The sequence below is a fragment of the Mesoplodon densirostris genome, chromosome 19 (genome assembly GCF_025265405.1).
Source record: "Mesoplodon densirostris isolate mMesDen1 chromosome 19, mMesDen1 primary haplotype, whole genome shotgun sequence".
In the NCBI taxonomy this organism is placed as follows: domain Eukaryota; kingdom Metazoa; phylum Chordata; class Mammalia; order Artiodactyla; family Ziphiidae; genus Mesoplodon; species Mesoplodon densirostris.
In genome coordinates this window covers 9920132-10196729 of record NC_082679.1, presented here as the reverse complement: position 1 = coordinate 10196729, position 276598 = coordinate 9920132, and the positions used below count along the sequence as shown (strand labels likewise).

The following is a 276598-nucleotide window of genomic DNA, read 5'->3' as shown; positions in this document are numbered from 1 at the left end:
ATCCCACCAGCCCTGGATCCCGGGCTCATCTGATCCCTGACCTCCAGCTTCCTCCCTGGTGACCAGCTCTCAGTCTCCTCCACATTTCCCCCTACAAGACCGCCAGAGGGGTGCTGTTAAATTACACATCTGCTCCTCTCCCCTGTTCAGAATCCTCCTTTGGCTCCCTAGCACCCTCAGGAGGAAACCCAAGATCCTCCCTGAGCCTCTAAGACCTTTCATGGTCTGGCTCCCGCTGCCCATTCCCATCCAGCCCTCCTCACTCACCACCATCCAGCCACCAGCCCTTTGCCTGTGCCATTCCTCCTCCCTGGAGTGCTTCCCACCTATAGCCTGCTCACCTCCTATTCACCCGTGAGGCCTCAGCCCACCTCAGGGACGCCATCCCTGACCCCAGCCCCAGGTCCCAGCTCCCTCGTGTGAGATCTGTTTCCCTCTTCTCTTCCTCAGTGGGATTTGTATGCAGAGCTTTACTTGGGGGATTCGCAGAGCAACCCTGTCCTACCCCAACAAGTTTGGATTTTAGGGTCAGAAAGACTTGGGCTTTGGTCCTGGCTCTGCCATTTACCAGCTGTGTGGATTAGGGCAAGTCCAGTGCTTCCCTTGGCCTCAGTTTCCTCATCTGTAAAATGGGGATGACGCTCCTGCCCCCACAGGACACTGTGAGGAAACCAGGGAGATGGCCCAGCACTGGTGTGCAGGACCCCTTACTCAGACAGGTGGTTGTAGTTGTTGTTATTGGATTTGGCTCTAGGCGTTGTGGCCAGAAGTAGTGTGTTACCGGGACATTCTGGTGAAAAGAATGGTTTACTTTGAAACGTATATTCCATCACTGGCTTTTCAGGAATGGGCAAGTGTGGTACGGTTAAGGGGCAATTTGTAACCCCTCATTTATCTTTAAGCATTTTGTCTGTTTTTCCAATTTGATAAGGGATATTTTTTCAGCTTTATGTCTCAACTTTTTTGGAAAAATTTTAAACCTATGCAAAATAGACAAGGATAGTGCAATGAACACCCGTATCCTTTTGCCACATTTGCTTTATGCCTCTCTCTTGGTTTATTTTTTTGGCCATGCTGCGAGGCTTGTGGGATCCTAGTTCCTGGACCAGGGAACGCACCCGGGCCCTCGGCAGTGAAAACACAGAGTCCTAACCACCGGACCACCAGGGAATTCCCAATGCCTCTCTCTCTCTCTTTTTTTTTTTAAAATAAATTTATTTATTTTATTTACTTTATTTTTGGCTGTGTTGGGTCTTCGTTGCTGCACGCCAGCTTTCTCTACCTGTGGTGAGCGGGGGCTACTCTTTGTTGTGGTGTGCGGGCTTTTCATGGCGGTGGCTTCTCTTGTTGTGGAGCACAGGCTCTAGGTGCACAGGCTTCAGTAGTTGTGGCTTGCGGGTTCTAGAGCACAGGCTCAGTAGTTGCGGCGCACGAGCTTAGTTGCTCCGTGGCATGTGGGATATTCCTGGACCAGGGCTCGAACCCATGTCCCCTGCATTGGCAGGCGGATTCTTAACCACTGCACCACCAGGGAAGCCTGCCTCTCTCTTTATATAGACATTTACGGAGGAAGATTTGAAAGTGAGTCAGAGATATGACACTTCACTCAAAATGTTTCAGCCTGTATCTCTCAAGAGCCATGACTTTTTTCTACGATGTAGGTCCTGTCTAATCACAATGCTGTTATCACATTCTAGAAACGTAATATTCATGCAAGAATATTATCTAAGATTAAGTCCATAGTCTAATGATCCCAGCTGACCCCAGATATCCTTTATACCTGTTTTTTTTCTTGTCTGCTTGTTTAAAATCCAGTCCAGGATCACATGCTGCCTTTAGTTGTCAGGTGTTGCTATGGTCTGAATGGTTGTGTCCCCCCCCTCTCCAATTCATATATTGAAACCCTAACCCGGAAGATGATGGGGAAGGTCCCTTCCACCATGTGAGGTCACAGTAACACAGTCTGCACCCAAAAGAGGCCCTCACCAGAACCCAATCGTGCTGTCACCCTGATCTTGGGCTTCCAGCCTCCAGAACTGTCAAGAAATAAATTTCTGTTGTGTATACGCCACCCAGTTCATGGTATTTTGTCACAGCAGCCCAAACAGAGGAAGACAGGTGTCTTTGGTACCTTTTGACTTGGGTTCATTCCTCGGTCTGTCTGCATTTCAGGACAAGGACATTTGTGGAGGACGGGAAAGGCGTTTAGTAGAATGTCCCACATTCCGGGTTTATTGGCTGTTTCCAGATTAGATCAGGTTATTCATTTTGGTGGGAATACCCCAGCGGTGATGCTGTGGCCCTCTAGGAGTCTCACATCATGGCCATGGGGTCGCAGTTTAATATCTGATGCTGAGTCAGAGCCCGTGGTGAAGGTGGTGTATTAGTCAGCTCAGGCTGCCATAACAAAATACCACAGACTGCGTGCCTTGAACCAAGTCCAAAACCGAGCTATCGGCAGGGCTGGTTTCCTCTGAGGCCTCTCTCCTGGGCTTGCAGACGGCTGCCTTCTCGCTGTGTCCTCACTTGGTCTTTCCTCTGTGTCAGCACTGGTATCTCTTTGTGTGTCCAAATTACCTCTTCTTGTAAGGCCATTAGGAGACTGGATTAGGACCCACCGTAAGGCCTCATTAATTGACTCACCTCTTTAAAGGCTCTATCTCCAAATACCATCACATTCTGAGGTACTGGGAACTAGGGCTACAACATACGAATTTTGGGGGCGTGCAGTTTAGCCCATAACAGGGAGTGACCACCATTGCAAAGGTATAGATTTCCCTTTGTAATTAGTACATTACCTGTGGGGTGATACTGTGAGGCTGTTTTCCCCAACTTTTTATTTCTAAGTCTTTCCAGGCAGTTATTCTAGCTTTGTGTTGGCTTTGATTTCAAAGAGTTAGAACAGTAAATGTCCAACAATAGGGGGTGACCTGACTCCGAATTTCGATTTAGTATTTTCATCCTCATCTTTTAGAGGAGGAAACTGAGGCTCAGAGAGTGTAAGTTACTTGCACAAGGGTACAGAGCAAATTCATTGTAGTAATTACTGCCATTTACTAAGTGCTCTTGTGTGCCAGGTACTTAGTACCTATTTTACAGATAAGGACGGTAAGACCAGAGAGGTTTATCACACAGACGGCTAGTGGTAGAGCCTGGTTTGGTACCAGTTCTGACTGACTTCAAGGCCTAATGTCTATCCACAATCTCGCATGACATCTCAAAGATGAAAAGCTTTCGTGACTTCCCTGGCTGTCCAGTGGTTAAGACTCCGAGCTTCCACTGCAGGAGCCACAGGTTCGATTCTTGGTCAGGGAGCTAAGATCCCACATGCCACATGGTGCAGCCAAAAAAAAAGGGATGAAAAGCTTTCAGCCTTGCAGTCTTCATGACTCCTGAGATTGTTGACTCTGAGCTTTTCAGAATCTCGTAATGTTACATCAGGGAGCTGGTTAAACTAATGGTTTTAACCCATCTGAGTCAATGAAATTTGTCTACTCAATATAAATTGTCTACTCATAATCATCCCTGAAATCCATAATGCCCTAACTTTAGTATGAAGGAGAAATAAAAGGAAAATTATACAGCCTATACAAACACATTTATTTCATTATGTAAATGCTTGGGCACAGCCTCAGGGAAATGAAAACAAAGTAGCAGTTGCTTTGGATCTCATTAATACAGCAGCATGAATGCAGCCCGACCCAGTGTGGTGGACTAGGCGACTTAAATGCCACAGGTCCAGCGTGGCCACAGGTGACAGGATTTTCCAAAATGGTGAACAACTGGGAATTCCCTGGCAGTCCAGTGGTGCAGCAAAAAAAAAAAAAAAAGGCCACCAAAGTGGTGAACAATTCTCAGTTCAAACGAAACCAATCTTCTCTCAATTAATATGGTGATTGCAGTCCCTGAAAATTCGGTGTATTTGAAAGTTATGGGAAAAAATACTGTACATGTAAAACATGTAGGTTCTGGGTTCTGACCATTTAAAACAGGTTTGTCACTGGTGTGAATGTTGGCGGGACATTCAGAGGTCTTGCAGTACTTGTGTGGGACTGTCCTGGTATTGCAGGCTGTGTAGCATCTGTGACCCTGTACTGCCTGCTGTGGGTCCTGATCCCAGTATCAACCAGAATTGTCCTCAGTATCCCAAACGCCCCCTAGAGGGCAGTACTCCCTCACTGAGACGCACCTGTTCATTGTATTTTATAGGCACCGGCTTTACACATTCGGAGCAGGCTTTTGTGGTTCTTTCTTGCCAGTTAGGGCCCTGTGAGTGACCCAGGAAAGCCAAGCGGCCACGTGGGTCTGGGCCCTGTCTCAAGGGGCTAGTTTCTATCACGTGGCTGCTGAGTAGAAGTCCAGCCCCAGTTGCCATAACTTCCCTTTTAAAAAAGAGAATCTGGAAATCTGGAATAACGTGATGTCTCATACTTTTAAAATGTAAGCTCCAGATTTTCCCCAACTTTAAAAAAAATTATTTTATTGAAGTATAGTTGATTTACAATGTTGCATTAATCTCTGCTGTACAGCAAAGCGACTCAGTTATACATATATATATATACATTCTTTTTCATGTTCTTTTCCATCATGGTTTATCACAGGGTATTGAATAGAGTTCTCTGATATACAGTGGGACCTTGTTGTTTATCCATCCTATATATGAGATTGCATCTGCTAACCCCAGACTCCAAGTCCTTCCCTCCCCCACCCCGCCCCAACTTTTTATTCTGAAAAAAAAAATCCTTTAAATCTTTTTTTTCTAGGTTTTTTGTTTGTTTCATTGAGGTATAACTGATATACAAACAATGCATGTATTTAATGTACACATTTTGATGAGTTTAGATGAAAAAAACTTTAATCTCCAGAAAAAATAAAAGAGTACAATAAGCACCTGTGTACCCTTCACCTGTATGTACCAGTTGACATTTTGCCCCATTTGCTATATCTGGCACTCTCTCTTCATACACACAAACACACACATACACGCATGCACAGCGCTCACACACACACAAATACACATTGTGTTTTTTGCGGACCCATTTGCAGATAAGTTGTAAATATCATGTTATTTCACCTCTACATACTTCAATGGGGATCTCCTAAAAATAAGCTCCTGCATGTCTAGGACACTCATTACCATCCCTAGGAAAATTAATAATATTCTATAATATCATCTAATATACAGTCCATACTTAAATTTTCCAATTGTCCCCCAAATGTGTGTTTTATAATTGTTCCCCCCCAATCCAGGATCCAGTCAAGGAGCCTATGTTGCATTTGGTTATTGTGTCTCTGTAGCTTCTCTCCTCTTTTTTTGAAATTGAGTTATATTTGATCAAATCTTAAGTGTATAGCTCTAGGAATTTTGACATATATATATATATATATATATATACACTGTGTAACTACCAGCCAAGTCAAAATACATTTTTTGTTCTCTTTTAACCCAAAATATGACACCTGTATTTTTATTGTCTTTCTTGACACTAATATGTCTGACCAGATGACTGACCACAGTTTGGGCTTTTCTGATGTTTCCTCCTGATTAGATTCCGGTGATGCCCTGCTGAAGGGGCTGTCATAGAAGTGACGTGTTCTTCCCAGTACATCCCATCAGGGGATGCCTGTGTTATTTTGGCCCCGTAGTGGTGACGCTGACCTTGATCATATGGTTAAGGTGGTGTCTACCTGGTCTCTCCACAATTAGTATGTTATCTGTGGGCTGTACTTGGAGACCTTGTGTGCATGCAATTTTTTTAAAGTCGAGTGGCGAAAGAAAGCACATCTGTGGGGCAGCTCTCATATTATGAGGCCCCCAGGTTGGAAGCCTCCGGTTTAGGATCCCGGAGGGGTCTTCGGCAAACATTCCTCCATCGTCGGGGGAGAGGGGAGGGGCGGGGAACTACCAAAGGAGGCTTGGATGGGTGCAGGTGTTTGCAAAGGGACCCCAAGAGCACCTGTCTTCCGCAGCTCCGGGATTGTGGAGGGCTGCGGGAGGTGGAGGTGACCGCATGCCTGGTGTGGAAGGACTGGCCTCACCGCGTTCACCCTCACAGCCTCGTGGGGAAAGACTGCACGGACGGCGTCTGCAGGGTGCGGCTCCGGCCTCATGTCAGCCCCCGGCACAGGTACCTGAGCCCTGACCCCTCACCCTTGGTCGTGGAGATTTTGAGGGGCTGAGGATCACCCCGGAAAACCTTAGGAGCAGGGGCAGCTTAGCCACACTCTCCCCACTGCATTTCCTAGATGGGGAAACTGAGGCCTGGGGGCCGTGGAGGGTCTTACCTAGGCCTGGAACCCTGCCGCACACGCATTCACACGCATTATATTTATCCCCATTTTGTAGAGGAGGAAACTGAGGCTCAGAGAGGCGAAGGAGCCCAGATAGCCAATGGCAGAGCTGGAGTTTGACTACAGACCTGACTTAGCTGCAAGTCCCATTCTTTCTTTCGCTTTATAATTTATATGCTTTTAATTTAAACATTTAAAGGTTCAGAAAGGGTGTGCAGTGAAAAATAAATTTCCTTCCATCTTTGGTCCTCTGGACACCAGTGCCTCTTTCTGGAGGCAGCTAAAGATATGCTACGCATATATATTTTTTTCCTTCCCTCATGAATGGTAGCAGACATTTGCACCTTGTTTTTATGTTCCAGTACATCTTAGAGATCATTCCTGTCAGTACATTTAGAGCTGCCCTATCCTTTTTATTGACTGCATAGTATTCCTATGTATGGATGCACACAATTAATTAAGTCCCTATGAATGGGCACCCACAATGGTTCCAATCTCTTGTTGCTCTATTACTAACTGTGCTTCAGTGAACAGCTTCACGTATATACACTTTCTTCTGCAGGATGAATTCCTAAAAATGAAATTGCTGGCCCCAAGTCTGTGCGTTTATACTTTTAGTGATTTATAAACTTAGTGAAAATGTCAGCTCCATGAAAGCAGGGATTTTATCTCTTTTGTGCCCTGCTGTATCCCCCAGTGCCTAGCACGGTCCCTGGCACACAGTAGGTGCTCAGGAAATATTGGTAGAATGAATGAATACTGCCATGTTGTCCTCCAATATGTGATTGCTGGGGCAACTTACAGTCCTGCCAGCAATGGGTGAGAGTGCCTGATTCTCCACAATATCTCCAGCAGAGGGTTTTGTCAGACGTTTTGATCTCTGCTGTTTGGATGAGTTTTTTTTTTTTTAAATTGGCATCACATTGCTGTTTAATTTGCAGTTTTCTTATTATAACTGAGGTCAACAGGTGCTTTCCTGTGGTAAAGATAAGTTCTCTCAAGAATCCTCCACACCCCTGAAAGGTTTGAACCCCAGTCCCCTCCCAATGCTGGGACCCCTGGGCCTGGGGGGCTTCAGCCTCTGAGACTGTGAGCCCTGAGACAGTACCTACCAGAGCCGTCCTGTGGGTTAGGGCTACACCTGCCCCCTCAGGATTACCCCCTTCCCCCCTTCCCCCCGACTCAGCTTTAACAACCTGGGCATCCAGTGTGTGAGGAAGAAGGAGATCGAGGCCGCCATTGAGCGGAAGATTCAGCTGGGCATCGACCCCTACAATGGTGAGTCCCCACGCCTAGCCTCAGCCTCCTGTCCTCTCAGACCCCTCCCCCCCTCCGCCACCCCTGTCCCCTCGCCTGCTCCAGTGTCCACCATCGCCACAGCCCCATCCCTTCCCTGTCCCCCATCCCCCCACCAGGGTCTCCACCCCCCACACTCAGCCTTCCCGTATCTCTCCCACAGCTGGGTCCCTGAAGAATCATCAGGAGGTGGACATGAATGTTGTGAGGATTTGCTTCCAGGCCTCATACAGGGACCAGCAAGGACAGATGCGCCGGATGGACCCTGTGCTCTCTGAGCCCGTCTACGACAAGAGTGAGTCGAGGGTGCTGTTCCATTAGGATTGTCTTTGGCTGCAGGTACCAGAAAGCCCCACATACAATGGCATGAACAAACAGGGAGTTCTTTTTTTTTTTTTCTCAGTTATTAAGGCTGTTCCTATTGATTCAGCTGCTCAGCTGTATCAGGGTGCTGGTTCAGCAGCGCTGTGATTCTCTTGGGCTTTCCCTCATGGTCCTGAGCTGGCTGCCACAGCTCCATACATCGTGTCTGTGTTCAAGGCATGATGGGCAGTGACACCCTGTGTGGTGTGCAGGCTGTACACTGCCCAATTCTAGGGGTCAGCATTTACTAGCCTCTGGGAATGGGGCTTTCTGGTGTTGCAGAATGCACAACCAGTACAACTATACTAGGCAGCCCTTGAGAAGGGGCAGCATGAGTAATAATCTCTCTCTCTTTCATAGAGAAAATAATATATTCCTCAGAATCACCCTGGTAGACATCTCCTTATGTCTCATTGGCCAGAACTTGGTCCCGCAGCCACCCTTAGTTGCAAGAGAATCTGAGAAAGCAAGCATTTAGGTTTTTCATCCTCTATAGAGGGGTACAGGTATGGAAGAGGAGATTGGGAATGGCTGTTAGATTTTAGCCAGCCTACAGTGACTGCCACAGGCATCAAAATGGGCAGGGATATTAATTCAATCAGGACTTTTATGGGTGCAAGAGATAGAATCCCAACTCAAATAAGGAAAAAAAGAATTTGTTCCATTAACTAAACATATCCAGAGGTAGCACAGTGCTTCAGGTCTGGCTGCATCCAGGTTCTCAGTGATGTCATTAGGGATCTCTTTCCATCTCTCAACCATGCTTCCTTTATGTTAGAGTCACTCTTGGCAGGGCCCTCCCATGCAGGGGCCAAATAACTGTACGCAGCTCTAGTCTTACATCCTACCAGCATGACACTTCTCCCCGGCTCCCAAAGAGAGATTCTCTGACTCAGTATTTTTGCTCAAAGTCCCAGGGCTGTCTCTCATTGGCCTAGTTTTAGTCATGTCCTCCTCTCTGACTAATCAGCTGTAGCCAGAAGGAGGCGATGCTCTGATTGGCCAGGTCTAGGGCAAATGATCACTGCTGAGCTGGGAGTGGGCTCCGCCCTACCCAATCCCCATGACTGAGGTGGGGGGTGGTTCCTTAAAGGAAAACTGGGGTGTGGGGGGGCTGTTAACAGAAGAAGGGCCAGGACTGCTAGACTGGCAAAACAACATGTGTCTACTACAAGTTTCAGGCCATTAGCCCTCATCTAAGACTCATCCCTGACTCCTGACCCCACCAACCCCTCCCTGAGGTCTCAGGGTCTCCCTTTTGGGCAGACACTCACTGGACCTCAGCACAGAGGACTCATAATTGTCCATTAGCCCCTCCTGCCTGGATCAGGCACCCTGGCTTCTCCATTTCCCACCTCTCCACACCCCGGAGTGGGCACCCATGGGGTACCTGGTAAGGGTTTGATGGCTGAATTCTCATTTTTTCTGTGTGCCCCGTCCTCTCCTCTTTCCCAGAGTCCACAAACACGTCAGAGCTGCGGATTTGCCGAATCAACAAGGAGAGCGGGCCGTGCACCGGTGGCGAGGAGCTCTACCTGCTGTGCGACAAGGTGCAGAAAGGTGAGGGGCCTGGGGCAGCGAGTGGGTGGAGTGGGGTCTGCCGGCTTGCAGGGGCAGCTGGGGAGCCCGGAGGATGAGAGGGTGAAGAAGAGCCAGTTAACCAGGGGAGCCGAATAGAAGGGTCCAGAGCTTTGCTTTTGGAGGCCGACAGAAACAGCCAATTGATTCATTCATTCACTCACTGAGTCACTCACTCAGCTGCTCACTCATTCATGAACAAAGAAGGAGGCGCAAACAAACAAACAGTGCTGGTCTGCGCTGCGTACCTGGCAGGCCTTGCCATCATGAGCTCCGGGGGGACTCTGGTATTAAAATCGTGGAGTTGCACAAATAAATGCTTTATGACAGTTGGATCAGGGCTACGAATGGAGAAAATGGACGATGTTTCCACATGATTCACATGTGTTCAAATGTCAAAACCCTTTTTCAAATAGGGTTTTGGGGTTTTTTTTGTTGGTTGTTTAAAAAAATTTTTGGCCCGCGCCCCCTGCATTGGAAGCGCAGAGTCTTAACCAGAGTCTTAACCATTGGACCAATTAAAAACAGGGTTTTTTTAAAACCTGGGGGAGAGTTTTCTCTTTTTTCTTTTCTTAATATTTATTTGGCTGTGCTGGGTCTTAGTTGCAGCACGTGGGATCTTCGTTGCTGCATGCGGGATCTTTTTTTTTTTTTATTCCACATTTATTTATTTATTTATTTAAATTTTATTTATTTTTGGCTGCCTTGGGTCTTCGTTGCCGCGCGTGGGCTTTCTCTAGTTGTGGCGAGTGGGGGCTACTCTTCATTGCGGTGCCCACGGGCTTCTCATTGCGGTGGCTTCGCTTGTAGAGCACGGGCTCTAGCCACGCAGGCTTCCGTAGTTGCAGCACGTGGGCTCAGTAGTTGTGTCTCGCGGGCTCTAGAGCGCAGGTTCAGTAGTTGTGGTGCCCGGGCTTAGTTGTTCCGTGGCAATTGGGATCTTCCTAGACCAGGGATCGAACCCCAGGCCCCCTGCATTGAGTCTTAGCCACTGGACCACCAGGGAAGTCCCTCTCTTTTATTGTATATATCTTTTCTCTATCCTTTGTATCTTCTATCATGTGACTCTATTATAAATAACATCACCACCAACAGAAGAGCAAACATTTACCTTGCTCTTTTATTATTATTATTTTTTGCGGTACGCGGGCCTCTCACTGCTGTGGCCTCTCCCGTTGCGGAGCACAGACTCTAGACGCACAGGCTCAGTGGCCATGGCTCACGGGCCCAGCCGCTTCGCGGCATGTGGGATCTTCCCGGACCAGGGCACGAACCCGCGTCCCCTCCATTGGCAGGCGGACTCTCAACCACTGCGCCACCAGGGAAGCCCTACCTTGCTCTTATTATTTTTTTTAATTTTTAAATTAAATTTATTTATTTTATTTATTTATTTTTGGCTGTGTGGGGTCTTCGTTGCTGCGTGCGGGCTTTCTCTAGTTGTGGCAAGTGGGGGCTACTCTTTGTTGCAGTGCGTGGGCTTCTCATTGCGGTGGCTTCTCTCATTGTGGAGCACGGGCTCTAGGCGCGCGGGCTTCAGTAGTTGTGTCTCGCGGGCTCTAGAGCGCAGACTCAGTAGTTACGGCTCACGGGCTTAGTTGCTCCGCGGCATGCGGGATCTTCCCGGACCAGGGCTCGAACCCGTGTCCTCTGCGTTGGCAGGCAGATCCTCAACCACGGCGCCACCAGAGAAGCCTATCTTGCTCTTATTAAGTGCCAGACTCTGTCCTAAGCACTTTGTATGCGTCATTTATTCAATCATCTAATTGCCTAACAGTTCTATGAGGTAGATTCTCTTATTCCCTGTTTACAGATGAGGAAACCGAGGCACAGAAAGATTAAGTAACTTGCTCAAGGTCACAGAGGTAGTCAGGTAGAGACAGGATTTGAATCCAGGTGGTCTGTGCTTCTGGGAGGAAAAGTAAAAAATAAAGAAAGGGAGTTGAAAAAAAATCAGGAAGATGGTGAAAAAGTAGTATCTGGAGATAGATAATGCTGAGGAAGGGGATAGAGAGAGATGGCTGGAGGTGTTGTGGGGCACAGTTTGACTTAGTGGGGCCAGGGAGGACCGCTCCCAGGAGGTGACACTGGAGCCACGAAGAATCTGTGTGGCCATGTGAGGAAGAGTGTTCCAGCAGAGGGAACAGCAAGTGCAAAGGCCCTGTGGTAGGAGCAGGCCTAGTTGTTGGAGGAACAGTGAGACCAATGGGGCAGGAGGGCAGTGAGAAGGGAGGAAGGTAGGAGAACATGCTACAGCCTCAGGAATCCACCCCCCACAATCCTTTCTCAGGTTGTATGGTTATATAGTTAACGTCTATCTCCATCCCCACCCTCCCACCACTGGGTTGTCTGGGCAGGACCTGGGAGTATCCTGGTGAGCAGCTGTGTCCCCAGAACCACCCAGTCCAGGGCCAAGCACACATGAGGTTCTCAGGGAAAAAAAACAAACAAACAAACTTTTTTTTTTTCCCTGATTCTCTCTCTCTCTCTCTCTCTCTCTCTCTCTTTTCTTTTTTCCTGCAAGGTTTACTCTTAAAACAAAACATTTTAACTATCTTAAAGTGTATACTTCATTGACATTTAGTACATTCCCAAGGTTGTGCCACCACCACTCTCTAGTTCCGGAACATTTTCATCACCCCAGAAAGAAACCCAGTACCCATTAGGCAGTGACTCCCTATTCCCCTCTCTTCCAGCCTCTGGCATCCACCAGTCTATTTTCCGTCTCTATGGATTTACCTATTTTGGACATTTTATATAATAGAATCATACAATATGTGGCCTTTTATGTCTGGATTCGTTTACTTAGCGTAATGTTATGAAGGTTCATCCATGCTGTAGCAGGGATCAGTGCTTTGTTCCTTTTTATAGCTAATATTCCATATGTGGCTATATCCCATTTTGTTTATCCATTCATCAGTTAATTGGCATTTGGGTTATTTTCACCTCTTGGTTATTATGAATAGTGTTGTTTTAGACATTTGTGTATAAGTTTTTGTTTGAACACCTGTCTTCAATTCTTTTGGATATGTACCCAGGAGTGGGAGGTTCTTATAAGATTTTGAATGAATGAGCAAACGGTTATTGGGTGGCTCCTCTGTGCTGGGTTCTGTGCTAGGCAGTGCTGGGACATAGCAGTGACAGAGACAGGCCCAGCCTCTGCCCTCACAGGGCTCTCAGTTTAGAGGGAGGTAGGGAAAGATAGACAAATTACAAATGTGAGTAATGCCGAGAGGGAAGAAGACAAAGTGCTGAGATTAAACAACAGGAAGTCCAGACATTGTCCGGGCATCTGGGAAGGCTTCCCAGAGGAGGTGATATTTGAGATGAAATCTGAGGAATGCCAAGGAGGCTGTTAGGAGCCTGGGAATTGGGGTCAGGGCAGGGAAACTGTTCCTGCCCTGGGTGAATGATTCGAGGTACATGTGAGTCCTGTTCCATTATTCACTCACTGACTGATCTCGGGCAGGTGACTTCACCACCCTGAGCCTGTTTCCTCATCCCTAAAATGAGCTGGTGTTAGGATGAGATGGGATCCCATGTACCTAAAAACTACACTACAGAGAGTTAGCATTTACTGAGGATTTCCTGAGTGCCAGACCTGGAGCTAGTATTTTGCATAATACTAATAAAAACTATCATACTTAACATGGACTGAGCACCTATCATGTTAAGCCCTCTTCTAAGCCCTTTTCTTGGAGTGACTCATTTAATCCTCCTAACAACTCTTGTGAGGTGAGTACTATGACTTTCCCTCTTGAAGGTGAAGAAACTAGGCCCAGAGCTATTAGTAACTTCCTCAAGCTGTAGGAGCTGGTGGTGAAGAGCTCTAGCCTGCCTGGATCCCCATCTTGGCTCCACCACTTGCTGACTCTGTGACCTTGGACAAGTGACTTAACCTCCCTGTGCCTTTGCTTTCCCCTCAATATAATGGACTTCCTAAAGGTAGTTTATTCATAGGATTATTATGTGTCTTAGAGGCAAACCATGTCTTTCCAACACATATAAAGCACATTGTGGAGTGGAGTATGTGGAGTTAGTGTGATGAGAGGCAATGCAACAAGACAGGAAAAAGAAATAGTAGGCAGAGTAGCATACTGAATCCTGACTATTCTGCTACCAGCTGTATGACCTTGGGTTAGTCTCTTAAACCCTCCAAGCCTCGGTTTCCCCATCTATGAAGTGGGTGTCTAGAAAAGAGTTAACATAGCAGGTCTGAGACTGTTAGCCTTTGGAAGCCCAGCTTACAAGGTTGACCCTTGGCTGGCTTTTGGGAACTTTGAGAGGGCTCTTACCATTCCCTGACTGTTAAGAGTGGCTCACTGTACCTAAACCGTACAAACAATATGGTTTGTGTGGATCATTTGCTTTCCTTCTGGGAGTCTGGAATTTTGATATGTGCCAGTTAGAGGGAGCCTACTTGACCAACTCCCAGTAAAAACCCTGGGCAGTAAGTCTCTAATGTGCTTCCTTGGTAGAAGCATTTCATGTGTGTTGCCACTGGGGGCAGCAGTGTGCGGTGTGCATGTTCTGTGTGACTCCCCTGGGGAGAACTCTTGGAAGCTGGCACCTGGTTTCCTCTGGACTTCGCTCCAGGCACCTTTCCTCTTTACTGCCTGTGCATCTATCTTTTTGCTGTAATAAATCATAGCCATGAGTACAACTATATGCTGAGTCCTGTGAGTCCCCTTAGTGAATCACTGAATCTGATGGTGGTCTTGGGGGCCCCTGATGAGGTGGAAATATTCATTCTACCTGCCTTTTGGATTGTTAAAGGATTAGATGAGTGTGTGTGTGTGTGTGTGTGTGTGTGTGTGTGTGTGTATGTCAGTGACTGGCACACGGTAGGTGCTCAACCGAAAGTTAGCTGCCACTATGATTAGTTTTATTATGATTAGTTTTATTCTTAGAAATATTGGTGTTGGTTTTGGGGGAGGCTAAGTGAGTTGGGTGTCCGGTGGACCAGTGTCCTGGCTCAGCTGACGCCCGCACTTTCCTGCCAGAGGATATATCGGTGGTGTTCAGCAGAGCCTCCTGGGAAGGCCGGGCTGACTTCTCCCAGGCCGATGTGCACCGCCAGATTGCCATTGTGTTCAAGACACCACCCTACGAGGACCTGGAGATTGTTGAACCTGTGACGGTGAACGTCTTCCTGCAGCGGCTTACTGATGGGGTCTGCAGTGAGCCTCTGCCCTTCACGTACCTGCCTCGGGACCATGGTAACCACGGCCACCCAGGGTGACCCACCGCCCCAGAGACTAGGTCTTTGGTCTTGCTTGGGGTGACCCGAAGGGGAAAGGGGAAGAGGCAGAAGTGGAATGCAGGCTCAGAGTTGCACAGACTGGGGTTCAAATCCTGGTCTGCTGCTTACTGGCTGTGCGATCTTGGCTTCTCCTAGCCTCAGACGCCTCCTGTGCAAAATGGAAATAATAATAGTACCCATTTTATGACATCTTGGGACTATTTAATCAATCCTCCCCTCAGCATGCCTGCTCACGCCTGGCCCTCGCTGGGTAGTGCTGGGAACATAGTGGTGACTGAGACAGCCCCAGCCCTACCCTACGAGGCTCATAGTCTTATGGGGAGAGGGGGACAGATCCATTCCCATACAGTGACAACCAGAGTGGGCAGGGCTGGGATTGGAATTGCTTACGGAACTCGGATTGCCCAGAGTGGGGCACCTGACCCAGCCTTTAGGGCTCAGGAAGAGCTTCCTAAAGGAGGGGACGGCTGACCTGAGGATGGGAGGATGACTAAGCAATTCTCCAGGGAAGTGGTAAGAGTTGAGGAAGAGTGTTTTAAGCAGTGGGAACAGCAAGTGCAAAGGCCCTGAGGCAGGATTGTGCCTGGGACGTTCCAGTGTAGCTAGAAGTGGATTTGGGTTTTATTCTGATTAAGATGTGGACATCTATTTGCATTGGTTGGGCAAAAACCAGAACTGCAAAACAACTTCCCAAATGGTCTCTATAATTAATTCTTCATTAATTCTTATTTTTAATGGATTATTTTGCATGCCTCCGGTATCTCCTAAACAGACAGCTACGGTGTGGACAAGAAGCGGAAACGGGGGCTGCCCGATGTCCTTGGGGAGCTGAATAGCTCTGGTGTGTTCCCTCTGCCCCTTTTCACATCCCTCTCCAGGTTACTGGGAGGGGATGACTGACCCCACTGCCCTGGCCCACCCCAGGTTGGGGAGGAGGGGCTGTTGGGATCCAGGGGTCCTCATCTCTGCCTTCCCTCAGACCCCCATGGCATCGAAAGCAAACGGCGGAGGAAAAAGCCGGCCTTCCTGGATCACTTCCTGCCCGGCCACGGCTCAGGTGGGTCCTGGCTCAGTGCAAGCCCCTGCCCACAAGGTGGGCTGAGGGTGAGCTGCAGCCCTGCTTTTCTGGCCTTTTCAGGTGCCCCAGGAGCTCCTACTAGGGCAGTGCCTCACCACTTAGCCAGCAACATAAAGTGGAAAGAATAGTGGTTCTGGACACAGTCTGGAGGCTCTGATCTCCACTGGGCCATTTACCTGCTGTGTGACCTTCACCAAGTGGCTCTACCTCTCAGAGCCTCAGGGCTCCTCTGAAAAGTCTCACCACATACCTACCTCACTGACCTTTTAACATTTAATGCACTTATTTTTACAGACACTATATAATGATCACATAACTGCTTTGTGCGTGCTTACTCACTTAATCTGGGTCATCACCCTGGGGGGGTGGGTGCTGTCATCTCCCCCCACGTCCCACCCCCATTTTACTGGTGAAAACCTTGAGGCCCAAAGAGGCGATGTCTCTTGCCCAAGGTCACACAGCCAGTCTGAGGTGGAGCGGGGAGCTGCACCTGGGCATAGGTTTAGATTAGTGATGACATGTGAAACCAGTAGTAGGGAGTAGACGGTGGATAAATGGGGGTGGTGTCAGAGCCAGCCAGCTTTGAATTCAGCCACCCTCTGGGCTCTTCTACTGCGGCCTTCGTCTCAACTCACATGCCAGCCTCCAGTTCCCATGAAGTCTAACCCGGTCTGGCTGCCATCCAAAGCCTCCCCACTCGCTGACCACTAGCTCTAAGAATGCTGTCCCCAACACCCCAGCTACCCCACGGCGCCCAGCTCCCAGCCAGCTGCCAACCACTCAGAGTCTGCTGAGCCTGGACCACTCCAGCCAGTCCCACCCTGAAGGTTTCAATTATCACCTGTTGTCCCCCCAACTCACTGTAACCAATGCCCAACAGCTCTGCCCCTAGAAACCCCCAATCCTAGTCCATTTCATCAACCTTCGATTCCCAATCCCCAAAGCCTCTCCTCATCAGCCACCCGTCATTCATCCACTTGTTCTATCACCCCGATTTCCCAGTGTCTAAAGTTCCCCTCTCTCATCCTTGTGGCAAAGCTGCCCTAGCACTAGAGTGTGATGGTTAGGAGCATGGCCTCTGGAATCAGACTGGGTTTGAATTTGAGGACACAATTTATCCACTGTATGACCTCTTTGGGCCTCAGTTTACTTAACTTGCAGATGGAGACCCCCCCTCCTAGGGTTCCTTCCAGAATTTAGTGAGGTCACATCACACAGTTATTTAGCACAGTGGCTGACATAGAGTTGGTGCCCAGGAGATGTTAGGAACTTGCCAGAAAGCAGGAATGCCACCTGCATTTGTTTAACTGCATTTGATCATGTTTAACTGCATTCATAGCAAAACCCCAAATAACAGGGGCTTCAGTAGGATAGAACATTATTTCTCCTCTCACATAAACACAGTCCAGAGGTAGGTAGTCCATGGATGGTTTGGTGGCTGCATGATCATCAGAGACCCAAACTCCTGCCATTTTCAGCTCATAGTTTCCACCTCATGGTCCAAGGTGGCTGTTGCAGCTGCAGCCATCACACCCACATTTCAGCCAGCAGCACTTCGTCACATCAAGCTACAAGGGAGGCTGGGAAATGAGAGTTCCAGCAGTGCAGCGTCTCTTTCTGAGACAAGTGTAGTCAGCCTTTGCTGGTGAGGTTTGTCTTGTCTCGAAAAGAGAGACTCTCCCACAGTGACACTTACCATTTTACTATACAATTTTGGGACTTGTGACTTCTCCCTTGGGTCTCCCATGGTGTGGATGTTTCACTTTTCGGGTTGTCTTTATTTTGGGGGGGGCTTTGGAGCCTCCTCTTCCTCATTCTTGGGGAAAACTCCCTAGCACTACAGGAGCATGGTCTCAACCCTGCTTCTGCAACTCACCTGTGGACTGCAAGTTATTTTGCCTGTTTGCTTATTAAATGAGAATGATCCTATTTTTAGTTTATTTATTTATGTATTTATTTATTTATTATTTTTTTATTTTTTGCGGTATGCGGGCCTCTCACTGTTGTGGCCTCTCCCGTTGCGGAGCACAGGCTCCGGACGCGCAGGCTCAGTGGCCATGGCTCACGGGCCTAGCCTCTCCGCGGCATGTGGGATCTTCCCGGATCGGGGCACGAACCCGTGTCCCCTGCATCGGCAGGCGGACTCTCAACCACTGCGCCACCAGGGAAGCCCTATTTTTAGTTTTTTGAGGAACCTCCAAACTGCTTTCCACAGTGGCTGTACCAATTTACACTCCCTTGCCAACATTTGCTATTCGTGTCTTTTTTTTTTTTTTTTTTTTGCGGTACACGGGCCTCTCACTGTTGTGGCCTCTCCCGTTGCGGAGCACAGGCTCCAGACGCGCAGGCTCAGCGGCCATGGCTCACGGGCCCAGCCGCTCCGCGGCATGTGGGATCCTCCCGGACCGGGGCACGAACCCACGTCCCCTGCATCGGCAGGCGGACTCTCAACCACTGCGCCACCAGGGAAGCCCCTATTTGTGTCTTTTTGATGATAGCCATCCTGACAGGTGTGAGGTGATATCTCACTGTGGTTTTTATTTGCATTTCTCTAATGATTAATAATGTTGAGCATCTTTTCATGTGCCTTTTGGCCAACTGTAATGTCTTCTTTGGAAAAATGTCTGTTCAGGTCTTCTGCCCATTTTTAAATCGGGGTGTTTTTGATGTTGAGTTGTATGAACTGTTTATATTTTGGATATTAACCCCTTATCAGTCATATCATTTGCAAATACCATATGACCCAGTAATTCCACTCCAGGTATGTATTTAAAAAAGAATGAAAACACTAATTTGAAAAGATACACACACCCCAATGTTCATAGAAGCATTATTTACATTAGTCACGAAATGGAAGCAACCTAAGTGTCCATCAATAAATAAATGGATAAAGAAGATGTGGTACATATACACAATGAAATACTACTCAGCCATAAAAAAAAAAAGAGAATTTGCCACTTGCAGCAACATGGATGGACTTGGAGGACATAAGCTTAGTGACAGAGAAAGACAAATACTGTATGATATCACTTACATGTGGAATCTTAAAAAAGAAAAAAGCTAGTGAATATAACAAAAAAGAACCAGACTCACAGATACAGAGAACAAACTAGTGGTTACCGTAAGGAGAGGAAAGGGAGGAGGGACAAGATAGGGGCAGGGGATTAAGAGGTACAAACTACTATGTATAAAATAAATAAGCTATAAGGACATATTGTACACTACAGGGAATATAGCCAATATTTTATAATAACTATAAGTGGAGTATAACCTTAAAAAATCGTGAATTACTATGTTGTACACCTGGAACATATAATATTGTACATCAACAAAATTATTGTAACAAAAAATTACCAAAAAATTGTAATTATTTTGTAGTTACAAATATTTTGTATTTTGTAATTTAAAAAATTATTGTAACAACAACAACAAAAAAAGGGAGGTAGAGAACGGTGATAGTCCCTACTCAGAGTTTCTTCTTGGCATTATAGGAGGCCACACCGATAAAGCATTTAGCAACAGAGGGGGCATTTGAGTTAGGGCCTGGCCGGAGGTCGACCCTAAAAGCCCGCCATACTCTCTTCTTTCTTCTCATCCCTGCAGGCCCGTTCCTCCCGCCATCAGCGCTGTTGCCAGACACAGACTTCTTCCCGGGCACCGTATCCCTCCCAGGCCTGGAGCCCCCTTGCGAGCCGGACCTCCTGGACGACGGCTTTGCCTACGACCCCGCTGCCCCCACGCTTTTCACCATGCTGGACATGCTGCCCCCAGCGCCACCACTCACCAGCGCTGTCGCGGGCAATGGGGGTGCAGGGGCCGCGGTCGGGGAGCCCCCCGGCCCCGAGCCGCTGACGCTGGACTCGTACCAGTCCCCAGGCCCCGGGGACGGAGGCACTGCCAGCCTCGTGGGCAGCAACATGTTCCCCAATCAGTACCGCGAGGCGGGCTTTGGGGGCAGCCTCCTGTCCCCGGGGCCTGAGGCCACGTAGCCCCCGCGGCGCTGGAGGAGAGGCGCTGGGTGGGGAGGGAGGTGGAAGGGGCCGTGCGAACCCAACCAGGATATCCAGCACCCCCATACCCTTGGGCGGCCCTTGGTCAGTCTTCCGACGTTCTCATCCTTCTGAATCGGACATCTTCAGCGCTGGCGAGAAACTCCGTAGCATCGGTTTCCCCTGAGCCCATTTTACAAGTGAGAAAACTGAGTCTGGAGAGGAAAAGGGGCTTGCTTGGCTCTCAAGCGCTAGCTTGTTAAAGCTGCTGCCTCAGCCCTCACAAGCGGGGACACCTCCAGGCGGATTCTGTTGTGTACATATAGGAGGGTGCAGATCCTCGCCCTCCGTCCCCAGGCTTGAAGGTGGGGGGTAGGTTGTTTGTTCTGAGTCTTCCCAATAAATATGAGATTTTGAGCCTTGGGGGTCTCTTCTCTTCTCCGCTTGAGAAACAACCGGGGCCCTTACGTACCGTCTCCAGGATCTCCTGACACACTGCTCGTCTCCTCCAAGCCCCGCCCCTCCCTCCTCGCCCGAATATAGGCCCCGCCCCTCGCGTGAGCGGAAGCACCCTCCGCCAGGCTCCGCCCCTCCCCCGTCACTCAGCCTCCCACTTCCGTTTCCGGTGCGGGCCGCGCGCGAGCGCAGCAGTGGGAGGCGGCGGCGAGCTGCAGAGTGCAGGCAGTTGGCTGTGACCTCCTGGCTTCGGGCGGACGTCAGCCCAGCTTCGTCCTTGCCTCGACCTCTCCCCGGTCTGTTGTGAGCCTCCGCTCGGCCCCGGCCTCGAGGGCCGACCGCTCCTCACCCCCTCGGCCTGCTGGGCCTCAGGCCGCGCCCTGCCCCCGCCATCGGGCCGAACTCGCCGCGTCGGACCCCGCCGCTTGCCACAGGTCCCTTCCTCTTGTCAAAAAAACTTACCCCGAACCCTCAGGCCCAGACCCGGTGCTCGAGCCCTGTCCAAACCATCGGGCTCTGCCTCTGTCCTCCAGCCTCTCCCCGAAGCTCAATCCACCCCGTCCTGTCTGCCCGTTCCGCTTCCCTCAGTCTCTACCCTACCCTCCCGCCCCCAATTTAGATTCCGTCTTTAGACCTCAGCCGCGCTCTGGTCTCTCCTTAACAGCACTCTCCCATGCTCTCCCTCCTCCCGCAACGGTCGCCGTCTTCCGTCCACGCCCTTCACCTGCCCTCGACCCCTCCCTCCAAACCACTACTCAGTTCCCGTAAAATCTTTCTCCTCTTCGTCCACTTGCCTTCATCTCCGGACCCCTGCTACCCATACGCACACCCACAGATGGCCCCTGGTGGGAGCCCTTTCAGCTCTTCCCCCTCCCTTGAGCTCCAGCCCCAGCTGCTCCAGGTCTGTCTCCAGACCTTGCTTCCAGCACTCGCTCCTTCCATTCCCGAACCTTTCATCCTTGATTCTGGCTCCTTGAACACAGGCTACCCCTTTCCCAGGGACGCTCACTCCAGAATCCCCCGAGGGGGCGGTTTCAGAATGCCCAGGGTACTGGATCAGAGTTGTCTGGGATACACCTGAGCATCTGGAGCACAGTTCCACAGCCTCACTTCCCCTCCCTGAAGCTGCTCTTCAGGATCAACTCTGTCACCAACTTGTTAGATGACGTAGATTCTGCCTATATGGTTTCTAAAGCCCGTTTGACACCCCTCTCCTTATCCCTCAGGTTGAGGCCCCAGGCTTGGCCTCACCACGATGTGGCACGAGGCTCGGAAGCATGAGCGGAAGCTTCGAGGTATGATGGTCGACTACAAGAAGAGGGCAGAGCGGCGGCGGGAGTACTATGAAAAGATCGTGAGTAACCTTGAATCTGGGCTGGGAGCTCTTTGGAGGGTGGGGGCCTGGTCCTACTGGTACGATTTGGGCTTGGAAATGCGCTAACGCCAGAGCCCAGTTTCCTCAAGAGAATGTCCATTTTTTGAGCGTAATCATTGGTAAAAACTTGAGGCATTCTGTTGATTACAGTATACTGTGCTGTTTGGTGTGGACTCAGTACAGAGCTGGGGTTAGTAGGAAGGAGGAAAGTCTTTGTAACACTCAGAGCAGTCCAGACATAAGATTGGCCACCTCCGGGATGTTGTCTGTCCTGCTTATTGCTGTATTTGCAGTGCCCAGAAGAGCTCAGCATTCTTTTTTTTTTTTTTTTAAATATATTTTATTTATTTATTTATTTATTTATATTTATTTATTTTTTTATTTTATTTATTAATTAATTTATTTTTGGCTGTGCTGGGTCTTCGTTGCTGTGCGCGGGCTTTCTCTAGTTGCGGCGAGCAGGGGCTACTCTTCTTTGCGGTGCACGGTCTTCTCACTGCGGTGGCTTCTCTTGTTGAGGAGCAGGGTCTCTAGGCGCGCGGGCTTCAGTAGTTGTAGCTCGTGGCCTCAGTAGTTGTGGCGCACGGGCTTAGTTGCTCCGCGGCATGTGGGATCTTCCCGGACCAGGGCTTGAACCCGTGTCCCCTGCATTGGCAGGCAGATTCTTAACCACTGCGCCATCAGGGAAGCCCGAGCTCAGCATTCTTGAGGTTTAATTTGGCACCCCGAAGGAGTGCCATCGTCGTTCACTGAGTGAAGTCTGACCATTTCCCTCCCCTGTTTGATGCTTTGATGCTTCAGTTGCTTTTGGAGAGAAGAGTGCACTGCGTCTTGTGATCTAAAAGGCCCTTGTGGTCTGGCCTCTCAGCTTCATCCTTAGGTAGCTCCATTGGCCTTTTTCCCGTCTCTGCCACCACAGGGCTTGAACCTGTAATGCCTCCTCTCACCTATTTAACTGTTACTTGCTCTTGAGACCCCAGCTTGAAATGGCATTTGCGTACTAGGTTCCGTTCTCCGGTGAGATGGTATTTATTATAGACGTTTTCATTTACCATTGCGTCACTGCCCCAGCCTCCTCCCTTGTCTCCTGGCCTCCAGTCCTGCCGCCTCTAATCCACCCTCCTGGGTGGAGGGGCCAGAGAGCTCTTTCTAAAGCACGAAGCTGACCCTGTCCCTCCCTTGCTCAGAATTTCTCTGTGACTCCCTAGTGCCAGGCTCCTCAACACAGCCTTTAAGACCTCTACATGTTCTGGCTTTTACCACCCCCTCCAGACTCTTGTCACACTGCTTTCTGCCTTGTTCCTTTGCTCACGCCATCTGGCCTCCTCAATACTAGGCTACTTTTTCTAACAAAAAAAAAAGATGTATAAAGAGTTAACCAGTTTACCTCCCCAAATTATATAGCCCTCTCCAGCCACAGGGCCTTTGCATGAGCTTTTCCTGTACTCGATTAACTCCTGCTCATCTGTCAGATCTCAATCCTCAGGGAAGTCTTTCCTCATCCTCCATACTCAGCCATCATAGCTCCCTGTCCTTCCCCTTTGTGGAATTTAACACACATATCCAGCTTTGTACCATTGGGGACTAGGTGTATTTGGGTCATGTTTGCATTCCAAGCTTGAGCCCAATGTGGTTTAAAAGAACAGATGAATAAAACATAGCAGTTACCATTTTAATTGGTCCTTCGCAGGCACCAGGCTCTGAAAAGAGCTTTAGATGCATGATTTCTTTGAATCCCCACAGTAACCCATGAGACAGGGACTGCTATTACCCTAGGAGAGGAATCTTTGAGAGCGCATCAGTTGCCTTCTGTCACCCGGGAGGGAACCACTGGGCTGTAGAGAGAGCCCCTCTCCAGTGGTGTCAGAATAACTATAACGTGACCACAAGGGCAGGGGTTGGGTCTGTGTTGCTTATTGTTGAGGCCCCAGCAGTGGACCAAGAACACAATCAGTGCTCAGGAATGAATAGCTGCCATTTATTAAGGGTTCATGGTGTGCCAGACCCCGTGCCTACTACTTTGGCACATTTTTTCTAGTCCTTTCAGCAGGCCTGAGAGATTGGTATTGATCCCTGTGTTAAAGGTGATGCTGATAATAACGGCTAATGCTATTGAGCATTTATGTGTTAACCACTGTGCTGAGCACTTGACATGCGTCTCCACTTCATCAAATTGTCACCCCCAGCGTGGGAGGTGGTTTGCTTTTTATTGTTTCCATTTCACAGATGAGCAAACTGAGGCTCAGAGAGTCATGGCCTAGATCATATAGCAAGAGGGCAGAGCTGGCATTCTAACCCAGACTCTCTGACCCTGGACCTCTCTTAGCTCTTCACCTGGGCTTTCTACTGCAGAAATAGAAGTTCAGAAAGGTGCAGCAGCTTGTCCAAGGTGACACAGCCGGGAGGCAAAATACCAAACCATACCAGGTCCTTAAGAGTTTGGAGTCACAGGACTCTGGGTTCCAATTCCAGCTATTCCACTTACATACCATGTGGCCCGGGCATGTGACTGTATCCCTGAGCCTGGTTTCCTCTTCTGCATGTGAAATGATATATCCTGTAAAATCAGGTTTGGCTGTGAATAACGGAGACCTAAAGCATCAATGGCTTAGACAAGATAGAAGTTTATTTCCTTTTCACATAAAAGCCCAGAGGTGGCCCTTTCTGCTCAGGGACCGTTTTGTTGTTCAGCCATGTGTGGCTTCTCTTCCCAGTGTTGTCTTAAGGTCTAAGAGGGCTGCTCAAGCTCTAGCCATCATGTTTTCATTACATCCAGCAGGGAAGTAGAAGGGAGGGAAAAGAGGCCAGGGGGCTCATGCCAGTTAAGAAAGTCTCTAGATGTTTGCACATGATATGTCCACTCATACCTCCCTGGCCGGAAAGTAGCGCCATGGTCACGTACAGCTGCCAGGAAGGCTAAGGGGCGTAGACTGTATTCTGGGTGGCCTAGTGCCAGTTAAGTTAGGAGTCTTATTACTATCGAGGAAGGGGCAGTGGATGTTGGTTGCCAACTCATGGTGTGCCACAAATGGTGGGGACAAGGACACCTCTCTCCCAGGCTGTTGGAGTATAGTGAGACTGGGCCCAGAGACCACCGAGGGCAGGCCTGCCCCGGGTAACGTGCTCAGTAAATGCTGGCTCTTGTTGGTTCTGAGGTTGTTGTTATTACCAAGTAGAGCTGGAATAGCATCCAGGTTGATGGATGGTGTGGAGGAAAAAAGGCTGGAATTGGGCCACTTAGAAGGCCTGGGACTCCACGCTCTTGTTCTTGTTAGCTGGGGAGCTCCCTGAGCTTTGTTTTCCCCCTTGGGACAGTGGTGATGACAGGGTGACAGGGAAGAGCTTCAAGAATACAACAGTGTCTGTGGGGTGCTTTGTGGTGCAGGCCTGTACAAGCAACCATTGTCCCCGTACGTGAACGTGATCGGCATTCAGATCACAGCCATCAAGCTGTGGATGATCGCTGCTTTGAGGAGGGGATGGGGCTGTCAAACACGGGTCTCTCACCTTGCTCTCGGGCCTAGAGAGGCAGCCGAGGCGAGTGTTGAAGAAGCCGAGGTCCGCTGTGATGGGCCGGGCAGGTGTGTCTAGGCAGCCGGTTCCTCTGCTGATCTGTCCTTGGCGCCTGCTCTCTCTCCCTGGCTGACCCTAATTCTCTCATTTCTCCTGTCCTTGTCAGCTTTCTTCTGATCAGTGGTTTGGATAAAGAAACAATTCCCTGTTGATGTGAAAGTGGGAAATAAAACAGATCTCAGCTCCGGCATCTCCTTCTCCAGGAAGGCCCAGGCTAAATGACGCATCACCTGGCTCCCCTATCCCAGCGCCGCCCACGCTGGGTCGTCACTCTGGGGGATGGGTCTGTCCCCCACACTGGACTGTGAGCCCTGAGGGCTGGGCTGGCTGTCTCAGTCACTGCCATGGCCCTAGCACAACATCCGCACCTAGAGTCAGTGCCTGCTTAACAGTTGAATGAGTGAGTGAAAGACTCCACGAACTCCTCTGACCCGCTCTGATCCTGGAGATGTAATGATCCATTGGTTAACAGTAGATTTTGGGTCTTGAAGAAGTACATGTTCGTTGGAGTGTGATTCACCATAGCCAAGATGTGGAAACAACCTAAATGTCCATCAGCTGATGAATGGGTAAAGAAAAGTGGTCCATACATACAGTGGAATATTATTCAGCCTTAGAAAGAAAGGAACTCTTGTCACATGCTACTGCGTGGAGGCACCTTGAGGACATTATGTCTAGGGAAATCAGCCAGTCACAAAAAGACCAACACCGCAAAATTCCACGTGTATGAGGTCTTAGAAGCAGTCAAGACCTTAGAAACAGAATATGGTTGTTGCCAGGAGCTGCAGGAGGGGAAAAGGGGAGTAGTCGTTCATTGGGTATAGAGTTTCGGTTTTGTAAGCTGGAAAAGTTCTAGAGATCCGGTGCAGAGCAAGGTGCGTATAATTAACACTATTGTACCTTTCACTTAAAAAAAAAAAAACAGGAGTGGATTTTGGAGTCAGGACCATTTAGGCTCAGATCCTAGTTTTGTTTATGGCTGGTGTGATCAAGAGCAAGTGAGCCTCCCTGCTCTGAGCTCCAGTTTCCTCATGGGACGTGGGGGTAAGAGTAACACCTTTCTCCCATGATTGAGAAGTTTGAGATGTACATAAAGCACTTAGTTCAGCACCTGGCTTTTATTTTTATCATTATTATTATTTTAATATTTATTTATTTGGCTGCACCGGCTGTTCAGTTGCGGCACACGGGGTCTTAGTTGTGGCATGCCTGCGGGATCTAGTTCCCCGACCAGGGATCGAACCTGGGCCCCCTGCATTGGGAGCGTGGAGTGCCAACCGCTGGACCACCAGGGAAGTCCCCAACTCCTGGCTGTGAGTACGGTTCCTTGACTTTTCCAGACGCTCCCGACAGAGGCAGTCCGTGGACCCAGGTTTTTACCCGCCGCCCAATGCTTTTTTCCTTGTTGTGGTGCTGGCATTGCCAGTGGCTTCACGCTACAGGCCGAAGTCCATCCTGCAAACAGTGTCCCACGTGAGTCTTGGCTGTGGGAGCTGGGCATTTGGCCTGGCGCAGCCTCAGACCGTGAGGGGCTCTTGGCCTTAGACCTGGCTGGGGCAGTCACGGCCGAGGGCACTGTGTGGCCCAAGGTGAGGGACTGAGGGAGGCAGGGGAGGTGCCGGATGAGGAGTTGGATTCCAGCAGCACCACCCCGCTGGACCCCGTGGGCTCGGGTGTATCCCACCCTCAGCGTCTTCAGGTGTGAGAGGAGAGGGAGAACGGCCTGGCGCCTGGCACCTAGTGAGTGCAGGACAGGTAGTAGCCCCATGGTAGCTGTGGTCACTGGGGTGCGTCCTTCTCAGCTCCTGCTCGCCTGCTGCCTGGGGGCTGGGGCCGGAGGTGGAGGCAGAGGGAGGAAGTGCCGGCTCTCCGGAGTTTGATGCTGATGGTTTTCTCCTGCAGGGGCTCGGCCTCGTCTGTCGGTGAGGGTTCCTTCTCTTTCCTTCGGTCAGTGTTCCTGAGCGCCTGCTGTGGGCCGGGCCCAGCTCTAGGCGCTGGGGACACAACAGTGAGCAAGACAGATCCTGAGTCGTGGAAGCTGCGGTCTAGTGTGGGAGACAGGTGACCCGTGATGGGCGGTGCTCTGAAGCAGACGGGTGCGGTTAAGGAGCTAGAGTCAGTCGGGTTGCAGGGGAGCTGTTTAGGCAGAGCTGATAAGGAAGGCGGCTAGAAGGAGATGGGGAATAAGTGAGGGGCAAAGCGCGCCAGAGCAGTGAGTGTGCTGGAGGCCGGCCGCCTGGAGCAGAGGTGGGGGAGAGAAGTCAGAGAGGGCCAGGCCGGAGCGGCGAGGCTCTGAGCAGGCGGACGTGGCCTAATAGGTTTTAGCAGAACCCCTCAGGCTGCCTGGCGGAAAATGGGCTGCAGAGGGCAAGGGTGGTAGCAGGGAGTGGGGAGGAGGCCAGGAGGCCGCTGAGTGGTTGGGGAAGGTGGCAGGGCTGTGGGGGAGGGGGGAGGCGGGATGGGAAGGGGTTGGGCTCTGGGGAGGTGGTGCTGGGAGCTTGGCCAGGGTTTAGTGGGGAGCACCAGCAGCCCGGCTCGTGGCTCCTGTGGGTTCCTCTGACGTGGCAGGGGCTGCAGCTCAGCCAGGGCCCGGCGCTCGGGAAGCTCAGTGGTGGGAGCTGCTGCTGCTAGATTTTATCCTTTCCTGACTCAGTTCTGGTGGCTTAGAATCGTGACTCCCCACAGGAGGCCTCAGGCCTGACGCGATAAGTGAGTGTAAGGTGTAATATCAGGTGGTGGCAGCGGCTCAGGGGCCATTCTCCCTCTAGGTGCCTTTTTTCTTTAAAACAACTTTATTGAGATATAATTCACATACTGTACAATTCACAGGGTTGTGCAACCATTTCCACAATGTAATTTTAGAACATTTTCATAACCCCCAAAAGAAGCCCCATACCCATTAGCAGTCAGTTCCCCGCGCCCCTCAGCTTTGGGTGGCCACCAGTCTGCATTCTGTCTCTATGGATTCGCCTGTTTTGCACATTTCACGTAAATGGAATCATACAACATGTGGCCTTTTGTGACTGACGTGTTTCGCTTAGTGTAGTGTTTTCAGGGCTCATCCATGTGGTGGTGTAGATCAGTACTCCATTCCTTCTTACTTCCAAACAATATTCCATTGTCTGGAGATGCCGTGTTTTGTTTATCTGTCTTGCATTGATGGACATTTGGATTGTTTCCACTTTTTGGCTGTTGTGCCTAGTGCTGCTGTGAACTTTTGTGTACAAGTATTTGAGTATCTGTTTTTAGTTTTTTCAGGTATATATACCTAGGAGTGGAATTGCTGGGTGTCATATGGCAGTTCTTTGTCTAACTTTTTGAAGAACCTGATTTCTGCATATTCTTGTCAGTATTACTTGCTATCATATGTCCTTTCAACTTCAGCCATCTTAGTGTGAGGTGGTGTCTTGTAGTTCTGATTGCTGTGTCTCTGGTGAATAGTGACACTGATTGTCTTTTCATGAGTGTATGCAGTCCTGGTGTCTTAGAGGCTGGTCCTGGCCAAAGTGCTCACACCTGCCTCTGAATGAGTGGCCTTGGGGTGGGGGTGGGGTGAAGAGTTGGGGGGAGTATTTTAGGGAGGTGGGTCTTGGTACTGGCTGTGTAGAAGGTGGGGCCAGAGCTCAGAGCCTCTTGCTTTCATCTCGAGAGGAAACCCTTCCCCTGTCCCCAGGGGTTAGGTGGCCCCCGTTAGTGCTGTCAGCCTTGTGTAGGTTCTTTCACCTCTGAAGTAGGGCCTCTTGGCCTCAGAGCTGAGCCTGCTGCTAACTTGGTTGTGTGTGAGTGGCAAGGTTTGGGGCTCCGTTGGGTGGTGACCTCCATCTTGTCCTTCCCTGCAGAAGAAGGACCCAGCCCAGTTCCTGCAGGTGCACGGTCGAGCTTGCAAGGTGCACCTGGATTCTGCAGTTGCCCTGGCCGCCGAGAGCCCCGTTAACATGTAAGACTGGGTCTGGGGGTAGGGTAGTGTCTGTGACTGAGGGTTGGGGGTCCAAAGGGACCTGGGGTAGGACACAGACCTTCGGAGTCTCAGGGAGGGAAGCTTTGGCCTGCTTGGGAAGGTGAAGGTCACTAGCTAAGGCTGTACGGCAGCGGTTGGGATAAAGGCCCCGTGGTGTAGTGGGTGGAGGAAGACTTGGAGGGGAATGGGTGGGGCCGGGGCCAGAGGCCCAGATGCAGCAGAGAGTAGGTTGCCAGAGGGGGTGTTTTGGGGTGACTGGGCTTATAAAGGTGGCCCCTAGGACCTGGTTCGAGGTCTCCACTCTTGCTTGGTTCTGAAAAACAGGGCCCCAGTTTCCCCAGGGCCCTATTCATGTCAGGAGCCTGAATGTACATTTGGTGGGGGGGTTGGTGGCATAAAGGACTGAGAGGTGGGGGGTGAGGGTGGGGCTGGCATGGGGATCAGAGGGGCTGGGGGCCAGACTCCCAAGTGTGAGGTGGCAGGGAGCAGGCATTTTGTGTCCTGGGCAGTGGGGACCCTAGGCTCCTTGCTGCCCTGCTCCCCACTTCAGGATGCCCTGGCAGGGGGACACCAACAACATGATTGACCGCTTCGATGTCCGTGCCCACCTGGACCACATCCCTGACTACACCCCGCCTCTGCTCACCACCATGTAAGCTGCCTCCCCCAGGGGTTGCCAGGCAGGGAGTCCTGCCCAGCAGCACCTCTTCCTTCCTGAGCCCTGGCCTGCCTGTCACCGTCCTGGGAAGGAAGGAGGTGTGCACGTGGGGAGGCCCCCCAACCCGTCAGACTGAGCCAGGCCCCTCATCCCCCTTCCTGCTGGCTTGGGATAGGGGTCTACCCTCTCCCTGTGGTCTCAAGACCTTGACCTCCCCCAAAGCTCCCCAGAACAGGAGTCGGACGAGCGGAAATGTAACTATGAGCGCTACCGAGGCCTGGTGCAGAACGACTTTGCTGGCAGTAAGTGACCTGGGACGGCGGGGGAGTGGGTTTTTTTGGCGGGAGGGGCGGAGGGTCTCCCTGGAGACCGGAAGACCTCAACAAGGTTGGCAAGAAAAGTTATCCCAGGCCTTTCTACTAAGGGGCCCTGGGTTTTGGTCCCATCTCTGTCATGGACCTGCTCTGTTCACATCCCTTTCTCTCTTGGGGCCCTCTGTCTCTGGAATTGGTACAGGAGATGTCTGGTGAACTAGATGGTCCTACCACAGTCACTTCCACATCCCATGCCCTCTAACTCTGTGGCCTTTTTTCCTAAAACATTGGTGAAAATAGCAAGAATACATTATTTTCCTCTGCGTATTTCCCTTGCCTGCATGGGTCAGAATGTTAGCTCTGGAAAGGAAATTTCTCCTTGTTTTAAATGAATATTTAGACAGAGTTTGACAGTTTGCCAAGCGTTCATATATGTCCAGTGTTCTTTTCCCAAGCCATCACCGTTAACACTTCACAAATGAGAAAACAGGCTTAGAGACTTTTCCCCTCTCTGGGCTTGTGGCGGTTCAGACCCTGAAAAACTTAAGAGTTTTTCATCTCTGTTATCTCAGTACATCTGCATAACCTCCCAGCAAGGTAGGGGTGATGCCCCCATTTTACAGATGAGGACATCGAGGCTCAGTGGTTGGCGGGGGACACCACGTCCAAGGAGTGGGGTTCTCAGCCTGCCCTTAACCACTGCGGCCTCCTGCTGGACAGCTCTGAACTTCAGCTCGCCTCCTGAGAAGCACTTTGAGATGCCCCCCCCACTCCCAGGATCTCCCTGTGAAACTAAGGGCCACACACTCGTCCCTTAGCCTGGCCGGTGTCAGTTTCCTCCTGGAGAAGGGTGATAAAGGTGGATTCTGTCCCTTGGGGTGGTTGTGAGGGCTCGGTGAGGAGTGCATAAGGCCCTGCACCGCGCCTGGCAGTCAGCCCTCCCTGTGGGTTCACTGTCCCCGTATATCTTTGTTTCTAAAATAGGTGTTTTAGCATCTCTAAAATCAGAGATTGTCAAATTTTCGCAATCACTGAGGCCTTAGAATCAGGGGGAATGCGGCATCGATGCCGCTGTTGTTTTTGCCTTCCCCGCAGGCTACATAGATTCTTGGTGATGGAGCCAGGGTTTCCCTCAGTTCTGACTCTGTATTCATTCATTCATTCCCGCAGTTTCTGAGCGCCTGTGGTGTGTCAGGCACTCTTCTGGGAGCAGGGGTCTAGTGGGGGAGCCACGTAATCACGAAAGCAGGTGGTAGTCACAAGCTAAGGTGCCGTCGCAACAGATGTGTGCTGTTTTGAGGTGCTTGGCCGAGGCTGGCTCAGGGAAGGGTGGGCAAGATTCCCCCAGTGAGGAGAGGCCGCCGGACTCAGGGCCACGAGGACAGCCCTGTGGGGGAAGGGGGCAGGTGGCCTGGGGAGACAGGGAGGGCTGGCGTGGCTGGAGCTCACGTGAGGCAGGTCAGCGGGGCTTTGTGGACTACCAGCAGAACCGCGGAGGCTGCGGGGAGGGCTGTACCGTGGCACGCCTGGGCTCGCCCGGCCCACGCACCTCGCTTTACAGATAGAAGAGCTGAGGCCCACCGAGGCAAGGGGACTTGCCCAGGGTCCCACCGGGACTCGGGCACGTCTCACTGCAGGAAGACCCGGGGAGGCTCCAGTACGTTGCTGAGCTCCTCGAGTTGCGTGTTGTGGATGAACGAGAGCCCAGGTTAACCGCGCTTAATTTAAACTGGCCCACAGAGGCACAGAGTGGAGTGGCCCATGGGGTCCAGTGACTGACGTCCAGTGCTCAGGATAGCTTTGTCGTTCTGAAGGGTCCAGCTGAAGACCTTCCTAACAGTGGTAACAGTAGCAGCGCCGGAATACAACGCGCTCGTTCTGCCAGTGGTCCCATTTTACAGAGAAGGAAACCGAGGCACAGAGTGGCTCAGTTCCTTGATCAGGGTTGCATGGCGAGTCGGTGTCACCAGTGCCCTCCTGCAGCTGCTGTGTCCTCACCACACATGGTGTGATTATCTGGGAATCCGTGGCTCTGCCCCCGGCTGTGCTTGGGTCACACCTGCCCTCCTACCCGCCCCCACTGCGTTCTTGTGTCCCCCCTGAATTCCCAGTGTCCCCAGCCCCCTCTGACCCACGTGCCTCTTGCCTTGCCCCAGTCTCAGAGGAGCAGTGCCTGTACCAGATCTACATTGACGAGCTGTACGGAGGCCTCCAGAGACCCAGTGAGGATGAGAAGAAGAAGTGAGTCGGGGTCTGGGGCACCGTGGGCTTGAGGGAGGCAGGCGGACTGTGAGCCCCACAGGGCACAGCCTCGTCCATCCTGTCCACCTTGGGCTCCCCAGAGCCAGGGCTGGTGGTGGGCACAGGGTAGGCTCTCGACTGATCAATGTTTAGAGGAGGAAGCAGCAGCTGGACGGGCAGGGTTTGCTGACTAACCTCTACACTGCGTTTGCAACCCATGGGATGGTAGGAGGTGAGTTAGAGCAGGCCCTGGGCTGGACAGGCCTGGGTTTGAATCCTGCCCGTGAGGACTTCCCTCCGAGCCTTGGCGTGCTCCCCTGTGAGGGGCTGGCAGCAGTGCCCCCTGCCTGGACCTTCCGGGACTACAGGAGATGGAGCTTGTGAAGTGCTTGTCTTCTGCTGCCGTGCAGTAAGCTTGTGGTCAGCAGCGGCTGATGTCGCTCTGGAGAGGGACCTCTCCAGGCTGTGTCCCTTGAGGAGCGGCCCCCTTCGCCAGGACAGCCGCTGCTCCACTCGTTCCCAGCGGTCCTGGAGCCCTGCCTCCGTACCACCTGCTGCTGAGCAGTTCCCCCGCTGCGATCCTCAGCGCTTGCTGCTTCCCTCCACCTGAAGGGTTCTCACGGTGTGGCAGGAGCTTCTTGATGACTCTGATCCTTATCCCTGACCCCCGTTCAGGACGAGGCTGGCACTGGGACGGCGTCAGGGAATGTTGACTAAATTCAGCAGCAGACGCGCACTAGGCCCCTGCGCCATTCTGGACCCAGCTGGGCCGTGCTGTTACCCAGGATAACTCGGGCCTGCCCTTGCAGGACTCATAGTCTGGGGCAGGGGGAGGCAGATCCAGTGGGAGTGGGGCTGGGGATCTGAGGACGGTGCTTGACCCTGCCTGAGGGAGGACTTCCTGGAGGATGGTGCATTGGAGCTGGAGGAGGAGGGAAGAGCTGGTGGGAGGTGGCCACAGAGGGTTCTAGGCTGAGGGAGAGTCTGCAGGCAAGGGCGCTGAGCTGCCCTGGAACTTGGGAGGGCGGCGTGCGGGCAGCGCGGTGTGCGGGCCCTCGAGGCTTGGCCTGGGCTGCATCCTGCCCATAGTCTCCGCCCCCGCCCCGCGCCTCCCTGGCTCATGGCTCCCCTGTCCCAGGCTGGCGGAGAAGAAGGCTTCCATTGGCTACACCTATGAAGATAGCACGGTGGCCGAGGTGGAGAAGGTGGCAGAGAAGCCGGAGGAGGAGGAGTCACCGGCCGAGGAGGAGAGCAACTCGGACGAAGATGAGGTCATCCCCGACATCGGTGGGGTCCCCTCTCTGCCCTCCCCCACCCAGTCCCTGGGCATCGTTTTCGTGTCTCGTCCCTCCCCCTCTGTGGGGTGCCCTGTGCTTAGGAGCCCCGCCTCTCCGCCCCTGCTCCAGGGCGCTGCTGTCCTCCCGTCTCACTCATGTCCTCCTGGTCCAGCCTCCCTTTCTGTGTCTCTCTCCTTCCTCGTTTCTAGGACTCTGCTTCTATGATATTGTCCCCACCTAGGTCCTGAGTCTGTCCTCCTTGCTTGTGTCAGCCTCTCTGTTTCTCCCTCCCCTTCTCTTTCTCTCACTTCTGGAAAACAAGTGTTCCTCCAGTTATAGAGCCTCATCCCCCATGCTGCCACCCACCTCCACCTAAGTGCCTATCTTCCCTCCACCTCTCATCCCCTTCTCACTCAGCCCACCCGCTGTTTATTCAGACTTATTCAGACATATGTGAAGTGTCTGTCCTACCTTCCATCAAGCCTCTGGCTTCTGAATGCCTGTGACCCGAACCCCCTGCCTCCCGCCCACCTAGATCTTCAGCCGCCCTCTGTCTGTCCCCCGTTCACTCCCCCATTTACTTCCTCCGCATCACACACCCCTCCCCGGCCCCCACCCCCCGTTTGTTGTGCTTGCCTCTGGCCAAGCCCTGTGCCAGCCTGGGGATGCCGAGATGAGCTGACTCGTTCCCTCCCTGGCAGAGGCCTGCGGTCTGGTGGGCACCCCCGCCCCCAACTCCCGGGGCACTGCCCCTTCTCCCCTTCTTCTCGCTCGGCTTTGGTCCCTGACAGCCTTTCTTTTGGTGTAGATGTGGAGGTGGACGTGGACGAACTGAACCAGGAGCAGGTGGCAGATCTCAACAAACAGGCCACGACCTATGGCATGGCCGATGGCGATTTCGTCAGGTGAGGCCGGCGGGCTGATGCCCCTCCGCATCCTGTGGACCTGGCATGTGTTGTTACCCCTCTTCCTGAGCAGCTGTGTGCCTGGCCCTGCGCCAGGGCATTACACACAGAGCAGAGGCTCCTGAGCTCGTGGGGTGGGTACTTGTGACCGGCTTCAGCCTTGTCAGAAGTGGAGGCTGGCCCCAGCTGTGTGACCTGAGGCCATCGGACTCCTGGAAACTCCCCGGGTTCCTGGGCCTGGTGGACAGCGCCCTCCAGTGGAGAGGCTTCGCTCCCTGGATCATTCACTCGCAGTTGTTGGTTGAGCCTCTGCCCTGTGCCACACCTGTGTGGATCACATAGACCGGCCCCATCTGACAGTGTATTGAGCTGGAGTCTGAGTACTCCCGAGTCTGAACACAGCGTTCTCTGCCCAGAGCCCTCCATGACTCCCACCTCCCTCAGGAGCAGCCAGCCTCCTCACCACGGCCGCAGAGTCTCACCTGTCTGGTCTTCTACCCACACACCACACCCCTGCCCAACCTCCGTGGCCTCTTTACCCCTTCGGTGCCTGAGGCCCCACCTGACCTCGGGGCGGCTCAGTGTGCCGTTGGCTCTGTCGGCACCTGCTCGGCTCACTCCCCCAGGTTTCTCGTCAGCTGTCACTTTTCTCTGGGTGGCTTCCCCAACCTCCCTGTTGCAGGCTGCAGCAGCCTCTACGAGTTCCCTGGACTTCCTTCCCCCTTCCGAGATTTACTTTCCCATCGAGGCTTTCACCATCTAACATACCGTGTTACGTGACCTTGGTCATTGTCTCTCTTCTCCCCAGAATGGTAGCCCAAGAGGGTGGGGATTTTTGTTTGTTTTCAATAATCCCTAATACCTGAAATAGCGCCTGGCATGCAGTGGGTGCTCAGTAATAGTGCAAAATGAATGCGAGACCCCCAGCATGGCTTGGGGTTCCTCACTTCCTGCAGTGACTCTGCCTGTGGCCTGGCCCCTCCTCCGTCATGCCCCTCGTGCCCCTCTGCAGGATGCTCCGGAAAGACAAGGAAGAGGCAGAGGCCATCAAACACGCCAAGGCCCTTGAGGAGGAGAAGGCCATGTACTCGGTGAGGGCTGGGCCGGGGTGGCAGGGCAGGTGTGTGCCACGTGGAAGGCACACGCTCACCAGCCTCGTACCCACCCTGCTCCAGGGCCGTCGCTCCCGGCGCCAGCGAAGGGAGTTCCGGGAGAAGCGGCTAAGGGGCCGCAAGATCAGCCCACCCAGGTAGGATGGGTTCTGCCCCATGCCCCCACCCTGCCAGCACCAGTCTTTCAGGGCTCTGGGGGAGGAGCCGGGGCTCAGGAAGACTTTGGGGGCAAGCTTGCCACTTGTGGGCAGTTACCTCCTAGTAGGGCAGTGAATAGGGAAGGTTTGGAGTAGGAGTGGCTGTGAGGGGCGTGTGGACACCTGCCCTGCCAGCCATTCCCCTCACCCTGCTGGACTCGGGACTCTTGCCATGCTCCCTGGGAGCCAGTGGCAAGGTGGCATGGGGTGGCTGGAAGGGTTGAGATCAGAGTCAAGGGGCACAGGCCTGTTCCTGGACTCTGACCTGGTTCTGCTGCTTGGCAGCTTCCTCACTGTCAGAGTTTGGGCAGGTGACTTTCTGTCTCGAGCTGCAGTTTCCTTTTTGGAAAAGGGGCACCATCACCTCCCAGGAGAGGGGCTATGCCAGTGCCCACAGCGAGGTCTCGGGCAGGTTTGGATGCGGCAGTCTGATGCGGAGAGCCCAGCCTGGGGCTCCAGGCAAACCCATGCCTCTTTGACACATCTCCTCTGTTTAATGGGAGTCATTGAGGGTTGCTGTGAAGCTTAAGGGACCTGTTGTGGGTTCAGGGTTTGAGGTGCGGTTTGGAAAATATTCCTTAAAGAGTTGTAGAGGTGCAGGTCAATGTAGTGCATAAAAGCTTGGATTCGGCCACGTGGCCTGGGTTGGAATCCTGGCTCTTTCGTGTATGAGCTGTGTGGCCCTGGGCAAGTAACTTCACCTCTCTGGGCCTGTTTCCTCAGCTGTGAAGTATGAATAATCACAGTACCCATGTCAGAGAGTTGTTAGGAAGAGCGATTGAGTTCACTGAGTAAAGCACTTAGTGCCTGGCGCGTAGTGTGTCTCTAAGACGCGTTAGCTCTTGTAGCTTTAACGTCATCATCGTTAGTAAGCCAGGACCCAGCAGAACCAGAGACTTGAAGTGAGAAGAGGGTCGCTTCTAGTCTAGGGTCCAGAGGCCAGCCAGGTCGGAGGTTGCTGAAGTCCTTGTTGCTCAGGGTCAAGGTGGGTCTGGGACATTGTGGGTCAGGACTGAGGTTCAGGCTTCGGACAGATGTGAGGTGAGTAGGAGGAGGGATCAGGGCCCATAACCTGGCCGGCAGCCCCCTCATCACTGCCCAGCGTGTGGCCTTGGGCGCCCAGGTTGGGGGTTGGCCTTACTTCTGTGCACACTAATCCCAAACCCCCCCACCTGTCCCATCCCGTTCTTCTCTTCATAGCTACGCCCGCCGAGACAGCCCCACCTATGACCCCTATAAGCGGTGAGTTCCCAAGGCCCAGCAGTCCTCCTCACGGAGGGCAGGGGTGGTGAGGAGGGGCAGGGGGCCCACCCTGTAGGCTGCCCTGAGATCACAGACTGGAGAATGTGTTCTGGGGGTCTGAATCATTTTTTGTTTTCTAGAGTGTTAGCCTGCTTTCCTGATTTCTTTTTCCTTTAAATGTGAACCTTAAATTTTTTTCTGATTTAAATGTAACGTAGTCTTGTGTGGAAAATGATCAGACGTGGCAGGAAGGCAGGACTTAGAAGTCAAGTCCCTTTAATCTGAACTCCCAGAAATAAGCAGTGAGAAATAACAGGCCCAGAGGGCCTGGTTGCACACGCGTGTGTCTCCTGGTTGTGGGAGTGGTTGCGACAGAGGCTTTGAGGGTGACAGACCTCGGTCTGACCCCAGTTCGCTTTGCAGAATGGTGTGGGAGGGACCCTTCGGGGCTCCTGGGAGGATAGGTGAGATCAGGCAGGTACACCTTTTGATGAAAAGTCTGGCACAGTAAGTGCTCAATCCGTGGGCGCCATGAGGGATAAGGTATACTTTTTTTTTCCACAAAAATGGAGTTACATCACAGTTAACGCTTTAGAACTTGCTTTCCACCTGACCTGACATCTATGTTGAGGAAATCTTTTCCTGTTACATTACAGATGTGCTCATCCCTTTTTATTTATTTATTTTTTTTGCGGTATGCGGGCCTCTCACCGCTGGGGCCTCTCCCGTCGCGGGGCACAGGCTCCGGACGCGCAGGCTCAGCGGCCATGGCTCACGGGCCCAGCCGCTCCGCGACACACGGGATCCCCCCGGCCGGGGGCACGAACCCGCGCCCCCCGCATCAGCGGGCGGACTCTCAACCACTACGCCACCAGGGAAGCCCTAATCCCTTTTTAATAGTACAGTTTTCTGCTCCTCCTTTTCCTGGTGGTTCTGAGAAGGTTTCCGTGGTCGGGAATCCGATCCTTGCAGAGCTGGTGTCTTTCTGCCCATTGGCTTTGCTCCTTTCGCCAGTGTCTGCCGTTGCTCGGGGCTCCGCTGTTCTGATTTCTGTTGCCCTGTGGTGGCTTCTGTGAGCCGGTGGGCAGGCTCCCGGAGCCTGGCGTTCAAGCCCCCTACTCCCTGCTCTGTAGGTCGCCCTCGGAATCCAGCTCCGAGTCCCGCTCCCGCTCCCGCTCCCCGACCCCAGGCCGTGAGGAGAAGATCACGTTCATCACCAGTTTTGGGGGCAGCGATGAGGAGGCGGCCGCAGCCGCAGCTGCAGCAGCTGCGTCAGGGGCCGCCACAGGGAAGCCCCCCGCGCCCCCCCAGCCAGGCGGCCCCGCACCGGGACGTAATGCCAGCGCCCGGTCGGTAACGCTCACGCTGCCTGCCCTACACCCCGGCCGCCGTGGGGGGGACTCGGGACGGCGGTGGGCCACGGCCCGGGTCGGCGCTGACCCGCCCTCCGTGCCCCACCTGCAGCCGCCGTTCCTCCACCTCCTCCTCCTCCTCTTCCGCCTCGAGGACCTCCAGCTCCCGCTCCCGCTCCACCTCCAGCTCCCGCTCCCGCCGCGGCGGGGGCTCCTACCGCTCGGGCCGCCACGCGCGCTCCCGCTCCCGGTCCTGGTCGCGCTCCCGCTCCCGCTCTCGGCGCTACTCGCGATCCCGCAGCCGAGGCCGGCGGCACTCAGGTGGGGGCTCCCGAGACAGACAACGCTACTCCCGTTCGCCTGCCCGGCGCGGCGGTTACGGGCCCCGGCGCAGAAGCAGGTGCGTGGGCCCTGGGGGGTGGGGACAGGGCTGGGCGTGGGCCCAGTTTTGGGGAGACCAGGCTCTGGGAGGGGAGACCTGGGATTGGTTGGGGGGGAATGTGCTCACTCCAGGTGTGGTGCCGGGGCTGGAGCACAGCCTCCCTTCTCAGGGACGCAGTGGGGAGGGAGACTGAGCTGCGCTTGTCATGGGACGTCCCCAGGTGTTTGCAGCTGGCGACCCTTAGGACTGGGGCACTCCGTGGGCAGGGGCTGGAAAGTCAAGGCAACCCTTTGAGAGAAGGCGGGGCGTGAGGCAAGCGCTGCACATGGGGCAGGAGGAAAGTCACCTAGGGACGGGAGCATCCCTCCGGTCCTCTTCCCTGAGGGGATCAGGGCTGCCTGTGGAGGGGCAGCATGGCCTGGTGGATGAGAGCATGGACTGCGGAGCAGCTGGCTGGGTGTGGATTCTGGCCCTGCTAGTGAACTCTCGGGGCCTGTTTCTGCATCTGTAAAAGAGATACAGTCACAGTGTCCCCTTCATTGAGTCATGAAGTTGTGACAAGTGAATTCTACGTAAGTGTTTAGTACAGGGCCTGGCACTCGGTGAGTGCTTTCATTGTCATCAGCATCATTACCCGTGTCATTGTTGTGTGGATCTCAGTGTCAGCTACCTACAAGGTCTAGGAGGTAAAATAGAGGGGCTGCGTGGGCCCCAGTGAACCGGGAGCACACGTCCCATCTGCTGGGCTCGTTGGCCACTCAGTGGCAGGAGTGGTGTTGCTCAGTCTTCTGGTTTTTCAAGAGCAGTTGGGTTGGATTTTTAAAGGACAGCTCTTGTTTTCTCAATATTGCCAACAAATTTGAATTTTGTAAAAACCCAGGACAGTCCCACCAGAATCAGTGTGTGGCATTGATTTGGCTTCTGGGTCGTTCCCTGGAGCCTGACAAAGGGTGATGTCAGGAGAAAGACTGGGGTCGGAGGGGGGCCCTGGTCACACCTCTGAGGCCAGCCTGAGGGTCCTGAGCAGAGAGAGGATGGGGCTTGCACGTCCCCAGACTGGATCCTGTGGGTCTGTGCTGCAGTCTTGCGGGGGGGGCAGGGGGGTCATCCCCACTAGTGGCGAGACCCTGGACCTGGCAAGGTGAGGAGGCGGTGAGCATACAAGGGGGGGCCGCCAGCCAAGTTCTGCCCTCCCAGAGGTCACCTCTCAGAGAAGTGGGTGAATGGGTGTCTAGTGAGAAGTGAAGAGCCATCTTAGGGCCGGTGTATCTAGAGGGCGGTCTCTGTTTAGAGACTCAGGGAGGCCAGGGAGGATTTCTGAGGAAAGTAACGGGAGAGGAGTGGAGACACAAGGACCCCAGGGCCTCGGAGGAGGCTCGTAGATTCAGTGCCTGGGTGGGGCATTGCGCACCTGGGGTCCCTGGAGCCTCACGGCCTCTCTTGTGCCTCACCGCACCCCCAGGAGCCGCTCCCGCTCAGGGGACCGGTACAGGCGGGGCGGCCGGGGGCCTCGGCATCACAGCAGTAGCCGCAGCCGCAGCAGCTGGTCCCTCAGCCCATCCCGAAGTCGCAGCCTGACTCGCAGCCGCAGCCCCAGCCAGAGCCGCAGCCCCAGCCAGAGCCGCAGCCGCAGCCGCAGCCGTAGCCGCAGTCGCAGTCGCAGTCACTCGCCGTCGCCCCCAAGGGAGAAGCTGGGCAGGCCGGCAGCGTCCCCCGCTGTGGGCGAGAAGCTGAAAAAGTGAGCAGGGCAGGGCTGGGGGAAGGGGATTGTGAGCTCGGGTGAGCAGGGTGACTCCACTGTGCTCTTTTTGAAGGGAACTTGGTCCTGTCCTGGGAGGTCTGAGGCGGCCACAGCTCTGCCCTTGGGGGCTCTGAGGAGTCATGCCCTTGCCTTGGGTCAGGGGTCAGAGGGGGACATGGCCCTGTCCTGCAGGATCCAGGAGTGACCTGGTTTCTCCCTGGGGGGTGTTAGGGGCCCATAGCCTTGGCTCTCTGCTCTGAGGGCAGTGCTGAGGGCGCGTGGGGTCGAAGGTGGCAGCTGGTTTTTCTTCCTCCCAGGACCGAACCTGCCGCTGGTAAAGAGACAGGAGCTGCCAAAGTCAGTAAGAATTTGGAACTCGCCCGTGTAATTCCCGCCAGCAGCAGTGCCCGAGAGCTGGGCCCGGTGGGCCTGCAGGGGGGCCCGGGTGGGCCGGGAGATCCAGCCCCGGGGATTGAGATCTGTGCCTCCCTCCCCTCCTCAACTGTCCACTGGGGCTCCCAGACCCTTGTGGCCAGTCTCCACAGCCTGCCTGTACTCCACACATGCCCCCGCAAGTCCCAGGCTCTTGGATGAGGTGGGTTGTGGAAGCTCCGGGACACCCACCCGGTCTCCTGCCTCTTCTCCCCCTCCCCAGCCCAAGCTGACGCCGCAGGAGAAGCTGAAGCTGAGGATGCAGAAGGCACTGAACAGGCAGTGTATGTCCCGCCACCTGCCCCTCCAGGGCTTCCCTGCCCCTCTTCTTTCTGGCCTGACTGTGGGGAGGCCCTGCCCTTTGCCAGATAGGAGGCCCTTTGGGGAGGAGTGGGTGTGCACCTGCCCTGCGGCCACCACGTTTAGGGCCTTGGCAGTCTGGTTGGCCTCTCTGAGCTCAGCTTCCACATCTTGGGGGTGGGGGCTTGAGGGCACCCCTCAGCCACTGTGTCCCTCCCTCCCCACAGTCAAGGCGGATAAGAAGGCGGCTCAGGAGAAGATGATCCAGCAGGAGCATGAGCGCCAGGTACGGGTTGGGGTGAGGGCACAGGGCTTACACGGGGTGCTGGCCTGGCCCCGCCCTCACTGCCATCGTGCCATCTCTGCCATCTCTGCCGTAGGAGCGGGAAGACGAGCTTCGAGCCATGGCCCGCAAGATCCGTATGAAGTAAGACCCCTTTCCTCCCACCTGCCTCTGGGTTGCCCTGCGTTCCCCACCACCTGCTCCGATCCAGAGCCCTGGCCGATCCCTCTGGGTGGATGAAAATAATGAAAGCCCTCGCCTGGCCTTCGTGTTGTCCCCCAGTCTCCTTCCCATCCCCAGCTTACTTCGGCCACTGTGACCTCCTCCCAGCTCCGCCAGCCTCCAGCTTGGGTTACCTTTCCTGCTGTTCCCCAGATACCCACCCACTTCCCTCCCTTGCTGAACCCGAGGGTCCTTCCTGACCATCCTATGTGGAGTAGCACCCCAAAACACGACATCCTCCAGCCCCACTCTGCTTTTCTTCATAGCACTAATCTGCACCTGGCATCCCAGTGTGCACTGTCTGTGTCCTTCACTCATTCTTGTTCGTGTCCCCATTAAGAAGTCGGGTGTGGCTGCTGGGTTCCTGAGGTGTGCTTTGCCCCCCTAGAACACTGGTGCTCGATAAACGTTTGCCGAACGGAATGGCTGAATGCAAGCCAGCCCCGCGGTGGGAGCCAGGGCCTCTCCCCTCTCCCATTCTGCTCCAGTTCTCACCTTGACTCTTCCCCTGCAGAGCTGAGTGGCTCAGAGCCTGGGTCAGACAGACTCGGGGTTCATTCCCAGCTCTGCCTCTCTGACTGTGTGGCCCTGGGGTGGGCACTGGCCCAGAGTCTGAACAGTCCTTGGTGCCAACTGCACAGGGTAACTCAGGGATTAGTGCCCGTAAAGCCTCAGCCCACCCAGTACCCATGGGCAGAACTGGAGGCGGTAGTGCTTGGTGTTGGCAAAGAGGAGAGTTGGTCAGTCGCGGGGTCGGGTCACCTGTTGCTTGTTTCTGGTTCCACCCCGCACTTGCTGTGGGTCCTTGGACAAGCACCTTAATCTCTCTGAGCCAGGAGTCACTATATGAGATAGGTGTAATAAGGCAGCCGCCTCCATGGGATTCTCCTGTTAAGGCACCTGGTGTGTGGTTCCTGGCATGTGGGGAGGTTTGATGGTTGGAGCTGCTGCTGCTAGTTGTTTATTAACAGGCACACCACGTGCTGGGCTTCCAGGCTGCCATGTGCTCCCAGCGGGGGGGAGGAGCAGAGTGCGCAGGGACTCGGTGTTGTATCCGTCGGACCTGGGTTCTGACCCTGCCTCTTGTCGCCCACCAGCCTTGCGCCTTCCTCCTGTCTGAGCCTTAGGCCTATAGATAAGCCTAAGTTTGCTTATCCACCGAATGGGGATGGAATTGTCGAACGGTGGTTCTCGATGCTGCTGGTTTTATCTCTAAGAGTTGTCCCAGCTCTTAGGCTGGTGGGGAGGATTCCGTGAGATCAGAGCCAGGCACGAAGGCACCCAGTAAATGTAGTCCTTGGGGTTGCGAATCCTGGTCATTCTGACAAAGACCAGTTAAGCACTTAGCATGTAAGTTCCTATGTTCTGAGGCTGTGCCCTGAGTATGACAGGAAATTATCCAACTCTCCAGCCCTTCAGCTAGCCTTTCATCGTGAGGCAGACAGGGATTCAGATGCTGGCTCTGCCAGCCAGTATCCCCTCTCTGAGTTCAGTGCCCTCATTTCCAGGTGAGGAGAGGAGCAGGACATGCCCCCTTGGCTTATTCTTCCACCTGGACTAGGTTGTCGGCAGCACCTGCCCTGACAGGGACCCAGCCAGCCATCGAGTTCAGTTCAGTGTTATTGCGAGCCGAATGCTCACCCCTTCCCCTGGTTTGCCTCCCCTTCCCCGTGCAGGGAACGGGAACGCCGAGAGAAGGAGAGAGAAGAATGGGAACGTCAGTACAGCCGGCAGAGCCGCTCGCCCTCCCCCCGTTACAGTGAGTGTCCTTGTGGTCGCTTGGTCTGGAGAGCCGGGCTGGAGGCTCTGTGGCATTAAAAAAAGAAGAGAGGGGCTTCCCTGGTGGCGCAGTGGTTGAGAGTCCGCCTGCCGATGCAGGGGACACGGGTTCGTGCCCTGGTCCGGGAGGATCCCACATGCCGCGGAGCGGCTGGGCCCACGTACCGCAAAAAAAAAAAAAAGATGTCAAACTGGGTTACAAAAAAAACATGGTACATTTTCCACATCAGCCTTCTATAAATTAAAACTTTTAAGTCACACACACAACACACGGTGATTACTTCAGTCACAAGGGACTTACAGGAATTGGAAGAAAAGCTCATTCCCAGCGTATGGGTGTGGACCAAGGGGCACAGGTAGCGTCCAAGCAGTGGACACGCCGGAAGCGCCGGCGCTGCCTTAGCTGGAGACACTGGAAGTGCAGCCCGGGAACCCACTCCTGGTCCTGGGCACTTACTTTGTTCTCACCCGTCCTTTCTTTCCAGGTCGAGAATACAGCTCTTCCCGAAGGTAATAAGCAGGCTGGCCCAGCTGCCTGGGAAATCACAGCTGCCCTTTGGCAGGAGGTCCCAGCCCTGATTGCTCTGTCCCGACCCAGCCCCCTCCAGTCCCCTCCAGTTGTAGGGCCTGGCCTCACCCCTCGGGAACGTCCCTCTCTGCAGCTGACTTCCCCATCACTGAAGCCCCAGTGGTCCCAAGCGTGTCGGTGTATGTGTGCACGTGCCTACACAGCAGGGCTCCCTGCTTCCTGCCCAGCCCTCATGGGGCCTCTCTCTCCCCTTCTCTCTCCAGGCGCTCAAGGTCCAGATCCCGAAGCCCCCATTACCGACATTAGGCAGGAGCATGGGGGGCGCAGAGGGATGAGGGGTGGGGCGAGGGCTCAAGCTGCGATGCTGCTGGTTTTCTCTCTAATGGAATAAAATCACACATTATTTAATTCTCTTCACCTGGCCTCTGTGTCGTCCGTGTGGTTGGCGCAGGGCTCCCAAACCCCAGCGCCCACCAGCCAAGGCCAGCTGGGGAAGGAGCTTGGTGGGTTCAGCTGTGGCCCAGGTGGAGGTCCCGCCCACGTCTGGGCATTGGACAGGCAGCTCCTTGGTAATCAGAACTCCTGCCACTCTCAGTGAGGGCAGGGGCGTGACGCGGTGGGAAAGGGACTGAGCACCCAGTGTGGGGAGGATGGGCCAGGACTTTGCCCAGGGGCCTGTGGTGACAGGTCCAGGCCTCTCCCAGCTCTCGCCTCGGCCCCTGCCCTGGCCTCGCCCACACGCACATCGGGAACCGGGAGCACAGCTTTCAGTGCCAGTCCTGCTGTGCCCCAGGCGCTGGGTGCTGGCCTTTCCCCTCACCCCCTCGTTCCAAACCGGTCTGTCCAGCTGTCCACCCCAAGGAGTGAAGCCTCCCGCCCCACCTCAGACACCCCAAGAAAGCCAGAGTCCAAACGCCTGTGTAACTGTGGGGAGGATTTACTCGCAGGGGAAGGACGGAGGTCACAGAAGTGGTTCACGGCGGTGCGGGGCACCGCAGGGGGCATTCCCACGGCTTAGGCGTCCCCAACAACGTCGGGGTGCTTCTGCCGCAGGTGCTTGTCCAGGGTGGCCCGCAGGCCGAAGGGCACGCAGCAGTGGGGACACTTGAAGCGGGGCCCGCCAGGCCCCAGGCCATGCATGCGGCGGTGTCGGTTGAGTTTGCTGCTCTGGGCGCAGGCGTAGGAGCAAAGCTCGCAGGCGTAGGGGCGCTCACCCGTGTGCGAGCGCCGGTGCACTGTCAGGTTGCTGCTGTTGGTGAAATGCTTCCCGCAGAACTCGCAGCTGCCCCCGGGACCGGGCCCCCGGCTCTTGCCCGCTGGCTTCAGCGTCTTCTTGGGTGACGTCTTCTGGTTCTTCTCGGGGTCAGTTCTCTGCTCCTTGGTGTCAGCTCCCCAGCCGTCCACGCCGGGGCCCGCCTGGGCCCCACCGCCAGGAGCCCCAGGTTCCTGGACCCCCGCCGTGGCGGCTGCTCCGGCCCCCTCTCCGCCGCTGCACGGGAGGATGCTGGCCGGGGCAGCGGCGTGGGCGGCCGGCTCCGGAGGGGCGGCGGAGGCCTGCTCCTGACTGGCATCGGCCACGCAGGGGCTCTGGGGCCGTAGCTGCTGCCGATGGGTCTTCTTGTGGCGGTTGAGCTTGCTGCTCTGGGCGCAGGCATAGGGACACTGGTCACAGGCGTAGGGCCGCTCGCCAGTGTGTGAGCGCATGTGCACCTTCAGATTGCTGAAGGAGCTGAGGGTCTTCTTGCACACGGGGCAGGTGGGGCTCCGCCGGGCGGGACCCAGCCGGGGGCCCTTGGCCTCGGCTTCTGGCCCCGCCACTGCCGACACGGCGGCAGCCACCTCGGCCAGGCCCAGCAGCGGGGCCTCTGGGGCCTCGGGTTCCGTCTGGTAGATGGACAGTCCGTGGTCCCACTGGGCGTGGCGCAGCAGTTTCCAGGCTCCCGTGAACTGTCGGCCGCAGCGGAGGCAGCTCAAGGCCTTCAGGTCCTCGCGTTCTGCAGAGAAGAGAAGGGCCAGGGGTTAGTGTGTCAGGCAAGTCGGCAGTTGCTGTTCACAGCTGCCGGCTGGACACCAGCTGGGGGAGGGGCTCTATTCCAGGAGCTGAGAGGCAGCGGTAAAAGGCAAGACTCCCTGCGCTCAGGAAGCTGTGTTCAGAGAGGTGGGCGGACAGACAAGGAGCGAGGAGGGTAAGTACTGGGGGAGTTTCTTTGTGTTTGAAAAATCTTCAAGAAAAACTTAAAAGTTAGAGCAGAGTGATGGATGGGGGGGGGTGTTATTTTATTACTGGGGTTAGGAAGGCCTTGCTGAGCAGGTGACCCAATTCAGTGTGCTAGGCACCTGCCACCTGCCACGCTCAGCTCCCTCTCACAGCTTTCCTTCAAGACAGGAAATAAGACCTCCATTTTCCAGACGGGAAAACTGAGGCAAAGAGACCTTTTCCCAAGGTCACTAGCTAGGAATGGGTGGAGCTGGGGTTTCAATCCAGAAACCCAGGGAGTGGGAGATAGAGGTTTTCAAGAAAAACAATTGGTTTAATAATCAAAACAGCTCTTGATAACTGAGTGGGTTTTCTGTGCCAGGCCCCAGGCTCCTGGGTCCCATGCATGATCCCCTTTTCCTGCCTTACAGAAGAGGGGGCCAAGGTCTAAATGGGGAGAAGGCTTAGCAGCCACCTAGAGAGGTAGGGGTGTGGACGGTGAGCTAGGTTCCCCTCCCTCTGCATGGAACCCAAATTGAGAGTCCTCCAAATCAAGATACTCTAGGTACTGTCAGTAAGGTACTGCCAGATCTATTTGCCTTTATGTCTTGGATGGGGGTGGCTTTCCTGATGCAACACCAGGGTCAAGAGCATAGGTGGGGTTGGAGACGGCCAGCCTGGCCTGACTTCCAGCTGGCTCTCCTGCTCCCTAGCTGTGTGACCTTGGGCAAGAAATACCCCTCTCTGAGCCTCAGTTTCCTCATTTGCTAGAATATGGGGATCCTAGGGGTCTTCTCCTTTTAGACTTGCTGTGAGCTCAGAACCAGCTGAGAGTTGTGGTCCATCAAGCCCTCAGTAAACATTAGCTGAGGTGTCCACAATTCTGCCAAGTCCAAGCACCTAAGAGTGTATTGTTCTAATGATCCCATCACAAGCCCCTCCTTTGCCGACCAGGCTCTAACTCTACAGCTGAGCCAATCATAATTCCTCCTCCCCCGCCTCCCACCACAGGACCCTCTCCCTGGCCCAGCCCTGAATATAATTCCATTTCTCACAAATCCCAGGAGCACATGGCCCAGAGACTGGAAATTTAGAGCTGTGGATGAGCCCCATAATCAATGCTGACCAAAAGCTCAGCTCGCCAAGAGTCTAGTACCAAGTTAAGAGTTTTAATTTCTACCCAAGGGGAGGAACCCAGGTATCCAGACACCCAGAACCTGGCTCAAAACAGGGCCTTCCCAGCATGCAAGGCTGGGAGATTCCATCAGGGAGGGAAACCAGAAGTCCCTTCCCTGGCTCTGAGCAAATGCCCAGCACCTCAATCAGAAGTGATAAAGAGGTGGAGGGGGTGACAACACCCCCCGGTCCAGCTGGCCTCAGCTCCCCTCCCCCAGGCCGCTGCCCTCCCCAGAGGTGCCCCCTGCTGCCACACTGGTCCAGCCACCTGGCCAGTTATTTCTGGCCAAGGGGAAGGAGAAGTGAAACCAGATTGGGGGGGTGTGTATGGCAAATCCCCAGACCAGTCTTCTGGGGCTGGCCACACCCTGTGGGTGGCCCTGCTTCCCTGCCCAGCCCCCATCCTCACCCACCCCCCTCACCACCACTAGTCTCAGCCCTAGGACAGGGCAGGCTCTGGCCACGCCTAGGCTGCACCCGGTGGGGAGCCAGAAAGGGGAAGTAGTGCTCACTGCCCCGCCTGTCCAGGTCAGCCCCTTCTCCCACAGGAAGCTGGGCCCTTGAACTTGAGACCAGGGAGTGCATTCCGGCTTTACTCACCTGAGCCCTGGCAGGGGCTGGGGCCTCTGAAGAGCTGACAGCCCAGCTTCTTGTGGTCCATGAAAACAGTGATGGCCTCCAACGGGAAGGTCTGCAGGCAGCGGCCGCAGGTCAACAGATCTGGGTGTTTGTCGGTCCACGGCTGGCGGTCTGCAGGGAGGAAGCGGGTGGTGAGCGTGGGGTGGGGCCAGGATGGGGCCTGGGGGTTCCGAGGGAGAGGGGAAACCCGAAGGTCAAAAGGGGGGCTGGAGGGCAGGACCTGGCGAGGAAAATAAGGCAGGGGTGTTAGTGCGGGTGGGGAGCGGCGCCCGGAGAAGGAGGTCCCACGAGAGGGGGTGGGGAGGGAGGCGGGCCCGGGGCAGGGGCAGGGGGCGCTCACCGTGAAGGTTCTGGGTCAGCGGCGTCCACGGCGCCCACTGGTTGCGCAGGCCCAGGGCGTGGAAGAGGCCGCCAGCGGGCACGGGGCCGGGGGAGTGGCGGGGTTCGCCCTCGAACCGCCCCGGCGCGGGCATTTCCTTCGCATTGAAGGGCCCTAGCCGCCGGGCCTGTAGGGGCCGCGGGTCCGGCTCGAGCTTCACATCGATGAAGAGGTCCGGCATCTCCATCTCGTCGTCTGAGTTGGCGGCGGGAGCGGGCTCTCTTCGGCGAGGCATGCAGCCGGCCTTGCGGCGGGACATGGGTCACGGGCAGGCGGACTGGCGGGCGGAGGACTCGCGAGCCGTGCGCGCTCACACCGAGGCGCCCAGGTGAGTGACTGCGGCGACCCGCGGCGAACTCTTACACGTGCAGGCCCGGCCCGTGGCTCCGCCCACCGAGGCGGGGCCTGACGCGAGAGGACTGCCCCACCCTCAGCCAAACTTAATCTGGACCGTGCCCCCGGCGTTTCTCTAAGTGATCCAATCTTAACCATAACGAGTTCACACAAACACGCATAGAAACAGCTATTCCTGATCCCGTTTTCGGGCTGGTGGAAACTGAGGCACAAGGTGCCCACACACACCCCCCAAGAGAGAAAATGGTAGGGGCCACGTTTCTACCTAGGCGCCTGATAGTAATCTGGTCTGTTCCATTAAACGCATTACAATAAAAGTTCCTTGGGCAAACATTGATGGAGCGCCTACTATGCACCAGGTTCTGGACCAAGTACTGGGGATGCAGCAGGGTACAAAACACAATAACCCTGGCCTCATGCAGTTTATTCGTTCAGGGAGACAGGACTCTCAACAAGATAACTATGTAAAATACAGAGTGCCTTCCGTGACACCTGTCATGGAGGAAACAAAAAAAAAATCCAGGAAGGGTTATAAAGGGACAGGATTACTGGGGTGACGGGTGGGCCTCAATTTTCTCCCCATGTCGGGCCTGCATATTCGAGGAGTTCTGTAGTGATTAAGTTCTGTATTGATTGAGCTCTGTGAGAAAACGAGGTCAGCTCCAAGGGCGTCTTTTGACCACTTTCAAGTCTTTGGCTTTTCTGAGATGGAAGCCCTGGGAAGGTTTTGAGCAGAGGAGGGTCGTGATCATGTTCATTGACTCTGCTCTTAGACCTGGGATCGTCTTTAAAACCAAATAGCCAACCGTCTTGCCTCCCTCGGATGGGGCCTCCTCGAACTTCCCTCCTCAAAGCTGCTCTCTCTGATCACTATTTGAAGTGGCATCAACACCCTGCCCCACCCTTCAACCCTGCAAGTTTTCTTTTCTTCCTGGCACCAACCACATCAGATCTAGAACTGTTTGTTTACTGTCCTCTCACCCCTTCCCCCAACACAAGCCCCCTGAGGTCAGAGCCAGGGTCAGTCCGCCCCTGCCGTGTCCCCAAGCCCAGCACTGAGGGAATTTCACATGCTAATCTCCACTGCAGGCCTGAGGGTTCCTCATATTGTTATTCAGGTCTCAGCTCAATTGTCCTCCAGAGAGCAGAGGACCTCCCTGACCACAGGATCTAAGGAGCCCCACCCTGCTGAGGGCCTTACAATTTACACTCCATGACCTCCATCTGTCCCCAGTTCCCTCCTGGGCCTCAGGTTTCCCATCTGTTACCTAAGGTGGCTCCTTCTTCAGTGCCACCTCCCCTGACCACCCAACCTCCCCCAACCCTGCCACCCATTATCCCATTGCCCTTATTTTATTCCTTTTACATCCTTGTCAAGCCCTGAAGGATCCTGTCGATATATTTGTTCATGTAATAACCTGTGGTATCCCTCTCAGCCTCCCTAGAATGTAGGTTCTGAGATGGCATGAGCCAAGTCTGTCTTGTTCACAAATAGAGCCCCTAAGCGTTCATAGTTCAGTTAACAAATTGTGTATTGAGCTCCTGCTATGTGCATTCTTTCAATAGATATTTGCAGATGGTCTGCGTACTAGGCACCGGGTCTTGGGGGTCCGCTGGGAAGCCAAGGCCCACAAGTCCCTGCCTTACTGAAACCGTGTGGAAGAAGTGAATTCTGAGCCCACAGCAGCGCGTTTCCACCTCAGGCCATACATTTTGCCTTTCAGGACCTCAGTTTCCCCCTGTGTAAGATGGGGCTGCAGGGAGGGCTGCAGGAATGACGGCCTCTGGTCTCTCCCAGCTGCTGCTCTCCGAGGCTTTTGCCTGGTGCGTGGCTGCTGAGAGCATGATCAAGTAGGGAAGGCGGGGTTCGGACTGGAGGTGAGGGGTAGGAGTGTGCACATGTACGGGGATGGGGGTGCCAAGTCCCATCTGCGCTTAACTCAGACGGGAGGCGCCTCAATCTCTTCTGTAAAACGGGCATCCTGGACATCCCCACCTCGCAGACTGGCGGATCAGCTCTAAGCGCTGGGCCAAGCCGCTGGCGGGGTGGCGCCCGGGTCTGTGCTGGCTTCCGAGCCCGCGAGCCCGCCCGAGACCACGTGGGGCGGTGGCGGCGCGGGCGGAACCCAGGCTCGGCGGCTCGCGGCCCGCCCGGGCCTCTGCAGCTGGGGCGCCGGCGGAAGTGGGGGCTCCAGCCGCTGCGGACCTCGGTGAGTGCGGGATAGTTGCTGGTGGGTCGCGAGCACTTTCCGGTTCCCCGGCACCGGCCCGGGACGCCCACCCGCGTGCAAGACCGGGAGTGGCGGCAAGAGTCAAGTCCGCGCCTGCAACGCCGGCTACTGGGACGTTCTGGTCCCCGAACGCCTGCACCCGGGACTCTGGTTCCGAACGCAGCAGCGCACACATTCCCGCTCCCCGGGTGGGGGTGGGGGCGGAATGCACCCCCTCGGGAAAACAATAACGACGACGATACTATAACTAATAACGGCTGCAGTCTTGAGACTCCCGCCTTTCCTGGAGTGGAATCGCTCGCCTAATCTGAGCCGGGAGGTGGGAAGAACGTCCAGCCCAGGGGGAGTGGGGAGTGGACGCCTGAGGGCCGGGAGGACCTACTTAGTGTAAGAAAAGGAGAGCGATGCGTGGCCAGGGCGGAATTGAAAGGAAACTGACCAGCCCAGTGGGCGGAGGATGGGGAGGTGGGATTCTGCGTTTGGGGTCCCGATCCTCACGGGGTGTGTGTGTGTGTGTGTGGCCCATTTAACTAATTTGCATCCAGACAGGGCCCACCCATGAGGTGGGTGTAGGCTGGTCAGTATCTCGGTTAAGCTGGTAACTCAGCTGGTTCTCTACCTGGCAACTGAAGGGTTAGTCTGTCCACTGAACGGATCGTTCCCATTTTCTAGAAAGTGAGCACTGAGGCCCCAGGGATGGAAGTCTGTGAATCTCCTGGCCCTGCCATTGACCAAAGCGATGGGCACTTTAGTTTTTCTAGTGGGAAAGGGGTTTGGACATTTTTTCCTGAAACCTGGGCAGGAAATCCTTGGCTTGGAGACTGACAGGATAAAGGACTCTCAGGCTTGGTCCCCAGGGAGAATGGATAATGCCTGCTTTTGCTTCTTTGGCACACCCTATGTGACCTTTCTCAAACCAGTTTCTTATCAGGTCACACCTTGACTCCCAAACCTCCAACGGCTCCCCTATGCTGGCTGAAAAAACTGCCCTTTTGCATAGGGCAGGGGTGATGGCCCTGACTCTGTTATCAGACCAGCCTGGGTTTGCGCCCTTTTCCTGCCAGTCACAAGCTTGCACCCAGTCAATGATTTGGCATTGTCCAGCTTCAGTTTCCTCTTCGGGAAAATGGGGCTTGTGCAGGTATGACCAAATCTTTTTTTTTTCCTCCCTAATGGAGAAAACAAGACTAACATGTTTAATTAGTCATGTAATTAAACGTGTTTAATTTTGTTTTATCCAGGGATTGAACATAATAACTCTTTGGCCACTTGCATAATTCCCATCAGTCCTTCATTAAGTACTAGCCCTAGAGAAGAGAGTGTTTCTCCTAAAATACTTAAGTGTTAACCTAGGTTGGGAGAAAGCCCTGGGAGCTGATGACCCTTGACTAAACTGGGAATGCAGTGGTCAGATACATTAGAAAATGTATATATCCTTTAATCTCATTCACAGCCAGTAGTTGTGAGATAATGAAAATGTAGCAATCCCATTAATTCCATTCACTGTGGTCTTGCCCATCAGGCAAAATCCAGGGAGTCTTCCTCGGCTTTGCTCAGTCCATTAGCAAATAGTGAGGGCTCTCAACCCTCAAAAGATAGCCTAATCCAATCACTTCTCCCCCCACCCCCCCACCCACCCTGTCCCAGACACCTGTCATCTTCCACACCACCCACTGCAGTGGCTTCCTCACCAGGCTGTCTGCTTTTCCCTTTGCCCTCACAGTCCATTCTTTCTTGCAGCAGGCAGAGGGATCCTGTGATTACCGGAAGTCAGACCCTGCCCCTCCTCTGCTCAGAACCAGCCCCGGGAGAGACCCAAGTCCTCAAGCCCCTGCACATTCTGCCCTTGCCCCAGCCTCCTGCATACTGGCCTCCTTGCTGTGCCTCAGTCTCCCTTCCATGGGCTTTGCGTTTGCTGCTACCTCGAACTGGAATGCTTTCCCCCCAGATCTCCACATGGCTCAATTCCTCATTTCATTCTGGTCTTCGCTCCAAAGTAACCTTATCAGAGAGATCTTTCCTGAGCCTCTTCCTGGAAACCACCTCTTATCCCCCAGGCAGGGCCAGGTGTCTGCTCTGGGCTCCTGAGGCCCCCGGGCTCCTTCATTCCTGCCCTGCCCACTCTGGGTTGTCATTGTCTGGAGACCTAGTATGTGTCATCCACTGGACTGTGAGCCCAGGAGGGCAGGGCTGGGCTCTTTCACTCCCAGCTGTGTCTTTAGCACCACCCAGCGTGGGCCAGGCAAAGAGCAGGCACTCAGGTAACAGGGGGAGTGAATCCTTCCACAAATGTTTACTGAGTTCCCCCTGGTTGCCAGGCCCTAATTGGGGCTGGGGATGGAGCTGTGAAGTAATCAGATATGTCCCTTCTCTCGAAGGCTTATGTTCTGTGACAGAACAGACAGCGCATAGGCAAACAACTAAATGCATATTGTCAGGAGGTGGTAGTGCTGTGGGAAAAAAAGATACTGCAGGGTGAAAGGGCTATTATTTTCCTCCCTGTAAAGATGATGTTTGAGCAGCGAGCTGAATGAAGTAAGGGAGGAAGGTGAGTCATGTATCTGGAAATATATATATGTCTCCCAAATGGAAGAGGGTTCCAGGCAGTAAGAACAGCATGTGCAAAGGCCCTGAGGCAGGAATGTTCTTGGCATTTTCAGGGACTGACACCGGTGACCAAAGGGTAGAAGGATGGGAGATGAGGTCAGAGAGGTGATAGGGCCTTGTAGCCATCGTGAGGACTTTTGCTTTTGCGCTGGGTGGGATAGGAGCCATGGGAGGCCTCTGAGCGGAGGAGGGGTGTGATCAGACTTAGTTCTAACAGGAAGATCCCTCTGACAGCGGTGTGGGGAACAGACTGGGGTGAAGGTGGAGGCCAGGAGCCCAGGGGGGAGGCTACTGAAATAGTCCAGGTGGGAGGTGATGGTGACTAGACCAAGGAAGGGGCAGAGTAGGGGTGGTGAGAAGTTCCCAGATTCTGGATGCATTTTTGAGGGTGGAGCTGACAAACTTGACTGAAGGGTTGGATGTGGGTGGGAGAGAAAGCAAAGAGTCCAGGACACTGCGGATATCCTTTGCCTGTGTGATCAGCAACCTCCCCTTGAAAGATCTTCCTGACAGCCCTAGGAGGTCTTTTTTTAATGTTTCATTTCACGGATGAGGAACTGGATCAGGGAGGCTGTTCCTAGACTTGCAGTGATCTGCCCAGACCCCTTGTAGTGAATGTGGGAGGGCTGGGACCCACCCGCTCTCCCCCAGACCACACCGTCATCCCCTATGCCAGGTGATGAGCTGTGGCCTGCCGCAGGTTCTCATATGGCTCAAGAGCTAAGAGTGGGTTTTGCATTTTTAAGTGGTTGAAAAACTAACAAAATCTTTTGTGGCGCATGAAAGGATATAAAATTCAATATCAGTGTCCCAATAAGTAAGGTTTTATTGGAGCACTGCCATGTTTCCACGTGTTTCTGTATTGTCTGGCCACTTTCCTCCTACTCTGGCAGAGTTAAGTAGTTGTGACAGAGACAGAGACAGGCCCTTGAAGCCTAAAATATTTACCATTGGGCCCTTTACAAAGGAGATTTGCTGACCTTTGCTATATGTTCTGCTAATAAGATTTGGGCCAGCAGCGGGGGTGTCCTATCAGGAGGACTTGGCAGGTAGTTACACAGGGGCTGGGAAAGATCCGGGTCAGGGACAGAAAGAGGTTTGGGGAGTGCGTGACAGTAAGGCTAGGAGAGGGAGTTCAGATTCCTGGGAGGGAGGATCTAACTTTTTTTTTTTTTGCGGTTCGCGGGCCTCTCACTGTGTGGCCTCTTCCGTTGCGGAGCACAGGCTCCGGACGCGCAGGCTCAGCGGACCGGGGCCCGAACCCGTGTCCCCTGCATCGACAGGCAGACTCTCAACCACTGCGCCACCAGGGAAGCCCAAACTGCCCCGCTGTGAGTGTCCGTGAGCCTGTGAATATGTTCATGTGTTCAGTAGTCATTGTTACCCACCGTCCATCTGTTTGTCTGCATCAGTGGTTCTGAACCAGAGATTTTTTTTTTTTTTTTTGTCCCCCAGAGGACATTTGGTAATATATGGAGATCTTTTTTTTTTTTTTTTTGAATGGCTTTATTGTGTTGTAGTTCTCCTACTAAAGTATTCACCAGTGGAGACATTTTTGGTTGTTGCAGCTTGGGGTAAGGGTGGGGGACGCTCCTGCATCTAGCGTGTAGAGGCCAGGGATGCTGCCCAAACCCTACCCCTATGCACAGGACAGCACCTTACAATACGACAAAGAATGGTCCAGGCCCAAGTGTCAATAGTGCCAAAGTCGAGAAGCCCTGGTCCATTGCTCTGAAGGATCCTTTCTTGCAAGGAGCTGACAGTTGAGCTGCAGAGACAGGAAGAGCCTCACAAGAAAGATGACAATCCCAATCACCCCTGTACGGTGAGTGGCCCCGGGATGGGACGCTGGGTGCCTGATGCGTGTCAGTCACTTCAGTTAATCACTTTAGAGAAGAGGGGGCTGAGCCACAGGGAGGGGAGGGGTGCAGCTGCCTGAAACGTAGATCCTTCTCTCTCCGTCCTCCTACTCACAAAGCCGGCATCTCCCTGCACGCAGTCAACAGCAGTGCAGTGGCCGGGGAGGGTGAATTAAGAGTTTGGGATTAACATATCACCACACTGCTATATGTAAAACAGATAACCAACAAGGACCTACTGTACAGCACAGGGAACTCTACTCAATATTCTGTAATAACCTATAAGACAAAAGAGTCTGAAAAAGAATATATATATATACACATATATATGTATAACTGAATCGGTCTGCTGTACACCTGAAACTAACACAACATTGTAAACCAACTATACTTCAATAAAAACAAACCCCCCAAAAACAAACAAAAAAACCCCCAAACCAACAACAACAAAAAAACCCAAAGAAACCCCCAAACACCTCAGTGCAGTGGCATGTAATATGTTCCAGGCCAGTGCTTAACTTGCACGTTTGTTAGGTCATTTAGTCCCTGTGACAACCCTGTCAGGTTGGTCCTCTTATCACCCCCATTTTATAGATGGGGAAACTGAGGCACAGACCGTTTAAGCAACTTACCCTAGGTCACACAGCAATACTGATACTAATACAGTCGGTCTTCAACTGTAACTTCTATGGAGAACCTAGTACATAATAGGCCCCGTCCCGCATGAGCCTGTTGAATCCTGATAACAAGGCAAGGTGGCCTTCCTCCACACAATGGAAGAGGAAACTGTCTCTTGCTTGAGGTCACCCAGCTAAGCAGGCCTGGGAGCTCACTCTCCACTCCATTCATTCCAGCAGAAACAGTATTTAAGGAGCCTGGTCCCCGTGCCACTTAGTGTTCAGGAGCTGGGGGCACAGCAGTGTGAAGAAAGCAAGGTCACTGCCTGTGGGGAGGCAGCCATCTCGCAGGGAGAAAGACCAAAGCAGAAAAATAAATAGACAACGTCATGTGCAGGAGTGGTGTGTGCGACAAAGAATGAGGAAGCCCGTTTGGATGGAGGGGGCTGAGGGGTAGATCTTGAAGGCAGGGTGGTCAGGGAAGGGGAGAGGAGGTACAGGCAGAGGGGACCACAAGTACCAGGGCCCACCATGGGGCCGCGCCAGGTGTGCCTGAGGCCCAGCGAGGAGGCCAGTGTGGCCGGGTGGAGAGGGTAAGTGCTGCACTCGGCGAGGGTGCTGGCAGGATCTGGAGCACTCAGGGCCTTGAGGACTTTGGCTTGGACTCTGAGCAAGACAGAAGCCAGGGGAGGGCTCCGAGCAGAGGAGGGCTGTGATCTGACTCGGGTGTTAACAGGGTCCCTCTGGCCGTGTGTGCGGACAAACTGGCAGGGGTGAAGGTGGATCTGGGAGTCCAGTGAGGAGTTGACTTCAGTAGTCCAGGCAGGACGTGACGGTGGCTGGACCGAGATGTTGGCAGTGAGAACTATTAGGGTGTGAATACATATACACATATTTTTTTAATTAAAAAAATATATTTTCCCCCTGAGTGTTTCTTTTTTTTTTTTTTTTTTTTTCTTTTTGGCTGCTTCAGTTCCCCGACCAGGGATTGAACCCCGGCCACTGTAGTGAAAGTGCCAGATCCTAACCACTAGACCACCAGGGAACTTACACACACCCCCGCCCCTGCCCAAGTATTTCTTTCTTTGTCTTTTATGATCTTGATATTTTCGAAGAACAGGATAATTTTTTTTTTTTTTTTTTTTTTTTTGTAGAATGTCCCTCAATTTGAGTTGCCTCATGATTAGATTCAGGTCATCTGTTTTTGGCAGGAATACCACAGAAGTGGTGCCCTGTCAGTGTATCACATCAGGATGCACATGGTGTTTGTTTGTCCTATTACTGCACATGTTGGCTTTCATGCCTAAGTTAGGGTGGTGTCCACCAGGTTTCTCCACCATAAAGTTACTCTTTAGTCTTTACAAGGAATATCTTGTGGGGAGGTACTTTAAGGCTTTGTAGATATCCTGGACCTTCTGAAACGTTCACTGACAAGTTTTAGCATCCTCTGACAATTTTAGCTGCCGCTGTACGATGCGGATTTTTCCCTCTCCCCCTTTATGTATTTCTTCATTTATCTATTTACAGTAAGTAAGTATGGACTCATGGATTTGGCCCTTTCAAGCTGACTCCTGTGTGACTGGGAATTTGTTTGGAAGATCGCATTCCATGATGGATTGGACGGGCTGTGTGTGAGAGAAGAGAGGAGGCCAGGACTTGTTCTTTCAACAAATATTTTTATTGCCAGGGACTGGGGATAAAGCTGTGATAAAAGCAGGCAAAGGCCCTGCTGTCATGGACCTCATGAATGGTGGTGCCAGTTCCTGGGAAGAGGGGGACTGGCTGAGGGGTGGCACAGATTTTAGGAGGGAGACTCAGGAGTTGGGTTTTGGTCAGGTTAAGTGGAGGTGGGGTAGACAGTCCCCTGCTCCCAGGCTTTCCTCTTCCTGTAGCCCCACACCCCCCATAATGGCTCCCTGCTCTTCTTCACCCAACAGCCAGGATAATGCAGACTCCACCGACCACTCCTGTGCCCGTGCTCCGGCTCCCCCGGGGCCCTGATGGCTTGAGCCGAGGCTTTGCCCCCGACGGACGCAGAGCTCCCCTGAAACCGGTGGTTCCTGAAATCCCAGAGTCTCAAGAATCTCAGGAATCCCAGGAACAGCGGGCCCGAGCCGCCCTTCGGGAGCGCTACCTCCGCAGCCTGCTGGCCATGGTGGGGCGCCAGGTGAGCTTCACGTTGCACGAGGGTGTGCATGTGACCGCCCACTTCGGAGCCACTGACCTGGACGTGGCCAACTTCTACGTGTCGCAGCTGCAGACTCCGATAGGCGTGCAGGCTGAGGCGCTGCTCCGGTGTAGTGACATTATCTCATACACCTTCAAACCGTAAAGATGTTACCGCGTTCATCATTCTGCCTTGGGCGTAGCCACAGTCTCCCAGGTCTCCATATGCTCCTGAGCTTGGCCCTCTGGGCCCCAGAGAGTTCGGAACACCCTTGGAATTTTGAGCCAAGCTTCAAGCAACTCTGGCTTCTCGGGACAGTAAAATTCTGCGGCCCCAAGAGTTCTAGATCCTCTTGAAAGGAAGGCTGTACCTCACAGAACTCTAAACTGTACAGATGCACGGGCCTCATGCCCGTTCCTGAAGATTCCGGGTGGAGAGAGGGAATAAAGGAAGGCAAATTGTCTAGTGGGAAATTGTCTGTTGAAGAGGCTGCAAAGTTCAGCCACCCTGGAAATACTCCCCGCCTGCCAAAGTACCAGTTATCCCAGGAAAATCTGCCTCCTTTTTTTTTTTTTTTTTTTAATGTACCCTATAGGGATTGAGCCAGATTTAGGGAGTAGAAGGGTGGCTATCCACGGGCTGAATCCCATGGAGCTGGGCCAGGAAGGGGAGGACACGTCAAGGGAGTGGGAGGAGCTCTGATAAAGGTGTGGTGATTGGACCTCCCGCTAGTCTCTGGGAACGCTGGAGCGACCTAGATGCCAGACTTGGGAGATTTGGACTTCGTTTCTTTTTCGGGTGGTCTAGAATGTCCGTAGCGAGTTGTGCGGCTCGCATTGGGTCACGTGGTTACGCGCAAGGGCTCCTCCTATTGCCTGGCCTCTGGGTGGGTAGATTCGCTTCCCCGCCCATCCGGGGACTGGTTGGGACCCGTCTAACCCTGTGTGGCGGCACCACTGGGAAAAGGCAGAGGATTAAGGGTTAGGGTGAAACTTTGCCCTTTCTCCATTTCACCCCAGCTGTGTAGCGTGGCCGTCCGTATCACTCGCTTTACTTAGCCCCATTACTAGTAGTTTTTCAGCAGATTTGTTTTTATTTATTTATTTATTTGGCCGCCGCGGGCGGCATGCGGGATCTTAGATTCCGGACCAGAGATCAAACCCTTGCCCCCTGTAGTGGAAGCGCCGAGTCCTAACCACTGGATCGCGAGGGAATTCCCGCAGCAGATTTACTTTTTTTCTTTTTTTGCGGTACGTGGGCCTCTCACTGTTGTGGCCTCTCCCGCTGCGGAGCACAGGCTCCGGACGCGCAGGCTCAGCGGCCATGGCTCACGGGCCTAGCCGCTCCAAGGCATGTGGGATCCTCCCGGACCGGGGCACGAACCCGTGTCCCCTGAATCGGCAGGCGGACTCTCAACCATTGCGCCACCAGGGAAGCCCAGACTTACTTTTAAAAAGTAATTTCTGCCCCCTTTGTAGTCCCATCTATTTAAGAAGGTAAGTGAAGATTCCATTAAATATAGATGAGATTTGCTTTGTTCCTCAGTCGTCAAAGTGCGGTGGCCAGTGAAGTTGAATGAAGCATGTGGAGAGCCTCAGCTCCCATATGTCCATTCACAGAGTTACCTTTGGCGACTCCTGGGCCTAGCTTCGAGTTGCCTAAGCAACGATGTCGCCTGCTCCTCCCCATGTATCCTTTTTTGGTTTTAGCTCCTCCTTCCCCGAGTTGCCTGTTGGGCTGGGATAGCGTGGAGAAAGTGCGGATGCGAATACTAAGCGACTGAATCGAACCCTTGTGGGGGCGTGGCTTGAGTTCGTGCTAGTTCGCTACTGGCTCCGTGATCTACCTGGTCCATCGCCCGGTATTTTGGTTGGCAGATTGGTCCCTTGCTTTTGGCATTTCTTCCTTCGTTCAGTTTTTTTAAAAACTTAAATCAGGGCTATAATATTCCTTATGGGCTCCTATTTCAATTTAAAAATTTAAATTGTATTTTATACAACGCTATCCAAATACAGAGGGTTATTGCAAATGGAAGGCTAGAGACTAACCAGCAAGTGGGGACTGGCTTCGTCTGCAGGCAGATGGTCCCTCTGTCCGCATCCATCACCTGTACTCATATATTCAACATAGCTTCTGTCGCCTTCCCTTTCAAGTTCTCCATCTCTTTACTTCTCTCCTTACCAGTTGGCCTAGCCCCAGCAAGCAGATATTTTTATTTCTATCAACTCCATTCCTTTCTCCGTGCCTGAGCTCGTGACGAATGTGTGAGAGCCTAAACGTTAGTTATCTAGATTAAAGCGGGGAGGCGGGGTGGGGGGCGGCTCAGGTTCGCGCTTGCGCGCTGCTCTGGGAGACGGCGTCCACCTCGCCCCGCCCCTCATATTCTGCAGTTCCGGCTCTGCAGATTCACTGCTCACGTTTCTTTTTCCTGTGTCTCTTTTTGCCTTTTGTTTGCCCCCTTTAACAACGCACGAGACAACTCTACCTGCAAATAACTTAAATTGCTTTTCTGCTTTTCTGGGTACTCGGCGGGCTCACCGGCCCTTAACGAAAGTGCGGCTGCGAACGAGCAGGCGCGCACGGGGCTCGGGGGAGGCGCTCTCGAGCACCCGGCGGCGACGACTACGACGACCAGGAGAGCGGACGGAGGCGGCGCCTGAAGCAGTGGCTGAGCCCATGCCCCGGGACGGCGGGAGGGCCCGGAGAGACAAGTCCGGGGCCCGGGGCATGTCCCCAGGGCCCCCGTGAGGAGGCGGCGGCGGCGATGGAGGTCCCGCCGCAGGAGGCGCCGCCCGGGCCGGGCGCGGACGGCGAAGCAGAAGAGGCCCCCGCCGAGGCCCCGTCTCCCAGTCCCGCATCGCCCCCGGCCGACGGGCGCCTCAAGGCTGCGGCCAAGCGCGTCACGTTCCCGTCCGACGAAGATATCGTGTCCGGAGCTGTGGAACCCAAAGACCCCTGGAGACACGGTAGCTACGGCTGGAGCGTGGAGGCGGGCTTGTGGGGGACCTGGGAGTCAGTGCAGACCCCAGCACAGAGGTGGAGCTCAATAAGTTGCACCTAATGATGATTTAAGGAGACAGTCGTCAGTTTAGAGCTGGAGAGTGTTAGAGAAGAGGTGGCTGTTGGGTTGGGAAGGTGAAAAGTAGCTGGTTTATGCTACTCCCCCCCCCCCCCCCCGCAAGGGACGCTGAAGGTGATCTTTTTAGGAATTGAAACGGTGAACAATCAAAGAAAGTTTGGTGGCTTGGGAGATTAGGAGTGCGGTAGTCTTTGAGTTTATAGTTTCCCAGAGAAGGATAGAGCAGTCAGGGGAGGAAGAGTGGGTCAGCATTGGCGCTGAAAGGGCAGTTGGAGGAGTTTGATGGGCCCTTGGGGACGGAAAGGTTAAGTTGCTGGTCTGCAAGCCTCGGGGCAAGGGATGGTCATGTGGTTCACTTCCTTGGGTGAAAGAAGGAAAAGGAATAAACCTGGATTATGGCTCTAGACCAGTCAGTAGATCCTGGGGTTGGGAAAAGGGAGTCAAAGTAAACAAACTTGCCAGAAAAGTAGCAGAGTTGGTGGTCGGCAAGACAGAGGAGATATTCAGTCTTGGCATTAAGAAGAAAAGTCGCTGCGTGCCTCCTTTTCCTCTCCCCCCCCCCCAAAAAAAAGGGAAGCAAAGCATTGTCAGTCATTCAGGAGCATAGAAACTTTGGAGCCTGGCTCTAGGAGGGTGTTTTTTTTTTTTTCCCCCTGAGGAAGCATTGGGGAATTGGAGTTGCCAGTCAGTTGAAGGTGAGAGCATTGAAGAAGTTTGGTGGCCTGAGGTGTGGGGAGAGAGAGCAAGTCCATGGGCTGTGTGTCCTCTGGAGAAGGTCGGCTCAGTGTTGAAACTGAAAAGGGCAGTTGGAAGAGTGTGTTTGATCCATAGGGCTGGGAAGGTGGAAAGTTGCTTCAGGGGTGGATTGGCAGTGTTGAGTCCTGGCCAGGTCTGGCAGCCTTGCTGGGATGGAGCCCGCGAAGAGAGGGTTCAGCCTGGCCCCGGCTCTACAGAAGTTGGTCTGTTGGCCCTGGGGAGAGAGGAGGAACTGTTGCTAGTCTGTGGGCAGTGGAGGAATTGTGGCTTTGATGTGAGAGTGGGAGACGTGGGAACTGGAAGCTGAACACACGGGGAACCACCATAAGTGCCATCTTGGCCATTTATTGTTAAAGAGACGGTGGTTAATTTAAAATCCTTGGCCTTGGGAGCCAGCCCAGTCCCTGGGCTCTTGGCCCCGGGAATAGGTGGGCACTTTTGGGTTGGAGGGCTTGGGGGACTGGGGCTGAGGAAGGGAAGAGTTGGAATGGGCCTCGGCTACAGCATGATATCCAGTCCAGGGAGCCCAGCAGGAAGCGGGAAAGACCTGGAGAGGCAGAGGAGGATGGTGATGAGCCGGTGCTCCAGTTCACTCCTGACTCCCATTTACCCAAAGCATGACCTCAGGCTGGGTACCTGACTCCTCGGAGCCTCAGTTTCCCATCTGTACGTGGGTGCGAATACTATGTCACAGGGTCTCAGAGAGGACTGAATAAGATCGTGTGTGGAAAGTGATTGGCCAGGATGAGCCTTCATAAAGTTGCAGGTATTGTTGGTCATTTTAGGGGAGATGTTAGGTGCTACTGATCATTTTAGGGGCCAGCCTAGAGGAGTTGGTTCACGGAGCTGGGGCCTGGATGTTTCTGCTTCACAGGCTTCCAGGAGAGGGCCAGAATGGTGGTCCATTTGTGGGCTCGGGGCAAGGGGAAGGGAAGATGTTCCGTTTGTGGGCTTTAGCGTAGTTGGAGATTCTGGCGCGGGGAGGGGTTGGGAGTGGGGGAAAGTTTCTGGTCTGCAGGTTCCCAGAAGAGGAACAGCTTTGTGTTACCAGCTGTTGGGCTTTGGAGAAGCCATTTTTCCTCTCTGAGCCTCCTGTTTCTTTCTCTGCAAATGGAGGTGCTAATTTCTACTGGGGAGTAGTTGTGAGGATTAAATAAGACCGTCCTTGTAAGTTCCTGCCACATAAATAGCAGCTGCTGTTATCCAGGCAGATTCAGTCCGGTTTTGTTTTTGTTGTCGTTGTTTTTTTTTTTTTTTCTCTTGTGGGCAGTTGTGGAGATGCAGTGAAGGAGTTTGCGGTGGGGGGGGGCGGGAGGGTGGGAAGAATGTCGAGAAAGAGGGTCAGTTGGCGTCTGGCTGGGAGGGGTTGAGAGGATGAGGATGGTCGCTGAGGGGTCTGCCCCCCCCCGCCCCCCGTAAGGGGTGGAGGTGGTGATAGCTCACGGGCTGGGGGAGTCTCTCATTCCTGGGAGTTTAGGGAGGGACGGCCAGGACGGCTGTGGACTCACACTCTGGAGGAGTCGGTGGGTCTGAGGTGGAGAGGTGATGACATGAGAAATGGATCCATATTTTCGGCTGGGAGAGTTGGTCCGTCTGGGCCGAGGAGAGGGGTTGCAATTGACCTGACAGGGAAGGAGTTGGGTGATCTTGGGCCCCAGGCAGAGGAGGGGTCGTTGGTGAAGTTGGTGAGTTTGGATGATGGGATTTGGCGGGCCTGGCAGTGCCTGAGGAGGACAGTGGAGGGGTGGGCTGGCCTGAGACTGAGGGAGGTGGAGGCTCGCCCCCCAGGCCGTGGCAAGTCGGGCCAAGGGACTGCCTAGTTGAGAGAGCCAAGGATCTTGGCTGGGGGCTTCAGGGAGGAGCCGGCCAGACTTGGAGGAGGGGCAGGAGATTTGTTGGGAGTTGATCTGTAAACTGTGGGAAAGCACAGGGGGTGTCATTTGAGCTGTGGCCCTAGTGGGAAGCGTGAGGAAGGAGTCGTTCTGGGGCCTGCTGTGGTGACACGACCCCAAGGCCAAGGGTGAGGGAGGAGTTGGCGGATCTGAGTTGGAAGGGAGGGCCTTCAGAAGCTGTTCTCCATAGCAGAGTTGGAGAACTGGCCTGAGCCAGGAGGTGCAGGAGCTGGGATCTGGGAGCTGGGAGCAAGCAGCCACTAGAGGAAGTGGGGCCCCAGCACAGGGCGCCCTTTCAGCAGGGCCTTGCCCTGGGAGGAGAGCTCAGCTAGGCCCTGACACAGCCTCTGACTGGGGTGGAGGAGGGCTGGGACTGAGACTAGGTGGTGGCCCAGCTGGGTGGGAGCCTCTGGGGGTGTCTGCCTAAGGCAAGAGCCCCATCAGGCCCTGTCAGAGGTCACGTGTTGGGGGATTCCTGGAGACCAGACATCTGAAGGAGGGAGATGGTGCAGGAGGGTCTCAGGCCTGCAGAGGCTCAACCTGGCCCAGCACTCAGAAGGGCCTTCCCTGGCTCCCATGTCACCTGGTGTCCCCGCCTGCCCCCAGTGCCAGGGGCCTGCTTATTTTCTCGTTGCACTAAAGGCCATCTGCTGTCACCGCACATGTATTTCGTTTTGGTGGTCTCTCTCACCTGCTGGAATGGGGGGATAGACACTGTCCTCGTTTCTGCTCAGCCCCTCGAAAGACACAACAGTTATCATGGTTGAATGAGCGCCAGGGGCATGTGTGCAACCGTTTTGGAAGGGGTGAGGCCAGGCCATACTTGGGGTCCATCTAGCCAGGGTGCGCTTCCAGGCCAGCCCTGGCCGCAGCATGCTGTGGCTCCAGCAAGGCACTTATTCTTGCTGAGCTTGTTTGTTTCCTCATCTGTGAAATTGTGATCCCTGCCCTGCTGACCACCCAGGATATCTGAATGGAGGGCATGGACCTGGTGGGGCAGGGTCTCTGTGGCAAGCCGGTTGCGAGTGGAAGGGACGTGAAGCTGGGGAGGAGGCTGCCTCAGTACTGCCAGGCTGGGCACGGGTGCGCTCCACTCTCCCTGGGGGGGTGGAAGTGGATGCCAGTGGAGGAGGGGCTGGCCTGGTGCACGCCCCCGCCCCCCAGTCCCCTGGCGGCAGGCCCTGTGTTCCCAGCTCCTCTGAGGACCAGGGCCGGTTGTGTACCAGGAACTCTTCAGACCAAACTGCAAGAATGACCTGAGGCTCAGCTGTCTCCCCAGTCCCAGCTGAACGCCGTGTGGGGAGGAGACGTGGGGTTTGCAAGGCAGGCATCGGAGAGCACATGACCGGAGGCTGTCTCCCCTCCCTCCAGTCCCGCTCATGACTCATTCCCCGCTCCCTGACCTCCAGCCTGCGGAGTCTGTCCTGGAGTGGGGGTAGGGGAGTTGTGCCCACCAGGAAGTTCCTCCTGTGAAGTGGAGGTGTCTGCAAGGTGCAGGGGGCCGGAACGTGCCCACCTCTAGCCGCCCAAGCTTCGAGGCTGCGGGGGGAGGGGGGAGAGGTGGTGGGGACAGTGGCCATGAATTTTTTTTTTTTTAACATCTTTATCAGAGTATAATTGCTTTACAGTGGTGTGTTAGTTTCTGCTTTATAACAAAGTGAACCAGCTCTGTGTACACAGGCCATGAAGTTCTTAAATGGCGATCGGAGAGGATGGAAATAAATGCCTTACTGTTTGTTCTCGTTGAAACCCATGCTGCAAATTTAGTCCTTGAAACTGGTTGGACTGGTGAGAAGGTACCTGTCAGTGGTGGGAAGAGGCTCTCTTACTAGTTAATGGCTCGTTTTAGCCTAAGTGGTGGGCGGTCTTGCTGGGGCGGAGGGAGTGGGGTCTTGGGGGGCGGCTTTGATGCTTTCGCCCAGATTTCCACGTGGGCCCAACCTCACCTCCTACTGCCAGTGTTGGCACGTGGACTCTGCCGGGTTACTTTGGGCAGTTGTTCTCTCTGTCTGTGGTTTTTCTCTCTATAAAATACAGCTGACATTACTACCTCCTCTTAGGGTGGTGAGGATTAAGTGCGATAACGGCGTCCCCCCCGCGCCCCCGGTGCAGGGCTGTGTCTCCCCCAGCGTTGCCCTCGTCAGAACCCTGCTGTCTGTCCTTCAGAGGCCTACTCCTCTGAGACGAGTGCCCCGACATCCCTGACAGGGATGATCCTGTCCGTTACAAGCTGGGTGACTCTGGGCAAGTTGCCCGGTCTCTCTGAGCTGAAACTCGATCAGCCTGTCTCGGCCCTCCCCCAGCCTGGGAAGCAGCAAGGGCACCAAGAGTCGAGACTCAGAACATTAGCTGCAGCCTCTCAGACGCTGGCCATGACTGTCCACAAGTTACAGCTGCCCCCTGAGCCCCAGTCCCCTCTGTAGAACGGCCCGGCTCCCCGGCCCTCTGCCCCGTGGGGACCCGACTGTGTGGACGGGCCTGTGTGAGGAGCGCCTGCTTCGCCAGGCCGGGCCCTCCACGCCCTGGGGCTCAGGTGGGCCACCCTCCTTCCTTCCACCCACTGCACTTTATTTGTGTTCTCATCGTGTTTCCCACTTCAAGGGCGAAGACCACGGGAGTCACCTCTGTGACCTCTGCCTGGCGCCCAGGAGGGCTCGGGGCGCCAGACGGGCCGATGAGTGGCAGGAGAGTGAGGCTTTCCGACGGATCTCATGTGCCGCCGCGGCATTTGGGAGAAAGCTTCTGGGAGGACTTGATTGGCCTGTGCCTGGACGGGGCTCTCCCTCAGCGCCCCGAGGAGGAGCTCTCGGGCCCCACGGGGTCCCCTCACTGAGGGCGCTCGGCACACGGTCATCCGGGGGGTCGTCGGCGGTGTGAGCGCATGTTTCTGGGAGGCAGGCGTCTCCTGTCTCTCACAGGCATTTGGCTGCAAACGTATTAAGAAGCATGGAGCCAGACGCTCCGGGCTGGGCTGGCCGTGACTGAGGCAGCTTCTGGGAATGGAGGCCAGGAATCTGTGTTTCTAGAAAGCTCCCCAGATGGCCAGGTTTGGCTGTCCTTCTGCTGAGGGCCCCTGATTCAGCTCATCCACTCAGCACTCAGTCCCAGGGCTGCCTTCCAGACCTCAGTTCGGGGGTTGGCTGGGGTTGGCCTCATAGACTTGTTTTAGAGCGAATTGAAGTGTCGGACTTGCGGGAACTGCAGAAATGTGATTTGGGCCGGCAGCCTGCTGCGGTCGAGCATAGAGGGGCCCAGGCCGAAGTCCCTGCTCTCCGGGTGACCCTAGCAGTCACCGCTCGCTGCTCCCACGTGCCCATTGCTGGGTTGAGTCTGTATCTCTGTTACATCTCCCAGCCGCCCAGGAGGTAGGTGCTATTCTTTCTGGTTTGTAGATGAGGAAATAGAAGCACAGAGAGGCGAGGTCACTTGCCTGAGGTCGTCACAAAGCCAGGCAGCGGGGAGCTGGGATTCAAACCCAGGCAGTCTGGCTGCAGGGCCTGCGCTCTTCGTCCCTGTGTCCCGGCTGTGTGAGCTTCGGCAAGTTGCTGCATCCAGTTCTGCATGCTGTATAGTTTCTTCATCTTGAACCCATAACCCTTTGTAAGACGGAGATGATGATTCCAGCCTCGCCGGGTAGTGGAGGGATGAGAAGCAGACTGAGTGAAGGGCCCAGCTGGCTGGCACTCAGGAGGGGCTCGCCGTGGTTCTTGGACAGCTTGGGAGTCCTGGGAGGTTCGCGCAGCTTCCCTGTCCTCAGCATCGGGTCCTTATTCTGACCCTTGGCCCAAGTTCCTCGTGTGCTACCCAGTGTCGGTACATGGTAGGCGCTCAGTACATCCCGGCCAAATGTGTGAGCAGCCTCTCATTTAGTGAATGCCAGTGTTAGGGGTCTGGGAAGAAGACAGGCCCGGCCCCGCCTCCATGGAGGTCACAGTTGAGTGAGGGAGACACACAGTAAACAGTTCTAATCAAAGCGGGGTGCCCAGGACCCTGACTGGGAAGAGCTGAGGGCTGACGGGCAGGGCAAAGGTGGCTTCTTGGAGGAAGGGCCATCTCAGACCTGAAGAAATCACTGGAGTTAGCCACTTGAGGAGCAGTGGAAGTATGTGCAAAGGGCTGGAGACAGAGAGAGCCAGTGAGGAGCATCTGGAAGAGAAAAAAGCCTGTCTTACTGGAGTCGGAAGTCTGGAGTTGGCGGCAGGAGGGTCGGAGGTGAGATTGGAGAAGGCTGGGGGGCACCACCCAGGTGGGGCCTTGTAGGCTGTGTTAGCCTGAGGATGGCGGAGAGCCAGCAGAAGGGGCATGCCTACTGTTGTTTGTTTTTTTTTTTTTTTTGCGGTACGCGGGCCTCTCACTGTTGTGGCCTCTCCCGTTGCGGAGCACAGGCTCCGGACGCGCAGGCTCAGCGGCCATGGCTCACGGGCCCAGCCGCTCCGTGGCATGAGGGATCTTCCTGGACCGGGGCACGAACCCGTATCCCCTGCATTGGCAGGCGGACTCCCAACCACTGTGCCACCAGGGAGGCCCATGCCTACTGTTTTTTTTTTTTTTTTTTTTTTGCGGTACGTGGGCCTCTCACTGCTGTGGCCTCTCCCGTTGCGGAGCACAGGCTCCAGACGCGCAGGCTCAGCGGCCATGGCTCACGGGCCTAGCCGCTCCGCGGCATGTGGGATCCTCCCGGACCGGGTCACGAACCCGCGTCCCCTGCATCGCCAAGCGGACTCTCAACCACTGCGCCACCAGGGAAGCCCTTATGCCTACTGTTTTTTTTTTTTTTTTTTTCTTTTTGCGGTATGTGGGCCTCTCACTGTTGTGGCCTCTCCCGTTGCGGAGCACAGGCTCCGGATGCGCAGGCTCCGGATGCGCAGGCCCAGCGGCCATGGCTCACGGGCCCAGCCGCTCCGCGGCATATGGGATCCTCCCAGACCGGGGCACGAACCCGTATCCCCTGCATCGGCAGGCGGACTCTTAACCACTGCGCCACCAGGGAGGCCCATGCCTACTGTTTTTAACAGAACCTTCTGGGAGTGTGGCGTGAAGAGGGTGAGACCGAGGCTGGGGACCAGGGAGGTAGCCATGGGCCACGAGCCTGTAGGCTCTTGGCTCCATGTGGCCCTGCACTGACCAGTAGCTGACTTTTTTTTTTTAAATAGATTAAATTTATTTATTTATTTATTTTTGGCTGCGTTGGGTCTTTGTTGCTGTGCGCGGGCTTTCTCTACTTGCGGTGAACGGGGCTACTCTTAGTTGCGGTGCGTGGGCTTCTCATTGCGGTGGTTTCTCGTGTTGCAGAGCACGCGCTCTAGGCACGCGGGCTTCAGTAGTTGTGGGTCGTGGGCTCTAGAGCGCAGGCTCAGTAGTTGTGGCGTGTGGGCTTCATTGCTCCGCGGCATGTGGGGTCTTCCCGGACCGGGGCTCGAACCCGTGTCCCCTGCATTGGCAGGTGGATTCTTAACCACGGCGCCACCAGGGAAGCCCCTAGTAGCTGACATTTGACTTCTTGATTTATTCACCAGATTTATCTGAACCTCCCCCTCCCCCAGAAGGTTTTGCCATTGCAGTGTTCTCCCTAACACTTCCAAGGTGACAGTTTCCCCCATCCGTTCTCTCCTTGGGTCTCTGAGCTCCAGCCCCGCCCGCCCCCCACCCCGGTTAGTTCATCCTGCCCTTGGGTGAGGTGGTGGGCAGTGGGGCCACTGTGCACTTGGGTGCTCACACTACCTCCCCCGTGTGACCTCAGCAACTGGCTTCACCTGTAAAATCCCCTTAGGTCCCCCACTTCCCGGATCCAGAAAGCTCTAAGATCTGACCCAGGCCCTGCTGGGGATCTTACGTAATATTTCAATAGTAGGCATCCTATCACCTTTCTAAAAGCCAGGAAATTCTGAATTCTAGAATATGTGGTCCTAGAGTTTCCAGTAGGAGACCATGGAGCCCCCAGTGGACCTCATTCCCGTATCTGTGAAACGGTAGTTACAGGAGAGGCAGCCTAGGGCTCGGGCTTTGGAGCGTGCTGGTGCCAGTCCAGCTCTGCCCTGAGGTGGTCGCCCAGCTTCTCTGCCTCAGTATCCCCATTTGTATGGGGATTGAGGATTAGATTATTCAGAACTTGGGAAGTGACTGGACCAGTAACCAGCTACTGCAGCCACTCAGTAAGGGCTTGTTAGAGTTGAGTGGGGTCGTGTCCCTCGTGAGCCTGCCCGGGCTCCCTCCTCTCTGAGAGCAGGCTGACCGTCCAGTGACCCTGGGCTGGATGGCATAGGCGAGCACTCTGCCTGGTGTGAATGCAGCTGCAGGAATCCAGGCATGTCCCCAAACCTCCCTGCGTCACAATGTGCTCATTCGTGAAGCTATTTTGGCAGACGAGGAGTCTCTTTCAAAGGTTTCTGGCTCTCTGGGAGGAGCCAGGCCCGGGGCCTTTGCAGCCAGGAGCACACTGCAACTCCAGCAGATCTGGTGAGAATGCCCTGGGTCCTGGACGTCACCGCTTCCCGGCTGCCACCGTCACTGCCCACCCTGGCCCCGGTGCTGCTCGTGTTAGGGCAGCCCCCTCTGCGGGGGGGCTTTCCAGGCTAGAGCTGCAACAGGAGGCTGGGGTCTGGCGTTTTCAGTTGGTGTGGGAGAGATGGAGGGGGTCCCGTGTTCCAGGAAGGCGGTTCCGAGGCCAGGTGGCCGCAGGAATGATCGACAGCCATCACGCTTTGGTTGTTTCCCCCCGTGTTGGGAAGGCAGTTCCACGAAGGCAGAGCCCATCTTGGTTTGTCTCCCCTCTGGGTCCCCAGAACTTCTCATGGTGCCTGGCGCTCCGCAGGCCCTCATGTTGATGGATTGGCGGTGGATGGAGGCACACAGTGGGCACTCTGTAAAGTTATTCTCACCCCCTGCCTTATTTTCTGCAACTGCTGTGGAGCCGTTGCCTCAAGGTGGGGGTGGCAGCTTGGAAGTGTCTGCTGGCAGCCGTTCGGCTCATGTCACTTGCCTGACACCCTCTCCCTTTCCAGCGGAAGCCTGGGGTGGGAGCCCTGTGGTCTGATTCTGCGGAGGCCTTGTTGGATCCCAGCTGGGATGTCCTCCCTGGTCGGGTGGGCGGGCCCCTCTTGGAACCCATTGGGGTCGGACTCGTGTGCCACCTTCACGCCCACCCCTCCGTCTCTCCACAGCCTTAGTCTCCTGCCAGCTGCCATCAGCAGTGTAGTGGGAGAGCCGCTCGTGTTCTGGGCAGCCCTCCCCTTTGTGCAAAGCAAAGCACCTTCCCAGCTGAACTCACTGGGTTCCTCAGAGCAACAGGGCTGGTGGGAGGGAGGAAGGGTGGGACTGCCGGAAGATGAAAGCAAACGCCAGGGAAGTGACCCTGCGGAGGGTCATGCTTTGGGATGGCGATGATGATGGTGGTGATCTAAGCTCCTCACAGCAGCCAGAAGGGAAAGCTGAGGCTCACGGGTGCTGAGGCCACACAGATAGTAAGAAGAGGAGCCGTGTTTGAACCAGAAGGCACAGGGCTCATCTTCTGCTCCCGAAAAGCCTCCGAGGGCTCCTTCGTCACCACAGGGTAGAGACCACGCCCCTGAGCCTGGTGGGAGCCCTTCCCAAGCTGGTGTCTGTCCTCCTCCGTCCTGACCCAAGCTCCTGGTTCCCTGCGCTCAGCCTTCCTGCACTGGCGCGCGGGTCGGCCCCACACAGAGCGCTGCTCTGCTCTTCCAGGTCCCCGTGACACCTCCTCACGCTGCTGTTATTTAAATGTTTGGGTCCATCTCCCCCCACTGGACCTAGCAGCACCGCGAGGGACGACATCTTGTCCGTCTGGCTCCCTGGAGGAGGCAAACCGCTGGACACACCCAGGCACCACAGGGACTCTGAGCAAAGTGGGTCTGCTAACGAGTGCCCCAGGCCAGGCGCCTTGGGGCCTGAAAGAGAGCAGGGGCCGAGGAAGATGTTCGTTGGATCACTTGTTCATGCTTCCATGCATGCATTCATTCATTCCTTGCCTCCACCTCGCTCTGCTGTGGGCAGGTGGAGGAGTCCTGACTGCTCTCCCTGCCCTCTCGTGCCCCTCCTCCATTCCCGAAAAAGCGGACCTTGTTACTCCCCAGCTTCCAGTCACGCTAATGGCCCACTTCCCCCCCACCGCCTTTCACCCGCCATGCAGAATCCCTAAAACAGCTTAGGAGGCCGGTCCCCGCCACTGTCGCCGACCACGACTGGGCTCTCCCTTCCCCGTGTCCTCTCTGGGTTCAAGTGCGGTGGCTTCTTTTCAGTTCCTGCATGCGGGGAGCTCCCCACATCCTGTCCTGGAAGGCCTGCCTTGCTGTCATGGCTCTGGCTTGTCCTTCAGGTACCAGCAAACCCTTCTTTCCTGGCGCACTAAATCGGTTCCCGCCATGAGGTGTCAATGATCTGTTTATCTGCAGGCCTGTGGATATTCTCTCTTGCCCGCTTGACTGTAAGCATCGTGAAGGCAGGGGTGGGTTTGGTTTGGTGCCACTGTATCCCCTGGTGCCCACAGCATGTGGCCCTGAACCTGGCTCCGAGCAGGAGCTTGTATGGTAGGTGGAGAAGGAAGCGCAGTGGGATGCTGGGCCTCAGGTAGTAGATGGGCCCCGCCCTCACGTAGCCCAGGGCCGGAAAAGGAAGTATGAAGAGAGGAGGAGGGTACCGAGTGCCCCTGCCAGATCTGCCAGACCCCCAAGCTAGGCAGCCCAGTGGAGTGCGGGAGTGCAGGTCTGGGGTTGCAGACCCAATTTGGCTGTGGGCTTGCTGTAGGTTGTAGGCCAAGGCACTGCCCTTTCTGTGCAGCAAGGTGGTGTCTGAGGTCTTTTCCCACTGTGTGTGTTTCCCTGTCTCTGTCCATAGGTCACCCCCACCGTCTAGGGAACTGAGTGCCAGGACCTCCTCCTCCTCATGGGGGCTTGCGGTAGGGCAGGAGAGCCCAGGTTTTGGTAACGTGGTGTGCCTTTCTACCTTTGTGGCAGGTGATCTGATTTCCTGCCCCACCAGCAGCGAGGTGTGTCACAGGAGGAGGTGGAGGACGTCAGTGGTGTCCAGCCCCCAGCCCCCCAGCTCAGGCCTCCATCCTCTCTCCTGTTCCTCCATCTCCCTGCTTGTCCTGTAATCCCCTTTGTTCCTTGGGATCTTTGCTTCCTGACCCAGCTCTCCCTACTTTGATCACAGTGACTAGAAAGTGCTGCATTCCTCGGGGGGTGGGGCTCGGGGGGTCTTCTTCCCGCTGGGCCTGGGCTCAGCCCTCGGGATCTGCAGTGCTGAGCTTCCCTAGGCTTCCCCGCCCTACCTCTGTCTTCCCACTGGACTTTGAGCCCCAGGAGGGCAGGGCTGGGCTGTCTTGGTCACTGCTGTGTCCCCAGCGCAGCTCCAGGTGCAGAGCAGGTGCTCAGTGAGCGTTGTTCCACTAGGATAGAGTTGGGGTGTGGGTACTGGCAGAGCCCAGAGACAGAGCCCTCTGTGGAGCCCTGCTTAGAGCTCCCACGCCTGACAGCAGCCTGACCCTGTCTGGTCCTGGGGGAAGACCTCCCAGGCCGGTGAGCGCAGTGGGGGAGGCAGGGCCACCTGGCTTACTGTGCCTCCACCAGCTGTTGGGTCGAAACGCCCGTGCTCGCTGACCCCCCAGCTGTGAGAATCCTGGGCGGCACAGGCCCCTTCCCTGTTCCCAGCATCCGGGCGCTCAGGTGTGGAGGGACGACCTCCTTGTTTTATACGTGAGGCTGCAGGCTGGGGAGGGTGGCCTGGCGTCCAGGGTGGCGACTGCCGCTCTCGGCCACCGAGTGACACGCCCGAGGTGTGGGCAAGTGAAGAGACCTGCCTCGTTGCGAACCTGGGTTCCCCGCCCTGACGTGCTGTGTGATGTCATTATCAATAGGAGGGGTATGGGCCCTGGGGAAATGGAGATTCCATCTCCAGCCCACTGTGCAGCTGAGCAGGCTTGTGCTTCCTGTGGCTCAGTTTCCTCCTCGTCCCCTTCCGGGAGCTGGTGAGGGGAGCTGGGGGAGAAGGGCGTGCAGTCACCCTGGAAGCTCATACTACTTCGATTCTTTTCTGACTTGAAAAGTAAGGTATGTTCACTGTAAAAAAAAAAAAAAAAAAGATGGAAAGTCTAAAGAAGAAAATGAAAATCACTTCTTAATCTTACCATCTGGAATTTTTTTAAAAGCTCTATTGAGATGTAATTCACGTACATTTCACCAGTGTAAAGGGAACAGTTCAGTTTTTCACAGAATTGTACATCTGCCATCACAGTCAATTTTAGAACATTTTCATTGCCCCCCAAAAAACCCTGTACCCCTTAGCCGGCAATGCCAGCGCCCCTCCCCCACCCCCTCAGGCCACCGCTGATCCGCTTTCTGTCTCATTAGCTTCTGGACATTTACTATAAATGCAGTCATGCAATACGTGGCTTTTTGTGTCTGTCTTCTTTCACGGAGCACCGTGTTTACAGAGTTCGCCCACGTTGTTTTTGTTTTTGTTTTTGCGGTACGCGGGCCTCTCACTGCTGTGGCCTCTCCCGTTGTGGAGCACAGGCTCCGGACGCGCAGGCTCAGCGGCCATGGCTCACGGGCCCAGCCGCTCCGCGGCATGTGGGATCCTCCCGGACCGGGGCACGAACCCGTGTCCCCTGCATCGGCAGGCGGACTCTCAACCACTGCGCCACCAGGGAAGCCCTCACCCACGTTGTGCATGCGTCTGTAGTTCATTCCTTGTTACTGCTGAAGAATGTGTCTGTTGTATGGATATACCACTCTCTTCATCCATCGATGTCCATTTGGGTTGTTTCCACTTTCTGGCTGTCATGAATAATGCTGTTGTGGATATTCACGTTCAGGTTTTTGCGTGGCCGCACACTTTCATGTTTCTAAGAGTGAAATTGCTCGGGCATCTGGTGACTCTAACCATTTGAGCAACTGCCGGACCGTTTTCCCAAGCAACCGCCCCACTGGTCACTCCCTCCATTGAACGAGGCTTCCGCTGCCTCCACGCCATGTGTTGTTAGCCACCCCAGAGGGTACGAAGTGGTGTCTCATTGTGGTTTTGATCTGCATTTCCCTGACAGCCGATCATACGGAGCATCTTTTCACGCGCTTCTTGGGCACTTGTATATCTCCTTGAGAGAAATGTCTATTCAGATCCTTTGCCCATTTTAAAATTGGATCATTTGTCTTCTGGTTGAGCTGTGAGAGTTCTATATATATTCTAGATGCAAGACTCTTATCGGAAACGACATGCACCACATGTGCATAAATGTCGTCCGTGTGAAATGCCAGAGCACTTCCTTCCCATCTCTTTTCTTTGGCTCCATACACTGCCACAGATGCATAAAAATAAAACTGGGTGGAGCCTGTGTATACAGTTCAATGTCCTGCATTTTTGCTTAATTTTTCCATTTTTTACAAAGCATGATTAAAATCCATTGTCGTCGTCAGGCCGTTGTCATTTGTTCCAGCCATTTCCGCGTTGCTGAGCATTTAGGTCCTTTCCAGTTTTCAGCTGCATGAATAATGCAGTGACGTTCAGCCTTGTCCATAAATCTTTCTGTTCCTCATGGGTAGCTTTCTCGGAAGAAATTCTTAGAAGGTGGTTTTACCAGGTCAGAGGGTAGGAACCTTTGAAGTCTCATATACTGTCTGTGCCCACACAGGACTGGAAGCCTTGAGAGACTTGGTTGTATCTCTTTGATTTTTTTTTTTTGAAAGAATGAATAAATGAATAATACTTGCATTTGGGTGTCTTGATGCCAACATGGTTTGTTTTAATGAGCATTCCTTTTTAAAAATTCATTAATTAATCAATTAATTAGTTTTTGGCTGCGTTGGGTCTTCGTTGCTGTGTGCAGGCTTTCTCTAGTTGTGGTGAGCAGGGGCTGCTCTTCGTTGCGGTGCGCAGGCTTCTAATCGTGGTGGCTTCTCTTGTTGCAGAGCACAGGTTCTAGGTGCACCAGCTTCAGTAGTTGTGGCGCACGGGCTTAGTTGCTCTGCGGCATATGGGATATTCCTGGACCAGGGCTCGAACCCGTGTCCCTGGCATTGGCAGGTGGATTTTTTTTTTTTTTTTTGCGGTATGTGGGCCTCTCACTGTTGTGGCCTCTCCCGTTGCGGACCACAGGCTCCAGATGCGCAGGCTCAGCGGCCATGGCTCACGGGCCCAGCCGCTCCGTGGCATGTGGGATCTTCCCGGACCGGGGCACGAACCTGTGTCCCCTGCATCGGCAGGCGGACTCTCAACCACTGCGCCACCAGGCAAGCGTTTAATGAGCATTCCTTAGCTAGTAGTTAACCTGTTTATTGTTACCATGTTAGTTACATACTTCCCAGAGTTGCTTCCTCATGCCCTGTGCCCATTTTTGTTTTGGGACTTTTTGTAAGCATTCTGTGTCTATTTCAGATATTGAGTGTTTGGAATTTCATTATGCAGATATATTTTTCCTCATTTGTCATTTGCCTTGCTGCAAAGGTGGAGGCGGAGGAGCCTCCTTAAAAAGAATCATTTTCCCCTTTGCTCTTTCTCTGGCTCTCCACAACAGAGAGGGCAGAGGAGGGGGAAGCAGCCCGGGCCCTGGGGGCAGTGCAGTGTCGGGGGAAGGCGTGTTAGTGGCGGCCAGGCCCAGGCGGAGGGACAGCAGGTTCCGGAGGGGTCCTCCTGTAAACACAACTGCAGCCACCGTTTGCTGAGCACCGGGCCGAGCAACCTGGTGCAGCTGGCGGGGCCCCTCATTTTGTGACTTGGTACCATCAGTCACTTGCTGAGGTCACGCTTCTTCGCGGAAGGTGGCAGAAGCCAGGGCAGCCCGGGCCCTGGGCACAGCCAGTCTGCCTCCGCTGCAGTCTTTTTTTTTTTTTTTTTTTTTTTTGCGGTACGCGGGCCTCTCACTGCCGCGGCCCCTCCCGCCACGGAGCACAGGCTCCGGACACGCAAGCTCAGCGGCCATGGCTCACGGGCCCAGCCGCTCTGCGGCATGTGGGATCTTCCCGGACCGGGGCACGAACCCGTGTCCCCCGCATCGGCAGGCGAACTCTCAACCACTGCGCCACTAGGGAAGCCCCGCTGCAGTCTTAACGAGTCCCCGGGAACCTATACCCCAGCTCCTCCAGCATGCACATGCCGGGCCTCTGCGCTGGCTCTTGCCTCTGCCTGGGAGACTCTCCACGACTTTTGGGTGGTTGCTGTTTGTCTGCTTGCATCTGCTGACTGTCTTATGCCTGCGTCCTCCAGTGTAAGCAACTTGGAGGGGACGTTCAAGCGCTGTGGTCACTGCCGCAGCCCTGGCATCTGGAACAGCGCCTGGCACAGAATAGGCACTCGAAGAACATTGGAAGGAATGAATGGGTTTGTGACTCTTACTAGCCTGGACGTTCCTCTCTCTTACAGGTCTTGCCCAGTTACTCCCTCCAATCTAAATGATCATCACCTCTGTTCTATAAGAGAGTTTTCTTTCTTATAATTTGTCACTTTTATCTGTGTGATCATTTGCCTTCCTAGTAATTACTCCGCAAGGGCAGGGATCCAGACCTGTTTTGTTCTCTGTTGTCTGCCCAGCCCAGATCGTTCGGTAAAGAATGAACGATACGTCCTTTAGTTCCCAGACAGACCTCGTGAGGGTAAGTGGTGTTACCTTTCATAGAGGAGGAAAGGCAGGCTGGGCAGTGAGAAGTTCCAGGCACCCAGTGTCCATCCCTGGAGCCTTTGCTGGACTGGTAAACAGCTCACAGTTACTTGATTTTAAAATTCCAAACTAAAACTCCCCAGTGCCTCCGAGTCCAGCTGGCCATCTGGCTGCTCCTGCCCGGAAGCCTGAGGCGGGCAGCCTGAAATAGCCGGCCTGGTGCTGGCAGGGCTGGTTGTCCACTGACGGGCACTGGCTTTCTCAGAGGTCCCCTTCTCCGAGCTTGGCCTGTCGAGCTTGGTACCTAGGACTTCAGTGGGTGGCAGTGATGGGAAGCAGGGAGCCACTGAGTGTCTTGCAAACCCTTTTCAAGCACCTCGATGCCCCCAGCCCCATGCTGGGTCCCTTGCCCGTTTGCCTTATTTGACCCTGACAGCGACCTTCAGTTCCCCAGAGGCGCCTCAGTTATCTTTCCTCTGAGCCTTTGCATGTGCTGTCCCCTCCCCTGCAACACTCTTCTCCCTCCTTCTGCTTTTTTTTTTGGCCATGCCAGGTAGCTTGTGGGATCTTAGTCCCCCAACCAGGGATCGAACCCATGCCCCCTGCACTGGAAGCACGGCGTCCTAACCACTGGACCTCCAGGGAAGTCCCTCCCTCTCTCTGCTTTTAAAATTATTGTTATTAAATTCTTTTCTTGGCATATGAACTACATATGTAACATACGCGTAAGTTCAAGTGTAGTATAATGAACACCTCTGAGCCTCCCAATTTATGGCTGAGAGCATTGCCATTAACTTACCTGTCTCTGGGTGGGTGGGTGGGTGGAGCACAGAGCCCTGTGACTACTACGATGCATATTGTGAATGTCATGCCTTTTCTTTTTTTTTAAGTTTTATCACCTATGCATGTGTGCTGAAAAATATGGTGTTTGGTTTAGCTTGTTTTTGAGTGTGATAAAAATGGCATTGTGTCGTGAGTGGACTCCTGGGGCTTGCCTTTCCTCTCAAAGTTAGTGTCCCAGTTCCATCCATGTAGATGCTCTAGAGTTTTCCATTGTGTGACTGTGTCTTAGATTGCCCGTTGTGCCTTTGGTGGACCTTTGGGCTTTCAGTATTACAAACTGGTACAGCTGTGAACTTTCGTGTACACATCACCGGGGGTGTGAGCAAGAATTTTGCCAGGGTACAGACCTTGGAGTGGAATTGCTGGTTGTAGTTGGAGCTGTGCAGTGTTACGTGATCGTGCCCAACCCTCTCAATTGGATATTCCCTCCTTTACCTGGCTAACTCCTACTCATCCTCCCTGGGTCTCCTCCCCTCTTTCCTTCCTTCAGCAGATGCCCGTGGAGCACCTGCCCTGTACCAGGTGCAGCTGTGTTCCAGGGTGCCGTGGTGAATGAGACTCATAGACCCTGTGCTCACATGACCAGTGTTGTTAGGTAGCCCCTCCTCCAGGAAGCCCTCCCTGACCAGGTTAGGTGCTCTTCTGGGCTCTCCTACCCTAGCCCTGCCCCCTCGGGGTCATCACTGTCTGGGAACGGGTCTGTCTCCTCCACTGGACTGGGTGCCCCGTGTAGACAGGGATCAGAGCTGTTTTGGATACCGGTTTCACAGTATCACCGCCTGGGGCGGGGCACAGAGCAGCTGTTCAGTGAAGGATCTGTTTAGTTACTGCTGAGACACTGACCCTTGAGGCAGGTGGGATTAAGAGAGAGAAATGGGGTCCAGTGTCCAGTACTTGTTGGAGTTAGACTCGGGCCCCAGGCCCATCTGGCCCAAAGTCCGGCACCTCCGCAGATGGCTGAGCACACAAGATGCCTGGACCCGTGCTTGGCCCCGTGGCAGAAGGAGGGACCGTGGCCTTTGCCCTCGGCAGCTGAGAGACGAGCCACTGCCCAGCTACTCCCTCCTCGGACAGCGGGGAGGACTGGGCAGCAGTGCCCCGCTGAGGAGCGGGAGGCCTGCCCAACCCTCTAGGACTTAGAGCTGTTGTGGGTGTTCTTTGGAAGAGGGCAGGACTGGGAGGTGTGCGAAGCCTTACAAAGGGTGGACGAGGCAGGAGCCGAGGCGTCCCGGAGGAGCAGTCGGGGCTGCGAGGGGCCGTCTCGGGCCCGTAGGTCTGTACCAGCTGGGATGGTGGTGGCTGCTGTTCTCAGAGCTCCCGCTGTGTACCGGGCGCAGCGCTGAGCGCTCTCCGTGCGCCAGCTGGTCCTGTGCGCACCCCGTCCCACGGGATAGGTGGAATTGTCACCCCACTTCACAGATGAGGGGGGACTGTGAGTCTCAGAGGGTGGAGTCCAGCTCTCCCGGCTCGTCCCCCAGGAGTCTGCCGCCTTCAACCCTGTGCGGCGCAGTGGCAGCAAGCGGGCCTGCCTGGAGTGCTGGGCAGAGAGCTTTCCCTCCCGCGCGCCTGATTCTTCTCGGCCCCCTGCAAGATGGGGAGCAGCGCCTCCCGCCACAGGCGGGATGACTAAGGAACAGAGCCACGTGGCCCCCGGCGCCACACCTGAGAGGCCCGGCCTGGGCTGCTCCCTGGAGGCCTTTTCTCCTGCTGCTCTTGTCAGTCCTCATTTGTCCCCAAGGCTTCACTTCTGCGCCCTTGGGTGCCCAGCCCTAGGTAAATATTTGTCTTCGGGCAAGCAGGAGTGGTGCGACCAGTGTTTCCGAGCCAGGAGGCAGGGGACAGGTGGAGGCAGCTGGTTTGCAGCCAGATGCTTGGGGCACCTCCGGGTGGAGCTGAGCATTTTGTTTGCCCTGTCCTCATCCTGCGTCCGCTCTCGGCGGTGCTGCCGAGGCGTCCGGCTGTGGGCCACTGCTGATGGCGACTACAGGTTAACTACGCACCAGCCTTATGCCAGACGCTTCACACGAGTGATCTCAGTGACTGCTTCTAGAAGCCTGTGTGTGTGTGTGTGTGTGTGTTTCATTGGCTCCATTTTCCAGAAGAGGAGAGTCGACCGTAAAGAGATTAGGGCCTTCTCCTGTAGCGGTTAGGATCTGTTTAAGTTGTCAGAGCCAGAATCATCCACTTGGGGCCATGTGAGGTAAACGAGAGTGTTCATTGGAAGGGCACAGGGGCCTCTGCCAGTTCCCGGGGCCGGGGGGAGGGGGTGGGTGCCTGAAAGCCGACGGGAACCAGAACTGGTTCCAGCTCTTTGGGCCACAGGCACTGCTGATGTGTTCCTCTTTCTATCTGCTCATGAGCCAAACAAGCCTGGCCGTCCTGGTGGTCAGGACAGGACTGCTCAGTCCAAGTCCCTGGCCCAGGAGGTGCATGCAGGCTTAGCAAAGATCCCATATCCTTCCTGTCAAATGGGGCCTGAGAAGGCCAGGCTCACCCTCGTGGGGGCTTGGGGACAGCTCTCAGAGAAGGGGGCCTGGGCTCCGCAGATGCCCCGAGCAGGCACCGCCCAACGCACAGTCTGCCTCCAGAGGCCACGCCCTCCAGCACCGGCTGCACTGTTCTGTGTTGAGAAGGCAGGTTTGTGCCACGAGGCAGAAAGCCACCAGTGTCCTCAGATGTACACGTCTCTTTGGGAAGCTCCTTCAGCTGGAAGCTCACGGAGGCCACAGAGGACCTCCCGAGACGCACGCACACACACACGCACGCACGCACGCGCGCGCGCGAAAGCCCTCAGTCAGAGGCACAGTCCTGGACACTTGTGTTGGGTGTGTGTCGTTAGGCTCCACCCACCCAGGGTTGGACGCGTTTCCTTGGTGGTTCAGGTGTCAGCCAGTATTGAGCTCTGTGCCTGGACCTGTGCCGGGGATGCAGCACGGCCAAGGGAAACGTGGCCCCTCCTCATGGGCTCGCGGTCCAGAGGGGAGTCAAGAGGGACAAATCAGCCAAGCTGCTGACACAGACCCACACAAGGGGGTAGGAAGACACGAGCCCAGGGCCCGGATAGAGAAGAACGTGGTGGGGCTGGTGGGCCAGTACGTGGCTTACGTAAGAACATCAAACACCTCGGACTGTCCCACCCCCTCCCCGAGCCTGATGAGCTGGACTCCACAGCCAGGCCTGTCTCTGCGCTCGCCTCTGTCCGGGCTGCTTGTCCTTGGCAAGTCCTCCACCTCCCTGGGCCTCGGTTGGTTTCCTCTTCTGGAAAGGGTGGGGGAGGGATATCGTACCCCAAACAGTGGCTGTGGACAGAAAGGTGGTCGGGTTTGGTTAAGAGCAAAGACTGTGGAGCCAGACTGCTTAGGCCGGAATGCCAGCTCCCCCCCCACTGGCCCTGTGACCTCGGGCAGGCTCCTTAACCTCTCCTGCGTCACGTGTACTTTTCACATGGGGAGTAAATCCTGCCTCATTGGGTTGTTAAAAGCAGTGAGTGGGGACTTCCCTGGTGGTTCAGTGGTTATGAATCCGCCTGCCAATGCAGGGAACACTGGTTCGAGCCCTGCTTCCAGAAGATCCCACATGCCGCGGAGCAACTAAGCCTGTGCGCCACAACTACTGAGCCTGCACTCTAGAGCCTGTGAGCCACAACTACTGAGCCTGTACTCTAGAGCCTGCAAGCCACAACTACTGAGCCCGCGTGCCACAACTACTGAAGCTCGTGTGCCTAGAGCCCGTGCTCCGCAGCGAGAGAAGCCACCGCACTGAGAAGCCGCGCACCACAACAAAGAGTAGCCCTAGCTCGCCGCAACTAGAGAAAGCCCATGCACAGCAACAAAGAACCAACACAGCCCCCAAAAAACAAAATTAAATTAAATTAAGATAAAATAAATTTTAAAAAAAGCAGTAAGTGAAGTAATACACTAGCAAAGTGCTATGTGTTTGCAATTGTTAGTAGTAATACTTCAGAACTAAAAGTTGCCTGTCACAAAGCTGGCACTTGGGTCCTTAGTGCGCCCTGTGCAACTGGGGACCCAGGGATTGAGACCTTGACTCCCCGCCTCACCCTCGAGTACTGTTGGCTTTATCAAACTCCTACTGAGTGTGACGCTCCCTGGTGGGCCCAGGTAAGTCATATGTGACTTGGAAAGCTGCAGGCACCTTCTGACTGCATGTGTTTCTGTAACAGGATCTTCAGCTGGGCCAGGCAGCTTAGAAGGTCCGGATGGAGGTGTGAGGGTGCAGACCGGTGGAGTAGTCAGGTCCTCCCTCTTCCCGGCTGGGGGCCCGGCTCCTGGCTGGTTGTGTAAGCCCAGCCCGACCCCTGCAGCTGACCATCCTGCAGCACATGGTGGTGGCACCGGCTCCCCAGGTCATGATGCCTCCCTCCCAGGAGGGGGCAGGGAAGACCACTCTTGTCACCCAGGAAGCTGTGGGCATCACGGCCCCTTAGCAGGCCCAGGGAGGGACACGGGGCCTGAGAGGAAAGGACTGGCTATCCCAGCCTCTCCGGAGGGGCCTCCTGTCCAGGGCACAGTGTGGTTTCCTGCCTCTGTCACGTGGTTCTCTGGGGAGAAGGGAAGGGAGGCTTTGTTCGGTTCACAGAGCAAGTCATCTCATTCATTCACTGCAGTGGTCCCTAGACTCAGGGAGCCCTTGGTCTAGGACAGAGAGTGAGCAAGCAAACAGGTACAGGTTGGGGTGTGTCCCATGAGGACTCAGAGGGAGGTCGTGGAGAATAATGGGTGTGGGGGAATGCTGCTTTAGAAAGGGGCCAGAGAAGGCTTCTCAGAGGAGGTAACCTCTGAGCCGAGACCGACCCGAGTAACTGGTTAGGGAGAGCTGGGGGAGGGGGAGCTCTCTGAGCCTTGGGAATGGCAGTCGCAGACCTAGAGGCAGGAGCAAACAAGGTTAGGGCTGGTGGGGGGGCGGTGACCGGGGAGGATGGGGTGAGCCCGTTGCAGGGCTGAGTCAGGGGGCCTCATCCTGGGGCAGGAATTGGCCCTTTCAGTCGCAGTGCAGGGACAGACAATGGAGACCAAAAGGGCCAGAGCCCAGCCTGTCCCTTGCCGCGGTCACCACGAGCTCCTTACGTGCTCCCCTGTCTGAAGGGCAGGGACTGCGAGGTGGTGGGCTTCCCCTTCCTGGGGGAGCTGCCTGGAGTGTCCCTGCGCATCCTCACCACGTTCTATGCACAGCCCGCCCTGGGCGTGTGGTTCTGAAGGTGCAAACCGAAGCACACCACCTGGGGATCACCTCGGCCCCCTCAGCTCTGGCAGGGACAGGCAGAGGGGCCGCCCAGGCAAAGGCCCAGCCTCGTAGACCAGGCTGGTTGGAGGGAGGCGGGTGGCAGCCCCCTTCCCTTCCAGAGGAGCTAGTCCCTGGCGTCGGTGTGGCTCCGGGACAGATCGAGCTTGACATCACCATTGGCAACATCATCTCTGCTGGGTGGGCACGCGCTGCTGGGAAAGTTACTGCTTCCACCCTCGACGTGATCTGAGCTCCCTCGGACCCTCTGAGTTGCTGCAAGGCTGGTGGGGGTGGGGAAGCCTCAGTGATCCGTCATTCGGAAGAATAACTCCTGACTGGTGTCCCTTCACTTTTCCTGAGGAGTCCCAGGCAGAGGTTTTTCCGAACAGGCTGAGCGGCTAGGAATCCCCACAGGTAGAAATCCTGCTGGCTGCTCCCCTCCCCGCCGTCTGGGCCCTGTCACTGCCCTCATTCTGTGTCCAGGCCTCCTGGCACCCAGCCGCTGTCCCCCAGAGCACCCTAAGGGAACAGGCGGTGTACTGATCTCGGCCGGGTCCTGGGGGAGCCCCCAGCCTGGAAGGGGACAGGTCCTCTAGGGGCAGTGGGCTCAGAAGCCAAGCCTAAGGAGTTGTAACTGCTGTGGACGGGGGCATCCAAGGACGCTTCTTCCTGGCGGGTGGGTAGCCGTGGAGCTGACTTTGGCCAACTCTGAAGGCCGTAGTGGCCCAGCAGTGAAGGAGGAGGGCCAGTGGGGTGCGGGGCCTGCGTGGTCACTCACGTGTCGCCACCTCTCTGAACCTCCTTTTCTTTGTCTTAGGTTGGAGGACTGTGAGGCTTCAGCTCGGACACATGAAGGGGCCGCCCGAGGTGACAGCATAGTAAATGTCACTGTCAGTGGGCTCCCTGCAGAGCTCAGGGATGCCGCCATCACCAGGCTTGCGCTGGAGCCCTTGGTCCCCCTCCCTCCCCCTCATTGTGTGCCTCAAATTCCCCCTGACAGCCCTCCATCTAGCTGTCCTGTCCCTGGCCCGGGTTTGCGTTCCTTCCTCCAGGCCATATTCCCTGAGTACCTGCTGGGCCAGACCCTCGGGAGCCACCCAGGGTGACCGCCACCACTGACACCAGGCCCGGCTTTGTAATTAAGGTTGTTGTGAAAGGCTGGCCTTGGCCTAACGCAAGCTTCCAGCCCCAGGCATGAACCAGACTTTCCTCCCATCCCAAATGCTGCCTCTGGGTCCTGTGTGGACCACCAGCTCTGAGCAGCTGCTCCCCCCACCGCCCTTTAACTTTATTACGGAGATTTCCAGACATATGCAACAGTAGGAGTATAATGACCCAGATGAACCCACTTCGCAGCTTCAGTAATGACCAGTATGTGACCGATCTTTATCCTCCGTGCTGCCCCACCCCCATGATTTTGCAGCACATATCCTAGATACCGATCATCTCACCTGTACATTTTTCTGAGTTGCTTCTGAAGCTGTGGGGACACTCCGCCCCAAGCCAGCTACCTCTGTCCTCTGCTGTCGTCGCCCCCTGGGCCAGGATGAGACCGTGCTCTCTTGTGGCCCTGCACACGGTGGGGGGCTGTATGTGGCGCTCGGGGACAAGCACAGCCTCCCCCCCCCCTGAAGGAGGCTCCCACCCCAGGACGTGGCCAGGAAGCCCAGTGAAGCGACTGGGAGCCTTCCTGCTCTGATGCCTGGGTGGCTTCGCTTGCTGCTCCGTCTCTGTGTTAGTCTGCGTGCTAACAGTGAGCACTTGTTTTTCTTTTCTTCCTTTATTTCCTAAAAGGTGGCGTTCACCAGCACAGTGTTCTGAACTGTGCTTTTTATTTTTGTCTGCGTTGGGTCTTAGTTGTGGCGTGTGGGCTCCTTGTGGTGGTGCGTGGGCTTCTCTAGTTGTGGCGTGTGGGCTCAGTAGTTGTGGCACGCAGGCTTAGTTGCCCCGTGGCATGTGGGATCTTAGTTCCCCAACCAGGGATTGAACCGGCGTCCCCTGCATTGCAAGACAGGTTCTTAACCACTGGACCACCAGCGAAGTCCCTGCACTGTGCTTTTTCACTTGATGTGTCTTGAATGTTGTTCCCTATTGGCTCAGAGCGGCCTCATTCTTTGTGGCCGCAGAGAGTTCCTGTGCACGGGTGGACCAGGGTGTATTGACTGCTCCCCTACTGATAGGTACTGGTTTCAGTTCAGGTCTCTGTTTGCAAACAGTGCTGCCATGAGTAACCTTATAGGTATATAAGTTTGCACCTTTGCAAGGGTATCTGTAGGATGAATCTCCAGGAGCAGCGTGGCTGGAGCAAAGGGTACATGTATTTGTATTTTGGAGTTTTGACTGGTGTAGCCAAATTGCTTTCAAAAGGGGTTGTACCGGTTGCTGGGGACACCGCTGCTCGAGGGCGTGCCTGCTTCCCATGGTCCCCAGCGTGTGCTGTCCAGCTCGTGGGTGTTGGCCTCTCTGGTAGGTGAAAAATCTGTCAGCATACTTCCATTTAATTTGAATTTCTCTTTATTCTGAGAATCACTGAGTGTGTAAGAATTCTGCACCTCAGTTTCCATCTTTGGGGAATGGACTGGAAGAGGCCTTCTTGGAGGGGCAGAATGGGGAATTCAGTGAGCTCCCACAGCGAAGGGCCCTCCCCAGTCGAGGAGCCAGCCCAGCGGTAGGGAATGCAGGAGGACGGCAGATGGGACCAGCTCCTGCCTCCGCTTCCAGCTGGAAAAGTGTCCTTGGGCAGGTCACTTGCCATTGCAGGCCTCATCTGGAAGGCAGAGGGGTATAAGCCCTACTTCTCAGGGCTGTTAGGAGGCGTAAGTGAGATCAGGTTCATAAATCCCTTAGTCTGTCTGGGGGTAGGTGCAAAACGATGGCTTTACCAAGCACCAGAGAGGCCCCCTGCACACGGTGTGTTCCCCCCCCTCCTTCTCTGCTGTGCCCTGGAGAGGATTCTGGGCGTGGAGGGGGATGGAGTGGCGGCGATTGGAAATGCAGGGCATTGGCTGGAGGGATGGGGTCAGAAGCAGGGACCTGGATTTTAGTGCCCCCCCCCATCCCAGGCTGAGGAACTTTCCTCCTCGGGGCCTCTGTCTCCCCGTGTGTCAGGCCTGTGTTCTCGGTTGCAGGCCCAGAAACGGGTCCCTGAAGGACTCGTAGCAGAGGAGTACATGGGGGGAGGATGTCACCAGGCAGGTGGAGAACCAGGCCTAGGGGGGTGGGAGGGGCAGCTGGACGCCTGAGGCAGGCAGTTCCTCAAATACACGGAGGGGGCTGGGAGTGCCTCCCCCACCCCGGAAAAATGACCAGTGCTGCAGTGAAGAATGACAGCCACAACCCAGGGTTCTCATGGCAGTGACCTTGGAGGCGGCCGTGGACAGAGGTGAACAGCTGGTGTGATGCCTGGTCTCCTGGGGTCTCTGGATGTTCACAGTTAGATGCTGGGTGCTCCATGGCATCCTGTGGCTGCCCACCAGTCCTTGAGTGCCCGTGGCCTGGCCGAGTGAAGTACTCCCGTGAGAAATGCCTGGTCTTGAGAAGCCTCTGAGGGCCCCGCACACTCTGATTCTGTGCCCAGGGCAACACGGGTCAGGGAACGAGGAAGAGCCGCACGTGGGCAGCATAAGACACGTGGCTCTGCAGAGACAGGGGCCGCAGAGCCTCATGTCTGCAGCGGCGGTGGGACCCCCGCCCAAAGCTTTGTGGGTGCTCCCTGCCTCCTCCCTACTTGGGGCCCCAGGAGCCCTTGCGTTGCTCTGCCTTTCTCCTGCCCCCGCCCCAGCTTTGGGGTGGCCCAGGCCGTGGGAGGGATGTGTGTGGCATTGCGGGAGTGCAGGAAGCATCCGGGCCCCTGAAGGGGATGTCTGGAAGTGGCTGCTCTGGGCTAAGCACGCCCATCCGTGACCTCATCACACGCCCACCCTCACTGCCCTAGTAGGGGGCGCCGAGAGAGAAGGACTCTTCCCTGAGTTCACGCAGCTGGCCTGGGCAGAGCTGGGCACTCAGCTGCCTGTCCTCCCGACTTCAGGGCCCACTGCCTGCCCCAGCCTCTGCATTCAGTTGCTCTGTCAACAAATGTTAAGCACCTGCTGTGCACCCAGTATGTACCCTTCTGGGGATGCTTCAGTGAACAAAAGCAGTAAACTCCTTGCCCTCCTTGCAGCATAAGCACACACATAGATCCTAAAGCTCTGTGTTGGGTCGTGAGAAGTGCCACTCAGAGAATGAAGCCGGGTACAGAGATGGACAAGGACAAAGGGGGCTGTTTTCTATAGGGTGGTCGGGGAAGGCCTCCGAGGAGGTAATGTTGGAGCAGAGACCTGCAGGCAGGGAGGGAGAGGGGAAACCATGAGGATATAGGTAGAAGAGTGCTCTGAGCAGAGGCGCAGCAGGTGCAAAGGCCCTGAGGCCTTATATCCAGGTGGCTCTGTCACTGATGAAAATCGGGTGGGGAACTTGACGACTGTAGCCCCTGAGCCGGGTCTGCCCTCGCACCTCACCTGCGTGCCAGCTCTGTCACCAGCACCTCTAGGAAGACACCCCCAGTCCATGCTCAGCGGCTGAGGCCTCCATGGGTGGCCTCCTCTCCCATACCCTGGACCCCCCCAGTCCTGCAGCTCACCGCCCAGACGCGCAGTGCAGTCTCTACTTCTGTACTTTGTCCACAAAGCTCCCTCTGCCCAGGATGCCTTTCCCCCTTTGCTGTCTCACTCTTCAAGACCTTCTCTGGGAGACTTTTCCAGATGCTCTCTTCCCGGCAGATCCCAGCTGGCCTGTCCTCCACGCCTCTGTGATCCCGCCTCACTCTCTCTCACGGCTGGTGATGCTGCCTTGCGAATGCTTCTGGGTTCGTCTCCTTGTCCACACGGGGGCTCTGGGATAGGGCCAGCATGTGGGGGAATTGGTGGCTGCTTACTAGGGGACTTTGGGGGAGGGGAGAAGGCTGTCCCACACCTGCACTTCTCACCTGAACACACCGGTACCTGTGGATGTCCTCTGGAGACCCCGTCTCAGCAGGCGCTGTGAGGAAACCCCGGAAGGCGTCCCTGCTCAGGGCAGGACTGGCTCCCCAGGCCCCAGAAACCACAAAGAGAAAGACTGATCCCTCTGGCAACCTCCGTGTCCTGCTATTAGAGAAGGCTGCGTTTCTGCCGCCCACCAGACCCCTGCGTCCAGCCTGAAGCTGAGGGGCCTGAGGACCGCAGGGCACCAGCGTCAGACGGGAACAGTCCTGGCTTTGACACCCCACCCCTTCCCAGCTGCATGACCCTAGGAGACCAGTTAGCATCCCCAGAGGTTTCCTCCTCTGCATTGATAGGTAGTGGGCTCGGGGTATCTCTGCTCTGTGGGACTCTGATGAGGATTAAAGATTCAGCCACAGGGTGCCTGGCAGGATGACTGGTAGGGAATCGGGGTGAAATAAAGAGCACCTTGCACCTTTCTGTACAGGGAGCACTCTGAATTTGAGAGCCTGCCTCACAAAATGAGTAGTTTCTGGCCGGGTCTGGGCCTTGGCGTCCCTCTCGCCTTTCTCCGGGCTTCCTTGGTCTTCTATACGTGCATCAGGCCCCCACGCCCACCCCCCGCCATGCAATGTCAAGAGAGCTCAGTCTGCCTTCAAGGCCTAGGACACTGGCCAGATGTGAGCTCCTCCGTCTGTCTGTCACTCTTTCGCCCTATCTTGGTGCCCTCTCTGTGCCTGGCCCTGTTCTGGGCAATGTTGGGGATATGCATGGACTACAACCCTGGGGCTCCCAGTCCAGTGCGGGGAGACAGACTGGTGCCTTAGATAGTGACAGTTCAGTGTGGGCAGGGCTGAGATGGGGGAGCCCAGAGGAGGGAGCCTGACCCACTGGGGGGTCATGGAGGGCTCACTAGAGAAGGGGACCCTTGAGCCGAGGGTTGAAATGAGAGTGTAATGCATAAGAGGAGGGAGAGGATGAGGTGTGATGAAGCACTGGGCCTGCACTGGGAGGAAAGGGAAGAGTTTGGGGTGAGGCTAGAGCACAGTGCCCGGTGGTGGGGGGAGGGTCCCGTTCATGGACAAGGCTTAAAAGGGGCCTCTGAGGCCTGGCTCCCTCCTGCCCGCCTTGTCCTAGCTCAGTCCGGAGCACTCACAGCACCCTTGGAGGGCCTCCCTGGATCGTCTGCATACCCCCCTCCCCAGATGAGAAGCCCTGAAGGGCAGGGCACCCGGTCAGAGCCCTCCCTGTCCCCCTAGTCCCAGCACGGAGCTTGGCATGCAGTCAGCCTCGGGCGGTATTTACTGATGAATAGCAAGATGGTATCTAAGTTGGCATTCTGGATTAGAAGCCTAACTCCAAGGGGCTGAAGCCGAAAGGGGGAATTTATTGGCTTATGGAGCCGAGGAGACTTGAATAGTTTGACTTCAGGCCTCGCTGGATCCAGGGTCTCAGACAGCGTCGTCCATCGGGACTCTGTCTCTCTTCACCTGTGAGGTCACCTTTCCTGTGAGTCGGCTTTGTTCTCGGGAGGTTCTCTCCTCTTGGTGGATGCCAGGGTGGCTGCCAGCAGCTCCAGAAGTGGGGGGCAGCCTCAGCGACCCCTGTGGGCAGAGAGCTCTTATTTCCCGATAGTTCCAGCACAGGCCCTGGGAGGGGCTACGGCTGGTCCTACACGGGTCAGCCTCCTGTCCTCGACCAGTCACTGTGACAGGGGCTTTGGGAGGACAGTGGGGAGTGGAGGTAACATGGACGTCCCCCCTGGGGTCCTGGGATGGCGTCATGAGGGAGGTGGTGGGACCAGTGCCCGTCTACCCAGGGAAGCGGGAGGGGAAGCGGGCCGGTTGGTGCTTTCACAGGCCAAGGCAGCCTCACCACAGAGGCAGGTTGTGCGCCTGACGCGCCGTCTGCCTGGGGGACTGCTGGGGGTGTAGGCTTTAGCTCCCAGCTTCCATGTGCCTTTTCAGCACTGGCCTGGTCCCCTCTGAAGGTGTGAGCCCAGGCGGCCTGGGTAGGGGAGGATGGCGTTCCACAGACGTTGGGTCGTGGGAGCACAAGAGCCTGGGGAGTCCTGCAGGAAAGAGCCCCGAGAGCCGGGGCCCTGGGGCCCGCAGGGACCTGGTCACCCACTGGCCACGAGACTCTCAGTTTCCGCTCTGTCAGGTGGGGTGACGGAGACGGTGCCCTTCCCTCTTGGGGTAGGAACGGCGTGACAGGCGGCCTCCCAGGGTGGGCTCTGCCCATGCAGTGGCCAGACCCTGGGGAGTGAAGGCCACCTGCGGTTAGCTCATGGAGGGGGTTAGAACCCAGGCCTGGCACGGGGCCGCCCAGTAGCTTCAGCCTCGCTGGCCCCCTCTGGTGTGCTCAGTCCTGGCAGCCTCCCTGTTAGGGGACCCAGTGGTTCCCCCTCCCCAACCCTGGTCTCCTACAGATCCAGTCCTCCCTAGACCTCACGTAGCTCCTGGCGCTGCTCTGCAGCAGCCCTGGTGGCCCCCGTCTCAGGCTGAGAGCAAAGTCCTTCCTGAGGCCGCCGTGTCCCCGTCGCCTCCCGCCTCCGCCTCCTGCTGCGCTGGCCTCCTGGTGCCCAGGATCCTGCCAAGCCCGTTCCCACCCTGTCACACCTCCCCTCCCAGGGGCCACTGCCCACCGCTGTATTTGTATCTGTCTCATGCGTGTCTCCAGCTAGCTGTTGAAGCCCCAGCAGTGAGAGTTGGCCCCCTACCCCCTTGTCCCCACTCCATCCCCACCCCCCACCGTTGCTTCCTGGTTTTTTGACTCCCACTTGAATGAGTACCAGCTCCAGGCTGGCAGGGGTGGCCTGAGTCATCGCCCCCTGGTGCCCAACCTGTCCTTGCATCTTGTGGGTGCACCTGTGCACCTGTGTGCAGAGGAGAGACAGACGTTTCTGCCTGTCACCTGATGCCTGGCCTCAGGTTTCTGTCTGTCCCTTTGTGAGGGCAGGGGGGAGGGGGAGCAGTCTCTGCTTGCCCCACAGCCTCTTCCTGGGAGACTGGTGCCCGCTGCACACGGCATCGTCCCTCGCCAGGGCTCAGACCTTCGTCTTGGCCCCGGCCCCTGCCTCCCGCTCAGGCCTGTCGAGGTAATGTGAGAATGAGGCTGTGTCCCAGTTACAGAGCAAGACAGGTCTGGGTGTGCGTTCCAGTGCTGCCGCTGCTGGCTCCGTGACCTTGGACAGACGGCTTGCCCTCTCTGAGCTTGCCTCCCCTTATTACGAAATGGAGATATAACTGCCAGTTTCATAGGATCGCACAGCTGGCTGAATGAAACTGTGCGTAAAAAGTGCTCAGAGTGGTGTCTTAACACGGGTTAAGTGCCCAATACCTGGAAGTGGTGACCATGGCCACCACCATCGTCATCTTTTTCTCCAGCTCTGTCTCCTGTTGAGTCAGGCCCCACACTGGGCAGCTACTTGGCGGGTGCCCTCACGTCCCTTATCTCCTGAGACCCTACAGATGTCCCTTTCAGAGACTGAAAGAGGTTGTTGAGAATGTTTATCACAGTCTCACCAGGACAAGGATTGGAACGCAGGTCCTCTTATTCAAAGCCGTGACCTCTGCACATCCCATCCCCGGCACACGGGGCTGGGCGCCCCTCACGTCACCGCCCCTCCTCTCTGACAGCCGCTTAAGCCAGCCCCTGCATAAGTCGGACCTTCGGAGCCGTGGCCTTGGGAGCTGAGGGAACACACACTCATGTACGTGTCCCCCTCGCACACCCATGTGTCCTCCTGGTCTCGCCAACCATTCCGTCACCGGACAGGTGCTTTGGCAAGTCTGTTCTGGGTCCCTGCCTTCCCGTGGGGTACACAACACGACAGTGATGGCCAGCCTTTGGTGAGCACTCACGGGCGTGTGCTAAGCCCTGGTCTGAGGGATGGGCTTGTGTTAACTCAGTCACCACACTTAAACTGGGAGGACTCACACTCAGCCCCGTTTTCAGGGTAAGGTGATTGAGGCACACAGGTCAAATCGCTTTGCTCGGAGTCATGGAGTTTAAGTTGGGAGCCAGGATTCGGCCCCAGGTGCTCTGGCTCTGGGGCCCATGCTCTCAACCGTGCTGCGAGATGCCCCATCTCCGGTGGGCAGCGTGAGATGCTGCCCGGGGAGGGCCTTCCCCAGGTCGAGCTCGCTGAGTATGGGAGGGAGGAGCCAGGATCCAAGCCCCCTGACTTCGGGCTGGAGCAGGGCCCTCACCACTTTGCAACCCCGCCCTCCGGAACCTGGCCCCAGAGCTCCGACTTGGGCCTCCCGGCCAGGCCCACACCTAGTGTCCAGCCAGCACACCGCATGGGTGGCCCTCCTCCTCCCCAGCTCACCTCCCGCCTGCTGAGTCCTCGGGGTAGACCGGGCACGCATGCATGTCTGTGGGTGCCGAGCTGCAGCCTGGAGGCCCGGGCCCCATGCTTCGGAGCCGCTGCGGCCTGGGAGAGCGGCCCATTGACTCGCCGCCACCTGTGTGGTTTGCTTAAGGCTGGACAAGTCGAGGACGGACAACCCGAGGTAGAGGTCTTGATGATTTCGTTACAACATCACAAATGAACAAGTGTGTGGCGGCCGGGGCTGAGCCAGCCAGCCTGGGCCAGCCCTGCCAGCTTATAAAGTGCTTGGGTGGCGCCTGGCACAGCGGAAGTGCTGTGTCGATGCTCCGTGTTATGTCTCCGAACCACCTGTACTGCCGTTTCCTTACCATTTTTTTTTTTAACTGGTTCGTTTAAAAAATTTGAATATGTTTCATCTCATTCATTTCCAAGTGATGGTTTTGATGTGATAGTCCTTTTTTCTTAGTATATGAATGAAACACACATACATAATGATTACTACGAGGTTCTTCCCGACCCACCTGACACTCGCGTGTGCCCACTGGGGACGGGCCAGGCCTGGGGACGTGCTTGTGATGCTGTTGGGGAAATCGAGGCAGGGTTGGGGTGCCTGCAGGCTGCCAAGCGCACACCACAGTGCACTGACTGAACCCCCGCTTCTGTTCCTTTAGTGTCTTTCCCCAGTGCTGTCCCCACCTTGAACATGTGTCTCAGCATCAGAGGAAAGTGACAAGATGCGCTTGTCATTCTTGTCTCCAGTTGCTCTGGGCCGTGGACCCCCACGTCTCTGAGTATGTCCATCTTTCCTACCCCCTGCTCTCAGCTTCCCCTGCTGTACATGAGTGGGCAGATGCAGCCTCCCCGAACCCTGGCTGTGACCTTGTGTGAGGCTGTGCCTGCATCCAAACCCCATGGGCGCCTGGCTGGAGGGGTGGCTGGATGGTACCTGTGGCTGGTGTGGAGGTGGCAAGGTCAGAGACCCTGGGCCTTGAACTCACCAGGAGGCTCGTTAGAACAAAGACCGACCCACCGGGCAGGATCCCAGGGGACTTCAGGAGCTGAAAGTCCTAGGTGGTCAGGGAGGGCTTCCTGGAGGAAGGGATGTCAGAGCTGAACACCTAAAGGACCAACTGCGGTTTGAGAGATTGCTTAGGGCTCTTATTCCCTGTAGACTGTCTAGGACAGCGATCCCCAACCTTTCTGGCACCAGGGACTGGTTTCGTGGAAGATAGTTTTTCCACGGACCGGAGGTGGAGCGGGTGGGGGTTATGGTTCAGGCGGTAATGCGGGTGATGGGGAGCGGCAGATGAAGCTTCACTCGCTCGTCCGCCACTCACCTCCTGCTATGCTGCCCGGTTCCTAAACAGGCTGCGGAACGGTACCGTACCGCGGCCCGGGAGTTGGGGACCCCTGGTCTAGGGCACCGAGAACTGCTAGTGACGACCCCACGTGTACCCAGTACCCTACTTCATCCCCATCTGACGTGAGCAGGCCAACCCCACCTTGGCCTGGGGGCCTTTATTGAAGGGAGCGTGTCTAGGGGAGCAGTTTTTGCCCTTTGGCCATCTGATAAAACCTGTGTACCCTTTCTTGGAGTGATGATTTTTAAAGGCAAAAAGTAGGATTACAAAGGATACCAATTAAAATACAGTTTATTAAATCGTTTAAAAATCGTGATCTAGTAATTTTGCTCTTCCTCGTTGACACATGAAATAACAGGATGTAGCAGCAGCTCGATTGGCTTGCAAAGTAGTGATGAGCATTCAGAATCTGCAATAACTGTTATGTGATGTGAAAACATCTGCCATTTCTACTGAGGACAAAGTCTCAGGGTCTGCTAAACAATGTTTCTTTTTTCTCTCTTTTTTGTGCTATGTTACTAAGAAGGAAATGCTGAATTTCATTTCTGTTCAGTTAGTGCAAATAAAAAGACAGTTTTTCCCCACTCAAGCTCATGGACCCCCTGGGGGTCAGTGGCCCCTGCTTGGCTGGACTCCCTGAGGCAGCTGCGGGCCAGCTCCTGTTCCCCCTCCGCCCCCAAGAGCTGGGAGCCACCAGGCACACGACTGCACGTCAGAGAGCTCCCTTGCTAGGCCTGCAGCGGGGCAGCTGACACTGGGGAAGGCTGTTGATCACCTATAGCTTCACCCAGGCTCCACCCCGCCTGCTTCCACCCAAGGAGGAAGAGAGGGCCAGAGGACCGGGCCTGACCTCTGGGAAGCCTGGGGCCTCTGTCGGCTTCTTTCTTCCAGCAACCCCACCCAACACAGTGGAGAGAGTTCTGGAGCCAATATTTGACTCTGCCTTTTACCAGCTGCCTGACCCCAGGGAGGCAGCTTTCTTTCCCTGGACCTTGGTTTCCTCCCCTGGAAGACAGGGTGCGGCTTGATGAGGTCGGGGCATACGGCACCCGGCCAGAGCAGTGGCTGGAGGGAGCATCCTCTCAGAGATGCTTGCCCAGAAGCTCAGCAGGGGCTCCCGCTGGCCCATCCGCTGCCCGCCCTGCAACTCCCGTGCCCTCTCCATTCGGCTGGCCCTGAGAGCTTTCTACTCCCAGGCCTGAGCCTGTCCCTCCCCTGCTCAGAGCCTTTTCTTCCTGCTCTCCTGGTTGCCCCAGCACAAAATCCAAGCTCTGATAGGCAAAAACTGAAAAGAATACAAATATCTTTTCACCTGGCGAATGGATAAACAAAATGCATACATCGGACAGTTACTATGTAGCACTACAAAGGGACCGAAACTCAAAGTTGTTATGTTCCAGAAAGAAGCTGGCCACCAAAGGTCACATACTGTTTACCACCATTTTTGTGAAATGTCCAGAAAAGGCAAATCTGTGCAGACAAAGGCCAGCCTTACCTTCCACGTTGTGACAGGCCCTGAGCTTCCTGAGGACAGGGCTGTGCAGTTGTTGGGTTTGGGCTGCATCCCCTTGTTCACTTTGGGAGCCACTGCCTGTAACCATGGGGCACCAGGGCCGTGTCAGGGATTCTGACCGCTGCCGTATCCCTGGGACAGGAAGCCCCGTCCTGAGTACCGTCCCGGAATATTTCGCTGTTGAGGGAGCTGGGAGTCTGAGAAGCCACATGGCATCTCAGTTAAGAGCTGAGTTCCGGCTCCACCACTTAGCAGCTGTGTGGCCTTGGGCAAGGTGCTTCACTTTTCTGAGCTCCACTTCCTTATAAGGTCGAAATGTGGATTCATTCTCTCATTCAAAAAAAAACCCCACAAATCAAAACACCTGCTCTGGGCCTGGCCCTGTTCTGGATGGTGTTGGGGACACAGTGGTGACCAAGACAGCCCCAGCCCTGCTCTTCTGGGACTCGCAGTCTAGAGGGGGAGGCGGCTGACAAGTAGAAAAATGGCGTGATAGTAGTTGTGTAATGTTCATGTGAAGGTGTTTGGGGAGCCTTGGGGAGTTGGGGAGGGTGGCGCTGACTTGGTTTGGGGCCGTCTGGGACCACCTCCCCAGAGCAGCAGTCACAGCGAGGCACCTCAAGGCAGGACTGAGCTCAGTGGGTTGCTGGAAGGAAGGTTTATCATGGAGGTTGAGGGGGAGGGGGGATGGCACAGGCCAGCAGGCGGGAGTGGGGGAGAGAGGCCCAGGGTGTGGAAAGTCACAGGCCCGGGTCCCCTCTGCCTGCAGCCCAGAACGTGACCGTGGATGAGGTCCTTGGTGCCTACAAGCAGGCCTGCCAGAAGCTAAACTGCAGGCAGATCCCCAAGCTCCTCAGGCAGCTCCAGGTATGCCGCGTGCTGGGGGTGTGGGGGGTACTGGGGGGCAGTCCCTGGGGTGAAGCTGCCCTCACCCCGCCCCCCAGCCCCCTCCGGGCCTGTGGTGTCCGCCCCGAGCAAGAGAGGGTGTACAGGGCACTCCCCCTCCCGAGCCTGGCCGGCCAGCCAGGGGCTTGTAAACATGTCTCTGGAAATCCTCTGTTCAACTGTAAAAGTCATCGGGCTCTTCCTGAATATTTAAGCAGTACAGAAGTATGTGAAGTAGGAAATTACTTGTCAAGAATCTTCCACTCCCCAAAGCAATTCTCTTTCCCAGGGGAAAAGCCACGTACACAAAAATTAAAAGTCTGAATGACAAAAGTAATATATATTCTCTGACTTTAAAAAAAAGTTAAAATACTACAGATATAAAAAGCAAAACCGGTTTCTCACTTCTTGCCCAAGTCCCATTCCCCAGGAGTCCCCGCTGGTGACAACTTGGGGTTTTCGTCCCCTGGACTTTCTGTGCTTTTATAAATAGAGAACGAGTCACTATCTAGAGGTACACAGACACGAGGGCAGGTTCCGTTTTTATATGACTAGGGTGTTGCTGTACTCCTGGCCTGCTCGCCCCCAGCCGTCTCTCACAGGTGCCTTTCCTGCCACCTGTCCAGCCTGGTTGTGCTGGTAAAGCACTGCCTCAGTGCCTTCCCTCTGGATGGGTCCTTCCAGAATGTTCCAAGGTTGCTTGTTTCAGAGCCCCGGCTGCCTAACTCTCAGGGAGGTCCAGCCTGGCGCCTGCAGGTGTCCTCCTGCCTTAACCACCGTCCACTCTGCTTTCCCAGGAGTTCACGGACCTCGGGCACCGTATCGACTGTCTGGACCTGAAAGGTGTGTGTCTGGACGGGGCCGGGGGGCCCTTGGGTAGCGGGCAGGGAGGTGTGGGTGCCCTTCCTGAGGTGAGGCAGGTGCTGCGAGCCGCGGGGAGGGGCAGAGGACCTTTCCTCCCCCCCTTGGCCCGGAGCCCATGTTTCCACCCAGCCCCTCACCCCACACGCAAGTGTACGCGCACAAGGGGACTCGTAGATGTGCACGCACACGGCGTTCCATATCGTCCCAGGTGAGAAGCTCGACTACAAGACCTGCGAGGCCCTAGAAGAGGTCTTCAAGAGGCTGCAGTTCAAGGTCGTGGACCTGGAGCAGACGAACCTGGACGAAGATGTGAGCGGCCTGCCACTGCCCATACCCACTCCCTGAGCTCCCTGCCTCTTAGAGGTTTGGGGGGAGGGCATGGCAGGAGGAGGGAACCCCCTTGGACCAAGGCTGGGCAGGGCCTCTTGAGGGACAAGACTGGGGAGATGTCCACTGTGGCCAGAGTGAGCGGGGGACGTTGGACTGTGTGTGAGGCCCGGAGAAGGGTCTCACAGACCCACCCCCAAGGCAGGGGCTTTGTAAGCAAGGGAGAGACTTGGGGAGCCAAGCCGGAGGGGAGGTGTATGACCACCAGGAAGGAGCCTTTCCAGGAACGCGTGCCCCCCCGCCCGCTGAGAATCACAGTGCCTGCAGGGGAGAGAGTTTAAGAAACATTCTGAAAGCAGCCCCCTGTTTATGCCCAGGTGTCCTCACCTCCCCAGGTCTGGAGGCCACCAGGAGCCCGGGGGAGGGCTCCTGGAGACCTGAGACCCAGGGACGGCAGAGGCCTGTCCTGGTCACGCAGCACATCACTTAGACCGCTCTGGGGGGTGAGTAAGAGGAAGCAGACCGGCTGCAGCAGGACAGGGGACGGGTTGGTTGCCGGAACCCGGAGGTGCCAGAGCAGCATCCGGGCTCTCCCGTCCCCAGCCGCTCAGCCCCTGCCTCCTGAAGCCGCACCCTGGGGCTGAGCCCTGCTATCTCTGCCCAGGGTGCCTCAGCCCTCTTCGACATGATCGAGTACTATGAGTCGGCCACCCACCTCAACATCTCCTTCAACAAGCACATCGGCACCCGGGGCTGGCAGGCTGCCGCCCACATGATGCGCAAGGTGGGTGCCCCCTACCCGTTCCCTCTCCAGGGCCCCCAACCTGTAGGGCCTGGGTCCACGAGCCGTCAGAGGGTGCTGGGCCCCAGCTTGTAGGCCAGTGAGAAAGCAGTGCCAAGAGGCACCCTGCTCCAGGCCCACCCTGGCCCCTTCTCTCCCTTCAGGCGCTTCCCCTTCCCCTCCACTTGCCCATAACGTGTCCCTGGGAGGCGGCGGTGGTCACCAGTCCCGTTTCACTCACGTACGGGGCGTCTCTGCCAGATGGGTCAGCGAGCTCAGCTGTCACAGCACTGCCTCGCTCACCCCTGCGGCCCCAGGCTGGGCCTTCCCTCACCAGCCAGCGTCCCCAGCCATAAAACCAGGTGGCCCTGCTGCTCACGGGGATACTGGGACGTGGGGCGGGAGGTCCCCCGGAGCGGGGAGGGCCGGGGCCAGCCTGACCCAGCCCTGCACCTGCCATGCAGACAAGCTGCCTGCAGTACCTGGACGCCCGCAACACGCCCCTGCTGGACCACGCGGCACCCTTTGTGGCGCGTGCCCTGCGCATCCGCAGCAGCCTGGCGGTGCTACACCTGGAGAATGCCAGCCTGTCAGGGCGGCCCCTCATGCTGCTCGGTGAGCCCCAGGGCGGTGTGCTGGTGGGCTTGGGCTGTTGGCCGGGTCCCCGGGGCCTGGCCAGTCACAGCACCCTCCCCTTTTCTGCCAGCCACGGCCCTGAAGATGAACATGACCCTACGGGAGCTGTACCTGGCCGACAACAAGCTCAACGGCCTGCAGGACTCGGCCCAGCTGGGCAACCTGCTCAAGTTCAACTGCTCCTTGCAGATCCTGGACCTCCGTAACAACCATGTACTGGACTCAGGTGTGTGCAAGGTCCGCGCGCCCCCGCCCAACTCCAGTTGCCCAGCACCCACTGTGTGCCCAGCTGGGAGCTCGTGGTACTAGAAGCACAGTAGTGGCCAAGACAGTCCTGGCCCTGCCCTCGTGGTGACGCCTCAGACTGGGCTGGGCTGTGGGAGCCCAGGGCGGGCGTCTGACCCAGTCTGGGGATCAGGGAGGAATCCTGGAGGAGGGAACAGCTCAGCTCTTCCTTCAGGATGAGGTGGGGTATTGAGCAGATAATTGAAATAATTCAATCTGGGGAAAGTGCCCTGGAGGAAACAAGGATGCTGGGATAAAGGCTCAACCGACAGCTGTTGAAGGTGCGCAGGAGGGGCCTCTGGGCAGTAATGAGGGGGCTGGGGCGGAGCCAGCAGTTCTAAAAGCCTAGGCAGAGAATCCAGGCAGAGGGAATAGCAAGTGCAAAGGCCCTGAGGTGGGAGAGAGCTTAGGTATTGGATATCTGGGTGGGGGGAAGAGCCCTGGTGAGCCAGGAAGTGAGTGAGAAGCGAAGAGGGAGTAGTCAGCAAGGCCTTGCCAGCGGGAGGAATTTGATTTCGTCCCTGTTCACCGTTGAGCAGAGTCCCCTGGCCTCAGTGTGAAGACAGGGTTGCGGGAGGGGGTGCAGAGTGGGACAGTGAGGCCAGTGTCCTCCTCCGGGGCAGCTGGGCCCGGACACCACGTGTACTGAGCACCTCCCACGATCGGGGCCTGTCGGCTCTGGGTTCACAGCCGTGAGTGCGGCAGGGGTCTCTGCCCTCAGGAGAGACAAAGCCAAGATACATTAATGGAATGCTGAGTCTGTCGGATGGTGCAGCGTGCTCTGGAGAAAAATAAAGCAGTGATGGCAGGCTGAGCTGTCTGCTGAGGTTAGGCTGGCCGGGATTGTCCCATGAGAGGGGGAGATTTGAGCAGAGGTCTGAAACAGATGGCGGAGGCCTTCATCAGGGTGTCCAGAGGAGGAACGTTCCCGGCCCAGGGGTCGGGGAGCCGTGTGTGCCAGGCCCAAGGCAGGGCGGGCAGTAGCAGGAGGTGTCAGGGCCAGAGCCTGTGGGGCCGGGCAGGCTGGGGCAGGGGCTTCTGAGCACTGGTGGGGTGGCTCCCGGGCCAGTGTCCCCCAGGGAGATCCCCCGGCCACAGACAGGACTTGCCCACGGGCCTCCCCAGGTCTGGCCTACATCTGCGAGGGCCTCAAGGAGCAGAGGAAGGGGCTGGCGACCCTGGTGCTGTGGAACAACCAGCTCACGCACACGGGCATGGCCTTTCTGGGCATGACGCTGGTGAGTCGGCCGGAGAGGGGAGGTGGGCAGCACGGTCCCGGTCCGGCACCTCTCCCACCCCCGGCTCTCATCATCTTCCGGCTGTCGCGGCTCCCGGTCTTGCTCATCCTGCCAGTTCAGGAACCTGCTGTCTTCCTCCAGCCCTGTTTGGTCTTTGCTTCAGCTTCTGCACCCTCTTTCCCTTGAGGACAAGTAGCCCTTCTTTTCATTGTCTCTCTGCATCCAGCACCATAGCCCAGTACAATGCTTTGTACGAGTTGAAAATGTTTTGCGTAGAAAGGTAGCATTTCTGGAAGCCATCAGGAGGCCTTAAATCTTTTCGTTATGTGGTATTTAAAGCCAGCCCACAGGGTACAAAGATTCAGACCCAGGTTAAGAATCATCCACGGTCAGGCCTGTGCCCAGAGTCCTTGGGATGCTGGCGAGGGCAGAGGCTGGGCCCGGGCTGTGGGGACGGGCCTGGCTGGACGCTCGGAGGGCTGAGGAGTGGACAGGGCAGCTGGCTCTTGGGAGACTTCTGAGTACACGAGGGATTCGGCCCGAAGCAGGAACGTGCCGGTGTTCGGACTGGGGGGCCCTGCCGAGGAGAGAGCGTGCACGTTTGCCTCATTCCTGAGTGGCCTCCTGGGCCTTTCCTGGCTCTCGTGCGCCGCTCCCTCCAGCCGCACACACACAGCCTGGAGACGCTGAACCTGGGCCACAACCCCATTGGGAACGAGGGCGTGCGGAACCTCAAGAACGGCCTCATCGGCAACCGCAGCGTGCTGCGCCTCGGCCTGGCCTCCACCAAGCTCACGTGCGAGGGTAGGGCGCGGGGCTGGGCGCGGGAGGCGGGGCGGCCAGGCCGGGGGGCGGCCAGCCGGGTGTGGGCCCGTGGCCAGCCCCTGCGGTCCCCCTCCCAGGCGCGGTGGCGGTGGCGGAGTTCATCGCCGAGAGCCCCCGCCTCCTGAGACTGGACCTTCGGGAGAACGAGATCAAGACGGGCGGGCTCATGGCACTGTCGTTGGCCCTCAAGGTGAACCACTCTCTGCTGCGCCTGGACCTTGACCGCGAACCCAAGAAGGAGGCGGTGAGTGCGCTCTTCCCTGCGGGCAGGTGGGGGGCCGGCTGGCCTGGGGCGGCCCCAGGACCTGCTGGGGGCGGGCCATCCAGAGCCCGAGCCAGGCCCGCTCTGCCCGCAGGTGAAGAGCTTCATCGAGACGCAGAAGGCGCTGCTCGCCGAGATCCAGAACGGCTGCAGGCGCAACTTCGCGCTGGCGCGGGAGGAGCAGGGGCAGCGCCTGCAGCCGTCGGCCTCCATGGCCGAGATCGCCGTCTCCGAGCCCCAGCCCGATGCCGGCGCGCCCGCGGAGGAGCCCGCCCCCGAGGCGCAGGAGAACGGGGGCCCCGACCCTGGCGCCAGGCTGGACTCGGACTCAGACTCAGACTCTGAGGGGGAGGATGGGGAGGAGGAGGATGGGGACAGGGCTGAGGCCCCCTGCCCCGCCCTGGTGCCTCCCACGGACTCCCTGGGCTCTGGGGACAGGAGCCCCCCAGGCTGCCCCTCCTCCCCCACCGAGCAGCGCATTTCCGTGTCCAGCCCCGGCCGGGGCCACAAAGTGTTTGTGGTGACCCGGGTGGAGAGTCCACCCGAGAGGGCAGAGCCTCCTGTGCCACCCGCCTCTCCTTCCCCACCCGCCCCTCCTCGTCCTCTATCCCCACCTGCCCGGATGCCAGCTGAGGCCGTCAGCACTTGGGACCCGGGGTCGTCTGCGCCTCAGCCTCAGCCGGAGCCGCCCCAGTCAGGGCCACCACTGCCCAACGGCCTGAAGCCCGAGTTCGCTCTCGCACTGCCCCCGGAGCCGCCCCCAGGGCCCGAGGCCAAGGTGGGCAGCTGTGGCCTGGAACACGGTGAGAGGACCTCTGGGGCCAGGTGACTGGGGCCCCTGTGTGTTGTGTGTGACCCCGGCCAAGCACCTGCTTGTTGGTGTGCCTCGGTTTCCCCCTCTTTAACATGGCCCTTGAAGGGGCAGGGACAAGTGGGACTTGATCCTCAGTCCCCGCCTTACTTCCCTTGGATCCCTGGGAGCTCCTTGGGGGCGGGGCACGCAAGATCTGTTGACTCTGAGTCTGATGGTCTCATTGGTACCTGGGCCTGTGCTCCCCTGCGGCTCTAGCTCAGGCAGGGCTGGTACCCCCCAACCCACCCGCCTGACTGGAGGCCGCCCACCCTTTTTCTTGCGCAGAGCTGAGCTGCTCCAAGAACGAGAAGGAGCTCGAGGACCTGCTTCTGGAAGCCAGTCAGGAATCTGGGCAGGAGACACTGTGACGCCTGAGGTGCGGTGAGGGCCTGGGGCCCCGGGAGCTGGGGAGCCAGTGATGGAGCTCCTGGCCCTGACAGGTGCTCCCCTGCGATCTCTTCTCCCTAAGTTCCCTTCTTCCGGTCCGTCTTTGAAGAGCTGAGGCCAGAGCCATGAGAATCTGCTCACCCTCACCCCCAGCCTTCCTGAGGCCTGGGACCCCAGGGGGTGGGGGGCCTTCCTGGGGACCCCGGCCCCCCACAGCAACACTACACGGGGTGCAGGAGCTACAGGGAGTGGCCCTCCCCGCCCTGACTTAAGCACTTCTATTTATGTGTCCGACACTCGAAGACTGGGCTGGGGGTGGATGGGAGGAGGACGGGGGTGCGGGGAGGAGTGGATACTGGCCACAGGGCTGGGCACCTTTCCCCAGGGCTCCATTTGGCCAGGCTTGCCCTATCAGGGCAAGAGTCCTAGGTGGTGGCGGGATGGTCCCCTGGTGGCCCCGAGCACAGGACCAGGCAGGAGGCATGGCTTGGGAGGGGTGGTGAGTGATGGTGGTGGTTGGAATTTGTAGAGCAGCCCCAGGCAGGGTGAGGGCCTGGGCTGGGGTGGGTGGGGGAGATCAGAGGATCAGAGCTTTCTTTTTCTTAAGTGCAATAAATCTATCAGGGAGCTGGGGTGGGGAGCAGCCGGGGCTTGGAGACCCTGCTGTCCGGGCCACTCGAGGCGGCGCCCTGAGAGGCACTACAGCCCAGGGTGGGGGAGGCGCGGGTGTGGGGCGGGGGGCGGAGTGGGGGAGGGCTGCTCCTGTCGGTGCAGGTCTGCTCACACCTTTTCTAATAAACCAGAGCTGGGTTCCCCACTGGCCTGCTCTCTGCTTCTGCTGATCCTGGGCTCCCCCTGCGGGGGTTCTGGCACAGATATGGGGAGGGCAGGGGCCAGGCGGGTCGTGGCTGCGGAACATCTGCTGGGGCGTGTGTGGATGGGCCCCAGAGGAGAGGCAGGACAGGCAGGCCCCTTCTTGGCGCGCGCGCCCATGCTCCTGTGTCTGGCACAGCTGGCCATCTCGTGTATGATCCCACTTCCACTTCCCTCTCTTCAGAGGAAACAGCCCCCAAATGCCTTCCAGCTTCAGGTCCAGCTTCTCAGGGTGGTGGACCTGGCACGCGGGTCCAGAGGTCATTCCTCTGCCCGGTCGCCTGTGGCCCAAGGAGAACAGACACCAGCCCGTTGCCGGCAGCCCTAGATGTTCAGGCAGGAGGGCACTCTGCCCCGGAGCCTGGCCGGTCGCCTGCAGGTGCCGAGGTGCGCCCAGAGGGCTCTTGGGCATTTCTGGGAAATCTGACTTTCAACCTTCAGAAAAGGCGAGAACCACTTAAGGGGAAGGCCTTTGTGCCCACTCCTCTCCTGTACGGGAGGCCTGCCCGGGGTGGGTAGAGATGTGGTGGAAAGGTTATGAGAATCACTGCGTTGCTGATTGGGAGCCCATTTGGTTCCAGCACAAACCCGGGAATCTTCTGCCCCGGCTGCCTGGGTGTCTGGGATGAACACCTTTCCTGTTTAGGCCACTTTTTGTTTGCTCTTCAGTCACCGACAGCTCCGGTGTCCTGACCGCTCCTTAAGGCAGCCGCATTTGGGGCTCCCTCTCATCTGGGCGAGGGGCTGGGGGAGCCGTGCACGTCAGCCAGTGGCACCTGCCCCGCTGGCAGTGTCATCATCCTCTGGCTGGCGCAGCTGTGCCCAGGTGTGAGGTGGGTGTGGAACGAGCCCCTCCAGGGTGCCCTGCCTCCGGCCCAAGTCTTCTTGGGGAGACTGGGGAGTGTGAGGTTTGCTTCAAGATGCTGAGAAACCGCAGTCCTTTGCCAGGTTGGGGTCTGTCAGTACAGTCCCCTAAAAATCTCAGTAGGCCTTTGGTCGCATTTAGCCATTGCTCAGGAATCGACCCAGGTGGGGGCTTTTGGCCCTTGCAGCGGTTGGGTGCTCGCTCATCCCCTTTGCTCTCTGCCTCCACCTGCAGGCCAGGTGATCAACAGATGGCTGAAGGGAGGAGCAGGGAGGGTGCCTCCCCATCCTGTGGTGCCTGTGAGGGGCTGGGGTCCTGTTCCCAGCCTTGTCCCCGCCCTTCACTTTAGCTGGTGGTGAGGAATTAGGCCTTTTCAACTGTTCGTTCAGGGTTGAATTGTGCCCACCTCCTCACCCCCCAAAGATATGTGAAGTCCTAATCCCCAGTACCGCAGGATGGGACTTCCTTTGGAAATAGTGTCTTTATCGAGGTAATCAAGTTAAAAATGAGGTCATACAGTGCCCCAATCCAATATGAAAAGGGGAAATTTGGAGACAGTGACAGAACAGACGTGCTCAAAGGAAAGATCTGAGGACACAGAAGACCTTGTGAGGATGGAGGGCTTATGGTGCAACCCCAAGCCAAGGACGCCAAAGACGCCAAAGACGCCAGCAAAGCACCAGAAGCTGGAAGAGGCAAGAAAGGGTTCCCTTATAGGTTTCTGCGGGCGTGTGGCCCTGACAACTCCTTGATTTTGGACTTCTGACTTCCAGAGCTGTGAGAAAATAAATTTCTGTTGTTCCAAGCTACCCAGTTTGTGGAACTTTGTTACAGCAGCCCCAGGAGACTAATAGACCAATTCTGCAGTGCCCTGATTTTCCGACCTGTTAGGGGTCTTGGATCATGGAGTTAGATCCCTTTGGCCGAGTATTTTCTTTCCTTTGCCTTCAGCCATCCAAGTATCGCCCAAGCTAGACGCTGTACCACATCTTAGACCTCGATGCCCTAACATGGGAGATGTTTGTTTTCCTGCATGTGGGTGTTTGGGGTGACAGGCAGCTTCTCTCCATGAAGTGACTCCTGAAGCCAGGCCCCCGCGCCCTCTGGTGGCTCTGCCATCCCCTAGGGCCTCAGGAGACCCTGCATCCAGCAGGCAGGTGGGGAAGGAGAGTGGAGAAGGCAAACCCGCCTCTTAACTCGTTGCTGTGATGGGAAAGGGAGACACATCACTTCCACTCCCTTCTAGGTGCAAGTCCCCAGCAAAAGCCCCACACTGTAGAGGCCCATGAATGCCGGGGACAGGGAGCCATCTTGGCCACACCCAGCCCCTCTGACATACTGTTTTGGTTTTGTTTTTTTGTTTCTTTGTCTCCCAAAGCTCTAGCTTTGGCAGGCACACGGTCAGAGTCGAAGATGAATCGGGCACCAGTTTGACCACTGCTCGGCATCATGTAATGGGGGGCAGCTTCCTCCTGGGGCCCGGGGGTGTCCTCAGTCGTGCTCCTGACCTCCAGCCAAATCTAAGGGTTAGTCCTGCCTCCCCAGCAGCCCACACTGCTGGGGCCAGTTTGTTTCCAGCCTGGACTCTGGGTGGTAGGAAACAGAAGCCCAAGTCAGGTTGGCTGAGGGAGCTGCGGGAAGCGATGTAGGTTGACTCCGGTAGCACGTCTACAGAAACGTCGGTCTGACAGCGTCATGAGGACCCACGCATCTCTCTCTCTGGTGGCTTCATTCTTGGGCAGGCTCTCCCTCTGCTGTTGGAAAACATCTCTCAGCCCGCCCGGGGTGGTGCCACTGGCTCAGCCATGCCAGGACTACCAGGGCTTCAGTCCCGGAAGCTCCTGTGAGTCACAGGCTGGTTCTCTGCCCCGTGTCCACTTTGAAACGGTTATCGGCCAGGGATGTTGGAGTGCTGTGGCCAGCCTTGGAGCTAAGGCGTGGAGGTCAGCACCCCACTAGGCTGCAGGGCCTGAGGTTGGGCGTCTTCGCAGAGCTCTTGGGACTGTCCCCTTGGCTCTCAGGGCCCTGGCTCAGAAGTCACACCCCCTCCCCCACTGGACTGGGCCAGGCACACCACAGGCCTGAGCGTGTGGCTGTTTGACGAGTGAGAACTGGGAAGCTGCCCTGAGGAGTGGCGCCCCCGTCCTAGGTCTCGGTCCCCCGGGTGGAAAGGAAGGCGGTGAGTCACGGTGGTGGTGGTGGAGTCCAGGCCTAGTTCCACCCTGGCCTACATGGGCCCCGTCTATGCTCCTCAACTTCCCTGTCCTCACCGAGGGGCTCCTTGGGTGGCCCTGGAGTGACCTGTAAGGCAGGTACCCCCTGGACAATTGTCTGGTGGAGGCGGTACTGCCGGCCCCAGCTGACCGGGGTGCTGTCGAGGCCTAATGAACCCGTTATGCCAGGGGAGGAGCCACCCCAAGAGTGGAGCAGCCTGCTGAGGTCACTGGGGACACCACCCCCGGAAATGCCATCTCCTGCCCCGCCCACAGAGGGGCAAGCTTGGATGTGGGGACAAGGCCCGGGACCCCCTGAGGTCTGGGTGCGCTCCACTGAGTCAGCTGGGCGCCTCCCTCTGTCCTTCATCTCCCCTGCCTCCGCAGCCTCGCCCGCTTCCCCCACAGCCACTCCCGCCTCTGGGATGCCAGGGAGCAGGCTGTCAGCTGAGGCTGCCTGACTCCCTGGGGATGAAGTGGGCTTGGCAGAACAGGGCAGGCCTGGTGGCCATTCCTCACTGAGCTGGGGAGACTGGGGCACAGAGACCAGTCCGGGGTTTTCACATCTTCATTTATTGCACTTGAACCCCGAGTTCCTCATGGGTCCTTCTGCCCGGGCTCTCAGATGCTGTCACTGATACACTGCCCCACTCCTGGTAGCTACTGCCAACAGCTCTCTCTGGCTCACCGATTCACCTGGGGAATGTGGCCACCACAGGCCTCATTCCGGACACTGGACCCTGGGACTTGGGCCCAGTTAGGCCCCCTACACTCTTATCTGGGCAGAAGGAAGTTTTGCCCTCTGCTGCGCCCAAGGTCTTCCATTCAAGGCCCACCGGGGCTAGACGGACCCCAAGTGAAGGGCACTCAGGCCGTGGGTCTGGACTTGCCCCCATCCTGGGGTTAAGTGGGCTTCGCAGGCACTGCAGGCCGCCCCGGGGGCGTGGTTGGCTCCGCAGGCGGCGGGCGGGGCTTTGCGGGCAGGGGACTTGGGCGGGCGGGGCGTCTTGAGCGTGCTGGCGGCCCGGACGAGGGCCATGCGGCGGCGGATGGAGTGGTCCAGGTTAATGGTGCAGTGCAGGAGGCTCTGCGCCTCGGCCACGGTGAAGGGGAAGTCAGCGCCCAGGAAGCGGTGGAAAAGCTCGGGGTCGCCGTCCAGGTCGAGCATCTTCTGCAGCGTCTCGGTCATGGTGTGCAGCTCGAGGCTGTGGTCGCAGAACACGTCCCAGAGGGGCGCGCAGGCTTCGGGCGCGCTCCCGGCCTGCTGCTTGTCCTCCAGGCACTGCAGGACCCAGCTGAGACGGCACGGCCACTGGTTGGCGAGCACGACCCAAGCCACGGCCTGGCGCGGCGAGAGGCCCCCAAAGTCCCCCTGCTGCTGTTGCAGCAGGCGCACGGTAATGGGCACGGTGTTGACGATGCGCCGCATGGACACCACGTTGTCGGGCACGTAATCGATGAGGCAGTCGCACTCGTCGTGCAGGCAGCAGAGCGCCTCCCGGATGCTGCGCGCCGCCTGGCCTTCCAGGAGGCTTTCCGCGCTCTCGGCCCGGGACTGCCCCTCCATCTCCAGGAGTGGCGTGACTTCTCCGCCCTCCGCCCCCGCCCCGGCCCCCGCCCCCGCCCCGTCCCCGTTCCCCGCCCCGCCCCCGGCCCCGCCCCGCGACTTCACGTTGAGCGTCATCTCGCGATAGAGCAGGTCGTCACAGCTTCGTACCGCGTTCTTTAGGAACTGCAGTTTGGTGCGGCGACCGATGATGGGCACGGAGAAGGGTAGCGTGACGGTGCGGTTGAGGAAGAGGTAACCGTTGTCGGCCGTGCCCTTCATGGAGCTGGCGCTCTCGAGGCACGCGGCCAGGATGCTTGGGTCCACCACCAGGATGAAGATGAAGGGCGCGTGGCTGTCGGACAGCAGCGTGTTGATGGCGTTGAGCACGCCCACCACGCGCTCCGGGTAGCACGTGTCCAGCCCTGTGATCTCGAGCACGACGCGCAGCCGGCGCCGCTGGTAGATCTCCAGGAAGCACAGGAAGTCCGTGAGCAGCCCCACCTCCTTCTTCACCTCGCACATGAAGCCCAGATGGCTGCTGAACTTCTCGCGCGACACCAGCCGCTCAATTCTCTTGCGCTGGCTCACGAGCAGGTGCTTGCCCACCGAGTACACGGCCATGAGCAGCCCGGAGCCCGAAAGCGTGGTGGCCGCGCCGCCGAATGCCCGGAACAGGTTGCCGTGGACCAGCGCGTGGGAGCCCATCGACAGGTAGAGCAGGCTCATGCCCAGGCTGAGCGCCGCCAGCAGCGCCAGCAGTGCCAGGCACACTCGGCGCCGGCAATGCCACTCGCGCTGGCGGTAGCCCGGCCTCATGGCCGCCTTCTTGCCCAGCACCGAGTACAAGCTGAAGGGCAGTGCGCCGTATTGTTGGCGGATGCCCTCGCACAGCGTGCTCACCAGGCCGGCCCACAGCTTGTCACTGCCCGCGTACTGCCAGGCGCTGAAGCGGATGAAGAGGAACTTGACGTTCTTGCGCCGCATATGCAGCTCGGTGATGATGGGCTGCAGGAACACCAGGTACCACAGCAGCTTCGAGAAGCCCCAGCCCCGTACGGGCCTCGGCTGCTGCCCCATGTGCTGCCGCTCCTCGGCCTCGCTCTGGTTCGCCTCCTGCTGCATCAGCGCTGCCGGGACCGAGGGCGCAGGGGAAGGTGTGAGCGTCTAGACCCAGCTCAGGCCAGGCCAGGGCCTGGATGTTAGATGGGGAGCCAGGGCCTGTCCCCAAGTGCCGGGCAGGTGCAGAAGTGCGGAAGGAGAGGCCTGGAGCCAGGCTTGAACAGGAAAGGGTCTGAGGGGGAATTGGGGGGTCAGGGGAGGGCAGAGATAGAGCCCCCAGAGGAGAGAGGACCGATGGGGGCAGGGAGGGCTCTAAGAAATGAAAGAATGCATGCCAGGTGCTGAGGAAGAGAAATGCTAGGCAGCAAGTGTACACCCTTGGTCCAGTTTTCCTAGCTTACTGCCTCTCCTCCAGCTCTCAGCTCAGCTATCACTTCTTCCAGGAAGCCTTCCCTGATCCCCAAGCTGGGTCAGGTGACTCTGGGCTCCCACACTGCAGTCCTGCCCACTCTGGGTCATCCCTGTCTGGGGACAGGTCTGTCTCTCGCGCTGGTCTGTGAGCCCAGGAAGGGCAGGGCCCTGGTTGTTTTGGCCACCCTGTGTCCCTTGGGTGCTGAGGAAGTGCTGCGGGGCATGTCTGGAGGATGGATCACGAGAGACTGGGGGCACGATCTGCCTGCTGTGAGTGAGCCAGTGCGAATGAGTCGGAGTCACTCAGCGCAGAATAGAACCTCTGTTTCCTTTTATCTTAGAGCTGAATCTTTTCTCCTTCCAGGACCTTGTTTGTTGCTCTGTGACAACACAGGAGCAGGACGTGGGCTTGTTTGATAGGTGCTCACCAGGGCTGGGCACACGGAGGTGAGTCACCTCTGGCTTCTCTGGCCATGATTGGGGCTGGGGTCTGGGCTCCAGCAGCGTTTGAACCAGGCTAAGTTTCAGCTCATGTCTTCAATTAACATTATCTGTCAGGGGTCTTGTGGGCGCCAGGGCTGAGGAGAAGAGATAGGTCCGAGGAGCACAGAGGCCTGGAGGGACTTGGCAGGAGCCAAGCGAGGAACCTGGGCTTTCTCCCTAGGGTGCTGGGGAGCCATGGAAGGCTTTTGAGCAGGGGAAGGACAGGGCTAGATGTGTATTTTAGAAAGACTCCTTGCAGTGGATTTGGCGGGGGAGGGGGGCAAAGGCATAGGGAGGGACCTGGTTAATGCTGATTTCTGGGCATCTGGCAGACTGGTCTCAGGGGTGAGCAGGTCTTAGGGAAGCCTGGGGCTGGGCAGGGACCAAAGGTTCCGTTTCCCTTAATCCCTCCTTCCCCAACACACGCAGATCCTCACCCATGATCTTGTCTAGCAGCATGTGCAGGCGGCAGCCAAAGGGGGCATAGAAACCCACGGTCACAGGGACAGGCACGTGGCAGAGAGTCTTGGCCAGGCAGCTGCAGTAGACGTCATCCTCTGTCAGGACATCTGGGGCCCGGGGGTGGGGAGGGGGTGGAGGTGGGGAAACTGAGTCAATGACGCTGGCCAGGCACCACCCTGCTCCCTGTCTACCCTCTGTAGTGCTCGCCCTCAGCCCCTCCCGGCACCGGCACCCCCCTCCCTGACTCCCAGCCATGACTCAGGTCAAACCCTCTGACAGAGGGTTTCTGTGGCCACAGGCAGCCCCCTCCTTCAGGACCAGATGTGCCCTTCTGGGCCCCGGATCCACCAGGCAAAGGCCAGGAGGCTAGACCCACCCCGGCCCTGGCCCAGAGGTGTGTGGGAACTTGGCTGCCCTGGCCCCAGGTCACCAGGCTCATGGTTCCCCTGGGAAAATCCCACAGGCTTTTCCCGAGACTCCCGGGCCCTCAGATACCTAAGATACGGCTTTACATGCTCAAAAGTTCTGCCGAGTCTGTTCCTCTCTGCTCTGCTAGCCTGACTCGAGCATGGACAGGCTCCTCAGCTGCCTGTCCACCCCTTACTCTGATCCCTCTCCCTCTCCATGACCCTGTGCCCACAAGTCACTAGTTCCACCCTGAGCCCCAGGCAGACGTGTCTTCTGGTCCTGGCCCCGCCACCTTTCCCCGCATGACCCGGGCAGAGTGATGCCTCTGGGAGGCATCTTGGACCTGGAGTCAGGGCACCAGAAAGGTGGGGCTCAGTTGGCGGCAGGGCAGGGGGGGAGGCCAGGCCAGCCTCACGGTGTGTGGTGGGGATGACACGCCCGCTTTCATAGAGGCCTCGTGGGCTGCAGCATCCGTCCCTCGCTGGGGGCCAGCGCTGGGCCTGGAGGCACAGCTGGGAGGGCAGGAGGCAGACTCGGACCAAGGTCAGCTGAGGTGGCAGCTGGGGAGGACCGGAGCCTGCTCTGCCTGGTCAGTGGCTGACCTCACCTCGCCGAGCCTCTACTAACTTGTGTGTGAAATGGGCATCGAGGCCCCGAGGCTGTAGCGAGGAGGTTGTGCCTGACCTGGAGCTGAGTCCCCGCTCAGCTGTGCTCTCCTTTCAAACCAGACCTGGAAACTGCCACCTCCCTGGTCAGGTTGCCGGCACCTCTCGCCTGAACTCCTGCTTCCCGCCCTCCCTCGTACAGTCAACTCTCAGGTCACATCCCGAGTCAGCTCTGGGCCCTCGTGGCTCCCGCCTCCCCAGGGGGAGAAGGCTGAGCCCTCACCGCGTCCACGAGGCCACCTTCCACCCTCTCGGACCCCGTCTGACCCTCCTCCTCACCTCCCCTGATCTAGCCACATGTACCTCCCTGTTGTCCCTTGAACAGGCCACCTCAGAGTCTGCTGCATTTGCTGATCCTGCTGCTATTTACTCGAGAGAACTGCCCCGTCTTTGCTTAAATGCAGACTTGATGGGGCCTCGCCTGATGACCTTAATTTGCAAACGCCATTTCCTCTCCCTGCTTTATTCTCCCCGCAGCATGGTTATCACCCGGTGACACACTTTTGAACTTCCCTATTTATCTTGTTTCCTGTACCTGCCTCCCCCCACCGCCTATAGAATGTGAGCTCCATGAGGGCAGAGATCTGTCTGCCCTGCTTCCTGTGACACCCCCAGAACAGAGCCTGGCGCCCCTGTAGGCGACCAGTACCTGGTCACAGAGTGAATGAATGAATGAATGAATGAGTGGGTGGGTCCCTCCCATGGCTGTGTTGCTCTCTCCATCCCTCAGGCCACTCCCTACCTCTTGCTGCAGCTGCACTCCCCAACACCAGAGCAAGCTGGTGCTCATCCCCCACTGCCCCCAAGTCAGGAGGGCTGGGAAAAGAGGAAGGAGAGCAAGGGTGTCAAAAGCTGGGGCCCGGGCCCCTGGCCAGCCCGGGATGGAGGCAGCATGGACAGGCCTGGCCTGGAAGCCTTGGATCCCAACAGGTGAAGGAGCAGCGGCTGCCCAGAGGCCCAGTGTCAGGGACGAGCGACGAGCGCCCTCCCAGACAGGAACTAGTGAGGGGTGAGGAGGGCAGGCCCCAGGACAGAGCCCCAGGAAGGGAAAGCTGGGTGAGCTCTGGACCTGTAGGAGGTGAAGGAGCTACGGGTTACGGGGGCAGGCAGGTGCCAGGTGTCCGTGGGCCTCCTGGGCTCCAGGAGGGTGCTGGCTGCAGAGGGCAGGGCTGGGCCGCTGCTGGCTGTGGTGCGTGCCGTGGCGGGTGAGGGGGTGCGTGCGGGGGCCGGCTGCCGGGTGCTGGCCAGTTGCATGGGGGCGGTAGTGGTTGCAGGCGGCCCCTTCTGGGCGCCGTGAGCGGGGCAGAGCCGCTGCCACAGGGGGCTGGGAAGTGCGGGCTGGGATCGCTGCTGCAGAACGGGGGGCTGGAGGCCCCGGTGACAGCCACCGCCGCCCCATGGTGGCCTGGCATGCCTGGGAGGTGGTGACAGGGCCTGTAGGCTTGAGGTGCCGCTGGGCACGGTACTACTGGTGACAGCATCCTGGAGGGAAGTGGGGGGTGAGTGGGCCTGGGTCCCTGACCCCTGAGGGCACTGGCAGGAACCAGGTCAGGTCTTCAGGAGGAGGCTGGGGCTCGTCACTCAGCTGAGGCCCAGGAGAAGTCAGAGAGACCAGGAGGGGCTGTGGGCCGAGGCGGGGCCATGCCCTGCGCTCTCCCACGCCTGGGGCAGGGGGTGGGGACTGGGAAGGGGGCTGCCCTGGGAGGCCCCGAGGAGGCTGGATCAGCCCTGACGGGAGTAGCTGCCCCCTCCGCGCCTGGAGCAGTAGCGCCTGCGGTCACCACGGGTGGCTGGACCTCCGACCCCTCCCGCCCACCGCTCTGCCCCCCCCCCAGATTGTGGGCCACTCCCCACAGGCCTGGCGATTTGGGGAGGGAATTCTGTCCACGCTGGGGGGAGGGGCAGGCCAGGTGGGCCCCCCCCCGCTGGCATCCCCAGTCCAGGCTCCCACCTCCAGCCTCCCAGGGCCTACGGTCCCCACGGGCCCCTGTGCAGATGCCTCCATGGTGAGTGCCGGTGGCTTTTCCCTCCGGGGGCCTGAGGTTCTTCTGCTTGGCCATCTGCTCAGCAGCCTCCCACTCACAGGTCTCTCTTGTGACCAGGACTGCCCAGACTGAACCCCTACCTTTTTGGTGCCCCAATTCCCTGTCCAAGAAGTAGCGCTTGGTGGGGGTCTGGGGGGGCAGGGCACCCTCGTTGAAGTGGATGGTGTAGTGCTGGTTCATGGCGGTGGGGTCGCCTGCTGGGGTCAGGGAGGAGAGGCCAGGCTCAGTACCCAGCCCCCTTGGGTGCCAGCAGCAAGAACCCACCCACGGGACGGCCCCGAGACCTGCGATAGATGAGACCTCATCCCTGATGTTGGGGTCCTGGGCTACCCAGGTGGCATGGGGGTGCACTTCAGAGTAACAGGGAGAGGTCAGGATGGGGGGACGGGACAGCCAGGCGCGGGAGGATGAGAACGCTTGGGGGGTGTTGGGGGGTAATTTGGGGTGGGTACGATTTCCAAGGCCTGGGTGTTCGGGAGCTGCTGGGAGCTTCCAAGAGGCTGGGACAGTGCGGGTGCTGAGCCGACGTGGGCTGGGAGCCAGGGGTTGGCTGAGTAAGACTGGGGGAGCTAGGTACTGGGCGGCTGCACCGTGGGCGGGGAAGGCTGGCACCCTGTGAAGGGACTGGAAACCAGTGCGGTGAGAGGCGGGGAGCAGTGAGCCACCGAGCAGGCGGGCGGCTGAAATGTCAGGGCTGAGACATTTGGGACCTAATGAGGGGTTGGAGGGAGGGGGACTCTGGGGGAGCAGATGAAGTCGGCGTGGTCCAGTCTGGGGAGAGGCTGAGCAAACTGGGGACGAGGTGGCGGGCACTGGGTTTAAAATGTGAGGAGCCCAAAGCGGAAGCGAGGGAAGGAGGCTGTTTAGAGGCAGGCACTGGAGAACCCGAGGGGCAGAGGAAACGGGGGTGAGAGCTGGAGTTGGTGAGGGTTGGGGGCCCGGCGCGTGGCCCCTGCCCACCTCATCCCCCCGGCCTGGGGTCCCCCGTACCTGATGGCAGCCTCGCAGCCCCAGCTCCCTGCCCCGCTGATGCCGCCAGCCTAGCTGCTGTGCCAGCCCCACCGTCTGGCAGCGTCAGCACAGGCCAGACTGGTGAGAGGCCTGGGAGCTGGGAGCCAGGAGCCCAGTGGCCCGACCGGTTTGCCCACCTTGTCCCCGCCCCCTTCCCAGCAAGCCTGCCCAGTCCCTGTCCGGTGCGCTCAGCTCTCAAGGACTGGGGGCTGCCGCCGCCCCCCGCCCCACACCCGTGGTACCCCGGTAAGGGATGGAGATGGCAGGCCATGCTGCTGCCCGGGGCGGGACCCGCCAGAGGGTCTGCTGGTCTGGGCACTTATGCTGTGGGAGGGAAGGAAGCTAGGACACGGATTGGGAGTCCAGGCCCAGAGAAGATGCAGCCCCAGGTTCAGGTGCCAGCTCCTCCAGGGCCCAGCTGTGTGAGCTTGGGCAGGTGACTTCACCTCTCTTGAGCCTCGGCTTCCTCACTGCTGAGCAGGCCGGCGTCCGTGCCTGCCTCTAGTGTGGTCAGGAGGAGTCCCCTGAGCCCAGAGCCTGGTGCTCAGCAACAGTGGAGCCAACTGGCCCATCTGCCAGCTGCTCCAGATGCTTTACATAAAATGATGATGACACGCGCATTCCAGGCTCACCAGGAGCCACACTCAGTGTACATGCTTTTTTTTTTTTTTGCGTTACGTGGGCCTCTCACTGTTGTGGCCTCTCCCGTTGCGGAGCGCAGGCTCAGTAGTTGTGGCTCGCAGGCTGTAGAGCGCAGGCTCAGTAGTTCTGGCACACGGGCTTAGTTGCTCCACAGCATGTGGGATCTTCCCAGACCAGGGATCAAACCCGCGTCCCCTGCATTGGCAGGCGGATTCTTTTTTTTTTTTTTTTTTGCGGTACGCGGGCCTCTCACTGTCGTGGCCTCTCCCGTTGCAGAGCACAGGCTCCGGACGTGCAGGCTCAGTGGCCATGGCTCACAGGCCCAGCCGCTCCGCGGCATGTGGGATCTTCCCGGACCAGGGCATGAACCCACGTCCCCTGCATCAGCAGGCGGACTCTCAACCACTGCACCACCAGGGAAGCCCCATGCTTCACTTTTTTTGATTCCAACACACAGATTGCGGGATCTTAGTTCCCCAACCAGGGATTAAACCCAGCCCCGGCAGCGAACGGGCGGAGTCCTAACCACTGGACCTCCAGGGAAGTCCCAACATGCTTTTTTATCTACAGTAACCTCTTTCTTCCTTGCCACGCTCCAGTGGGGTGGGGGTGACGCCCCCTTTACAGATGAGGAAACGGAGGCCCGGACTGCTGGAGTCCCTTGCCCCGGGTCTTAGGGGGCAGAGCCAGGCTTTGCAGGCAGTGGTTCGTGCTGGGTAGGTGGAGGCGCCCTGTGGACGTTCTTTGAGAGGTGAGAGTGGGGTGGGGGGTGGGGATGGCTGGGCAGGAGGTGCCTTAGGCACAGCGTGTGGGGGGGCCCCTTTGCTCTCCAGGGTCCTGTCTCCCTGTGGCTGCTGCTGGTGTTATGGGTCGAACAGAGGTTCTTTCCCCCGGGAGATGGGGGAGGCAACCACAGAGCTGCGCCCAGTGACCAGACACTGCCCCCTGTAGCCCAGCTATGCCCCTTCCCTCCCCTCGGCTACTTCTCTCTCCCCTCACCAGGCTTTCAAGCAACTTCCTCCTCCCTGTCCTCTGCCAATTTAGGACTCTGCCCCCCTCCCAGCACCCCTGCCCCATCAGAGAGGCCAGGCTGGTGTCTGAGTGGGGGCGTGGTGAGTCTGGGGGGGAACCTCCAGGACAGCCCTGAGCTTCTTGAGGGCAGGGCTGGGCTGATCCCCTGCTCCCCGCGCCTGTCCGCATGCACACAGTTTAGCTGAATGACTGCGATTCATTTGGGAAACATCTGCAGGCTCTGTGCTGGACAGTGCGAGCACCCAGCTGAGGGACCCAGAGGGACCCAAGGGGAAGCGCAGCGGGACATAAACAAGTAAACACTGCGGCAGGGCAGGACAAGGCTGTCTAGGAGCCCCCCCCGAGGGCTGCAGGCGCTGGGCAAATGAGCAACTGCTCCGAGGGATGTGGTGGGTAGCCGAGGCTGGTGGCTGCTGGACACCGGAGAGGGAGCAGGAGTCTGGGGAGTGGGCCAGGCAGGGAATGGCATGTGCAAATGCACGGAGGCAGGCCAGGGGCTGCTGTGTGCGCGGGGGAGGGGCTGGACGGGGTGTCTGCAGAGGAGCCCCACCCACTGAGGAGACCCGTCCTCCTCCCATTTGGGTCTGTCGCGGCCTCAGCGTGCAGCTCTGAGGTGGGGGTACTTACCCACATCAGGCAGCAAGTGGCAGAGCTTGGCAGAGTCCAGACGGGTGACGCCCTCGGATGCTATGAATGTAAACACTGGAGGTGGTGGCAGGGGGTGGGGTGCAGGCATGGAGGCCTAGCTGCCCAGGGACTGGTCAGCCTGGCCATTGTTCTGTTCTTGGTATGACTCGCATTCGCCAGGCACATAGAGAGAGAGAGAGAGAGAGAGAGAGAGAGAGAGAGAGAGAGAGAGAGAGAGAGAGGAGAGAGAGAGAGAGAGAGAGTGTGTGTGTGTGTGTGTGTGTGTGTGTGTGTGTGTGTGTGTGTGTGTGTGTGTGTGTGTGTGTGTGTGTGTGTGTGTGTGTGTGTGTGTGTGTGTGTGTGTGTGTGTGTGTGTGTGTGTGTGTGTGTGTGTGTGTGTGTGTGTGTGTGTGTTTTGGGGGAGCCGAGGGTGTCTGGCCCACCTCACCTGCATCCATCCTTGGTCCTGGCAGCCCCAGCCCAGCCCACCCCTGCCAGCACCCTGGGGGCCCTTGGCCCTGCTCCTAGGGAGAGGTCCATTCTGTGGGCCCCACTGGGAAGAGAGCAGCCCCAGACTTGACGCTGGCAAGGGTGCCAGCGCCAGGGGCCACCCTCCCCTGCCAGGTGTGCAGGGCAGGAGGCGGCATGCTCCAGGGCTGAGGCTGGGGAGGAGGGGGCCCAGGAGAGGAGGAAATGTGGGATGGGGAGCCACACAGGGTAGCCTGCTTCCCCCGCAGGACCTGTGACACAGTCCCTTTGCAGATGACCCTGCCCCCAGCACCCTGCGTGACCCCCACCTTCCACTTGGAATCGGGTCCCACGTACAGAACCTTTATTGAGCCCCTGCCGTGTGGAGGGACATGTCCAATGTGGGCTGGGGCGGGGCCCACCTTGCTCCCGGGACACCCCCACCTCCCTATGACACCCATTTGTTGAGCGCTTGTGAGGCCCTGAAGCGGTGGGACCCCGTCTCCCTAGCACCAGCCACCACCACGGGCAGCAGCTGGGTCCCCGGGATGGGGTGGCGTGAGGCTCGGCTAGGGGTGGGGCCTGGGGCTCCCTCAGGATCTCTGGATCACCACCTGGAACTTACCTGGAAGAGAAGGGCCGGCTTTAGCCTGAGGCTGGGACCGGAGGGGAGGGGCAGCACCTCAATAGCTCAGAGACGCTCAGCCCTGCCCTGCGCCAACAGCCTGGGCGGCCTCGGCTGGGCCTCAAGTTTCCTCACCAGTCTAGGGTGGTGATGCTTCCTGCCCACCTGGCGTGCACCCCAGGGCTGTGTGGGTGACTGGGGGCATGAAGGCCAAGCATGTCCGTTGCTGGGGAAGGGGCTGGCACGGGCTTCTGGGGCATGTATTGCTCAGATCCTGCCTGCTCAGGTCCCAGGTCCCCCGTGATGAGTGGGCCTGGGGACTGGCAGAGGGGAAGACACCTGGAGGGAAGGGGACTAGAGGGCTGGCTGCAGGCTGCCCCCAGGTAAGGGTGGGGCCTCGGCCTGTCTGATGGAGGGCACTGGGCCAGCGGGGACCCGGGGGTCAGGAGGACAGCCCATCACGCCGGCTGCAAGTTCCATGGGGCCTGGCTGCCTGTGGAGCCCCTCAGCACAGCACCAACCCGGATGACTTCCATTATGTCCACCTGGGTTCCCGCGCCGGGAAGAGAGTTAGAAACCACTAGACCAGGTCATCGTCAAGGGTTGTCTCCTCCAGGCTGGCATGCCCCAGGGGAAGCAGGCTGCGGGGAACATCCAGGGGCAGGGGCATGGATGCGCTGCACCAGTTGTGTGGCCTGGGCATGTGACTTAAACTCTCTGGGCCCAAGACTCCCCATCTGTGAAATGGGGCTGGGGTGGCCCGGCCCCACCTCCTCGGCCCCCCGGGAGCAGGGGGACCCCTGCCTCACTCGGACGGGAGCCCCCACCCCAACTCACAGGCGGGCAGGGCTGCCACAGAGGCGGTGACCAGGCTCTTGATGCCCAGGGTGCTGAGGGTGCCCCGTAGGAGGCCGCAGGTGAAGGCCAGGAACTGGGGGCGGGGGACACAGGTCACTGTGGGCAGAGGGGGGAGGCCAACACCCAGGACCAGGGGCACCACGCTGGGCCCCTCCCTCTCCCGGGGTCCTGGGCTCAGGGAGAGGCCTGGGGCTGGAGTCCCAGCACTGCCCCCGTACCTTGGGCGCTTCCTCCAGGTACTGCTGACCCGAGGCCATCCGGATGAGAAGGGGGAAGCTGTTGTCCTGCAGGACGTAGGTCCCCTGGGGACAGATGAGGGGCCCATGGGGGCTGGGGTGGCGCCTGTACCTTTGTTAGGGGGAAGGGGAAGCAAGGACCCAGGGCCCAGCCCCACTGGGCTGAGGTCTGGAAGGACCCTTCCCTCAAAACCGTGGTGGTTGGTCACGGGCCCGTCCTTCAGAGCTGCACGAGGACCCACGGGCCTTCGGCCCTGGGCCTGGTGTCCTGCCCTGCTGGGTGCGTGACCTTCCAGGGTGGTGGTGAGAAGCTGCAGCCCAGGCCCGTGGAGCGACCCGCCGGGCCCCGGCACAGCACGGACTCCTAATGGGAACTAGGACCGGGTCCGGACAAGAAGCATCAGGCCGAGGTGAGGTGCTGCCCACCCCAAGGGGCCTTCTGCCGGCTCTGGGGCCCATCCTGGGAGGCCTGCGGGGAGGCTGGAAACAGCTGCCACGCCCCACAGCAGCCTCCTGGCTTCCCCTGGAGGATGGCACAGAGGCCCCGAGGGGGCCTGTGCCTGCCTCCCAGCTTGGGCAGGTCCCCATGGCCGGGCCTGCTGCAACCGCCCCACGCGGGGGAGTCCCCTCCCCGGCTCTTTTGGGCACTGGGCATGGGCACGCACCTGGTGATTGGTGCGGAGGCTGTCCATCTGCTTTTGGAACACGGCCGCCCACACGTCTTTGCATAGGAACTTGAGGCTATCCAGCTCCTCCCTGAAGGCTAGCGTCTCCCGGGGCAGCCTGGGGTGGGGGGCCAGGCCAGGGGAGGGGGGAGCCCCGAGATGAGGAAGAGGGAGAAGACCAGGCTGGGTTCCTGTGTGGAACAAGGTACCCTCCCCGCCCGGCTGGGCCCGGGAAGGGACCCCACCTCAGCTCCTGCCCACCTCTCACCTCTCGCCCAGGGCCTGGCCCACGCGGAAGCCCATGCCCTCCAGGACCGACAGGCTCATCTTCTGTCCCTAGAAGGCCAGGGAAGAGAGGCGCAGGGGCCCTCGGTCACCTGAGGGAGCCGGGCGCCGCGGGGTGTGGCAGCTGCGAGGGGACTTGCCCGTCCCTGCCCGTGCAGGGCGAGGAGGCCCAGAGGGGAGGCCTTGCTGCACAGGCTGGCAGGACAGGCCGGCTTTGTCCCGCCACCTACTCACGCGCCTCCAGAAACCCCCTGAGCCCTCAGGACCCGCTCCCCTCATTCCAGGAAAAGCAGGGGTTTTCCCCAGGCTCAGCTTCACCCTGCTGGTCAAGTCTTTCCTGAGAACACCCATCACTTCTTATATGCACTTTCAGTGTCTGTCCTTACAACACCCTGTGGAGTAGCACTCCTGTTACCCCAGAAACTCAAGGCGACCTGCCCTGGGGCTCCTGTGGCGAGTAAGGGGGCCACAAGGCATGGGCCCTGGCCTCTGGCCAGCAGGGGTGCTGAAAAGTCAACTGTGATCATTAGGCCTTAACATACTAGCCGAGAATCCTGGGAGGGACGCACGGGGGAGGGAAGTGTTCCCTCGGGTGCCCGGCGAAGGCAGTGGTGGCAAAGCGGCCTTCTGGAGGGCAGGCTAGGGTCTCACGGTGGAGGGGCTGAGGCACGGGGACAGGGGTGGCAGGAGGGCTGCACCTGGTGTCTGTCCACGTGCCCAGGAGTGCGGACGGCGAGGCTGGAGGAGAGCTGACCTGTGTGTGTTTTTGATCTGTGTGACCTGGAGAGAGCTGAGCGGGCGAGGGAGGCTGGCCCAGACTGGGGGCGTCAGAAACAGCAGGACGGCCGGCCTGTGGTGACCAACACATGGCTGGGCACACCGGAGGAGGCGCGTTAGAAACAGATGCTGAACGAGCAAAGTGAGGAACTGGGACTCGAGCACACACTGTGCCGGGTGCCCCGTACAGACCCCCTTGTTTAATTTTAACAACCCCATAAGGTAGGTTGTATTTCACACCTGGAGACCAGGCACAGAGGGGTTAGGTCACACCTCCCAGAGGCACCCTCAGCCACGGGGCTGTCCTTCAGACCTGAGCAGGTCTGGCTCCTGCAGGTAGGTGGCAGATGGGTGGGCGGCCAGGGCAACACCCCCAGCTGTCCCTGCGCCAGGGAAGTGGCAAGGGCTGAGGCCCGCTGGGGGGATGCGCCAGGCGTAGGGAGGTTGGAGCCGAGGCGGCCTGCGTGCTGGCCCTCTGCTGGGCTACATGATACGCAGGCCCTGTCCCGCCATTCCGTGCTCTTCCTGTGGGAACCGGGCCTGGGGAAGGACACAGCTTCCTGCTGGTGGCACTGGTGTGCGCTCTCTGGTTTCTTCCAGCACAGCAGGGCCTGCCTTGCGGGGAGGGCTTGAAGGCTCATGATGTGCAGGATCTGAGCTTGGGGCATGAGAGGCAGAGAGGGGGACATGTGCCTGGTGGCTGGTTCCAGGGTCCAGGGCCAGATCAGCCCCTGACCCCTACCAGCTGCCCCGTGCCTCAGTTTCCTCACGTGTAAAATGAGGACCTTCCCAGGGTCCTCTTGAGGATTAAGGGAGTGAGTGGGTAAGTGCAAGCCAAGTGCTCTGAGTCAGGCTCAGGAAGCGTTACTGTCATTGTCATTTGCAGCCTCTGCATCTGTCAACCTGCATGACGAGCTGATGGGGAAAGAGAAGGAAAGCCCCATGAAGGAGGGGCTCTGTTCTGTGGGCTGATGGATCTCAGCACCTGGATCACTGCCACCCCTGCGTCACCTCCCTCCTAGAGGTGAGCTACCCGAGGGGGCCTGGCTGGGCTCCGCCCTAAGTGCATCTGTGTCCCGAGGGACAGGGAAGACCGCAGGACTCCCCTGTTCATCCCACAGACATTTCCTGACTGGCCTCCAGGAACTCGCCTAGCAAGCCTGGTGGGGATGACGAGCACCCAGGGGAGGACAAGCTGGTGAGAGGGCGGAGGGGGGCCCGACCTCACAGGGGTGGTGTGACCAGCAGCTCTCGCTCTACAGCAGCTGTTGCTGTTGGCTCCATGGTGCCCAGCCCTTGAAAGGGGCCAGTTAAATATCTGCTGCACTGCAGAGACTGGGGGTGGTGGGGAGGGGGGAATAATGCAAGCAGGGAGGGGAGGGCGGAGGATGAGCGGGTGACTCGGGAGAGAGGGTGGAGGTGGCGGGCGGCAGAACCCCGCCTGCCCTCTGGCAGCCGCCTCCCTGGACTCAGCAGCGTTCAAGTCCCAATCCCTACCAGAGCTCTCCAGACACTAGGGGTTCATCATTCCTGAGGAGGGAGGGCAAGGCGGGACACTCCCATCCCACTGGGAGCCTCTGGAGCCCAGCCCAGAGCCAGTGCAATTCTGGGCTCCCCACGCCTGCCTCAGCCGAGCTGACACAACAGCCCATGGAGAGGAACCGAGATAATGGGAGAAACGGGGGCCCTCAGAGGAGGCTTATCGGTGTGGGCACAAGGGGCGTCCATGAAGCAGCACGGGCGGCTGGAGGAAGGGACAACCGGACAAGGGAACGTTCTTAGAAATGCAATGGTAGCCAAGAGAAACGTTTGTGCACGAGGGAGCTGAAAAAGAGACAAATCTGGAAGGTAGGTAAAACCTCACAGATTGTTAAGAAAAAAGGAAACCACGAGGTGGGAAAAAAATGAGGGAAAAGTTGACATGCGGAAAGAGATCTAGGAAGTCTAGGATTCCTCGGACTGCGAGAGATGGAACAGTGCAGGAGAAGAAATAATGAAAGGAGCGTAAGAGGAACGTGTGCTCTGCTAAAGGCAGATTCAAGCGTCCAGACCGAAAAGGGCCACAGAGCTCCGAGTAGGATGAATGGAAAACAAGGAAACCAAACTGCCTCCCCGCTGGTCCCGTCCTGGACTGAAACTCGATGGAGCTGGGTGGGGGGCTGTGTGCCTGGCCTGCGTGGCCCCTTAGTTATTAGTTATTTGTGAGGTTCAAGCCCCACCCGCGGAGCCAGTCTGTGCTGGCCCCGGGCAGGGCATCCCAGGAAGGAGCAGCGCTGGTTCCTGCCTTAAGAAAAGCACAGGGAGGACTTCCCTGGTGGCGCAGTGGTTAAGAATCTGCCTGCCAATACAGGGGACACGGGTTTGAGCCCTGGTCCGGGAAGATCCCACATGCCACGGAGCAACTAAGCCCGTGCGCCACAGCTACTGAGTCTGCGCTCTAGAGCCCACGAGCCACAACTACTGAGCCCACATGCCACAACTACTGAAGCCCGTGTGCCTAGAGCCCGCGCTCCACAACAAGAGAAGCCACCGCAATGAGAAGCCCGCGCACTGCAACGAAGAGTAGCCCCCGCTTGCCACAACTAGAGAAAGCCCGTGTGCAGCAACGAAGACCTAATGCAGCCAAAAATAAATAAATTTATATATATTAAAAAAAAAGCACAGGGAGAAGGGATGACTTCCAGCTTCCCCAAGGTGAATGGCCCCAGAAGACCCAAAAGAACTACACTGCATGACCAGGTGAGTGACAGGGTGAGAGCACACCTCCCACCCTGTCACGCTGTCCTCATGCACCCAGGTGGTGCCCAGACAACCCCAAATCCCACCTTCTCCCCTGACACTCTCCGAGCTCACCCAGCCCCCCTCCACCTGCCTTCCATCTACCCCTCACCTCTGCTCGGGCTCCTGCAGCAGCGCCTTCCCCGCCCAATCTCCATCCAGTCTCATCCACGTGGCCAGGGAGGACTTCCGGAAAAGTAAATCTGAGCCTGGCATACCTCAGTTTAAACCTTCTGTGGCCCCCACTGCCCTCAGGACAGGGCACCAGTTCCCGCATGGAGACCCCACTGCTGGCTCTGTGGCCTCGGATGTACTGCGCCCCCTCCAGGGCTCTGCCCCCTGCTATCCACTGTGCCAGGAACTGGAGGACAAGGACTGTATCTGATGGCTGCTACACCCACCACAGGCCCTCCTGAGAGAAGGGGCTGGCCTGGGCACTCACTGGGCCTCGATGGACCAAGGCCTGCCCAGCAGGGCCATTCCCGGGCCAGCGGCCAGTGGATGACAGCTCATTACACACACAGAGGGGTTCACTCCTTTGCCCACAGGCTCCCCTTATCTTCAAAGCTCCTGAGGTGGACAAACCACAGCCTCTTCCTCCGACTCCTGGAACTTTTCTCTCTTTGATAACAAAGGCCCTTTGACCTCCCAGTTCCTCCGGCCAGTCTTCCATTCAACCCGTGACCATCCAGGAGAATCCATTCAACAGCCACAAATAACCAGGCAGGACGTGGAGATCAAAAAGCCCTCAACAATGACTGTGGCTCCTGGGCACCTGTGCTGTGGGGACAGAGATGAACCAGCCACCATCACTTTCCTCAAGGGGCTCTGAGGCAGGTGGGCAGGGCAGGCCTAATGCCACAGACAAGCTCTGGCACGGATGCCCGAGTCCTGATTTTGCCTTTGATCCTGGCTGTGCAGCGTCGGAGAACCCCTCCCTCTCTGGTGCCTCAGTCCCTCCCCTGTAAAATGGGATGATGACGTCAACCTCAGAGTGCTGTTCTGAGGACTAAATCAGATAAAATCCTGTGCTGGAGACATGATAAGTACCCAAGAAACAGAAGGCCTGCGTGTCGTTCAGACAGGACACTTGCTGGACCAAAGAGAAGGAGCAGAGAGGGGAGGGGCCGGGAGCAATAGAGAAAAGACTGCGCGAAACCAGGGCAGCTGCCCACGATGTGCTAAGAAACAGGGCTCCCCAGCTTGAAAGAATATGGGGAGACGGCAGTCCTTCCCCTGGCTGCACACAGGAACCACCCAGAAGCTCTGAGGCCTGACGCCCAGGCCACCTCCTGGCCCAACTCTACCGGAATCTCTGGTGTGGGACCCAGCATCAGAACTGCAGAGGCATCTGGGCAGAGAGCCACGCCCAAGGGTCACAGGTACGTTCGTGCTCTAAAAGCCCTGTGCTGAGCAAAGCTGAGTAACCGCGTGTCCCCCCACCCACTTTCTTGGCCACAGGAACCCATTAAAATCCTCCCAGAGTGTCAGAGAAGACATTGAGAAAGACAGGCGAGAGTTTATAGCACAGGCTTTGGAAGTGGGAGGCCCAGTTACATTCCTGACTCTGCCACTTGACAGTGAAGACTCCATCTATAAAAGCCTCTGTTTCCTCATCTACAAAGTGGGGAGGATCATGCTGACCTTTGTGGGTTGTTAGGTGGATCAAATGAAATCAGGAATGTGAAGCCCACCAGAGCACATGATGGGTGCTACTACTGGCCACGATACTAAGTGAATGCCAGTCCCCGCCCACACCCTCCATGGCACAGGGGCTGCACTCACTTCAACAAATCCATGCTGAGGACCTACTATGGGGTGATCAACACAGACCCGGTCCCCATCCACACCACACAGCAGGCAGCCTGGCAGAGGAGAGGCTGTGAATCAAAGGATCATATGGATATATAATTCAGATACATACTTTTCGTGATACAAGGATACCCCACTTCCACTGGGGGCTCAGGGAGGGCTTCCCCGAGGAAGGGACATTTGAGTTAAGATCTGAAGGATTAATAGGTGTCAAGGCAGTGATGATGTGACAGGTGAAATGAGCTGGAAGATGAGGGAGGAGGCTGGTACAGGGCAGAGGAGGGAAGCCAGACTAAAGCAGGGAGGGGCCAGATGGGAACCATATTTAGACAGCACAACAGGAAGGGTCTGGCTGATGGCTGGAGGTGAGGGAGTAAAGGCAGATGTCAGGGACTCCCGGGTTTCTGGTTTGAAAGCCAGGACGGATGGGGTGCTGAGACACTGCAGCCCCCTCCCCAAAACACAGGCCAGTGCACACTCCCTCTCCCACACGCTAACGTTCTCATAGCATTTTCCCAAGGTACAATATATACTCATTTATCTGATTTGTCCACCTACCCCACTATAACGTAAGCTCCAGGAGGGCAAGGGTTTTGGCATGGCTCGCTGAATAATCCCCAGAGCCTACAGCAAGGCTTGGCACCTTGCAGGTTTTAGTGACAGTCTGTTGAATGAATGAACTTGAAAAAACTATGTTGAGATGATAACAAGCAACACCCTTGTCCTCCTGAATTGGGAAGAAAACACAGACCAATAAAAATGTCTTGCATATTGATGATGATGATCATAGAAAGAATAATGAAAAAAGTGAGCACAGCCCCACTTATTAAGCACCTACTCTCTCCGTCACCCTTTCTTCTTGGTAACAGACTTTAAAACAAGAGCTCCGTGTTTTGAGGGCTGATTAGGTGCTAGACATCGTACTAAGTGCTTTGAAGTCTGCGCATTTATTTTTCATAAGGGCCAACTTCCCAGATGCCAAGCACGCTCCTTCCGCAGGGCTTCACAGAAGGCTTCCCCCTCCCTGGAATGCTCTTCCCCCCACTTATCCCCGGGGCTTGCTTCCTCCCTTCTCTTCCTCAGAAAGGCTTTCCTCCACCATCCACCACTCCACCTCTCTTTTTTCCCCGACTCTGCTGAAGTTGTCTTTATAAAACTTCTCACTAGCTGGTGGCACATTCTATTTTTAGTGTTTGTTTTGACTTCCCTACTAAAACGTAAGCTTCACGAGGACAGGGAAACAGTGCCCTGAATACAGTAGGCGCTCAGTAAGTTTGCTGAATGAATAAATGTCTTGCTCGGAGTCTTAGGTGCTGTTATCTCATTTTACAAGGGAGGAAACTGAGGCACACAGGTCGAATCACTGGCTCTCAGACCCTGTATGAGTGGTGCAGGCGGGATTCAACCCAGGCTCAATATATAACTTCTCAATATATACCCAGTAATCGTAATTACTGTAATTGCTACCCGCTTACTCTGTGCCAGGCTTTGAGCTAAGAGCCTGACCCCGAACTGTCTCGCTCAGTTCTAGCTGCGACCCTCGAGGCCGACCCTGCTGCGACCCCGCTTTGCAGAGGCGGAAGCTGGCGCCTGAGGTCGCCCAGCGAGGCAGGGGCGGGGCGGGGGTTCGACCCGGGCCGCTACCGCGCCCTCTGCTCCTCCCGGGGCCTCGACCCAGTCTTCCCGCCGCGGCCCGTGCCTCCTTCCCCCCGGGGCCCGGCGCTCACCCCGGGGCCGGGGTCCGGATCTTGCGCCCACAGCTCCGCTACCATTTCCGTGTGCAGAAACTCGAACAGTGCCGCGTCAGCCATGCGCCGACTTCCCCTGCTTAACAACCGTCCAGCGCCTCGCGTTCTCATTGGCCCGGCTGGGCAAGCCCCGCCTCCTGCACCTAAGTGCGAGCCCGCCCACTCTCGCTTCCATTGGTGTTTCGGGCTAACCCCGCCTTCCTTTTCAGGGCTCTCGTGGTGCGCGCCTGAACTTGGGAGACTAGGGGGAGGGCCTGCTTTGTCTATATTGGCCGCACGTGACAAGCATCTCCGCCCTTCCCTCTGCTGCTTCCCCGTTTCCGGGTCCTCGAGCATTTCCATTGGCCGAGTCGCTTGTTACACGTGACTTCTCGTCCTTTAGAGTCCCCGTTTGTCTACACGCCTCGCAGCACAACCCGGAAGCGCCAGCCCAACAGCTTTCCTATTGGCCGTGCCCATATTCACGTGGCTCTTTACACATTCCCCTCAAAGCTGGTCCTGAGGGCTTGCTTCCTGGTTGGTAGGCGAGCGGCCCAGGTGATTGGCCGCCAACACCCGCCCAACCTGTTCCCCTATTGGTTGGGGCTGACGCCTTCTCCTTTCTCGGTAGAGACTCCGCACTTCGGCTAGGTAGCGGATCCCGCAGGCTGGGCGCTCCGGTGACTCGGTACGGTCTTCGGTGATAGCGCTCCCTACCCCGCCCTTAGTGCACCCTTCCCAGAGTCCAGTTGGGCTGTTACCCTTTCTGTGACCCAGGCACTGGTACCTGAACGGCTCAGGAGCCCGTGTGCTTCCGAATCTGACACAGGCTTGGAGGAGGGTGTGGCCTCTGCTAGGAGGCAAAATCGGAAAGAGCTTAGTTTGGGACTCCGGGTTCTTGTGCCTCAGTTTTCCCATCAGTACACCGAGGAGGCTGGGGTCCAGTATCCCCCATCATCATCATCATCATCAGGGATGATGATGCAGAAAAGGAAACTGAGGCCCATGCAGGGGAAGCAGATGGCCCCAAATTGCTAAGGTAGTCAGTGGAGGGGCTGAGAATCCAGAACTTGCGCCTTTTAACCACGGCAGGGCGCCCGCCTCTCATATCATCCCTTCGCGCGTCTTCTCCCTAGCTCGCGCCATGGCGTCCCAGAGTCGTCGGCGGAGGCCGCTGCGGAGGCCTGAGACGGTGGTGCCGGGGGAGGCGGCTGAGACGGATTCGGAGCTCTCTGTGTCCTCGTCGGAGGAGGAGGAGCTGTACCTGGTCCTCTCGGGCCCGACGCGCGGCCGCCCCACGGGACTGCGGGTGGCCGGGGAGGCCGCGGAGACCGACTCGGACTCGGAGCCCGAGCCGAAGGCCGCGCCGAGGGATCTGCCTCCGCTCGTAGTGCAGCGGGAGACTGCCGGGGAGGCCTGGGGAAAGGAGGAGGCCCCGGCGCCCGCCCCCGCGCGTTCGCTGCTGCAGCTCCGGCTGGCTGAGAGCCAGGCGCGGCTGGACCACGACGTAGCGGCCGCGGTGAGCGGCGTGTACCGCCGCGCGGGCCGTGATGTGGCCGCCCTGGCCGGTAGGCTGGCGGCTGCCCAGGCGGCGGGATTGGCGGCGGCCCACAGCGTGCGCCTGGCGCGGGGGGACCTCTGCGCGCTGGCCGAGCGTCTGGACATCGTGGCCGGCTGCCGCCTGCTGCCCGACATCCGCGGCGTGCCGGGCACCGAGCCCGAACAAGACCCGGGACCGCGAGCCTAGCTGTGACCCACTCTCCCGCCTGACTGATCCCTGGGGGTAGGCCTTTCGGCCTCTGGGGCCTGGCTCTGTGCCCTGTTTAGCCACCCACCCATCTTGCTGTCATTCTCAGAGATAACCCGCCCCCTGGATAATGCTCTGTGTGTGTGGGGGGGCGGCAGGATGGGGGGTTAATGCTGTGCAGCCCTGCTAGGCCCTAGCATCTGGTTCCTCCCCCTGGTCCTGGCCCTTGCTCCCTGGTTCAGAGCTTGTGTATGTCTGAAGCTTGGCTCAAACTCCTGGGTAACTAGCCACTCCTTAATCTGTCTCCATCTTAGCGGTTCACAGAGCTTCACCTTTCCTTTCTATCTGCCTTCCTCAGTTTGGTTTCTGTTCACAGGGGTTGGTCCTGCTTCTGGCGTAGATTCCCTGATGTCTCTGGTCCTAGTCCCACTTCTGGAAGTTTGTCCTCTAATCTGGACCCTTTTTCTGCTCCCCAGGCTTGGCTCTGATGCCATCTCCTCCTTCTAGTCCTTGCCCTTCCGCCTCCTGGCTCCTTCTCCTTGGGCTTAGCTCCACCCCCTTGGCCTGATCTTGTTTCCTGGGTCCAGCTGTACCCTTAGGTTTGGTTTTGCTGCTTTTTGCTTCTGCCATCCTGTTTAAACTACCTACTTAATTATGGGCTCCAGGGACCCCCTATGGTTTTCTTCATCAGGCCCAAGATGAGACCCCCTCTTGACCCGAGGAGGTCCCCTCTCCCAGCTTTCCAGGCCCAAGTTGGTGTGTCCTTCCCACCCTCCAGGCCAAGATCGCGCCTTCTGCCCAAGTTCCAGGTACAGGATGGGCCTCCTCCCGACTCTCCAGGCTGAGAGTGCCCCCAGCAGGCACTTAGGGCCCAATACAGACTCGCCCTGGAACTTTGGGTACAATACGACACCACTTTGCTGATAAGGACCACATGTATTTTGTTTGGTCACCGTGTTGTTCCCTGGATGCTAAAAGGGCTTGGCTGTCTGGCTTGTCTCAGGGCCTGGGGTTAGCTCCTTCTTTCCGCTCCTCACCTGGTCCCTCTTCTCCCAGCCCCAGTCCCTCAGCCCCATTCACATTTATTCCCCTCCCCTGCTCTTACCCCAGCCTGAGCTGAGATCTGGGCCCCCAGGATGGAGAAGTGGGGAAGAACGCTCTGTGGCAGACTCATTAAAACTCAAGACATTTACTGATATGGTCAGTTCCTCTTACCTCTCTATCTACGCTGGGGGCGGGTAGGTTGGTGATTTTGCTGAGAATGTGGGTCCCAAGAAAGGGATCCTTCACGCCTGGCCTGTTGAAGGTGAGCCTGTGGCCGGGAAATCAGGGCTCCTAGTTTTTTGCCCTGGTTCTGCACTTATTTGTATTTTGTTAATTCACCACACATTTATTGAGCTCCTGTTCTTTGCCTGTCCTTAGCTGGGCACTGGTGGTGCCCCACAGGCTGGGCCCTTGCAGAGCTCACAGTCCACTGGGGGAGACAGCCATTAAAATATTCTTGCAAATAAGTGGATAGTTTTAATAATTGTAATTTATACTTCAACTATAATTTTTCTGGCAGTGTGATTAGTGCCGTAAAGAAATATAGGAGCTTTGTGAGGGTGTAACTGAGGTCTGTCTGACGTTGTTTGGGAGGAGGTCAGATGGCTCCCCTGAGGAAGTGATGAGTGAGTTTGAGCCAAGCCCTGAAGGTGTAAAAAAGGTGAAACAGGTCGGGTAGAAAAGAGTCGCAGTCAGCGGGAATAGCATATGCAAGGGCCCTGAGTCAGAAGGGGGCAGAGCCTATTTAATAACAGAAGAGGGTGATATCTTCTATTCTCCACCTTGAGAGAGCATGGGAGATGGGGGTGGTGAGGGTGGTGAGTGCTGTGCTAGCAGGGGCCAGACGAAGCTGAGCTTTTAAACCAGGTAAAGATTCTTGGTCTTTATTGAACAGCCAGTAAACAGAGAATGATGCCATCTGATGAATGTGTTTTGTGAAGGAGACTCTGAGACTGGTGCTTCTGCAGTGTGGTTGCCTCTGATAAATACCCAGAAATACTGGTTTAAAAAATCAAACTTCCTTTTAAAGGTACTGAGCTCAGAACATGAGAAATCTCCTGGGCCTATGTTAATTTCTGCTGCACAGCAAAGGGATTTAGTTCTACTCACATGTATATATATACATGTGTGTATATATATATATATATATATATATATATATATATATATATATATATATATGTAGTCTCTTTCATATTCTTCTCCATTATGGTTTGTCACAGGATATTGAATATAGTTCCCTGTGCTATCCAGTAGGACCTTGTTGCTTATACATTCTGTATATAATAGTTTGCATCTGCTAATCCCAAACTCCCAGTCCTTCCTTCCCCTCCTCCTTGGCAACCACAAGTCTGTTCTCTATGTCTGTGAGTCTATTTCAGTTTTGTAAATAAGTTCAGTTGTGTCATATTTTAGATTCCACATATAAGTGATATCATATGATTTTGTCTTTCTCTGAGTTACTTCACTTAGTATGATAGTCTCTTGGTCCATCCATGTTGATGCAAATGGCATTATTTCATTCTTTTTTATGGCTGAGTAATATTCCATTGTGTATGTATACCACATCTTCTTTATCCATTCGCCTGTTGATGGATATTTAGGTTGCTTCCATGTCTTGGCTATTGTAAATAGTGCTGCTATGAACATAGGGGTGCATGTATCTTTTCGAATTATAGTTTTGTCTGAATATATGCCCAGGAGTGGGATTGCTGGATCATATAATGCCTTCGATTTTAACAGGTGCTGGACCTTGGGCCAAGCACTTATTAGAGAAGCAGAGGCCCTGGCATAAAACTTAGTCCCTTGAAGGGCTATACCTTGAATGAAAGAATGTGGTAGAAAAAAATCTGATTGATACCATTGAGGCATACCTAGGAAACTTGTCCATTTTGGCTTAGGCTCTTGGTGGAGGGAATTTTTCCTCAGGGAATTCATAACCACAGGCTTTTCTTCAGGCCTGATTGGGGTTTGGGTATACCCTTTCGGAGCAGTTCAGGAACCCCAAGCATAGAAATAAACTGAAAGTAGGCTCTGGCCAAAGCCAGGGAAAACACCCTCAACCAGCCTCATGCAGAATTACAGCAGACTAATATAGACCAAACCTAAATTCATAGTTGAAAACTGCAGACTGGGACTTCCCTGGTGGTGCAGTGGTTAAGAATCTGCCTGCCAATGCAAGGGACACTGGTTTGAGTCCTGGTCCAGAAAGATCCCACATGCTGTGGAGCAACGAAGCCCGTGTGCCACAACCACTGAGCCTGCTCTCTAGAGCCTGCGAGCCACAACTACTGAGCCCATGCGCCACAACTACTGAAGCCTGTGCGCTCTAGGGCCCGTGTGCCACAACTACTAAGCCCGCATGTTGCAACTACTGAAGCCCACGTGCCTAGAGCCCGGGCCCAGCAACAAGAGGAGCCACTGCAATGAGAAGCCCATGCACTGCAATGAAGTGTAGCCCCCGCTCGCCACAACTAGAGATAGCCCACATGCGGCAACAAAGACCCAACACAGCCAAAATAAAATAATTTTTTTAAAAAACTGCAAAACATATCAGATGATAAAGTGATGAACCAGTATTGGCTGCTGGTTCCCTTCCCCAAATTTAACCTTGGAGAGACTGGAAAAAAGAAAGAAATCCGGGTCCGAGGAATAACAAAATGTTGAGAAGTCCTCAGGGACAAAGAGGTGACCTGACATAGTATTCTGCTTCTTATTTCTTTGTAACAAATGACCAAAAATTTAGTGGCTTGCAACAGTTGTTTTATTATGCCCACAGATTCTGTGGATCAGGAATTCCAGCAAGGCTCAGGTGGAAGATTCTTTGGTTCCTTGTAGTAATGACTGAGGTCACTCAGGTATTCAGCTGGCAAGTGGGTTGGCACAGAGGGTCCCAGTGATTTCACTCAGGTGGCTGGACTACAATGACTCAGATTAGGATTGCTGACTGGAGTGTCTGTATGTGGCCTTGAGCTTCCTTCTAACATGGCAGCCCCAAAGTAATCAAATTCCTTACATGGCAGCTCAGCACTCCAAATATATTTCAGTAGACAAAGTAGAAGCCCTTGGGTGTCATGCATGATCCCTTCTGCTGTGTTCTATCAGTTACTAGCAAGTCACTAAGTCCAGCCAAGATTCAAAGGAGGGGGTGGAGGGGAAGGAGACATAGACCTTTGATGAATGAGAGTATCAGAATTTGTGGATCTATTTTGAAACTACTACAGTTAGATGGGGCAGTGGGTTGTGGAAGAGTCGTTGACTTTTTTGGTCCCTCTCTTTCAATGTTGCCTTGGGTAAATGATTGCCTGAGACATAAGAGCATCAGCCACTCACACCCTCTGGGGAGGGTGAGGTCACATCAGGGTGCTCCAGATTCCTATTTTATTTAATGGGTTATAACATATTACTCTCTATTTTCATGCTCAAATTGTGTCCAGTTTGGCCAGCAGGACCCCTTTCGAGCTGGCTTCTGTGTCCTATTGACATTTCTTCACCATTCTTTGAATACTTTCTTGCTCTCTGGCACAGAATGATCTAGGCACATCTTGTTTTTTTTTTCTCTGCCTCAGCCTTGAAACCATCCATCTCTGCAAGGGTCCCTGGTTTCTTTTAGTGGGAAATGGTGTTTAGAAGCCAAGATGTGGGTGCTGGGTGTGCTCATTGCTAATGAGGTGTTGCTACTCCCAAGGCCCTCAATGCACAGACCTAGAAGAAAAACACAAACAAGGCAAAAAACAAAATAACTATCTAATCCCTATATCATACACACATTTTAAAATAGGCTTTATTTTTAGAGTAGTTCACAGGAAAATTGAGTAGAAAGTACAGAGAAGTCCCATATGCCCCCAACCCTAACCCTCACAGCCTCTCCCGCTATCAGTATCCCACACATCTATTGTACATTTGTTACAATTGATAAACCTACATCAACATCATTACTACCCAAAGTCTGTAGATTATATTAGAGTTCACTCTTGTACATTCTTTAGGTTTGGACAAATGTATAAGTGACATGTATCTACCAGTAGAGTGTCTATACAGAATCGTTTCCCCGCCCTAAAAATCCTCTGCGCTCCGCCTATTCATCCCTCCCTTCCCCCAACCCCTGGCAGCCAATGATTTTTTAAATGTCTCTACAATTTTGCCTTTTCCAGAATATCATATAGTTGGAATCATACAGTATGTAGCCTTTTCAGGTTGGCTGCTTTTGCTTAGCAATGTGCATTTACGTTTCTTCCATATCTTTTCACGGCTTAATAGCTCATATCTTTTTAGCACTGAATAATAACCCATTGTCTGGATGTACCGCAGTTTATTTATCCATTCACCTGCTGAAGGACATTTTGGCTACCTCCAAGTTTTCGTCATTATGAATTTAAAGCTGCTCTAAACATTTGTGTGCAGGTTTTTGTGTCGATATAAGTTTTCAGCTCCTTTGGATAAATACCAAGAAGCATGATTGTTGGCACACACTTTTTATCTTTCTATTCCAATCCAACGTCGCTGGTTTGTTCTAGTTTTCTCTAAGAGGGACTTTTAGAGGGCAGAATCCTACAGATTTTGAAAGAACAGAAGAAGATGGAACAGCAAGAATGCTTGGAAGGATGAAAAGAACCTAGATGAGTGAAAAGATCTTAGCAGTCCTGAGAAAAATAACCTAGAAGAGAACAACAGCTGAGAACCAACTTTAAGCAGCAAAATTCCCTCAAATTTTAGGAGTTGTTTGAAACAGCTACAGTGTAAGTGGGAAGGCAAAAATAAGACGAGTTGATTGAAAGTCTGTTTAAGAAGCAGCCAGATCCCTGTTAGCCTCTCCTAACTGCAGATGAGGCAACCACCCCTCCTGTGTTCTGGAAAAAGCCGGGGGATTCATCCTGGGTGGGGGCCGGCTGGAGGGGAAATAAGAGGATATTTGGCCTGGAGTGGGGTATGGGGGAGATCAGTCCATTCTGAAAACAAGCAGACTGAGAGAATGAATGTACACTCTTTCTCTACCTGACGTACAACAGAAAAACTAAGATATAGACATGTAAGCTTCCTGTCAGAGTTGGCTGATGCCCTGCCTTGAGCTGGGCCAATTCACACACCTCCCCCCGCCAAACTCCCTGTGGAAGTGCCCGCTTCCTTCCAATGGCAAATAACGTCAGCAACAGATTTTATCTTTGCCAATCTCATAGGTGAAAAATGGTACTCACGGTAGTTTTAAATGGCAGGAAATGAAATTAAAACCATAGTGAGACAGGCATTTCACGCCTATCAGATTGGCAACATTTTAAAAGTCTAACAATACTGATTGTTGGTGTGGAGGTGAAACAACAGAACATTTACACCCTGTGGGTGAGAACGGACATTGACATGGCCGCCTGGGGAGACAGCTTAACCGGTAGCTGATGATGTTCCCGCTGCACACCCCCGTGCATGGTCTCTGTTAATAGAAACACTGGTAACTAAGTGCCCATTAACAGGAGAATGAAGATATAAGTTTTGGTATATTGATAAGAGTGGAAAGCTATACAGCAATGAAACTGAATTAACTAAAGATATAAGTATAAACATGGATGAATCCCCCCAACATAATATCAGCAGACCACAGCAAGCTGCAGAAGAATACATTCAGGATGTTATCCTCCATCTAAAGTTAAAAAATAAGCAAATGGGGCTTCCCTGGTGGCGCAGTGGTTGAGAGTCCGCCTGCCGATGCAGGGGGCGTGGATTCGTGCCCCGGTCTGGGAAGATCCCACGTGCTGCGGAGCGGCTGGGCCCGTGAGCCATGGCCGCTGAGCCTGCGCGTCCGGAGCCTGTGCTCCGCAACGGGAGAGGCCACAACAGTGAGAGGCCCGCGTACCGCAAAAAAAAAAAAAAAAAAAGCAAATGACTGGTATGGATTGCTTGCTGGGTTTGTAAGCACGTGCCCTGTAAGTTTAAAGGAATGTGGGAGCAATAAAAGATGCCCCAATTGCGATATTGGTTGCTTCTGGGGGGCAAGGAGAAGGCTGTTATCCAGGAGGAGTAATTAGCAGGTTTTACCTAAATTGATGACATTTTGCCCTTGAGCTGGATGGTCAAGACAGGGATGTTCATTGTTCCTTGTAACATTAGCACGTTGTAAATATTTCATAAGGCAAATGAGAAATGAGGGTAGGTGTCCCAGGCAGAGGGAACAGCAGGGATGAAGGTCCTGAGGCAGGAGGCTGGGATGCTAAGAGCAAAGAGCCGGGTGCACAGGGAGTGAAATGTGACGAAACAGTCAGCAGGGGCCAGACCAGGCTGGGGCCCCCTTAAGAACTGTGTTCCTTTCTCCTGAGAACAACAGGGAATCATGGAAAGAATTTAAGCATATAAGTTACACGATCCAATTTGCACTTTGAAATGATTGTATCAGCTACTGGATGAAAGGCAGAGAGAAGCAAGAGTGGGAGCCATAAGCCCAGTCAGGAGTGGTGACAAATTGAAATTATAATAGAGTGACCCCAGTTCAGGTGCTGAAAAACGGAGTCAAGCGGCCGTTGAGCATCTGGTCTCGGACACCTCTCTGCACCACTGAGAACTTGAACTTTCTTTGAACTGTGCCAGATCCGAGGACACCTCCAGCTGTAGTCAGAACAATACCTGCCAGCTGCAGCCTTCTCCTCTCAAGTTCTCTCCTTGTAACTATGCAACCATTTTCAGACCCCTACCAATCCTTACTTAACAAGCACCCTTACTGCTTGCCAGCTCCAATTATAATTCTTGAGAAACAGCTCATGTAACTAACTGTAACTTTGCAAGTTTGCTTTTATAAGGCTCCCCTATTTTGTAATCTAGCGGAGAACAATACAAGTGCTTCTTGAATCTGTGTCTCCTGGGCTGCAGTCCAACAAAACCCCAATAAACATCTTTTTATTTCAATCAGGTCTTTGTTTCTGAAATTTTGACTAACAGTAGGTTGGTGGAAGGATCCAGGTGAGGCACAATGGTGGCTTAGATCACCTTCCAAACCTTCAAGTACAGGGATCTGGAGACAAGTGGTTGGAGTCAAGAACGGTCTAGGAGGTGAAATCAACAGCCCTGCTTAAGGGGGATGGAGGGGAGGAGGAGGTCAAGGATGACTCCTAGCTTTCTGGCTTGAGCCCCTGAATGGATGGGGGTCTAGAAAATATGGTTTCCTATTGTCACCGTATCAAATTACCACAAATTTAGTGACTTAAAACAACATTGAGGGCTTCCCTGGTGGCACAGTGGTTGGGAGTCTGCCTGCCAATTCAGGGGACACGAGTTCGAGCCCTGGTCCAGGATGATCCCACACGCCGCGGAGCAACTAAGCCTATGCACCACAACTACTGAGCCTGTGCTCTAGGGCTCGCGAGCCACAACTACTGAGCCCACAAGCCACAACTACTGAAGCCCACGTGCCTAGAGCCCGTGCTGTGCAACAAGAGAAGCCACCACAACGGGAAGCCCATGCACCACAGCGAAGAGTAGCCCCTGCTTGTTGCAACTAGAGAAAGCCCGTGCACAGCAACGAAGACCCAATGCAGCCAAAAATAAAAAAAATTAAATTAAAAAAAAAGCTTTAAAACAAAAAACAACATAGATTTGGGGACTTCCCTGGTGGTCCAGTGGGTAAGAAAGACTCTGTGCTCTCAAAGCAGGGGGCCAGAGTTTGATCCCTGGTCTGGGAACTAGATCCCACGCACATGCCGCAACTAAGGCCCGCCGCAGCCTAAATAATTAAATAAAATTTTAACAACCCGATGTAGATTTATTATCTTACAGTCCAGGAGGTCAGAAGTCCTAAAATCAGTGTATCAAGAGGACTGCATTCCTCCTGGAGCTCTAGGGGAGAATCCATCTCCTTGCCTTTTCCAGCTTCAGGGGGCTGCCTGCTTTCCTTGGCTCATGGCCACTTCCTCCACCTTCAAAGAAACACAGCATCTTCAGATCTCTCTCTCTCTCTGCTGAGGTTGTCACACTGCCCTCTCTCTTCTGTCAAATCTCCCTTTGCCTTCCTCTTATAAGGATACTTGTGATTATATTTTGAGCCCATCTGGATAATCAGGATAATCCCCACCTCAATATCCTTAATTTAATCACAGCTTCAAAAGTCCCTTTTGCCATGGAAGGTAGCTCTCACAGGTTCCAGGGCTCAAGACCTGGAGATCACTGGAGGGCATTTTTCAGCCCCCCCTGAACCAAGGAGCTCAGTCAAGGGCACAAGCCATGCTGGGGGTGGGGGTGAGTGCCCTGTCCTTGTCAGAAGGCCTCAGGGCATCTGAACTGGCCCCAGATCTCTGCTTGCTCTTGCTCTGGCTAAGTCCTTCCCCTGTTCTAGCCCGAGGGAAGAATGAGGGCTGGCTGAGTCCAGTTCACTACCTGCTTCATGAGGTGGAGGAGCTCAGTGGTGAAAAGTGTGGCCTCTAGAGCTAGCCTGCCTGGATTCATGTCTTAGCTTTGCCACCTCTGAGCTGTGTGACTTTGGAAAAATTGCTGAATTTCCCTGTGCATTTCCTTATTAGTATTATGGACTGACTTGTGTCTTCTCAAAAATCATGTATTGAAACCCTAATCCCCAGTACCTCAGAACATGACCGTATTTGGAGAGAGAGCTTTTAAAGAGGTGATTAGGTTAAAAGAGGCCATTAGGGTGGGTCCTAATCCAATCCAGCTGATGTCCACTAAGAAGAGGAAATTTGGACACAGAGCAAGGAGAAACACCAGGCACATGCAGAGGAGAGACCATGTGAGGTCCCCTCGAGAAGGTGGCTGTCTGCAAGCCAGGAAGAGAGGCCTCAGAGGAAACCAAACCTGCTGACACCTTGATCGTGGACTTCCAGCCTCTGCAATTGTGAGAAAACAAATTTCTCATGCCTAAGCAACCCAGTTGGTAGAATTTTGTTATGGCAGCACTAGCAAGCTAATACATCTACTAAGTCAGGATAAGACCCGTATCCACCTCCTAGGGTTGTTATAAATGTGTCAGGTCCTGAGCTTACAGATAGGGCTGTCATTTATTGTGTTCAGTGTGCTAGATGTTGGAAAAACAGCAGTGAATAAGGAAGACTGTTTGGATCGTCTATTGCTACACGACATAGCACCCTGAAACTTAGTGGCTTAATACAATAGCACTCACTTGTGAGCCGTCCTGGGTTTACTGGGCTCAGCTGGGTGGTCTGCGCCACGTGGTGACAGCTGGGGCTGCAGTCATCCGGATGCTTAACTAGACTTTATTTATTTAATGTTTGGCCGTGTTGGGTCTTTGTTGCTGTGCGTGGGTTTTCTCTAGTTGCGGCGAGCGGGGGCTATTCTTCGTTGCGGTGCCCGGGCTTCTCACTGAGGTGGCTTCTCTTGTTGTGGAGCATGGGCTCTAGGCACACAGGCTTCAGTAGTTGTGGCACGCGGGCTCAGTAGTTGTGGCTCACAGGCTCTAGAAGGCAGGCTCAGTAGTTGTGGTGCACGGGCTTAGTTGCTCCGTGGCATATGGGATCTTCCTGGACCAGGGCTCGAACCCGTGTCCCCTGCATTGGCAGGCAGATTCTTAACCACTGTGCCATCAGGGAAGTCCCTTAACTAGCCTTTAAATGCCCCAAATGGCTCACTCACATGGCTGTTGGCTGGAAGCTCAGCTGGGGCCCAACTCAGTCTCCTCCTTGGGGCTCCTCCAGGTGGCACCTGGGTTTCAGGTTTCCAAGTGTATGGAAAGCAGATGATGTACATATTTTAAGGCCAGCCTCGGAAATTACAGTCATTTCCATTTTGTGCTAGTGGTCAAAACAAGCCTCACGGCCAAGGCCAGATTCTAATGGGAAGGCCTCCACAGGGGCTGAGTCCCGGGGAAGGGTTCATTGACGGCTTTCCGTGGAAAGTGGCTGCCACACCAATAAAGATCGTTGCCTCACATCACATTCTAGCTCAGGGCTTTTTGATTGAAAGTCGGGCTGGGAGTTCCCTGGTGGTCTAGTGGTTAGGATTTGGTGCTTTCGCTGCTAAAAAAAAAAAAAAAGTCGGGCTGCCAGGGATGCTCCTGCTATCCCGTGGAAGCAGGCAGGGTTCTGGGAGCTTTTCTCAAGTGCCCCACAACTTAATATTTTCCTCTCCCACTCCCCATTCTGGAAGGTGCCTTTTTAGGTGAAGGAAATTAGCGCTTATTTCATGAGGCAGTCTTTTTTTTTTTTTTTTTTTTTTTGAGGTACGTGGGCCTCTCACTGTTGTGGCCTCTCCCATTGCGGAGCACAGGCTCCGGATGCGCAGGCTCAGCGGCCATGGCTCACGGGCCCAGCTGCTCCGCGGCATGTGGGATCTTCCCAGACCGGGGCACGAACCCGTGTCCCCTGCGGCATGTGGGATCTTCCCAGACCGGGGCACGAACCCGTGTCCCCTGCATCGGCAGGCGGACTCTCAACCACTGCGCCACCAGGGAAGCCCAAGGCAGTCTTTTTTTAAAACTTTTTTTGGGGAAATTATTATGGGAAAATTGCAAAAATTGGACTGAGATACCCATAATATAACCCTTTACCCAGCTTCCCCTAATATTAGCATCTCACATAACTAAAGTCCAGTTATCAAAGCAGGAAATTAACATTGGTACAAAACCAATAACTCAGTGACAGACCTTATTTGAATTTTAGCAGTTTTCCCTTTAATGTCATTTTTTCTGTTCCAGAAACCAATCCAGGATCCAACATTGCATTTAGTGGTTCTTCCTCCTGAGTGTCCCCCAATCCTTATCGTCCATGGCCTTGGAACTTTTTTTTTTTTTTGATGTGGACCATTTTTAAAGTCTTGATTGAATTTGTTACAATATTGCTTCTGCTTTAAGTTTTGGTTTTTTTGGCTGCGAAGCATGTGGGATCTTAGCTCCCCAACCAGAGATTGAACCCACACCCCCTGCATTGGAAGGCAAAGTCTTAACCACTGGACCACCAGGGAAGTCCCAACCTTGGCACTTTTTTTTTTTTTTTTTTTTTTTTCTGCTGTACGCGGGCCTCTCACTGCTGTGGCCTCTCCCGTTGCGGAGCACAGGCTCCGGACACACAGGCTCCGCGGCCATGGCTCACGGGCCCAGCCGCTCCGCGGCATGTGGGATCTTCCGGGATCGGGGCACGAACCCGTGTCCCCTGCATCGGCAGGCGGACTCTCAACCACTGCGCCACCAGGGAAGCCCCCAACCTTGGCACTTTTAAAGGATATCGATCAGTTATTTTGTAGAACATCCCTCAGTTTGGGTTTGTCTGAGGTTCCTTCATGATTATATTGACAATGTGCATTTTTGTTAAGAATACCCCAAAAGTGATGTTTTGCTCCTTGGTGTGTTATATTGAGGGTGCATGATGTAGCTATGTCTTATTATAGGTGATATTAACCTTGATTACTTGGTTAAGGTGGTGTCTGCTGGGTTTCTTCAGTGTGAGATTACTATTTTGCCATTGTAATTGACAAATGTCTTGAGGGAGATACTTTGAGACTATGCAAATGTCCTGTTTCTCCTCAAACTTTTGCCCACTAATTTTAGCATCCATCAGTAGATCTTGCCTGCAACAATTTTGATCAGGCAGTCTTTTAAATCTCTTTTTTTTTTTTGTGGCATAAATTATGTGTGTGTTGGGGAGGTTGGGAAATCTGACACTACTGTAGGGGAGGAGGGACTTCTTTCTACCCTCTTAGGTTCAGTGGCCAGGTCTGTGAATTAAACTGACAACAGGCAGATTAACAAGAGAAAAGTCATACAGATTTATTAATTTTCAATTTTATGTGCACAGGGGTATCATACAAAAAAAAAGTGAGTACCCCCCAAAAAACAGTGAAATCTGAGAGTTTACATACCATCTTAATAGGGGAAAGGGAGGGGAAGAGAGGTCACATATGGGAGAGAAAGTGATTTTTAAATGGGCCCTTAGGAGAACAGATGGGAGAAATGAGAGTTTGTGTCAATGTGTTTCTAGATCTGGTGCCAACTTCTAGTCTCCTCTCCTCGGATAAGAGTCAGTCTTCCCTGGTTGATGAAATTCCCAGAGAGGCAATTTATGACAACTCCATTTTTTTTGAAGAGGATCTAATTTTAGACAGGTTCAGAGAAAGTTCAGAGAAAGCCTCTGCATTTGTTGATTCTCAAATGTCTTCACCTCAAAACAGTCCTTATGCAAATATGGCATATTTTGATCTCCTAAATCTCCCCCATCTGAAGCTTTGTCCGAAGATTCACATATTAAAAGTTGAAGATTCAGGTTAGCAGTTGAGTGGCAAGAGATCTGCAAAGTGAGATACAAACATAAATTAGAATGAGAATAAACAAACAGCAGAGAAGAAATCTAAGAATGCTTCCCCCACATCCCAGGAAACCAGCCTCCCAATCTGGGGAATAGGTCAGTCCAATAAAATGGCTGAGACTCATTTAATTGATGGAGAGTGTTTATCTTCTTTCCTTCTTTCTTTTTTATTTTTTGGCCACGCAGTGCAGCATGCGGGATCTTAGTTTCCCGACCAGAGATCAAACCCACTCCCCCTGCAGTGGAAGCGCGGAGGCTTAACCACTGGATGGCCAGGGAAGTCCCCTATCTTTTCTCTCTCTTTTTTAAAAAAATGTTTATTATTATTATTATTTTTGGCTGCGTCAGGTCTTTAGTTGTGTCACGCGGAATCTTCATTGCTGCATGTGGGATCTTTTGCAGCGCGCGGGCTTCTCTCTAGTTGTGGCGTGCAGGTTTTCTCTCTCTAGTTGTGGCACGCAGGCTCTGTAGTTTGTGGCACGCGGGGCTCTCTAGTTGAGGTGTGCCAGCTCAGTAGTTGTGGCGCGCGGGCTTAGATGTCCCGCAGCATGTGGGATCTTAGTTCCCCCACCAGGGATCAAACCCCTGCTCCCTGCAATGGAAGCGCGGAGCCTTAACCATTGGGCTGCCAGGGAAATCCCCTATCTTCTCTTTTAAAAGGTGTAAACTAGACACTGTTTGTCCTGTCGGATTCACATAAAGGCAGCATTTTCTGCCAATGATTTCACAAGCTCCTCCTTGCTTGCAGTCAGTGTACCCAGGGTGGGACAATTTGGGGATACAAGAGAGGCTAAACTATTACCTTCTGATTGGAGCACTTGCAATGTCTGCATATGCTATCGAACTTAGGATCGCCTTTTCCAACTTTTCCCCAAAGTTGGAAATAAGGCTCTCACCACTGAAACTATCCCGGCCATACACAAGTGGATTTTCTATGTCTTCTCGTCTTTGTGAACGAAGGAGCACACATCTGTAATTTGCTGGCATTTAAGGTGGACAGCCTGGCGACGGAGGGAACCCGTTATCTGAGTCACACTGTCCTGACCATCTAGTTAGGAAGATACCTTATCACCACAGGAGAGAAAAAGGTCGGTGTGGTTTACCAACAGGGTCAGAGTAAAACCTACGGTTCCCTAGGATTGGGGAGGTTCACAACCTTTGTCCTTTGGTCATATCACCACGTGGACACCTCCATTCTCCAAGTGCTTCTGTCCACTTGCAGGGGTGTTGCCAGACCAGCTTCATCTGCCCAACACACAGCAAGCCAAACGCGGAGGTGCCGAGGTTTGCAGCACAGAAGGGGTTATTCTCCTCCCAAGGCAGCCAGGTGAGCAGATGGGTAGAGCAGATCTCAAATCCGCCTCCCCAAAGGCGAGGGGCTCGGGATGCTGATGGGCCAAAGAAGTAGGGTGGTCGTAGGCGGGGGAAAGGTGATGGGAGGGAGGGAGAAGGTGAGGTAATCAGTGTTCTGCGCAGGCGTATCTAAGTTACATTCTTCTTCATGGGATGCAAGAGCAAATTTGGGAGACTTGGGGGCTGTGATGTCAGAAGGTCACCCATCCAACAAGCAAGTCTGTTCTGTGCAGACTCCCATCAGCCATGTTGGCTGCATCTGGTTTCAGCCAGTTTCGTTGTATTACAAGCAGAGGGGTTTATAACAAGCTTCCCTTAGCTACTGCTCTGTTAGACAAGCTCTAGACTTTCTGTTAGTCACCCGTTTCTGTTATGGGTTTTTAAACCCTAGGCTTCATGGTTTTAAGAGCAGGACAGGTTGAAAAATATCTGATCTGGGAGGCTGGCGGTCCAGCTTTGGCAGCTGTAAGGCTTGGCTTTGTCACCTGACCAAGTGAGTCCAGATTTGGGGTTTCCCCATAGATAACTGGTGGTGTCAGGCAGCCTGATCATGGGAACAGCTGGGCTCCTCCAGGTCGTTCATGGGTGGCCTGTGAAGCAACAGAAACTTTTGGTGATGTCACAGTTTTTGTCACTAGCGTTAGTGCTAGAAACACTTATGCCCTCTGTGAGTGGTTTGAGGACGTTGCCTCTAGAATCAAACCACAGGGTTTGGTTGCCATATTACCTTGATAGGTCACCTCTGGTCTAGCATCATGCCTGTTTACACAGCAAAGGGACAAGTTCCTTTCCAATGATTTTTTTTTAATTTTATTTATTTTTGGCTGCATTGGGTTTTCATTGCTGTGCGCGGGCTTTTCTCTAGTTGCAGGGAGCGGGGGCTATTCTTTGTTGTGGTGCGTGGGCTTCTCATTGCGGTGGCTTCTCTTGTTACAGAGCATGGGCTCTAGGCACGTGGGCTTCAGTAGTTATGGCACGCAGGCTCAGTAGTTGTGGCTCGCGGGCTCTAGAGCGCAGGCTTAGTAGTTGTGGTGCATGGGCTTAGTTGCTCCGCGGCATGTGGGATCTTCCTGGACCAGGGCTCGAACCCGTGTCCCCTGCATTGGCAGGTGGATTCTTAACCACTGCGCCACCAGGGAAGTTCAGGAGTTGTTTTTAATGGATGAGCAAAGAAAGTGGGGTTTTCTTTTTGTTTGTTTGTTTTTAAATTTTTGGCTGCGTTGGGTCTTCGTTGCTGCAGGCGGGCTTTCTCTAGTTGTGGCGAGCGGGGGCCACTCCTCATTGCGGTGTGCGGGCTTCTCATTGCGGTGGCCTCTCCCGTTGCGGAGCACGGGCTCTAGGCACACAGGCCTCAGTAGTTGTGGCTCGCGGGCCCCAGAGCACAGGCTCAGCAGTTGTGGCGCACCAGCCCAGTTGCTCTGCAGCATGTGGGATCCTCCCAGACCAGGGCTCGAACCCTCATCCCCTGCATTGGCAGGAGGATTCTTAACCACTGCGCCACCAGGGAGGCCCTGAAAGTGGTTTTTTGAGTTGGCATCTATTCCTGGTGAAGATTGTTGAAATGACAACAAAGGATTTAGAGTATGACATAAACATAGTTGATAAAGCAGCAGCAGGGTTTGAGAGGATTGACTCCAATTTTGAAAGTTCTTCTGTGGGTAAATGCTCTCAAACAACACTACAGGCTATAGAGAAATTGTGAAAGAAAGAGTCAATCGATGCGGCAAACTTCACTGTTATCTTTTTTTAAGAAATTGCCACAGCTCCCTGAATCTTCAGTGCCCACCACCCTGATCAGTCAGCAGCCACCAACATGGAGGCAGGACCCTCCAGCAGCAACAAGAGTGTGACTTGTTGGGCTTCCCTGGTGGCGCAGTGGTTGAGAGTGCACCTGCCGATGCAGGGGACACAGGTTCGTGCCCCGGTCCGGGAAGATCCCACATGCCATGGAGCGGCTGGACCCGTGAGCCATGGCCACTGAGCCTGCGCGTCCGGAGCCTGTGCTCCGCAACGGGAGAGGCCACAACAGTGAGAGGCCCGCGTACCGCAAAAAAAAAAAAAAAGAGTATGACTTGTTGAAGGCTCAGGTGATGGTTAGAATGTTTTTAGCAAGAAAGTATTTTTAAATTCAGGTAGGCGCATTATTTTTTTAGACATCATGCTATTGCACACTTAATAGACTATAGTGTGAACATAACTTTAATATGCACTGGGAAACCAAAACATTCTTGTGACTCGCTTTATTGCAATATTCACTTTATCACGGTGATCTGGAACCGAACTCGAAATATCTCCAAGGTCTGCCTGTACCAGTTAGTTCTTGTACATAGCGAGTCATAGCATGAAATTGCTTCCTCAAGTCCCCATAATGTTCACTCCGTGGAGGAATGGACATTTTAGAAATGCCAGTAGAAAAACAAGCAAAGAAACAAACAAGAGAAATGCCAGTAGGCATAGAGTGCCCCAAAACGATTTCAAAAGGAGTTAACCATGTCTCTTACTGTATTTTGTGTATTTTGTATTTTTATAAGGGCCAGGGTAATGCTTCTAGTTAATTTCTTTCTTTTCTTTCTTTTTTTTTTTTTTTTGTGGTACGCGGGCCTCTCACTGTTGTGGCCTCTCCCGTTGCGGAGCACAGGCTCCGGACACGCAGGCTCAGCGGCCATGGCTCACGGGCCCAGCCGCTCCGCGGCATGTGGGATCTTCCCGGACCAGGGCACGAACCCGTGTCCCCTGCATCGGCAGGCGGACTCTCAACCACTGCGCCACCAGGGAAGCCCTAGTTAATTTCTTGCCAGATTTTTTTCCTGAAGTCCTTTTTAGGTCAAGATTTTTATGTTCCACTTGCCCTGATGATTGAGGATGTTACAAGGTATGACATTTTAAGGAGCATCCCAGAGTTTGTGCAAAGCAAGCAGCTTGTTTCTGCTGTAAATTTATTTATGTATTTATTTCCACTGTTCCTTGGTCTGATTCCAGCCACAGAGGAATACCAAACTGAGGGATAATCTCAGTTATTCACTTCTTTTCCACCGTCATAGCATCAGCACATCTAGTTGGATAACCTCCAGCCCCTCCAGTAAACATGCAATCAGCAAACAGCGGAAATAGCCTGAAGCCGGAGGTCAATGTATGGAGCCTGTGTGGGACAGTGCAAGGGTCACTGTGGACCTTGGAGGATTTCCTGAGATAAGCTGTTCTCCAGAGACCTGCTGAGAGTCCCAAACAGCACATCAGGAAATACTTTGGTTAGAAATTTTATGGATGCTGGGGCAGAACTCATTGTCCTTTAGTGGCCTTGTCACCGCCCATCTGCACTCAGGTTCCACCTAACGGGAGATAAGGCAGCCTGAAGGTCAAATTATAGCTCAATAAAAAAAGAAAAAGAAAGGGGGGTGGCCACTGCAAGTCCATTTGGCCCAATGTCTAATCCGCTAGTGAATGGTTCATTTTTTAAAAAATTGAGGTGTAATTGACTTTTTTCTTTTTGGCTGCATCTTGGCCTGTGGGATCTTAGTTCCCCAACCAGGGATCAAACCCGGACCCCCTGCAGGGGAAGTGTGGAGTCTTAACCGCTGGACCGCCAGGGAAGTCCCGACATACAACATTATATTAGTTTCGGGTACACAACATAGTGATTCAATATTTGTATATATTGTGAAATGATCACAATAAGTCTAGTTAACATTCGCCACCATACATAGTTAAAAAAACAAATTTTTTCCTCGTGATAAAGAGTTGTAAGATCTACTCTCTCAGCCATTTTCAAATATGCGATGCAGTATTATGAACTACAGTCACCATGCCCTACGTTACATCCTCAGGACATACTGTTTGGCACCCTTTTGTAGCCATTTGTCTTTTTCAGTTTGTGGGGCACTTACCTGACTAACTGATAATATCGGTCGGGGATAAAGGCAGTTTTAGACATTGGGTGGAGAAGGGGTGCGGGGGGTAGGGCGTTTAGCACACTTATGGCCTCTGTTCTTCCCTGGACATGGAGTGTCAGTCTCCATGGTGTGGGCTCCACGGAGAACAGCAGTGATTTTAGCAGGGAGGTCAATGAGACCGTAATAGGGTAGCAATGATATCCCTGTTGGCAGTCGGGGTACAGCAGAGCTTAATAAGAATCCGTGGGATTTCCACACGCACCAGCAGTGCAGCAGACTCCAAAATCATATCTGGAGTCGGCGTAGGTACTGCCTGTTTGCAAGCTCTAGGAAGAGCTATGAGCTGGGCTGCTTGGGCTGATTTTATAGTGGGCAAAGCATATACCTCCAGCATTTCATGTGGGGAAATTCGGGCATGACTGGTGATTAGATATCCCCGGGAATTTCATCTACAGGAGCCATCGCAAAATAGAAGTCCGGGTTGTCTGAGGGCGTGTCTAAGAGGTGCTCTCATGGCTTTGAGACCGTTTCTCTAGTTGCAGGGCAGTCGGGTGGATGGCGTGGGGCTCTCCATCACCGGGGAGAGACAGTAGAGCAAACGGGTTTAAAGTGTGACAGCGATGGAGGATGGTGGTGGGGTGGGTTCCTGGGGCCACTGTGTAGAGAGGGGCCATGTCATAGGAACAGCGGGGGAGCAGAAGGGACTGGGGAGCCCCGTGTGAGGGTGGTGGCTCAGGGGGCCGTGCCAGATGCCACAGGGTCTAACTGACCTGGGAAATATGCTACAGGACTTATCTGAGAAGCCAAAAGTTGTCCTAAACTACCTACAGCAATTCCACCATCTTCATGGCAATAGAGGTGAAAAGCTTTGTCAAAATGAGGTCGACCAAGAGCTGGGGGTGTGGACAATGATCATTTTAAAGTTCAGGGGACCAATGTTCATTGCAGCATTATTTACAATAGCCAAGATATGGAAGCAACCTAAATGTCCATCAACAGAGGAATGGGTAAAGAAGATGTGGTATATATATATATATATATATATATATATATATATATATATATATATATATATATATGCAATGGAATATTACTCAGCCATAAAAAAGAACGAAATAATGCCATTTGCAGCAACATGGTTGGACCTAGAGATTGTCACACTGAGTGAAGTAAGTCAGACAGAGAAAGACAAATATATGATATCACTTATATGTGGAATCTAAAAAAATAATACAAGTGAACTTATATACAAAAGAGAGATAGACCCACAGACATAGAAAACAAACTTATGGTTACCAAAGGGAAAGGGGGGGAGGGATAAATTAGGAGTTTGGAAATTAACATAAACACACTAGTATATATAAAATAGACAGCCAGCAAAGACCTATGGTATAGCACAGGGATTTTGTAATAACCTATAAGGGAAAAGAATCTGAAAAAGAATAGATATATAAGTATATGTATAACTGAATCACTCTTCTGTACACTTGAAACTAACACAACATTGTAAAGCAGCTGTGCTTCAGTTACAAGAAAACAGTTTCAGAGGAGGTCCATGCTTCCGAGGGCCAGGACGTGGGCTCCAAGTAGCATCTGGAAGGAGGGCAAATAAAGCTTGAACAAGGGCAGCAAAACTAGGAATCCGTTGGCGGCAGTAGCCAGGTGTGTCAGGGATTTACACGGCTGCTTTTTTGATTTGGGGAGAGGGATGGGCAGAAGTGATTTAAGGAGTTTTGGGGTGAGTTTTTTGAGTCCCCTGCAATAACTCCTGTCCTGAGTAGGTGGCAGTGGTTAGCACCCACTGAACCGTAAATCTGAAAGCTTTCTGCTCTTGTCTAGTGAGTGCCCTAAGGAGCACGAGAGGGTCTGTCTGATCACCCGGCTCATCTAGTTACAGAGTAAGAGACCACCCATCTATTGAGCAAGGGTGGGGCCTGGGGTAAAGGCTACAAAGCAAATCAACTGTAAGGACTTGGGAAGATAATAGAGGAAGACACGCAACATCCCTGAGGTACATGAGTCCGTGTTAATTGTCTCCCTTTACACGTAATTGCAGAGAGAAATTGTGAGTGAGGAATCAACAGCGGGGGAAGGAAAGCTGAGCAGAGGTCAGTCACCGTAAACCAGGCTGCGTCAGCGGGGGTTGATGTGAGGATAGCGGCTGGATTAGGGACTCGGGTGGAGGGGGTGGCAAGGGTTTAGGGATTTACCCCCTTGTACAAATACTAAAATAAATAAAAAAATTTTAAACATCTTTATTGGAGTATAATTGCTTTACAATGCTGTGTTAGTTTCTGCTTTATAACAAAGTGAAAAAATATGGAACACTTCACAAATTTGTGTGTCATCCTTGTGCAGGGGCCATGCTAATCTCTGTATCGTTCCAATTTTAGTATATGTGCTGCCGAAGTGAGCACATAAATAAATTAAAAAAAAAAGAAATCCAATTCCCGATCCTCTATCTTTTTAAAAAAGATTCATTTATTTATTTAGGCTGTGCTGGGTTTTAGTTGCAGCACACAGGATCTTTAGTTACGGCATGCAGGCTTCTTAGTTGTGGCATGCATGCAGGATCTAGTTCCCCAGCCAGGGATCGAACCCGGGCCCCTTGCATTGGGAGCATGGAGTCTCACCCACTGGACCACCAGAGAAGTCCCCCGATCCTCTATCTTAAGTTAAATTTTGGGTGCTGGGGTGTGACTGAGGATAGATTGACCTTGTCCTTGATGGGGCATTGCCCCCAGAAGGGGGAGAACGGACCCTCTGAGGGCTCGGTGTTCTAGGATGATTGCTTTTTTGTTGTTGTTTTTTTGGCTGTGTTAGGTCTTCATTGCTGTGTGCGGGCTTTCTCTAGTTGAGGCGAGTGGGAGCTACTCTTCGTTGTGGTGTGTGGGCTTCTCATTGCGGTGGCTTCTCTTGTTGCAGAGCATGGGCTCTAGGCGTGCGGGCTTCAGTAGTTGTGGCACGCGGGCTTGGTAGTTGTGGCTCACAGGCTGTAGAGCACAGGCTCAGTAGTTGTGGCACATTGACTTAGTTGCTCTGCAGCGTGTGGGATCTTCCTGGACCAGGGCTCGAACCCGTGTCCCCTGCGTTGGCAGGCAGATTCTTAACCACTGCGCCAGGGTTAGTCCCAGGGAAGTCTCCTGGATGATTGCTTTTTAAGCTTTCCTTTATTTGAAGTTCAGGACAACTGTTTTCCCAATGGCTGGCTTTTTACAGAATGTGCAGTTGTCTTGGGACAAAGGCAAGGACTGTTGATTTTAATTGCTTTTTCCTCCTGCTTTCCTGAAGGCTATTTTGCAGTCTCTGTAATAACATTGAGAGATCATCCATCCCAACTGCATGATTTTGGATTTGCCTCTTTATATCAGGGAGAAGATTTCCAACTAAAGCAGAGATCAAAATATTTCTGTGTTCTGGGGCTTTTGGGTTTGATGCAGTGTGTCTTTGAAAAGTCTGCGTAACACCTTCCACAGAGATCTGGGGATGTTCGTCTTCTTTCTGAGCACATAATTCAACCTGGAACCAGTTCACCTTCGGAGGAAAGGCCTTCAGCATCATTCCTATCAGCCTCTACCTGCATCATTTCCTGGTCATTTGCAGGAGGGCCTGGGAAGGATTGGCCACCAGTTTCCCCGGTGTGGGGAGTTTTCTCCAGGAGGTCCTGGAGTATAGCTATAGTATAATCACGGGTGGAAAGAGCACCCCTTACAAACTGCCCCTATGAGCAGGTTTATAAATGGCCACTAATCTTCCTAGCTCCTCTCAACATTTGGCAGGATCTTCTGAAAGTGAGAGTAAAGGGACTTTGTAGTTTAAAAGATCTGCTGGTGTCCAGGGCACATGAACTCTTTGTGTTGGGGGTGCAGGATACATTCACCAAGCCCTTTGCCTGGGAAAGCCTGAAGTTGATGGGGTGTTTTTTTTTTTTTTGTACATCTTTATTGGAGTATAATTGCTTTACACTGGTGTGTTAGTTTCTGCTTTATAACAAAGTGAATCAGTTATACATATACATACGTTCCCATATCTCTTCCCTCTTGCGTCTCTCTCCCTCCCACCCTCCCTATCCCACCCCTCTAGGTGGTCACAAAGCACCGAGCTGATCTCCCTGTGGAAATAAAAACAAAAATAAACAAATGGGACCTAATGAAACTTCAAAGCTTTTGCACAGCAAAGGAAACCATAAACAAGCTGATGGGTTTTGATGATAGAGCCCTGGGAAGTACTCCTAATTGCCAGAGATGGCAAGACAGGTCCTGAAGCCTCTGCCAGGTTTTCTTCCTCAACATCAGTATTTACATAAATAACTTATATCCCCCAGGCCTGGAGGATCCTACCAGAGTGCTTTCTGGAATTCTTACAGGGAAAGGGAACTTAATGCTCGAAGCTGGGTGTTTGAGAGATTTTTCTGGGGAGGTTGGAGGAGTTTTAGGAATTAAAGGAATTTACTGAGGAGGTGAGATTAGATTTGGGGAGGGGGATTTGGCGCAGGGACCCAGAGATCCAAAGATCTTCTGGAGGGTCAGGGACAGGGAGTTGGTTATCAAGGGGCATATAGGAAGGTGGCAAAGGGGAATTTATGGGGCCTGTGGATTTTCATTTTTGTTCTAAGTCTGATTTCTGTTTTTCACTCTTGTTAAAGGGGTCACTAAGGTTAGCCAGAATGCTCTTTTGCGTCCTTCTATCAATTTGATCTTGGTAACAATAGGACACTTATTTAGGATGAGAGGTCTCTAAAATCTTTTTTTTTTTCTTTTTGGCTGCTTCGGGTCTTAGTTGCGGCACGTGGGCTCTTTGTTGCGCGCCGGCTTCTCTCTAGTTGTGACCTGTGGGTTTTCTCTTCTCTAGTTGTGGCACATGGGCTCCAGGGCACGCATGGGCTCTGTAGTTTGCAGCACGCTGGCTCTCTCATTGAGGCATGCAGGCTCAGTAGTTGTGGTACCCGGCCTTAGTTGCCCTGGGGCATGCAGGATCTTAGTTCCCCGACCAGGGATCAAACCCACGTCCCCTGCATTGGAAGGCAGATTCTTTACCACTGGACTACCAGGGAAGTCCCCTCTAAAATCTTTTAAAAATGTAAATGTTTTTCCAAATCAAAGGATCCCTTATCTCACCATTGATGGGTAGGATCTTCAAAGGTGTATCCATTCTAATAGTGACTGAATCCAGTAAGCCTTTTTATGGCAAGACCCAGAGGTGATTTTCCTGGCTTAGCATAAATGTTCACCATGGATCCAAGAGGCATCACCCAAACTGGTTGCAGAAGACATACCTACCATGATCCAAAAGGCCACTCCCAAAGGTAACCCTTAAGGCGGCAAAGAACCTTATTGCCACAGGTAAAAAAATATTTATGAAAACTCATGTCTCCAGTCTCCCACAGAAATGAGACACTTCCAGTCACAGACCTGGTAATCTGCAACTACAAGCAGTCAAGACTGGGAGGGGATTTTCCCAGCACCGACAAGGCAACAAGGTTAGAGCAACACAGCCCCTGATGGACTTGGACTCCTAATTAAAACAAACTCCCCTGAGAGCTGGCACCATCAGAGAAAGAAAATGCTGCTTGTTACTTCACATCTGGGGTTCCTACACCCTGCTGACCAGCCACGTGATGCAAGCTGCGCCCCCCAGCTGGGCAAACCAGAGAGAGTGTTCTCACTGGTTACAAAGCCAAGCTCTCAGGACACCAGAGGAGATGAAAGGAGAGTTTCATCTGGTTTGGTTTTTTTATGGGTGACCCACAGCAAAGTTTGTCTAGATGGATGCCAGTCTGGGAGCTGTAAACTCACCAGGCTGTGAGGCCAACTCAAACCCCAGGCTTGTACAGCCTTTGCCTTTCTTCTACCTTATGATTCTCCCAATGACAATCAACACAAGAGACAACCATCATCAAAAAGTCTACAAATAATAAATGATGGAGAGGATGTGGAGAAAAGGGAACCCTCCTATACTGTTGGTGGGAATGTAAATTGGTGTAGCCACTATGGAGAACAGTATGGAGGTTCCTCAAAAAGAACATAGAGCTACTATATGATCCAGCAGTCCCACTCCTGGGCATATATCCAGAGAAAACTCTAATTTGAAAAGACACGTGCACCCCAGTGTTCATAGCAGCACTATTTACAATAGCCAAGACATGGAAGCAACCTAAGTGTCCATCGACAGATGAATGGATAAAGAAGATGTGGTACATACATATAATGGAATATTACTCAGCCATAAAAAAGAAATAATGCCATTTGCAGCAACATGGATGGACCTAGAGATTATCATACTAAGCGAAGTACATCAGAAAGAGAAAGACAAATACCATGTGATATCACCTATATGTGGAATCTAAAAAAATGATACAAATGAACTTATTTACCAAACAGAAACAGACTTATAGACATGAAAACAGACTTATGGTTACCAAAGGGGAAATGGCGGGGGAAGGATAAATTAGGAGTTTGGGATTAACAGATACAAATTACTATATATAAAATAGATAAACAACAAGGACCTACTTTTAGCCCAAGGAATTACATTCAATATCTTGTAATAACTTCTAAGAAAAAAGAATCTGAAAAAATATATATTATACACATACACATACAGGCAAAGGAACACAGTGACCATCAAAACAGGGAAAGGATGAATTAAAGCCCAGAGTACTCAAGAAAAAAAACACAAGAATCACTATACACCCCCAAAACTAGTTCATATTAATGTTTTCTCCAGCTAAGGTAAGTTTAGAAGGGAGAAATACCATAGGGACTTGTACTGCTGGGTTTGATCAGACCCCACGCAGAGAAAAGAAGTCTTACCTTTTGCTGCCTCCAGAGTGGGCAGAATGTTCCAGCCAATGAGATCTCATCCCCGTTGCCAGAAATCATAGGGGAGGGAAGACTTTCCTCTGCTCTCCTGGGTCTCCAATGGCTGGGTCTGCGAACTAAACTGATGACAGATTAACAGGAGAAAAGGCAGACAAACTTATTAATTTTTAAGAATTGAAGTATAGTTGGTTTATAGTGTTTCAGGTGTACAGCAAAGTGATTCAGTTGATATATATATGTATTCTTTTTCAGATTCTTTTCCATTATGGTTTATTACAAGATATTGAATATAGTTCCCTGTGTTATATATAATAGTAGGTCCTTGTTGTTTATCTATTTTATATATAAAAGCGTGTATCCGTTAATCCCAAATTCCCAAATTATCCCTCCCCAAATATATTAATTTCACATGCATGGTTGTATCAGAAAAGAAGCGTACCCCTCAAAAGCAGTGAGAGGGCTCCCTGGTGGCACAGTGGTTGAGAGTCCGCCTGCCGATGCAGGGGACATGGGTTCGTGCCCCGGTCCGGGAAGATCCCACATGCCGCGGAGCAACTAAGCCCATGTGCCACAACTACTGAGCCTGCACTCTAGAGCCTGTGAGCCACAACTACTGAAGCCTGCATGCCTAGAGCCCTCCGCAACAAGAGAAGCCACTGCAATGAGAACCCCTCACACTGCAACAAAGAGCAGCCCCCACTCGCCACAACTAAAGAAAGCCTGCGCGCAGCAACGAAGACCCAAGACAGCCAAAAATAAATAAATAAAATAAATAAAAAAATTAAAAATAATAATACTAAATAAATAAATATATAAATAACCAAGTGATCACTGAAGAAATTTTAAAAATACATGGAAACAAATGACAAACGAAAACACAATGACCCAAAACCTATGGGACACAGCAAAAGCAGTTCTAAGAGGGAACTTTATAGCAATTCAATCTCACCTCAAGAAACAAGAAAAATCTCAAATAAACAATCTAACCCTACACCTAAAGCAACTAGAGAAAGAAGAACAAAGAAAACCCAGAGTCACTAGAAGGGAAGAAGCCATAAAGATCAGAGCAGAAATAAATGAAATAGAAATGAAGAAAACAATAGCAAGGATCAATAAAACTAAAAGCTGGTTCTTTGAGAAGATAAACAAAATTGATAAACCCTTAACCAGACTCATCGAGAAAAAAAGGGAGAGGACACAAATCAATAAAATTAGAAATGAAAAAGGAGAAATCACAACTGACACCGCAGAAATACAAAGGATTTTAAGAGACTACTACAAACAACTATATGCCAATAAAATGGACAACCACGAAGAAATGGACAAATTCTTGGAAAGGTACAATGTTCCAAGATTGAACCAGGAAGAATTAGGAAATATAAACAGACCTATCACAAGTAATGAAATTGAAACTGTAATTAAAAATCTTCCAACAAACAAAAGTCCAGGACCAGATGGCTTCACAGGTGAATTCTATCAAACATTTAGAGAAGAGCTAACACAGATCCTTTTCAAAATCTTCCAAAAAATTGCAAAAGGAGGAACACTCCCAAATTCATTCTATAAAGCCACCATCACCCTGATACCAAAACCAGAAAAATATATCACAAAAAAGAAAATTATAGACAAATATCACTGATGAACATAGATGCAAAAATCCTGAACAAAATACTAGCAAACAGAATCCAACAACATTTTAAAAGGATCATACACCATGATCAAGTGGAATTTATCCCAGGGATGCAAGGATTCTTCAATATATGCAAATCAATCAATGTGATACACTGTATTAACAAATTAAGGAATAAAAACCATATGATCATCTCAATAGATGCAGAAAAAAGCTTTTGACAAAATTCAACACCCGTTTATGATAAAAAAAAAAACTCTCCAGAAAATGGGCATAGAGGGAACCTACCTCAACATAATAAAGGCCATATATGAGAAACCCACAGCAAACATCATACTCAATGGTGAAAAACTTAAAGCATTTCCACTAAGGTCAGGAACAAGACAAGGATGTCCACTCTTGCCACTCTTATTCAACATAGTTTTGGAAGTCCTAGCCATAGCAATCAGAGAAGAAAAAGAAATAAAAGGAATACAAATTGGAAAGAAGAAGCAAAACTGTCACTGTGTGCAGATGACATGATACTATACATAGAAAATCCTAAAGATGCCACCAGAAAACTACTAAACCTAATCAATGAATTTGGTAAGGTTGCAGGATACAAAATTAATGCACAGACATCTCTGGCATTCCTATACACTAACAACAAAAAATCAGAAAGAGAAATTAAGGAAACAATCCATTTACCATCACAACAAAAAGAATAAAATACCTAGGATTTTCACCTAAGGAGGTGAAAGACTTGTACTCAGAAAACTAGAAAACACTGATGAAAGAAATCAAAGATGACATAAACAGATGGAGAAATATACCATGTTCTTGGATTGGAAGAATCAATATTGTGAAAATGAGTATACTACCCAAAGCAATCTACAGATTCAATGCAATTGCTATCAAACTACCAATAGCATTCTTCACAGAATTAGAACAAAAAATTTTACAATTTGTATGGAAACACAAAAGACGCTGAATAGCCAAAGAATTCCTGAGAAAGAAAAACGGAGCAGGAGGAATCAGGCTCCCCAACTTCAAATTATACTACAAAGGTACAGTAATCAAGACAGTATGGTACTGGCACAAAAACAGAAATATAGATCAATGATACAGGATAGAAAGCCCAGAGATAAACCCACGCACATATGGTCACCTAATTTACAGCAAAGGAGGCAGGAACATACAGTGGAGAAAATACAACCTCTTCAATAAGTGGCGCTGGGAAAACTGGACAGCTACATGTAAAAGAATGAAATTAGAACACTACCTAACACCATACACAAAAACAAACTCCAGATGGATTTTAAAGACCTAAGTGTAAGACATTTTGAGCTTTGGGATGTATACCCAAGGCTCAGTAACTTCTAGTTTCACATCAGTGTCAGTGGTCAGGGGCACTTGTTAAGGTCCCTTCCAATGGGGTTTGAGAGATGTTTTCCTCTGATGACGTTTCTAGAATACCCAATCACCAGGCTCCAGTCTGTGACCAAGAAGATTCTTTGAATTGGCATCTGGGAAAACTTCTTTAACCTGTCGGTGATAGGCTTTAGCATAAGACATGAAAGATTTTCAGTAGCTGGTTATACTAACATGGTATAACAAGGGATGAGCAGAAAGTTTGTGTACTGATGGACATTGGTCTACCGTTGACTATCTCATGTGGAGTGAGTTTATGTTTTCCAAAGGGAGAACTGCAGAACTGTGAGCAAGCCTAGAGGCAAGGAAGACCAGAGTTTCAGCAAGTTTAGAGATTTTAAGTTTGAGGATCTCATTAGTTCCTTCAACCTTGCTTGATGGTGGAGAATGATGGGGACAGTGGTAATTCCAAGAGGTTGCCAAGTCTTTCATTAAGGCTTGTATGGTTTTCCCAGTGAAGTGGTTGCCTCGATTACTGAGATTGTGGAAGGTATACCCCAAGTGGGAAACACATTTTCTAACAGTTTCTTTGCCACTATGAGGGCATCAGCCTTGCAGCAGGGAATGGCTTCAACCCATGGGAAAAATATCATACATACAGTAACAAGAACATATTGATGACCTCTCCTCCTAGGTGATAACTGAATGAAATCCAGTTGCAGATGTTCAAAGGGTCCAGAGAGAGGAGTTTGTGGCCTCGGGAGGGAAAATTAGTTTTTCCAGGATTACAGATCTGTCAGGTCATTGATGGTTAACTATTTTCAGAGTGTTATCAAAGTTTCTCACAAATGTTTATGTACAATTTGAGTCCTCTTAAATGCACCATGATGGGTGAAGGGATAACAAAACTGAAAAATGGGGTTTGCCAGAGAGACAGGAAGAACCAAGTGGCCATCTTGATTTTCCCATAGTCTCGACTGTTTACTGAGTTTACAGACTACCACAAACTTTACAGATTATGCTGATGCTGCCTTTGTGTGAAAGTCAGCCACGGCATTTCCCTGATACTCAGGTTTAGTCTCATAATGTGAACCTCAGTGTGGAGGACAGCAATTTCGGAGGGTAAAAGAATGGCACTAAGAACTTTGTTTACCTGTTTGTTGCTCATGCTTGATTGGGTCCCAGTGGACGTAAGAAAACCCCCTTCATTTCCATAACATCCCCAATTCATTCATGACCTCAGATGCATACTGGCTATCAGTATAACTATTAACAAATTGTCCTTTCAATAACTGGCATGCTCTGGTGAAGGAACGGAGCTCTGCTTGTTGGACTGATTTAGCCTGTGGGAGATTTCCCCTCTCAACTAGTTCATATTAGTTAAGAACAGCATGACCAGCTGATAATTCCCTTTCTCATTTTTACAACATGATTCATCATCAAAAAAAATTACATAAGGATTAGTCCAAAGTGTCTCATAAATCAGGGCACAGTGTGATGCAATGGGACATTATTACCTTGCAGTCATGGGGCTCACCTTCGTCAGGCAGGGGCAGTAAGGTAGCAGGATCAAGAATGTCACAAGGTTTCGGATGTGAATGAGGTAGTGAGAGAAGAAGGATCTCATAGGAGGCGAGTCTGGTTACTGAGAAATGTTGGGTCAGTTCAGAATTAAGGGGACTTTGAACAGTGTATGGAGTTTGTAAATAAATGTCATCTCCAAAAGTTAAATATGCTGAGCCTTCTACAAAGTTTGCAGCTGCAGCTACGTTACTGAACCAAGTTCATTTGCCTGAGGTGCAGCAAGCCAAATGCTGAGACGCCAAGGTTTGCAGCAGAGGAAGTTTATCCATGAGGCAACCAAGCAAGGAGACTGGAGAACAGATCCTAAATCTGCCTCCCCAGAAGTGAAGGGCCTGAGATATTTATGAGATAAAGAAGAAGGGTGGTCTTAGGCATGGGGAAAGGTGATTGGAGGTAGGGAAAATGTGAGTAATCGGTGTTCTGTGCAGATATATCTGGGTTACATGCTTCTTTGTGGGGTGCATGTTCGAAAAAGGAGGCACTTAGCATGATCTGAGAGTGGAATTTTTGGCCCTCTGATGTCAAAAACTCATTCAGCAGATACCTGCACAGGCCCAGTTTTAGGGTCAGTGGTCCCAACCAGTCTTAGCTGGCTTGAACTGGACAAGACCAGACTCCAAGTTCCTGGAAAACAATTTAAGCCCCCATTGCTGTAGCAACCCCTACATCAGTAGTGTTATCTATAGGGGTGGTTAAGGAGTCAAAAAATAATTAAAGAGCACTTGGTCACTGAGGACAGGTTACAAACAGAGGTATTTTTTTCTTATTTGTTTGTTTGTTTTTACAAGCCCTCCCTTAGCTGTTGTTCTGTAAGACAAGCTCAAGAATTTCTGCTAATCACCAGCCTCTGTTAACCCTATGGGACATGGTTTCAGTCTCCCCTATCTTTTGATCATCCCTCAACCTTGAGGAAAGAGGGACAGTGACTGCTCTGGCTACTTCCTGCTGCTAAGTAGTGTAGGACTAATAAGGGGTTTGAGGAATGAAACTGTTATGCATTTGATCGCAAATACTCACAAATTCCAAGATGAGAACAAGACTTTGGGCTTAAGGATACAAGACAAACATCAAGAACAGAGTTATGACAAGAAGGAATATAAATCCTAGCAAGCACAAAATAATAATGCCCAGGTAAGCAGTCCCTCCAATATAGACCTTATTCCCGAGAGAATCCATGAGAAGATATTTCTAAGAGATTAAATCCAGGTTCTTGTGACGACACCTGTGGGAGCCAAGTTGTCTAATTTTGTCTAAGAAGGTTTTTTACTTCAATGTGGTATTAAATATACATAACAGGAGCTACTGGCCACTACATATACTCCTCCTTTTTCTGCTACAGTGTAACCCAAAGCAATCTTATTGTCTAGTACTATTCTGACTAATGAATCTAGGGCCTTTTGCTGGCATGTTTTGGCTTGAGCTGTCTTGTTTGCTACTATTCCTAACGTAAGAGAAAGACTTTATAGTTACAAGAGGAGACCTTGCAGTTGGCAGCTCCAAGCAGATATTGTTTTGGTGGTATCCTTGAAGCTCATGAAGTTCAGAAAACTCAAGTTCTCAGTAATACAGAAATGTGTCTGAAAATGCATCCACAATGACCACCCAGCTCTATTTTGCACGGCTGAACCACAGTTACTCTATTTTTACTTTTAAATGCATTCTTTTCCTTCATGGTTAAAGCAGATGTACAAGGTATGTTTGATAGGCCACAAAACAGGGTGGTCATAAGCATGGGGAAAGGAGATTGGAAGTAGGGAAAAAGATGAGGTAATTGGCATTCTGCACAGTTGTATCTGAGCTACATGCTTCTTCATGAGATGCATGTGCAAAAATGGAGGTGCCTAGCACAATCTGAGGGTGGAGGCTTTGGCTCTCTGATGTCAACTTGTCATTCATCAAACACCTGTGCAGGCCCAGTTTTAAGGTCGGTGGTTCCAACCAGTCTTAGCTGGCTCAAACTGGACAAGAGCAGACTCCAGGTTCCTGGAAAATAACTTAAGCCCCTGTTACTATAGTGACCCATATGTCAGAGGTGTTACCTATAGGGGTGATTAAGGCATCAAAAAAATAAGGCAAACTTGGTCAGTGAAGGCAAGTTAACAAGCAGAGGTTTGTTTGTTTTAAAATATTTATTTATTAGGCTGTCCCAGGTCTTATATGCGGCACACGGGATATTCGTTGCAGCACGGAGGATTTTTAGTTGCGGCACGCAGACTTCTTAGTTGCGGCATGCAGACTTCTTAGTTGTGGCATGTGGACTCTTAGTTGTGGCATGCGTGCGGGATCTAGCTCCCCGACCAGGGATCAAACCCGGACCTCCTGCATTGGGAGCGTGGAGTCTTACCCACTGGACCACAAGGGAAGTCCCTGTTTGTTTTTTTAAACAAGCTGTTTCCTTAGCTGCTGTTGGGTAAGACAAGTTCAAGAATTTCTGTTAGTCGCCAGTTTCTGTTAACCCCCTGGGGCACAGTTTTAGTTATAGCCTTATAGCTGGGGTAGGCACAAGCCACTGAATCCACTTGTGTACTATTAATAGGCAATAGGCCTGCACTTTTTTTTTATTATTATTAATAACAGGCCTGTACTTATTACCATGGTCTGTGTGAGCCTTCCCAGGACTGGCTCATCTCTTTCAAGCACAAGTAAGGTGAAAGGGTTTGAAACGTTAGGTAGCCCCAGGGCAGGCAGTGAAAAGACCTGCCCGTGTTTGTCTTCCCACCAAAGGGAATCAGGGACTCTTTACTTTAGTTAAGTTTATAGAGTGGGGAAGCCCACAGAGAAAAATTAGGGTCTGCAGTAGCCAGCCAGGCCTAGAAATTCACGAAGCTGTTGCCTATTTGTGGGTCAAGGAAATTCTTGGGTAGCTTAATCTGTTTGGGGGATAATTGTATTCCTTCAGTACTTCAGTTATGACCTAGGTAATGAACCGTGTCTAGAGATAGTTGTTATCTTTCATCAGAGACTTTATGTCTCTTTTCAGCTAACTGTTGTAGCAAATAAATAGAATCGTTTATGGACGCCTCTTGGAGAACTGAGCACAGCAAGAGTTCATCTACATATGGTAAAAGAGTTGATTTCCTGGTGAACTGGAGGGTGCTTAGATCTTGGTGGAGCACTTGAGAGAAATAAGAAGAGGCCTCTGTGGACCCTTGAGACGTGAGTGTCCAAGTATATTGTTGATTGTTCAAAGTAAAGGCAAATAGATATTGGCAAATAGATTAGCACAGGGATGCTAAAAAAAATAAGCTAAACAAAGGTCTACAGCAGTGAACCATTTTGAGTCTGTTGGAATTAGTGACAAAAGAGCCTGTGTTTGGAACTGGGAAATGGGGGATAACGATCTTGTAAACAGCTTCCCACCCATTAGGTTTTTTTTGTGATAGAGGTGCTCGTACAGGAAATGACTAACCCCTGGTTGATTAGATCTTGATTGTTGGTGTGAGACCTGTATAGATTCAGGCTTTAATGAATATTGAGGCAATTTAGGAAGAGGTTTAACCACATATTTTATAGAATTTTAACAGTTCTGTGCTTTTTGTTCTCCCAATGTCAGGACTAGAAGTACCCATAGATTTGGGGGCGCCTCTGTTACACTAGAGGATTTTTGTTGTAATTCTTCCTCATCTACATCAAGGACAGATTATAACGGACATAAAAGATCAGGTTCAAGCCATAGCCTGCAAAAGGCCCTAGATTCATTAGCCAGAATAGTACTAGACAATAAGATTTTTTAGATTATATTTTAGCAGAAAAAAGAGGAGTATATGTAGTGGCCAGTAGCTCCTGTTATGTATATTTAATACCACATTGAAGTAAAAAACCTTCTTAGACAAAATTAGACAACTTGGCTCCCACAGGTGTCGTCACAAGAACATGGATTCAATCTCTTAGGAAGTACCTTCTCATGGATCCCGTAGGGAATAAGGTCTGTATTGGAGGGATTGCTTAAACTCGGTATTATTGTTCTGTGCTTGCTAGGATTTATATTCCTTCTTGTCATAACTCTGTTCTTGCTCCTTGTCTTGTATCCTTAAGCCCAAAGCCTTGTCCTCATCTTGGGATTTGTGCATATTTGCAATCAAATGCATAACAGTTTCATTTCTCAAACCCTTGGTAGGCCTACACCCATTATCAGCAGGAAGTAGCCAGCGTGGTCTCGGCCCCTCTTTCCTCAAGATTGAGGAATGATCAAAAGGTAGGGGAGGGGACTTCCCTGGTGGCGCAGTGGTTAAGACTTCTGCTCCCAGTGCAGGGGGCCCGGGTTTGATCCCTGGTCAGGGAACTAGATGCCACATGCATGCCACCACTAAGAGTTTGCATGCCACAACTAAGGAGCCTGCCTGCCACAACTAAGACCCAGCACAACCAAATAACTACATCAATATTTTTTTAAAAAGATAGGGGAGACTGAAACCATGCTCCACAGGGTTAATAGAGGCTGGTGACTAACAGAAATTCTTGAGCTTGTTTTACAGAACACGAGACAAATGAACTTGCTTAAAACCCTCTGCTTGTAAAATGCCTTCACTAAGTAAGCTGGCTTTAGTTATTTTTTTCTTCTCTTTTTTCCTCTCCTTAATTGCAAGCTTCATGTACCCTAGGTAATATATCACAAGACTCCTTAACCACCCCATAGATAACACCTCTGACATAGGGGGTGCTATAATAATGGGGGCTTAAGTTGTTTTTTAGGAAACTGGTGTCAGCTCTTGTCCAGTTCGAGCCAGCTAAGACTGGTTGGGACCACCGACCCTAAAACTGGGCCTGCACAGGTGTCTGATGAATGACAAGTTGACATCAGAGAGCCAAAGCCTCCACCCTCAGATTGTGCTAAGCACCTCTATTTTTGAACATGTATCCCATGAAGAAGCATGTAACCCAGATACGCCTATGCAAAGCACTGATTACCTCATCTCTTCCCTACCTACAAACACCTTCCCCCAAACCTAAGACCTTTTTTATCTCATAAATATCTCAAGCCCTTCACCTTTGGGTAGGCGGATTTGAGATTCATTCTCCCTTCTCCCCATTTGGCTGCCTTGTGAATAAACTGTTGCTCTGCTGCAAACCTTGACGTATCAACGTTTGGCTTGCTGCATGTAGGGCAAACGAAACTGGCTTAGTAACAAGACCAGTGGCCTCCCATCCTATTTTCTGTCTTTTTATTAGCCTGCTAATCTCAGGAAATAATCTGTTTACTAATAGGGCAGCAAGAGCAGATTGAGTGACTTCAGTTACTGAATGGAATCCAGAATGCCATCAGAAGAGAGCTTCCAAACGGGCTTTAAAATCTGCCACAGATTCCTCTTTCTTTGTTTGCATATTTGAATAATAGACCAATCAATGAAGGCAGGGAACACCCTAGGCTCAGTTGCCACATTGGGAGATTTTTCTGGTCTATCAGAGGATCATGTTAGAGACCGAGGATCTTAACGTGTTTTTGGTTTTTTTTGGTTGCACCCCTGTGGCCTGTGGGATCTTAGTTCCCTGACCAGGGATCTAACCCGCACTCCCTGCATAGGAAGCGTGGAGTCTTGACCACTGGACCGCCAGGGAAGTCCCGAGACTGAGGATCTTGAATATCATCCTCAGGATGATGGCCATTCTGCTTCCCACGTCTGTTTTTGGGCTTCACCAGGTCCTACCAACACATACACAAGCTGGTAAAGATCTGGCAACCCAGGGTCATAGGATTCTAAACGTTTCAACAAAACTTTTGGGGATTAGAAAATTCTTTAACTATGGCTCTTAGTTCAGTCTTTTTTTTTTTTAATTAAAAAATATTTATTTATTTATATTTTTGACTGCATCGGGTCTTAGTTGCAGCACACGGGATCTTCGCTGCGGCATGCGGGATCTTTCGTTGTGGCGTGTGGGCTCTTTGTTGCAGCATGTGGGATCCAGAGCTCATGGAGGCTGTAGTTGCCGCACATGGGCTCTCCAGCTGTGGCTTGCGGGCTTAGTTGCCCCACGGCAGATGGGATCTTAGTCCCCCACCAGGGATTGGACCCATGTCCCCTGTATTGGAAGGCGGATTCTTAAGCACTGGACCACCAGGGAAGTCCCTTGGTTTAGTCTTTGACCAGGGAGTGAAAGCTGTCCGAGGAGGATCACCTGCAACCTCAGGCCTTTTTATTTTAAAAGGTAACTATTTAATAGTCTCCAGAGTAGAAAGGCGGTCCAGACAGGGAACGAGTAAAATGTGAACGCTCAGGCAAAGAAGGATAGAGGGAAGCAGAGTCCTGTCAGTCATATCCTCTGTTGTTTTAGGTACCTCTGCTGTCTTTCACTTTTCATCAGCCTTCGGTGACAAGTCTTTTAATGAAGCTATTTTGGAATCTTGAAGCCTTTTGGAAGTCCACTCATACCAATTGAAATAGGCATCCCATTCTATTCATTTAATTCATGAACCCTTACTTTCCAGTGCAGTTCTTAAGTGAAGGACCTTGTCTAACTGGAACATTCCCTCATTGTAACTCTAGGTTGTTTTCAGTCAGATTTGGCTCTTTTTATAGATATTTATAGCTTCCGGAACCGTAGTTTTTAGACATAAAATAAGCAGGTGTGCTGGAAGGTGGGGTGTTTAACTCGTTAGAACTTAAGGATCCCATTAGCTAAGCCTTTGGGTTTCTTAGAGCCGAATCAACACCTAAAAGGGATGTGCCACTGGATTGGGGGTTGTATTGCATTTTACAGTGTAGCTTATTGCATGGAAATTTTCTTGAGATTGGTAGGTGACCTACTGTCAATCTAACCCATTCCTTGACCAACTCATCCTAACCCGATGTCTTTGGGTTTGGTGGTGAGCACTCTAACAGGCCTTAAGTGCTCGATCCACACCCACCAATTTTTGTGGCTTTTTGACCTCCGAGGTCCCAGTCAGCAACAACTCTCATTGATACAAAACAAGACACACAAACACATGCCCTTTAATGTATTGGCAACAGCCCAGAGATGTGACTGCATCCTGGCCAAGAAAAGGTCCTGTGCATACCATGAGCAATTCCCAACATGGAACTGGGGACTGGGGAAAGGACTGAACCAGAAGACCCCAAGGAATGGGAACTGCAGGCATCTTCCAGACAAATGGGAAACTGTAGCTGTCACCAGCAGTTCCCGACATGGAACTAGTGATTCCAGACAAATGGGAAACTCAATGGAAAGCCAAGTAGATCATGAGCTTGACGCAAACAGAACAGGACTCAGACCCGAGAGAAGCTCACCCAAGGCCCTCGGAAATGGTGAGAAAGACAGTGAGCTCAAAGGATTCACGGGGTACTGCACTTGTGTTTCTTGCCGTCCCCAAAGCCGTCAGAAGTCTCCTTTGGTCCCGCTGCTGCCACCAAAGCTGTTAAATAACAAGAATTCAACTGAGTAAATTTAAAGATCAAATTGGCTTTATTCAATGATTCACGAATCGGGCTGCGTCCCATCTAGCAATAGAAAGGAACTCCACTGAGCTGTAGAAAAGAAAAGGTTGTTAAAGGCAGAAAGGGGGTGGGAAAAAGGACCTTTTTAGTGACGAATTCATTGTTTGAATTCATCCTCCTAAGGGGATGGAAGGGCTTATTGGGTGAATTACCTCACTAGTGCTGACCAGGTTATTCTAGGTTGAATGGTTAAAGGTTACATTCTGGTGGGGTTGAAACTACAATTAGGTTTGTTATTAAATCTCGTCTTGCTGACCTAGGGGTTAGCACAACTGACTGCATTTGGGACCTGTTGTCTTCTTTTTATCAGGGTTGATGAAATACTTCTAGAAGTGGATAGTGGTGACGGTTGCACAATACTGTGAATATACCTAATGTCGCTGAGTTATATAAACACTGTAAAAGGGTTAACGTTGTAAAATTGATATTACGTATATTTTACCACAATAATTTATTATTAAATAATAATAATTTAATCATACAATAATAACTCTAATTTTAATGATTATTATTAAATAATATCCGTAATTATTAAATAATAATTATAGTTTATTATTAAATGATAAATACTAAGAACAAGTGAAAAAAAATAGAATTTGCAAAAGAGGAACGAGGAGGAAGGTCACGTAAAGCCGCTGTAAGGGCTTTGGCTTTTACACTGCCCAAGCAGATAATCTGTAGGTCAGGTTCTTCAGACAAACTGTGCATTGACAAAACCCTCTAGTGACTGATCGCTATTATCAGTTCTGGCCCCCACCAGCATCTAGGTTGAGTTCAGTGACCCAAACAGTGGTCATCTGTGGGCACCCTTTGCCCAGCTCTGTGGGCTGAGGGGAGGCTGGATGTACACCTGCTCTGCAGGGATTCAGGACAGACATTAAGCCCAAGTGTGGCCCAATTAGATAGGGGCGGTGCTAGGACCGGTGGGCGAGGCTACTGGTTAGAATAACCCCCCACTGGGCGTGGCTAGAGGGAGGGGCGGGGCGGGATTCTTGACTAGCAGTGTGGGCGGGGCTAAGGCGGAGTAGGCAGGCCAGGCTTGAAATAGCTGCTCCCAAAGAAAGCCTCGTTGGCCCTAGGTTGGATGACTTGTTGGCTGGGGTTGTGATGGAGTCGGATTGGGATGTGCTGAGAGTCGGGGGAGGGTTGCCGCCACGTGCCTGCTGCTGCGGGCGACTTGGGGGGCGAGCTACACAGTCTATGTTTACCTGCTGCCCAGGCACGCCGGGGCAAGCCCTGGCTCCCGACGCACAGAGCCTGGGCAGGTGAGGAAGGAGGGCTCCGAGCCAGGCAGGTAGGGGTGGGGACAGCAGGAACGAGGACAGATGACAGGTGAGGGTCCCTAATCAGGGCAGAGGCCAGGGACTCCTGGAAGAAAGACAGGTGAAGGCTGGAGCAACCAGGGCAAGGGAGGCGTGGAATGCATGAAGTTCTCGAACCAGGAGGGGTTGGGCTTCAGTGAAGGAGGGTCCCAGAAAAGGTGCAAAAAGGGCCAAGAGGGACAGTGGAGGGGATGATAAGGGGTTGGATCTGGGGGTGCTTTCCTCCTGCCCTCTTTCTAGTGGTGACAGGAACCACCAATGGCATCAGCAAGGCTTATGCACATGAGGTGAGCCGGGGCTTGGCGTGTGTGGTGGGAGAGCTTCTCCTGTCTGTTTGTCTGTTGTCAGGTAACCCTATTAGACTGAGAATTGTGTGCTTTATCTGGTTCCCTCAGACGTCCTCTCCTCCAGGAAGCCTTCCCTCTGCTCCCCAGGGTGGGGGTGGGTGTTTACACTGGGTTCTACAGACCCTTGATGTTCTCCCATCATTGCCCTGATTTATTCATTCAAAACATATTTATATACCACCTCCACGTGCCAGGCATCTTCTGGGTGCCAGGAGTACAGCAGTGAACAAAATAGATTAAAAAAATCAAAAGACCTTGCCATCATGAAGCTTATGTTGTAGTGAGGGAAGACAGGTGTAAATAAGATAAACAAATGAAATGTATAGTGTATCAAATGGATATAAGAGTTAAGGAGAAAAATAAATCAGGAAAGGAGAACAGGGAGCCCTGGGGATGTGCACGTTCCAGTTTTTATATAGGATAATTAGAAGTGTCACTGAGAAGGCAGCACTGAGCAAAGAACAGAAGGAGGTGAGGGAGGGAGTCTTGTGAATAACTGGGAGAAGGAATTTCCAGGGAGAAGAAACTGCCAGTGCAAAGGCCCTGAGGTAGGAAGCATTGCTTGTTGGAGAAGCAGGAAAGGGGCCACGATGACTGTATCAGAATGAAAGGGAGAGGGGAACAGTAGGAGATGAGGGCAGAGATGCAATTTCAGGGCAGATCATGGGGAATCTGGTAGGTTATGGTGGAGACTTTAACATTTACTGAGTGACATGGGTTCTGAAGAGGGATGCGATACTATAGTGGGGTGAGGATGGAAGCAGGGAGATCAACTAAAAAGCTCCTGCAAAATCCAAGCAAGAGATCTTGATGACTTACACCAGGGTGACAGCATAGAGGCATAAGAAGTACTTGGATTTTGGATTGATTTTGAAGGTAGTGCTGACAAGATTTATGAAAAAGATTGGATGTGGTGTATGACTCCAAACTTCCGACCCTGTAACCTGAAACCTTGCTAAACTCAGCTCTTCGTTCTTGTAGTTTTTTTGTGGATTTCTTGGGATTTTCTATGTAGACAGTCATGTCATCTGTGTAAGAGACAATTTTATTTCTGACTTTCCAATCTGTATACCTTTTATTTCTTTTTCTTGCTTTATTGTACTGCCCAGGAAATTGAATACGATGTTCAGAGGAGTGGTAAGAGCGAACATCATCCTCCCTTGTTCCTGATCTTAGAGGAAAAGCATTCAGTTTTCAACCATTAAGTATAACGTTAGGGCTTCCCTGGTGGCGCAGTGGTTGAGAGTCCGCGTGCCAGTGCAGGGGACATGGGTTCGTGCCCTGGTCCGGGAAGATCCCACATGCCGCAGAGCGGCTGGGCCCGTGAGCCATGGCCGCTGAGCCTGCGCATCCGGAGCCTGTGCTCCGCAACGGGAGACGCCACAACAGTGAGAGGCCCGCGTACCGCAAAAAAAAAAAAAAAAAAAAAAAAAAGTATCGTGTTAGCTGTAGGTTTTTAAAATGTATGTATGTGTGTATGTATTTATGTAACCTTTATAACGTTAAGGACGTTCCTTTCTATACCTAGGTTGCTGAGAGTTTTTATCATGGATGGAGGTTGACTTTTATTAAGTAAGTTTTTGGTGATTGTTGAGGTGATCATATGGTTTTTCTTCTTTACTCTGTTTATAGAGTACATTACATCAATTGATTTGTCAAATGTTGAACCAACCCTGCATTCCTGCAATAAACCCCACTTGGTGATTATTGATTATCCTTTTTCTATATTGCTGGATTTGATTTACTAATATTTTGTTGAGAATTTTTGTGTCTAAGCTTATGAGAGATATTAGTTTATAGTTTTCTTTTCTTATAATATCTTTGTTTGATTTTTGGTATTAGGGTAATGCTGGCCTCATAAAATAAATTACTATAAAAATATTGACCAGAATACGTCAAAAAATGCAGCTGCCGTTACTGAGATGGAGTTGAACTGAGGGGAGGACCAAGTTTGGGGGAAACAGGAAGGAGTCTCGTTTTGGACATTCCAAGTTTGAGATACCAATTAGGTATCCAAGTTGAGAAGTTCCAGAAGTTGGAAATGCCATTCTGGAGTTCAGAGGGGAGGTTTGGGTGGAGATACAAGTGGAAGCATCATCAACATAATGATCCCATTTAAAGTCGTGTGACTAGATGAGGTGCCTGTGGTAGTGGGTGTTGATGGAGAAGGGGAGCACAGTCTGACTCACCCCAGAGTGCTCCCTGGAGCACCCAAAGTTAAGAGGTACAGAAGGTGAGAAGGCAAAAGAACTGAGAATGGGGGGAAAACCAGGGTTGGAAGAGAGGTCTTGGAAGCCAGGGAAAGCATGTTTCCAGGAGGAGGGGGTGATGAATGTGTCAGTTGCTATTGGGAGGTGCTGAGAATACAGCACTGGGTTTACCATCATGGAAGTTATTGGTGACCAGAGTGGTTTGGGTGGCATGGCGGGGGTGGGAGACCGATTGGATTGGGTACAAGAGGGTATGGTAAGAGAGCCAGGATAAACAATCCTCTCTTAGAATGTTGAGTAAACTGCGGTGGTGTGATGAGAAATGGGCCAATGCCTGAACAGAGAAAATGAGAGAGATTCTGGTAGGATTTCATGCTGATGGGAATCATCCAGAAGAGGGAGAGGTTTTGATGAAGGGGGAAGATGGGAGAAAGCTGGAGTGATGTCCTTGAGTGGACAAGAAGGGAGGGGAGGCTAGTGCATGAATAGAAAGGCAACCCTGGTGGAAAGGGAGAGAATTTGTGTCTGGATGCAAGTCAGCCAGTAGTGATGGCCACTCTGAGTCATTGCCATCTGGGGACTGGTCTGTCCCAGCACTGCACTGTGAGCCCCAAGAGGGCAGGGCTGTGGCTGTGCTGGTCAGCCCCAACTAGCACAAGGCCAGACACAAGCAGATTCTGGACAAATGTTTGTTGAATGAATAAATGCCCTTCACATCATCAACCTCTCAGACTCTGGAGCTGTTGAGATGTTTGTGCCCAGCCCCCCTCCAAAGCTGATGGACACTCAGTCCCACATAACATGTCACCCTCAGACAGGCGGGTTGAGAGGGTCAGACATGCAGCAAAATGCTGCTGAGCACCCATTCCACAAATACTGGCTGACTTTGTTTCAAGCAGAAGGGCATTCAAGGCAAAAGGAGCAGCATGTGCAAAGGCCCAGAGGCAGGACAATTCAGGGGGTGCTCTTGGGACTAGATGAACTGTCTGCTGTGCCTGGATTCCCATAGAGGGCCACCGGCAGGAGAGACAGCTGAAGACTCCGGCCAGAGCCAGGCCACTTGACGCCACGGTGAGGAGTGTAGTTTTATCTCAGAGACACTGGGGAGTCAAGGCAGGTTCTGAGTAGGGGAAGGCAGGAACAGGTTTGTATTTCAGAGAGAACCCTCTGGCTGCTGAGTGAAACTGGGTCTATCTTGGGCATGCTGTGTCCCCAGCACCACCCAGCAAAGAGCAAGGGCTCAATAGACACATTTTGAATAAATGCATGAAGGAAGGAAGGTATAAAAATGATTGGATTCTTATGTCACTGAGAATAAAAGCCAGAGTCTTTACTGGGGCATTCGAGGCTCCATGACCTGGGCTCCTGTACAACCGGCCACTTCATTCAGTGCACACTGGACTGTATGGCATCCTCGAAGCTGCCAGCCTTTGTGCAAGGGCCTTTGCACTTGCTGTTCTGTCTGTCTGGAATAGTCTTTCCCCAGAATGCATGCTCCAGGAGGGCAGACTTTCGTATTTCTCTTTTGTTCACCTCTGCATCCACAGCGCCTATAACACTGTAGCACCCTGTCAGCACACAGTAAATATTTGTGGCTTTCGTGAATAAATAAATGAATGCATCCCCTGCAGCTCGCCGGGAGAGGTCTGAGCATCGTCCTCATCAGTCGAGACCTGAGCAAGTTGGAGCACGAGGCAAAGGCCATAGGTGAGGAGGGGAAGAGGGGAGCGGGTAAAGTTCTGGGTCAAGGGCTGGGGCTAGACAGGGGCGCGGCTGGGGGCGTGGCTGGGGGCGTGGTCTGGGGCGTGATCCCGGACGAGGTCTGTAGGTGGCCGAGGCGCGTGCGGGGAGCTAGCTATCTATGCATCTGGGGCCATCATGTAGTGGCTGGGGCTGAACAGGGACGCGGGCAGAGGTCGGACCAGATTCCAGCTAAGGGCCTGGCTCCCACTGCCCTTCCCAGAGAGGCTTCATGGCAAAAGCACACGAGTCATCCAGGTGGATTTCACCGGAGGCTTGGAGATCTACGAGGCCATTGAGGCAGGACTGAAGGACCTGGAGATCGGAGTACTGAGTATGTCGCTGTGCCTGTTGGGAGGAGCGCTGCCCTCAGCTGCCCCCGTGCTCACCCTGACCCGGAACTCTCTGTGGTCGCCCTCCCTTTTGCCCCTACCCCGTCTCCCTGGGACCGTTGGAGTGAAACAAACAATTTGTCCCCTCTCACTCGGTAAACAATGTGGGCAAGCAATATGCACCTGGCTTGAGGAAACTGCTCGACCGTGAGGACTTCGCCAAGTGAGTAAAACCGAGCCTAGTCCGCGGGTGCCTCTGCCTCACACTGCTCCCTCTGTTGGAAAACCCGGCGCGGTACACTAGCTTTGTTCATTGTTTTGAGAGCTGCAAATCTACGATGTCTAGGACGTGAAGGAGGTCTCTCCTTCCATGGGGCGCCCTTCGGCGGTGCCCAACGGGGACAACTGTTCAAGTTGAGTCTGCTAACTTTAAGGGGAAATGAGCCACGTGGGAAAGTCAGTGCCTCAGTTTCATATCTATAAAATGGGAATCCATATTTTTGCTGACCTCATAGGGCTGATACGACAATGGAATAAAATAATGCACATAAACCTAAGTTGTGTGCTCCATAAATGTGGGCCATTATTATTAGACATAGACAAAATAGGAGATCAGGATGGCTTTTAGATTTTACATATTATTATTTCAAAAGTAATGCATAGGTTTTCCCTGGTGGCACAGTGGTTGAGAGTCCGCCTGCCGATGCAGGGGACGCGGGTTCGTGCCCCGGTCCGGGAAGATCCCACATGCCGCGGAGCGGCTGGGCCCGTGAGCCATGGCCGCTGAGCCTGCGCTTCCGGAGCCTGTGCTCCACAACGGGAGAGGCCACAACAGTGAGAGGCCCGCGTACCGAAAAAAAAAGTAATGCTTAGTCTCATTTTAGAAAATGTAAAGAGAGGCAGTCTGTGTATTCTGCCTCTGGTGTTAGAGGAAGTTGTGGTTTAAGACTAACCCTGCAAATGAGAACGATTAGGAGAGCTGGATAAAATATTTTTTAAATAACTTTTTGAAGGCATCAAACTACTAAGGCAATGAGGAATTGTCGCACCAAGATTTGAGAGAAGAAAGAATCCAAGAGGGGGGAATCTGACATTTGAAGCCTTTCCCTTCAAAGTGGATGAGCGTTTAAGAGGCAAAGCAGACCTTTCAACATAGTGTGCGAGCTGCAACAAATAATGTAGTGCAAAGCTTTGGAAAATATCCCAGGCTTTAGGCTGGGATCCTGAAAACTATAATCCAGGAGTTAGGGTAAAGTAGGTTTCATAGGAACTGAAGCCAGCTTTTAAATGATCTCAATTCCCGTCGGGATTAAGTTGATCTGATATTTTAGCGCCCCCTAGTTTAGCTGCCGGGGAGAAGCAAAACCAAACCAAACCATTTTTAGAGAAAAACGATGTAGTCCAGGGACTCGAATTAGCAATACGATTTTTTAAAATATTAAATATCCAGCACTCAACAAAATATAACCAGGAATATTAGAAGAAAAATCGTGACTGAAATCAAGAGAAATAATAGATAATGTAATGAGGTCCACATGTAACCAAGATAATGGAAATAGCATAGATTTTTTTAAAAGAATTGTAACATATGTAACATAAAACTTGCCATTTTAACCATTTTAAAGTGTGCAACTCAGTGGCATTAAATACATTCACAGTGTTGTACAGCTGTCACCACTGTCTGTTTCCAGAACTTTTTCATCATCCCAAACAGAAACTCTGGTCCTGTTAAGCAGTATCCCGACATTTTTCCCTATTCCCCACCCCGGTAGCATCTATCTCTACTTTCTGTCTCTGTGAACTTGCTAATTCTAGATACCTCATACAAGTGAAATCATAGAATAGTTTTCCTTTTGTGTCTGGCTTATTTCACTTAGCAGAATGTTTTCAGTTTCATCCATGTTGTTAGCAAGTATCAGAACTTCATTCTTTTTATTTTCTTTATTTTTAAGTTATGGCAAATATACATAACTTAATTTTTTTCATTTTTAACTATATTGAAGTGTACAGTTCAGGGGTATTATGTACATTCAGATTGTTGTGAAACAATCACCACCAGCCATCTCCAGGATTTTTTCAACTCTTTACCTATTAAACAGTAACGCCCGCCGCCCATTCCTCCCTACCCACAGGTCCTGGAAACCACCATTCTGCTTTCTGTCTCTATGAATTTGATTATTCTAGGTGCCTCATATAAGTGGAATCATACAATATCTGTCCTTTTGTGCCTGGTTTATTTCATTTAGCAAAATATTTTCAGGGCTCATCCATGTTGTAGCATGTGTCCCAATTTTCTTTCTTTTTAAGGCTGAATAATATTCCATCATATGTATATACCACATTTTGTTTACCTCTTCATCTGTTGATAGACACTTGGGTTGTTTCCACCTTTTGGCTGCTGTGCGTAATGCTGCTATGAACTGTTGGTGTACAAATATCTGTTTGGGTACCTGCTTTTAATTCTTTTGGGCATATACCCAGAAGTGGAAATGATGATGTGAGATTAGTCTGGCTAATCTCAGGGTCCCCTGAGATTCCATATCAATTTTGGGCTGGGTTTTTCTATTTCTGCAAAAATGCTGTTAGGATTTTGATAGTGATTGCATTGAATCTGTACATCACTTTGGGTAGTACTGACATCTTAGCAATATTAAGTCTTCCAACCCATGTATATGAGATGTCTTTCCAATTTGTATCTCTTCTCTAATATCTTTCAGTAATGTTTTATAGTTTTCAGTATATGTCTTTCTTCCTTGGTTAAGTTAATTCCTAAGTGTATTTATTCTTTTATTCTTTTTGATGCTATTGCAAATGGAATTGTTTTCATAACTTCACTTTTGGGCTGTTCATTGTTCATGTATAGAAATGCAACTGAGTTTTTGGTGTTGATTTTGTATCCCACTTCTTTGTGAGTTTGCTTATTAGTTTTCACTTTTTTGTGGAATCTTTAAGATTTTCTACATGGAAGATCATATCATCTGCAAACAGAGATAATTTTACTTCTTCCTTTTCAGTTTGAATACCTTTGACTTCTTTTCTTGCTTAGTTGCTCTGGCTAGAACTTCCAGTACTGTGTTGAATAGAAATGGCAAAAGCAGAAAATGCTTTCAGTATTTCACCATTGAGTGTGATGTTAGCTGTGGGCTTTTCATATTATTATATGTATTATTTTATGTGCATTATTCATATCTTTATTATGTTGAGATAGTTTCCTTCCATTCCTAGTTTATTGAATGTTTTAATTGTGAAAGGTGTTGAATTTTGTCAAATACTTTTCTGCATCAATTGAGGTGATCATGTGATTTTTTTCTTTATTCTGTTAATGTGTTGTGTTACATTAGTCAATTTTTGTATATTGAACCATCCTTGCATTCTAGGAACAAATCCCACTTGGTCATGGTGTATAATCCTTTTGGTATGCTGTTGAATTCAATTTGCTAGCATTTTGTTGAGGATTTTTGTGTCAATGTTCATGAGGGATATTGGTCTGTAGATTTCCCTTCTTATAGTGTCTTTGACTTTGGTATCAGGGCAATGCTGGCTTCATAGAATAAGTTAAGAAGTGTTCTCTCCTCTTCAATGTTTTGGAAGAGTTTGAGAAGAATTGGCATTAGTTCTTCTTTAAATGTTTGGTAGAATTCATCAGCAAAGTTATCTATCCAGGAATTTTCTTTCTTGGGAAATTTTTGATTATTGGTCCAATCTCCTTACTAGTTATGGGTCTATTCAGATTTTCTATTTCTTCCTGATTGAGTCATAGTAGGTTTTGTGTTTCTAGGAACTTATCTATTTCATCTAGATTATCCAATTTATAGGTGTACAGTTGTTCATAGTACTCTCTTATAATCCTTTTTATTTCTGTGGAATCCGTAGTAATGTCCCACTTTCATTTCTGATTTTAGTAATTTCAGTATTTTTTTTCTTAGCCAATCTAGATAAATGTAAATTTGGTATGTTGTGTTTTAATTTCTATTTTCATTTGTCTCAAAGTATTTTTAAGTTTTCTTTGTGATTTCTTCTTTGACCCATTGGTGTTTGAGTTGTAGAAGCTCTTTATATATTATGGTTATTAATCCCTTATCAAATGAATGATTTGTAAATTTTCTGCCAGTTTGCAAGTTGCCTTTTCACTCTGTTGATAGTATCTTTTAATGTACAAAAGGTTTTAATTTTGATGAAGTACAGTTTATCTATTTTTCTTTTGCTGCTTGTGCTTTTGGTATCATCCGAGAAATCATTGCCGAACCCAATGTCATAAAGCTTTTCCTCTGTTTTCTTTCAAGAGTTTTTGTAATTTTAGCTCTTACATTTAGGACTTTTATCCATTTAGAGTTTTTTGTATATGGTGTTTTGCTTCACATATTTTGGGGCTCTGTTGTTAGGTCTGTATATCTTTATAATTGTTATATCTTCTTGCTGCATTGAACTTTTTTTTTAGCCTTTTTTAATAAAATAAATTTGTTTATTTTATTTATTTATTTCTGGCTGCATTGGGTTCTCATTGCTGCGCGCAGGCTTTCTCTAGTTGCCGTGAGCGGGGGCTACTCTTTGTTGCAGTGTGCGGGCTTCTCATTGCGGTGGCTTCTCTTCTTGCGGAGCACGGGGTCTAGGCGCACAGGCTTCAGCAGTTGTGGCTCACGGGCTCTAGAGCGCAGGCTCAGTAGTTGTGGCGCACGGGCTTAGTTGCTCCGCGGCATGTGGGATCTTACCAGACCAGGGCTCCAATCCATGTCCCCTGCATTGGCAGGTGGATTCTTCACCACTACACCACCAGGGAAGCCCTACACTGAACTTTTCAAAAATAAACCTCATTCTTATTAGGGTACTGCAGATTAAAACCAGAGTGAGCTACAACTACACAGCCACTAAAATGGTTAATGCTAAAAATATTGTCAGTGCCAAGTGTTGTTGGGGATGTGGAACAACTGGAATTCTTCCTCTTTTTTTTTTGGAATTTAAATATTTTTTAATTTAATTTTTATTTTATACTGGGGTGTAGTTGATTTACAATATTGTGTTAGTTTCAGCTGTATAGCAAAGTGGTTCAGCTATACATATACATATATTCATTCTTTTTCAGAGTATTTTCCCATTTAGGTTATTACAGAATATTGAGTAGAGTTCCCTGTGCTCTACAGTAGGACCTTGTTGTTTATCTGTTTTATATGTAGTAATGTGTATAGGTTAATCCCAGCCTCCTAATTTATCCTTCCCCCCTTCCTTTCCCTTTTGGTAACCATAAGCTTGTTTTCAAAGTCTGCAAGTCTGTTTCTGGTTCATAAATAAGTTCATTTGTATCATCTTTTTAGATTCCACATATAAGTGATATCATATGATATTTGTTTTTCTCTGTCTGACTTATTTCACTTAGTATGATAATCTCTAGGTCCATCCATGTTGCTGCAAATGGCATTATTTCATTCTTTTTTATGGTTGAGTGGTATTCCACTGTATACATGTACCACATCTTCTTTATCCATTCCTCTGTCAATGGACATTTAGGTTATTTCCATGTCTTGGCTATTGTGAAGAGTGCTGCTATGAACATTGGGGTGCATGTATCTTTTCGAATTATGGTTTTCTCTGGATATATGCCCAGGAGTGGGTTGATTAGAGAAATAAAGCATGCCGCCTTCATATGATGGAACATTATAGCAGTGAACATGAATGAACTTCTGCTACACATAACATGGAAGAATCTTATAAACATAATTTTAGCAGACAAAGCTAGAGATAAAAGCATACATACTCAATGATTCCACTTAAATGAAGTTCAGAACTGAACAAAACTCTTCTAGAGTGTGTTAGAGGTCAAGACAGTGGTTAACTGGGGAAGAGGCAAGCGTAATGACTGCAGGAGATGAAGAATCTGGGAAACTGTCAATACTTTCTTTATGTGGGTAGAGGCTGAAGATTTGTGTTCATTTTTTACACTAAAGATTTATGCACTTTGGTATGTGTATGGTATACATTTATAAAAAAAACTTTACTGATCAAAAAATCCAAAGAGAGAAGTTTATGAAATGAAAGTGAAAATTTCCCTTCTCCCTCCAATCTTATCCCCCAAAAGTGACCCCCAATTTAAAATGTGGTAGTTTTTTTTCTCTGTGCATAGAGAAGTATGTATATTTTATCCAGATGGCGGCAGCCTATTGTTCTGCACTTTACCTTTCACAGGTAGGCATGTATCTTGGGGATTATTCTAATCAGAATAATTAGCTGACCCATTCTTTTTACCTGGTGCTCAGTGATCCATCCATTGGCTACCCTGTGTTTATTTAGTCATCCCAGTATTGATGGGCATTCAGGATCTTTCCTAGTATATGTGACTACAAATTGTGTTGTAATGAATATCTTTGGACATATGCAGTTCCCACATGTGTGAGTATCTTAGAAAGGAATAAATTTCCAGAGTGGAGTTGATGTGTCAAAGTTTATGTGCATTTTAAATTCTAGTAGATGCTACGTTTTTAAAATGTGTTCCAGGGGCTTCCCTGGTGGCGCAGTGGTTGAGAGTCCACCTGCCGATGCAGGGGACACGGATTCGTGCCCCGGTCCGGGAAGATCCCACATGCTGCAGAGCGGCTGGGCCTGTGAGCCATGGCCGCTGAGCCTGCGCATCCGGAGCCTGTGCTCCACAACGGGAGAGGCCATAACAGTGAGAGGCCCGCGTACCACAAAAAAAAAAAAAAAAAAAAAAAAAAATGTGTTCCATATTAAAAGAAAAGTAAACTAGAAAATATCAGAGTTGTGGCAGGGCTGCTGAAGGGAAGAACTGATTGGTTCCATTTTCTTCCCCCAGAAATTCTTGGATGTTATAAACTGCAACATGATGTCTGTGGTCCAGGTGAGTCGGGGCTAGGAGGGACTGGGTCCAAGGTCAGCGAGCTCTGACCACTCTCGGTGGTCCCCAGCATCCCCCAGAACTGGGCCTGGCATAGAGGAAGTGCTAGAGGAATATTCCCTGAGGAAAGGTAGGGGGATAGGAGTGAACTTGAGGAGGGGGCAGGAGTCTGGGCAGGTGAAAGCAGTGGAAAGGGAAAGACAGGGTCCTCTCCATTCGTCCTGCAGATGACTGGAATCGTCCTGCCCCACATGGTCACCAGGTAAGCCGCAGTCTCTTTGTCTTTCACTCTGGATCTTCCCCCATCCAACCTCTGGGCTTTTTCCATTCCCCAGCTGTCCCATCCACATTTCCAATTCTTCCCCGTCTCTCTGATCTTTCTCAAATTAGGACAGCGACTAAGGGGTGGAGGTGGGGAAATCACTGGGACCCTCTGTTCCCTGGCAATGACTACCTTCCAAATGATGCTTCCTCCTCCAGGGGCAAAGGTATCATCATCAACATATCTTCAATAACTGACAGGAGCCCTTATCCATTTGCAGCAGTGTATGCAGCCACCAAGGTACCCAGACCCACAGATCAGGCAAGGGCTGGCTGCCATGCTGGAATTCCTGCAGTAGCCCTTAATTCTGGCACTGAAGGTTATGGTGGAAAAGGCTTGCATGCATGTGTGTAATGTGCCACCTGAGTCTGAGGCCAATAATAGTTCAGACAGACATCTGGGGCACAGCCCAGTGGACAAGCCAGGTTTTTTGTTCGTTTTTTAAGAGAAACAGAGGCTAGGGGTCAAGAGAACCCATGAGGTGGGAGAAAGGGAATTCAGAGACTGGCCCGGCTGGAATGGAGAGTGAGTGTATGGGAACAGAGGGAGGGCTTAGAGCAAGGAAGCTTTCAGGCGTTACGGGGAGGACTTGGGCCTTGAGGGAGGGGCCCCTCCTGGCGGTAGAGTGTTCTAGGATCAGGGACAGCGCTGGGGCAAGGGCAGGCTGGAAGAGTTTGCACGGGGAAAGCTCTTGGTCCTGGGACCCTCTTTCTCCTTCTCCGCAGGCCTTTGTGCGAAGCTTCTCCGTGGCGGTGGGCGCAGAGTACCACTCCGAGGGGGTCACTGTGCAGGTGCCTGACTCCGCGGGGACTGAGCTCAAAAGGGACAACAGTGGCAGCTCAGAAGGGGAGGGCTCTGAGGGGGGAGGAGCTTAGAGACAGCTGAAGGTCTTAGGAGCAGGGGCGGGGCGGGGGTGGGGTCGGGGGGGTGCGTCTGAGAGAGGACCGAGACTCAGACTCAGAAGAGCTTCAGTGGATGTAAATCAACTATACTTCAATAAAATAGAACGGAAGGAGGGAAGGGAGGGAGGAAAGAAGGAAGGAAGGAAGGAAGGAAGGAAGGACCTAAAAAAAAAAAGAATAAGATGAGTTACCTTGGAGCCACGATCGGAAGCGGTGCGTTCTCGAGGGGGCGTGGCCTCGAAGGCGTGGCCTCGAAGGCGTGGCCGGGGCGCGGCCTGGGCGTGGTCGGCAAGAGGAGTGGGACTCAGGGACTCTCGGAGGGGGCCTGGGAGCTTAGGCTTAGGGGGAGGGGAGTTCTTTTTCTTGACCCCCTTCCTGCCTGCAAACAGTGAGCCCCTTTTTGGTTGAAACAAATCCCTTGAAAAGCGGGCTGCTCGTGGTGAGTCCCGAGGACTTCGCTTGGCAGGCGTTGGACACACTTGGCCTCACCTCCCAAACCCCTGAGTGCCTCCGCCACGCTGTGCAGGTGCTTTCCTGAGGCAATCCTAGTCAGAGAGCTGGATGCGACAGTCCCTGGCCCGGGTCCACTAGCCCTCAGAAAGGGGGAGACGTCCAGAGAAGGGGCGGGCCCCCACCCCGGGCTGGGGAGCCAGGAGAGGAGATGGGGGACTCAAGAATGGGGGGTGTCTTGATCCTTGGTAACTCTCCTTCCCAGGGTTTCCTGCTGACCATCTTCCTGCCCAGTTGGTTTTTTCTCAGTCGCTGGGGATTAAAGCTTTTATCTCTGTTGGTGAGCTGGAATAGGGCACGGTTTCTTCGTAACAGAACTTGACTGAAGGCCTTGAAGAGGCGTGGCCACATGTCCGTCGTTCCCCACCCCCACCCCCGCCCCCTCCAGAATCCTAGGCCAGGGCTGTAGTTAGCAAAGACTTCCCACACATCGAAACAGATGGACAAGTAGACCAATGGAACGTAATTGGACCCCGAACACCCAGAAATTTAGTAACAACTGCAGCATCTCAAATCTCTGGCAGAAAGATGGAGTTTTTAATACGTGGCGCTGAGACTAGATAGACATTTGGAGAAAAGCAAACAGATATATACATACATAGATATGTACATATATAGATTGTAGCGATGACGGCTGCACAACTTTGTGAAATACTAAAACCCACTAAATGGTACACATTAAAAGAGTTAATTTTGGGCTTCCCTGGTGGCGCAGTGGTTGAGAGTCCGCCTGCCGACGTAGGGGACACGGGTTCGTGCCCCGGTCCGGGAAGATCCCACATGCCGCGGAGCTAGGCCCGTGAGCCATGGCCGCTGAGCCTGCGCGTCCGGAGCCTGTGCTCCGCAACGGGAGAGGCCACAGCAGTGAGAGGCCTGCGTACCGAAAAAAAAAAAAAAAAAAACGTTAATTTTATGGTATGTGAATTAAATCCCAATTTTAAAATCTCAATATTTTTTTAAATAGAGACTCCGTGTGTGTGTGTGTATACATATATGTATAAAATTGGACCCAGTCCTCACACCATGTACCGGCATAAACTGCAGATGACTCAGAAATCCCTAAATCCCTGTGTAAAAATAGAAACACAACAACTAGAAGAATCCATGAATGAATTTCTTTCCATCTTGGGAGTGGGAGAATCTTTCTTATTAATACTGAAAATTAAAAGCAGCAAAAAAAAGCCAAAACCAAAACCAAACAAAAAACCACTAACAAATATTGAACTGTAGTTAATGATATGCAGGCTGAATTATTTAGGAAAAGTGCACTGATGTCGGCAACTTACTTTGAAATGCATTGAAAAGTTAGACGGATAGAGTGAGTAGAAATATGGTTAGACAAATACGGTAAAATGTTAGTAGAATCTAAGCGGTAGACACATGTACACCTCTTTCAACTTTCCTGTATATTTGAAGTTTTTCATAATAAAATGCTGGGGGAGTGACTCCCCTGGTGGTCCAGCGGTAAAGAATCCGCCTTCCAATACAGGGGACGCCGGTTCGATCCTTGGTCTGGGAAATAGGATCCCACATACCGTGGGGCAATTGAGCCCGCATGCTGCAAACTACAGAGCCCACTAGCCCTGAAGCCTGCGCCCAACAACTAGAGAGAAGCCCGCACGCCACAACGAAGAGCCCCTCGTGCTGCAACGGAAATATCCTGCATACCTCAGCGAAGATGCTGCATGCCACAACTCGGGCCCGACACAGGCAAAAAATTTAAAAATAAAAAAATAAAATAAAAATGTCTTTTAAAAATGCTGGGGAGGGTTTCCCTGGTGGTGCAGTGGTTGAGAGTCCGCCTGCCGATGCAGGGGACACGGATTCGTGCCCCGGTCTGGGAGGATCCCACATGCCGCGGAGCGGCTGGGCCCGTGAGCCATGGCCGCTGAGCCTGCGCGTCCGGAGCCTGTGCTCCGCAACGGGAGAGGCCACAACAGTGAGAGGCCCGCGTACCGCAAAAAAAAAAAAAAAAAAAAAAAATGCTGGGGAAAATCCAGGAGCAATAAAATTAAACTTATAAAGAAAACGTCTTAAGCAGATTTAGAAATTACTTAAGAAAAGATGATACGCTTCTTCTTATCACATTTCCGGAGAAAGCTCGAGCCCTGGGGAAGAAACGGACTTTTTTGCGGAGAAACGCGGATGCAGACCATTGAAGAGACATCATAAAGCGGACCTGAGTTTGAGCTTTGGCGCGGGTGGTTGTGGGTAGCGCGCCCAAGAGGGAGGATGAACGAGGAGGATTCCCCCACGGCGAAGGGGCGATGCTGGTCGCCGAGACCCTGGCAGGAGCTGCAGGCCCTGTGCTAGGAGCTGAACGTGGACGAGGGGAACGCAGCCTAAGCCCTGTAGGACTTCGCAACTGTCCAGGGCAACTACGGCCTAGAGGGAGAAGTTATACACAGGTTGGTTTGTTCATTATATCTTGCCTGCCTCAAAAGCATTATCCCCACGGTTGGAAAGGGTATCATGGAAGGGAATTGTGTTTCACTTACCAGAATACTACCTTCAGCTAAATTAAGTTTAATACAGTTTTTTAGTAAAATGAAGAAGTGGATGGACCTGTCAAGAATTTCGTGAACGTATGGAAAGGCTAGAAAGAAATTTTGAGGTGTCTACTGTAATTTTCAAAAACGTTGAGCCAGTTTTTTTTTTTTAATATTTATTTTATTTATTATTATTTTTTGGCTGCGTTGGGTCTTCGTTGCTGCGCGCGGGCCTTCTCTAGTTGCAGCGAGCAGGGGCTACTCTTTGTTGTGGTGCGCAGGCTTCTCATTGCGGTGGCTTCTCTTGTTGCGGAGCACGGGCTCTAGGCACGCGGGCTTCAGTAGTTGTGGCTCGCGGGCTCTAGAGAGCACGCTCAGTAGTTGTGGCGCACAGGTTTAGTTGCTCCACGGCATGTGGGATCTTCCCGGACCAGGGCTTGAACCCGTGTCTCCTGCATTGGCAGGCGGATTCTTAACCACTGCGCCACCAGGGAAGCCCAGTTGAGCCAGTTTTTAAAGATATTTTTCAAAATCCGTATGAAGATCCCCCACAGTTACCACGAAGCAGGAAGCAGCGGAGGATTCCTTACGGTGTTAAGGAGCTTTTAAATTTCTCTTTTATTTTTTGGGGGGGCCGCCCCTCAGGGCATGTGGAATCTTAGTTTCCAAACCAGGGATAGAACCCCGTGCTCCCTGCAGTGGAAGTGGACTGTCAGGGAAGTCATAGAATTTTTAAAATATTTGTTCCTTGGGTTTTTCAGATGAAGTAAGGAGAAACGTCATCATTTTTTAGCTCACTTTTCAAAATAGTCAAATGTCTTTTCCTTCTGGGCAGTGTAATATGAGGGTGAACAGTCTATTTTTGGTAAGTGTGCTTTGAGATGTTTGTGTTCCCAATTTAATATTGCATAGGGGTTGGATTCCATGGCATCTAGGCCAGAGGACGATGCACCAGCCTGTGTCTGACCCAGTGTGGTAACTCTACATCCAGGTGCCACTGCCATTCCATTCTGGGTTGTCCAGACCCTTCTCACGTCCTTCCTCTCCTTGAACGGAAGTAGATTTGTACTTGAACCCCTGCACTACCCCCACTCCTTGCTTTCCAACCTTAAGCCCTCTTAGTCTGGTGTCACAACCTAGTAAAAGAGATACTCACTCCTTTCTAAAACTACTATCGTTTTGTTTTCTGAACCATTAATTATATATGATTATATATATGATTATTTTATGTCATACAATTCTCAAAATAGGAAGCTGCTTCTCAAGCCAGTAGAGTAAAATACAAAAAAGAGTCATTAGAAACTAAATTTCCTGTTAGGGAGGTAGGTAATAGGTGAAATACTCTTTTTGAGGTCGTTATAAGATTGGTCATTCTCAGTGTCTAATTGATTCCCTAAGAATAGTTGAAACCTTTCCCAAAATCCCATTAATATCACCTCATGCCTTATAATTATACTGTATATTAGTGAAACAGCTGCTTATTACTTCCCCCTCTGTTCTCAGCATCATTGGTACATTGTAAGTTTCCCATTAGGGTTTGATCACTGGGCCCCTTAAGGATGTTTTCCGGGGCTAGGGGTGCAGCTTTCCAAAGAATCAGGCTGTTCAATATTCACTTTTTCTGGTATGTTTCCAGAATCTAGAAGGATGTGGATAAGCCATTCTTAATTAATTTCGAGAAAACGTTATCAAATGTATGTTTATTAAGCTGCAAACCTTATTTTTTTAATGCAAAATATTTAACTTAACCTGTGTCTAACCCTGGCTAATTTGAATTAGTCTAAGATTTGGCTATGAATTAGTAATTACGATAGTGAAGAGTGATTTTGGTCACATTTTACTTTTCTGAAAATTGCATCCTCATTTTTTGTGTAGTATCTACACATGTTATAAGCCAAATAACATCAAGACTACCTTGAATCCTTGTGTGTGTGTATATATATATATATATATATATGTATATATATATATATATATATATATATATTTTTTTTTTTTTTTTGGCTACACCATGGCTTACAGAATCTTAGTTCTCCAACTAGGGATTGAACCCGGGTCCGTGGCAGTGAAAGTGCCAAGTCCTAACCACTGGACTGCCAGGGAATGCTCGAATCCTTGTATATATTTTTATGTAGCTGTAACTATTGTCTCATTTTCATCGTCGTCATTAATATGCAGAATGTAAATGAGCATTTGTACATTGCCTTTACAAGGAACTCTGGACGTGTTTTTTTTATCAGTTTTCAAGACTGGATCTCAATGTACATAAAATGGTTAATAAAATATTGGAGTTTTTGAGATTATTGAAAAAAAAGAAGATACCGTAAGCAAAATAAAACTGTGACAATCTCAGAGAAAATATTTACAATTTACATCACACACAAAATGTTTATCTCCTTAATATATAAAAGACTAAAAGCCCAATGTTTTAAAATGTGCAAAAGAAATGGACAGTTGACAGAGAAACAAATATGAGTCGTCCTTAACTATATGAAAAGATGCTCAACTTCACTCATAATAAGAGCAATTCTAATTAAAACTACTCTGAAGTGGCATTTTCACCTATGAAATTGGCAAAAATTCCTAAGCTGGGAAACACACTCTCATGCATTGCTGGTGGGCATGCAAAATGATGCAACCTGCATGGGGAGAAATTTGATGATAGCTAACTAACTAAACAACATATGCATTTACTCTCATACCTAGCAGTGCCACTCCCAGGAATATACCCTGCAGACCCATCTCCACAGAAAGAGCAAACCCTCACCTTGGGGTCAAGCTTGATAACCTTTGAAGAACATAAAGGAGGACATATCTCTGTAACAGGTGGGGCTATTTTTAAGTTTCTATTTTGAAGATTTTTAAACCTATATAAGTTACAAGACTGGTATCCATATATTCTTCGTCTAGATTCACTGCTCATTAATTTTTGCTTAATTTGCTTTTATCTCTCTCCACGTATATGTGATGATGATGATGATGATGGTGGTGGTGGTGGTGTTGATGAATTGACCATTTGAAGGTGAATTGAGGGGACTTCGCTGGCAGTCCAGTGGTTAAGACTCCACGCTTCCACTGCAGGGGGCATGGGTTTGATCCCTGGTCAGGGAACTAAGATCCCGCATACCTCACGGTGTGGCCAAAGGAAAAAAAATAAAGAATGTGAATAGAGACATCATGACACAGGTAATTCCTAAGAACAAAGACATTATCCTCATAACAACAATGCAGTGATTGAATTTAGGAAATTAATCATTGACACATACTATTTTTTTTTTTTTTTTGCGGTACGCGGGCCTCTCACTGTTGTGGCCTCTCCCATTGCAGAGCACAGGCTCCGGACACGCAGGCTCAGCGGCCATGGCTCACGGGCCCAGCCGCTCCACGGCATGTGGGATCTTCCTGGACCGGGGCACGAACCCGTGTCCTCTACATTGGGAGGCGGACTCTCAACCACTGCACCACCAGGGAAGCCCAACACATACTATTTTTAATGCACAGTCCATATTGAAAATTTTCCAGTGACCACAATAATGTCTTTTTAGTAATGTTTTTTCCTGTCTGGGTTCCAATCCAGAGTCACACATGGCATTTAATTGTCATGTTTCTTTAACCCTCTTTATTTTTATTTATTTATTTATTTTTAATTTATTTATTCATTTATTTAACTTTTGGCTGCATTGGGTCTTCGCTGCTGCACGCGCGTTTTCTCTAGTTGCTGAGAGCGGGGGCTACTCTTTGTTGCGGTGCGCAGGCTTCTCATTGTGGTGGCTTCTCTTGTTGAGGAGCACAGGCTCTAGGCATGCGGGCTTCAGTAGTTGTGGCAGACAGGCTTCAGTAGTTGTGGTTCGCGGGCTCTAGAGCACAGGCTCAGTAGTTGTGGCGCACGGGCTTAGTTGCTCCGCGGCATGTGGGATCTTCCCGGACCAGGGCTCGAACCCGTGTCCCCTGAATTGGCAGGTGGATTCTTAACCACTGCGCCACCAGGGAAGCCCTGCCAACACTGTTTATTATCTTTTTTATTGTTGCCATCCTAATGGGTTGAAGTGGTATCTCATTGTGGTTTTGATTTGCATTTTCTTAATGACTAATGATCTTGAGTATCTTTTCATGGGCTTACTGGACAATTGTAATTGGACACTTGAGAAATGTCTACTCAGATTCTTTGCCCATTTTAAAATTGGGTTGTCTTTTTATTATTGTTTTGAAAGAGTTAATTATGTATTCTAGATACAAGTCCTTTATCAGATCTATGATTTGCAAATATTTTCTTTCGTTCTGTGAGTTGTCTTTTCACTTTCAATTTTAAAGAAGTCTAACTTATCTATTTTTCCTTTTGTTCACCTTGCTTTTAAAAGGTTGTTATCACTTGTATAGACTTCTAGGTTAACAATTCATTTTCTTTCAGTGCTTTAAACATGTCATTCTCTTGTTTTTTGGCATCTGTTATGGGTTGAATTGAGTCTCCCCAAAAAAGATACGTGGACATCCTAGTCCCTAGAATGCAACCTTATTTGGAAATAGTGTGTTGCCAATGTAATTAGTTAAGATGAGGTCATAATGCGATAAGGTGGACCTCTAATCCAGTATGACTGGTGTCCTTATAAGAAGATGGCCATGCAAAGACGGAGACACAGGGAGAGTGCCGTGTGAAAAGGAAGGCAGAGATGGGAGTTATGCAGCTGCAAGCCAAGGAGTGTCCAGGGCTGTCAGAAGCTAGAAAGGAAGGATTCCCCTAGAGAGCAGGATGCTGCTGACACTTTGATTTTGGACTTTGAGCCTTCAGAATGATGAGACAATACATTCTTGTTTTAAACCACCTAATTTCTGGTACTTATGGCAACCCTAGAAAACTAACACAGCTACATAGTTTCTATTGAATAGTCAGACACACTCAGAAATCGATGTCGTTTTAAAAAATTTATTGAAGTATAGTTGATTAACAATGTTGTGTTAGGTTCTGCTGTACAGCAAAGTGATTCAGTTTTATATGTATATATTCTTTTTCGTATGATTTTCCATTATGGTTTATCACAGGATATTGAATATAGTTCCATGTGCTATCCAGTAGGACCTTGTTGCTTATACATTCCGTATATAATAGTTTGCATCTGCTAATCCCCAACTCCCAATCCTTCCCTCCCCCCACCCCTTGGCAACCACAGTTCTGTTACGTATGTCTGTGAGTCTGTTTCTGTTCTGTAGAGAAGTTCATCTGTGTCATATTTTAGATTCCACATATAAGTGATATATGGCATTTGTCCTTCTCTTTCTGACTTACTTTACTTAGTATGATAATCTCTAGGTCCATCCATGTTGCTGCAAATGGCAAAATTTCATTCTTTTTATGGCTGAGTAGTATTCCATTTTATATGTATATAATACCACATCTTTATCCATTCATCCATTGATGGCCACTTAGGTTGCTTCCGTATCTTGGCAATTGTAAGTAATGCTACTGTGAATATTGGGGTGCATGTATCTTTTCAAATTAGTGCTTTTAGTGGTTTTTTTTTTTTTTTTTTTTGGATATATACCCAGGAGTAGGATTGCTGGGTCATATGGTAGTTCTGTTTTTAGTTTTTTGAGGCAACTGCATACTGTTTTCCACAGTGGTTGCATCAATTTACATTCCCACCAGCAGTGTATGAGGGTTCCCTTCAAAAAAGCTTCTTTAAAAATTGCTTCTGGATTCATGTTCTCTCTTGTCTCCTTATGCTACTCCAGTTATACCCATACAGATCATTTAACAGTGACCCACATATCTCACGCACCTCCTTTGTTTTTTACTTCTGTTCTTTTGTCTTGGAGCTTCAGTATGAATAATTCCTGTTGACCTGTCTTCAAGTTTACTGTTCTTTCCTTCTGTTAGCAGTAGTCTACTGTTAAATCCATCAAATGAGTTCTTTTAAAATTAACATTATAGAAGTATAATACAGGTATGATAAAAATGCTCACACTACCCTTGTATGGTTCACTGAGTTCTGGAAAATATCTGCACTTCCATAATCACCACACAAATCAAGGTATAGAGTGTTTTTATTATCCTCTTTCCAGCCAGTCTTCCTTAACTCCTCCAGGCAATCAAAACTCTGATTTAGGTTATGATTGATTAGCTTTGCCTATACTAGAATTTATATAAATGAAATAGCATCACATGTACACTTTTAGGGCTGGCTTCTTTCTTTCAGCATAATGGTTTTGGATTCACCCATGATGTTGCATGGATGTGTCATATTCCTTTTTATTGAGTGGTATTCCTTTGTATGAATATACTGCAGTTTCTTTCTATTCACCTATTAATGAACATTTGAGTTATTTCCAATTTTTTGATTTTATGAACAAAGCTTCTATGAACATTTGTGTAAAGTCTTTTTAAAGATATATATTTATATTTCTTTTGGATAAATACCCAGGAGAATTCTGAATCATAGGGTAAATGTATATTCAACTTGACAAGAAACTGCCAATCTGTTGTACAAAGTGCGGGTACTATTTTAGACTCCCTTCAACACTATGTGAGAGTTCTGTGAGTTCAATACTATGAGAGTCGTAGCTGCTCCATATTTTTCCAGTGTTTGGTATTGTCAGTCTTTTAAAATTTTAGCCTTTCTAGAAGATGTGTAGTGATATCTCTTTGTGGCATTAATTTGAATTTCCCTGGTAATTGTAGATGTTGAATATCTTTATATGTTTTTTGGCCATTAATATATCTTATTTTGAGAAGTGTTCAAGTCTTTTGCCCATTTTAAAGTTGGATTTTAAAAAATCTTTTCATTATTAAGTTATAAAGATACTTTATATATTCTGAATTCAACTAATTTGGTAGAAAACATAATTACACATATTTTCTCCCAGGTTTTGGCTTACACTTTCATTTTCTTAACTTTGTCTTTTGAAGGACAGAAGTTTTCAATTTTGATGAAGTCTCATTTATCTTTTTTTTTCCTTTTATGGTTAGTGCTTTTAGTGTCTTGTCTAAAAACCTTTGTCTCCGCCAAGATCGTGAAGATTTTCTCCATTGTTTTCTAGAAGTTTTATAGTTTTAGCATTTATATTTAGCTCTATGATTCATTTGAGGTAATTTTTGTGTGCATTGTGAGTTAGCTTCAGTTTTGTTCAGGCAAATGTCCAGTTGTTTCAGCACCGTTTATTGAAGACTATCTTTTCCTCTCCTTGAATTACACTACATATTTATAGAAAATCAACTTTGGGTCTATTTTTGCACCTCTATTCTGTTTGTATGATATATATCCTTACACCAGTACCACACTGTCTTGATTACTGTAGCTTTAAAAAACATTTTATTGAAGTATAGTTGATTTACAATGTTATAAATATATATTCTTGGGCTTACCTGGTGGCGCAGTGGTTAAGAATCCGCCTGCCAATGCAGGGGAACCGGGTTCGAGCCCTGGTCCGGGAAGATCACACATGCCGCTAAGCAACTAAGCCCATGTGCCACAACTACTGAGCCCTCGTGCTGCAACTGCTGAAGCCTGCGCGCCTAGAGCCCGTGCTCCGCAGCAAGAGAAGCCACCGCAATGAGAAGCCTGCACACTGCAACGAAGAGTAGCCCCCGCTCCCCACAACTAGAGAAAGCCCACGCACAGCAACGAAGACCCAACGCAACCAAAAATAAATAAATTTTTTTTTTTTTTTTTTTTGCCGTACGCGTGCCTCTCACTGTCGTGGCCTCTCCCGTTGCGGAGCACAGGCTCCAGACGCGCAGGCTCAGCGGCCATGGCTCATGGGCCCAGCGGCTCCGCGGCATGTGGGATCTTCCCGGACTGGGACACGAACCCGGGTCCCCTGCATCGGCAGGCAGACTCTCAACCACTGCGCCACCAGGGAAGCCCTAAATAAATAAAAAATTTTTTAAAAATCATGCCAAAAACTGAAGAAAACGTTTGCAACACATATATTTAATGAAAAACTTGTCTCCAGAATATATGAAGAACTCAATAATTAATTAAAAGACAAAACACCACAACAAAAAATAGGCAAAAGCCTTGGACACTAAACAAAAGAAGATATATGAATAGCCAGTAGGCTCATGAAAAGGTGTTCAATATTTTTAAACATTATGAAAATTCAAATTAAAACCACAATGAAATGCCACTACACACCTACTAGAATAGTTAAAATTTTAAAAGACTCTCAATATCAAGTGTTGGCAAGGACAAAGAATAACACCTGGGCTTCCCTGGTGGCGCAGTGGTTGAGAGTCCACCTGCCGATGCGGGGGACGCGGGTTTGTGCCCCGGTCCAGGAGGATCCCACATGCCGCGGAGCAGCTGGGCCCGTGAGCCATGGCCGCTGAGCCTGCGCGTCCGGAGCCTGTGCTCCGCGACGGGAGAGGCCACGGTGGTGAGACGCCCACGTACCGCAAAAAAAAAAAAAAAAAAAAGAATAACACCTGCCTGGTACTACACAGGAAATAGCCCAAACGTTCATCCATAATAGAATAGATAAATAAATTCTGACAAGTTACTACCATGAAATCCCACAGAGTAATGAGAATGAGCAAAGTACTACTTTGCACAGCAAAGTGGTTGAATCTCTCAAATACAATGCTGAATGAAAGAAGATAGAAACCAGGGTCGCTGGAATGTATGATTCCAACGATATAAAGTTCATAAACTGGCAAAAGTAATCGATGGTGTTGGAACCAGGATAGTGGTTAACCTTTGGGGGGCAGAAGTGGTTGGAAGAGGGTTTAAGGGGGAAAGGTCTCTGCCTTGACCCGTTTTGGTTACATAGATTCACTCTGGAAATTCATTGAGCTTTGCACTAATGATCAGTGTGCCTTTCCGTAAAATCCAAAGAGGATAGTTTTCTAAATCAGAAAGTGGTGGCCTTTCTTCCTCCAATCCTATTCCCCGGAGGTAGCCATGGATACAAATTGGGTAGTGTCTTTATCCAGTTATAAATATATTTACTGAGCTGTCTCCACTGTCCCTCACGGCATTTTTCACGTAACAGTGTATCTTGGAGGATGTGCCATATCAGAACTGTAAAGAGCTGCCTCCAACCTTTTATCAGTTACGTTATATCCCATTGGGGGCGATACCTACCAGAGCCAGTATAAACAGTCACCTGTTGACTGTTTTCCATATTAGCCACTTTGAGCAGTGTAGCAATGTCCATTTTGCACCTGTGTGAGTATTGCAAAGGGATGCATTCCTAGAAGTGGGGTTTCTGAGTTCAAGGATATGAGCATTTTAAATTTCCCTTTGAAAACCGCTCCATGTATAACAAAGTGCTTTAGGCGAGACTCTAAGAAAATGTGGGAGATCTATTGATACCATTTTCCACCTCAGGGCCTCTGGGATATTGTGAACTGCAAGATGATATCTGTGTTCCAGGTGAAGGTTGAATCTCAGAGCAGATGCTTCTTCCTCCAGGAAGCCCTCCCTGATTCCCAGACAGGGTCAGAGAATTCTTGGGCTTCCCCAGCTGCCTGAGCTCCCCACCTCTAGCCCTGACCATTCTGGATGATAGATGTGTCTCCCCACGCCCCCCCGCCCCGCCACGACTTGTCAGTTCCATAAGAGCAGGGCCAAAGCTGTTGAAGTCACCACAGTGTCCCCAGCACCACCCTGCACAAGGCTGGGCACAGAGGATGAACTCGGATGGATGGATGGATGGACTTCATAGGACTAGAGAGAGTGGAGACTCAGAGCGGACCGGACTTAGCTCCCAGGGTCTCAGAGAGGGGAGCAGAGACTTGAGGATCGGGAGGGGGCTTCCAGGAGGGGACGGGGTCTCAAGGAGAGATGGAGACTCAGAGAAGGGTGGCATCTCAGGGGTAGGCATGGGAACTCAGAGAGGTGACTGGGGTTTAGAGAGAGGAGTTAAAGCTGGCGAGGACCACAGATGCTCCGATAGTGGGTGCAAGTTGCAGAAGGCCTGGGAGCTGAGGCTCCAAGGCAGGGTGTGGGCTCGGTAAGTTCCCTCCTTTGTCCTCCTTTTGCAGACAGGGAGACCCAGGCTTGTCTCCTCAAGCTTCACACCTGCTCAGATCTGGAGGGCTGGGGAGGGGCCCAGGGGCTTTGCTGGGTCAGCCCTGGAGGCCGTTGATCTCTCCCCTACACCTCAGGGGCCTCTTCCACACTGTTCATCAGAAAGGCATTCGGCTGAAAAGGAGGGTCCCCACCCTCTCTGGGCAGGGATGGAGGGGAGGGGACGGGAAGCCCCAGGGCAGTGTGAATCCTGACCCCTGGTGCCTCTCCTTGCCCAGAATTTCCTGCCCAGGTGACTTTTTGGTGCTGGCTGCAATTTCACGTTTAGATGGAGTTGAATTATCCTGATCCCAGTTGACTCAAGCCCAGTTCAAGGAGAGGGCATGGCCACCTGGAGGCTCCCTGCCTCCCTTTCTCTCATCTGGACCGTGGCCGTGGATAGCCGCCTCCCCATCTGGCTTCATCTTTCTCCCCAGTGATGGGGCTGCTCAGCCACTTCCTGGTTGTGTGACCAGGGTGACCGTCAGAGCCTTGGGGACCTCATCAGTGCACCAGGAAAAATAACACCATCCACCTCACAAGGGTTGACGGGGATAGGACCAGGCAGTGAGGCACAGGGTACAGTGAGTTAGGTGCATGCTTGTCCTGGCACACAGCGGGGCTGGCAGACAGTGGCCAAGAGCTCTTGGAGTCTATCTGATTTGGGTTCAAATTCTGGCCACTGCCTCTAACATGCTGTCCTAACCTTCTGAGCCTACTTTCTGCCTGACAGAAACAGTCCCTTCTCCCAGGGCCAGGGGGATGGTGCCGTGAGATGTTCTGCATTTAAGATACACTCAGGGAACCCCTTGCACAGAACAGGTACCCAATAAACAATTGCCACCCTGCCCCAATCCCACAGCCAGAAATCACCTCCATCTGAATCCAAATGGTTAGTGTTTCACAAGCGCTCTCTCTGGGTCAGGATCTGAGCCAAATGCCTCACACACAGCCTCCTCGCTGAGTGCTCCCAGCCCGCTCGCTTGGCAGCAGGGCTGTTGTCAGAGCCTGGGGTGAGCAGGAGGGGTCCTGCCCCTGGCACTCGTTGGACGGTGACTTTAGCTGCACTCCTGCCCCCATCTGGGCCTCTGTTTCCAAATCTGCAAGTTTGTTGAGTGAATCCTCGGGAGCATGGCACTTGGCACGCGGTAGGTGCTAAATTAATGCAACTGTTAGGAGTCTTTCCCCCATTTTACAAAAATGGAAACTGAGGGAGTTCCCTGGTGGCCTAGTGGTTAGGATTCCAGGCTTTCACTGCTGTGGCCTTGGTTCAGTCCCTGGTTGGGGAACTGAGATCCCGCAAGCCGTGCAATGAGCCCCCCACCCAAAAAAAAGAAAAAAAAGTGGAAACTGAGGTTCAGGGTAAGGTCAGAGCTTCTCAGGGGACCAAGAAAATGTTTGTAATCTAGAAAAAAAGTGGAGCACAATGTTCATAACCAAAAAGTAAAAAACGCCTAAATGTCTGTCAGCTGATACATGGATAAATAAAATGTGGTGCATCCATACAGTGGAATGTTATCTGCCAATAAAAAGAAATGATATACTGACACATGCTGCAACATGATGAACTTTGAAAATATTATGCAAAGTGAAAGAAGACAGACCCAAAAGATCACTTATTTATTCACAATAGCCAAGGTACAGAAACAACCCAAATGTCCAGCAGCAGATGAATGGATAAAGAAAATGTTGTGTAGCCCATACAGTAGAATATTATTCAGCCTTTACAAAGAAGGAAATCCTTCCATCTGTGACAATATGATTGAAGCTGGAAGCCATTAGGTGAAGTGAAATAAGCCTGTCACAAAAGGACAAATTCTGCATGATTCCGCTCACGTGAGGTATTCACAATACTCAGACTCTGGGGGTGGGGGAGGGATGGATTGGGAGTTTGGGGTTAGCAGATACAAACTACTATATAAAACAGATAAACAGCAAGGTCCTCCCGTACGGCACAGGGAACTCTAGTCAATATCCTGTGATCAACCGTAATGGAAAAGAATATGAAAAAGAATGTCTATATATGTTTTGCTGTGCAGCAGAAACGAACACAACATTGTAAATCAACTATATACTTCAATAAAAAATAATAAAAAATTAAAATACTCCGATTCGTCAAAGTAGAGAACAGATGGGATGGGGAAGGGGGAGTTGTTTAATGAGCATACAGTTTAAGTTCAAAGATCTGCTCTACAACTTTGTGCCAGTAGCTAACGCTCCTGTATCGTGCACTTAGAAATGTGTTGAGGGTAGATCTCACGTTGTGCTCTTAACACACACACACACACACACACACACACACACATTCTATGATCCCATTTATACGAAATGTCCAGAACAGGCAAATCTACAGAGAGGAAAAGTAGGCCAGTGGTCACCAGGGCCTGAGAGGGATAGAGGGGCTGGGTTGATGGTTGAGGGGTGCAGGGCTTCTTTGCGGGGGGGTGCTGAAAATTTTCTAATATTGACTGCGGGGGTGATTGCGCTGAATTGTGCACTTTAAATGGATGAATTGTCTGCTGTGTAAATTATATTTCAATACAGCCGATTTTAAGCGGGGCACCAAAATCTGTAAAGAACCCGGCCAAACCAAGGTGAATACATCTTTAATTAAATACGTACAAAATGTCCATTCCTCAACTCCTCTCTCTTGTATATCAATAACATTGAAAGTGTCATTTTAGGACATCAAGTGAGGTGCATATATCCTCTGGGCATCTCACCTTGTCTTGGGCAAAGAGGTTAAGCAGTTCCTCAGAGAGGGACAGGAACCACAGCCCAGAGAGGGTCAGCTTCCTATCCGGCATCACACAGTCCTGGGGCTCCAAGAGTCCCGAGTCCCCACCTTCAAACGTGAGTTCAAATGTGCGTGAGGTTCCAACCACAGCTTCCACGCTGACCCCTGGCTGCCTCCTCCTTCCGACTTTGCAGGAAAAAAAAAAAAAAAAAAGCCATGCCAGGAAGCATCCATCACAGGCTGTCCAACTGGGCCGGAGGGGCAGGGGTCAGAAAGGAGGTGACCTCAAGGTCTCCGTGGGGACCAGGATCCGGCAGGGCTGGGGGTGAGAGGCTGGAATTTTTCCCACCCTGACATTTTCCTGCGTCAACCCAGGAGGGCGCCCTGGATGCTGCCAGCCCTGCCCCCAACCTCCTTCCTCTCTTGATACAGTTTCCCGGCTAAGGATGAGGGGGTGGGGGCTTGCCAAGGTGGAACCACTAGGCCCAGGAAAGAAGGCACTTTGGGGTTGACAAAACGAGGGACGCTGGCTCAGAGAGGCCAAGGGCCTGCTGTGGAGTCACGCAGCCTCGGGGACTTGGTGTAAACAGGGCGGCCCGGCTGCTCCTGCACTGCAGGGCCCGCCTCAGCCTCCACTGCCCTGCCCAAGAGTTGGACCCTAGCCCGGCCTTGGGAGTGTGAGAAGCCCTTGGCCCTGGGCCCTGCCCCGGGTCCTTCCTCCCCCCCACACACTGGGGACTCAGCCCTTCCTTGTGTTAAATAGAAACCTCTTTATTGTAAGTATCGTACGTTCCTTAATACATTGGATTGAGGCCAGACCTTGAGGTGAGGGGAAAGGGGGGGCCTGGGATATTTCTGTAGAGCCTTCCAAAACACCACCCACCACTCACTGGGCTGGGGAGGTGGTGCTGGGAACGGGCTTCATGGCCTTGGGAAAGTCCTTGCTCCTTCCGGCCGCTTTCTCTTCTGTACAGGGAGTTTGGGGGTAGGTGAGGAGACCTCTAATGATCTTGCCAGCCCAGGGGTCTGTGGCCCCAGACAGGGAGTCGGGAGGATGGTCTGTCAGCAGCAGAGATGGGGGGCACTGAGGTGGAGCCGGGAGAGTCTCAGTGTTGGGCCCGGGGCCGCGATGGAGACGGAGATGGAGGCCGAGGCCAGGGCAGGCAGGCCAGCCGGGAGAGGGAGAGGCGGCCCAGGAAGAGAGGGAGACTGAGGCAGAAAGGCGGCCGGGGCACAGGGATGTCTGCAAAGAAGGCATGGTCCCGGGGGGGCGACAAGCTCCCCCCCTCAGAGAGTTCCAAGTCCCGGGCCACCGCCAGGATCTCATGGCGGGCGACTGTGTGGTGCAGGCCACGGATGTCCAGGAGGGCTGCCACGTGCTTCCGCCTGGGGGTAGAGGAGGGGACAGGTGCACCGGGTCCTCCAGATACACTCCCAGCCCACCTGTGGGCCCCACCCGGCCGTCTGTTCCAGAACCTGCCTTAGCTCTGGAGCCCCTTCGCTCCCTCTGGATTCCTCCTCCATACCAGTCCCCCCGAGATCACGCCCTCCCACCAGCCCCCCTCCAGAGCTTCCCTTCCAGACACTTCCAAGTCCTCCTACGCACAATGGATTCCAGAACTGTCACCTCCCAACCCAGCACAAGGATATTCCTTTTTGCCCCATCTCAGCTCCTGATTAAAATAACTTTCCATCTTCACCCCCAACTTGGCTCAGACAGCTCCTGAATTTCCATTCTGGTACCCTTGCACCTGTTTAAGCTCTGGACTCTATAGCAACCCTTAACTTCACTTTCATCTCAAACAGCCCCACAGCATCACTCAGATCCAGCCCGGAAGTGCTCACCCACAGCCCTATCCTAACCCTCACCTCACCCCAACCCCAGGTCTGGAGTCTTCACCACTGCTGTTCCAGAACCCTCATCCAAATTCGGCCTTGGAACACTCACTTCACCTCTAACCCATTCCTGGAATTGTTCTCAACTAAAATTCTCCTCCAGAACTTAAAATTCACCTTGGGGACCCTCACTCCAACCAGAAACTTTGTGCTCAAAACTGACTCTGGGGCTTCCCTGGTGGCGCAGTGGTTGAGAGTCCACCTGCCGATACAGGGGACACGGGTTCGTGCCCCGGTCCGGGAAGATCCCACATGCCACGGAGTGGCTGGGCCCGTGAGCCATGGCCGCTGAGCCTGCACGTCCTGAGCCTGTGCTCCGCAACGGGAGAGGCTACAACAGTGAGAGGCCCGCGTACCGCAAAAAAAAAAAAAAAAAAAAAAAAAACAAACCTGACTCTGTTCCACAACCCTCGCCCCTAAATCCAACACAGTGGAACCGTCCCTTCACCCCAATCTCAGCTCCAGATCCCGGATCCAAAATTCAACTCCAGAACCACCATCATCTTTCAACTCAAGATCCTGCACCCAACATTAATTTCCAGAACTTTCATTTCAAACAGAGTTCTGGGGTCTTCACCACCCGCTTCAACCCAGCTCAGTCTCTTCACCCTCCTGCATCCCAAGTTTGGAATCCCCACAGCTCCGAAACACTCATCCAAAATGGGGCTCAAGAACCTTCCAGCTCAACAGAGATGCAAAACACAGCCCCCAAACTCAGCTTTGGAACCCCTCCTCCCAGCCCAGCTTGAGACCTCTCAAACTCAGCTGCATATCCAAGTTCAGATTCAAGTTCAGAAACCCCAACGGAGCAGGAATGCGGGGACCCTGGCCCCCATGCGACTCCAGGGCTCTGTGCTTTCCCAAGGACATAAGCCCCACACCTCAGAAGCAGAACCGCCCATCCTGAATCAGTTCCAGAATCCTCACCTTCAGCCCCACGTCCTCAACCTCAACCCAGCTGATGCCTTACACCTGGGTCCTGGGGGATTGTCTCTCTGCATACAGAATGTCTGCCCGACTAGCACCGCAGGACTGCCACCACCTTATGAAAGTGGCAGTGTTGTGTGGTGGTCAGGTGTACCAGCTTTAGAGCCTGCTGCCTGGGCTCAAGTCCCAACTTCGCTGCTGGCCAGCTGTGACATTGGGGTCAGCTACTTAATTTCCGCCTACATCGGATGGTGCTAAGCACTCAGAACAGTGCTGCCTTTGACGTGCAAAGATTTTCTCAAATAGCTTATATTCTAAAATAACTCTTACATGCTGCAGCCTTGCAGCCAAAAATAAAAAATAAAATAAAATACTCAAATACTGCCTACAAAAATAAATAAATAAAATAACTCACAGAGTGGGTATGTAAGATGCTTTCTTACGTCTGACATCAGAACCCAATAAGGAGGAATTGGCATTGCTACTGCTGTCCCCACGGATGATGATTAATCAGCCCCCAATAATCCTATGAAAAGAGTATTATTGTCCCCATGGATCAGAAGAGGAAACGGGGGCTCAGAGAGGATCACAGAGAAAGGAAATGGTCCATCAGGATCTGAACGGCGCCTGCCACTGTCCCAGTGCGTGTGCGCCCGTGTGCCCGTGCGTGTCCCCGTGTCCCCCGCGGCTCCCCAGCTGGGCCGGCCCTTCCTGCCGCCGGGCGGCCCCGCGCCCCCCTGCCCTGGGCTTCCTGTGACTGCTTGTTTGTTTGCGAGCCCTGGTGGCGGCGGCGGCGGCAGCGGCAGCGGCGGCGGCGGCGGCAGGAGAAGGAGGGAAATCGTATTAATAATGCCCTGGTTCCAGCAGGAAACGGCCGTCAGACACGCTCGCCGCCTCCCTCCCTCGCCCAAGGGGCAGGAAACACAGGGACGGATGCCAAGGCTCGCCGGGAGACCTCGGCCTGGCGGCAGCGCGGGCAAAAAGGAACCAAGCCGGCGTGGGGGCGGGGATCTCACCTGATGTCTGGGTAGTCCCGCACCAGCATCCCCACCTCCATCTGGATGCTGGGCGTGTCTTCCAGATGCAGAACTTCGGCCAGACGGGGCACCACGGCGTCCAGCCACGAGGCCTGGGATTCCTGCAGGGGAAGACCCCGGGCTCACACTCAACACCCACCCCCTCGAAACCACAGCCTCCCAAGGCCTCGCCTCGCCTGGCAGTTTTCTGGTCCGTAAAACCGGGCAGAGGGCAGACTGCAGTCAGAGGTTATCTGGAACCTTTGGAAATTTGAAGAAAAATCCATAATATAACCTACTCCCAGTTTTGCAGATAATTTGGGGCTCGGGGACACCCCTCAAAACCTATTCTAAATTTGCAAAATGTTACCATTGGGGGAAACTGCATAAGGTATGCCAGCGATCTCTCTGCATTCTTTCTTATAACTGCATGTGACTCTACAATTATCTCCCCCAAAATTAAAAAGAAAATTCTAAGGACTCTAGGTTAGAAACTCCTGGAATAGCGGCGGAGTGAGACCCTTCCCGTCCAGCTCATTACAACTGGGTACTAATAAGATTTACTGATTTTTAAATGCTTGGATTTGGGAACGCTAAGGTTCTGAGTTTCTCTTGCATTTAGCGACTATCTGTGCAAATAATAATAGCTAATGTTTAGGTCCTAAGCCCTTTTAATGGGACTTATCTAATCCCCACAACAAGGCATAGGGACCATTTTTCTCTTCATTTGCGCCCAGAGCGCTCTCTCTTTCATTTAGAAAGGCAATGTTTACCCTCAGAGGGCGAAGATCAGAGTGTTACTATTGGCTGCAAACTGGGTGAGGGTCTTATTCTAAGCCCCCGGCTATCGAGTCTGGGGATTCCCGGAAGCCAAAGTTTTCCGTAGTTTCGGAGCCCCCCACCCCCGGGCCGCACTGACCAGGCGTCGGAACAGCCTCTGCAGCTGCGCCGCGTCCTCCCGGAGCCTGCCGGCCACGCGGCTGCGGGTCCGCGCGGAGCCGCAGCGCAGGCGCCCGCGGAACAGGGGCCGCACGTACTCGACCAGCGCCCGCCGGTGCAGCTCGGCCACCAGCTCCTGGGGACCCGGGAAGACGCGGGGGGGGCGGGGTGAGCCGCCGGTAACCCCACCCTCCCCGCTTCCTACCCGCCCGCTCCCGCTCCGGACACCCAACGGGAACCCCTGCCCACCCCCAGCCGCCGGCGGCCCTCCCGGCTCCCAGTGGGTGACCCCTGTCCTGCCCCCCCAATCAGCTCACGGACTCTCCCCCACCGGCCCCCAGAGGGTGCCCCATCCCACCCAGCCCTCTCCGCTTTCTCCTGAGCTCCGCCATCCAGAGACCCCAACCCCGCCAGCATCCCGCGCTACACCCCGGTATCCGCAGGCACCCTCCGCGCAGACCCCAGGTAGAGCGCCACCTATCTCGCCCTGAGAGAGCTTCTCCCCACCTAGAAGGGGTCTCTCCCCTTTGAGCGCTCTAGCTCCGCTCTCCCACCCTCCCACCCACCGGCCCCGGGTTCCACCCTGCGTCCCTCCCCCGCACAAGCAGATGCACCTGGTAAGGTTCATCTTGCATCCTGCGCAGTGCCAGGGCCTTAGCGCCCAGCGTGCCCACGATGCCATCCAGGGCCTCCGAGCTGCTCAGCCACTTCCTGCGCATCAGCTTGCCGAAGTGCGGCTGGGTGGGACAGAGTGGGCAGAGGGTCACAGTTCGCCTCCCTTCCGCCCTCTTTCTTCATAGATCAATTCAACATTTGTTCCCAAAAGCTGCTCCGAGCTGAACCAGGGCTGCGCCGTGCTGGGGACACAGCAGTGCGGAGACAGTCCAGCCCTGCCCTCCTGGGGCTTTGCTCCAGAAGAGGAGACAGACCCGTTCCCCAGACAGTGACCACTCAGAGTGGCCACGGCTGGAAAGAGGGAGCCCAGGGGTTTAGGAAGCCCAGCCTGAGTCAGCATGGAGAGTCAAGGAGGGCTTCCTGGAGGAGAGGGCACCAGAGTTGAGGCCAGGAAGATGGTCACTGTTAGCCAAGTGAATGGTGGGAGAGGGAGTGGCTCAATCCGAGGGGAAAGCCAGTGTGAAGAAGGTTCAGATTTCAGATGGGCTTGCGGGTCAGAGGACCGGAAAGAAGGTCAGTGTGGCTGGCAAGACCATCTGTATAATTCACGGGCCCAGTGCAAAAATGAAAATGGGAGACCCTTTGTTCAAAAAGTATTAAGAACTTCAAGGCAGAGAGAGCAGAGCTTTAAACCAAGCTAGGACCCTTCTAATCAGGGGGATGGGGGGCCTGTATGACTGCCCAGTGAAGAGATGGGGCTGGTCAGGTGAACCGAGCAGAGCACACAGGCCTCCTGGGCTTGGGAGGAGCCCCAGATTTCTCTTGAGGGCACTGGGGATCCATGGCAGGTTCTAAGCAGAAGAGGGAGAGGGTCAGCTTTGTGCTTCACCGAGATGGCTGGGAGGGGGCAAGACTGAGGCAGAAATGGGGGGTCTGGAAGGAGGGGAAGGGGTGAGAAGGGATGAGGAGGGGGAAAGGAGAATGCAGGTGGTAGATTCATAGGATGTAGTAAGTGGCCACCAGTGGGGGGAGGGGAGGGAGGCATCTGGATCCTGGAGGTGGGATGGGCAGCGGGTCTGTCCCTCAGATGGAGGCTGGGAGGAGCGAGGGGGAGGTGCTGCCGTCGGATGGATACTTGGGAGCATGAGGTGCCCGGACACCTCTGGGGTTGGTGTCCATGGGGGTCTGAAGCAGGTTCCTATCCCACTCAGCCCAGCACCCGCTTCCTGCTTTCTCATCCCATGGTAGCCCAATTTTCTGAACCTCCAAAAATGAGGCCTGTGGGCTTTTGTTGGAAAGCAGGTGTGAATCAAATGAGCTGACGCTCTTGGTACAGCACTCAGCTCAGGACGTGTTGCTGTTGCTATAAACTCTGTACATTTATGAAGTTCCCTAATGGCCAATACCCGAGGGCCAGGACCCAAGCTAAGTACTTTATGGCCACAAGCTCATTGCTTCCTCACAGCCATCTGAGACGCCTGGAATTCCTGGGCCCATTTTCCAGTTGAGCAAACATAGACCCCCAAGAGGAAAGCCATTTGCCTAAGTCCCCCTACCTGGAAGCAGTACAGCCAGGCCTGGAACAAAGACTGTACCCCCTTCCCCCCAACACTCGCTTACTTTCATTCCCGTGCTTGTCCATTTAGTCATTCAACAAACACTCTCTGAACCCTTCCTGTGGCCCAGCCCTGGGTGGATCACTGGGGATACATTAGAGAACGCTTGGGGACACAGCACAAAGGGAGATAAACAAAACTCCAAGCGCCTGATACTTATAAACACTTGGGGGCCTCTGAATTCTGATCTGATATTTGATGATATTAAGGACTGATTGTTCCATTTGTTAGGTAGGAAAATGGCATTGCGGTTACATTTGTTTAAAAAGGCTGGGTTCCTTATCTTTTGGAGATACAGGCTAAAGTGTTGACGGATGATGATAGGATGCCAAAGATGTGCTTGAAAAGAATCCAGTGGGCAGGAGAGGTGGGGGGAGAGGTGGAGTTGATACTTGCTGGAGTTGGTCCACAAGAGGTCATTCTGTCATTCTGCCTACTTTTGTGTATGTTTGAAATTTTCCATAATAGAAAAGTTATTTTAGAAACATTCCAACAAATCCTTGCCCTTGAGAAGCTGACATTCCAATGGGAGGAGACAGATTGGAAAAAAATAAAAATAAAAAAGCAAAGGATATAGCATGGCAGGTGGTGATAAGTGCTTTGGAGACAAATAGAGTAGCGGGGGGGGGCATGTGGGAATCTCAGGGGCTTCTATTTTAAATAGGGCAGTCAGGGGAGGTCCTTCTAAGAAGGTGGCATTTGAGTCAAAACTTGAAAGAGGTGAGAGAGGGAGCTTTGTGGCTATTGAGGGAAGAGTAGTCCAGGCAGAGGGAACAGGTGCAAAGGTACTGAGGTTGGAATGTGTCTGACACGTTAAGGAGAAGCGAGGGGCAAGGAGGAAAGTGGGAGGGGATGAGGTCAGAGAGGGAAAGGGCAGACATGTGGGCCTCGGGGGCCACAGGGAGGACTTTGGCTTTTGCCCTAAGTTAGCTGGGAGCCATGGAGGGTTCTAAGCAGAGGTGGGACACAACCCGACGTACAATGTGGATTGAGCACAAATTACAACCAGGGGCACGCACACCTCTCAGTTCCATTCCCGGGTACTCCCACCAGCTTCTCACCCCGTTCTCACCCACCTCTGAACCCAGTCCCCTCTGGGCATGTGCAGGACCCCGGGATGAGTGAATGAGGCCCTAGGGTCTAGGAGAGGCTGGGCAGGGATTTGGAGGACCTCAGTGAGGAGGGGTTCCACCCAGTCCCCTAGGCCCCTTCGTGCTGATCGCTCTCTATCCTCCCCCTGACCATATCCTCCCACCTCTTCCTTCCTGTGCCCCCCCGTCCCCCTAAACGGGCCAGACATGGCCATCACCCCCCCACACACCCCCTCTGCTTCCCGAACACTGAGTCATGGGCTGAAAGGAACTGCAGGATTGGGTGGGGGCACTCCCCTGTCCTGCCCCGGCCCCACTCAGCCCACTGCCTCTCTCACCTGCAGCTCCTGGAACAGCAGGTCGGTCAGGATGCGGTGGCAGAGTCGGGTCACTCGGTCCAGGGCGCTGGCTGCTGCTTCCCGGGCCGGCTCACTCTCAGGGGGTCCCACCCGGGCCAGGCGCTCCGCCAGAGCCCTGTGGGGATCAGTGGAGCCAAAAGTCAAGGAGCCTCAACATCTCAGCCCAACTGCCTGGACCTGCCTCCCATTAGACGGACCCTATTTTGTGGGGCACAGGGGCGACAGGTCAGGTGGGGAGCTGGGGGAAGTCAGGGGCTCTGGGGGGGCCTGGGGGCTGAGAAATATCAGGGGATGTCTGGAGGGTTGGGGGTTGGGGGGGCTCTGTGGAATGGCTGGGAGTCTGGGGGATGGAGTGGGGAGGAAGGGGTCTGTGTGTCTCGCTGCTTTCTGGGTGAGAGTGGGGATGCTTCCATCCTAAAAGTCTGTGCTTCTACAGGACTGCAATTCTAAAATCCGACCCTTCTCATTTTCTGTCATTGGAACAGTTGAGGACCCTCTCCATCACTGAAAGGAGAATAACTTGGTCTGGAGGGCAACTGGGCACTTTCTGCCCACATCCCAGCAGATTCCCTTCTGAGAATGTATCCCTGGTCCCCACACTTGTGGGAGTTGACAGATGTGCCAGGTTTTTCTCTACAAAAGAGTAGAGGCAGCTGTCCATCCACTGGGGACAGATTAAATGAATGACAGGACATCCAAGCGGTGGAAGACAGTTCAGCCATAAGAGATATAAAAGAAGCTGGTGGGAACTCTTGAGGCGCTAACAGAAAGACCTCCAAGGTGTTAAGTGGAAAAGGACAGAGTGTGTTCGATATTCTACCATTTGTGTTTTTTTTTTAAAGGAAAAGGAATAATATGTATGCACATAGTAATAGATTTACTTGTATATTATGAAATATGCATATGCATGGATATCTATGCATATGCATGAAGTGTGTCTATGCATATATACACTTATTTACACATATTTACTGGTAAATGTATCAAATACCCCTGGAAAGATATGTGAGGCATTAGCAATAACTGGAGAGAAGGAGGGGGGGAGGGAGGCTTTTCACTGTGTGCCTTCTTGTATCTTGAATGCATTCCCAATTTTAAAAACTCAATTAAAAATAAGTTAATAAAAAGGTAAAGTAATATAACTGAATCACTTTGCTGTACAGCAGAAATCAACACAACATGCTAAATCAACTATACAAGGAAAGTATTATCAGATAAAAATGTTAAAAAAAATGTAATCCCTAGAGTCTGGCTTCTAGGTTCCTGTAATTCTAACACTCCCAGGTTCTGATTACTCTATAATTCTAGTGCTCTGTGATGCTACGGTTCTTTCTAGGACTCCCAGGTTTTATGCTTCTAAGGTCCCCTGGATATGCCTCTCGGGGCTAGCTCTGCGATCCCCACCCAGGATCCAGGCACCCCAGGTCAGCTTGTCACCCAGGACTGGCCTTCTCACCCACACACTGTGGGGGGTGCTCTCACCTCAGGGGGGGCCCACAATTGACCAGGGAGATGGTCCTGCTGATATAGGTGTCGGGTAGCAGCTCCCGGACTCCTGGGTTCTCATGGAATCGTTCCACGCGCTGCTGGAAGCTGGTGGGAGGAGAAAGGGAGGATGGTAGACAGATGGAGCACCGCTGGATAAGGGTCCCTGGCTGGGCACTCAGCCCAGCAAAGCCTGTGATCCCCACAGAGGCGCCCCTGCCCATGCTGACTTGATTCACTTTCAGCTCTCCTCTCTCTGCTGGCTCCCGGGTCCAGATGCCCCGGCGCCACCCCAGCCCTGCGCCCTTCCCCCCAGCCCTCCATACCTCTGCAGGAATTCTGCCAGCCCCCCCAAGCAGCAGTGGGCCATCCGCTCCCCAAACTCCTGGCTGATGCGGGGCGCTCGCTCTGTGTGCTCTTCCAGCAGCTGCGTGGTCCAGGGGGATGAGAAGTGATGAGGAGGCGAGGTCCCACTTTCCCACTGGTCACCATCCAGCTGATTCTCCTTCCTCTTCCCCGCCCCCTACCTCACACACATCCTGTGCCAGGCTGCTGGACTGGTCCTCCGCACCTGCCCAGTGCCCCGCGTCCTCCTGCAGCACTCGAAGCAGGGCTGCCCGTGTCTGAGCCTGGAGTGGGGAAGTGGGGGCAGAGGCAGGAGTCAGAGTCCCTGGGAGCCTCCCCCTCCCTTTCTCACACCAGGATTCCCCGCTCTTCCCCGCCATCCGGCCCCTTAGCCCCTGGCAGCTCTGGATTCTACCTGTGAGCTCATCAAGGTAACGCTGGGGAGAGAGCCTGGACCAGAAAACTTCCCCAGCCCCTTCCATTCCTAAGTCTACAATTTGGCACTTGATATTGAGTCTGTGGTTTTAAGCCTCCTCCATCTAATAGCCAGAGGGTTTAAGGGCTTATTCTCTCATTATCTGATGATTCTAAGACTCTGCTCTCAGGTCTGCAAGACGATTCTTTCACGATTTCCAAATTCTGTGATTCAAGAATTCCAAGTGTCTAGGATTCTAAGGTTTACACATCTCTTGATTCTCTGGTCCTATGTTGTCTTCAATTCAGTGAGTCTGAGAATGTAGACTTGTTCGGTCCTGAGATTCAAAGCTCTCAAGTTGCAAAGATACTGATTTCTGTGGCTGGGGCAGGACTGGCTTTTAGACCGGAAACACTCCTGTGGCTGGGATGGCTGTTTACAGCTTGGGCCGTTCTGCTCAGCGGTGCCTGTGCCCAGCCAGTTATTAACCGTCTTTACTATCAGCCCTGCTTATATGCAGAGATGCTTTGATGCCCTCCTTCTGTGAGTCTTTGAGTCTGCGAGCTGAGGTTCTGTGACTGACTCTCTGTTGCTGTAAGATTTGAAGTGTCTGAATGTATTGAACCTTTACTGAGTGTCTCCACGCCCAGCCGGGTGCATTGGATACACTGAACGTAAGACAGAAGTGATCAGTATGGGCTTACATTTCTATGTCTTTTGGACGGAACTCAGAAGTCCACAAAGGGCAAGGGGAGATGGAGATAGGGAAAGGGGGCGGAGAGAGGCCCCCAAGTTCAGTGTGAACCCCGCTCCCCTCTGCAGAGCGCCTCTGGCTCCCTAATCAGCAAAGCCAAGTTCCAGGTACCTTAACGTCTGTGACACATTCATCTTCCAAGCCACGAAGGGTGCCAGGGGACAGAAGGGGATCCAGCTCCCCATTTTCCAGGGCAACCATGTCCACCAGACCTAGGACCTCTCTGGGGGTGGGGGTAAGAAACAGGGTGGGGGGGTCTGTGAGAGGTGGGGCTGGGCAGCTGAACCCCTCCCCACCTCCATCCCTTCACAGCCTGTGTGTTTGTGACCTGGGCCTCTCCCTTCCTCTCTTGGGGCCAGCTTTGCTCATCCCTCAAAGGAAGTCTCTGGAATTGTTGCTCCCCTGGCTCCAATTCCCTGAGTCAGCTCCCTGATGGATGGTGTCCGGGCAAGACTCGTAGGGGTCAAGTCCAGGCTCCGTGACCTGGCACGCAAGGTCTCACCCGCCAGAACTTCACCAGACAGAAGCTCCCTTCCACCTCCGCCCCTAGTCCCTACGTCATCACCTAGCCTTGGAGGCCTCGCTGCTCCAGCCCTCACTCCCAGCCTCTACCCTCTTGCATGCCCTGGCCTGTGCCGTGCCTTCACTCTCCCCACACCTCCCCACCACCCCTGCACACACCAGGCCTTTGCTCATGGCATCCTCTCAGCCAGAAGCCCCATCTCCCTGCAAATCAGACTTAACTTATGTCTCACCATTCCAGGCTCTCATGGATGGCATGTGAGTGTCATGAACATATATTCCCAAAGGGGATCTGGACAGGTCAGTGTTGGTAACTGTGGCCTTCCCATTTTTCTGGTGACAGCATCCTGATTTCCATGAGGGGCCACCCACTCCCTCACCCTCCAATGTGTGGTTTGGGTGTGGCTAACTCCCTTTTCCCTGAGCCTGTAGGGACCCAGTCGTAGCTGATCACTGTACTCCATCTCCCAGCCACAAGAATGGAAATGTTTTAAGATCCAAAGGCTCGATGGTTATAGGATTCTAGGACTGGGAGGGTCAATGGTACTCAGGTTCTTGATGCTAAGATTATAGAGTTCAAGGGACCAAAAGTGCTACCATCCTAAAACTGGAAGGACCGACAAGTGTCAGAGTTCTAGGATCCAAAGGGGGGATGAAGCTAAAATTTAGGATTCGAAGGCTTGTTGGCGCTAACGTTCTAGGATTGAAATTGTCATCAGTTCTAAAGTTCTAAGATTGGAAGAGTCAGCGCTTGTGCCCTAGGGTCTAAGGCGAAAGCAGCGTAAGGGTTCTAGAATTCCAAGGGTCAACAGTGCCAAGATTTTAGGATGAGAAGGGTCATTGGTGTTAAGTTCCTAGGACTGGAAGGGCGGGCAGTGCTAAGATTCTAAGAGTGTACGTGTTGATGATTCTAAAGATTCTTGGATTGGAAGGGTCAACAATGCTAAGATTCTAGGACCGGAAGGATGGCGGGTGGTAAGGTTCTAGGATCAGAAGGATCCCTGTTGCTGAGGTTCTAGCGCGGGAAGCGTGGAGAGCGCTAAGATTCTCGGGCTGTAAAGGTCACCAGTGCTGAGCCTGGAAGGGTCAACGATATTAAGGTTCTAGGAATATAGGTCCAGGAGAGTCCTTAGGTTCTGAAGGGGCCGGGGCTGGAGGGAATGGGGGGAAGCGACGGTTCTACGCGACCTTGGGGCAGCCGATCCCTAGGCCCCCGCTCACCTGGGGTACACCTGGTTGTGCCAGTGCAGCAGCGCGTAGCGGTCGGCCAGCGGCAGCCTCCGGCGGGCGGCGGCCCCGATCCACTCGGCCAGCGCGCCGTGGTAGCCGCGCAGGTAGACGCCGAAGGCGCCCAGGCCGGCGGGGTAGGAGGGCGCCAGGCGGCCCCGCACCACGCCCATATCCTCCAGCAGCCGCCCCCGCAGCGCCTCCAGCTGCCCGGCCAGGCCCCCGGGCGCCCCTGGCGCCGCCGCCTCCAGGCGCTCCCGGGCCGCACGCGCCACCGCCTCCGCCCAGCGGGCGCGCAGCTTGCGGGCCGCCTCGGGTCCCCGGCGCCCGTCCGCCGCCTCCTCCTGCACCAGCACCTGACCTAGCTGCGCCACGGCGCCCGCCCCGGCGCCTGCGCCCGGCCCGGGGCCCGCCAGCGTCTCGCGCACCAGCGCCCACAGCTCGCGCTGCAGGGCCTCATACAGCAGAGCCACGTCCCGGGCCCGGCGGCCCCCGCCCGCGCCCTCGGCCTTGGGCGGCCCGGGCGCGCCGCCCCCCGACGACGCCATCTCTTCGGCCTCCAGCTCCAAGATGTGCTCGTCGGCCCGCGCGAGCTCGCGCTGCTGGATCAAGCTCAGGATCTCCAGCACTGTGGGCGCAAAGCGGGAGATCAGGGGCTGGGAAACCGGGCGGAGCGGGGGAAGAAGGGAAAAGGGTAGGGGACGAGGGGAAGAGGGTCGGGGGAGGGGGAGAGGTGGGGGGGCAGAGAGGGATGTGGGGGCATTTCGGGAGAAGGGGAAGAGAGAAGGCTGTCAGGTGAGGGGCCTAGGAGAAGGGAGGGGGAGGAGAGGGAGGAGGGAGCAAGGGGGAGAGCCAAGACAAGGGGGAGGGGACAGGAGGGGGTTAGGGAAGGGAAGAGGGGGTTTGGCGATGGGAGAAGGAGTCTGGATATAAGAAGGAGGTCAAAAGATGAAAGGGGGCTTCCCTGGTGGCGCAGTGTTTGAGAGTCCGCCTGCCGATGCAGGGCACACGGGTTCGTGCCCTGGTCCGGGAGGATCCCACATACCGCGGAGCGGCTGGGCCCGTGAGCCATGGCCACTGAGCCTGCACGTCGGGAGCCTGTGCTCCGCAACGGGAGAGGCCACACAGTGAGAGGCCCGCATACCGCAAAAAAAAAAAAAAAAAAAAAAAAGATGAAAGGGTGTCTGATTAGGAAGAGGGTAGGATGAGGGGAGGAGTCAGAGGAAGTGGGGTTAGGGGAATGAGGAAGAAGGAAAGGGTTAGGGCCTGGGGTAAGGGGTCAGGGCTAGGAAGAGAGTATCGGGGTAGGTGAGGATGTGGGGAGGAGTTAGGGGAGTTGAGGGCGGGTAGGATAGAAAAAGGGCATAAGGGTCAAAAAAAGGCATCAGAGGAAGTAGGGTGGCCAAGGGAGGACAGTGGGAGCCAGGTAAGGGGGAGAGGGATGGAGAGAGCCAGTGGACTGGGGGGCAGGCTGGGGGCATGGAGGTGGGAAGAGGGTATGAAGGCCAGAGATGGGTCTTTCGGGGGCGGGGACAACTATAGGGGTGACCTGGCTCTCTGATGATTTCACACTCCCCCAGGAGAGGGGAGTCATGGGCACGGGAGGCCTCTGAGTGAAGGCAGAGGGTCCCAGTGGCCCAGGGTTACCCCCAACACCTCCAGCCCCCTCCACTTCCTCCCTGGCAGAGAAACTATTTCCTGGCCAGTGCTATTTCTGCTATTTCCAGAAGGCGGGGGCTTGAGTCACTCCCTTCTCACCTCCCTGTGGTGCCCTCCCAGTCCCTAGGGAGCAGGGGCTGAAATAGCTTCTGGCGCAGGACGTGGAGGGCATCAGGTTGAAGGAAGGGCTCTCCAGTGATGGGGCAGCAAGGGCTGTCCATGGGGGAGGGTAGGAGTGGGGATGGGGGCGGGGGGATAGAGGCAGGGCAGGGGACAGGGTTGAAGGAAGGTGGGGACTGGGCAGCGCTGGGGCTGGAGAAGAGGATGGGGATGAAGGTGGAGGCTGGGATGAGGGCGTTGAGGGTTAGGGTGAGGTTGGGGCTGAAATCTGAAGAGGGAGATGGGAAAGGAGTTGAGAATGTCATCTGGAGTTTGGGGTGGGGATGGGCTTGGAGATGAGTTTAGGCGAAAGTTGAGGATGGAAAGAAGGTAGACATGGAGGTGAGTTTGAAGAAGTCTGGACGTGAGCTGGGGTTAGGAATGTGGACAGTTGAAGTTGGAGGTTGGAAATGGGGGGGTTAGGATTGAGACTCGGGCTGGGTGTGGAGATGGGATTAAGAGGTTGAGTTTGGGGTTCAGGTTGAAAATGGGGGCTGGGAGTGCGACTAGGACTGAATGAGGAAGTTGGGGAGGTGCATGGGGTTGAAGGGGGACACTGAGATGGACCTGGGGTTTGGGGGTGGGAGTGAGACTGAAGAGGGGAAAGGGTTGAAGTTGCACACAGGGCTGGGATTGAGGATGGGATGAGAGTAGAGGAATGAGCTATGGCGTGGGACGGGACCAGTTGGCGCTTGTCATGGTGTCGGGCGTAGCAATGAGGTTAAAGGTGGCATTTGGCGAAAGGGATGGATTGGGAATAAGCACGCGGATGTGCCTCAGGTGGCGATGGCTGATGGGGTTGGAATAAGTATGGCTGGAAACCAAAAAGGCATTGAGGAAGACATTGGGGTTTGGGGTAGTATTGGGGTTGAGGATACAACAGGGGTGGTGTTATGAGTCGAACTGTGTTTGTCCCCCACCCCAAGAAGAAGAGATATGTGAAGTCCTAACCCCCAGTACCTCAGAATGGGATCTCATTTGGAAATAGGTCATTTACAGAGGGAAGCAAGTTAAAAAGAGGTCATAGGGTGGGCCCTGATCCATTATGACTGGTGTCCTTAGAAGAAGGGGAACTTGGACACCCAGATAGACATGCACAGAGGAGAAGATGATGTGAAGACAGAGAGAAGGCCATGTGTGGATGGAAGGTGGGAGGGATGCAGTTACAAGGCAAGGAACGCCCGAGATTGCCAGCAAAGCACCAGAAGCTGGAAGAGGCAGTTTTTTTTTTTTTTTTTTTTTTTTTTTTTTTTTTTTTTTTGCGGTATGCGGGCCTCTCACTGTTGTGGCCTCCCCCGTTGCGGAGCACAGGCTCCGGACGCGCAGGCTCCGGACGCGCAGGCTCAGCGGCCATGGCCCACGGGCCCAGCCGCTCCGCGGCATATGGGATCCTCCCAGACCGGGGCACGAACCCGTATCCCCTGCATCGGCAGGCGGACTCTCAACCACTTGCGCCACCAGGGAGGCCCTGGAAGAGGCAGTTTTGAAAGGAGATGGGATTGAGGTTGAATTTGAGGGTAGTAATGGAGAGAGGGTTGAAACTGGGGACAGGGAGGGGATTGGAGGAGATGAGACCGAAGTTGGTCATTTGGAGGTTGTTGGACAAGGGGACGAGGTTGAAGGCAGATGGAGAGAGGGACAGATTGGGCTGGGGGTGGAGACGGTGCTGAAGCTGGAGCTTGGTGATGGAGATTAGGACCGCAGCGGGGACGGGCTGGCCATGTCCGTGGAGGTGGGCAGATGGAAGCTGGAGATGTGAATGGAGATGGGGTCACGGGTGGAGACACTGTGATTCTCCCAGGTCTGGGCCAGGACTCCCGACTCACCTGACAGCGGCTCCTTTATCTTTGGGGGCTCCGGGACCTTGGGCGGGGGCTCGGGAGCCGCCTCGCCTGCGGGCACCACCCTCTCAGCCAGTGACGCCCGCCGGGGCTTGGGCCCACGCCCCAGTCTCAGGAAGGCCAGTCTCCGGGCAGCCTCCCCAGTCGCCTCCTCATCGGCCTGGGCTCGGGTCCCCTGAAGCCTGGCCAGGAGGCCAAAATCTGCTGAGCTCCTGCGGATCCCCGGCGTCAGCACACGGCCTAGGAAAGAGCGAGGCTGCCCATCCCCAGGGCTGCCCGCCCGCCGGCCAGGGGTTCTGCCCAGCCGGAAGGGGGCCAGGCCTGCCAGCTTCTCCAGGGTGGCACGGCGGCGACATGATGTTCCGTTGGGCAGGGTCTCCAGTTCCCCAGCCTCCTCTTCTTCTAGCCCTGAAGCTTCCTCAAAGGGGTTCCGAGAGGACCTCAGGGGCAGTGTCCCCGCCCGGGACATCTTAGAGTCTGCCACCCCTAGACTCTTCAGGATGGGCATTTTGACAGGCGGGGACCTGGGGAAAAAATAATGGACCATCGGTGGTGTTGATGACAATGCCTCTGTGTACCCAGCACTTTGGGGCATGTGTGCCAAGCACTGGTCTGAGCACTTACTTATCCCTTGAGTCTGCACAGTCTCATGAAGAGAGTAATGTCACTATGCCCATTTTGCAGATGAGGAAACTGAGGCTCAGAAGAGCACAAGTGTTTGCCTAAGGTCCCACAGTGATTCGGGGACAAAGTCGGGTTTCAAACCCAGGCCTGTCAGATTCCAGAACCAGGGTTCTCTCCCCTGAGCATCAGCGTCCAGACCCTTCCCCTACCTTACTCCTGCCCAGGGCTGTTCATCATCTTAGTGCACCCTTCTACTCCATGAGGAAACAGGCTCAGAGAGGGGAAGGCTCTTTCCCATGGTGGCACAGCCAGTGAAGGGCAGAGACTGCATGGGGACCCAGGCCCCACCCCTCCGTCTACCCAGGTGTCCTGTTCACACAGTTGGCCACCTGCTTCGTCTCCCCTGTCCAGTCAGTACCCCTGTCTCCTCTACCTTACCCCATTGATTCCTCCAACAAACATTTTACTGGGAAATATCCAGAATAGACAGATGCATAGAGACAGAAGATTAGTTGTTTCCGGTGACTGGGAGAGGGGGACTGGGCTGTGACCACTTAACTGGTACAGGGTTTCCTTTTAGAGGAATGAAGACGTTCTGGAATTAGTGGCGATGGTTGACAACATTGTGAATGTACTAGATGCCACTGAACTGTATACTTTAAAATGGTTAGTATGGTAAATTTTGTTATGTAGATTTTTCCACACACATCCCCGTACACACATCCCCATACACGCACACACACACACACACACACAAACTGATTAGGTATTTACATGGGCCCAGCCCTGAGCAAGCCCTGAGGACACAGCAGTGGCCAAGGCAGACCCAGTCCCTGCCCTCATGGAGCTCGAAGCTTCCCGAGTCCTGCCCATTCCTTCTCCTAAATCCGTCTCCTACCTCTTCATGGCCGCTGCCCCAGTCCAAGCCCCTCCTGCTTCCCTGCTGCAGCCCCCTCCCTGACCTCCAGCCTCTAGTTCTCCAGTCTACCTTGGAGGGCCTTGTTAAGGCTCAGACCGGCCCCTCCCCCTTCTCTTAACCCTCCATGGCTCCCCCGTGCCCTCGAGATGAAATTCAGGCCCCCCTGCTTGCCAGCTGTACACCTCGTCAGCACCACCCCGCCTTCTCCTCCTTACCTCAGGCTCCTCTGGGTTCCAGCACCTGTTTATACATGGAGGCCTGTTCTCCATGTTCCATGCAGGCTTCAGGACCCAGCCCCAGTGTTGCCTCTTCCCAGATGCCCAGGCTGAGTCAGGTGCACCCCCCTTGAAACTCCCACTCTGGGTCATCACTGTCTGGGAATGGGTCTGTGTCCTCCACTGGGCTGTGAGCCCCAAGAGGGCAGGGGCGGGCTGTCTGGGTCACCACTGTGTCTGGGGCAGGCACTCTGGTAATGAGTGGGTGCTAAACAGGAAACAAAGGAAGGAGACAAGGACTTCATTCCTTGTGGGAGAGGAGGAATGATAAGTCAAAACGGAGAGCTCAGCAAGGAGCAGGCCACGCAGGGCCTTGAAAACCATTAAGGAAGGGCTTGGACTTTCTCCTGAGGGCGCTGGGAACCATGGAAGGGCGCTTTTGAAAATGATGAAAGATTCCAAATGTTCAGAAAAGTATAGAAAATAAATTTAATAAACACCCCTGTGCTTACGATCCTAGTAGCTGCATCTAATGCAAGCATTTGCTCTTTTGGGTTCTTTTTTGTTTTGCTTTAAGAATCAAGCATTGCAGGAATTCCCTGGCGGTCCAGTAGTTAGGACTCTGCACTTTCACTGCCAAGCGTGCGGGTTCAATCCCTGGTCTGGGAACTAAGAATCAAGCGTTGCAAATGCACTGAAGCCCCCCAAGCCCCTCCCTGATCCCGTCCACTCTAGCCCTCTCCCAAGGAAAGCCGTCCAAGCAGACTTTGACCCTGTGCCTGCCTCCCCAGACCGGTATCCAGAGATAATATATTGTTTTACATGGTTTCAAGCTCTCCATAAATACTGTCATACTACAGGTATCCCCTGCATCTTGCTTTTTTTCCCCTCACATTTTACATGTGAGATTTTCTATGCCTGTCTCTGTGGCACTAATCAAGCGCTGCACACTATTCCACCATACGACTATAACCAATCCGTGTTAAGGATCAGATATTCGCACATCCTCCTATGGCTGGACACATAGGTTGTTTTGAACCGGGACAGGTTCTGAGCAGGTTAGGGACAGGGTCAACATGGGGCAGTGGGTGTAGGAGTGCACGGGGTGGGGGCGGGGGCCTGGGAGGAAGGCTGATGCTGCAGGGGCCCTGAGTGAGCTGAGCCATGGGCAAGAGCGTCTCCTTTCCTGGTGGGGGCGCCCCTTCTTCCCTCCCTGACTTCACCCTCTACACCTTAGCCATTGTTTCTCAAGCCTCCTGTTTCTAGAAACACTGTCCCAACCTCTCTCCAGTCTCCATGGTCCCCGATCCCCCAGGGAGGCAGTCACCATGGCAACCCTTGCCTGGAACCCCCATGGCTGTGGGCAATCGATACCAGCCCCCCTCCCCATACACACACTATTCACACACTGATTTCTCTGTCTTTCATCTTCCAAACTGGCCTCCACATGCCTAATCCCCAGAATGGCTCCATCATCCCCCCCCCAAAAAAGTCCACCTCCCCCCTCAAAACAGGGGCCTCCAATTTCCCTCCAATTGAAGTCAACATGACCCAAACTGGATTTTTTTTCACCTATGCTAGATTTGACATTCCCTCCCTGGCTCCCATATCCACCCCTAAACTGGATCCCCCTCAAACCATTTCCAACATCCTCAGACCTGGCTGCAACATTTTCCCAAAACTGGCCCCGACGTCTTTCCCCTTCCTGGCTCCAACACCCACCTCTGCAAACTGACATCCTGCCCCCTCCAGCCCCCTCGTCTGCCTCCCAGTGCCCGGCCCCTGACTCACTTCCGAGGCATCCCTCAAGCCCCCAGCCTCCCAGCTCCTGCAGGATGTCTTGGCCACCAGAGCTTCCCTCTTTGGGCTCCTCCTCCTCTTCCTCACTGCCAGCCTTTTCCCCAAAGTCCCAAACCCTCTGCCGGCCAGCCAACCTGTTTGCAGAAGTCATCACCTCCAGCCCTGTGTCTGTATCAGGGAACTGCCCTTACAATTGTGTCCAATACAATCCAGACCTTGCCCCCAAACAATTCTGTCACGAGCCCAGCCTGTTTCAGGCTCATCCGCATCTTCATTCCCAACCTCATCCCATCTGCATCCCAACCCTTGTTGGGGCTCCATCTCCAAGACCCCACCTCCTGGGGATGGAGCAGGGTGCTCATCCCTCTCTGGCCTCAGCCTTCCCACCTGAACTCCGAGAGCTTCCGACCCAATGACATCTTGTCTCTCTTCTCCCTTGGCGGTTCCAAGCTCTCCATGACTCCCTGGCAACCTAGATCGTCAGAGTCCCCAAAGTCTTCCCTGCACCCTCCCCCATCTCCTCCCACCACCCTCCCCCATCTCCTCCCACCACCCTCTTGCTGGTTGGCACCCTCCCGAGGTCAGGCCCTACAGTTTCTCTTTGCCCCCAGCCTCTCCTGGCTTCAGGGCACACGTTCTCCCAAATTCTGGTCCAGCCCCCAATTCAGAGGGTCCCAGGGGCGTGTGAATCCTGCCCCCTCCTCCCACAGACTCACCTCCTTGTCAGTGTCCCTCTGTCTGTGCTGCTGTCCTGTCCTGAGGCTACTTCAGCCAGGACTGCGGAGAGCTTGGATCTGAGGAGGGGGGGGTTAGAGGAGGTCAATTTCCTGTCAGGAAACCCCTCCCTCTCTGGGGCCAGGGGCGGGAAGGACTTGTTATCTGTCTGCCCTTTTAGGCCAGGCTGTGGTTGGGCTGGGAAGAAGGACAAGGCCGCAGTCAGGTCCCCACCCTCAGCCCCCAACCCCAGGCCGGAATTGGCACCACCACCCCCCCGCACTTGCTCTTCACACCTCCCAAGGTGACAACACCATCCTGGGTACCCCCGGAGACACCCCATGCTGGATGTGAGCCCGAAGCTCTCTCTTGCGTTCCCTGCTCTGGGGTAAAGACATGAAGGAAGGTTCTGCTGGGCCCAGGGGCTGGGATTGGAGCCCTAAGGGGGTGACCCTGGGCTTGACTTTGGAATTGTGGTTCTCTCTGCCTAAAAGCCCCCGTCGCCAGGTCTCCATACGCCCCCCACTCCTCATTATCATCCAGGTCTCAGCTCCAGAGTCCTTTCCTCAAAGGAGACATTCCCTGACCAGCAAAAGTACTTCTGCCAGCCCTGTACTCTCTCTCCCCAGGGGACATTGCTCTGATTTGCCAGTTCCTTTATAGCACCTTCTACGATCTGAAATGATCAAATTCCTCTGTCTCCTTGGTAGATTTTCGGACTGTCCCAATCGAATATAAATTCAAAGCAGATTTTGCTTACCTTGTTCATCTGCTATCCCTAGATGCGTGCCTGGCACATAGTAGGTGCTCAGTAAAGATCTGTGAACTGATTGCACCAATGGGGATAGATCAGAGCTAAGGATTGGAAGTTGGGGATAGAGATGGCAGGTCTGTTGGGACTGGGAATGGCTTGGGGGTTGGATGGGGTGAGATGCAGGATTAGGGTGACTTTTTTTTTTTTTTTTTTTTGCGGTATGCGGGCCTCTCACTGTAGTGGCCTCTCCCATTGCGGAGCACAGGCTCCGGACGCACAGGCTCAGTGGCCATGGCTCACGGGCCCAGCCGCTCCGCGGCATGTGGGATCCTCCCAGACCGGGGCACGAACCCATATCCCCTGCATCGGCAGGCGGACTCTCAACCACTGCGCCACCACGGAAGCCCTAGGGTGACTTTTAAGGCTGGGTTTTAGGTTTAGGTGGCCCTTTGGGGCTCAGGCATAGCATCCCAGGTGTTTGGCCTGAGAGCATGATCACTTGCCTCAGCAAAACTGGGGTTGGGATGAGGTAGGGTTGACATTGGGGTCAGGGGCTGGGCTCAGGGATCACTGCTTTCCCCCAGCCCCAGCGAGGGCTCTGTAGACATTAGGTTGGGATAAGTGGACCAGGGGTTAAGATTCCAAGGTCTGAAGGCTTCAGTTCAAGGATTGGATTTGCCAGACAATGGGCCCTGGGAAAGGGGCTGGTTTGCTGGCCTAGAGGGGAGGGGGAGAAACAGTTTATGTCCTCCCCAAATCAGTGTGGACCTGTGGTAATCAGAAGGCAGCCCGAGCTGGAACCAAAGTGGCCTGTTATGGGCCGTGGCCACTGTTGGATCTCTCCCTCTTTTTTTTTAACTTAATTTTTTTATTGAGATAGAATTCACATGCCATAGAATTCACCCTGTTAAAGTGCGTAAGTCAGTGGTTTTTAGTACATTCACAAGGTTGTGACAACCATCACCAGTATCTAATTCCAGAACATTGTCACCAGAAAGAAATCCTTGTAACCCGTTAGCAGTCGTTCCCCACTCCTCTCTCTCCCGCAGCCCTTGGCAACCCTGAATCTACTTTCTGTCACTAAGGATTTCCCTATTCTGGATATTTCATATAAACGGAATCATACAATAAGTGGTCTTTGGTATGCTTCTTTTGCTAAGCACAATTTTTTAATTGTCATAGCCTCCCCTCTTTAAGCCTCAGTCTCCCTATCTGGGAAATAGGGTGGGGATAATACTGGGAACGGGGGAGCCGGTGTGCACCCCGCAGTGTGGTGGGCAAACGTATATAGGAAGGTGATCTTCTGCCCCCGTGTGGTATATCGGAGAACTGCAGCTCTCAGCGCTAGAGCTGGGATGGGATTGGGCTGATTCAGCCCCCTATCCCCAAGACCCCACCCCTCATCCCGCAGAACCCTTGAGATCCCAGAGCTTCTAGAACAACATCCTGCACTCCTCCGTCTCTGCCTCCCACCTTCCCTGAGACTCCTCAGGCTCCATTTGCTGAACAATAATATCACCCATTTAAGAAATTCTAGGCTGTTCCCACGTGAAGCACTTTACTTACATAGTCTCATTAATTTGTTGCAGACAGACTTTGCTGCTATTACCACCCAGGGATAGGGGACCGTAGTGGTTAAGAGCCCAAGTTCTGGAGTTTGGCGAAACTTGTGTTCAAATCTCAGCCCTGCTGCTCACCAGCTGTGTGACCTTCAGCATGCTGTTTTTCCTCTGTAAGTGGGGGGTGATAAGGATGGTCCAAACTCATAGTGTGGCCGAAAGGATAAAGTGCTCAGAGCCTGGACAGAGGAAGCCTCTGTGAGTCGATGTAGCTGATAGTATCAACCAGTGATATACTGGTAAATGTGTAACAACCAGCTCTCTGGGGAATGAGGGTGGAAAGCCTTGCTTTGTAGCACTTGCCAATTTCCATGGTGTAAATATTCCACCATGGCTAATTTCATGCTACCAGGATGACATCACTGAAAGCGTTTCGGGAGGAAGAGATGTGCAGTCACCCCTTACGTAGCAGTTTCACTATGTGAATACAATAGATGTAAATAACCTCAGGATCACGCATAGGAGTAAAATGTAAAATAATGAGGATGTGATGAGTATTTATTATCTTTGTTTTAAATATAATTTATTTAATTGTATGTGTGCATAATTTAATTTTTAATAATGGCTGTTTAAAAACCAGTTCCAAAATCTCTGAGACTTCAGAAACCAGCTTGCTTGAGCTGGCTCCAGCACACTGCTGTTATTGTCACACCCATTTTTTAGAAAGGGAAACTGAGGCTCAGGAAGATGTTCAAACAGACAGGGGCAGGGCATAGGTCCCATGCAACGGCTGTGTGATTCCCAGGCCAGGACAATGCCCCTCTTTTCTTTCATCCCACCCTGATCTAGAGGGAATGCGTAGTTCCCAGGGCACTGTGTGATGTCAGCAACGCCCTTGACCGCTCTGGTCTCAGTTTGCCCATCAGGAGAATACCTGCACTGAGTTCCTCTGCACCTACTTCAGCCCCGCTACGAAAGCAACATGCAGATCCTCCCCCTCACTTTATAGACTGTGAAACTGAGGCCCAGAAAGAGCAAGTGCCTGCCCTGAGTCACAGAGCTGGACAGTGTGAGTCCTGGGACCCCAGCTGGGGTGCAGAAGAGAGGAGACTGCAACCTACAACCTTGGGGTCTGGATTTTTCTGGGAGGTGGGAGGCAGCATTGCTAGAGAGGTAGGTCACCCTTCCTCAGTGGCTCCGCCCATAACCATCCCCCCAGCATCCTTAGCCCTCGGTCCCCAGTGCTTCCTGGACTGGGGAGAGGGGGGCTGGGAGGGAGAATGTGGACAGCGCTGCCTGCGTGGTTCTTGCCTCTGAGGGCTTCTCTGTCAGTCCTGTCTCCATTCTCTTCACGGGTCTCTGCATCTCTGTCTCTCCCTCTGTCTCCGTGCGTGGGTCTGTCAGTCCCTGTCGCTCTCTGTGTCTCTGTATCTCTCACTCTGTCTCTTTGTATGTGTCTCTCTTTCCCTACGTTTCTCCCTCTTTCTGCCTTTCTCTGTCTTTTGGTCTCTCCGTCCTTTGGCTGTCTTTTCATCTCTTTGTGTCTCTGTGTTTCTCCCCACCTCTGTCTATCTCTGTGTCTCTTTGTCTCTCTCTTTTTGAGCTTCTCTATCTCTGCGTCTCTCAGTATCTTTCTCTGCGTCGCTGGCGCTGTGCCTCGGCGTTTCTCTTTCTTCTCTTCCGGTGAGTCTCTACTCTCTGGTGAGAACACGCTTCCCCTCAACGCGCCCACACCTGCCTCTGCCCCCCGGAGCCCCCGGCCGGCCCCGGCCTGCGCCTTTAAGTGCCGGCGGCAGGGGGCGGGGTTTTGGCGGCCCCGCCCTGCCCGCCCCTCCCCCTGACGTCCCTTCCTCCCCGGCCCCTCCACCGCCTCCCTCCGCCGCCGCCCGGGCCGGCTCCGCGCCCCCTCCCCGGCCCCCGCCCGCCCGCCTGCCCGCCGCCCCCATGGCGCCCCGGGCCCCCGCTGTGCGGGGCCACTAGGACCCTCGGCATCCCCTTCCCTGCCCCACCCTGCCCCCTCTCCCACGGCGCGAACCCGGGTGTCCACGGCGCCCAGCTTTTGAGCTCGCGTCCCCAGGCCGGCGGGGGGGGAGGGGAAGAGAGGGGACCCCGGGACCCCCACCCCCCCCTACCGACCCGGCCGCCCAGTCCCCCGAGACCCAGAGAAAATGTCTTCGCGGACGGCTCTGGCCCCGGGCAACGATCGGAACTCGGACACGGTGAGTGGGGCCCGGCCCCTTGGGGAGCCCCGGCTGGGTCCGGCCGCCGGACCCCTCGCCCTGCTGTGTCCCTCGCCGCGCGAGCCCCTACCCTTATTTCCCCGGCCCGGCCTGGCTCGCCACCCACCGACCCCCGCCCGGACTTCCAGGCCTCTCGACCCTCCCCCACTCCTCAGCCCAGCCCGACCCCTGGGGGCGCCCCTCTCGCGGGACCCCTGTCTTGTCCCTCTGCAGACCGCTTCCGCTCGGGTCTCTTCCCTCCAGGAAGCCCCCTCCCCTGCCTTGCAGGAGCCCCTCCCTTCTCCAGCGGGTTCTTAAACCCCTTCCCCTCCAGGCCTCCCGCATCCGACAACTGACCCCCTCCCGGATTTGCCGGGCTCTTGACCCTAAGGCCCAGCCCCGGCCCTCTCCCAGGAAGGCCTGGCCCAGTCCTGCCTCTGCCTCTGGCCTTCCCCGTCTGGATCTGGGTGCCGGGCTCCCCAGGATCCCCCGTCCTCTCATTCCCAGCCTTCTGGCCCTCCGGGATCCTCCCGGCTCCCGTGGGCACCCCCTCACAGGAAGCCGGTTCCACCTTTCCTGGGCCAAGGGTCCTTTCTACCTTGTTCAAGGTCTCTCCACTTCCAGGCCTGGTCCCCATCTTCCAAGCAGCCCTGTCCCTGGATTCCCAGCATCTCCAGTCCCCCCAGACCCCCCCAGACCCTCTCTGGTCTCTTCCTCTCCCAGGAAGCCTTGGCCTCCAACTTCCAGGCCCCCAGCTCAGTCTCGGATTTCTAGGCCCTGAACCAGTCTGCCTCCAGGCCTCATCCTCCCTGTATCAACTTCTCCACTTCAGGCAAGCCCCCTCTCCAAGCCCTCAACCCCTTGACCCTGCTCCTAGGCCAGGCCCCTCCTCACAGGATACTACCTCATCCCTTAGATCTCCAGGCCCCCGTCCCTTCCGCTGCCCAGGGCCTCCCCCTTCCTTGCCAGGGGTCTGGCCTCCCAGGGGAACCCCCTCCTCAGCCTCACAATCCTTCCCCAGCTCACAAGGCCTGGCCCCAGATCCTTCTTCCAGAAAACTCCTGGATTTGAAGCCTCTGGTCTTGCCCTGGCTCTAAGCCCTCTTCTCTTGGGGTCTGTCCGCTGGGAGCTTTCTCCCCAAGTTCCTAGGCCTCTCGACCCCCACAAGGCTCAGGCTTTATTCGTTGGATCTGCCCCTTGCCCGGGAAGCCCCTTCCTCAGGATTTCAGGCCCCTGGACTTTTCTCTGGTTCCAAGGAGTGCTCCTAGAAACCCCTTTCTTTGACTTCTAGGAGTTTCCTCAAGACCCAGGCCCCTGGCTCAGGTATCCTTGGCTCCTCACTTCCATTGTCCCATGGCTTGGACCCTTCCCACTATTCCCAGACCGCCCTGTCCCTACACCACAGCCAGGAACAATCCCAGAGAGGACCCCCACCACCACCATTTCCCTGATTTCTGGTTATTCTCACTGCTTCAAAAGACCCTCCCACCAACCAATGCCAGACTCCTCCCCAGCTGGAGTCTTCGTCCCTTTCCAGGCCTTCTGCCAGGTCCCTGCCAATCCTCAGCCACCCTCACCCCAGATCCCCACCAGAGAGATTTGTCTCTGTCCTTTCATCTTGTAGGACCCTGCCTTGTAGAGATCCCCCATCACCACCACCACTGCTATCACGACCCATCATCCTGTGGGCCAGACTCTGATTTGGAGTCTTCGATGAGAAACCCACCTCTCCCCCACCCCACCCCAGTCACTCCAGAAAGTGACAGGGAGCCCACAGGCCTGGGTTCCAGTGCTGCTTCCGCCAGCCACTTTGCACTGTGGCCTCAGGCAACCGGCTCTCGCCTTCTGAGCCTGTTTCCTGCCCTGCAAAATGGGGTGATGGCTTGAGTCCCTCAGAGGGTTAGTCGAGATGATAGGGGCAAAGCCTGACACGTAGGATGCACTCCACACATGTTCGCTGCTATTGTGACTGTGGATATGAGTCAGACGGTCATGGATCCTCAACCCAGGGCTGTCATTAGTTGTTATGTGAGCTTGCAGACCCACTCCCTGCTCAGAGCCTCAGTTTCTTCACCTCTAAATGGGGTTGATGGTAGCACCTCCCTGTTAGGGACGTTATAAGGAGCCAAAGAGATTATGGGAGCAAGATGCACGGGGCCAGGCCTATTGGAGCTGCTATTTTTATTATTGTTGTTGTTATGACTTTGATTTTTCAGAGAAGCATAAGTTCAACTCTAGTTTCTGTCCCTCCCTAGCTGTGTGACCTCAGGCAGGTTACCTCCCCTCTCTGAGCCTCAGTTTCCTCATCCGGAAAACAGGGCTTGTACGAGCACTTCCTCCTCCCTTATTGTTCAGATTTGTGCATCATGGGGACTTCGGGAGGGCTAATTCTCCCCTCTCCTCCCAGCTCCAGTCTGTAAGACCTGCTTGTCAGTCCTGGCAGAGGGTCACCTGTCTCCGTCTGGAATCTGAGGTCATAGCCCCCTCCTCTGCCACCTGGTAACCATGATGACAGCCATGTGGGGTCATGCTCCCCCACCCCAAGTTCCAGGCCCCCCACCACCCAGCCTCTCTGGAGGTTCCCTAGCAACAGACCCAGGGTTGGGGCACCAGCCGGCGGGAGGGAGCCAGGCCAGCTGGTGGTGCCGGCCAGTTTTAGCTCCCGCCCCCGGCCCCTGAGGGCCTTGTCACCCACTGCCCCAGCTGCCCCTTGCAGGGGTCCCTCGGCCACGCTGCCTTCAGTGGGGTGCCAACCCAGCCCCAGTTGGCTCCCCTTGTACCACCTGCTGGGGATTCTTCTCCAAGCCCTTATCTGGGTGAGAATCAGAGGTCTTATCTGCCAGGATCTCCAACTCCCTTCCTGCCCTCCCCGGGAAGGAGGCCTGGGGTTGTGAGCAGCCCGGTGGGGGATGTGGGAAAGAGCTGGGGGCTCAGGAGTCAGCAGACCTGGGTTCGAATCCTAGGCACTCTGCTCCATCTGCCCTGTGACCTTGGGCAAGGTACTTACCCTGCCCTCAGCCTTAGGGTCCCCATGTGGAGAGTGCGGATCACAATTGGACCCACCTTGGAAGTCAGGTGAGGGCACAGTAGGCAGCAGGCATGTGGTTAGGGCTCCAGCAGTGGCGGCTGTCTTTCTGCCCCTTGTGGGGAGCATTACCTTTCTGCTTCTTATGAATGAACTGTGTGACCTTGACAAGGCACCGTCTCGCTGCAAGCCTCAGTTTCACCTCTGGAATATGGGGATACAGATGCCACCCTCATTGGGCTACTGTAGGAATTAAATGCAGATGAGGTGCTTTAATGCCCAGGATTTGGCCAATAGTAAAGCTTACTTAATAAAAATAACAGGAGTGTGAGACAGTGTGGCACAGCAGCGGTGAAGACATCAACTCTGGGGTAAACTGTCTGGGTTCAGGTCCCATCTCTGAGCCTCAGTTTCCCTACCTATAAAATGGGAATGATGGTGCCTTAATGGCCAGTGCTCATTAACTGGTGATCCTCATCACTGTTAAGTGGCCCGGCAGATCCCTGCAAGGAGCAGCCCGGGTCCTCCTCTTCGTTGCCTACCTGGCCTTCTGTCTTCCTCAGCTCCCTGTGTCCTCCTGTGTCCCACCCCCAGCCTTGGGAAGGGCGCAGGGACAGCCCAGGGTCTGAGCAGAGCCGTCTTGGCTGGGGCCTCTGTCACCCACACCTTGGGCCCCAGCGCTAAAAGGGAGGCACAGTCCCTGGGGCTCACAATCAGGACAGGATAGCCGGGAGCAGGCAGGTGACCTGCGGGGGAGAGAGGCCCAGGAGGGACAGGATGGCAGGAACACAACGTCGGGGACAGAGCGTGGTGTAGCGTGGGAGTCAGCGGGTGAGGGCGCCGATGGATTCACAGGGCGGTGCCGCCCCATGCCCACCCCAGCGAGGATGCAACAAAGTTTCCCACAGAAGGAAGGTTGACAATGTGGGGCTACAGTGTCAGGGCGAAATGAAAGACGGTTGGTTAGAGTGTTTGGAGTAGAATTTGGGGCAGTAAGGATCAGAAGAAAGCATTGTAGGCAGTAAACTGGAAGTCAGGTGTTGAAATATGGGCTTGCCATAGAATTGGGGGGCTGGATGGGGACAGTGATGGATCAGGTGGAATGTTGGAAGCAGTGAGGGTTGGGGTAGAGGGTGGAGTCCAGGCTGAGTCGGCGTTGATGGGGGTTGAGGGCCGCAGCATTAGAACACGATATCTTGGAGCCGATGAAGGTTCTAGTAATTAGAAAAGGAAGTTGGGGGGGGTGGGTAGACTGATTGCAGGGAGGGGTGAAGAAGAGACCTGATATCTGGGGTCCCAGGTGCTGCAGAGTTGGGGGAGCCCCAGCATCTTTGTTCTCGGAGGTGTCTTTTCGCAGAGAAAGATGGGGGACCCAAAGCCGCCTCTCTGGCGTGGGTTTGAAAAGCGCCACGAGGGGACCAGGGGCCATGGCTGGAGTTAACTGCCCCAGCACACAGGTGGATTGGATGGGCGCTGCTCACCTCTCATGCTCCGTCTCCCCCGCCCAGCATGGTACCCTGGGCATTGGCCGTTCCTCGGACAAGGGACCGTCCTGGTCCAGCCGCTCCCTGGGTGCCCGCTGCCGGAATTCCATCGCCTCCTGTCCCGAAGAGCAGCCCCATGTAGGCAACTACCGCCTGCTGAGGACCATCGGGAAGGGCAACTTTGCCAAAGTCAAGCTGGCCCGCCACATCCTTACGGGCCGGGAGGTGAGTGAGGGGAGAGGGCGGAGCTCGGGGCAGAATCCTGCAGCCCTGGCACGTGGTGGGAGGTAGGGAGAGGTCGGGCTTGGCCCTCACTTTGCTTTGTGACCACATGTAAGTCTCACTCTCACAATAGAACATCTCACATTTTGCCAGAACAACTCAAGTAGGAAAAGGGAGCCAATTTCAGGCATCCCTGAAATTGTTGGGCTGTCTCAGATCACAGGCAAGCCATGTGTAGTGTTTCTAAGAATTCATATGGTTTTTGTATCTAAACCTAGGCCACCTCCCTGTTTCTTTTGTTTTTTTTTTTTTTTTTGCGGTACGCAGGCCTCTCACCGCTGCGGCCTCTCCCGTTGCGGAGGCTCCGGACACGCAGGCCCAGCAGCCATGGCTCACGGGCCCAGCCGCTCCGCGGCATGTGGGATCCTCCCGGACCGGGGCACAAACCCGTGTCCCCTGCATCGGCAGGCGGACCCTCAACCGCTGCGCCACCAGGGAAGCCCCACCTCCCTGTTTTAATGGTGGACTTCAGTCCCACCAAATCTTCCAGCGATCTTGATTGAGAACACAAGAGATTTATTCATGTCTCCACAGTCTCACTCTCCCCACTTGGCCTTCCAGGATGGGTATAGGTACCGAGTATGGCAACATTATTGCAGAAAGGGAGAGGACGCATCTAACTCACACTTAATGGGGAAAAAAAAGATGGTGGGTGGGTTTATTACCCCTCTGCACCTCTTTCAATTTTAGAGAAAGTAACTGGAGCAATTCATCCTGCCCTCACGCTGTCTGTGCCATACATACAAAAGTCACCAGGCCCCAGTGGTTTTATGGGCAAATTGTACCAAACATTTCATTTTTATGCTAATATCTCCAGAGACTAAAGAAAGAGGTTCCACCGCCAGACACATTTTATGTGCTCTTTGGTGACAACAAAGCCAGATAAGGCATAAAATTGTGGGCCCATCTTACATGTGAATGTAGGTCCAAAAATCTTAAACAAAATATTAGCAAAAAGAATCTGACAGATCAATTAAAGAAAGCTGTGTGGTGACAAAGCTGGGTTTATCCGAGGAATGTACAGTTCTTTTCAAATTGACAATTTATTCATGTACTTCGCCACATTCACAGACTCAAGGGCAGAAACCATATGATCATCTCAATACTGGCATAAAAAGTGCTTGACAAGATTAAAAACTCATTTGTGAAAATATGAAGAAAGCTAAGGGACCCTCTTCCCCCACAAAGAGCACATTGTTCCTTTCCTGTGGTCTTGAACGTGATTCTAGGGTTTTCTAAAAGAACAGAGCCTCCTGAGGGAAGAGTTCTGTAATCCAGTGGATCTGGGGTGATTGGGGGAGTGACCCCAAAACCCTTTGGGAAAACTAAAGACCTAAGCTGGATTACGGCTTTTGAAGTGCTGTACCCCAGTTTGAAATTCAAAATAAAAACTTAACTAAACTTCAGGATAAGTACAAAGAGGATTCAGTAACGTTCTGATTTTTCCCCCATGATGACTACCTCAAAGCTCTTTCAAAGCTGTCTACAGATTTTAAGTGTTTAAGAGGTTGACTGGGGGCTTCCCTGGTGGCGCAGTGGTTGAGAGTCTGCCTGCCGATGCAGGGGACACGGGCTCGTGCCCCAGTCCGGGAAGATCCCACATGCCACGGAGCGGCTGGGCCCGTGAGCCATGGCCGCTGAGCCTGCGCATCCAGAGCCTGTGCTCCACAACGGGAGAGGCCACAACAGTGAGAGGCCCGCGTACCGCCAAAAAAAAAAAAAGAAAAAAAAGAGGTTGACTGTAAGGCTGCATAAGTTCAAATCCCAGCCCACAAACTTAACAGCCAGGTAACCTTGGCCAAGTGACTGAACAGCTCTGTGCCTCGGTTTCCCCATTTGTAAAATGAGGATAATCTCATAGGGCTGTTGTGAGGATTAAGAGAGTTCTCATTTGTAAAGCGCATAGACCAGGGCCTGGCCCGTGTGACTGCTCAGTAGATGTGAGGTCTGGTTATTATTTCTTGTCCCACAGTTTGTGCCTTCAAAACAAAGATGTTGATGGGTGAATGGTCTGAGATGCCCTCCCAGAGGGGCCCCCTCCAGGTCTCAGTCACCCTCACACTCACTCACACAGGCCCTTGGAGCCGCCCCACCCAGGCCCCATGGTGGTATAGGGGATATGTTTCCCTGCAGAAGTAAGGGTAGCACTGGACATGGTAAGAACAGCATGCGCAAAGGTCATGAGGCTCAGAGCCCACATCCACTAAGAATGGCCCAGATTGAGAGCTGTCTCTGAAAAGGGACAAAGGAAGGGTATCCTAGGGTGATCTGGGTTGGGGGAACCTTTCCTGGCTCGAGGGCCTGTGGTACCTAGACCTTGCCCCCCTTTCTTCCGTCTCTAGGTCGCCATCAAGATCATCGATAAAACCCAGCTGAACCCCAGCAGCCTGCAGAAGGTGAGGCCCAGGGAGAGGGAGCAGGGCAGGGGCACGGCTGGGAAGAAGGTCCTCGAAACGGCCCACCCTCATCTTTCTCATTCTTCCTTTCTTCCAGCTGTTCCGAGAAGTCCGTATCATGAAGGGCCTAAACCACCCCAACATCGGTGAGGAGGGGAAGGGAGTGGGCTCGGTGGATACCAACCAGGGAACTTGGGAAAAGAGAGTCGGGGGAGGAGAGAACTGGCCGTTACAGTAATTAGAAAGACCTGTTTTTTCGTAGCAGTATCCCTGCTCCCTGGCTGTGTGACCTTGGGTGAGTCACTCAACCTCTCTGAGCCTCAGTTTCCTCCTCTGGAGCGGGGGGTGGGGTGGTGATAAGAGGGCTTACTTCAAAGTCATTGCGAGGCTTGGGTAAGGTCAGGCATGCAGAACACTTAGTTCGGAGCTAAGCTGTGGGAGCTGGTCTGATTATTGTCATCAGCAGTATCCATTGTCATTGTCATTATCATTAGGCAGTGTGGAGAGAGTGGGGTCTTTACAAAAGAAGCAGGATTTAGCCTGGCCTGAATGTGGCCGTAGCCTTTATTCATCCATTTGTTTATATATACTCGGTGAATACTTATTGAGTGGGCTGCTTGTGTGCCAGACTCTGGGGCACAGCGGTAAAGAAAACAGGTACAAACCCCTGGCCTCATAGAGCTGACATTTTTGTGAGAAAGTGGGAAGGTGGTGAAGTGGGGCCAGGGAATTTGGAAAAGCTTGCCGTCAGCAGGGAGCCATCGAGTGTTCTTGAGTCAGGGGTGTTAGGGTCAGCACATGCGCAGTTACCAAGTGCTGGTGGAGGGTGAGGGGTCTCTTCTCTTGTAACTCCCCGCCCCCATCCCCTGGCCATTGCAGTGAAGCTCTTCGAGGTGATCGAGACAGAGAAGACGCTGTACCTGGTGATGGAATATGCAAGTGCTGGTGAGACTCCTCCCCTCCCCGCCCTTCTCTCTGCGCCCCCCCCCCCCCCCCCCGTGCCCTGCCCTGACCCCGCTCGGCCTCTGCCCTGCAGGAGAAGTGTTTGACTACCTCGTGTCACACGGCCGCATGAAGGAGAAGGAAGCTCGAGCCAAGTTCCGACAGGTTGGGGTCACAGCTGCGGGTGGGGCTGGGAGGGGAGCCCCAGTCCCTGGGCACGAGGGTCTGATTGCTGGGTGTGGGTCTGGGCTGTCCAAGGACCTGGGGGCGTGGCTTACGGCAGGGTGGGGGTGAAGGTGGAGAGCTGGGTGGCTGTGGGCATGCAGATGCCCAGGTGTGAGGATACCTAGATGGAGGGAATGCAGGTACCCAGGCGGGTGGGCAAGAGGGTCAGGCATGAGAGTGCCCAGGTGTGCCAGTGTCAGATGTGTGGGTATGAAGGTGTGCCCCGTATATAAGAGTGTGCCTGAGAGGGCACACAGGTGCCAGGGTGCTGAGGTGTGTGAGTGTAGGAGTGTGGGTGCCCAGGTATATAGGTGTGTAGCTGTGTGGATAAAAGTGCATATGGCAGCTGGGGTGTATGGGTGAGGGGGGCCCAAGTGTGGGTATCTTAAGTTTGTGGGTAAGAGGGCACGCAGATGTGGGTGCCCAGGTGTGTGGGTAAGGTGCTTGTTGTTTCAGATGTGTGGCCGATGTGTTTCAGATGTGTTACAGATGTTCAGATGTGTTACAGATGTTTCAGATGTAACAAGGTGCTTGTTGTTTCAGATGTGTGGCAGGGAGGATGCCCAGGTGTGGGCACATAGGTTGGTGAGCAAGAGAGTATATGGTGCAAGGATGTCCAGGTGGATAAGAAGGTGTGTGAATGTCCAAGTGTGTGGCAGGGAGGGTGCCCAGATGGGTGAGAGGGCCTTCAGGTGTGAGGGTTTGGTGGGTGAAGAGATCTGAGCAAGGGTGTTGGTCCGGGACTGTCCAGCTGCGGGACGCAGCTGTACTGGGTGTGCGGGGCTGAAGCCCTGGAAGGTTGGGCCACGTGTCTGTCTATGGCTGTGCGATGTTCTCATGCGTGTTTCTTGATGTGAAAGTCAGGAGGGGCCAGTCCTGTTGTCTTGGTGCTGATGTCCGTGCTGGGAGGGTGTCCCGATGTCTGGGTACGAGGATGTCCAAGTGTCCGGGTGGAGGTGTGTGTCTGTGCAGGTCCCACATCATTTCCTGCTGTGGCCGAATTGGGGGGTGGGGAATGGCACCAGCATCACAGCCTGTGCTTGGGGAGGCCTGGAGTCCAGAGCTCAGTTGAGGGGCGGGTTCATGGGTCTCTGAGGGAGGCCGAGGGGTTTGGGAGCTGTAAGTAACTGACCCCCCCCCTCTCCCCTCGCCTCCAGATTGTATCGGCCGTGCACTACTGTCATCAGAAAAACATTGTCCACAGGGACCTGAAGGTGAGCCTCCCAGCTCAGCCCACAGACCCCTGCTTGTCCCCAGCACCGCCCCCATCCCCTGGGGTGCCCTGCACCCTCCACCATGTTCTCCTTCCTTTTGTCTTCGTGCTCCTCCCTCAGCATCCAGAGCCCCTTGACTTTTTCCCAAGCTTTTGTGGCAAAAACAAGGCCAGCTGATGGGGGAGCAGGTGGGGGATGGGGACAGGAGGAGGGAACAAAGGGAAAAGAAACAAAGTGTCCCCGGAACAGCCTCAGACTATTACATGCGGTCCCGGACAAGGTCACTGGAATGCAATAAAGACTTAGTCACTCCCAGAGCCTCCGGGAGACTTCAGAATATTCAGGAAACTTCAAGAATTGAGATCTTAGAGCCCCAGAGTCACACAGCCTCCAGGGTCTTAGAATCACAGGCATCATTGAACTTGAGAAGGACCTTTGGGAGGGCTAGTGCCCCTCGGGGAAGGGACTCAGCAGGGCCTCTCCCCCCCCCCGCCCTACCCCCATTGCCTGGCCGAGCTGAGCAGGGGCAACTCCTTGTCCCAGGGCCCCTGCTCCACAGCCCCACCCAGAGAGAACCTCCTGTCTCAGGACTTCCCGTCCTAGACCAGTGAGAGAAACGTTTGTCTGGTGCGAATCAAGCTGTCTGTTGTCTTCACCGTGATTTCTTGAGCATCTACTGTGTCCCAGGCCCTGGTCTAAGTACTTAAGGAAGTGCTTCTCAAGGTTTCTGTAGCAAAGGACCAGGTTTGTTTGAGTATTTTCAATGCGCAATCCACCGTGGACAGGTACTTCGGTAAAGTATAATAAAAATGAAAGGAAAAGTAAAAGATGTGCAAAATACAAGCCCGATTTTTAAGATGATTATTAATAGATTTTAAAAACATAAAATTCCACTGTCAAATTGCTGTAGACGTTTTGAAGCACTCCCTCTCTCTGTACTGCCCCGATGTCCCCACACAACCCCCTGAGGAGGCACCTTGGAGGCTTCTGCGGGGTGGGGGTGGGGGTGGGGGGTGGAATCCATGGTGAACAACCTGGAGGAGGCACGCTCCCTGGTGGAAGGTCCTGGAAGTGGCTGAAAGGGGATTTGGGGATACAGTCTCCGGGTGGACCAACCACGGGGACCAACCCAGAAGTGAGGTTGGGGCTGAACTGCGGAGCCTCAAATGCCACGAGGGGGAGTGTCACCACTGAGCAAGACAGAGATGCCAGTAGATGGAGGTTTGGGGAGTGTGTGTCTGTGTGGGTTCTATCCCTTCGTTGGGCCAGAGGTGGGGAAGGCTGGTACTGAAATACACCAGGAAGTAGGGAGACCGGGAGGAAGCCCGAGATGCTGGGCTAGGGAAGCGCGGTTGTTGGGAGGGGCGAGGCTCGGGCAGCAAGTCTGAAGGGTGGGTTCACGCATCAATTTGTAGTCAACAAGCTGGAAGAGGCGGGATGCCGAAGGCTCCTTCCACGCGCGGGCTGTGGAGATGGCAGGCCTCTTTTGGATTCCAGCTCTGCCACTTCTGTGCTGTGGGCATGAGGTGGCCTCCCTGAGCCTCAGTTCCCTCCCCCACGAAATGGCAAATAACAAACACATGCCACCAAAAATAGACAAAACCTTATAACAGTACAAAGTATTTCTTGAGTGCTGACTCTGTCCCATGTGCTGTGGTAAGCACTTTCCACTTAACCCTGCATCTGCCCATGAGGCAGGTGCTATAATGACCCTTCGGTTTACACATCGGAAACTGAGGCACAGAGAGAGCCGGTAATCCACCCAGAGTCACACAGTGAGTGAGTGGTGGAGCTGGGATTTGAAGCTAGGAGTCTTCTGGAATCTGTACTTTAACCCCACTGTATGTAGCCCCTCTTAAAAATGATAGTCTAAAAGCCTGGCGCATAGTAGGTGCACAATAAATATTATATAAAATGATTGTTTTCATTTTTGTAAGTCTTGAGTGATCCGTCCTCATTTTTTTTCTGCTGGGTGAACTGAGGCTCTGCAAAGGGCAGGAGGTTGCCTGAGGACTTCCGGCTCTGCAGGCCACACTGGATAATAGAGCTAACGTTATGTAGCGCTTACTCGGCATGAAATATGGTTCAAGGACTTGTCACGGAATAATTCACTTAATTCTCAAACGTCCCTGTGAGGTGGGGACTGTGTTTATCCCCATCTTGTGGATGAGGAAACTAGGCCCAGAGAGGTAAAGTCACTGCCCAAGGTCACACAGGGAATAAGGGGCAGGGCCACAGTCAGACCAGGCCCGCTGGCTCTGGCGCCGCACACGTCCACCCTCTGCCCTCTCCTTGCCTCGCAGGCCGAGAACCTCTTGCTGGACGCCGAGGCCAACATCAAGATCGCCGACTTCGGCTTCAGCAACGAGTTCACGCTGGGCTCGAAGCTGGACACGTTCTGTGGGAGCCCCCCGTACGCCGCCCCGGAGCTGTTCCAGGGAAAGAAATACGACGGGCCGGAGGTGGACATCTGGAGCCTCGGCGTCATCCTGTACACCCTCGTCAGCGGCTCCCTGCCCTTCGACGGCCACAACCTCAAGGTGCTGGGCGGGGCTGGCACGGGGGCTGCGACTCCCCCGGGGAGGGTCTCTCTGGCCCTCACGGTCGGGCCCTCAAGCACCTCCTCTGCAGAGGGCTGGAGGGGTGGGGCCGAGGTCACAGGGCATGACGGGGGTCAGGGAGGACCCAGGTCCCCACAGCCGCACGGCCAGCCCAAGTGGACCAGGCTGTGTCGGGGTTCAGGGTGTGGGCGTGGCCGTCCGCAGGCTTGGGTTCAAATCCCACTCACTCACTCATTCACTCAGTACGTAGTTATTGCTTCCCGTCCACGGGTCAGGCTCTGTTTTAAGTTTTGCTGACACAGGGTGAGCAAAAGAGACAGAAACCCCTGCCTTCATCCATGCTGCTCCCCAGGCAATCCTTGAAAACACGCTAAGTGGGAAAAGCTGGTCACAAAAGACCACCTGCTGTGGGGTCCCCCTCTATGAAGTGTCCAGAATAGGCAAAGCCACAGAGACAGAAGGTAGATCAGTGGTTGCCTAAGACTAGGGAGGAGGGGGAGTTGGGCTACAGAGTTTCTTCTGGGGGTGATGCCCATGTTCTAAAACGGATTCTGGTGATGGTTGCGACAACGCGGTGAATATACTGAAAGCCGTTGAAGGGTGCACTTACACAAACAAACAGAAAATCCTGCTCTCATGGACTGACATTCTTGCAGCAGAGCCAGGCAGAAAATAAAATAATGAGCAAAATATATAGCACGCTAGATGCTGGCCAGTTCTGTGGAAGGAGGTGGGAAGCGTGGGGTGAGTTGTAGTGTTGGGGCGGATTTTTTTTTTTCCCTTTGAACTTTTTATTCTGAAACATTGCCAGTCAACAGAGAAGTTGTCAGCCTAGAACAGGGGACAGGTGTGTACCTTTCAGGAGATGCTCCGGTTGCCTGCGGCCACATGTGCCACGTGAGTGTCTATATAAGCTCGTGGTACCGCTGTCATCACCGTTACTGATGGAACACATGGGAATCAGTTGCAGACACAATGTCCCTTCATCCCTAAAGGCTGCATACAGCAGGGATGTCATGAGACGCGGCCTTTCCCCATCCACGATCACGCTCACGAAATCCAGCGCTGATGTGTTCCTGGCTCTAACCCATGGCCCATGCCCGGGTGGCATCCGTCACCCCGAGAATATCCTTGGCAACCGTGTCTTCTGCTCCAACATCCGCTCAGGCGCCCTCATGGCGTTCTGTTGTCCTGCCTCTAGTCTCCTTTCATCTGGAACAGTCCCTCCACCATTCTTTGTCTTCCATGGCATGGCAGTGATGAGTTCAGGCCAGTCATCTTGCAGAAAGCACCTTCCTCAGTCCGGGCTGCACAGTGTGTCCTCACGCTTGGATCCAGGTGGTGCATTTCGGGTGGGAATTCCTCAGCGGGAGTGCTCAGGCTGCTTGATGTGGCCGTGAGGCGCCGTCAGGGGATCAGGGAGGCCATTGCCGAGGACAGGCCAGCAGAGCCCTGAGTGATGAGGAAGGGGACCCCTTCGTCACAGTGGCATTGGCCAAGCAGCCAACTCCGCCGAGCCTCAGTCTCCACCTCTGTTCAGTGAGGACCCTAGGGTACCAACCTCACAGCAGCGATTCGAGGACTTGCTGAGATCACAGAATAATCTTTCTGAGCCCCAAGCATGAAGCCAAGAGAACTTTCCAAAGGGCCAGACCTGCCTCTCACCTGCCCCAGGCCCTCGTCACCTCCTGTTGGCCCAGTTTCCCCGCCAGGCACCCCAAGCCTTGCTGGGTGAAGGAGACAGGCAGCTGGGGGCAGATCCCTGCTCTGTCATTTCCTTGCTGAGTGACATTGAACAAGTCCCTTTCTGAACCTCCGTTTCCCCACCTGAAAGATGGGGACAGTTACAGCCAGACTGGGTGTGTGAAGCCCTTCACAGGGACTTGGCATCTGCCCAGAATGTCACGCTGGGAGCTGCCCTGGTGGTGGTGTCAGTGGCCTGACGGCTACTTCTCAGCATCACGTGACAGAGGCGGCGTGGAGTGGTGGTTACACAGCACAGGCTCCGGGGCTTGACTGCCTGACTTTGAACCCTGGCCCTGCCACTTTCTGGCTGCACAGTCCCAGAGCAAGTGACTTAACCTCTCTGGGCCTCAGTTTCCTCGTCTGGAAAACGGGGCGTCCTAACCCTGCTTCACAGCATCCTTGTGAACACAGATGTCATATGTGTAAAGCACTGAGAACGCTGCCCAGCACCGGGTGAGCGGTCTGAAAGCGATCCTCACTACTATGAAATATTCACGACCCTTCAGGCTGTGATGATCTGCAGGCTCCCCAGGCACAGGCCTCCTCCAGCCCTTTTTAGGAGAAGGCCCCCGGAGGGAGCTCCCAGCCCAGGCCCTGGCAGAGGGCTCCACTCCAAGAGACCCCTTCCCGCATTCACCCTACCCTCCATTTTCTGGCTACCTCAGTTCTTTATTCAGGATGGAAGGGGCTGTCCCTAGTCTGCCATGCCATGGAGCGTGGAGTTTATTTTTTCTTTCATAACCTTGGCAGGGCCCTTCTAAAAGGCCCTTAAAAAAAAAAAAGTCAGCATATAAATCAGTGCTCATTCTTTGAAACTGCCAGGGCCTCATAGCTTTTTGGAAAGACAGATGGGGGATGGGGGGCAGGATGCCTCTCTCTCCTCCCCTTTTGTAAACCTAGTATTAAAAGACTTGCGGGGACTTCCCTGGTGGCGCAGTGATTGGGACTCCGCCTGCCAATGCAGGGGACGCGGGTTCTTGCCCTGGTCCGGGAGGATCCCACGTGCCACAGAGCAACTAAGCCCATGCGCCACAACTACTGAGCCTGCGCTCTAGAGCCTGTGAGCCACAACTACTGAGCCCACGTGCCACAACTGCTGAGGCCCGCACGCCTAGAGCCCACGCTCTGCAACAGAGGCCACCACAATGAGAAGCCCATGCACTGCAACGAAGAGTAGCCCCCGCTCTCCGCAACCAGAGAAAGCCCGCCCACAGCAACGAAGACCCAGTGCAGCCAAAACTTAATTAATTAATTAATTTTTAAAAAACACTTGCAGAATCTCTGTCGGTTCAGTGGTTAGGACTCCACGCTTTCACTGCCGAGGGCCCAGGTTCGATCCCTGGTTGTGAAACTAAGATCCCACAGTCCATGCGGCACGGTCAAAAAAAAAAAGGTACTTGCTCTGGACATGACTCGTGCTAGGCATTTACTTCTACAAACTCACTCCTACCCTGGCCTGGGGAGTGAGTGCTGTGATCCCTGTTCACAGATACGGAAACTAAGGCCCCAGAGGCTGACTCACCGATCCACCTCCCCTCTTGTCTGGCTTATAGAACTCACCCTCTCTAAGATTAACTCAGGGTGAAAAGTTATACCACTTTTTAAGAAAACTTTTTTGAAAACCGCTGCATCTATGACAACGTTCGCATTTTACAGATTGGAACTGAGGTCGGGAAAAGTGGGGTTTTTCCCACTGCATCAGGGCTGGGACTTGGAGCTCCTATCACTTTTGTCGGGGGATTGGGAGAATGATGTGTGTGTGTGTGTGTGTGTGTGTGTGTGTGTGTGTGTGTGTGTGTGTGTGTGTGTGTGTGTGTGTGTGTGTGATGAAAACGGGTGGGGAGGCGGGGCGGACCCCTCCCCCAGTAACCCCATCCCCCCAGGAGCTGCGAGAGCGAGTCCTCAGAGGGAAGTACCGGGTCCCTTTCTACATGTCAACAGACTGTGAGAGCATTCTGCGGAGATTTTTGGTGCTGAACCCAGCGAAACGCTGTACTCTCGAGGTAAGCTAAGCCTCCAGCCCCACACCCCTCCCACGGAAGCCTTGTTGGCTGACACAATTCCTCTCCCGTGCCCGACCCGCTGCTGGAAGGTGAGGGGAGACGGGCAGCCCAGGAAAAGGCTCCCAGGCCCGTCCTGACACCGCCCCCCAAACAGCCTCGCCCACTCCCCGGCATGCCAGTAATTAGCTAATGAGCTCCTAGAATGATTACAGGGTGCCAGGGACCCAGATGATGCGGAGGAGGCAGGGTGGCTTCAGGAGGCTTCAGCTGGGTGGGTGAGGGATGGGGCGAGGAGGTGCTAGCTCTCAGGAAGCTCTTGATTCTGGGGTGCTAGGCCTTGGAGGTGGGGGCGGGGCAGGGCAGGAACCCCATTTGGGGGCCTGCGTGGGAGGTGGGAAGCTATATTTTTCCCAGTTCCTTCTGACATCTCTCCCCTTCCTGTCCCACTCCCCATTCCTGTAGCAAATCATGAAAGACAAATGGATCAACATCGGCTATGAGGGTGAGGAGTTGAAGCCATACACAGAGCCCGAGGAGGACTTCGGGGACACCAAGCGAATCGGTGAGGGTCAGGGGGAGCAGGGCCATAGGCCGCAGAGCCAGGGGTAGGAGCTTCCCAGCACCTACTCCTCTGGTTAGTGTATCACAGAAGTTTGCAAGGCAATTGGGGAGAGCAGAGAGGTCTGGGCTCCAGTCCCCGTGCCGCTACTTTCTAGCTGTGTGACCCAGGGCCAGTGGCTTCCCCTCTCTGTGCTTTTGTTTCTTCATCTGTAAAACGGGATGATCAGAGGGCCTATCTCATAAGTTTGTTATGAATAGTCAATGAACGAATTTATATAAAGCACTTACATCAGGCATGTAATAAGTGCTTTTGTGTTAGCTTTGACTATTAAGACACAAGAAATCACAGTCACTTCCAGAAGAGTTTGGTCAAAGCCATCAGTAATCAGCATGTTTGAGAAAAACTCCCACCTTGGCACATGCCTCACCCTCCACCCATTTGGTCCCAGTCCCTTCAGCCTGGAACCCTCGAACATTTGACCCCAAAAGCATTAGCCCTGGAAGAGCCCCTTAGGAGCCATCCAGTAACCTTCATTCTACAGCTGAGGAAACCAAGGCCACCATCAGATCTGACTGTATTAATAGGACTTCCTGGTTGCAAGTAACAGAAAACCCAAGCCATTCTGGCTTAAACCAGATAATAATAACAGGTTGAACCATGTGAAATTGCCATTGTAATAGCTCAAAAATTGTTAATACCAGCAATTTCATGTGTTCTAACCTAATAGTGATGTTATTCATTCACATAACTGAAAAGGCCAGGGTATATCAGCCTTCAGGCACAGCTAGATCCAGGTGCTCAGAGACAGTTGTTAGGGATCTTCTCAGTGGTGGCTTCTTTCCCAGGCAGCTCTCCCCACCAGGAGCAAGCTGACAGCAGCATATCTTGGCGGCCTGGACACCCCATCAGGAAGAGAAGCCACTTTCCTAATGTTCCAATAGAAGCCCTAGGGCGGTGCTCATTGACTACCCCTGAACCAGTCAATTGGACTTTGGGGATGGAACACTTTTATTGGCCAGAACTGGGTCATATGTCCACCCTAACCAATCACTGTGGCTTTGGGTATGGATCATTCTGTTGGCCATACCTGGGTCATCTGCCCACCCTGAACCAATCAGTATGGCCTTGGGGATGGGACACTCTGATGGTCCAGACCTGAGTTATATGCCTGCCCTTGGGGCTTGAAGCAGGCAGGAGTCAGCCAGGTGATCTGAGCTGGGAAGAAATGTTCTTCCAAGGAAAATCAGGGTGCTGCTGGCAGAAGGAGGAATGGATACTGGACAAGCCAAAGAGCAGGCGTTACGTGATGCAGAAACGAGTGGAAGGGAAGGATCTGGGGCGACTGAATCTCCTCTCCATCCCCCCTCTCCCAGAGGTGATGGTGGGTATGGGCTACACGCGGGAAGAAATCAAAGAGGCCTTGACCAGCCAGAAGTACAACGAAGTGACCGCCACCTACCTCCTGCTGGGCAGGAAGACTGAGGTCAGAAGGCATCAGGGACATTTGGGATGCGCGATGCCCGGGGTGGTGGGACTTCTGGGACAGAGGGAACAGGGGCTGAGGTTCCTCGTCTGTCATCTTCCTGCAGGAGGGTGGGGACCGGGGCACCCCGGGGCTGGCCCTGGCACGGGTGCGGGCGCCCAGCGACACCACCAATGGAACAAGCTCCAGCAAAGGCACCAGCCACAGCAAAGGGCAGCGGAGTTCCTCCTCCACCTACCACCGCCAGCGCAGGCATAGCGACTTCTGTAAGTATTGGCCCCACACCCTCACATGCCATCCCTGGTCCCAGGGCCTCGGACCTGCATTACATCAGGGTTCTCTGGCTGGCAAGCAGGAGAAACCTGCTCGAGCCAACTGCAACAAAGGGAGGAATGTCTTATAAAGGTGCAGGGACATTGCGTGAAATTTGGAGGCAGTCAGGCTCAGTAAGGGATTAGAAACTGGAAAAGCAGCCAGACCCAGACACTCTGTGTCTTGCTTCTTCTCTGCTCGTCTGTTTTTAACTTTCTTACATATCCTGCCTTATCTTTTTCCCAGTCTCTTAACTCCTTACAACTCAGTTTTAGAGGCCAACTCAAATAATACCTGGAATCTCTTTGGTCCACTTGATATCAGGGTCCAGTTGGGATTAATCCACTTGACTAGGACACAGGATGACACATTGTACAAAATGGCTGCTGAGAGCCTGCCCTCTGGCCTCTCCTCCTTACTTACTAGTGGGAAGGGAGTGGGCAGACACCTGATTATATCCCACATTCTGCAACTAACATATATCTCATCCCCTGCAGAAAATAGACCCACCACCACTACCACCACAAATGAGACATGGGAACTTCCAAGAGGTCTCTTACCTATACCCTCATCAAATGTTAATCATCCCCACTATTTTTTAACAGCTTTATTGAGATATAATTCACATACACTTAAAGTGTTCAGTTCAGTGGCGTTAATATAGTCACAGATTTGTGTATCCTTCACCACAGTCAACTTTAGAACATTGTCAATACCCCATAAAGAAACTCCATAACCCTTATTCATCTATTTCAAATCTCCCATCCACCCCAACCTCCAGCCCCTGACAACTACTAATCTATTTACTATCTCTGTAGATTTTCTTAGTCTGGACATTTCATATGAATGGAATCATACAGTATGTGACCTTTTGTGACTGGATTCCTTCACTTAGCATCATGTTTTCAAGGCTCATCTGTATCGTAGCAGTATCAGTGCTTCATTTCTTTTTATGGCCGAATAATATTCCATTGCATGGATATACCATATTTTGTTTATCCATTCATCAGCTGAGGGTCATTTGGGTTGTTTCCGCCTCTGGTTACTGTGAATAGTATTGCTGTGTACATTCATGTACAAGTTTTTGTGTAGATCTATGTTTTCATGTCTCTTGGGCACGTACCTAGGAGTGGAATTGCTGGGTCATATGGTAACTCTACGTTTAACAGTTAAGGAACTGCCAAGGTGATTTCCAACTTTCCGTTATTTTTGCAGCCCTACTTCTCTCTAGGGGTGAAATTCTTTACTCTGGGACGGGCACTAGTACAGGGAGAGGGGAGTCAGAAGCTTAGCATCAGTCCTGAGCAGAACCTGCTTTGTTCTGGATGGTCAAGCCGTTCCCCTCCCCTGGATCTCCTTTTCCCCACCTATAAATTAGCGAGATTGGCCCAGAGAGTCCCTAAGAAGCTTGTGACTCCAACAGCCTACGGTTAGAACATGGTAACCTTTAAAAATAACCCACATGGAGACCTTCTGGGTTCTGGGGTTCTTGGGATAAAAGATGGTTTATGAGTACCCTGTGTCTGTCATTGTAGAGCTTGTTATGGTTCTGGGACTTTTGCGCATTAAGTTTCCTGAGGATTTAACATGCAGAAGTTCTGACTCTCTGAAGTTCTAGAACATGTTTAACCCCCGGGTTCTAAAACTGTAAATTCCCAAGATGTTCTAAAGGACAAAATTTGTTTTGTTTTGTTTTTGAAACTGTTACACTCACATCCTTCAAAACTTGATAGCGCAGGAAGGGTAGATGGTAAAAAAGTCTTTGTCCTACACATATCTCACAGCCCCCAGTCTTCCTTGGAGGCAGCCACTATTACCGGTTTTATATCAATTCTTTTGGAGAAGTTTCATTCATATATAAATATATAAAGAGACAGATGTGAAAAGAAGGAGAAAGAAAAAAAATTTTTAATGGATAAATACAATATTAATATATTAATATACTATAAAGATATATTCTCCCCTTTTAATAGAAATGATAGCCTTTAGGCAACATTCATTTATAAGCAAGTATAGATAAATAGATATAGTTAAACACTTTTCGCCCTTTTTATACACATTATAGCCCACTGTAGACCTCATACCTTGCCTTGCCTTTTCTACCTCATAATCTATCTTGAAGATCTTTCTGTATTGGAACATTTTTTGTAGTTGCATAGTATTCATTGTGTGACAATATTGTGACCTACTTAGTTATCCCCATATTAAGGGGCATTTAGCCTGTTCCCAATCTTTTGGCCTGAAAAAAAAAAGAAGGATGCAGTGAATAACCTGTACGTGTGTCATGTCATTTATGTGGAGCTTCTGGGTCAGTATATATGTTGTCACTTAGATATTATCAGAATGGCCCACGCAAAGGTTGTAGCCTATGTGAGGAATTCTAAGGTTCTAAGGATCATCTGGAGTAGGTTCTGGCTTTTCCAGGTGACACCAACCCTAAACTGTCCCCTCCCTCTACCAGGTGGCCCATCCCCTGCACCCCTGCACCCCAAGCGCAGCCCAACCAGCACAGGGGAGGCGGAGCTGAAGGAGGAGCGCCTGCCAGGCCGGAAGGCGAGCTGCAGTGCCGCGGGGAGCGGGAGCCGAGGGCTGCCCCCCTCCAGCCCCATGGTCAGCAGCGCCCACAACCCCAACAAGGCAGAGATCCCAGAGCGGCGGAAGGACAGTACGAGCACCCCTGTGAGTGGAGGGGCTGGGGGATGGGACCAGGGGTGCCACCACCTGTGGCGCAGCCTATCGCTGCCACCTGGGTCACATTTTTCAGACTCTGCTGTTTCCCATCCTGTTCCCCAGACCACCACACAGGATTCTTTGTTTTATCCATTCAGTCGTTCACTCAACAGACATTTATTGAGTGCTCTCTCTGCCTAAGCTTGTACTTGATTCTAGTGTATAAATTAGGATTCAGTGTCAGAAGGAAGTACTCTGTGCTTTCGACGGGAAGGATTTAATACGGGGAATTAGGTGTGGTGCTTACACAATTGTAGGAAGGGCTGGAGGGGCAGGCAATAGACAAGACCTACAAGAATGACATATTGCCACAGCAGAATTGGCCCACCAAGGGAGCTGCCGCTTCTGAGGCCACCTCTAGCTCTGTTGAATTCAAGAACATGCAGTCATGGCTGCAATGCAAGACTCAGAAACTTCAGTCTCCAGAAGAAGATCCTCTGCTGCCCAGAAGTCTGGAGAACCGGCACTGGTGCCCTGCTGAAGCAAAGACCCTCATCTCACGGATTTGCCTGTGTGAGCCCAAGTCAAAGGGGGCAAGAAAGTGGCTGCCACCCCTTTTCCACCTTCCAGATCTTCATGAGTGCAAAGATTGGCAGAACCCATTCATATCCAGAACCTGGGCTGCAGAGGAGTTTCTGGGGAATGTAGCATTTGGCTTTCTTGCTTCTACAGCTCCTTAGAATAATATAATAATATAATACAAGCTAAGGGAACCATCATCAGAGACAAGGGTGAAGACAAGTTACAGGAAGGTGGTCAGGATGCTGAAGCTACATAGACCAGAGTTTGAATTACATTGATGAGCTGTGTGACCTTGAGCAAGTAACTTCCCCTCTCTGGGCTTCACTATTCTACCCTGTGAAAATGAGCTCATCAAAGAACTTGGGTTGTTGGGAGGATCTTGTACAGTCTTCACACAGTGTCTGGCTCAGTAAGCACTCAATGAATGAGAGCTGTTGTAATTGTTGAAATAAACCTACACTTTAAGAAAGTAGAAAAGGAACAGCAAATTACCCCCTGTACCGCACGCCCAGCAAAGCAGTAGAAGGAAGAAAATAATAAAGAGAAGAAAAGAAATCAATAAAGGAGAAAACAGATGTACCCTAGAGAAAAATCAAGAAGCCAAAGTCTGATTCTTTGAAAAGATTAATAAAATCAATGGACCCCTAGCGAGACTAATTAATAAAAAAGTACATAACACTGTAAATCAACTATACTTCAATTTAAAAAAATAAAGAAAAAATACAGCAAACACAAAATTACCACTATCAGAAGTGAAAAAGAGAACTTTGTTCTAACATAAAAAGGTAGCAAGATGGTATTAGGAACTGCTCTATGCCAATAAATTTGACAACTTAGACAAAATGGACAAATGTCTTTAAAAACACAGTTAACCAAAACTGACACGAGAAGAAATAGAAAACCTGAACAGTCTCAACATCTTCCCATAAAGACAACTCCAGACCCAGATGGCTTTAAGCTGGTGGAAGTCTTCTTCCACACACTGAAAGAAGGAATAATACCCAACTTAGGCAGACTTCCAGAGGGAAGAAAGAGGGATTGCTTTCCAACACATTTTGTGAGGCAACAGAATCCTGATATGCCATTCCTGTCCTCGGAGAGCTCCATGCAGTAGGGGGTGGGGATGTATGTGTGAACAGATACGGTCAATCAAAGTGATCAAGGCTGTAGCAGGGAGTGCAAAGATGGTAGCTGAGTCAGCCTGGGGCCAGGGCGTGGATACATTATGAACTGACATTATGAACTGACACCTGAAAGATACCTAAGAGTGAGTCAGAGGGAAAGGTAGGAGGAATATCCAAGCAGATAAGACAGCATGTGCAAAGGCCTTTATGAGGAGAGACAGCCTGACATGAATATGTTTTTCAAAGTTTGACGTGGCTAGAGGTGGGGGAGAGCTGGGAGAGGAGAGGGGGGCGAGGCTGCCCCCTGGGAACCTTCCCTGACCTTCTCTCCTCCCAGCTCCAAGGCCTTCTATGACTCTCAGCCTACATGGCTGGGATGGCCCACTAACCCTTCATGTCTTTAGCCAAAGTACAATAAACCACCTACTCACTTTCAGTTCACACACAGGCCCCTGCCTCGTTCCTTTTATCTTTCTTTATTTCTTTATTATTATTATTTTTTGGCTGTGCCTTGCAGCATGCGCGATCTTAGTTCCCCCACCAGGGATCGAACCCAGGCCCCCTACATTGGGAGCACGGAGTCTTAACCACGGGACCGCCAGGGAAGTCCTCCCTGCCTCGTTCCTAATGAGGGAGGCCAGAGAGGGTAAACGGGGGGATTAAGGGGTGTCCCTTTGCTCCCTCACTCTCCTCCTGGCCTTGTCTCCTGCAGAACAACCTCCCCCCAAGCATGATGACCCGCAGAAACACCTACGTTTGCACAGAACGCCCGGGGGCTGAGCGCCCATCCCTGTTGCCAAATGGCAAAGAAAACAGGTATGGAGGGAGGGCAGCAACAGGGAGGGGGCAGTGGGGTGTAGGTGAGCAGGGCCCCCCTTGATCTCAGATGATAGATGCGGGGAGGGGTGCCATGGGGACTGGGGAGTCTGTGTCTGCCCTTCCCTTGGCAGAATCTACCCATGTCCTGCGTCTCCCAGACTCCCCTGAAGATCCTCCACCCTTAATTAATTAGTCGTCAGCACCAGGAAAGCAGTCTGCCCCATTCTCTGCCTACGAGCCTTGGGAACCTGAGTTGATTCTTTTTCGTTTTTTTTTTTTTTTTTGAATGATCCATTTTTAGAGCTGGAGAGAAGCCCCAGATTGTCACAGCTTCAACATCCTCTGGTTGGCTGGGTTTCAAACTTCTTTGCCTGAGTCTGTTCGGTCTCTTTCAGCTGGCATGTGAGGGAAACCAGTACAGACTGGCTGGAGCATAAAAAGGGAATGAATTGGTTCACATCACAGTTCAAGTCTGGGAGTGGGGCAGGCTTCAGGATAATGACACTGCCGCCCACCAGGACTGACAGGCATGACGCCGAGGTGCACTCTGGGAAGCACCTGATAAACAGATGCAGGTGTTACTCTTTGGTGGGGCCAAGGTAATGGAGTGGTTGAGGGCAGTGATTCTGTGGCTACTCAGCTCTGAGTTTGAATCTTGCCTCTTAGCTCTTCGGCAGGTATCTGAGCCTCCATTTCCTCCTGTGTAAGATGGGGCTGATGTTCTCTGCCTCCAGACCCTATTAGAGGGATCCAGTGGAGATCAGGTGTGTCCTTGTACCTGGCACAGGGTCTGAGACACAGAAGGCATTTGATGAGTACGAGCTTTTTTTCTGGTTGTTAAATAAAAATAATAACAGCCAACATTTTTCAAGCAGTAACCATATGCCAGGCCTCTGTACATTAGCTAGTTGAATGCCCCTAACAATTCTATGAGGTCGATCCTGGTATCTCGATTTTACAGCTGAGGAAATGAGGCATAGATAGCTTAAGTAACTTGTCCAAGGCCACATAGCTGGTAAGTCAAGGAGCAAAGATTCCAGACTGACTCCAGAATGTGTACTTGTAACCACTATAATATATGGCCTCCCAGTTCTGGCCGAGAGATAGTGTATAGTTAGATTATAGATTCAGGAATGAAAAGACCCCAGAGTGCAGTGGATGAGATGGAGGTTTAGTCCTCTGTGATGCAACCATCCAGAGGTAGGAGGCAGGGTCCTCCAAGGATTCAGGACCAATCTCAACATGAGGCTCCAGCTCTGGATCTGAGGCCACTGCACCAGTTACCACTATTTCCCAACCAGCAAGTAGGGTGGAAAGAAAGTGGAGTGCAAACTGCTTTCTTTTTAGAGGCATGACCCAGAAATGGTACAAAGCACTTCTGTTTATATTCTATTGGCCCGAGCATGGTCACATGACCACCCCTAGCTGCAAGGGAGGCTGGGAAATGTAGTATCTGGCTGGGCAGCCATGTGCAATGTTCATACTCTAAGGGGTTTGGTCACTAAGAGTAAAACAAGGTGTATGGATTCTGGGAGCGAGGTAGTGGTATCTGCCAATCAGGGCTCCCTCTTTGAGATCCAGGCTCGTCCTGGCTCCCTAGGATAGAAATTGGAGGTCTGGCTCCTGCTGTCAGGACTGGGAGCCTCAGAGGGCCTAGAGGAGGGTCCTGGGATAGTGGAGCCACCTCTGTCCACACAGCGTCTCGAGAGAGTTCGGGAGAGGGTGCCTTCCTCTTTCTTTTCACCTGTTGAAACGTTTTCATAATGAATGTAGGTCCCCTTGATGTTCACATCTATTCCTTTCCCACGATTGAATAGTAGCAAAGTGTTTGCACAGTTGGTTTGGTTCCTGAGGTTTGGATGGCAAATAGCAAGGGATTCATCCAAAAATGAATCTGAATCTATTCAGTTGCCGAGTTTGGAGAGAGGAGAATTGGGATGGGGGCAGATTGGAGGGGGCAGAGTTTAAAGAAAGGATAGTTTGAAGGAGGGATGACTTAGGAGTTGAGACGAGGTGGTAAGACAATACTAGGGTTGCCCAGCGCACAGCCTGCACAATGTACACAGCAGCCCTGTCTCTGAGCTCCAGGTTCCTAGAGGTTTCTGATCTCAGGAATGACCAGTGGAGAAGCAGGGGCCTGGGGACTTGGCCTGCCTCAAGGCCCCACCCTGACTTGTACCTCTCTGCCCACAGCTCGGGGACCCCACGGGTGCCCCCCGCCTCCCCCTCCAGTCACAGCCTGGCTCCCCCATCAGGGGAGCGGAGCCGCCTGGCACGCGGCTCCACCATCCGCAGCACGTTCCACGGTGGCCAGGTCCGGGACAGGCGGGCAGGGGGCGGGGCAGGTGGGGGCGTGCAGAATGGGCCCCCCGCCTCTCCCACGCTGGCCCATGAGGCCACACCTCTGCCCACTGGGCGGCCCCGCCCCACCACCAACCTCTTCACCAAGCTGACCTCCAAACTGACCCGAAGGTGAGCCCCACGGGATTTGGGGTCTGGGGAGCGGGATGGGGGGGCTGACGGGGCCTAACCTGTCTTCTGCTGTACTCTGCCTCTGTATCCCCACGTCTCCTCCTCTTCCTCCGTCACCCTTCACCTCCCTCCTCACGCTGCAGGGTTACCCTCGATCCCTCTAAACGGCAGAACTCTAACCGCTGCGTCTCGGGCGCCTCTCTGCCCCAGGGATCCAAGATCAGTAAGTCCCCTCCACCCTCTGCTTTCACCGGCTCTGCGCCTCTCTCTGCATGTCTGACCTGTGTGCGGGCCTGGCGGGAGGGGGTGCTGTGAGTCGGGTAGGGGCTCTGGTTGTGCATTTTCTCACTCAGTTAATAGACAAGAGTCTGGCCTCTGGAGCCAGACTCTCGGGGTTCAGACCCGAGCTCTTCTGAGTGCCCTTAAGCAAATGACCTAACTTCTCTGGGCCTTACTTTCCCCTTCCCTGAAGTGGGGATAGTCATAACCGTACCTTCCTCATAGGGTTGTTGTGCGGTGAGGTATATCACTAAGTGAGGTGATGCACGGGCTGAGCTTAAAATCTTGCCTTGGAAAATGCTTTATAACTATTTACTATTACTATTTTTTGAGTGTCTACTGTGTGCCTGGCACCATCGTGGGCCCAGAGTAAAGTGAACAAAAGGGATAAAATCCCTGCCCAGGACATTCTGCTAGGGGACCCAGACAGTAAACAATAAATAAGTAAAATATATATACTGTCAGGTAGTGACAAGTACTAAGGAGAAAAAGGAAGCAAGGAAGGGGGGGTCAGGGGTGTGGAGAAGGGAGGGTGCAGTTTTACATGGGGCAGGCCTCACTAAGGAGGTTTCATTTGAGTACAGCCTGAAGGGGTGTGTGTGTGTGTGTGTGTGTGTGTGTGTGTGTGTGTGTGTGTGTGTGTGTGTGTGTGTGTGTGTGTGTGTGTGTGTGTGTGTGTGTGTGTGTGTGTGTGTGTGTGTGTGTGTGTGTGTGTGTGTGTGTGTGTGTGTGTGTGTGTGTGTGTGTGTCCTTCTATATGTAGGTATGTGTCTCTGCCTACCCCACGCCCCCTCTTTTGTCTTCCAAATCCTTCAGTATCTTTCCTCCAACCTGCACTAACCATTTCAGATGGGGCTTCCCTTCTGGGCATGGAGAGGGAGATCAAATCCTGACTCCCAGCCCTCCCCAGCCCAGCTCCATGCAGCAGGGAGGGACCAGGGCTGAGGCAGGGGCTGCCCAGAGTCCTGGAACCAGTGGGTTGAGGGAGAGGCCCCTATGTCCAGATTAGACACTTTTCCCCCCTCCCCTCCCCTAGGGTCACAGACGAACCTGAGAGAATCGGGGGACCTGAGGTCACAAGGTGAGTGCGTGCGCCTCCCCTGAGTGCCACACCAGCCCCTCCCCTTTTGCCTGTCTCAGACCCCTCTTGTGTAAGTACCTCTCCTCACCCCCGACCAGACCCTTAGATGGGGCCCAAGCCTCATCCTCATCCTCCAAGGCCAACTTCCTGAAATGTCCCTATGACCCTCCCTTCTCTGCTGGCTCCTCTTACCCACCCCCGCCCCCTTGATTTCCTCTCATTTCCACCTCCATCCCTGAGCATTATCCCTTGACCATCTTTAACTTCAGCCTCTCCCACCTCTAACCCACTCCTCCCCCTGTTGACACCACACCTCCTTTCCCCTCTCATCCAGTGAGGCACAAGGGTTGCCAACAGCTCTGGGCCATTGTAGAAACCCTAGTGGAAATAAAGAGCCAACCCAGCCGTTCCAACAGTCCCAGGACCGAACTTCATTGGCTGGAAATGGGTCACATGTCCATCCCTACGCCAATGCCTGGGATCAGAAGGGTGGAGTATTCTGATTGGTCATACTTAGTGGTATGCTCATCTTTGAACCAGTCACAGTGACCACGGGGGTTGCATGCTCTCATTGACTGGAAGTGAGTCATGTGTTCACCCTTGTGTTCGTGCCCCACCTAAACCAGAAAGACTAGATCTGCAGTGCTTCTCAAGGGGAGCACTCTTGGTATTTTAGGCGAGACATTTCTTTGTTAGGCAGGGCCTTCTCACACATTGCAGAATATGTACCATTCCTGACCCTCCTGCCCAACCTAATAAATGCCGGCATTGCTCCCACCCCAAGACATTTTAACAATCAAAAAGCCCCCATAGGGGCTTCCCTGGTGGCGCAGTGGTTGAGAGTCCGCCTGCCGATGCAGGGGACACGGGTTCGTGCCCTGGTCTGGGAAGATCCCACATGCTGCGGAGCGGCTGGGCCCGTGAGCCATGGCCGTTGAGCCTGCGCGTCCGGAGCCTGTGCTCCGCAACAGGAGAGACCACGACAGTGAGAGGCCCACATACCGCAAAAAAAAAAAAAAAAAAAAAAGGCCCCCAGAAGTTTCCTAATATCCCTTGGGGGACAGTACTGCTCCCAGGTGAGAACCCCTAGTCTAGAGTAAGGTAGGTTGGTCCTTCAAGGGAAAATGATTATTACCAGAAGAAGGATTTATCAGTTAGGAGACAAGCTGAGCTGCTGTAGCAAAGAGACCCCAAAATACAAACAGGACTAAACTTGTCTCACACACAAACCCTGTGTCCAGGCCAGGCTGGCAGGGCCACTCTGTTCCATGAGGTCATTCACTGTGTTCCCAGGTCCCTAGAGCCCCGTCATCTTCACGGTCCAGGCTGGCTCATGCTGCGGCCTCACACGAGGTGGGACAGGAGAGTCCAGGGCATGCAGTTTCCTGTGAAAAGGGTGATGTGGAGTTGCACCCATCACTTCCATGCACATCCGGGAATTTGGAGACAAGACCACACCTGGCTGCAGGGGAGGCTGGGAAATGTAGTCTCCAGCTGATAGCTCTATGTACAGCTGATACTCTGTCACTGGGGTAAAAGAGGTTTTGAGGAGATAGCTAGGAGTCTGTCCCAAAGTGGGAATACTGGGTTACCTTCCTCTTCTCCCCCATCTTTAACCCCTAATATCTTCCCACCTCAGTTGCCATCTACCTTGGGATCAAACGGAAACCGCCCCCCGGCTGCTCCGATTCCCCTGGAGTGTGAAGCTGACCAGCTCGCGCCCGCCCGAGGCCCTGATGGCAGCTCTGCGCCAGGCCACGGCGGCCGCCCGCTGCCGCTGCCGCCAGCCACAGCCGTTCCTGCTGGCCTGCCTGCACGGGGGTGCGGGCGGGCCCGAGCCCCTGTCCCACTTTGAAGTGGAGGTCTGCCAGCTGCCCCGGCCAGGCCTGCGAGGAGTTCTCTTCCGCCGCGTGGCGGGCACTGCCCTGGCCTTCCGCACCCTCGTCACCCGCATCTCCAATGACCTCGAGCTCTGAGCCATCATGGCCCTGGGTCCCCTCCTCTTTTCCTCTCCCACTTCGCTTCGGCAGGAGAGAAAGGGGATCAAGGAGGGGATTCTCCCTTTGTCATCACTTCAGTTCCCTGAAATCTATCTGGGGGCAGAGATTGTCCCCTCTGCTGTTCTCTGGGGCCGCTGGGCAGGAGAGAAGAGCAAAGGGGCTTAACAGGGGAAGCTGGCACCTTCCTGGAGCCCCCAGCTCGTCCTGTCTCCCCTCACCCTGCCGCGGGGTACCTGAGGAAACTTTGGGGGCGGGGGGGCAGAAAGGGAAACAGGAAACTTCCATTCCCCCCAACAGCTCAAGAATTAGGCCTTGGGCAGGGGCAAGAAGAGTTGCTGAGCCTAAAGACTGGATGGAGAACTGGGGTGGGTGGGGTTGGGAGTGGGGGTCAGAGAGGCAGATTCCTTCCCCTCCCCATCTCCTCCTGCTCGAACCCCTCTTTTCCTGCCCCAGGCTGGCGCGGGGCACTTTGTACAAATCCTTGTAAATACCCCCGCACCCTCCCCTCTGCAGAGGTCTCCCGAGGAGCTGCCGCTCTCACCTCCGTTTTTTAAGTTATTACAGCCCCACCCTCCTCCTGTCAGCCCCTCACCTGCAGCCTGTTGCCCAATAAACTTAGGAAGTCCCCCCTCCCCCACGCTGACCCTGGGGTCTTCCTTCCCTGCCCTCATCTGCAAGTGAGATGAAGAGGAGGTGTGTGACTGGGCCAGTGGTTTCTCCTTTCTGGGCCTCGGTTTTCTCATCTGCAGAATGGGAGTAGTGGGGGTGTGAGGGTCAAGGATGATTGTGGAAGAGGGCAGGACAGGATTCGGCCTCATCCACGAGGCCCCAGTTCCTATATCGGACCCCCGTTCATCCATTCACATACCCATCCACATGTTATACTGGACTCTAAGCCACTTCTTACTCCAGCAGTACATTTATTCAATAAACAGTCATTGACCGGTGCCTACTCCATGCCAGGCCCAGTGTGGACACGAGACACAGGGAGCCCCTGTCTGTCGGGGCGGGGGTGGGGGGGTTCTGATAGGCACTAGAGAAACCATTGCTTTGGGGGCCACAGAAGAGAAAGTGAGGGGGTTTGGGGAAGGCAGTCCAGAGGAACTGGTACCGGAGTTGGGCATTGAAGGATGAGTAGGAGTTGGCCAGGTATTGGGTATGCCCTGGGCACAAGCCTAGATGTGGAAGCGCGTGGTATAGCTCAGAGAACTGTGGGTAATTTCAGGGTGGCTGCTATGTTGGGGGTGGGTGGAGAATTAGCAAGAGAAATGCTGTATTAGGACTTGTAATCCATCTACACTTAAGCAAAAAGGTGTTTGCTCATCCCATAGGCCAGGGGTGCCTGACTTCAGGTACATCTGGATCTAGGCAGCAGGCAAGCTCACCTCTGCTTTTTTCAGTGTGAGTTTCATTCTAGTAGTTTCACCCAGTAGGCGCTCCCTGATGGCAGTGATGACCCCAGCAGTTCCAAGCTTTCATCCTTCCAGCTTAGTTGCTGCAGCAGAAAGTCTGCCGATCTTAAGTCATGTGGTCGTCCCTGGACCAGTTGCTGTGACTCTGGAGTGGCCTGTGCCTAGAACTGGACTTAGAAGGGGCTCCCCAAAGGAAAGTCAAGAGTAGGAGCAGGAGAAGGGAAGTGGAAGCATGATAGACAAGCAGTAGAGGGCTGTCCAGTGCAGAAGGGCGGGGCTGCCTCACCCAGGGCCTTGTGGGCCAAAGGGAGCAGGCTGGGCTTTCATCCGAGGACACTGGGGAGCCATGGAGGGTTGCACGCAGGGAAGAGGCTTAGTCAAACTGCCTCAATTGCCCATTTAGAGCATAGTAGGGTCAACTGTTGTATTCTTCATGGAGCTGACAGGAAAGTCAAATGAGAAATGAAGGGTGGTAAAGATTAAAGAGTGGCCAGTGTTGAAAAATTCAGAGTCTGGGGCAGAACCAAAGTCCTGTCGTGAGTGAGGCCAGAATAGGACTCTGCTGAAAGGGAAGCGTTTACAGTTGAGAGGGTAGAAAAATGAGGTGTGTGTAGGGGGAACCAACCCTGTCACGAAACCTCAATCCCGGAGGGCTTCCTTTGTGCCCAGCCCTGTGCTGGGGACACAGTGGTGACCAAAACAGCCCCAGCCCTGCCCACACGGAGCTCACAGTCCAGTGGAGGAGACAGCCGTGTCCTCAGTGATCCAGAGTGGGCAGGGCTGGTATGGGGGAGTCCAGAGCCTGCAGGAGTGCAAAGGGGGAAACTGCCCTAGCCAGGGAGGGCTTCCTGGGAGGAACAGCTTGGCTGTGACGGAGAGAATGATGAGCAGCTAACCAGACATGGTGGAATGTGGGTCACGTGTTCTAGGCAGAGGGAACAGCATGTACAATGGCTGGGAAGCAAGAGAGCATACAGGTCCTTCAAATGACACGACTTGAGTGAGTATAGAGTCACTGTGAGAGATGAGGCTGGAGATGCTGGCAGCGCCTTGAAGGTTGTGGAGAGGTGCCTGGGCTTTGTACCAAGGGTACTGGGGAGCCATGGCAAGGTAGTGAGTAAGGGAGAGGCAGGGGCAGGTTTGTGCTGTGAAGGGAGGGAAGGAATCAGGTCAGAAGACTAGCGAGGAGGTCAGGACCGGACAGAAGGTGAGGAGAGAAGGGGTGGACCTCAGCCTTATGAGGCAAAATGGGCGGGACAGGCATGGTAGCTGACAAGTGCCTGGACTCTGGATTTGGCTGGCTCAGACCTTACTGGCTGGAGTGTGTGTGGTCTGTGTGGCCTCAGGGGTGGAGCTGGGATTAGTGATGGGATCTTCATTTGGGGATAGTATTGTAAAGGGCATCCCCATGTCTAACAGGCCCTGCATGCCTTGACCTTTGGGGTCTCTTCTAACCTTTCTGTTTTGGTAATCTCTCTGGGAACTCTGATGTGCCCAGGCCTCAGTTTCCCTTCTGGAAAATGGAGAGATTTCTTGATCTCTAAGGGCCCTTTACCTATGTGACAAGGTTTGAAAAAGTGCCTCCTCCAGGTCCCTGGGGGCTCTGTCTTCTTAACTCTGCCTCACCTTCTGAGGCCTTTGTCTCTTTAGGGCCCCATGTGCTATGGCCTAGCAAATGGAGGCCTCAGCCTATTGGGTCAAGTAGAAGTGATTGACGTGGCCAGCACCCAATACATGTTCAGGTGTTTCTTGACTTCTATTACCTGCTCCCACACGCGACCCCAAGGGTTCTTCCTGCTCTTTTCTGGGACCAAGCTCTCCAAAAGTCCTATCCTTAAAGACTTCACAGGTATGCTCTGACCCAAGCCCCAGTCTGGAGGAGGAGACAGCTTGGGCAGACGTTAAGGTGGGAATTGCAGGTGTAAGGAACAAAAGAGTATATAGAGGAATCATGGGAAAAGAGCTAGAAGGATGAGCCTTCAGCAAATGGTATGAATTTGTTTGGCCTTGAAGAATCGCACTTAATACGAGGGCGTTCTAGGCGACGTGGGGAGCCATGGCAGGTTCTCGAGCAAAGTAAGGAAAGTTGGAAAGACTGGTAGCAGCTCTAGAGGGCTGAAGTCAGATCGCACAGAAGGAGGCCAGTGAAAAGCATAGTGAAGTAGACAGTGATGAGATGCATGGGAGGTCTCAAACCGGAGGCCGGGGGGCCAAATTCAAGTCTCAGACATTTTCTTTGGCTTCCGTTTCTCCCTCGCGAGGACCCTGTGTTTGAGATCTGAGCGTGAGTGATTGGGAGCCGAGGTTGGGAAGGGCCCAAGCTCGGCGGTGTGACACTGGACCACACCTCTCCGGGTCTCAGATTCCCCATAGAGCTTTGTAATGTTTGGATTAGACTCTGTACCCTAACTTTGCCTCATTTTACAGATGGGATAAAGCATGTCTAGCCCTAGGACATTCCTAGAGACGGCAAACCGCTTCGAGGTCACACAGCAGCCAATTACAAAAGTCTTTCCTCCTCCTCTTCCTCCTCCCCACCCCCTCATAACTATCGCACACAACGCTAAGGCCACCATTGCTTTTATTTGTTGCTTTGAGCGGAGAAAAATCATGACCCGCAGGTGAGCTCGGGTTCTCTCCATTAGCCAGAGCGCCTGATGGTGGGCGGAGCTCAGGGGAGGAGAGCATAAGGGAGGTTATTCATTGGCCAGAACCCAGAGGATGGAGCCCATTGGTTGGAACTCTGGTTGGAACTGGAACGCGAAGGAGGGTGGATAGAGCCCCGGGTAGACTAAACCTTTATAGGCGCGACTCCGGCACAAAGGGGCGGGGCAAAGGATGAAGGGCGGGCCTCCGGTGGGCCGGGTCCTCCCTTTGGCTGGGGCTCCAGCAGTCGGCGGCGGGCGGGCAGTGCGCCTACTTCTGGGCGGGGATCATGTCGTCGATGGACTGGCCCTTTTCCAGCTTCTTCTCCATCTCCACCATGAGCTTCACACCATCCACCACCAGCTGCACCTGTTCTACCTCCGACGAGCCCAGCCTATCGGCGTTGGACACGTCGAACACTGAGCCCACGGCGGCCGTGTCCACGCCACCTGCGGGAATAGGAGGCCGGGGCTAAGGAGCGAGCAGAAATGCAGGAGCGGGGCCCAGGACGCAACCCCCGTGCCAACGGCGACTGCCGCATGTACTGAGTGAGTGCCTACTGTGTAAAGGTTAAGTGTACGCAGTTTCCTAAGCGTCTGTCTATTCACGGGCGCACATCTCCGGCTTTAGGTACCTCACCCCTCGACCATCCAGCACTGTGGGTAACAGAGTTGAGCTCTGGAGCCCGGCTGCCTGGGGTCGAATCCTGACCATCCTCCCCTTTACAGATGGGAAAGTGAGGTCCCTAGGCGGCCAGGGACATACACAGTGTATATTAATTATATAACCATGATGGTATATTGACTTATCTTGAGATAAGGCGTGCTGATGCCTAGTTGCAGAGGAAGGAACTGAAGCTCACAGAAGGGCAGCCCTTGCCGACCCCCAGAACTCGTGGGGATGCCCCACCTCCCCTTCAGCCGCCGCAAAGGGCCAGCCCCAGAAGCCGCAGGAGGGGATGTGGGCCGCACCTGTGCCCCGCTTCTGCAGGCGCAGACGAGTGAGGATTTCCTCGAATTTGGGATGCTTGCTCAGGTGCGCTAGTTTCACATGCACGCCTCCACGCAGCCCGGTGCCCAGGTTAGATGGGCAGGTCAGCACGTAGCCCAGGTGCTCGTTCCACATGAAGGGGTGGCCGGCTTTCTTGAAGATCTCCTCAATCTGAGGTGGGGGAGAGGACCCTGGATCAGCGCCGGCGGGCGCCCCCAAATACACCCACAACCCGGACAGGGTTAGGAAGGACAGGGTGTGAGAATGTCAGTAGGGGTAGGATTCTGAGGGGGCGGGTCTGGAAGACCTGGAGGCACGAGATTCTGAGGGGAGGGGCCCGACAGCACAGGTGGTGGCAGGATTCTGAGGGGCCTAGGCTTGAGGACGCCGGGAAGGCGGGTTCTTAGGGGCGGGGCTTGAACATAGGGGTGGGGCCGGTTTCTCAAAGGGCGGGGCCTTGGAAAGCGAGTGGGGTGGGTGCTGAGGGGCGTGGCTTGGGTATAGGGAGGAGCCGAGTTCCGAGGGGAGGGGCCTCGGAAAGCAGCCTGGGTGGTCACGTGGAGTCACGCGAGAGGCAGGCACCCACCTTCTGCAGCCCCAAGCAGAAGCGGCGGAAAACCTGCTTCATGTTGCCCCCCTTCTCCATGGAGATGACTCGGAGGTGGTCCTCCTCGTTCACCCACACCAGGAAGCTCTTGTTGTCATTGTGCCTAGGTCGGGCGCAGCAAAAGGCTGAGGAATCAGCTCCGCGGGAACCCCATTCCCCTGCGTCTTGCAAACACATACCCACCGCTAGGGGGCAGCGGGCCTGAAGGGCAAGAGGTGGAAGCACCTCAAAGTCTCAGAAGCTAACACCTGTAGACTCTAATGTCACTGGACCTGTGGAATCTCGAATCCTGGGATCAGTGACTTTTAGGGTCTTAATCCTTTGGACAACATTATAGACTCTTAGAGTCTCAGAATATTTGAAAAACGGAAGCCAGGAATCAGAATTGATAAATCTTCCCATCACATTATGGCATCTCAGAAAGAGTCTTAGAACTGTAAAACTCTAGGATCTGGAAATGTTTGAAACCACTGAATCACAGAATCGGAAATTAGTGGAATCTAAAAATATTTAAAATCTTGAAATCTTACAACCTACACTCTCCAAATCTTTTGAAACCTAGGTCCTCAAAACCTTTTAAAATCTTTGACTATCAGAATCAGGGATTCAAAGATTCATGGAAAGCCCAGCTAGCAACAACAGCTGGTAATACAAATCATACTAATGGCCAATATGAGCACTTACTATATACCAGGCACTTTTTCCAATACTTTACATAAATTAACTCAATTAATCCTCACAAGAACCCCAAAAGCTATGAATTGTCATGATCTCCATTTTATAGATGGGGAAACTGGGGCAGAGACATGTTAAATCATGTGCCAAAGGTCACACAGCTAGTAAGTGGCAGCGCTGGGATTTGAATCCAGGGAGTCTGGTTCAAGTCTAAGTTTCAAGTTTCCCAAAATGTGACATGCAGACCACAGGGTGGGCAGGGGTGGAGGGCAAGATCATTCTGGATAACTACTGTTATGGTCTTGACTTTGGTGGAAAGTCATGGGAAGGCTGGAGGAGGCAGGGGAGAAGGGGGCCATAGGGCAGGGGGACCTCACCAGATGCCACGGGCATCGGGCCAGTCTCGGGCCATGCCTGAAGCCAGCAGCAGTGGGGACACAGGCTTGTCAAATAGGAAGTGGTCATCGATGAGCTGCTGCTGCTCCTTCTCTGTCATGTTCTTCAGAGGGTAGTATTTCCCCTTGAACTCTCCCGTCAGGCTGTTGAGGGCTGAGGGGCCGCAGGAAGGAGTGGTCAGCAGCCTGCCCCACCTCAAGTGGGGCGCAGAGACCCTGGGGACCCCACACTGTTACCCCTAACGGGCCTGGACCTTGGCCCTCTGGAGGTCCTAAAGGCGCCTAAACGCTGTGTCTAAACCCAAATTCATGACCCCTCCCCCAAACGTGCTCATCCCCTGTCTGCCCTGGGAAAACCCACACCAAGTGCTCAAGACAAAAAGCATGGATTCTCCCCTTCCCGCCACCAAGCCTCACATCCAGTTCACCTGCGAGCAGTAGTGTGCTGGTGCCCGCTGCTGCTGGCTGGCAGGACAGAGAGTCAAAGTCTCAGGAATCTGGGAGCCATCAGTAAACACTATTATAGTATTTATAGTATTTGTATATATTCATATGTATTCATAATACATAATAAATATGTATTATGTGTATAATAAATATATGTATATAATACATATACATAGTTTTATAGATTTTATACATTATTTGTATAATATACCACATAATATATCCTGTATCATATACTATATTCTATATTATGTTGTTAAAAATAAATTAGAAAAACTTACAATTAAATAAATTATAGTTAAAACATAGGGAATAAATACTCAGAACTATCACTTTCTAATGATTTTACTACACTTACTATTTTCTATGTTCTTGAAGTTATTCTCATCCATTGTATCAGTATGGTGGAAATGCTACATAACCATGTGCTACTGCACGTTGCCCCCCATTGCCCAGCTCTGTATGATGTCACGTGATTAGCTTAAAATTGGCCACAGTAGGAGAGTTTACACCAGAGAAATTGGTAGTTGCTGGCTGCAAATCAGGGCTTGTTTTTTTGTTTGTTTGGGTTTTTTGTTTTTTTGTTTTGAGAGCCAATTGTTAAACATTTAGCAGAACAGCACTGCCTGCCAGCCCTAATAGTTCTACCTCTACCTCCCAAACGTACCCACTCTTTCTCTCCATTCCATTGCTACCCCCTCACCCCCAACCCGGACAGCTGCAGTTGCCCCCTCTCAGCCTCTCTCCTACCTTTGCCCACAGTCTGCTCCCTCCACAGCAGCCAGGGGGATCCATATTAGTCTGAACCTGTCCCTCTGCTCACCACCCTCCCATGCTTTCCTTCTCCCACAGGGTCAAAGCCATAGTCCTCCCAACAGCCCACAAGGCTCTGCACGACCTGGCCACCCACACCCCTCTGACCTCCTCTCCTCCCCTCCCGCCATCAGCCACTCGGCTCCAGGCACACTGGTCTCCTCGCTATTCCTCCAACACACCTTCCCATCCCAGGGCCTTTGCACTTGCTGTTCCACCTGCCTGGAATCCTTCCCCAGGTTGGCTTCTTCTCGGCAGTCAGGTCTCAACTCCTTTCTAACGTAGTTCCCGCCAGTCATTCTGTGCCACAACCTTTGTTTCTTGGCTTCATGGCATTTTGGGATTATCTTGTTCTTTTGTTGGTTTCTGTGTTTCCTCTTAATCTCCCCACCAGGCTGACAGCTCTGTGAGAGCAGTGACCTTGTCCATCGTATTCATCACGGGAGCCCCAGCTCCCCACACAGCACCAGAACAGCCGTAAATATTTGCTTAATGGATGGGTGGACGGATGAATAGATGGACGAAGGTCAGGACCCTGGTGCAATTGGGTGTCAAGTCTTGACAGCACCCCCAGGCTTCCACCAGGGGTAATGCTGCCAGCTGTCACTCACCAAGTACTCATGACTTACCAAGTTCTTTCAGCGTTTTGGAAAATGGGGGCCCAGGGGAGTCCAGAGACCTGCCCACAGAGGAGCAGGGCCTCAGCTGGGGGCCCCCGGCCGTGTGCGGGGTGGGGGAGCTCTCACCTTCCACGGCGAGTTTCTCCACGGCTCGGCGCTCACCGCGGGAGCAGTGCGGTGGCAGCGAGAAGCCCTTGATGCTGCGGCCCGTGCGGACGCGGCTGCTGAGCACGTAGTGGGGGTCCAGGTCGTCTCCACCCTAGAGAATGGGTGCGGGGGTCAGGGCGGGGCGGGCCATCCTATGAGCCCTGCCCCCCTCCCCAGCGAGGTCAAGTCTCCCTCCAGGCCCTCCCAGATCTCTCAGGCTCCCTGATGCTGCCTTTGGCTTCTCCCTCCCCACTGGCCTCCCTCACCACCACCACCCCCTTCTCTCTCTCTCTCTCTCTCTCTCTCTCCATTTTTCTCTCTCCATCTCTGTGTCTCTGTTTCTCTCTCTTCTACATGTCTGTTTTGGACCTGCCTTCCTCTCTCCCTCCCTCTCACTCTCTCTCTCCCCCCCCACGCTCCCTCCCTCTCTCTCTCTCCCCCCCCCCCCCCGCTCCCTCCCTCTCTCTCTCTCTCCCCCCCCCACCCCCACTGCCCCCAGCCCCATCTCCTTGCCTGACTTCGTGTCTCTCTGTCCCTCTCTCTTCCCATCTCCCTCTGCGTTTCTCTCCATCTCTGTCCGTCTCCCTGTCTCTCTGGGTGTCCCCCCCACCTCCTCCCTCCTCCTCCTCTTCTCCTCAGCCCTCTCCCCTCTCTCTCCCACCCCTCCCTTCCCTGGGGGCAGCCAACCTTGAGGTTCTCATGGTTGAGGTCGGTCTTGTGCTTGTCGGTGGGTTTGTAGCCCCCGTGCCGGTCCTGGATGATGGGGTCAAAGAGGTCCTTGAAAACCACGTAGGACTCCTCGTCACCAGCCACACAGCCCACGGTCATGATGAAGGGGTGACCTGGGGGGGTCGGCGGGGAGGTCAGAGGCGCTCGTCCCCAGCAAGGAAGGCCTGGGCTCCTGGGTCCAGTGTAGACTGTGTGTGTATGTGCGTGCGCATGCAAGGGAATTCATTCGACACTTCTGGGTCAGAACTGAGAAGGCTGAGGCTTGGTATGAATGGGGAGGGAAGGCTGGGAAAGGTCAAGGTGGCATCTGGGGCGGTGAGAGGAAGGCTGCGGGCAGGACAGAGGAGAAGGAGTCTGGGGGGCCAGTTACTAAAAATATTACCATGTCAGAGTCCCCACATCATGGAATCTTCCCCTAAAAAATTTCAGAACCTTAGACTATCAGCCCCCACAGATAATAAGAGACTTGAAAGACCCTCTTATTTCCCAAGTGGGGAAACAGAGGCCTGGACAGAAAGGGCCTCTCCCGTCAATCACACCATGAGTTGGGGGCTAAGGCTAGAAGCTGGGCTCCTGCCCAGTTCCACTCGCCCTGGAGGGGTGTCCTTGGAGAAAGAAGCGCAGTGCTCATGATACCCCCTGTCAGAGTCTGAGTGCTCACTTTGTGCCAGGCACCGCTCCATGTGTACTGATGCCTATGTTTTCCCAACATGGGTGCCCATTTTGCAGGTGAGGAAACTGAGGCCTGGGAGATGCATTAGCTTCCTCAGGGGAGTCTCACATTATACTCCTGCAGATTTAGCGAGTGGTTTACCACGTGTCCCAAGCATTTCACCCTGTCCCAAGCACTTCACCCATCTCAACTCATCTGTTTCTCAAAACAGCCCCATGGGTATGGTCCCCATTTTACAGATGGGAAAACTGAGACCCAGGGAGGGGGGATCGAGGCCTGGCAGGCAACCTCCAGAGCCCCCCCCCCCCGCAGCCTTCTGGTCCCTGTGATGCTCCACCAAGGAGGCTTACCTGGGTTGTCCACACCTGTCTGGATGACATCGTCCAGAGTGAAACCAGATGGCGTCTCCTTGTCCCGCAGCTTCTTGTAGAGCTCAAGGGTCAGTACCTTGGCCATGTGGTTGTTGTGCTTGCTGAGGTCTGGGTATTCCTCCTCAGGCTTGAAGTTCAGCTTGTACTTGTTGTGGGTGTTACTGAATGGCATGGTTGCGGCGTGGGGGACCTGGTGGGCAGGGGCGGAGGGGAAGATTAGCTCACATCCAGTAGAGACCAGCCAAAGAACAGAGCCAGGCTCTGGGGTCAGGCAGGCCTGAGGGTCATTCCTGACTCCTGTGCTGTGTGACTTGGAGCCAAAGGGATCCCCTCTCTGAGCCCCGGCATCTCGACAGGATGTATCAAGAGTTTTGTGTTAGGATCTTAGCTCCACCGCATCGTGGCAGGTGACCCTAGACTAGTCACCTTGCTAGAGACTCAGTTTCTCCAGCTGGAAAATGGAGGGGGGAACCCCTCAAGCCAGAGTAGTAATCATGGCATGGGTAAGAGTGAAGGTTCTAGAATCAGACAGCCTGGCTTTGAATGCCAGCTCTGCCACTTACAACAAGCTGTGTGACCTTGGGTGAGTTGCTTAACCTCTCTGTGCCTGAAAGTACTCACCTGTAAAATGCGGGTATAATAGCCTTCACCTCATCGAGGTGTTGGAAGGATGAGTTAATTATGTAAAGCACTTGGAATAGTGCCTGGAACACAATAATCATTTTTTGGCTCAGCTATTATTATTGTTGTTTTTGTTATTTTAAACTGTGAGGAGCTGGTGAGAAGACAGAGGGTGTTGCCGGCAATGAGTGTGTGCGCAGAAAAGGGACATTCTCTCCATAAAAGTTCTTGGGTGCTCCGTCGAGGGGTGAGGGGCAGGGTGGGAGTGACGGCCGGGTGCCTGCCCCCACCTCTGTTTGCTGACCCCTCTCCTGCAGGGCACAGTAGAAGAACAGCTCCGCCTCTGAGTTTGACAGAACTGGGTTCAAATCCCATCCATGCCATTTCCGGGCTGTGTGACCCCAGGCCAGTGACTCAGCCTCTCTGAGCCCCTGTCCTCTGTGAACTGAACGTTCCCCATGGGGTTGCCGGGAGGATTCTTTGAGCTCAAGCATGTGGCCGGTCGAGCGCAGGCCCCAGCGTGGAGTTGGGGCCTGATACCTAGAGGAGTGGCTGCTATTATTGTTATTATTACTTTTATCCACAAGTCCTAGAAGGAGGAGGGACCCCTTGGTGGTGGTGGTAGGGATGGGATACTCATTCCCAGCTCCAGGAATGGGAAGTGGGTAGGATGGTGGGAAGGAGATGGGGACCAGGGTGAGAGGAAGGCCGAGGCATCAGGCCAAGGGGGATGGAAACCCACGAAAGCCTTTGGAGTTGACGTCCAGGGTTGGGGATTTATTTTTAGAGTCTGGCAAACTCCTCCTTCCCCGCTGCCAGTCCCCACATTCCAGGGGCTCGGCTTGCACCAAGTCAGCAAGCCAGAGACAGGTGGACCAGGGTGGCCGGGAGCATATGCATTCAGGCCATGGGGCTCAAGGGCTTTCCACCCAGAAAGCCCCCTTCAGAGCATGTCCCCACCCCTATCCCTGCTAGGGACAGGCCAGGAGAAGGCATGGAAGCAAGGTTGGTGAGCCCAAGAGACGCCAGCAGTCATAGCCCCAGAGCCACACACACACACGTCACCATGGACCCCCAGATCACACCGTAAACGGACGCACACTCGCACACCTCCAAGCTCAGGGACACACCCAGGATACAGGTACTCATGCAGGAGCTACGGAAAGTTAGACACAAGGTCACACTGTGTGGAACGCCATAGGGACCCACAAGGTCACCAACGCAAAGACCCCGCAGTCCCTGCCCTCTCAGAGACCCTGACAGGTGACACAGTTTATGGCACCCAGTTCTGGTGACAAACCATCATGAACAAGGCCTGGCCCGAAGCCCCGTGCAGGGGGTGACAGCTGGCAGCTGTCAAGACTCCTTCCCGTTCTGGGAACCCTCCCCAGGACCCTGTGCCGCAGAGATCACAAGTCACAGCCGGGAGTCAGGGGCTCACAGGTGGAGGGGACTCTCTGACACAAGGTCCACCTTGCCACACACTGACCCACCTGTGTGCAGGAGGACGTCGGGGAGGACACGTAAGACCCCTTCCAGAGCCAGCTTGGCCTCTGATTCCAGAGGAGGACCCCACTCTGGACCCCACCCCAAATCCCACCCCAGGCAGTACCTGGCTGTGCTGTGCTGGAAGGGGCTGTCTGTATCCCGGAGGCAACGCTGACCCGAAGGAGAGGCCCACAGCCCTGGCCTTATATAGGGGGGAGCCCGGGCTGTGCTATTGGCTGGGAGGGGCTGCACCCCGGGAGGAGGCTGGAAGGCAGCTGAGCCTCTCACCTCACCGCCCAGGCATCGTACCCACCCGGAACCCAGGGATGCCTTGCGCCCATCCCCATGGCCTTGTATGGGCCGCCCCAGGGTCTGGGCCCAGACCCCCCCCCCACCCCTGTCACCACCAAGCTGGTCCCCCGAGCAAGTGCTGAGTCGGGCTGGCGGGGACAGCTGGCCCCCCGCCGGGGCCACGGGATAGTGTCAGGAAATGTCTCAGGCACGCAGAAGCCACCCTCCCCTGGCCCTCCGCTAGGCCACCAGCCTCTCCTCAGCCCCCAGTGGCCTTGACCCCAGCAAACAGCAGGTCCTGAGCCCTAGCCCTGGGGAAGCCTTGCAATGACCCCTGAAGGTCAGGTATCTGGTTTTCCAGCAGAGGAAACAGAGATCAGAGAGGCTGTGTGATGTGCCTGCTGTCACCCAGCTACAGGGAGCATCTGACCAAAGCCGGGGTGGGAACAGGGGTGACCTGACCCCAGAAGCCTGTGCTTGGATGTACTTTCCTCCGTGGGAGCGGGTGGGAGGGAAACTGAGGCTGGGCTGAGTTGGGGCGGTTCTAACTCAAAGACAGGTTGGAGGCGGTGGTCACCTTTCCCACTCCAGGCCGCCCGCCTGGTGACACTGGGAGATTTCCGCTGTGGAGGGGACAGGGAGGGACGTGGCCTGCCGGGAAGGGAGGTTATTTTTAGAGCTAGTTCTCTGTGTCCTCTGGGGGACCCGAGGTGCTGGGGATGGGGGAGCGCGGGGGCAGGTGTGAGGAGGTGGGGTCGCCACGTGTCCGGGCTAATTATAACCAGGCATCTCGGGTGTCCCCAGGCCTCGCCTCCTTACAAGGGCAGCCGCGCGAGCCCGGGAGGCCAGCCCCACCCGCAGGGGAAGGGGGCTGGGTGGCGGCTCAGGTCAGAGCGCAGGACTCGCTCGGATCCGGGCTCTCAGCACCTCGACCGTGATGGGGGACCTCAAGGACCGAGGATGAGATTCTGCGGAAATGGGACGGCACAGGGGAAACTGCTTCCTCCGCCTGGAAGGCGCCAAGACTTGGGCAAGCGGGGTCAAGTCCAGGGAGGAGGAGGTTCAGGGAGCGCCCGGATTGAAACAAAGAAGAGAACGTTCCTTTCCCTCTGAGGTTCCTCCCTCCTCCCCGGTCTTCCCCACTTCTTCCCAGGCGTGGGGGCACGGATCTAGGGAAAGGGGACCCTCTCTGCCTCTCCCTAGGTTACCTCTCCACCAACTCCCCCTTCCCAGTAAGCTCAGAGTGGCAAAGTTCTCCTTCACAGTTAGGGAAACTGAGGCCCAGAGAACTAAAAGGAACTGGTCTAGAATTATTATGCATTTATCATTTCAACAATCACTTATTAAGCACTTAATGGGAACACAGCAGAAAATAAGCAAAACCCCTGCCCTCGCGGAGGTGACATTTCAGTGAGAGTAAACAAGTCAATATATGCTCTAATGTCAGGGACAATGGGCTTTGAAGGAAAGTGACAGAGGGTAAGGGATGAGAGTGATGGCACAGCAGAGGAGATCCGGTCAGACCTCTCTGGGGAGGTGACATCCGAGCAGAGACTGGAGGGAGCCAGCTATGTGGAGATCTGGAAGAGGGACAGCAGGTGCAAAGGCCCTGAGGTGGGAGTGGCTTGGCATATCTGAGAGACAGGGAGACGGCTGGAGGGCTGGAGCAGATGGGGCAGAGAGGAGAGTGGGAGGGAGAAGATGAGGTTGGAGAGAAGCCAGGAGCAGACCTGTAGGGCCCTAGGGGCCGTGGAGGAGTTTCCATCCCACTGTGAGTGGGATAGGAGCCCCTGAGGGCTATGAGCAAGGGAGAGACAGGATCCAGCCACATCACACACAGCTCAGCCCCCTGGGCCCCTAAGAACCCCTTGTGTGGACATTTGACATTCCTTTTGGCCACACAGCATCCGGAGCCCTTTCTGTGTCTGGGGAGCCCCCCACCCTCTGACTACCTCCTTTGGAGAAGCCAAAAATGTCAGAAACTCAGTTTCCCATAATCCTTTGCAGCAATGGTCCAGTCATGTGACCAGGGCTGAGCCAATCAAACACTCCAGCAGACCTTGTATCATAAGCTCTACCTCCTTTCTCTTCTTTGAGTCTCACAGAAACAGTTGGCCTTGGGGAGCACTATAATCCCCATCATATATCTTCCTCCCACTCCCAGCCCCTGAGCCCATCAGTCTCCAAGGCCTGTCCATCCCTCCTACCCTAGCTCAAGACCTCCACATTCACTCCTGCCCTAGCCTCCTCGCTGGGCTCCTGCCCCAGTGTTGCCCTGTCCCACCTACTGCCTCCTTCCTGACCTCTCCTGCTCAGAACCTGCCATGGCTCCCCAGTGCCCTCAGGATAAATGAGTATTTGTTGACTAAGTAAATAATAGTAGCTTTATCAGTCATTTGGAAACCCCTTCACCCAGCTTAAGCAGAAAGGGCTTTCCTACCAGATATTAGATGCTCACAAAATTGTTGGAAGGGCTGAAGGAGCAGGCTCTAGGCTGGGCCTCCAGGGACACCTCTTGCCCCCAGAATCATGCTTCCTCTGAAAAACTGGACGTGCTAGAAGGAAGTTAGCATGGATATAGAGTGGCCACTCCACAGTCTCCACCCTAACAGTTAACTCTCATGGAGCACTCCTATATGTCAAGTACTAGGCTAACTGGCTAACTGCTTTACATATATTAGCTCATTTAACATTCCCAACAATAAGGCTCAGAGAGATTAAGTGACTTGCTCAAGGTCACACAGCTGGGAAGGGGCAGAGCTGGGAATCAGACTGGCACAGGGCTGCTGAGAGTGGGTTCAGGCTTTGGTAAAGATCATTTTCAGGCCTCTCAGCAAGGTCAGACAATATTGTCAGCCCAGAGTCTCTTTCTGGGTCTTTAGACCCTGACAATTTGTACCCACATCCCCTTGCCCCCTTCATCACCCTAGCAGTCTGGTTTCAGGATTCAATCACTGTATGTGTATTAACTCATTTAATTCTCCAACAGTCCTGTGAGGTAGATATGCAAATTTTACAAGTCAAGAAAGTGAAGCCCAGAGAAGTTGAGTCACTTTCCCAAAATCACACAGCTGGGAAGTAGCAGAACCAGACTGGACCGGGTAGTCATTCCCTTCCTGATTCCACCTGTTCATGCTAAAGCCTCATTTTACAGCGGATGGATGCTGAGGCTGGAAAAGGGCAAGGAATCGCAGACTTCTGGTATCCTCAGGTGGCAGAAGGTACAAGAGAGCTTTGTGGGATCTCTCTTATAAGAGCACCAATCCCATTCATGAGGGCTTCTCCTCCTACTAATACCAAAGGCCCCAGCTATTAATGCTATCACCTTGGAAGGTTAGGATTTCAACATATGAATTTTGGGAAAACATAAACATTTAGATCATAGCACCAAGATATATTGCTAAGTGGGGGGGGGGGGGAGAAAAAAATATATATATACCTGTTGCCACAAAAATGCTGTGAAACACACCACCCCAAAATGCAGGAGCTTTGAAATGGATGTGGGGTTGACTGAGAGTTGGCTGATTTGGGCTGGGCACAACTGGGAAGCTTTGCTCCATACTCTTATGTTAAAAACAAGACAACGGGCTCAAAATGCTAAGCCCCATGTCACCAAATCAAGACTTAATGACAGTTTCGGCTCTCCTGGAGTTGGAATCTCAAACCACCCACTCAGATCAGCACTAGTTAGGTAATCTGCCTGATAGACCCCTGCCGTCCCTAAAGGAAAGTGACCTTGCAATAACCAGCCTGCTTTTTTTTCCGGGTGCAACTTTCTTTTTTCTGCTCCCTTCCACCTATAAAAGTCTTTCATTTTGTTTAGTTCCTTGAAGCTCCTTTCTATCTGCTAGATTGGATGCTGCCTGATTCGAATCGATTTTTGCTCAAACTCAATACCATTTTAATATACCTCAGTTTATCTTTTAACACTACAGAGACGTTGTGGTGTGTGGGCCAAAGGGGGAGCAGCCATGCAGGGGAAGCTTTTCTCATGCCTGTGCCTGGGCGCAAAAGGCAACGTTCAAGGCTCCTTAGGTCGAAGCTCAGAGCTGGCATGACTGGCAGTTGTGCCACTCTGCTATTGACTAAAGTCAGTCACGTGACCACACTCAAAGTCAAGGCCGTTGTTCAGTCTACCTCCATTTGTGTTTTTCTTAAATGGTCACTCATCCTCAGACATCCACATACAATTCATATCCCTGGAATATCTCAGGAAGGGTATTAGAAACTGGTAATCATGTTTGCTTCTGGGAAGAGTGGGGATCACGGAGTGACAAAGACCTACTTTGTTCTCTGTGAACATCCTGACAGCACTTTACTTCTTAAATTAAAAAAGGGAGTAAATATAATTCACACTGCTGTATGTTATATGAAAGTTAAGAGAGTAGGGCTTCCCTGGTGGCGCAGCGGTTGAGAGTCCGCCTGCCGATGCAGGGGACACGGGTTCGTGCCCCGGTCCGGGAAGATCCCACATGCCGTGGAGCGGCTGGGCCCGTGAGCCATGGCCGCTGAGCCTGCGCGTCCGGAGCCTGTGCTCCGCAACGGGAGAGGCCACAACGGTGAGAGGCCTGCGTACCGCAAAAAAAAAAAGAAAGTTAAGAGAGTATAAATAAATAAATAAATAAAAATTAAAAAGGGGGGAGGCTTTTTAAAAACTATGGCCAAGAGATGAAAATAGAAAAGCCCCCGTCGCATCTACCCATTTTCCTGACATGGCAAACTGAGGCCTTAAGTGATTGGATGGGGATTTTGTTGAGTGCCTTCTTCTTCTTTTTTTTTTGTCACTAGTTAATATGAGTTTATTTGGGATGATTTTGGTTTTAGAAGGAAGACAAGTTCAAAGAATCGTTTGATAGAAAATGAAACCAGGAGTTAGTTGTATATGGATGGATGTTGAAAATACATTTATAATCTAAAAGGTATGACAAATTTCTCTTCTACCCAGTGGCTCTTTTGTTTTGTTTTCTAATTTATTTAATTGAAGTATAGGTGATTTACAATGTCGTGTTAATTTCCGCTATACAGCACAGTGATTCAGTTATACATATATACTTATGTATACATTCTTTTTCATATTCTTTTCCATTATGGTTTATCATAGGATATTGAATATATCCCTGTGCTATACAGTTAGACCTTGTTGTTTATCCATCCTATGTATAATAGCTTGCATCTGCTAATCCCAAACTCCCAATCCATCCCACCCAGTGTTTCTTTCTTTTTTTTTTTTTTTTGACATAGGCTCTTTTTTTTAATTAGCTGTGCTTTATCTTTTTTTTTTTTTAATAAATTTTATTTATTTATTTATTTATTTTTGCCTGTGTTGGGTCTTTGTCGCTGCCTGCGGGCCTTCTCAGCGCGGTGGATTCTCTTGTTGTGGAGCACAGGCTCTCGGCACGCGGGCTTAGTTGCTGTGGGGCATGTGGGATTTTCCCCGACCAGGGCTCGAACCCGTGCCCCCTACACTGGCAGATTCTTAACCACTGCGCCACCAGGGAAGTCCCCACCCAGTGTTTCTTAATGGATACTTCAAAATGAAACAGTTTGAGATCTTCACATTTGGTTGCTGCATTTTTATTTAATTAATAACTGCCTTAGCCATTTTTCATCTGGTAAAGCAACCTAACCAGGAACTATTCAGGAAAGCATTACTCACACTATTGCCAATAAATTAGAACATGGCAACTGAAGACATCTGAGTTTGGCTGGTCCTTGATCTTTTCATGGACCATTAGGAGTAATTTCCACAGTGTTCTTGCAAGTGGAGGAAAAAGGTGGAAATGCTAAAAAAAATGAGTCCAACAGAGAAGGCGACCAGGGAATTGGTTATGCTTTGACTGAACTAGAGATGCCTTCCTCCAGCTAGAATCAAGTTCACATGCTGACTGCCTTGTGGACTGTGGTCTTGGGTGAGGGATTTCTCCTCCCTGAGCTTCAGTTTCCTCCTCTTTCTTTCTTTTTTTTTTTTTCAGCCAAAGATGCTTCTACTTTATTTTCAATTCTCACCATTACAATTGTCAGATTCTGCAAGATCATAGTTAGAACACTTTGGTGTAGGATATCAATTTTACACACAACGGCTGGATCCAAAAAGCCAATTTTGGGCTCTGATATTAAATTAAATTTTATATGAATACATGAATTTGAAACTCAAAAACAACCTAAATGATAAAAAGAACCCATCAATACATTTATATTCTCTATCATAAATGATACATAAGTAAGAATTCAACTGTTTTTACATCTGCAAGTCAGATGCTATCAAGCCAACTGCCATGTACAATCCATAATCCTCTTACATTTTTAACTCAAAGACAAATAGGAAGATTCAGTACATTTTAATTTCCCAAATGTTCTCAGAAAGAATGAACAGAAGCATCCTCCAGTTGTTTTTTTTTGAATTTTATTTTATTTTTTTATACAGCAGGTTCTTATTAGCTATCCATTTTGTACATATTAGTGTATAGATGTCAATCCCAATCTCCCAATTCATCCCACCCCCCCACCCCCTGCCACTTTCCCCCCTTGGTGTCCATACGTTTGTTCTCTACATCTGAAGCATCCTCCAGTTTTCAAACACAGTTGGGTAAATCCATTTACCCCACAGGAACTACCTGTGTGTGTTGTAAGGTAGCAGTGAAAGACTACGATCCTCTTGCGGTAGTGATGCCCTCAATGCGGAAGCCTTCCCTCTTCACATGAAGCGTGTGAGTAACAGGAAAGGACAGAGTCACCTTCATTATTTCCTCAACTATTGGTGTTTTCATAGGATTTTAAATGCCTGATTTCAATTTTACAACAACATACCAATATTCATTCTGAAAGGTAATCTTATGTTCCAAGTAGCAGATATTAACAACTTCCAACATGATCTCTAGGAACAATTTGCAGTTCTTTTTTTTTTTTTTTTTTTGGCCACACAGCTTGCAAGATATTATTTCCCCAACCAGGGATCGAACCCGTGCCCCCTGCAATGGAAGCGCAGAGTCATAACCACTGGCCTACCAGGGAAGTCTGTGCAGGATTTGTGCCTACTCCATTATGGGTAATAATTGCAGTTACTGGATGTTGCAGGAACTTTAAATTCTTCTGTTGCGAACTTTAAGACTGCTGTGAAAGGTGTACTTTTGGTAACACAGAGTACTTTGTGGGGCAGCTGAGAGTCTGACGTCAGAGTGATCTTAAAGAAAACCTTTGACATGGCAGAGTCAGTCCAGAGACCCCACCGATTCCACCGGCTAGCCCCACGTCCTCTGAAGTGCAGCCTGGCCCAGTTTCCTCCTTTTTAGATATGGCAAGTAAGAGTGCCTACCTCAGAGGGTGGCTGTATGGATTCAGGGGCTCTGCTACTCCTTGGCTGTGTGACCTTGGACAAGTCGCTTAACCTCTCTGTGCCTCATCTTCACCTGTGGAATGAGGACAATCATAGCAGGTTGGTGTGAAGGTGAACAGAATTAATCTACAAGACAAGACCTGACATAGGGCCTGTCTTGGGTAAGAACTCAGGAATGCCAGCCCCAGCTGACGCTGTGCAAAAGTGCTTGGCACAGGGCCAGGCCAAATGATCACCTTGGTTAACACCTTCTTTCAGCCTTTATCTCATTTATTCCTCACTACTATGCTATGTGATGAGTGCAATCATCCCTGTTTTATTTTTATTTATTTATTTATTTATTGGTTGCCTTTGGTCTTCGTTGATGCACATGGGTTTTCTCTAGTTGCAGTGAGCGGGGGCTAACTTTATTGCGGTGCCCGGGCTTATTGCGTTGGCTTCTTTTGTTGCGGAGCACAGGTTCTAGGCACGAGGGCTTCAGTAGTTGTGGCATGTGGGCTCAGTAGTTGTGGCTCGCGGACTCTAGAGCACAGGCTCAGTAGTTGTGGCGCACAGGCTTAGTTGCTCCGTGGCATGTGGGATCTTCCCGGACCGGGGCTCGAACCCATGTGCCCTGCATTGGCAGGCAGATTCTTAACCACTGTGCCACGAGGGAAGTCCCCGTCCCTGTTTTATAGATGAGGAAATAGGTGCTCAGAAAATCATGGCTTGCCCCAGGTGACATGGAAAGGAAATGTCAAGACCAGGATTTGAATGCAGATCTACCTGGCTCCAATTCCCTGCCACCCCCCAACCCCACATACACACACAGTGTTTACCATGTGCCACTCTGTTCTAAGCCTTTTACAGGGATTACTCATTAATCCCCACATCAGCCTCACAAAGTAGGTTACACATGGGAGTCCATTTCTACAGATCAGGAACGTGAGGACCAGAGAGGTTAGTTCCTGGCTCAGGGGTCACACAGCCAACAAATGACAGAGCAGGGATTTGCACCTAGGTCATCTGGCTCCAGTCCCTGCACTGCTTCGTAGTAAGCGTGTGGCAGTTCCAGAACCAATGTCCCGTGTCCTGAGGCCAGAACAATGGGGGACAAGGACTCAGCTGCCGCCTTCTACCCTGTTCCCTAGAAATACCTGGAGAAGTTAGAGCGTGAGCTTGAGTTTTATTTTCCATCAGTCAGTCAACAACCATTGTCCCGAGTGACTTCTCTGTGTTCGGGCTGTGCTGGGTAGCACTGGGCACACAGCCGGGACTGACACTGCCTTGGCTCTGTCTTCCCTCCTGGGTCTTACAGCCCTACATGGGAGACAGACAAGAGATGACCCAGGATGGGCATGGCTGGAACATGGGAGCCCAGGAGGTTGCAGGAGCCCAGGAAGGGCGTTTCCTCCAGCCTTGGGGTCGTCAGAGAGGGCCTCCGGCAGGAGGGAGCATCTGCACGGAGGCTCGGAGAACAGGGGAGTAGAGAGCCGTGCGGGAATCTGGTTCCTGGTCTACGGACCAACAGCGCCCTCTGCTGGAAGTATCTTTTAGTGCAGCGACCGGTGTACTGCCTGAGTTTGGCAAAGCTCGCCTTGAACCAAATTCGATGATGCTAGAATCCTGTTCGCCCAGCTTTGGCCAATTTATGTTTCTAGGACTTGATTCATTGAGTCAGTCACTCAACAAATATTTATTGAGCACCTAATTTGCGCCAGGTTGTTCTAATGCTAAAGGTACCTATTTATTGAGCACCTAATTTGCACCAGGTTGTTCTAATGCTAAAGATACCGTGCTGACAATACAGAGCCCTGCCCTCAGGGAGCTGGCATTCTAGTGGGGGAGAACCAATAATATAACACCATAAAATCAGTAGGTAATATTTGCTAAATGCTTCCGATCCATATATTAACGCATTCAATTCTTACAGCCTCGGCTTCTCTGGTGGCGCAGTGGTTAAGAATCCGCCTACCAATGAAGGGTACACCGGTTCGAGCCCTGTTTCGCGAACCCACAAGCCGCGGAGCAACTAAGCCCATGCGCCACACTACTGAAGCCCGCGCGCCTAGAGCCCGTGCTCCGCAACAAGAGAAGCCACTGCAATGAGAAGCCCGCGCACTGGTAGTCCCCGCTCGCCGCAACTAGAGAAAGCCCGCGTGCAGCAACGAAGACGCAACACAGCCAGAAAAAAAATTCTCACAGCCTTTGACTACCCCCATTTTACAGATTAGGGAAACGGAGACAGAGAGGTTTAGTTACTTGTCCAAGGCCTGCGCAGCTAGTAAGTGCTGAAATCGGATGTGAACTCAGAGCTCAATTTTTAGCCTCACCAATAATGTGATGTAACACAACATAGTAATTATAATGTTACATGAAATAATTTTAGGTCCTGAAAAGTTTTGTGAACAAAATCAAGCAGAGAAATGAGGTTGTGTTTTGGTGGGAAGGTGTAATTTAGAAGAGACAGGCAAGGGAGGCCTCTCGGAGGAAGCGGCCTTTGAAAAGGGACCAGACAAACGTCGAGATCTGTGTGGAGAGATGTCCAAGCAGGGCGCACAGCGAAGGCAAAGAGCCGGCGGCTGGCACTGCAAGAAAGCCATCCGTCTGGGATCCAAAGTTTCCAAGATTCTAGTTTCGCTGAGACTCTGGTTTCCAGGCCTCCTGCGCACTGGAATCATCTCAGATTCGACGTGCCCTAGAGATTACCGGCTACGCGCGCGCGAAGTTCTGCGGTTGCCGCAGGGCCGGGGCCGCAGCGCTTAACTTTCCCCGGGCGGTGGGCGGGGCCGGTCTCACCTGCGGGGGCGGGGCTCCAGGCCGCCCCGCCCCCCGGAGGACCCGCCCGCGGCCCGAGACTCGCTGCGCAGCTGGAAGCGGCGGGGCGTGCGCGGCGGGCGGGCGCAGGGCGGCGAAGCAGGACCGGGAGTTGTCTGCGGTCAGGTAGGCTCCGGGAATTCGGGGTGGGAGCCCCAGGAGCTGCGAGGATGGAGGCGAGGGTGGAGGGTGTGGGCTGGGCCTGGCGCACCCCTGGGCCCTCTAGCCTGGAGACGGGGACGGGCCTTGGGGCCCCTGGACGCCCCCTGTCCCCCCCTGGGGCTCCCCGGGGTCTGGAGGCCCAGCTGGGGCCGCACCCCCTCCGCCGGGCTCAGGTAAACAGGAGCGAGGACGGGGCGGGGCCTGGGGACGGGAGGGGGCGCTTGTGACGGCCTGGCGGCGGGCGGGCGCGCGGGCGGTGAAACCGGGGTGCGCGGGGCTGGACCGGCCGGCCAGGGGTAAGTTGTGTGGTTTGGGGGGCTGGCCAGGATGGGGGCCTCCCGCCTGCGAGTGTATGTGTGTGTGGAGATGGTGCGTGCGTGTGCATGAGAGATAGTGTACGAAGCTCAGGTGTGTGTGATGGTGTCAGGCTGTGGGTACAGGTGGGTACTGGAGATGGCCTGTCCGTGTAAGCCTGCGAGGGCACAGAGGGACTGCTTGAATGATGTGAAACTGTTTCAGTGATGTGAAAATGTGGGCGACCTCTGATTGTGTGTCTGTAATGCTGTGTGTGTGTGTGTGTATGTGTGTGTTTGGCAGGGAGTTGAACTGTTTATAGGGTTAGGTGTGTCACCAAGAAATTGTGTGGCCGTGGTTGTCTCTGCCTGTAAGACTGGGGGGCTGACAAGGAGGTGGGCACTGTGGGTTCAGGATGGATGCGTGGAGTGCGGCTGTGATCATCGCTGTCAGCTGCGCGGTTGTGCGCACGGGGCTCAGCTGGTGAAGGGGAGCTTGCTGTTTGGGGGCCGGCATGAGTGTGGGAGCCAGCGTGTGTCAGGGAAACAGCCCGAGTGATGTGTGGCTGTGCGTGTCGCTCTGTTACTGTGCAGAGGTTGCGTCTGGAACATTCGGCTCAGCTGTCTGAGATAGTGCGTGATGTGGGAGGTTGTATACGTCCGCAAACTTTCGTGAATGATGGTCATGGTTGTCGGGATGACTCAATGAACGGGTGTGGTTGTTTGACTTGTGTGTGGGGTGTGAGACTACGTATGGTGTGATATACATACACACACTTATATACTACGTACACAGAGAGATTGATATATGCACGAACACGTATATACATATTGATGGCGATGGAGAGGCTGCAATATATAAAACCCGCAGGATTACACACCTGCCCTTACTCTGTGTCTGAGTGGGTGTGATTGGGAGCATTGTGCACAGGTGCTAAAAGCTCTGGGCTGTTCTGGGGAACACAGTGGCTTGAGTGAAGTAAGCCTGAGAGACTCTGTGGGGAAAGCATGGAACTTACCTGTGTCTCTACAGCTGTCTGTGCCATGGGCACCCGCTTGTGACGGTGTAAGAGCCTGGCCTCAGGGGTCATTCGCACGTCCACGTGTGAAGCTGTATAGTGTGTCTGTGTGCGAATCCCTGGCTGGCGAGGTGGGGAGGAAGGAAGGAAATGGGGAGGATGGTGACGGGTCCACCGTGAATCCTGGGAGCATGGAGGAGGCGCTGGGCATAGGATGGAGCGCTAGATGCTGGCAAGACTGTGGGGGTGTAGGAGAGGGCACGTGTCATGGGCATAAAAGTTCAAGGAGACAGTCCCAATGGAAGTGATTTGGTTATCTTTTTGCAGGTGAGGGGGGCTGAGGGAGGAGACAGTTTGTGTGTTGGC

At 53.0% G+C, this 276598-nt stretch overlaps 12 protein-coding genes and 1 non-coding gene across 29 annotated transcripts in view; 7 read left to right on the top strand and 6 right to left on the bottom strand.

Moving 5' to 3' along the window:
* The window catches only part of RELB (RELB proto-oncogene, NF-kB subunit), a 29690-nt gene extending 9430 nt beyond the window's left edge, over positions 1 to 20260 (top strand). The window contains exons 5-12 of the mRNA XM_060083107.1: positions 5971 to 6128; positions 7478 to 7569; positions 7751 to 7882; positions 9406 to 9510; positions 14529 to 14744; positions 15561 to 15629; positions 15768 to 15845; positions 19470 to 20260. Of these exons, the coding sequence (XP_059939090.1) occupies positions 5971 to 6128; positions 7478 to 7569; positions 7751 to 7882; positions 9406 to 9510; positions 14529 to 14744; positions 15561 to 15629; positions 15768 to 15845; positions 19470 to 19855 (1236 nt within the window). The 3' untranslated portion in view covers positions 19856 to 20260. The remainder of the gene's footprint in view (positions 1 to 5970; positions 6129 to 7477; positions 7570 to 7750; positions 7883 to 9405; positions 9511 to 14528; positions 14745 to 15560; positions 15630 to 15767; positions 15846 to 19469) is intronic.
* Positions 20261 to 20485: 225 nt separating this feature from the next.
* On the top strand, positions 20486 to 44600 carry CLASRP (CLK4 associating serine/arginine rich protein). Of its 2 annotated transcripts, XM_060083829.1 has the most exons (21): positions 20486 to 20745; positions 21538 to 21665; positions 29099 to 29196; positions 29768 to 29869; positions 30098 to 30177; positions 32346 to 32430; positions 33569 to 33717; positions 34516 to 34612; positions 35625 to 35703; positions 35788 to 35861; positions 37122 to 37163; positions 38297 to 38512; positions 38628 to 38915; positions 40360 to 40635; positions 40956 to 40995; positions 41294 to 41354; positions 41598 to 41656; positions 41751 to 41797; positions 43552 to 43634; positions 44140 to 44164; positions 44447 to 44600. In XM_060083829.1, exons 2-21 carry the CDS (start codon positions 21567 to 21569, stop codon positions 44487 to 44489), a joined length of 2043 nt encoding a protein of 680 aa, XP_059939812.1. In that variant the 5' UTR covers positions 20486 to 20745; positions 21538 to 21566; the 3' UTR covers positions 44490 to 44600. The 2 variants fall into 2 exon arrangements, with proteins under 2 accessions (XP_059939812.1, XP_059939813.1); XM_060083830.1 differs by lacking the exons at positions 43552 to 43634; positions 44140 to 44164; positions 44447 to 44600 and having other exon boundaries at positions 40956 to 40999.
* Positions 44601 to 45190: 590 nt separating this feature from the next.
* On the bottom strand, positions 45191 to 48890 carry ZNF296 (zinc finger protein 296). The gene is made up of 3 exons (XM_060085175.1): positions 48536 to 48890; positions 48157 to 48306; positions 45191 to 46177 (listed from the first exon to the last, which is right to left on the bottom strand). The coding sequence occupies exons 1-3, from the start codon at positions 48831 to 48833 to the stop codon at positions 45198 to 45200; spliced, it is 1428 nt and encodes a 475-aa protein (XP_059941158.1). The 5' UTR covers positions 48834 to 48890; the 3' UTR covers positions 45191 to 45197.
* Positions 48891 to 51043: 2153 nt separating this feature from the next.
* Positions 51044 to 58962, top strand: GEMIN7 (gem nuclear organelle associated protein 7). 8 transcript variants are annotated; one of them, XM_060083354.1, is made up of 4 exons: positions 51044 to 51138; positions 54991 to 55097; positions 55416 to 55591; positions 58180 to 58962. In XM_060083354.1, exon 4 carries the CDS (start codon positions 58188 to 58190, stop codon positions 58572 to 58574), a length of 387 nt encoding a protein of 128 aa, XP_059939337.1. In that variant the 5' UTR covers positions 51044 to 51138; positions 54991 to 55097; positions 55416 to 55591; positions 58180 to 58187; the 3' UTR covers positions 58575 to 58962. The 8 variants fall into 8 exon arrangements, 7 of the variants coding, with proteins under 7 accessions (XP_059939337.1, XP_059939340.1, XP_059939338.1 ...); XM_060083353.1 differs by lacking the exon at positions 51044 to 51138 and adding an exon at positions 51150 to 51478; XM_060083357.1 differs by lacking the exon at positions 54991 to 55097 and having other exon boundaries at positions 55520 to 55591.
* A 70-nt stretch (positions 58963 to 59032) lies between these two features.
* PPP1R37 (protein phosphatase 1 regulatory subunit 37) lies at positions 59033 to 104057 on the top strand. Of its 2 annotated transcripts, XM_060083351.1 has the most exons (13): positions 59033 to 61375; positions 96773 to 96870; positions 97686 to 97731; positions 97961 to 98061; positions 98744 to 98863; positions 99325 to 99475; positions 99567 to 99722; positions 100907 to 101019; positions 101682 to 101823; positions 101922 to 102088; positions 102201 to 102909; positions 103245 to 103335; positions 103429 to 104057. In XM_060083351.1, exons 1-12 carry the CDS (start codon positions 61174 to 61176, stop codon positions 103325 to 103327), a joined length of 2088 nt encoding a protein of 695 aa, XP_059939334.1. In that variant the 5' UTR covers positions 59033 to 61173; the 3' UTR covers positions 103328 to 103335; positions 103429 to 104057. The 2 variants fall into 2 exon arrangements, with proteins under 2 accessions (XP_059939334.1, XP_059939333.1); XM_060083350.1 differs by having other exon boundaries at positions 103245 to 104057.
* A 3811-nt stretch (positions 104058 to 107868) lies between these two features.
* Positions 107869 to 118037, bottom strand: NKPD1 (NTPase KAP family P-loop domain containing 1). 3 transcript variants are annotated; one of them, XM_060083331.1, is made up of 4 exons: positions 117692 to 118037; positions 114460 to 114576; positions 111237 to 111368; positions 107869 to 109973 (listed from the first exon to the last, which is right to left on the bottom strand). In XM_060083331.1, the coding sequence occupies exons 1-4, from the start codon at positions 117798 to 117800 to the stop codon at positions 108139 to 108141; spliced, it is 2193 nt and encodes a 730-aa protein (XP_059939314.1). In that variant the 5' UTR covers positions 117801 to 118037; the 3' UTR covers positions 107869 to 108138. The 3 variants fall into 3 exon arrangements, with proteins under 3 accessions (XP_059939314.1, XP_059939315.1, XP_059939316.1); XM_060083332.1 differs by lacking the exon at positions 117692 to 118037 and adding an exon at positions 115837 to 115989; XM_060083333.1 differs by lacking the exons at positions 114460 to 114576; positions 117692 to 118037 and adding exons at positions 112395 to 112399; positions 113404 to 113880.
* TRAPPC6A (trafficking protein particle complex subunit 6A) lies at positions 117090 to 128208 on the bottom strand. 3 transcript variants are annotated; one of them, XM_060083335.1, is made up of 7 exons: positions 127923 to 128208; positions 120812 to 120879; positions 120544 to 120661; positions 119861 to 119944; positions 119622 to 119715; positions 119330 to 119425; positions 117090 to 117751 (listed from the first exon to the last, which is right to left on the bottom strand). In XM_060083335.1, the coding sequence occupies exons 1-6, from the start codon at positions 128052 to 128054 to the stop codon at positions 119355 to 119357; spliced, it is 567 nt and encodes a 188-aa protein (XP_059939318.1). In that variant the 5' UTR covers positions 128055 to 128208; the 3' UTR covers positions 117090 to 117751; positions 119330 to 119354. The 3 variants fall into 3 exon arrangements, with proteins under 3 accessions (XP_059939318.1, XP_059939319.1, XP_059939317.1); XM_060083336.1 differs by lacking the exons at positions 117090 to 117751; positions 119330 to 119425 and adding an exon at positions 118509 to 118784 and having other exon boundaries at positions 127923 to 128198; XM_060083334.1 differs by lacking the exon at positions 117090 to 117751 and having other exon boundaries at positions 118800 to 119425.
* A 303-nt stretch (positions 128209 to 128511) lies between these two features.
* BLOC1S3 (biogenesis of lysosomal organelles complex 1 subunit 3) lies at positions 128512 to 131180 on the top strand. Its single transcript, XM_060084093.1, has 2 exons — positions 128512 to 128610; positions 129059 to 131180. The coding sequence occupies exon 2, from the start codon at positions 129067 to 129069 to the stop codon at positions 129667 to 129669; it is 603 nt and encodes a 200-aa protein (XP_059940076.1). The 5' UTR covers positions 128512 to 128610; positions 129059 to 129066; the 3' UTR covers positions 129670 to 131180.
* A 19331-nt stretch (positions 131181 to 150511) lies between these two features.
* Positions 150512 to 150615, bottom strand: LOC132481031 (U6 spliceosomal RNA). Its single transcript, XR_009530738.1, has one exon. It is a non-coding gene; the product is annotated as a U6 spliceosomal RNA (small nuclear RNA).
* A 17475-nt stretch (positions 150616 to 168090) lies between these two features.
* On the top strand, positions 168091 to 197216 carry LOC132479558 (very-long-chain 3-oxoacyl-CoA reductase-B-like). Its single transcript, XM_060083106.1, is given in 14 exon segments — positions 168091 to 168148; positions 168151 to 168228; positions 168231 to 168278; positions 168576 to 168622; positions 172524 to 172599; positions 172856 to 172964; positions 173119 to 173191; positions 179767 to 179811; positions 180036 to 180070; positions 180289 to 180370; positions 180856 to 180916; positions 181413 to 181558; positions 181748 to 181822; positions 197148 to 197216. Coding segments are annotated over 14 exon segments (972 nt in total). The 5' UTR covers positions 168091 to 168120.
* Positions 197217 to 197878: 662 nt separating this feature from the next.
* EXOC3L2 (exocyst complex component 3 like 2) lies at positions 197879 to 214146 on the bottom strand. The gene is made up of 11 exons (XM_060083105.1): positions 213624 to 214146; positions 209974 to 210607; positions 208342 to 208453; positions 207244 to 207345; positions 207043 to 207143; positions 206714 to 206824; positions 205211 to 205346; positions 202165 to 202287; positions 201531 to 201686; positions 200612 to 200733; positions 197879 to 198158 (listed from the first exon to the last, which is right to left on the bottom strand). Exons 1-11 carry the CDS (start codon positions 214144 to 214146, stop codon positions 197879 to 197881), a joined length of 2400 nt encoding a protein of 799 aa, XP_059939088.1.
* Positions 214147 to 222137: 7991 nt separating this feature from the next.
* On the top strand, positions 222138 to 252651 carry MARK4 (microtubule affinity regulating kinase 4). Of its 3 annotated transcripts, XM_060085515.1 has the most exons (18): positions 222138 to 222442; positions 226976 to 227176; positions 229576 to 229629; positions 229727 to 229775; positions 230509 to 230574; positions 230666 to 230736; positions 231954 to 232010; positions 234314 to 234550; positions 238201 to 238320; positions 238783 to 238882; positions 240256 to 240365; positions 240472 to 240631; positions 243139 to 243356; positions 245766 to 245869; positions 248066 to 248344; positions 248488 to 248567; positions 249660 to 249704; positions 251344 to 251408. In XM_060085515.1, the coding sequence occupies exons 1-18, from the start codon at positions 222392 to 222394 to the stop codon at positions 251406 to 251408; spliced, it is 2067 nt and encodes a 688-aa protein (XP_059941498.1). In that variant the 5' UTR covers positions 222138 to 222391. The 3 variants fall into 3 exon arrangements, with proteins under 3 accessions (XP_059941498.1, XP_059941496.1, XP_059941497.1); XM_060085513.1 differs by lacking the exon at positions 248488 to 248567 and having other exon boundaries at positions 251344 to 252651; XM_060085514.1 differs by lacking the exons at positions 231954 to 232010; positions 248488 to 248567 and having other exon boundaries at positions 251344 to 252651.
* A 3381-nt stretch (positions 252652 to 256032) lies between these two features.
* Positions 256033 to 262401, bottom strand: CKM (creatine kinase, M-type). 2 transcript variants are annotated; one of them, XM_060085517.1, is made up of 7 exons: positions 262209 to 262401; positions 261144 to 261298; positions 260436 to 260568; positions 258412 to 258583; positions 257339 to 257462; positions 256734 to 256923; positions 256033 to 256211 (listed from the first exon to the last, which is right to left on the bottom strand). In XM_060085517.1, exons 1-7 carry the CDS (start codon positions 262399 to 262401, stop codon positions 256033 to 256035), a joined length of 1146 nt encoding a protein of 381 aa, XP_059941500.1. The 2 variants fall into 2 exon arrangements, with proteins under 2 accessions (XP_059941500.1, XP_059941501.1); XM_060085518.1 differs by having other exon boundaries at positions 260436 to 260561; positions 261137 to 261298; positions 262209 to 262341.
* Between the last annotated feature and the right edge of the window lie 14197 nt (positions 262402 to 276598).

Coding starts and splice junctions, on each gene's coding strand:
- PPP1R37 (XM_060083351.1), top strand. CDS start 61,174: ATGGAGGTCCCGCCGCAGGAGGCGCCGCCCGGGCCGGGCGCGGACGGC. Junction 61,376..96,772: donor CAAAGACCCCTGGAGACACG/GTAGCTACGGCT, acceptor CTCTGCCTGCAG/CCCAGAACGTGACCGTGGAT. Junction 99,476..99,566: donor GCGGCCCCTCATGCTGCTCG/GTGAGCCCCAGG, acceptor CTTTTCTGCCAG/CCACGGCCCTGAAGATGAAC.
- EXOC3L2 (XM_060083105.1), bottom strand. CDS start 214,146: ATGCCCATCCTGAAGAGTCTAGGGGTGGCAGACTCTAAGATGTCCCGG. Junction 205,347..206,713: donor AATTGTGGGCCCCCCCTGAG/GTGAGAGCACCC, acceptor TGATCCCCACAG/GGCTCTGGCGGAGCGCCTGG. Junction 202,288..205,210: donor TGCTGTTCCAGGAGCTGCAG/GTGAGAGAGGCA, acceptor TGTCCCACCCAG/CCGCACTTCGGCAAGCTGAT.
- CLASRP (XM_060083829.1), top strand. CDS start 21,567: ATGTGGCACGAGGCTCGGAAGCATGAGCGGAAGCTTCGAGGTATGATG. Junction 35,704..35,787: donor AGGAGAAGGCCATGTACTCG/GTGAGGGCTGGG, acceptor ACCCTGCTCCAG/GGCCGTCGCTCCCGGCGCCA. Junction 38,513..38,627: donor GGACGTAATGCCAGCGCCCG/GTCGGTAACGCT, acceptor CCCCACCTGCAG/CCGCCGTTCCTCCACCTCCT.
- CKM (XM_060085517.1), bottom strand. CDS start 262,401: ATGCCATTCAGTAACACCCACAACAAGTACAAGCTGAACTTCAAGCCT. Junction 258,584..260,435: donor GGAGAAACTCGCCGTGGAAG/GTGAGAGCTCCC, acceptor GCGGCCCCTCAG/CCCTCAACAGCCTGACGGGA. Junction 257,463..258,411: donor CCCGATGCCCGTGGCATCTG/GTGAGGTCCCCC, acceptor CGCCCGACCTAG/GCACAATGACAACAAGAGCT.
- TRAPPC6A (XM_060083335.1), bottom strand. CDS start 128,054: ATGAGAACGCGAGGCGCTGGACGGTTGTTAAGCAGGGGAAGTCGGCGC. Junction 119,945..120,543: donor GCCTCCGCACCAATCACCAG/GTGCGTGCCCAT, acceptor ATCTGTCCCCAG/GGGACCTACGTCCTGCAGGA. Junction 119,716..119,860: donor ACCTGGAGGAAGCGCCCAAG/GTACGGGGGCAG, acceptor CCCCGCCCCCAG/TTCCTGGCCTTCACCTGCGG.
- GEMIN7 (XM_060083359.1), top strand. CDS start 58,188: ATGCAGACTCCACCGACCACTCCTGTGCCCGTGCTCCGGCTCCCCCGG.
- NKPD1 (XM_060083331.1), bottom strand. CDS start 117,800: ATGCCTGCACCCCACCCCCTGCCACCACCTCCAGTGTTTACATTCATA. Junction 114,577..117,691: donor CCACTTGCTGCCTGATGTGG/GTAAGTACCCCC, acceptor CCCTGACCCCAG/CAGGCGACCCCACCGCCATG. Junction 109,974..111,236: donor GCTGCTAGACAAGATCATGG/GTGAGGATCTGC, acceptor CGGTCCCGGCAG/CGCTGATGCAGCAGGAGGCG.
- ZNF296 (XM_060085175.1), bottom strand. CDS start 48,833: ATGTCCCGCCGCAAGGCCGGCTGCATGCCTCGCCGAAGAGAGCCCGCT. Junction 48,307..48,535: donor GCTGACCCAGAACCTTCACG/GTGAGCGCCCCC, acceptor TCCTCCCTGCAG/ACCGCCAGCCGTGGACCGAC. Junction 46,178..48,156: donor CAGCCCCTGCCAGGGCTCAG/GTGAGTAAAGCC, acceptor TCTTCTCTGCAG/AACGCGAGGACCTGAAGGCC.
- MARK4 (XM_060085513.1), top strand. CDS start 222,392: ATGTCTTCGCGGACGGCTCTGGCCCCGGGCAACGATCGGAACTCGGAC. Junction 248,345..249,659: donor ACCTCCAAACTGACCCGAAG/GTGAGCCCCACG, acceptor CCCCTCCCCTAG/GGTCACAGACGAACCTGAGA. Junction 249,705..251,343: donor GGGGGACCTGAGGTCACAAG/GTGAGTGCGTGC, acceptor TTCCCACCTCAG/TTGCCATCTACCTTGGGATC.
- BLOC1S3 (XM_060084093.1), top strand. CDS start 129,067: ATGGCGTCCCAGAGTCGTCGGCGGAGGCCGCTGCGGAGGCCTGAGACG.